The sequence below is a fragment of the Gymnogyps californianus genome, chromosome 28 (genome assembly GCF_018139145.2).
Source record: "Gymnogyps californianus isolate 813 chromosome 28, ASM1813914v2, whole genome shotgun sequence".
NCBI classification, from domain to species: Eukaryota; Metazoa; Chordata; class Aves; order Accipitriformes; family Cathartidae; genus Gymnogyps; species Gymnogyps californianus.
Genome location: NC_059498.1, coordinates 6,060,496 through 6,316,956, shown reverse-complemented (window position 1 = coordinate 6,316,956; position 256,461 = coordinate 6,060,496). Strand labels below are relative to the sequence as shown.

General features: G+C 52.2%; 11 protein-coding genes, 1 long non-coding RNA gene and 18 other non-coding genes across 34 annotated transcripts; 25 read left to right on the top strand and 5 right to left on the bottom strand.

Annotated features, from left to right (window-relative positions):
- The first annotated feature begins 386 nt into the window (after window positions 1–386).
- PLXDC1 (plexin domain containing 1) lies at window positions 387–6,844 on the top strand. Its single transcript, XM_050912074.1, has 5 exons — window positions 387–404; window positions 667–802; window positions 2,417–2,452; window positions 3,604–3,764; window positions 4,955–6,844. Exons 1-5 carry the CDS (start codon window positions 387–389, stop codon window positions 5,072–5,074), a joined length of 471 nt encoding a protein of 156 aa, XP_050768031.1. The 3' UTR covers window positions 5,075–6,844.
- Window positions 6,845–21,834: 14,990 nt separating this feature from the next.
- FBXO47 (F-box protein 47) lies at window positions 21,835–31,289 on the top strand. Its single transcript, XM_050911926.1, has 10 exons — window positions 21,835–22,015; window positions 22,435–22,605; window positions 25,426–25,502; window positions 26,041–26,118; window positions 27,211–27,319; window positions 28,226–28,402; window positions 28,988–29,134; window positions 29,750–29,892; window positions 30,303–30,462; window positions 31,171–31,289. Exons 1-10 carry the CDS (start codon window positions 21,835–21,837, stop codon window positions 31,287–31,289), a joined length of 1,362 nt encoding a protein of 453 aa, XP_050767883.1.
- A 6,450-nt stretch (window positions 31,290–37,739) lies between these two features.
- On the bottom strand, window positions 37,740–72,698 carry LASP1 (LIM and SH3 protein 1). The gene is made up of 7 exons (XM_050911821.1): window positions 72,597–72,698; window positions 67,317–67,411; window positions 52,461–52,545; window positions 44,729–44,836; window positions 41,320–41,476; window positions 41,067–41,164; window positions 37,740–40,701 (listed from the first exon to the last, which is right to left on the bottom strand). Exons 1-7 carry the CDS (start codon window positions 72,663–72,665, stop codon window positions 40,528–40,530), a joined length of 786 nt encoding a protein of 261 aa, XP_050767778.1. The 5' UTR covers window positions 72,666–72,698; the 3' UTR covers window positions 37,740–40,527.
- A 397-nt stretch (window positions 72,699–73,095) lies between these two features.
- TRNAC-GCA (transfer RNA cysteine (anticodon GCA)) lies at window positions 73,096–73,167 on the top strand. Its single transcript has one exon. It is a non-coding gene; the product is annotated as a tRNA-Cys (tRNA).
- A 2,223-nt stretch (window positions 73,168–75,390) lies between these two features.
- TRNAC-GCA (transfer RNA cysteine (anticodon GCA)) lies at window positions 75,391–75,462 on the top strand. The gene has a single exon. It is a non-coding gene; the product is annotated as a tRNA-Cys (tRNA).
- A 434-nt stretch (window positions 75,463–75,896) lies between these two features.
- RPL23 (ribosomal protein L23) lies at window positions 75,897–77,779 on the top strand. The gene is made up of 5 exons (XM_050911644.1): window positions 75,897–75,924; window positions 76,183–76,266; window positions 76,576–76,704; window positions 77,403–77,516; window positions 77,649–77,779. Exons 1-5 carry the CDS (start codon window positions 75,912–75,914, stop codon window positions 77,729–77,731), a joined length of 423 nt encoding a protein of 140 aa, XP_050767601.1. The 5' UTR covers window positions 75,897–75,911; the 3' UTR covers window positions 77,732–77,779.
- LOC127026786 (small nucleolar RNA SNORA21) lies at window positions 76,395–76,526 on the top strand. The gene has a single exon (XR_007767767.1). It is a non-coding gene; the product is annotated as a small nucleolar RNA SNORA21 (small nucleolar RNA).
- Window positions 76,889–77,021, top strand: LOC127026785 (small nucleolar RNA SNORA21). Its single transcript, XR_007767766.1, has one exon. It is a non-coding gene; the product is annotated as a small nucleolar RNA SNORA21 (small nucleolar RNA).
- Window positions 77,780–79,967: 2,188 nt separating the features above from the next.
- On the top strand, window positions 79,968–80,039 carry TRNAC-GCA (transfer RNA cysteine (anticodon GCA)). The gene has a single exon. It is a non-coding gene; the product is annotated as a tRNA-Cys (tRNA).
- Window positions 80,040–80,318: 279 nt separating this feature from the next.
- Window positions 80,319–80,390, top strand: TRNAC-GCA (transfer RNA cysteine (anticodon GCA)). Its single transcript has one exon. It is a non-coding gene; the product is annotated as a tRNA-Cys (tRNA).
- Window positions 80,391–80,833: 443 nt separating this feature from the next.
- Window positions 80,834–80,905, top strand: TRNAC-GCA (transfer RNA cysteine (anticodon GCA)). The gene has a single exon. It is a non-coding gene; the product is annotated as a tRNA-Cys (tRNA).
- Window positions 80,906–81,257: 352 nt separating this feature from the next.
- On the top strand, window positions 81,258–81,329 carry TRNAC-GCA (transfer RNA cysteine (anticodon GCA)). The gene has a single exon. It is a non-coding gene; the product is annotated as a tRNA-Cys (tRNA).
- A 384-nt stretch (window positions 81,330–81,713) lies between these two features.
- On the top strand, window positions 81,714–81,785 carry TRNAC-GCA (transfer RNA cysteine (anticodon GCA)). Its single transcript has one exon. It is a non-coding gene; the product is annotated as a tRNA-Cys (tRNA).
- A 1,201-nt stretch (window positions 81,786–82,986) lies between these two features.
- TRNAC-GCA (transfer RNA cysteine (anticodon GCA)) lies at window positions 82,987–83,058 on the top strand. Its single transcript has one exon. It is a non-coding gene; the product is annotated as a tRNA-Cys (tRNA).
- A 1,506-nt stretch (window positions 83,059–84,564) lies between these two features.
- On the top strand, window positions 84,565–98,408 carry CWC25 (CWC25 spliceosome associated protein homolog). 3 transcript variants are annotated; one of them, XR_007767741.1, is made up of 11 exons: window positions 91,372–91,406; window positions 91,762–91,934; window positions 92,162–92,398; window positions 93,116–93,185; window positions 93,716–93,843; window positions 94,081–94,150; window positions 94,642–94,832; window positions 95,424–95,510; window positions 96,107–96,268; window positions 97,542–97,711; window positions 98,168–98,408. XR_007767741.1 is itself a non-coding variant. In XM_050911643.1 (10 exons), the coding sequence occupies exons 1-10, from the start codon at window positions 84,582–84,584 to the stop codon at window positions 97,654–97,656; spliced, it is 1,251 nt and encodes a 416-aa protein (XP_050767600.1). In that variant the 5' UTR covers window positions 84,565–84,581; the 3' UTR covers window positions 97,657–98,408. The 3 variants fall into 3 exon arrangements, 2 of the variants coding, with proteins under 2 accessions (XP_050767600.1, XP_050767599.1); XM_050911643.1 differs by lacking the exon at window positions 91,372–91,406 and adding an exon at window positions 84,565–84,599 and having other exon boundaries at window positions 97,542–98,408; XM_050911642.1 differs by having other exon boundaries at window positions 97,542–98,408.
- LOC127026415 (uncharacterized) lies at window positions 84,943–86,657 on the top strand. Its single transcript, XR_007767742.1, has 4 exons — window positions 84,943–85,091; window positions 85,504–85,723; window positions 85,933–86,029; window positions 86,291–86,657. It is a non-coding gene; the product is annotated as an uncharacterized LOC127026415 (long non-coding RNA).
- Window positions 87,085–87,156, top strand: TRNAC-GCA (transfer RNA cysteine (anticodon GCA)). Its single transcript has one exon. It is a non-coding gene; the product is annotated as a tRNA-Cys (tRNA).
- Window positions 87,436–87,507, top strand: TRNAC-GCA (transfer RNA cysteine (anticodon GCA)). The gene has a single exon. It is a non-coding gene; the product is annotated as a tRNA-Cys (tRNA).
- Window positions 87,951–88,022, top strand: TRNAC-GCA (transfer RNA cysteine (anticodon GCA)). The gene has a single exon. It is a non-coding gene; the product is annotated as a tRNA-Cys (tRNA).
- TRNAC-GCA (transfer RNA cysteine (anticodon GCA)) lies at window positions 88,379–88,449 on the top strand. Its single transcript has one exon. It is a non-coding gene; the product is annotated as a tRNA-Cys (tRNA).
- TRNAC-GCA (transfer RNA cysteine (anticodon GCA)) lies at window positions 88,833–88,904 on the top strand. Its single transcript has one exon. It is a non-coding gene; the product is annotated as a tRNA-Cys (tRNA).
- Window positions 89,337–89,408, top strand: TRNAC-GCA (transfer RNA cysteine (anticodon GCA)). The gene has a single exon. It is a non-coding gene; the product is annotated as a tRNA-Cys (tRNA).
- On the top strand, window positions 89,793–89,864 carry TRNAC-GCA (transfer RNA cysteine (anticodon GCA)). Its single transcript has one exon. It is a non-coding gene; the product is annotated as a tRNA-Cys (tRNA).
- Window positions 98,409–99,338: 930 nt separating the features above from the next.
- PIP4K2B (phosphatidylinositol-5-phosphate 4-kinase type 2 beta) lies at window positions 99,339–125,329 on the top strand. Of its 3 annotated transcripts, XM_050911603.1 has the most exons (13): window positions 99,339–99,515; window positions 109,010–109,107; window positions 110,746–110,842; window positions 114,858–115,010; window positions 115,768–115,914; window positions 116,278–116,316; window positions 117,692–117,805; window positions 118,105–118,363; window positions 118,763–118,866; window positions 119,570–120,228; window positions 121,834–121,870; window positions 122,717–124,512; window positions 125,265–125,329. In XM_050911603.1, exons 1-10 carry the CDS (start codon window positions 99,339–99,341, stop codon window positions 119,648–119,650), a joined length of 1,269 nt encoding a protein of 422 aa, XP_050767560.1. In that variant the 3' UTR covers window positions 119,651–120,228; window positions 121,834–121,870; window positions 122,717–124,512; window positions 125,265–125,329. The 3 variants fall into 3 exon arrangements, with proteins under 3 accessions (XP_050767560.1, XP_050767559.1, XP_050767558.1); XM_050911602.1 differs by having other exon boundaries at window positions 119,570–121,870; XM_050911601.1 differs by having other exon boundaries at window positions 119,570–124,512.
- Window positions 124,871–127,399, bottom strand: PSMB3 (proteasome 20S subunit beta 3). Its single transcript, XM_050911604.1, has 6 exons — window positions 127,340–127,399; window positions 126,696–126,880; window positions 126,200–126,307; window positions 125,644–125,821; window positions 125,285–125,379; window positions 124,871–124,996 (listed from the first exon to the last, which is right to left on the bottom strand). The coding sequence occupies exons 1-6, from the start codon at window positions 127,340–127,342 to the stop codon at window positions 124,948–124,950; spliced, it is 618 nt and encodes a 205-aa protein (XP_050767561.1). The 5' UTR covers window positions 127,343–127,399; the 3' UTR covers window positions 124,871–124,947.
- Window positions 127,400–129,618: 2,219 nt separating this feature from the next.
- On the bottom strand, window positions 129,619–129,692 carry TRNAN-GUU (transfer RNA asparagine (anticodon GUU)). The gene has a single exon. It is a non-coding gene; the product is annotated as a tRNA-Asn (tRNA).
- A 1,523-nt stretch (window positions 129,693–131,215) lies between these two features.
- Window positions 131,216–142,205, top strand: PCGF2 (polycomb group ring finger 2). Its single transcript, XM_050911894.1, has 10 exons — window positions 131,216–131,225; window positions 134,561–134,700; window positions 134,985–135,081; window positions 137,390–137,445; window positions 138,035–138,085; window positions 138,170–138,278; window positions 138,877–138,925; window positions 139,115–139,213; window positions 139,602–139,682; window positions 140,144–142,205. The coding sequence occupies exons 2-10, from the start codon at window positions 134,589–134,591 to the stop codon at window positions 140,480–140,482; spliced, it is 993 nt and encodes a 330-aa protein (XP_050767851.1). The 5' UTR covers window positions 131,216–131,225; window positions 134,561–134,588; the 3' UTR covers window positions 140,483–142,205.
- Window positions 142,206–142,309: 104 nt separating this feature from the next.
- Window positions 142,310–143,700, bottom strand: CISD3 (CDGSH iron sulfur domain 3). The gene is made up of 2 exons (XM_050911895.1): window positions 143,406–143,700; window positions 142,310–143,085 (listed from the first exon to the last, which is right to left on the bottom strand). Exons 1-2 carry the CDS (start codon window positions 143,664–143,666, stop codon window positions 142,906–142,908), a joined length of 441 nt encoding a protein of 146 aa, XP_050767852.1. The 5' UTR covers window positions 143,667–143,700; the 3' UTR covers window positions 142,310–142,905.
- A 9,478-nt stretch (window positions 143,701–153,178) lies between these two features.
- On the bottom strand, window positions 153,179–196,265 carry MLLT6 (MLLT6, PHD finger containing). Its single transcript, XM_050911795.1, has 20 exons — window positions 196,157–196,265; window positions 192,532–192,611; window positions 187,442–187,496; window positions 185,738–185,847; window positions 185,170–185,273; window positions 184,364–184,457; window positions 183,010–183,117; window positions 173,723–173,821; window positions 165,997–166,171; window positions 164,612–165,202; window positions 162,975–163,156; window positions 162,127–162,244; window positions 158,252–158,318; window positions 157,725–157,867; window positions 157,256–157,444; window positions 156,970–157,055; window positions 156,199–156,554; window positions 155,954–156,062; window positions 154,061–154,438; window positions 153,179–153,223 (listed from the first exon to the last, which is right to left on the bottom strand). The coding sequence occupies exons 1-20, from the start codon at window positions 196,263–196,265 to the stop codon at window positions 153,179–153,181; spliced, it is 3,198 nt and encodes a 1,065-aa protein (XP_050767752.1).
- A 21,980-nt stretch (window positions 196,266–218,245) lies between these two features.
- EPOP (elongin BC and polycomb repressive complex 2 associated protein) lies at window positions 218,246–220,469 on the top strand. Its single transcript, XM_050911808.1, is given in 4 exon segments — window positions 218,246–218,884; window positions 218,887–218,970; window positions 219,010–220,399; window positions 220,402–220,469. Coding segments are annotated over 4 exon segments (2,181 nt in total).
- The last annotated feature ends 35,992 nt before the right edge of the window (window positions 220,470–256,461 follow it).

Genomic DNA, 256,461 nt, shown 5'->3' with positions numbered 1-256,461 from the left:
TGTCTTGTCTCTGTGTCGGTCGGTGCTGGATGTTCAGGGAAGGTGCAGGGACCTCCATAAGTTACCAAACGGTGCAATTTGAGTACACTAGGATATTTTTTTTCTTCACCTTCTGAAGCATGACTCTTACTCACTCGCAAGCATGAAGAAATTAGCCCTTGTGATTTTTTTTTTGTCCTTGTTAGCACAATTATCTCCACATTGGATGAACTAGTTTCTTTGTCTCAGAAAGATCAGCTCTAACGAAACATCTGTTTCTGCTTTGGGGTTTTTTTTTGTTGTTGGTTTTTTTTTCCCCCACTGAAAACTCAGCTTTGTTCCCTGTTAACCGAGAGGGTTGAGTGAGGGAAAAGGAGGTCACAGGACCTATGTAAGGTCATCCAGTGATGCGAGAAGGTCAGATTGTACGACCTTGCCAGATCATTGTCATTTGTCCTACTTAAGCGGTTCCCAAACTTTTCCTCCTCTTCTCCAACCTCCAGGTCACCCCCCACCCCCACATTCTTTCTGGCACTTCTGGACCATGTCCCCTGCTTCCACTCCAGTGTTTGAACCCCATGGGCTCAGTAGCCCTGAGCCTGGGAAGCACAGTCCTCACCACTGGCTCCCTGGCACTCTCGCTGGAGGAGAGCCAGGGGAAGTAGCTGTTCTCCATTTTCTTTCCAGTCAGATGAGAAGACCTGCGAGGATTTAGCAGAAGGCGACCGCTATTCGGCACCTCCTGACAGCTCTTTCTCACCGCTGGATGAGGACGTCACCACCTCCACGTCCTCGCTCTTCATCGACAGCCTCACTACGGAAGGTAGGAGCCGGCGGGGTGAGCAGCTGTGGCAGGGACACCCCATCCACGACGCGTATCCCCGGAGAGGTCTTTCGCTCCCATGACTCATAAAGCCAAGTCATAGCCGAATAAATACAGTAACAAACCCATCTTTGAAGCGCAGGGCAGGGGTGGGAAGAGGAGGCAGGGGAAAGGAGAAGGAGGGGCAGCCTAAGAGGTGAGACTCGGAGTGATGTGGCAAGGGGAGAGATGAAACCCTCCAGTGGGAAGAGTTTTGCCGTTGCATCGCAGCCTTTTTACGCATTTGTGAAGGTTGACAAGCAACTAGTCCCTGGTGGACAGACTCGCCAGCATCATAACAGAGGTTAATACCGTATATAGGGGCTCATGCTTTTAATGTGCTTGGTCCTAGCTGGTGGCTCAGGGATCTCCGTGCTCTCAGACTGGCAATACTACAGCATAAGCCTGTGATTGCCCTCTGCTCGGGAATGGTGTTCGTTCCAGCATAGGAAAGCTCCACATAAGGACCCGAGTTTCCCCCGAGACACCCATGTTCTAAAGCTTGATAATCCTATTAAGACAGGGCTGGCTCCTCCAATCCTAGCGGCAGGTATCACTTCAATTTTGCTGCTTAATAGTCCCTAACGCAAACTGCTAATTAGAATAAATAGAAAGGAACATTAGTAATTGTCCTTCAGCAATGGGAAGGAGCTGGGGGGGAGGAACGGAGCGCCTGGCTGACAGAGTTGACTTTGAAAGGAGCAATTAAAGGAAGGGAGAGTGTAACACCACCACTGAGATTATTTTCCAACTCATCGCCAATTCTTGGAAAAAGAACAAGAGGCTTTCTGTGACATAGTCAAGCATGAAGTTAATTTGTAATCTTGGAAGGAAACAAACAGCCAGCTGCATCAGGCAGCAAACTTTATCTGGAGAAGCACAGCAAAGGAACAAGCAAAGCAAAAGGAGTGGACCCACCCCTCCGCCTCCTCCCCAGCCGGCCCAGCGCGCTGGCTCTGCTCATGGAGATGTTTGTGAACGTGTCTGACTCGCTGCTCGTGTGCCAGCGCTGCAGCTAGCAAACGTGTAAGCCGAGCAGTAAGAAATCTGGATCGGGATTTCAGCTGGACTCGCGAGGGTGCTGATGTGGAGCGCATCAGGACAGAAAGCCTCGTGCAATATATCCTGGTTCTTCCAGAATGAGATGAAGAATGGAACTGGATTTGGGGCCGCCATGCAAGACATCTACAGCATAACATCCCGTTGATTTATTCAGAAGGTATTAGCAGCGTATTGCAGCAAATGCCATAGTCTGAACGCAGGCACCCACGAGGGCTGGGGCCCCATCCAGCATTCATTTATTGTTCTGCTTTGCACACCGAGCGTATTTCAAGACTGGTTTCCTCAGGTGTTTGTGCTCCAGGTGCCACCTTTGTGAAGGAAGACAATAAACCATAAGCCACATGCTTCCACCAAACTCGGAGGTTTAAAACTGTCACTGGCCACGTAAATGCTGTGCAAGAGGTGTGTTCTGTCAGTGGCCCCGTTACAGAGGGATGAAAGCGGGTGGGAAGCATGGAGAGTATCACAGAAGGCTCCTAACTTTATTTTTTTGCCTTTGTTTTCTTCTTTTAGATGATACAAAGCTCAATCAGTATGCAGGAAGCGAAGGTAAGCCCTTAATCTTCTCTCTGCCTGCTCACATTCGTTCCAAGTGAAAACATGTTACGCTGAAATCGAATGCACTGGGGAGCTGGGATCAGTCAGCGGGCTGGACAGGTGAAACCGAGATCGGAGGGATGGAATCACGATAAGACTCCGATTGTCCTTACCCGGATTAATACCATTTCAGACAGTGAAAAGTGAGTCGGGACCAATCTGTTTTACCCTGATGCTGTTTGTCTACTTTTCCCACTTAGTCCTGCTGTGCAAACTATGACGATGAGTTTTCTCTTTGCGTGTAATTCCCTTTCTTTGCAGTTTTTGCACAGACACACAGTCTTTTTTTTTCTTTTGAATTTCCCCAGCTGTGCCAAAGAGCACTGTAAAATCCAAATATAAAAAGTGTCCTTAGCCCAGCTCTGCCTTTTTCATCTCTGTTCCCGTGAATCCCCTCTCAGTCCGAGTCTGTTCGTCAGCCCCAAGGGCAGGGAACCGAACTGTTGCCGTAATGCTCTTACTAATTCCAGAGTATGGGAAGGATCCGAGCCCTCTTCGCCTGATAGCAGGTTTGCAAGAACGGCGACCGTATGCAAACCACAAGCCCATCCCTCTTACCTGAAAGCGGCTCACGGAAGTTAAACTGGCTAAACTGGGCGCAGGATCAGGGGCCTTTGAAATGCATGATCTTCCCAGTTTCAGCCAAATCGCTCCCCAAACGGCTGGTAATGTCACTGTTAATATACGCCACATACACCCTCTGTAGCTCGGCGCAATTGCGGATTCGTAGCCGAGGGCGAGGGCACGCTGGAGGGCTGTGGGTAAGGCACACTGAGGACCCGGCTCAGCATATGGCTAATGGCTTTCTCGCGGGGTGAGCGGCCAATATATAAAGAATATGGATTGGAGGGGGGGCGTTACTGCATGGTGGTGCTTTAATCTTCTTTCAAACCAGCTACTGCTATCATCCAAAAGGGATGCGGGAGCTCAGACAACAACTCTCTGGTGTGCCTTCCCCTCTTGTTGAGCCTGACAGTAGCAGGCTAAAGTTGCTCAGTCGTACGTGCGGAGCTCTGAAAGGCCTTGCCTTGCTTTTCTTTCCTGTCCTTTCTTTTACCGAGGTCTCAGCACAGTTCGAGACTCAACTGAACCCTTCTTTGCAGGTGTGGGAAGCAGCCTTCCTTCCAAGAAGGCAGGCGCCCCGATTCACACAGGTACTATCGTGGGGATCGTTCTGGCTGTGTTGCTCATTGCAGCTATTATCCTTGCTGGAATTTACATCAACAGCCACCCCACCTCCAACGCTGCCCTGTTCTTCATTGAGGTGAGTGGAGAGCCCTAGCCCTGGCCGGTTTTCTCTTCCTCTGCTAGCAACACAAATCCTAACCTTCTAGAGGAGAGCAGGCAGCAAAGAGAAGAGGAGAGAGAAACTTTGATGAGAGTTCATATCCGAGTTTCTTTTCATGGCCCTACAGTCACAGCTAATCTCCCAACCTCCAGTTGATGATGTTGTAAACTTAGGCTCTCTCCCTCCCACACTGTTTTATTTTGCTCCCTTTCACGCGCTCCCTTTCACACATTGCCTTTTTTTCCCCCATGCAACGTTAGACTTTTCCACCCGCTTGCATGAGCAGTCAACACGCAGCCTGGTTGGAGGGCTCGGTTGGAGCGATGACATAATTGAGATCGCTGCCTTTTGAATTGCCCAGCTGGATTTGGTTGACTAAAATTGTCAGACTTCACTGATAGATGTCATGCCATCAGCTACTGTGTAAGTGGTGGTGTGAATGCTCTAAATGGAAGATTTTAATTGTCGGAAAGATAGGGGGTCCAACAATCTCCATCTGCTGTTAAAAGCCAGAAGACCGCTTGGTGTAGGATCCCGAGGCAGTCAGAAGTGGGCTGAATCCTGGCATAGGAGCTGCTGCGGAGGGAGTGAGCAACACTTAGCCCTCAGCCTTTCCTTATCGCTCGCTGGCTTTTTCCTAGAGCACTTGTCTTTCCTCCATCTGTCCTGTTTGCAGAGACAGGCTCCAGAGAATTGATCTACGTGGCCCGTGCCAGTTTAGTACCTGCGCACTTGGCAATGTTTGATGCATTTATCTACACCGGCTGAGAAGGGGCAATGCAGTGGTCCCTGCTCTGCAGATAGAGAGGAGACGCAGAGCTGACTTGTACATGGTCGCACGGGAAGCCCACGGCCGTCCTCGGCTGCTGCCCCGGGCACAGGCCGTCCTTGTTCTGAGGCTGATGTGAGATTTCACTTAAAGTTTCCATTTCCTCCCCCTCCCCATTTTAACCTTATTAGTGGGTCAGCTCAGTGAGACTGATGCATTGTAATGAACTCTTCTAAGCATGAAGCAGGTTTTTTTAAATTTATTTTTATTAATAAAAAGTCAAACTTTCACAAAGACAGCATTGTTTTTGTTTCAGGACCGAGTTTCCAATTTCCCTGCAGGCTTGGCGTGAAAGGCTCTGTCATAGCTTCTGATGGGTCTTTGTTTCTGTCCACAGCGAAGGCCACATCACTGGCCTGCCATGAAATTCCGAAATCACACCAACCATGCAACGTACTCCGAGGTGGAGCCGGCCAGCCAGGAGAAGGAGGGCTTTGTCGAAGCAGAACAGTGCTGAGCGCTTCTCCCCTTGCGTCTCAAACCTCCCATGTCTCAAGTGTTGGAGTCTTCTGTTATTCTATTGCAAAGTCTTTCCCCTCTTGGAAAAGAAACAGCAAGTAGAGGAAAAAGACCCAATGGAGCATTTGAAAAGGATGAGTCAGGGTGATGTGAGGCTGGACTTGCCTGGATTCCTCACGGGACAGCAGAGCCTGCAGCGGTGGCAGTCAGTTGCGACACTGGACTCTGCCTGCAGCCCGGCACCGAAGCCCTGGATGTGGCGGCAGAAAAAAGCGCAGTCAATTTTTTAGCTTGGCGTGGGTTTTTTTGTTTTGTGGTTGGGTTTTTCCCCGCCCTGTGTGTGGCTGACCTCTTCCCTCCTCCAGCAGGAGTCTTAACAGGGGCAGCAAAGCGGGGGCAAATCTCGGTACGGGCAAAATACGCAGTTGCCTCAAGCAGCAGGCTCTTGGGGACAGCAAAATAGATGCCTTTTGCTGCACATGCTGGCTCTGCCTGCACTCAGGAAAGTCGGGCTGGTTGCCTCTGCCCCCCTCCACAGAGGGGCTGGGTAGCTGGGGGCAGATGCTGTTGGTGGCCCAGGAGAGGTAAGGTTGGCTCTCCAGGGCTCACCTCCCCTCTCCCATCCCCTCTCTCCCGGCTCTGTCCCTTTCTCCACTCTCCCCTTCGCCTTCTTTTGGGGCGGGCGACATTTAATTTTGCCTTCGCGGCTGAGAAGCCTTGAGCCCTTGTCTTTTCATCCTGCAGTTGGTCTTCCACCACCGTGGCTTCAACTCCCTGCCCTCCTCTCCTTTCAAGGCAACAGCTTCCACCCCCTGCTCCAGAGAAAGGGAAACCTGATCTATTTTAAGGGCAAAACCCTGCAGAGGATTCACCTTCAGGATGTTTGTGAGCCAATGGCTCTGATGCCCTTTTTGGCATCTAATTAGTTTGCTAAATTACTAATTATGACCCTTTCCCTAAAGGGGACAGAGTGTGAAAAAAAATTTTAGATTCCTTCAGAATACGTCCTTGTGGCGTGGCCACTAATCCAGCAGGAACAGAGTAGGTTTTGATGGAAGAGGATGGGGACAGAGCACTAGCGAAAGCAGCGTCCTCCCACGGGCTAAATCCTGACGTAAATCCAAACTCATTCATGGGCATTTCACATAAATAAGGAGTGAAGGCATACATGCCTTGATACCATTGAAAATCTAAAAATCACCTTGTAAACATCATCGTTTTTAGAGCCTACTCAAGTCAGTGGAATTTTTTCTATTTTTTTAATTTTATTCTGTCTGTGATAGGCCCCTGGTCTGGATTTGTACGTATATCGTGATTCCAGACTCTGACCCTAACTAAGGGCTTCGACACTAGACCTCTCAGGGTTTTCTACTCCTTCTGTGCAATCGGAATTTAAAGCTAATCTGCAGAAATACTCTACCCTACTTCCACAGACACCAGCTGCAGGATTGGGCCCTAAACTGAGGAAAGCTTGCATAAAAAAAGGGAGAGTCCAAAGTCCAGTGGAAGGTAAAGTTTTCTTTCCCCCACCAAAAAAGGTGTTAGTTGTATGGGGCTTTTTTTCCTTTTTTTTTTTTTTTTTTAATTTTCTCTTGATCCTCAGTTATTTATTCTGATAATCATGTTTGATGCATATTTTATCCACTGGCTGGTTCAGCTGTCACTGGTGGTGATTACTGCCAAAGGCAGGGTCTGTCTAATTAATGTTTTCCTTCTCATCTGCTGAATTTATATAGCCATTAAAGATAAATATGGATGCTTTGTGGCATTTAGACCCCAGATTATACTTTCTCATACATAGCCACTAGGGAGACTTTTGCTGCATCTTATTATGGCATAAAGGCACCAAAATGCTCAAACAGGGTAAGTCAGACTGAGTCGTGCCAAGTTGTTATGGCCCAGACAGTCTCTCTTCAGACGTATTTTGAAGATAAACTTTATTCCCAAATAAAGCTTTCAACTGGAAGGTTGGGGTTTTTTCCCCCCCTGTTTCCCTGAAGTAGAAAGAATTCAAAGGGGTGCTGTCATCTAGTTTTTGCCCAGGATCTGATCTCCTTTGAAATGGTTATGAGCTGGTAAGGAATTTTCTCTGGATTTAACTCTTTTCAAATAATGGCCTTGTTTTTACTGTTTTTCTGAACATGCATACACAGTGACAGCAAGATTTTGGGTACTCTTCTTCCCCTACAACCTCTAGAAATGCTAGGTAACGTCCAAGGGTTCTGAAATGCTGCGAATTTAAAAGGAAACAGACTTTAAATAGCATGCAATTGAGCTGTATAAATCACAGGTGCATTATTGCAGCCAGGATCTTAGAAGGATTCAGAAGGGGATCAGATACTCAGGTGGAGAATAACAACATCCAAGTGCCGTAGCACAGAAACGGCTGAGATATGTAAAACACCAGTACTTCAGGGGAGACGGCAAGTTCTGAGTGAGTGCCTGGAGTAAAAAAGACTGCTTTTTTTTTCCTTTAAGGAAAGAAACAAACCAAACCAGGCTATTCTGTAGCTGTGCACCAGATGTTTGGTCTACCTTCTACTGAGGAATGTGGTTTGGGGTATTGTCAGGTAGAGCGTTAACAGCTCCAATTCATCATCTCCTCTTAGATGGTAGAGTAGATGGAGAAGTTACTGCCCATAGTCATGTGCGTGCTCTGAGCTGAAGGTCTGGATCCAACCGGCATCTCCCACTGCCCAGCCTGGAAAAGCAAGGCACTTCTATGCTGTGTCTCAAGGAGGAGAAAAAAATATTCTGTCCTACCTTTCGACATGAGGTCTAGCTCTGGGCACTTGAAGTTCACATCTGGGAAGCTCACGAGTCAGCAGGGAGCAATCTTTTCTGAATATTCTTTGCACATGGCTTTGTAGTGGAAGAGAAGAGGTGGTCTATTAAATTCTGGAAAACCCGATGTTAATGTTGCCGATGCCTAGAAGAAAGAGAAAAATGTCTTTACCATCAACAAGTACTGCTCTAATGTTGAAGGGGACAGTCCGGGTGCAAGCGTAACGCTGGCTGCACCAACTCAAACGCCTCAGGATCAATACTCCTTTCCTATCTGTGTAACTCTGACTTCCAGACGCCAGTTAATCTTTGCTAGTCTCGAGTGCCGAAGCAAGAACGTGGTGATGGCGACTATGACATAAAAAGAGTTCGGTTTTGCTTTTAATCATGCGGCTTCTCTAGCCACATCCTGAGGTTTTCCTCTGGATTCTGATGAACCCAGCATTGGGGCTTGCTTCAAAGCAGACTGCATAATGTACATGTGTATATTGACCTGTATATTTTATAGCTATAAAATGGGCTGGGGCTGTTAGCTGCGCTCAGCCCGTCGCTCAGCTGGTTAAAAGAAGATGCAAAACACAAACAACTGCTACGGCTCCTCATTTCTCTTTCCAAGCACCGTGCCCTGGCAGTTTGTGGCAACTGCTGAGCGTGTCATTCGGGCGTAAGGCAGCTGCCTGTCACCAGGCAGAAAATGATATCACGTCTCTGCTCCTTGGCCACTCATCTGCGTTCAGCAGTTGGGAAAACACAGCACAGGGTTTATCAGAGACCGAGGAGAGGTTGGTTCTGCTCCTATGAAAGCTGGGGGCTAACCCTCCCCATTTTTTACATCAATGGGAGCAGGACCCAGATCAAAAAATATTCTCTTAATAACTAAAGGCCTACTTTCCACATACTTGAATTTACAGCACAGTTGGACTATTTTGAGGGACTAAAGGCACTTTAACTGTCTTTTAATGCAATGTATTTACTATGGATTATCTGCATGGAATACAGTCTTAATATTAAAAAAAAAATCTTCCTTTTGGACTGCTTTGTTTTCAAAATAAAACATGCAAAGGATTATTGGTCATGTTATGTGAACTTCTAAGCAGGATGGGAATTATTTTAATCTTGTATTCTTTTAATTGACACTATAAGAATACAAGGATTTTTTTTTTAAGACATCCTTTTCTGTCTTAGTAATAACACATCATTATCAGGAGGTGTTCCCAGGACATATCTAGGATAAAAACTAATGTAATTGAGGTTTGAATCAAGACTATAATTTTATTCTCATTTTATTCTGCTCAGCTTATTTAGATTTTTTTTTTCTGCAGGCTTCTCAGCTTGAACAATGAAATTTGCTTGGCCCATTTGACTTTTTGACAGTAGTCAGGTTTAGTGTTTTGATCTCTGCACTAGCACCAAATTATTTCAAAAATGTAAATTGCTTTAAAGGTCATTATCTGAGACCTCTGGGTACCACCTCCACGTTTAGGCTTCCTTTGCTATTGTACATTAAAAGTATGAACAAATTGGCATGATGCAGTAACTGAAAGGAGATGATGAACTGTAGGAAAAGGCCCATCTTGCAATTAACTACGGATAGCAATAGATTGATTCCTGCGGGAGCTTTGATAGCACTGCTTCCACGTGTGTTACACCTTGAGTAGCTGATAAGGGCACAGCCAGAACGAGGACTTACCCGTAACCCTTTCCATGCACTTACCTTGCAAAGTACTGTACCCTGTAGAAATATCCAAGGCAGCACAGAAATTGGAGCAATTCAGTCCTGCTTCACATCCCCTACAAGAGGTAAGTACGAGCCTCGTTAGAGTCACACCGAGATAGAAGGATGTTTGCAGAGGCAGGACGGAGCTGTAGTTAAGGTACTGGGTTGTGGTCCCGGAGACACAAGTCTCCGATAGTAAAAGATCTCCTGGTATCTCAGCTGCTCATCTGTAATATGTGAACAGTAACACCGTGGTTTCCCTGTGGCTATTTAAGTTGTGAACTCCCCAGCCTGGGGCTGTTTCCTAGCATGTGTGTGTACTGTTCTTGGCCTTGATTCTGCTCGAGGAGCTAAATGCATAATTTTCTAAGCATAACTTTGTCCCTGCTGCCCTTCTGAAGTGAATGTCACCACTTTTTGCACCTCCTTTCAATGGCTATGACCATGTTGCAATATTGGAAAAGGAAGTAATGTATCAGCTTCTTCTCATTTTCCCTTTCACCTTCCCAAGCCCCTCACGCCCTGTTCATCCCCTCTTCCCCAGGAGTCTTTTCCAGGTTGGGAGAAACTGTGCTAACGCAATACAAGCAGCTAAAAGTTAATTTAAACATGATAAAAGAACTCTACTCTCCCAATGCCTTGTTCTATTTTTCTGAGCAGAGATGTAGCAGATATATAATTAGAATATATATATATATTCTATTTATATATATATATATACACACACACACACAAAAGCAAATGCTTCCTAATATACAAATATGCAAAAATGTCAGCTCTGCTGAACAAATAGTTTTCATACTAAACAACATCCCAGAAACGGCGGGGAAAATACTTTAGCCATTACGCAAATAAACAAGGGTTTATACCCTGGAAATGCAACTGCAACCTCAGGTACAACAGCATGCTGAACCATAATTAAGAGCACTGAAAGCAAGTAGGGAGCAGATTGCTACAAAAGGGCCTGTGGGTGGTGGAATAAAATCTCAAATAGATGCACAGCTCTGAATCTGCATTTTACAAGTGCTGTGGAATTAAGCTTTGGTTACGACTGGGAGCAGGGAATTAGGGCTTCTGAAGTCCTCGCCTGGCTGTATATTAAATGTCTTTATGCCTTGGGTTGCCTCAGCTAGAAAGGAAGGATGGGAATAATTTCCTTTCTCACAAACAAACAGTAAATTTGCTAATATTTCCAAGATACTTACAGATGCTCAGGGGAACGGCGTTTTCAAGGCGGGGTGGAATTACTTGCTAAGGTGACTGCATACACATGTCCATCTCAGAAGCTGGTTTTTTTCATCTCTTATGCTTACTAAAAGAATTTAGAAATCTTCTTGACTCAGCTTTAGAGATGAGGAACGGGTGCTGCTGTAGTCAACCTGTCTGACTAGAATACATAAAGCTCACACTCGCCACGGCTGGGGTGGGGGAGCAGCAGCACTCGCCCAAAGCGGGGCTCATACAAATCCTGGAACAGGCTTGAGGGAAGCCATGAAGCTGATTATCACGCTGGGTTTTTTATTATCTTCGTGAGACAAATTTATTAGTTTGCATAAAATAAATTTCTGGCTCATGGATGCGAGAAGCAGATTTTTTTGTTGTTGCATTCAGCAAAGGGAAACGTATTTTCACACACACAAACACACACTTCTCTATCTGACCCACCAGCTATTTGCCTTAGCGGTTGCTCATCCGCCTTTCCCGGAAGGCTGCATCTGCCTCCCCATCACCAGGGCTCCACGAAGAGCTAACCGCTGCCTTCAACATCTGTCCAATCTGCGGGTGAACCTGCTGGGTGCTTCCCAGGACAACATTCAGCTGGCGCCTGCAGCAAGGGCTATCGGTATTTCAGGCAGGTAGTTCCATAGAAAACTTAGAGCACAACTCTTTCTTTTCATCCCTTAATCAGACTGAATTATAAAATTACCGATCCAAAGGCTATGCTAAAATGGCAGCGACGATGCCACCACCACCCGCAGGCAGTTGCCTGCCTCACCAACCCCTGCAGACGTACTTTCCACCCCGCGCGCTGGCACGCTTCTGCCAGCCAGGTTTCAAACGGCTCAAGCGATATTTCTGCCACCACAAATTACTATCGTAAGCTCCGCACTCCTCTCTCAAATGGCAGACAGGGGAAGATTAGAGGGTGGCATCCTGTAGCGTGATAATTATCAGCACAGCTCCCCAAAAGGGCTCGACTAACAGGCTGGATCTAAGGAAGCAGAAAATACCTGCACACTTCCGTTCAGCTACCACGAGAGGATCTCTGCAATAACCTTCATCTCCTCCCACAATTTTCTCATTACAAAAGGATGACGGAGAACCTGTGAACCCAATTCACATACTGAAAATTTTCCAAAGGATGGGGTTTATTTTTCTTTTCCTTTGTACACAACAAATCCTGATTGTTTAGCAAGTAGGTCAGAGCAGGCAGCAATTTTCCTTTTTCTTAGGAAAACGGAGCTAAATTTTGTTGGTCTCCTCTGCAATTTGAACTAAAGTTATAAAAATTGACAGGTGGTTTTGTTACTTTTTTTAAAACCTGACAAAAATCTTCAGCATGTGCTGGCAGAATGCATGTAAAGCCCTTTTCCTCTGCACAAAATAGATAACTAATAAAATTTCAAGATTGCTGTGATAAAGAAAAAAGAAAGCCTTTTATATTTGGTTTTGTTGGTTTTTTTAAGTACTGAAAAGAGTGGGTTTGCTCTTCTTTTAAGAATAATAGTGGGTTTCATGTTCTGTGACAAGCTGCATGCAAGTACCTACTGGCTTCCTGGTGCCTGCGCTTGCGGGTTATTCCCATGACTCTGCTTCGCTGCAGAAGGATTTTTAACTCTGCCAGCCTACAGACCTACAGAATAATAAAAAAACCCCAGGGTGAGAATTTCTTAACTCCTTCACCCTTTCTAGCTGACAGAGGTGGGGATAACTGGATGTGCCTGACTGTCCGCAGAGAAATGAAGATCTATGATGGCTCCCACTGTTGGCAAAGTGATGCCTGGAGGTGTTTGACAGCAATGGAGATGCACGAGTTTGTACATGAATCTCCAAGAAACAGCCTGTGCCACGAGCTTTGGCACTGGGAACACGAGACTGCTCAACACGCAGCAGTGAAGAGTAAGACAGAAGCCTGAAGCAATCATCAGGTTAATTTCTTTAACATTCACGCTATCCCTTGTTATTGCACTTTCTTGATATTTCCATGCCTCTATCGCAGGCCAGATTATTTTCCCTCCCCAGACAGGACAGCTGCCTTGGCGTCTGCGGAGTTGCTCTGCAACTTTGAAGAGAATTCGCATCCCTACGGAAATAAGGTTTTTCTTGGTGTTTCTTCAAAGGAATAATAGGGCCTACCAATATGCTCAGCCTGAGAAAACTGGTAAGATCATAAAGCAGAGTGGTATTGGCTGCAATAACTTCCTATCTGTTATGAAGCTTCCCATGGCTCAAACGGGTAATTATCTCCATGTTGTGCTGACAGGTTCCCATCTGTTTAGGGCTGAGCATTGCATCTTAAAAAGAAGCAGAAAGGAAGAGCACCAGTTCCACTCTGACAGGTTTGCTCAGCTCTTCAGAAAACCAGAGGAACTCGATTTGAGATGCTAATGAATTCTTGGTAATCCACTTCTTTTTTCGTGGTCTCTAATTCTCTGCAAAACTGGAAGATGGAGAAAAGCTGAAGACAGGAAAAATATAAGAAATATTTATAAGGAGCAGACTGGAAAACCTAAAGGCCAGATCCTCAGCTAGGATTTGGCAACTGCAGAAGAATGACTCTGATGCGAGGTAAACCTTTAATATCTGATGAAGGATGAACACCACACACAGGGCACAAACCTGTACCACCTTTGCATCCACTTCATCCACCCTCTTCCTTGCCTTGCCTCTTTCAGTCTTACATTTTCTCCATCCAAACGTTTAGTGCCATCGTCAGAGGCAGGAAGCAAGAGCTAGGGCTCAGGATTCTGCCTCCGCTATCTTCCAAACAACCTTGAAGAAGTCCCTCGGCTCCCCCTGCTTCAGCGTATTTAGATAAGGCTTACCTCCTCCACAGGGCACGTTACACAGCTCCGGGATTTAATGCACGCAAAGTGTTTTAAGATCCTTGGTTGAAAGGCACAGTGGAAGGACAGAGTGTTGTTAATTCGTCTCAGCCATGATCACTGTCCAAAACGAAGCGAAAGAGGCAAGGAGAAAACGGCAAGTCCTGGCATTACATCCGCTCCTGCCCCACATGCCCCAAACCAGGACACTTACGATCCTAAGAGGAACGAGGACATCTGGAAATTCTGTGTATTAGTGAAGATCCTGCCATGGTTTTCTGCAGTCCTAAGTTTCAACAGGATGCCACTTTGGTTTGATATTGCAGTGAGGACATGGATGATGCAGCGTCACAGAACTGCAGGGAGGATCAGAGCAGCCAGGCCATGTATTAACCTCAGGCCTTCAGTGCATGGAATGTATTAAATAATTACCTCTTAATTTTTTCCCTGTTTGCCTATTTTTTGTTAGATTTTCCATTATCTTTTTTTTTCCTTTTAATTCCTCCAGCTGCGTCTCATCCATATCGCCGCAGTTCTGCAAGCAAAACAACAATAAAATTGGACTTTGCGTTATCAAAATTCTGATCAGCTTCTCAGGAGATCAAACCGTTGCCGAGGTCTGGGCCAGGACGTTGGATGTATACATTCCTGCCCCTTCTTAGCCCTGTGCCATTCATCAGCCCTTCCACACTCTGCCAGCAGTCCTTAAATAGAAATGCCAGCCAAGGAGGGCATGGTGATTTTATCCTGAGAATTCATTAAGAAGGATGATACAAACCAGCGCCTTAATTCGCTCCATATCCTTGCACAACGCATAGCAGAGCCTGTGCTGGATGAGTCAACAATCCCCCACTAATTGTATACTTTTATCATTCTGTAACAAGCCTTAAACCGCTTTCTTCAAGTATAAATGAAAGGCTGCATCTAAGCTCCTTAATAACATTTCAGAGTTTCAATGAAACCTTGGGAGAGAATAAACATTTAGCAAATGAGGAAAAATTTGATTTAAATAGAGTGAGTACTGAAGAAATTTTACTGCCTAAGACTGTGTATGAAGTGACACAAAACTTGGAAGCATTATGTCTCTCTTCTGCGGTTTATTATTATTTCCATTTTGTAATGTTTACAGCGCACTAGATGCTGTTCTTATTCGTGCTCGTCCTAGTGGTGCAATTTTTCCAGTATTCTCTTTTGCCTCCCACATTTGGTGTTTTCTTTTAATGCCCCAGCTCAATTCAAGAAACCGCAAAAGAATGCCAGCTTTCTGCGGTTGCTCAATAGCTTTCTAGTTATTTATATCTAGCCCTTGTGGTGGTAGGGAATATCTGAAGGCATGAAGAATGCATATTCTAAAATAAAGGTAAAAAGAACACCTTATGTAAGTAATACATAAGGCCAGCTTTGGGAGGCTGAACACACTGGCTTGGCACACACCTCCTATGCCTCCAGAGTCTAAAATGCAGTAAGGCTCGCTTGAGCAGGACGGAGAGGAGCGAGAGGCAATCCTTCCCTTGCAAAAAACAGCTCCCATTTGTCCAGGCATGACAGACCGCAGGGCCCCTTCCCTGACCCTGGAATCATCGGGGCTGGAAGGGGCCTCGGGGGTTCTCCTGGAGTTCCCCACCCCGATGCACAAAAGCTTCCTCGCTTTTCTGTTAAGGCACCCCTATCTAACCGCTCTTATTTCCTATTTGCACCTAGCTCTACGTTGCTGCTCCTATCGCAGGGCTCTCCCATGTTTTTCCTGAAAATGATGCGTGTGATTAATGAAATAATGACTGAAAACTGTGCTGTTTTAACAGCACAAAAGATTTAGATCTTGCCTACACGGCCATTGCAGAGGAATTTAATGACATGCTTAAACACGGCTTCGGCGCATTTACGGCTACCTCCTGGCTTCCTATGGGTTTTAGATGCCTAACGTGCTTGGGCTCTCTGGAAAAATCCCACTAGCAACTGTCTGCTGTCTAAACCCGAGGTATTTGAAAAGCTGACTCCATCGCAGTCCCGCTCTTGTCATTTAAATGTTGCCACTGTTTCTGCCACTGACAGTAGCACAGCACCAGAGACACAACTGATATTTTTATCAGACTTACATAATGTTGCTCACACGTTCGGTGTAGGCAGGGCAAAGACAAATTAGGTACACAAGACAAGGCCACTCATGCATAGAATAAGCAGTTAGCGCTCTAGCAGAACCACCGCCATAGTTTATAACAACTCAATTGTACTTTTTTCCTTATTAGCTTTCATCCTGTCATCTCCAAACAGTTTACAAACATTGACTAGATTACAGAGCCTCAAATGAAAAAAACCAACTGTGACTCATTCAACCAACTGAAAACAAACACAAGATAATACTTTTACCACACAACGCAATTAAATTGCGGAACTCGGTGTCACTGTTGCTACCATTAATTATGCCAATCATTATGTAGTTAGATGTATTTATGTAGGTCCACCACTGCATATTAAACACGGGAGCCTGGATGTAGCCTCAGACTCAGGAAATCCTTAAACCACTGTCAGGCTCCAGAAAGCTGTACCAGAAGGAGGATACTCCGTGTCCTTTTATTATATTCTTTCCCCAAGCAATGCTATCTGGTAACTACTAGAAACATTGATATTGGCATAAATGAACAACCACAGCAGCCTGAAATTCCTTATTCTGGCATTCCTGAAACGCAACTCTTTTGTGGTGGAATACAGAGGTGCAAACCACCAAAAGGGCGATGGGGATGAGGAGAATGGCATCTTACCGCGTGCAACAGAATTGCTGAAGGATTTACAGAGGCAGAATGCAATTGCACGAAGAGGTATTCAGCCAGGCGCTGCTAGCTATCTCCCAGATGGAAAAAAAAAACAGGGACAACGTAAGTCTTTAGGCTCTACCTAGCTGGTGCTGCTCGACTGTAGAGTCAGACTAAGCAGGAATGCCTTGGAGGCACATTATTTTTGCACACTTGTCTAATCTACCTTTTCAGCAAAAATACTGCAATCATGGTTACCTCGCCATGGCATTCCCACTCTCATTGTCATTAATTTAAGCAGCAGTTATCAGACGATGCCGTATCATTATATTTGGGGTTGATTTTTGTTTTGTTTCTATTTCAGTTTCGCTACGGAAAGTTCTTCCTTCAATAAAGTTCCAGAAAAAAAAAAAACCAACTAATTGTCTTGGGGGAAAAAAAAACAACCTACTGGGGAAAAGTCCTTTAAACCACCTGCAGCCCTCTGCTGCCATCGTATGGGAACTGCCTTCGGAGCAGCAAGAAAACCTCTCCCGAGAGGTTCAGTTACTATCCCCAAGAGAACTAGTTATTTATAGTCAGCTACTTCGGAAGTAGAATTTGTAAAAAGAAACAGTTATTTTAAAAACCAGTTTGTTAGCAAATACGAACTGTTTACTGCTCTAACAAAGAACAGCAGCTTGCCGTGGTTTTCCTGAGATCGCAGCACCATGGAACAATACTGTTTTACAGTATAATACAATAGTGTCTAACGGCTGCACGGCAATTTGTAACTACTTGTTGTAGCACAGCCTCCGCTAACAATGTTTGCAGCTGGTATTGTGCCACATTTTTGTTTTACAACGCTACAGCTCTGCTCCAAGACATGTTACGGCATGCTGACTTAGTGTTGTGACATCTTTCCACGGCAGCGTAATTAATTTGTATGCAGGCTTCATGGTCCTGCATAAGCTTGTCCCGCAGCATCACGTTGCAAGAGCCACAGAGAGCTGTGCAGCAAACTTCTGCTCTGATGTTAGCCAACGCTGTGGCCTGGCTCTGTTGCTTGGGGTTGTGTTTTTCCTCAGCAGATTGAAGATGGGGTTTGGCGGCCCTGGTCTCAGGCAGGAACAACTTGGCAGGACATGGGGGTCGTGCTACAACACAGGCCGGTGCTGCACTGACGTCTGATCACGGCAGCAACCTACAGAGAAGACCTACAGCTCCATAGGTGTCCTAAAGCTCACAACCCAGAGCGATGCTCCTTGTGGTACCCCCACACCGGGATGTGCGCCCACAGGCCCCACCGCACCTCATGCTCCCACACCAACCACCCACCCCATGGCAGGGCATGGCAACCCTGGCCCGAAGACACCAAACTGCCCCTGCGAGCCCTCGATACCCCACCTCGCCCGGCCAGGAAGCGGCCGGAGGTGGGAGCCCCCCCACCCCATCACCGCCCGCCACAGCGCCAGAACCGCACAACCACCTCCCGCTTTCCTCGCCGGAGCCTCGCTCTGAAATGGAGGCCCAACGGCCGCTTGCATTAATTATTCATGAGGGGGTGGGGCCCCGCCGGGCTCGTGACAGAAGGGGACGTGCTTTCCCCGCGGGCGGCCGTTACGGGGAGGGGCGGGGGCCTGATTAAATATTCAACAGGAGGGCGGGGATAAGAGGGCGGGCAAGCTGTGAGCGAGACCCTCCCTTCCCGCCTCCCCCCTCCCCGCCCCCGCGCGGAAAGGGGCGGCGGGCGAAAAGGCGGGAAAATAATTATTACAAACAAATTAGCACAAAACCCACGGAGAGGGGCGGGATTACTAAGAACATTAATGAAACACTACTGGAATAAAACACTTCCGTTGCCTGTAGTAATTTCTTCCCTCCAACACGTATGTGACCGCCATCGCCCCTGTGACAACCACCGCCCTGAAACGGAACTGGTTTTTTCCGTGTTTGCAAACATTTCTGCTCCTGAGTAAAATACACAAACACAGCTGTGCCTGCCTGTGTGCACCTGTCTACATTACTATGCCCAGACCCCCCTTTTAGCCCCAGTAAGTAGTAACGTTTGACTGAAATCATGCTTTTAAAAAATTAATTTTAAATAATAATAATGATAATAATAACAACAAAAAAGTATTTTCCTTTTATTTTTTTGCCCCCTCAGGGACACAGGGTATGGTGCTCACCGCAGGCAGAGCGCTCTGCTCACCCCACACACCCCCATTCCTCTGCTGCTCCCCTCAGAGGCAGCCTGGCGGGCGCCCTGGCCGGGGGGGTGTTTGTAGGGAGGGAATTTCCCTGAGGTAAAACAGAGCTCATAAAGTGTTGTCTGTAAGTAGGCATTGACCGCGAGACCTCCTCTATTATCCGTGTGTAGGTTTGGGGGCCCAGGTCCCCGTTTTCAGCCCCCTAGCCCCGATTTTGGCGGGCTGTGGGGGAGAGGTGCCGCGGAGGAGGATGCGGCCTAGCCGGTCGCTTGGCCTAAAGGTCTGTCACAGCCCGCCTAAATCCGACCCAAAAGCACAGGTAAAAGGCCAAATATAACCCACTCCCTCAAATACTGCAGTCTGAGGAGCAAACCCAGCCTGAGCTGAGGAAAAAAAGCGGGTGCTAGCGTTTTCCCTCCAACCGGACCCTGAAGGGATGAGCCCGAGCCAGCCCTCCCTCACAACAAAGAAGTCCCTGTCACCATCAGCAGCAGGGTCAGGATTCCCTGAGCTGTGCTTTCTACTCACGGTTATTCACCGATTTAGATGCTTACAGGACTGGTTTGCACTACCAATCTGATGTAGAGCCTTTAGCATAAATAAAAATATGGTTTTTGTAAACTGTTGGTGTAGGCCTGGAGGTAACAAATACTAACATAATTCCATGGCTGCACTCGGTGCTCTAAGGTTTGTCATCCCTCACTTGAACTTGTACGTTTTTATTTGTGCTGACAAGGAAAAAGAGAAAATTGGAAAAAAAAAAAAAGAAAAAAACCCCCTGTCGAGTTAATATTTGAAGCGATTCATTTTATGCTCTTTGTGACGAGGCAGGGAAATGGAAATGTTCCAAACCAATCTCCAAAGTAAACAACCTTTTGCAATAAATGTTTGCCAAATGCTAACACAGGGCTCAGAGAAATATCAGGACAAAAGTGCATCCATTAGCAGGAGTTTAGCGACTGCTTAAGGACAAGAAACATTCTAAAGCGGGTTGAAAGTTGATGCTTTCTGCCTTGTAAACAAATTAGCTTATAGCAACAAATAAGATGACCCTTCTTGGCTAATATTATGAGTTTAGCTTGTTAAATATTTAACATTTACCTTTCAATTTTCCAGTCTGGATTAAGCAGTTCTCTAAACAAGTGGTATCCCAGCAGCAGATGGAGATGCACAGACCATTGCCCCGCTCTGGCTGAACTCCCTAAGAAATAAAAAACATGTTAAGTCAAAGAGGAAGCAAATGGGAGCTTTCAGTAAAGTCTCTAAGCTTTGGCTTTGAAATTTGCTGCTTGTACTCATTTTTATTTACATTAATCTTATCTAGCTCTGCCTTAAGTTAAAATAGTGGTACTCAATTCAACTTCAATCAGATTGAACAGAAACAGACTGGAATTGGCCGAGTACTTCTGAAAACCTCCCTTGTGGCGAAGTATTTTTTTCTTCCATATAACACAATTGCAGACCCAAGGTAAGATTTTCAAAAAACACTTAAAGACGCCATAAACCCTTACAGTACTGTCCTGCTAAAGACAGTAAGGGGAGGGGGGGAGGAAAAGAAAGTATCATAGGATTGCAACTTTATTTCTAAAGCATGAATCAGAAGTATGTATTGGATTTAGCCTGTCTTGAGCAAAGTTTAGTGGTGCCCTGTTTATAAACAGGAGTGCAGCTGCTTTGTATATTGTACACAAGGAATTTAAGTTGTCTTGAACCCACAGTTGTGTGTATAAAATTTCCGCTGACTTCAGACTTTGCTTTCTTTGCTCTTAGAAGATAAACATTTTTTCATATAACCGTATGTTTATCTATAGGTGGTTTCTTGATTGTTCTTAAAGGTGTTACATCAATTTTCTGTCTCTTGCCTGAGCAGCGTAAAAGCCTAATGAAACACTAATTTTAGGAGCAGTTACATTTGCTCATGAGCCTTGTGAAAGTTTAAACTATAAGCTGCTTTAGCTAGCTAGAATTATACCGTACCTAAATTAAAAATGCTTCCAGTGAAGTATAACTTCCTTAAATGTACAATGCAAACTCTATCCAGCACACAAGCACAAGTCAGCCAAACCCATTTGTAACACTTTTAATGAAATGCCCCGTATTCTTTCAGTTGTCAGTACAAACAGTGCTTCCATTGTGGATGTGGTAATTTTGCTCAGTGGCATATTAGAGAGGTCTGGCTTGCGTGCTTTCGTAATAAATATGAAGGACGTTTGGAACTTGTTTTCTGTAATTTTTGTAAATTTTTAATCTTTGAAACAATGAGGTCTATTCTCTGAGTGTGTTTCCCACTGATGGTAACTGGGATGTTGCACTGCAGCTTGGATGGGTTCCAGTTATATTACTACCAGTGCTGCCAGCTCTTGTATACTGCAGCACTCATTCTCTTTGGCAATTTCCCTGAAGCCTCAGCTGCTGGAATCAAGAAATAGTGTGAAAAATCTCAGTTAAAAAAAATAATTTTAAGAGGTAGTGAGTCACTAACCCTCATTGTTGCCTGACAATGTGAAGCGTGCCTATTCTAGAGACTCAGAAACCAGAAGGCAAATCAAAAGAACGTATTTATTGATCTTTTGAAGCTCATTACTTTTCAGACCCTCATGATTTTGGGAAAGCCTGGGTCACTGAATTTTTTCACATAGCAATACTGTATCATTTGTTTGTATATCACACATATAGTCATTATATTAAAATTAAGCCATGTATCAACTTAAATCCTGCAGGAAAAAGTGGTTTGAAGCATCACTTTGTTACTCTTAATCTTTTTTTTTGGTCATATGCAAGCATGCGTATAAGCAGTTATCACTCTAAAGGAATCAAGTAACGTGTCAGTCATTTCAATAACATCCCTATAACTTTTTCGTATTCTGTTGAATAATTAGTGTAACAAGGTAAAATAATGTTGTTAATCACTGTAGCTTGTACCATCGCATATACTTCCTCAAGAGTTTCCTTTTAGAACTATTTTCCTAACATTCTGGTGTCCCACTCATATGATGTCCCCCAGTGCTTTTATCTTTTTCTCCTCTAAGATCAGCTGAATACTCCATTCTCTGAGACATGGAATTAGAAAATTATTTAGCGAATTGCATGTCATTGTACTAAATTCAAACAAAAATTTATCCTATGCATATGACAAGATTTTCACACTCCGTTGCTCTGTCAACAGTGGAGTGATTTCCTCTTAGCCTAGTTTTGGGTATACTATTTTCCTCCTCTGAAAACAGGACTGTCGTATTTTCTCTCCAGGTTAAATTTATGGGACTAACAGAACAATGACATCCACTGCAGTGACCAGCTACACCTTGATTCCTAACCAGAAATACAGACGCAGTAACCGTCGCTCCAGGCAGCGCTGCAGTATCTTGGACACAGATTCCCAATCTCTGTCAACACTTGGCTATTTTCAGACACTTCCATTGGAGATCTTTCAAATGGTATTGAATTATCTTTCAGGTGAGAATCTGATAAGGAAGGTATTACTTCCAATATCTGAAAATTACCACAAAAGTTTTCCGTTTTGAAGAAGCCATTATGATTTAAAATGTTTTAGCTTTTAGCTAGTTGAAGACATTTTATGTGACTTACTCTCTGAATTTTCAGCTTTTATGTATGAAGAACCAAATGACCAAAATTTAAATGATAATTGCAAACTATTTGAAGTGGATTTTGCCTATTATGTGTGAAAAGCATTCCTCAGATCTATCCATTTCTAATTACTACACTTTGTTGGCAAAGGAAATAAACAGTAATTAAATTTTATTTGTAAATCTTATTTCTTGGCCTATTTTTGAAGTAAGATAAAGTTATTGACTAGAGATCAGCATTTTTCTTGCAGTAAAGATTTACAAGTATACTGGGTTTTGCTTTTTCAGTGAAGGATATCAGCATGCTGAGCATGGTGTCGAAAACCATCAGCAACCGCCTTATTAATTACATCTCAACCTCATCAGGAAACCGAAGGCTCTTATTGCAAGACTTTCATAACCTTGAGCTACCTGGCAAGAGAGAAGGATCCTATATTTTAGAGCACTACAAATCTCTAGGTGATCCTTTAATGCAAATGGTAACAATTAGAGGAGAACCAAACTCAGTTAAAAGGTTTCTTCTGTTATATGCATCGATCGGTAAAATGCTGAGGCTGTGGCCCAAATGATTCGTGCAGCTCCCTCTGAAAGTGAAGTTCCTCCCCATGCCAAATAGCCCACTCAAATACCATTAACTGGCGGGGGGAGGTGGGAGAAATTACCTGAAATGATTCCAAAACCTCTTAGTTATGGAAAAAATAATGTATGTTCTGCCTCCTCTATGTTTATTTTTTCCTATTAAATGGCAAGCCGGGGTTGGGCAGAGGATCAGGTCTCAGTAGTAGGTGTTTCCAAATTTAGTTTGTTTGGACACCACCACTGGAAACTGCAGCAGAAAAAGACGCCCAGGCCCCACACTAGCTGAAGGAATTTGGCTGTTCAGACTGCCTTCATGTATCGCTTTGGAGCAGCTCGCATTCCTCAGTCTGGGAAATGTAGCCGCAGTACTTAAACCCAGCCTCATTCTAAAGTGACCAACAACAGTTGCCATCAGAAAGACTGCTCGATAGTCTACTTGAGAGGTATGGCAGATGACATTCCACTTCTTAGAAAAGAGGTGTCACAAAGACGTTATCACAGTTGTCAGTGACTAGCGTTCTCCTTGGCAGCTTTGTATCAGAGTTCAAAGACTGAAAACACGTTTTCCTCTCGCTCTTAGCTTAAGGGCAACGTGAAAATGTCTGCACTTTTGCTGTCATGGTATACTGTGTGCTAACCAAACCCTTTCTGGGTGAAAAGATTCACTTGTTCTTTCTTTCAGCTGCTCAGACCTCTTTTGGCAAAGCGTAATAGAAATCTAGATCAAAATAACATGGGTTCAATGCTAATGAGGAGTGCTGCACAGCCTCAAACTCAAAATTGTTTCCTTTTTAACTTTTCTGCTGATTTTTAAAACACATTGATTCTAATTCATTCTAAAGCGTTCTAGCAGAGAAGCAAATTAAATTAAAACATAATTTGATCCGTATCTGTTTACTGTTACCTATCTGATTGAAAAAACATTGTTTATTTGACAGAGAAATAAAATGATGCCATGGTTAGATGCAGAATTACAAGTATGGTTTGAACTTAAGACATTAAATAAAGGCATACACAAGGTAAAGGAACACTGTTAAAGTCATTTAGACCAAAGACCTCCATGTAAGCAATCCATGTAGGTTTTGAGGTAGCTCAAAATAATCGTAGTGTTTTATTTAAAAAATGAAGCCTGAAACCCTACAATTCTTAAAAAAAAAAATCATAATTAGTTTGGGCTTTGTAGTAACCACATACAAAATGGCAACTTGTTATTTAAATGTAGGTGTAAACCCATCGCTATAGTAGGCCTAAAACTAGAAACATGACATATTCAAAATATAAAGATCATTGGCAATATGTGTGTCATCGGTGGAAGGCTCAAGAGAACGTTTTTGTTAAGAGGTCAGTTGCAAAATCAATATTTACTTTACAGCAGGAAAGACTGGACTCAATGGGAAAAATTCATTCCTGTTCAGAGAGCCTGAACAGGGTCTACACATTACATAAATCTCACTTAAACTCAGAGGAGTCTGGCTCTGCTCAAATCCATGGTAAAATCTTCCAATATTTGGAATGGGGTCAGAATTTCAGTCATTGTTTAAAAGGGACTTGAGTTATAAATGATCGTGGCACTGTCCTTCTGCACAGGGGGGATTTTGCTGTACAAACCCAGGAGCAGTACCTTTTGCTCAGCCCTTTTTACTCGACATAATTTTTCCCCACACTGATGGCTGTATTCTGATTTGCAGCTACGCTGTCTGAACAGTTTCAACTATTCTTCAGGGAGTTCTCTCCATAGTCTAATCTAGTCAACGGAAAATTGACTTGACCGAGCTTTGGACCATGTCCTAGGCTGATGAATAAATTATGTCTGTCATGTAGGAATGCTAACACACTTCTAAATAAGGGAAGAGTCAATTTAGAACCACAGTAAATGCATAAAGTACTTTTTGACATTGGAGAAGTTATGTATTTTTTGGGAGACTGACAATTCAGAAAAAAAAAAGTTTCCTTCCCCCCCCCCCCCCAAAAGTACATGCTTTTCTGTGCATTTCTTGATTAATTAACAAACAAGATATATTTTTTTTTTTAATTCTGGTAAAAGTTTTTGAAGAGCAAGCTGTTAACCCATTTTCTATCAGTAGTGTAGAAAAAAATGCTGCTTAACAAACAGCTGTTCGACACTATAATGAACTCCAGACTTTGACATCCTAAACACATACCATTTCAGTCCTGTATAGGAAAATAATTTTACCTCTTAGCTATGTTTTACATTAACACAGTTTAGAATGTTTTCTTTTTAGAGCATGTGGCTATCTTGAAAAAATTTTGGAAGCTCAGCTTTCCATGATGTAAGGGGAAAACCAGCATTCCCCAGGCTACTGTGAAAAGAGGTGCAACAAGTAACATTTATTTCCAATATTTTTAACAGCTGTAATTCTAAAACCAATATAGTAATTTTAATAGGGCTCTGACTGTGACTAACAGGGACTTTAAAACAACACAACAAACAAGTTATGGCACAGGAAGCCCACATACGCCCTGACAACATTTCTTTAGTAAAAGATATCCCCGCTACAAAAGCATACACCCCTTCCCCAAAGCACAGATTACGACTCTGTGCTGCTCCTTTCGCCTTGCAGCAGCAGCTTTTCCTCACTGGTGCGTGCATGCATGTGATGTGAACGCTTAAGCTAATTCAGTAATGTATGTGCCATGTATGTACACTCATAGTCGTGTATGTGTTCATTTTGTTCACAGGATTGTTGCTTAAAAGATGCACACTTCTATTGCCTACCAAAGATAGGCTAAGGTACATACACAAGGTTCTCTCAGAAGTAAGTTCACGTTCCTTTCACTAGTGTTGTGAATTGTCCCTTGCACTTACAATACCATTTCTATAAGGCAATTGCTAGTTGAATTATGCCTTTTACTGTCCCTTTGCTGGAGTTTATTACTACTGTGTAATGAATTAATTGATTTGAAATCACTCTCTTTTTAATAACAATAGAAAAGCCTAAGCCAGCATATTGAACACCAGGCTGTTCTACTGAGATTTCATATTCCAAGATGAGTGGTTTTCAACTTTTCTTCAGTTTGTGGACTACTAGAAATTTTGCAGTGGAAGAGCACAGCTCTTCATAGAAATATTACTCTCCTGAAAACAGGGTTGCACACTCATTTGACCACAGTTTGGAACTTAATGCTAAGCCATAACATAGGTACTATAACTTGTTTCCTTATACAAGAAGGGAAGGGGATCCTTCTGAATCTCTCTAATCAGTATTGATGTACACTAGTAGTACAGAGAATTTTCAATCATAGGAATTAGCTTATGGTCAGTTAAGATAAGTTACTAGTGTTTTGCACTTGCAGGTTTCCTGTTTTAAACTTAATGGTTGTCCAAGTCCTTTGCATTGTTTGGGATTACAGTGCTATGGGGTATTTTTACAGGTACAGTATCTTTATGGAAAGAAGGCAAGTATCACAAAAATAGAAGAAAAATAAGGTAGTTTTCTAAATTAATCTGTGTTTTTGCGAGATATTTAGAAGTATAAGATGGTTTTGAGCCTTGGGGTATAGGGGGGAAGGTATTTATTCACACAGTTCTCTGAATTTCCTTTCTGGTTGTTAACGTTGCTGATTTGACTCTTGAGAATTCCTTGGTCTGGATTTTGATTAGCGATTTATTATCTAAGAAGACACGGGAGAAGGGGAGCGTTTTATTACACAGCTTCAAATTCACAAATCAAGAGCAGAGATGGTTTAGTTTAAAAGTAAATGGCTGTACACATCATATGCCAGAATATTTTTGTTAGCTTGTGGTAGCTTAAAATTAATTAAAAAAAAAAAACAACCAGTGTCAAATGAATTAGTACAGCAATCCACAGCTTATTTACTGTAATGACTACTGTGATTGCAAATATGCGATAAAATGCTAAGGGTAGGACCTTTTTAACACTACTTGAGATGTTTGATTGTGAAGTGTTAGAATTGCCGTAACGGAGGCTTTACTGGAGAGTAACTTTTTCTCTCTTAGAAGAACAGGCATTTTGAGCACATTTTAAATGCTTTTAAGTCTTAGAAACTTGTGCATACAGGTGTTGTATATGTATGCAGCATTAACGTATTAGATAATACAAAAAATGTGATTATCTTTCGGCGGTTAAGAGTTACAGATAATTTGTGCTGGGACATTTGTCTTTGTAGCAAATACCTTTGGGTACTTTTCCACATAAGGTTCAAAAATAAGATCTTGGGCCTGAATGTGGAACACCATTAGCAGCTTTTGATTCTGGGCTGCATTAAGCTTAAGTACAGCCTCCGCCATAATGTACAGCACCTCCGTAGCAGATAATGGTTTCCCTACACTCATCAGGGAGATGCTGTGCAGGCACCACACTCCAGGTATGGAGAACCTTCCCTCTCTGTTCTTCTGATAAATTGCAGGACAGATTGTATTTATCTAATATGAGAAATGGCATTGTGATCTAAATCTATGGCTCAATCTATTCATTTTTACCCCCTTTCTTTTGTAATCTTCAGATCCTAACAGCAGGCTGGGATGAACTAGAGTGTCACCGGGTTTTTAACTTCCTCTGTGAACTGAGCAATTTACCCCGTAAAGTACAGACAGTTGTCAGCAGCAAACCGGGTAATCATCAAAGCAGACTAAAGTCCTACAAAATCAAAATGCGCTATCATGGAGAAGCCAGAAAATGGATCTTGATTACTGCAAACAAAATGTGTCTAGAATTGAGAATGTTTTAGCTCAGCTAAGCCTTGTAGCACCAATCCTTTCCTGAGTCTCATGTACGTACTGTTAGCTCCAGTATTATGCAGAAAGTGGGCATTCTAAAGCAAATCCTTGGCCTTCATATAGATGAATACAGCTATTTTTTCTTCACCAAAAGCAAAGCTAAGTGCTTTTGTCTTTAACACATATCCTGTAGTGAAGAGAGTTGTCCTGAGAGGCGGTTAGGTTTTTTTGAATCATTCCATTATCAAACCAATGCATAAGTTATGTATATATGTAAACAGTAACATGGACTTGAATCTTTCCTACTGTACACCAACGCCAGTGAGATCAATGGGAAAGGAACCAACGTAGAAATAAAGTGATGCAGTCAAAAGTTAGGTTTAATATTTCTGAAACACAACACTGACGTGGCACATGCCTCTCAAGAAATTCTCATGTTACCCAGCACAGAACTGGGTATTTCTGTGGAACACTTTATACACAGCCATACGCACACTTCCTCCTATTTCCACTTACTGACGCCAAAAACCAGAAACCAAAAAACATAGCTGAGCACCCTGGAAGACATGCGTGAGTTGCTGCAGAAAGGTACCAGAGGGTGCGTCGATAGATTCTATGGCCTGAATTAGTGCAACGTATCCAAAAGAGCCAGGCTCCGGCTGAGAAGTTAATTAAATCCCCCTAGATGTTCTTGGGCAGCTTTAAGAAAATCCTTCTTTCTCTTCCTATTGAAAAAAAAAGTAATCATCTGTATTGTGCGAGGCTTAATGGATTTGTAATATCTACGTTCTTTTACCCCAGGAAGTGCCCGAAAGCTAGAGCTGCGGATAAGGTTATACTGTCGTAGCGTCTTGTTGAACCACTGGATTCATCGAAGTGATTCCGCATTTTGGTTGACTCGTATTTTAAAGCCGTGGCCCATGGTCAATCAAGCTCGCCTGCTGTATATCATCTTTGGGCCAGTGTCCTCTCTCGATGGCGAGTAGTCTGCGGGGTTAATTTTCAAACTCTGTTCCCTGAGAATGAGATTTCCTTGCAGGATGCAGCATTTCTGAAAACCGAGCTTTATGCAAATAAAATGTAATTGTATTGCCTAGAAAAAATCGTTCTGCTTAGCCAGACCTCGCTAACATACATAAAATACATAAATGATATATAGGTGTGTGTATATATATACACACACATCCATATATATTAAAAAAAAAAGTTACAATTCAAGTGAAGAAATTGCACCTCTGTTCCTCTATTCTCCCCTGCTTAGGGTAGAGTTAGCGTGAATGCACCTCAAAGAAGCATCTGTTTCCCTGAAGAAAAGCATGCTTTCTCACTTAATTATTAGACCTGGGTTTCTTTAAATCGCCCTTTGATTCATGCTGCAACTACCACTGTCCCTAGTAAAACGACAGATGGAAAAAAATCTCACTGTCACAAAGCCTGAGTTGTGTTACCTGAATTCCCCTCCTCTGACTCTGCTGTAAGGCCCAGTTTAGCACCCTCCTTGTTTAAAAAAAAATAATAATAACTTTGTCACTTAATAGCAGTTGTGATTAATGTATTGCTCAGGACATGTGGTTTGGCAGAAAATGATAGAAGGACCAACAGATGAGACCAGTCTGAAAGGTCTAGCAGATGCAATTAAACTGCTGTATGATACAGAAGCTAGAGAATGGACAGCAGATGATGTTATCAGTCTTGTGGATGAGCTGTCAGGTGTGTTTTTGCCTTTATCGTTAATCCATAGGATTATATGCTCATGTCCTCCAAATCTGGCAACCAGTGTGTTTCAGACACAGAGGTGCCTTGGGAAACTGACTGCAATATTCCTCACGGTAGCTGTGGCGTAACTGGAAAAGTCATTACGCTTGGAAGCCAGGCAGTAGCTGGGGATGAGAGAAACCCAGCGCTGCTTACAAATTCAGGCTGTCTTTCCCCATTGTGAAATATTTTAAGAATCCGTGCAAGCCTTTAAAATTCAAGTCTTGTCTAGCCATTATTAAGGAAACGTCGTCCAAGCTGTGTAAGCTGAAAACATAATGTTTGTTCAAGCCAAAATTCTACTGAACAATGTTAACGGCTACACTGAAAGTTAGTTTTGGGTGGGATTGTATCACGGCAGCTATCGTGAAGAGCTCTAACTGTACTGCCAGTAGGAATTGCTTATACGACTTCATTGCTGCAATTGTATTCCAGAGCGTGTCCCCTCGCAAATTCTGGTTAGCTATCAAAGCCAACAATTCATAAATTCACGTCGTCCAGAATAGTTATTGCGGCACTCCTTTCTTTTTGTTCAAAGATCACTAAAATTCTCTCTATTTTATTACAAAGTTGTTCCCCGGGAGTGGCTCATGGAGAACAACGCTCGGCTTCTTATTCTGAGTGGAAACAACATTTGCTTCACTTTCATGGCCAGTAAAGCTGTGAACGGGAGAGCCGTCGAGTTAGGCAGGCTCGTGGTCTTCCTGGCTTTGGTGAGTACTGCTGAACAGAGCAGGCGCGGGCCTTTTGTCTCTTTACCCCCAGATTCGCTTTCTCAGACTTGAAAGCTGTTTCCCCATCTACTCCTACACACCAGGAGTAAGTCCAGCAAGAGGCTTACTACTCTTCCACCCTCCGGTCCCTGTCCAGCACATCTCTGCAAGCTAGCAAGCCTCTCCTTGAGGAGAAGTACCACTAGCAAAAGGTTGAGAAGTTCCTCCGTTAGCATGCCAACGAGAGCAACCTCTGTGTCCTCATAACAAGCCCTAGTTTTCCAGGCCATGGCTGCAACCGATCCAGTCATTCATTAGAATCAATAGTTAATTCTAAGATTTAATCTTGCCTTTTATAGCGTTGTACTCATCATAAAAGGTGTGTTTCTACTATTCCCTGTGTACGTCAGGTCTGTGAGAAGGACCTGTACTGCATGGACTGGGCAGTAAAAATGATGCAGAAGGTCTGCAAAGTATTCAGCACTCCAGGGGAGAGAAACAACTTTCTGCAGTGTGTGGAGAACGCCTTTGCTCACATGATCATGGACATGCTCCAGGCAGTACTGTCCGGTAAGCCTGCGGCTCTGCGAGCCAGGACGAGCTCTTTAATCAGGAGCTAGCACTGACCAAGGCATCAAGCAACACGGTTAGCGTGGCATGGCAGCCTGTCCTTCCCTCCCTCACCAGGCAGAGCAATACTGGCGTGCCTGAAGTTTTTTGGTAACATAAAATAACATATCGAGTGGCATAATTGGGAAGAGACATTTATTTTAACCGGTCTCTCTTGTCTAAGAGATTCCTAGGGCCACGGACGGTGAAACCAACAGCCTTTTAAAACGCATCCCACCAGAGCGTTGGGCCTGAGGTCCTTCTGGGCTGTGTCTAAACACAGGCTCGGAGCAGCTGCCAGCCAGCCTGTTCCACTCAACACGCTGCCGCTGCTCCCTCTCCACAGCTTGTCAGCCTTGATAAAACCTCGAGACTGATTGTGATGGCAAGCTGTAAAGACGAACGGCCTGCTCGGTTAGGACAGATTTTTGCCTTAACGCGCAATTGTTCTTGTCCGTCTTTGGACAAGCTGGTGAAGGAATTTTGGAGAGAGTCTCCTGTGTTATTTCACAGCTGTCCTGCCGTCAGGTGCAGTAGCTGATGCCTCGTAAATCTAAGCGGGGCTGCTGATTCAGCCTCTGCTGAAAACACTGAATGAGTAAGGTTTATCTTCAAAGAAGTAATTCAGTTTCACTGATCATTTTAAAATGGTTTTCTTTGCTCTGGCAGGGGAGCGTGATGAAGAGGACAGCAGCTTTTTGAATTTGTTCCACCTTGTAAATGCACAAGCAAACTTCCATAAAGAAATCCTGTACCTGACCATGAGAAGCAACAGCAACGCCGTCTGATGCGCTGAATTTTACGGACTCTTGCTCTACTCCTGCTGGATTTTTCTTCTTCTTCTTTTTTTTTTTTTTTTTTTTTTTTTTTTTTACACATTTGCAAAGCAGTGTCCAATTATTTCTTAAATTTCCATTCCAGTAAGAGCTGGAGTGGCAGTGGGAGAAGCTCGTGACGTACATGTCAGACCAGCTGAATGAGCTCATGGAACCGTTGGGGACCTGTAAGCATTCGCAGCGGAGTTCTGCGCGTTTTGCTCCTCTGAGGCTGCGTTAAGACACGGAGGGAGCAGGCTGGGGGCCTCTGGGTTGGGAACATAAACTGCGTTCTTTTCCCACTGTGTATGTTTGCATACACAATAAAAATGACATGGTTTTCATATTTGATGTGCATACACAAATTGAAGAATGTTATCTTAGTTCAGAACCAAAAACATTTTGATCTTTTCATTTTGTTTTCTCTTGGGAATCGGAGGAGAAAGAGACAGACATAACTGGAGAAGCACAGCTAGTTTCCCAGTTTGCCAGGGTCTCTCTCACTCACGTTCTGTGACAGAAGCGCTCCAGAGATTGTACATTCAGTTTTAGCAGAAAGAGGTGATTCCTGAGAGCATTTGACTGCTTTGATCAAGCAAGGCAATTTTTTTTCCCCTCAAACTACAGCTGCCTTTTAACCATAAAGCAGAAGAAACTTCAAATCCCTCTCCCTGCCTAGTGTAATAACTGAACTGTTAAAGTGTATTTGCCTTTGTAGGACTTAGCTAAGTTGAAGACAGACGTTAAATGCACATAGGCTAAGATCACTGTTTCATTAAAGTATACAAATGTTTGCTACTTATAAGAGGTTTTGATTTTCTGCTGTATTGCCTTCAAAACAAAAACATGTCATGCATAATAAAAAGCACTTACTTTACTGTGCGCTGTTTACAACATGGCTGTTTTCTTCACCATTATTAAATAGCCACCTTCTCCACCCAAATCACTTTCCCAACATTTTAGTGTTCCGTCAGGACCAGGCTTTAGCTGCAGGAACCCGCGCTGAGGTTTGAACACCAGCCTTCAACTGCTGGCAGCAGCTAACGTGATTTACCTGCTCCCGATTTCCCTCAGCTGCCCCCGCTTGGTTCCATCAGCGATGAGCTGACCACAGCTCTGTGATGGTTTCCTTGGAAGTGTGCCTGTTAAAAATTCTTGCGACATTTGTTGACTATACAATTACAGACAGGATTTGGCTCCAAGTGGATGCGGGATGTAAATTTGCTGAGGATCTTTGCAGCGTGCCGGTAGATGGCAGAGGTGAAACCTTCCCTGAGAGGAGGGTCTGCTAGCAATCGCTTCTAACACCCCTTTTTTCTCGCTGTTTGAAGGTTCTATTTAAGAGCACACTGCAATACTACAATTATGCTGCGACGACCTGTTAGTTCTGAAGCAAGCAAAATGCAACACGCTTCGCCTGGTATCTCCTCGGCGAACTGAATGCCTCCAAACTGATCACTAATGAACTCAAAATATGAGGAGAAAACAGACTTGCGGCGCGGACAGTGACAGGGAAATGCAGCCAAGAAGCCGCTGAGGCGGAATGCTACAGCCCAGATCGTCAGCTGTCCCTCCCTTTGTACGCAGGAATCGCTACCAATAAATAATCTCAAGAGATGGAATCCAGAATAATGGAGCAGAGGCTTGAACCACCCCATCTTCTCGGTCCATTGTGTTTCTGGTGTGTAACGCTGCCTCGCCGTGCCGCGACACAAAGCACCACAGGGCTGGCGTAGCTTCTCTGCCAGCGCCTGTCTCATCTCCCGGGACCGAGGACACCGCGGCAATAAATTACAGCCCAGCACAAGGGATGCCATTATGCCAGCGCAGCGATACAGGAAAAGTAAGTTCTTTGATTCACTGGCAGCAGTCAACAAAGACGAAATGTCAGCTCTGCCGGCGCTAGCTCGCTCTCGCAGCACATCCTCCAGCAACGCAAGTTTTATGCGGCTGCCGATTGTGAAATATTGGTGGCATTATTAATTATTATTAACTGCTCATTTTCTTACACACACAATAGCTCAGCGAGCGTTTGGCGTTAGTTTTTGCAGCGTTCACACATACACCAGCATTTCCACCAGACGAGGACTTTCCTCCCCAAAGGATCAAAGCTCAAACCCACCGAAGCGGTACTTCCCAAACTAGTTTTGTTTGAACTGGAAAACGACACCAGCCTCGCAGCCTCCTTTTCCGATATCGCCCTCTGATCGGCTCTCCCAGTTAAACACTGCTGGGCTAATGGTGGCCAGGCAGGGAGCCCCTGGGGCAGCACCGGGTGCCAGAGGAGCTGGGACAGTGATACGTGAGAAAGTGGTGCTTTTTCCTCTGCTGCCAAATTTTAACTGCTGCCGTGGGGAGTCAATAAAACCCTCCCAGGATGAGAAGCAAAAATTCCCCCGGTGCCAGCGTAGGTCTTTTCAGAGCAGGGCTGCACCCTGACTGCAGTCTGAGCTGCGGAGCACCGTATCGCGCCCGCTGAAGAGCTATCCCTGTCGGCTGCGGCCGTTTGTCTGTCTGCAAACACCTCTCCTGCCTGGCGGTTTCAATCCCTTTGCAGTCCTCAGCTGCTGGGCTGGGTGACTTCACCTTCCAGCGCCGAGCTGGCTGATTTGGGGCATGGAGGAAGGGATTGTTATGGATAGCTGGCGGGTTTGTAAGGCCCTCCGAGGGGAGAGGAGTGTTCGGGGTAAGAGAAAATGATTGTTCCTGGTTTCACACTCAGCTGAGTTTCCATTCCATGCATTCCTCGTTACTCACTCTCTTTTAATCACTGCAGATGTTGACATCAGATACAGACTCACGAAGCGGAGGTTATTGAGAACATGACTTATGCTTGAAGAAATTCCTCCCAGAATATTTCAAGCTTCTGATTTTCGACTATATTTGGTGGTGGAGCGAGGAGAAGCTTTTCCGCATCTCCAGGGCTCAGCGGTGAGGGACTGCCCTGGGTAGCTCGGGCGGAGGCTGGTGCGCTGAGAACACGCTCGGGAGCAAAGTCACCAACTTTGTGTTTCTCAGGAGTTTTACTAACAGGAAATTGCCGTGTCAAGTATTCAGCTGGCAGCACTAGCTGCATCCAGCATTCCCAGACTCTGAAATCCCTCTTCTTTCTGTAAACACCGTCTTCTGAAAGTCTTATCAACCAATTCCAGCGTACCCCGGCAGTGCCTGCACAGCCCCTGCTCTCCCTGGATCCTGTTCTCTCGCACCCACTCGTGTGACGGTGCCATGGTAAACTAACGGGCCATGAGCAGTTTTTCCCATTACAGGTATTTCAGGTGTTTATTGCTTAAAAAAAAATATATTCCTGGGAGAGACCAGGCATATGAAAATTTTGTCTTCTAGGAGGATGAAACTTTCAGTCTGAAAACAGCATTGCGTGTGACTGACAGTGTAAGGGCAGGGATCGATGCAGGGCTTCATAAAAGGACAGGAAAAATCCTCCTGATGCCCCAAATACCTTCCCGGACCTCTCCAAGCTGGGGGAAATTAAGCTCTGAAATGTTCTTTCCATCCCACAGAAATTTCCATCATATTAAAAATGTTCCTTTTTCTAGGCTGAGATTAACTGAGACCTCCCGCAGCTTCCCTGAACACCAGAGAGGGGACCTGAGTGAGGGTGAGCCGCGGCTCAGACGCTCGGGCACCCTCCAAGTAGGGGAGAGCGTGGGTCGGACCCCACGGTGCCTGGATCAGGGACCCCTCCACAGCAGCTGCTGCTCATGCTGGGGGACGCAGAGGTGTCTCGGCATGGTTTGCCAATATCTCATTGTTCTCGGGGCTCGCAGGGTGCTCTCCGTCTCTCCGCAGAAGCGGGGTTTGCTCCCGGAGCCATGTGCGCCCCAGCCCTGCGGGCGATGCACGGGGATGCGTTTCGGCCGAGTCAACACCAGCAGATGTGTTCGCTCTCCTGTGTCATTCCTCTCTTTATTTCATTTCCTTGAACATTTTTCATTAAAAATATAAATGCTTTTCTAAAATTAAACCCAAACGACCGACCTCGGAAGCGCTCATCCCAAGGGGCTGAGCCACACGGGGAGGGGCAGAACCCTTTGCATCCCCCCGGGACGCCGCGCGCGTCACCGAGAACAACCCACGTCTCGGCAGCGGGACGTCACCTCGCAGCCCTCTCCCCTGCCACCCCATTTCCCTCCTTCACCCCGCTCGGCCGCGCCTGCTCGGCCCCCTCGGCAACGCCGGCGCCGACGCCGCGCGGCTCCTTGCTCCGCGTTGGGCAGCCGCTTCCTCGCAGAGGGTTAATGCTTTTCCAGAAGGCTCCGAGGGAGACGGACCAGGCGGTGGCTGTGGAAGAGAAAGGAGAGGCTTGTCTGAGCTGGGCCTGAGAGCTGCGGGAGACGCAGAGATGGTGCAGGGTGGGAATGGCAGCGTGTGATAGCGCAGGCAGCGGCAGCAGCCCCCCTTTGCCTGGCACGGGGGGGGCAGAGGCACCGGGACCCCCCCGCCCCCCTTTGCCTCCTTTAAAATGATGCAACCGGGATCCCTTCTTGCTTCTCCTCCTAAGCTGTTTTATTTCTCTCCCTCTTGGGAACAAAAGCCACAAGTTCGTGCTGCAGCACTATAAAAGGCAGAGAGCAGCTTTTCCAAACGGGAAGGGGCTGATAAACCCAGCAGGGAGAAACCAGCCGCCGCACAACAGCCGGGGCACGTTTCAGCAGGCAAGGTGGCCTGATTTATAAAATAAACCCTGGTGCCCTCCTTCCAGCCCTGAGCAGGAACAGCTCGGCTGCCTTGGCCAGGCAGAGGAAGCAGCAGCCTTAAAACCAACAGCATTAAAACCAAAACTATCCCCTCTCCCCCCGCTCCCCGGACATGTTTCTTCCCAGAAATTAAAGCCTGGTGGGACGAGGAGCAGCCGGCTCACCTGGACGATGCTTCGATTGCGAGGCTGATGCTGAGCCGCATCTTCCCCAGCATCGCTCTAGAGCATGTAAATGATGTAGGAGAGGATCACCAGGCCGATGATGGCAAAAAACATCAGGATGAAAATATCCAGCATGGCGAGCGAGGAGCCGGTGGGGCAGGGGCTGCCGGGCTCCCCGCAGCGTGGCAAGGGGGATGCTCGGCAGAGAGCCGCTGCTTCGCTCGCCAGCCCCCGCGGCTCAGCCGCTGCGTCCTCCCCTCCCACCCGGAGCACGGCTTGCTCTGCTCAGGATGGAGAGATGATGCCGGAGCTGACGGAGCCGCTTTCCAGCGGGCAGGCGGAAAATAAAGGGATAAACCCAGGCGGTCAGATGGGGCTTCAGCCTCGCACGGGCGGAGGAGCGCTCGCTCAGCCCAGACCTGCGAGCAGGGCTCCCAGGAGGCACCGTCTGCCTGCGGGAGGGCTGCTTTGCCCCTGCTTCTTCCTACCCAAACTGCTGCCCGGTTTATGGGGGTGCTTACGGTGATGGGACCCCCAGTTTGCAGCTGGGAAAGGGCCCACCCTATGGGGAAAGAAGCAAAAATGAGCTTTGGCCATCGCAAAGCCATGTCGATCCGTCAGGACCGCTCCGAACTCTCACCTTTCAGAGTCTGGTACTCCTGGGGTACTGCAGCATCCTTTGCTTTCAGTGTCACACCGCCTGCTTCAGTACGGTTTAAAGCAATACGGTTTTAAGTGAGCACCAACAGCCATGGAGCCTTTTTGTTTTAATTTTTTTGGCTAGTGCTGTGGATGCAAATAACATCCTTCTCCACACACCTTCAAGATTTTCTTTTCCCCCTGCTAAATACTGTAGTTGCTGAAAATCCTACCTTGAGAGGCTGCAGCGGCCAAGCTAAGCCGTCGCCAGCCGCTCTCTGAGCACAAGGGCTGGCTGGGGTCTGGAGGACCCGGCTGTTGCGGTGCTGCATTCCCGGAGAGGTCGGGTGAAGCCGGGACCCGGTGTCCGTGCTGCGCTGCCCACAGCAAAGCTGAGGATTTCCCTGGGTGGGTCTGGTCTCCGGAGCAGCCACCAGCACACCTGAACCCTGGCAGATCCCAGACCCATGTTGTAACTGGCATTTGGCCTCCGAGAGCAAGACCCCGAAGCAGGTCAGCAAGCAGGGAGGCATCGCCTGCGCCTCTGCCCCGCTCTCTGCGAGGGTTTCTCCAACGTGGCTCGTGGCTGAAGTTCGAGGCTGATTTCCCGGGGCTCCGTGGTACTCGGTGGCCGCAGCACATCGGCCGGACACGCTGCAGCGAGGTTCCGAACGCTTCAGGCGCATCCCTTGGCTTCAAGCCATGCCAAGAGCAAGGGACGAGCCAAGCAGCTGCATCCCAGTTCGGTTCCCAGGGATGCCAGCGTTTCCCACTCCCAGGGGAGCCAGGCAGAGATGAGGATGCTGCTCTGGCAGCCTCCCCCAGACCCGAGATCCCCACCGTGTCCCAAGGGAGCAGGAAAATGGCCAGAAAAGCGACCGCAATCAAACCCAGCACAATCGGCAGGTAAAAATTATACTTTTATTTTTAATTCGAGTAAACCAGGAAGAGAATCGGTTGGTTTGTTCCATTCGATGGTTCGGTTAAAAAGGCCAAATAACGTTTTTTTATTGGTGGGTGCTCAACCCGACGGGAAGGAGTACACAAGGACAAACCCCAATCAAGCGACGGATCCGGAAGAAAACACGTTCTAAGCTCAGCACTGAGACGCAACCGGGGAAGCTGGGATGGACGAGGTCTATTTTACACGTGATGAGAAGCAACTTAGCTTTTAATTTTCCTTTTTTTTTTTACTATTTTATTTATTTATTTATTTTAAATACAGGTTTAGGTGCTTTTCAGCTATGAAAAAAGGCAAAAAAGTGCATAAGTCGAGAGAAAAGGCAGAAATCAAGCAGTAAGAGGTTTGTTTCCCATGGCAGGGGAGAAGGGGCAGGGCGTGGGAGGGGAGAATTAGGACAATGGTTTCAAGGTAGCATTAAAAAAAGGTCTGTATACCAAAACGTAATTGCCTGTGTTATTTGGTCCATTAAAAAACGGTTTATTCACATTGATACTCCCCCCCCATTCCCAGACAAGAACGTGATTAAGAGGATTAGCAGGGAGATGCGGACTGCCCCCCTGCCCAGCCGCCCCCTCTCCCCTGCTCCTGTGCTCGCTTGTTTTAGCACCAACTGGGATTCCCATCCCGTAAAGCCCATCCTGGCTGCTTCTGGGGTCCCGTTTTCACCCCGAGGGGACGACGGGGCCAGGAGGCCCTGTCACTGTCACTCTTCCCCCTCCCGTTGCAGCCGGCTGGGGAACGAGCCAGGAGCAAAAACGCTCCCCTCTCCCTGGCTCAGGCCCTCCCGGGGGGGTCTCTGCCCTGCCAGGAACCCCCTCCCCGCCAGAACAGCATTTGCTCCAGCAGCCCCCAACTCCGGTCACCCCAACCCCAGCACCGTCCATGAACCAGCCCTGCAGCCCCGTGTGCTTTGAGAAAGGGGACTGCAAGCGCGAGGCAGTGGGATCCTCTCCCCCTCCGCGAGACCGTCCCCGAGGACATGTCCCCAAACAGAGCCAAGGAATGTCTCAACTCCGCCGCTTTGGTCCCTAGATTCCCTCTTTTCCTTTGGGAATAGCAAAGGCAGCAGCTTCCCCTTGGAAGCATCCTGGCCGCTTGGTGCAGTGCAGCCAAAGCCCCCAGCAGCCCGGCAAGGGGACGGTCCCCTCCGGCTGCCCGGTGTCCATGGTCTGGGCTGAGCTGGGGCTGTGAGCGGGCACGGGGCAGCAGGAGCGCCGGAGGCAGCACGAAGGCATCACCACTGCCCCGATGTTCCGCTTCTGTGGCCCAGGAGAAGAGCATCCCGCTCCTGCCCTCCCCGCACAGGCTTCCAGTTATACCTGCCCCTGTCCAGCTCCAGGACCTTCGGAGCCCAAAAGAGAAGGGGACAGGGATGTGCTTTGAGATTTTGGTCCAGGATGCGATCCCAAGTCAGCGGTGGCCCCAAAAGCCACCGCCGCTGGGGACCACCGAGAGGTACAGGGTGACTTAGGGTGCCAAACCCCAGTCTCTGCCACTCAAGACTGAGCTGCCGGAGGGGACAGTCACCCAGGACGGTCCCCAGCGTGGTGGCTAAGGTGGAGGATCTTTCACACGCGGCTCAGAAGAGGCACAGGGATGGAGGCTGACCCTGCCGGCTTCCCAGACCCTCTACCCAGCAGGTGAACGGCTCAGGAGGGTCCCAAAAGCCCAGCAGCGGTAAGAGAAAAGCAGGAAGATTCTGGGTGAATTTGGGGAGCAACTACTGCTAAGAGGAAGAGGCTGCCCCGGCACGCGGGGCCCAGGGGACCCCCAGCCCCTGGCCCAAAGAGAGAAAGCCGGAGCTGCAGGGGGGACGTGAGGTCTCGGTGTCGCAGCGCTCCCCCCCAGCACAGAGGAGCGGGGAGCCCAGCCCATCTCCAGCCTTCGAGCGGGAGCAGCAGTCTCCAGGAGAAGCAACGCTGCGGCTACTCCTTTACCCGTGCCAGCACAGCCCCGGCTCGGCCCCGGAGGGATCGGGGAGGCGGAATGAGGCAGCCAGAGCCCAAGGCAGAAACAGCAAGAGCCGCTTCCAGGGCTGTCCAGAGCAGCCGCTCTGAATCCCAAGGAGAAAGAAAGGTTTTGTTTGAGATTTTAACTGCAAATGTTCTTCTGGTTTGAGGACTGAAGGGAGCAAAGACTGAATGGAAACACCGCACAGAGGAGCCGGGAGAAGCAACGGGACAAGCCAGAGCCAGAGCGGCGCAGGGTGGAGGCTGCCAGCCCATCCCTCCTGTCAGCCCAGGGCAGCCCTCGGGACGAGCATCCCTCACCTCGTCCACGCAAGACATCGCTGCCCTCTGCCCATCCCCGCCAGCGTCGGGGGAATTTGGTCCTAACAGACGGTCTCCTCCTCCCTTTGCCAGGGTCCCGGTGACTCCGGCTGCTTCCCCCAGCCACGAAATACCGGAGCACGCGGAAGGGCTAGAGAGGAGGGAGACCGAAGGAGAAGGAAAGCTGCGGCGGTTTGGTCTCTCGAGCCCCCAACATCCCTTGCAGACAGTCCCTCAGCCCCGACAGAGCTAGAAGAAAGCTAAATTGGTAAGAGAAACCGGAGGCGGCTGCAGAAACACAGAGTAACCAAGATGTCAGGACGTGGCTCCGGCGGGCGATGCCAGAGCACACGGGATAAGGGGTGCTGGGGCAGAGAGACGCACACACACACACACGGGGCCTGGCGCGGGCTGGGGGCTCGGCTGTCAGCCACGCGCCCCGTCCCCTCCCGCGGCTCAGATGGCCTCCACGTAGTTGGCGGGGAGCATGCCCGTGTCGCCTGTGCGCTCCACCGTGCCGTACATCCATCCGTCGTCGATCTGCTGCACGTTGATGATGGTGTCGCCGTCCTGGAAGGAGACCTCGTCTTCATCAGCTGCGTTGTAATCGTAGACAGCGCGGAAACGCTTCTGTGGGGAGAGAGGGGTCAGCGGGCACAGACCCTCCCCGTGCCCTGCCCCAGACGGGCAGAGTTGCCATCCGTGGGGGGGTCCCGGGGAGGAGGCAAGGAGCCCTGCAAGGAGCCCTGCCGAGCCCCATGCGAGAGCCGTGCCGGATCCAGGAGGTTTTCACCCGACACAGGGATGCTGGTGCCAGCGATAGCTGTGGCAAGCAGAAACCAAGCACCCAGCGTTACACCCGCCAGCCCCTTCAAAACTGCTCTTCCCCTGCACAGGAGCGGGGAGGAAGCAGAGCAAAAACCCTGACCCTCGGCGGGTGGAAACCGGGGGGCTGGTGTTGGGGTGGGCGCTGTGAGCCCTCGGGCTGTACTCACCCCCCCTCCAGAAGGGGCATTGCGCTGTGTAGAGGCTGGTGCCGCCGGCTCCTTGTAGCCGTAGGACTGAGACGACGGCTGCTGCTGCTGCTGGTAGCCTGGAAGGGGAGAAGGACGGGTCCGTTAGCCGGAGCTGGTGCTGGGATGTGGGGGACACAGCAAAGCCCCTCGCAAAGAAGAGCTGGCTGCCGCCCCAGCAAACGCAGGGCCATGCACCAGGGCAGGCTGCAAAGCCCGCAGCCCCTCGCCTTACCTGGGTTGCTGGGTTGGACGTGATGAGACGGCTGATGCTGCTGCTCCGCGGGCCTCCGGTAATTGGTGCTCTCCTGGGAGTTCCTGCGCTCCAGCTCAGCGCCCTCGCTGGGACTCGGGCCCATCCTGCTCCTCTCGAACTCTTCGTGGTATTTTATCTACAGCAAGAGGAGAGGAAAGAGAGGTCAGAGCGCAGGCGGGACAGCCCGGCAGCGCCGGCTATGAGGCCGAGCCTGGCCCCAGCCCTGGCAGCAGCTCCTGCAGCCCTTCAGCGCCAGGAACATCCTTCGTCTCGTCCCAGCTCATTTCTTTTTACTACCAAGGCCTCAGCATCAGCCATCTCGCAGCCTCCCCGGCAGTCCCAGGGGGCTTCTTCCCCCACATCTCCCCAGGCCATGGGGCCATTTGCTCAGACCCATTTGTGGCACAGAACAGAGGAGGTTTAAGCATCCTATGAGTGGGATATGCCATTTTTTCAGGTGTGGATGAGATTCAAGACCAGGCTCCCAAGCCCCCAGGGCTGCAGGAGCACGAAGCAAAAGCACCTTTAGGGAGTCCCCCCTGCACACGCCGAATCTGGTGTGCAACTCCCCAGCCCACGGCCAAGTACAGCGGGTGCCGTGGAGGTACCGCTCCAACACCTTCCCCCAGATCTCTCTTCAACTGAAGTGTGAGAGGGCCTCGGGGGTTTTCCTTGAAGGAGACTCAAAGCAGATACCACCAAACGCACCAGCTGCATCGGACTAAGCTTTCCCCCGCAGCCAGCACCGAGAGGCCCCCCCACCGCGGGCAGGAGGGAAGGGTTAACCCAACTGCCTGGGCACGGGTGTAAAAATTAATAGCCACTTGTGTTAATGACTGCATTGCCATCGGAAAGCACCTGGAGCCCATTTGTCTGCTGGTTAAACAGTTATTTACTGAAGGGCACTACAGCAGGCTCTCTGCAGAGAGCGAGCCTGGAGCAGAGCCACCCTCCCGGGAAGGAGAACACCCCGAGGGGAGCACCCTGCTCCCCCAGCGAGCCCGAGCAGGGATAGCCTCAGGACAGCACTTTCCAGCGGTCGGAGGCTCAGGCTCTGCGCAGCTCCGTTGCCAGGAGGGTTTCCCCGTGTGCAGGACCGTATCGGCACCCACCACCAAGGGTGGTTTGGGGCACCTCTGTGCTGCGGAGGCGTTCATGCCCCAGTGAGCGCTGCCGTGCTGGGCAGCCCCCTTTGCCGCCCGTGTGCCTGCCCAGCTACACCCTTGGGACGGAAACGCTGCCTGCTGAGCCCGGCTTTCTGCAGGGAGTGGGTTTGTTTCTGCGTCTTTATTAAGTGGGTCACTGCAACCCCAGGCTGGCAGCCAGATGCCCACGGGGAAGCTGCTGAAAACTGCTACCGTGGCTGAGAGAGGGTGAAGGGGGCTGAGCAGAGGGACACGGGCTGGTCTTATCTCTCTGCTGTGTTATTTAATGCTCCCAAACCTCCAAAGATTCTCTCAAAAAAGAGTGGTGCTTTCTGTAACAAAGACCACAGTCCCGCTCCACGGCACAGAAGCTGTGCTCATCTCCTGCCAGCTCAGACCCCAGGGAAAATCTTCCAGCCAGGCCCGCTTCCCAAGTGGGAAGCCTTCCCCAGCCCTCGCTGTCCTGGGGTTTGGTGTGCAGATTACATCCCGCAACTCCCCCAGGAGAGATCAGGACTTGCCAGGGAACTGCACAATGGGATCAGAAGAAGAGGGAATAAACAACCTCCTCCCACCCTGCTGGGCATTCTCCTGTTCCTGTACGCGTGTGAGCTCCCGTCTGTGTGCGGGCGCAGGCACCGTCCTCCCTCTCCCCGCATTCCTGCGAACCCAGACCCTGCTCCCCTGGGCAGCCCGGGGGGAGTAGACGGCAGCTCCCACCCCAGGGGCTTTGTCCCCAAGGTAGGGGATGCTTCAGGATGAAAAAGCGAGAGCAGCTCAGGGCACTGCAGAGCTCGAAGCGGGAAAGGAGCTCACAGAAGCCGCCTGTCGAGTGGACACCCAAGAGGTTTCTCATGCAAAGCTGTGCTCCAGGGGCAGGTTTACCAGTCAGGGAGAAGCCAGCCTTCCCAGGGTTTCACAACAGCTCCTGGGCACTTGATAAGGAACACGCATGACTTTCACTAGTGGCTAAAGGTTAATTAACTCCCTGCGTTCTGCTGAAGGCAGATGCTACTGCAGGCTCTTGTGCCACGGCACCTGGGAGCGCAGGGTTGAGTTTGGACAAGGGACAGATACACCCCACGTCTGCCGCAGCTCTACGTGCGAGCGTGCATCCTCCTCGTTCACCATGGCAACACACAGACGTCCACGTCTGCCACGCACCGCACCACCAGCGCTTGGATATGGACGGAGGCTGCTGGGTGAAGCACAAGCTGCCAGGCCAGCTGCCGCTGAACTCGGGCATGGTTCTAATATAATTTGCGGAAACGGAAGAGCTGGGTCTCTTGCAGACACAGGACAGAGCTCCTCTTCCAGAAGGTCAAGGGAGGAGGGAGATGCTGCCGTGCAGCCCCCAGGAACCTCTCCACATCAGGGCAGAGGCAGGATGATGGCAGGAGGGAAGCCATGCACAGCCAAGGGACCTTGAGGAGCTCCCTGCAAGGCTGCTCTGGTGCAGCAGCCACCGCGAGATGTGGGCTGTAGGTAGGGAAGCGGATGACGCTGCCTGTCCTACCCTGGGGGCTGGTGACAGCAGGTGGTGGGACCCTGGGGACTGTGTGCAGCCTCGGCAGAAGCCAACAGCAACAGCAGCAGCTGCAGCAAACGCTCCCGACAGCCGGATGGCTGGAAAGGGCTTTGCGGGAGTCAGGAGGGGTCAAGGCAAGCGGAGCCTGGCAGAGGACAGTCACAGCTGCAGAGGGACAGGAGGAAGAGGTGTGCCTTTGGCCAGGGTTTCCACACACAAACACGAGCCAGAGAGAGCACAAGGACTGGAGTCCCTCAGGGGGAGCAGCGCGGGGCTGGCCCCAGCGAGCCCGGACCACGCAAGTGCTGCCCACGCTGTGGGTTACAGTCACAAGCAGGGGCGGATGGGACTGCCCCTGGTCCACATTTGCCCCCACCAAATGCCACTCTCTGCTGCTCTCCTTGCTGCTCACAGTCAACGTGGACTTGAGCACCTCAGGAGAAGTGAAGGACTCGGATACCCCTCTGGATCCGGCTGCAGCATCTGCCAGCATGGAGGAGCCGGGAGAGGTGCAAGAGGGTCATAAGATGCCCAGGCAAACGGGTTGGAGAATTAACGCTGCCAGGCTTTCAAGATGGTGCAGCCTCACGTGCTCGTTAGCAGCCATCAGAGTGTGGGTCCGCTCCTGGCTGCGCGGGCAGAGCCCCCTCCCCAGCATCCTCCGGCGGGAGGAAGGTCGTGGCAATATCACATGCAGAGATTAGAAGCTACTCACGTTGCTGATCTGATCCTGAGTCTTTTTGATTCTCTGCAGCTCCGGGGTGTCAGCCACCACGCTGAAGCCTTTCCCCTTGTTCTTCTCAAACTCCTCCTTGTAGCGAATCTGGGTATAAACAAGAAAAAACAGATGTAAACATGGGGGAAAGCTGGCGTGCACAGCAGCTAGATTCAGCAACAGACCCTCACCGTGACCCATATGCTTCAGGAGATGCAGCAGCTTCTAACAGGGCCTCTGCCTTGCTCAGGAGACCCCCCCAACATATCCAGTAATAGCAAAATGGGCCATTGCCAAGAGCTGAAACACACAAACAACTTCCTATGCATCTGCTGATCTTGTTTCTCTTTCAGCAGGGGCTGGGGTAACTCAGATTTACTTTGAATTTCCTGTGGGCTACCAGCGCGCCCAAGTGACGTACCACGGAGCAGCTGACCCATGGCAAGCTGCCTGCTTGAGAGCCCCGAGGATTTTATGAGCTACACCCGTACAAAAGCGTTTCCACGTCAGGGGACGTTTAGCCGCCTCTGGGAAGGAATACACCCAGAAGACCATAACGAAACCAGAGCGTGGAGGGTGGAGGCTGGCAAAACACAAGCATCCTCATTTCTGTTTGCCAGACACTGACATCAGCATCCCTTCCCATCACACCCAGGAGCTGAAAAGTTCCGTGGGTTGTTTTGTTTTTTTTTTTTTAAAATATATCTCTACACAGCTTTAAGACTGGGGTTTCCAGCTCTCCCAGGAGGGAGCTAACACAGCACACAACCACAGCCCAGATGTGCTCCCCAGCCCTCGGCAGCCTCGGCTCTGGGGGCTGCTGGTCCCGGTCCCAGCTTGGCCCGGCTCTGCACAGGACCTCTGCTCCCACCCAAGTCACCCAGAAGCAGAAGCAGCTTCTGCGGAGGCTGAAACCCAACTGCTGACTCAATGGCTCCAACAGGGAAGGAAACAGCACCCAGCTGCCTGGCCCACCCCGACACAGCGGCTTTGCGGACTTTCGGATCCGAGCGGCCAGAAAGATGCCCCATTTTTATGGTGGGGGAGTGGATGTGCAGAGAGACACCCTGACCTCCTCCATCCTCTCTGTGGGGATCTGGCCCTGCATCGATGCCTGTCAGGAGCTGCCTCTGCCCGTCTGGGGAGGAAAGAGCCTTAAGGGGCTCTGTCCAGTGGCAGCCTACAAGCGTGCAGCCAAAGCTACCCTTGCCAGGGACTCACCTCCCCGGAGCTCGCCTTGTGCGCTGCAGACAGTTGTACAAAAGGTCACCACCGCCTCTCACGCAAGGAGATCAAACCTCCGGGCCCCAGTGCAACCGGCACGGACAGACACAGCAGCCTGGCTCTGTGCGTGCAAAATGGGGCTGATGCTCACCCCCTCGGGCTGGTGGGAGGCTGCGGGCAGCGGGGCAGAGCTGCCGGCGGTGGGAGAAGAGGAGCAGGAGCTGCCTTTGATGGAGCGGGCTGGGAGAGCAGGCGATGCATCGCTCCCTGAGCAGGAGCAGGGAAATGCTCACTCGAGCACAGACACCGGCACGTCTGGCCAGCACAGGCAGCTTTCCGTAACCCTTCCCGTCCCGCAGCCGGACGGCAGCCTGCCAGACGGATGGTCGGGAAGCTGGGCTGGCCCCACAAAGAAAGAGCTTGCAGGATGAGGGCTGCGCTTGCAAATTGGCGCCGCGCTCACGTGCCGTGCCAAGATAAAGCTCGGAGGCAGAGAACCGGCAGCATGGCGGGGGAGGCGGGATAAAGCTGATTTCTCCCCGACACACACTCCTACAGAGACACTCCTTCAGACCTCACATACTTGCCTCCCATCCAGACGGCGCATCCAGCTGGGCCTGGAAACACCTTTCAGGAAAGGCTGCCAAACATTTTATAATAGCTTCTGGTAAAGCCAAGACACCTCTGCCGCCATCTGGGCTCTCCCGTGGCCTTGCCCGGCTCCAGCGTGGGACCCAGCACAGCAGGCAGGGGCAGGCAGCATCTGGGCCACGCTGACGTGCCCAGGTCAGACCCCTCCGGTGCCGGAGCCAGCCAGGGCTGCGGGCATGCAGCACATCACGGAGCAGGTCCTGTCCCCTTCTCTGGTCCAAAACAACACAGGAAACAAGAGATTTCCAGAGGAAATTGAGACACCGCCATTTCCATTTTGCAGAGGGGCTGCAGGCTCAGGCCAGCTCTGTGCATCCCGCACCCCAGCTGGCCCTGCCGGGAGCCTGGGGGGGCTCAGGGACCGCAGTGCCCACGGCTCACAGGGTTTTGTCTGGAGCAGGAGGGGATGCCAGACACCGGCTCTGCAATGGGCACGGGCAGGCACACGGGATTGCTCACCGCTGGCTGCATAGGTTACGGTGGTGAAGATACCCCAGAGCTCGGTGCTCTGCTTGCAAACACAACATTTCCTCTTCCTATCTTGCAAGCCAGGAGAAATGCAAGCTTTGGAAGCATGTCAGAGCCCCCACACCTTCACAGCCACAGGGTATCACAGAAACCCTTAGGTAGATGGTGTAATCTGTGAGTCACGTTAGATTTCTAACTCTAATGCGACATCAGAAAGCAAAGGCTTAATGAAGCAGGCCGCAGAGTCCACCCTGGGAGGATATTAATACAACCAAGATGCCAAAGCACATCAGAGGAACACGAGAGACCGATTTCAAGGCAGAAGTCTCCTTTTGCTTGAAGCAATAAGAAGGAGAGAGGAAAAAAAAAAACCAAAACTTTTGCTGGCTGGGGTAAAGAACATAGCTCAAACATCACCAATTAGGAAGGAGCAGCCTCAAGGTGTTAACCATCGGGCACGAGGAACCAAAGGTTAACAGACCTGCGACATAAAACCTATGACACACACCCGGACAGGGGATCAGGAGGGGGTGAGTCAGCCCTGCGAGCCGCTCTACAAAGCACCAGCCCCAGTTTGCTCAGCTGCAGCGACAGGCGGGCAGAGGGGCCGGGTTTGTCCTTTATCTGCTCTACTTTCAATAAAGGCTGTTTTTCCTTGAGAGCTCTGCAGCCCGGGCGTGGGATGCTGGCCCCGCCGTTGCGCCTGGAGATGCTGCCTGGAAGAAAAGGGTTTATCCCGCAGCCGCCTGCGCAGCTGGCCCCAAGGAGGGGGCACCAGCCTCTGTGCTGGCTGCAAACGCACAAGTTGACAAGCTGTAAGAAATCCAAGCTAGAAAGATAGAGTCACCAAGCCAGAAGCTAATCACAAGGCTAAGCAGTTCCTTTGATAAGTTCCGTATTTTTACTCTCCTAAATCCCACCCTCCTCCATCTTCCTTGGTTGTTTTTTTTTTTTACCCCTCTAACTTTCAGGATACAGGAACTTGGCCCTAAAAACCTGCCATATGGGGATGCCTGACTGCAGGGGGACCCGATCCTAGAGCCGCGGGGGGGAAGATGCTGGTACTTGGGGGCAGGTCTAACCCAAAACACACTGCCCAAGGCTGGTGCTCCCAGCTAGCTGGGGTTCCTGCACGCCAGCACGCCTGGCTACGGAGATCAGAGCACAGCACGAGCATCGGGGCAACACTGGGAGGAAGCAAGGGAGGCCACCGGGCAGACACTGTCCCCGTGCTCAGCACAGGGGAATTGCTATTTAACAGGATCCACAGCCCTTCCCAGCTTCGGCACAGGAGCAGTTGGGTCCTGCCGGGCTGCAGCCATCGCCAGGGCTGAGCGAGAAGGCCGGAAAGGAGGGAGGAAGCATTCAGACAAGGCGCTTTTCAGCTTCTCCCTGCCCTTATATGGGCACCGGGTTGTGCAGGCAGGAATCTGGCAGGCAGCGCTGGGTGGGGAGAGGTGACCCGTGACCCCCGGCCGTAGAGGAATCCCACTCCCAGCACAGGATGCCTTTAGCGAGGCATGAATCCTTGCTCCAGCCATGCTGCCAGGGTCCTGCTCCCTTTGCTCCCTCGGGAACTCGAGTGCAGGTGACCCTGGGTGATACAGAGGGACAGAAATGCACGGCTGAGTACGTCCTGCCATGCTTTCACAGGGCACGCGAGTACCGCTGTGCAAGGGGCTGTAAAGATCCATCACTCCTGCCCCTCCTGCCAGAGCTGCCAACCCACACAGCCACTCCTGTCGCTCTGGCTCGTAGCTGCCTTTCATCCACACACTGTACTAAAGAGCTGAGTGATGCAGACAGTGCCAGATCCGCACCTCATCCCATAATGATAAAATGGGATCCACAATTAATTTCCCCAGAGGACTTGTTCTCTTCATGATAGGGAAGAGAGTGACGACTCGTGCATCCGTGCGTTATCCGAAGGGAGCTGGAGAACAGCCCTTCACACATTACATTACAACCCCTCGCAGGTCTCGGCTCCAGCACATTCAACCCTCCTTGCGTCCACACCCTCGGCAGCAGCTCCCCAAGGTGACAGACGCAGGGCTGCCGGAGGGACAGGAGCCGGGTACCTGCCTCCCACGCCACGGGAGCCTCCACCCTCTGGCAGGAAGGGCTGCACCCAAACCCACCCATTTTAAGAGTTTGAAAGAGGAGCCACAGGACAGGAACCTGCAATTTTCTTGCCGCACGTGGGCTGTAAGACAAGGCTGCAGGCGTAAAAGCTGTCACTTTGGAGACTCATTTAGCTGCACAAGACATCATTATCCAGTGCCTAGCAGTGACCGGAACAGGAGACGCCTTCTCAGCACACACAAATAGCAGAGGCATCGGGAGCGACATGAAACCGCTCCAGCTCGGCACGCAGCTGCCCCATCCCCACCCTCCGGCAAACAACCAGCTTTTCCAGTCACACCAGGGTGGACAGGCAGTGTATTTTTGGTGGGAGGAAATATAGGATCAGCCTCCTCAGGGTCATCTACAAGGACAGCAGCTCTCTAGCCCCACAGGAGCCCGGCTCCAGAGGAACAGGCAAAACCGCTGGGGAGCATCACTCCCATCGCCAGGGAATGACCCTCCACCAGGCAGAAATCCCTTGCAGAGGACACAGACCCAGCAATCTCCCTTCTCCTACAGCAGCTCCCAGCCACAGCTTCTCCGGAGCGACACGCACTCGGGGAAGCCTCACACCGAGGACCAAAGGCTCAGCCACAGCTTAGTTCGGCTGGCAAATGCAAGCTTGAAAACAAGATGTGACTGTTCACATAACCCTGATCTTACTCCACACGGGATTTTACTACTAGACCCACGTGCAGAGCTCTGCCTGTCCCAGCAGTGCTAGCCAGGACGTGCTTTTTAGGTGGCACTTGAACTGGCAAACTGTAGTGCAGAAGCCCTCCTGCTAAGCTGTCATCACTGCAAAGCAGAGCCAGAGAAGCTTCTCCACAAGCCTTTCCCTGTCTCAGCTAACAGCTCCAGTTCATCCAGTTAATTTGCAAGACTGTGAACCCCGCTGCCGGCTCTGGAAGGGCTGAAGTGACCCCAGGGGTTTGCTCAGCTCCTGCAATTAGTAAGAAGGGATTGTCAATAAACCAGAGCGGCTGCTAGTGTTTTAGCTAGAGTGCTTCAAGAAATACAAATGTTTGGTGCTTGGAAAATAGGAGACTCCCTTTGTAGGCAGAACAAAGGCAGAGAGGAATTAAGATCTTATCTGAAGTGAAGTGTGATCTATCCTCCGGAGGGCTCTGGGTGCTTCAGCCTGGCAGTTTCCACCTGGTTCAGCTTTGCCACCTCCCTCCCACTGCCCCTGCATCCCTCCCCGGCCCCTCTCGGCAGGGGCTCTGCCAGCACCCCAACAGCCAGCACCCCCCCAGCAGCCTCTTCTCCCTCCCGCTCAGAGCAGTCCCACTTTGCAGCTCATCCCAGCATGAGACCAGCACTGAAAAGGCAGGGTGCTGGTGCCTGGCAGACCCTGCCTGCACCCCAGCCCCTCTTCTGCCATGTTCACGTGCAACCAAGAGCGCAGAAGGCTCTTACACCCCTGTGCTATACCAGCTCAAGCCCCTAAAGTCCAGGAGACCACCAGGAGCTGGGCACGGCTGCTTCTCTCCCAGGACAGAGGTCCTGCTGGCGTTTGAGTTGTGGTGACCAACTTCTGGAGGCTCAGACTCAAAAGAATAAAGACACCCCCTGCCCGGCAAGGCAGCTGGCTTTGCCTCCAGCCACCTCCCGCACACCACGAGGAGCTGAAAGTCCCAACAAGCTACAGAAAAGCCCAGGCAGCGGAGCACGCTCCCTCCCCAGGGTCTCCTTTAATAAGCAACAACTAATGAAGAGCCTGAATTCATTGCAAAAGCAGCGCTGGAGACTCCAGACCACTCGGTGTGGCATTATCTCGATTGTTACCATGGAAAAGCAACTGTGTCCCCTTAACCGCTCTATGAAACACAAAGCCAGCCCCAGGCTGAGCTCTAGCTCTACGCTTGAGCCAAGCTGCACTTGTGCAAGCCAGGGAGCTGTTGGGCAACTTGCTCTGAGGAAGAGACCTTTACAAAAGCAGAGGTTTCAAAACTCAACGCTGGCTGCACAGGCACCACCAGCTCTATCTAATAGGTGAGGTCCTGAGGTTCCCTCTCCTCCGGCAGAATGCATTCCCAGGCAGTCTGCTTTCCAGCTCCTGACACGCTCAGGCTAAACGGGAAGAGAAAGAAGGAAGGTCACCGCATCCTTCACAGCACAGCGGGGAGAGGAGCGCTCTGATCCCAAAAAATGACTGTTCACCCTAAAAACACTACGGCAAATCCTGTGCTGTCCTCCCTCTGCCCAGGACCCACACCGTTACAACGCTGAGCTGAGCCAGCATGCCTTGCTGACAACACTCCGGGCAGTCTTTTTGCCCCTTTTCAAAGGGAAAAAGAAATGAAATAGATTCCCAGAGCAGTTGCCACATCCTGCGAGACGCTGACTCAAGCCAAAATTGCCGCTGGATGCATTTTCTTCCAGCGCAGCGTACTCTGAGCACACGCCTGCAGTTCTGAGACATCGAAGCTCACGACAACGGTTCAGGGCATCGTCTCAGATGCTTCGGCACAGCCTCTCAGCAGAGCAAAGTTCCGTGAAGAAGGGTCACCCACCAAAGCTGCCCGTTTCTGTGCCAACCTCACCCTTCCAGCTGTTTCTCTGCTAAATTGATGCTCACACTTCTGTTCTCAGTATCTTGGAGTAAGAGAAGGAAACCAGGGATTGCTCCTTGGCCCACCCAAGGGACCAAGAGCCAAGCAGTTCCCACCGCATTATCAGGAGATACCGGCATGAGAACCCAGCCCACAGCCGTGCATCAAGGCCGGGGACTTTTGCTGATCCAGGGACACCTTCAGGGTATAAAACGGGACATGTCTGGACAACACCCTTCTCAAACAGGCTCTTCTCTTCCCACTAGAGAAAGAAATCCTTATCTGTGCCAGTCGTTATCCCTTCTATCTGTTTATTTCTGCTTGCCAGAGCTTTCAAGCCCTACAAGATTTGGGTTTACCTGAAATACTCGCCTAGAGAGTCAACGCCTGTCCAGATGAGGCCGTTTGCCATCTCACCTGATTATGTGGCTGGATGTCAGCCGGGAAAAGGTAAACTGGTGCAAGGCATGGACTGGGAGAGGCGGACTGCCTGCTGGACCCTTCCCACCTCCGGGAGGTCCCAGCAGCCACGGATGAAGGGAACAGCAAACACAGCTGAGATGGGCGAGACCTGAGAGGAGGGACCCACACCCCAAACCCGCCTCTCCCTCCTCTCTGCGAGGGCGTAGGAAAGCACCAGAGCATGGGAGAACGTAGGGCGACGGGGCAAAGCACGGTGGCCCCGGGCGAGGAGAGACCCGTGTGCTCACCTGGCTCTGAAGCTCGCTCTGCTGCTTTAGACGCAGGTTCTCAGGAGTGTCTGCCACCATGGTGAAGGACTGCTTCGGGTAGTGTCTGGGGAGAGAAGGGAGATGGTTAGCCACGGTGTTCCCACGGGCCATGACCGTGCTCACTGCCCTCTCTCATCCACCCCCACGACCAGCAGCCCCCAGGAGATCCAAGGGCTTTGGCCCTGCTCCAGGGCATCGCGGCGAGCGGCAGCACAGCCAGGGCTGCGGGCACAGCGACACGCAGGTTTAGCAGTAACCAGCGGGGAAGACGGGATTTCTCCCTGTGCACGCTCACCTGCGCCTGACACCTTCCCCAGCAGATACACATTTCTCACTGGGTTCTCTCCCAATCCCCGTATATTAACTTCAGCTAAACTTCAGTTTTATCAAAAAAGGGGAAGGGGAGGTTTTTTTCCCCAGGGGACAAAGCCATTCCAGGTTTGTGCCTGTCTGATTTCTGGAGAGACCTTAACACATCTTCAATGTTTCACTAAACAGTCCTCAGGGTAACATTAGTCCAAGGAAATGCTGCTAACACTCTGGTTTACAATGACTTTGGCCGTTTCACTGTTTCGGCTGTGAAAGGTCAGAGAGGAGCAGGGTGGTTTCACTTGCTTATTTTACTGATGTTTCAGCCACACAAGCCTCATGTTATGGTTTCCTGGTACTGCAGAATATCACGACCCTGGCATAAACCATGTCAGCATAACCGTGCCCGTCTTAGGGCACAGGCTGCACTACTTATCTGCACCAGTTCAACATGTTTAGTGAATCCTTAGGACATGCCCAGAATGGGAGTGTAAAGCAGGAGACCTCCGTCGTGGTCTGGCTACAAGCCAGCAGCTATTGTTCTGAAGTGCCATACAGCAGTTTCTGCAAACGCATACAGCCTTTGCTATAGACAACATAAATTAACAGTTAGAAGAACTCAGGTACAGGGAGAAAGTAAGTATCTAAATCCTAAAGCTGGAGGCTGCTACAAGCCCCATCCAAGCAGACGGGTGAGCTCCACGTGGCCATTCCCACCTCCAGGAGACACGGAAAACACCAAGAGGCAAATCGCTGCCATAACAGGGTCTGTTCAGCGTGCAAACACCTCCAGCCGGGCTTGCCCAGACCCCGCTGGCAGTTATTGCTAGAGTCTCTCACGCTGCCAAGAAGTGGCAGGGTCAGTCCCAACACCACGGTGCTTTACCACTCAGGTCCTGGTCCTTCACTCGGGGTCAGCTATGTCCTGCATCACAGAGGATGCTCTCGCCCACGGCCAGATCCAGTCCGGGCAGCCACCCTCGCTGTATCTGGAGCACTACACGTGGTGCTGAGGAAACAGTTTGCAAGAGGAACGTTTCCAGACTGCTCAGCACTGGCCGCCGTGGAGGCAAAGCCCTCCGTGCACAACGCTCCCCAGGAAAAGTCCAGAGAGGAAATCTGACACTGAACAGATGGTAACTGCTCTCACGGGACGGCAAAGAAACCGAAGACATCCCACAGCAGCACTTCAGGTTTATAACGCAGATAGAGAGCAAGAAGGGGAAAACTGCCTTTTGAAAGGGTCAGAGGTTTCTCTTTCACAAGAGTTAAAGCCAGACTCCCACATTGGGTGGCAGAAAGACTGCAGGATTTTAGGGAAAGTTACTGCCTAGGGCACAAGAGCGGGTGGGAGGCACAGAGACAGCACCATCCCCATCCCTGGTTCACACTGAACATGCATAGCATGAGGGCAGCACGTCATGCTGCAGCTCAGCTGCGCTTTCAAATACATGCAAGAACTTGGATAAATTCCCCTGCAAAGCCAGGCAATCTGACTGTCCTCTCACTGTAGTAGCTCTTGAAAGAGCTGACCAGGCTAAGCAGCCCACTGAAAACAGACTGCAGCTCCTCAGAGGACAACTGGGAGGTCTCACTCACTCTTGGGGATCTGAAGGCTTTGATCACACCACTGATCCCGGTTTCAGGGCTATAACTCAGACCGTGCAGCCTCCAGTTCCCACATCTCCATCCGTGTAGCCCAACGGGTGGCTGAACCAAGCTCTCACTTGAGGGCTATGCAGAAACTACAGGATAGCTGCAGCTCCTGTCCTTTCCCAGACCACATGAAATGGGTCTTTGTGGGTCTTGAGAGGCCCCCGGGCTCTGCTTTGGGAGCTTGTGTGCTCCAGCATTAGCAATTATCTATTTACAGAACGAGCATTAGCACCTCTGCCCAAGGCTAACTGAAGTGTGGTCAAAGGAGGGTAAATGAGCAGAAAGCCAGCTGCATGTGGAGGAGTCTGGTTGAAAGCCGCTGCCTTAGAGCAGTGCTGTTGGAGCAGGTCAGCAACAGATAGGCAACCACAGACCTGCAAGAGCAGCACATACCTCAGTAAAGCAGCAATGCAGGAAACTCAGGAATAAAAATAGCTGCCTCAGCCTCACTGAAAAAATAAAGAGAACACCCCCCCCCCCCCAGAAACCAAACAATGCAGATGTGGTTTGCAGAAAGGGGAAAAGACAACTCAGCAAGCAGCAGCTCGCTGCCTGCTCCCCTCCCCAGCCCTGCGGTGCGCAGCATGGCAAGAGAACCCACCCTCCAGCCAGCTTCCCCAAAATAATACACCACCACCTCCCTGCTCCAGATCTTGTCCCGCTGGACATCACCTACCGCCACGTCCCATCACCACCATCCCAGCCGCCTGGTGCTTTAGGGGAGCTGGGAGTCCACACCAGGGTCCCAGAAGGAAGGGAAATATTCAGCCCATCTGAGGACAGCCATCCCATGAGCATCGGGTGGGTATTGGCCATGAGACCCCAGCCAGCCCTCATCCTTCACCAGCACGTGGGGACACACAGAGGATGCAGCTGTACCCACACCAAATAAGCCTAAATTAACTCTCCGCAGCCCCCCCAAACATCCAGCAATAAGATCGAAAAGGACAAGAATCAGTTTTACACAAACAGATCACCAACTGTTTGAAGGATATAATTTAATCTCTGTTTAGATTAATCTGATTAGAGGGGATATAATCCTGTGTGTTCAGGCTCCCTTCCCCACTACCTTCGGGCACTGGTATGTCAAGGCTTCACACTGGGATACAGTATCAAGGCAGATATTTCACCAAGCTACTGCCTGCGGCTTGCTGCAGAGAAATTCCTGCATTAAGACTCCAATAACGATAAAATCTAATTCTCCAGGAGGGTCCTGCACTCACCAGGAGCAGCGGACACCGGTAGACACCACACTGCAGAACTGGGCATGGGTTTGCCATTTATTTAAGTGCTCTATACATTTTGGCCACAGTTCCTGCTGTCCGGGCAGCCGGTGCCACTGGAGCATGGATGCTATCCTGACTCACCTCTCTGCCGGACGCTTCGGCAAAGGCTCAGCTACTTCCACTGCTGCAGAGCTGCACCGGTGAGTGACATTTTAGAAGCAGCGAAACAGCATAAGACACCTTGGGACCAAATCCACCCCCGCTGCCGTCTGCTGCCAGCAGAGATGAGCAGCCTGGGGGGCTGGCGAGGGAACAGCTCGGTCTAAATTACACTGGCCCACCTTGGCCTCTGGTTAGCAAAGATTGCTCCTGTAAAGGCTGCTGCAATTGCACTAGTTGCTGGGTTAATGCATTCATACCTTGAAGAGACAGCATTGAGGGAAGTGGGCCCTTTTGTCATCACAGAGAAGATGAAAACCCTTCTTAGTAGCCAACAAGCTTCGGTGGCCAATGCAGCACATCTCAAAGGAGTTTGCATTTAACAGCCCTTGCTCAAGGGGTGCTGCACCTCAGCCGCTCCCGGGGATGACTCCTTTCCCCTTGTGAAGGGGCAGCATGCGTTACAGCTACAGGGAGGCTGGAACCTGCTGGGCATTGTCAGGAGCAAATACCATCAGCAGGAGATGGGCTTTTTTTTTTTGTCCAAACCCAGGTGCCATTAGGCAGCTGCTGGGGGAGCTGGGGCTTAACTGGATTAGCACTACTGTTAATAAGTGCACTACCTCAGCTTACAGGGGCACGAGAGGACAGTCCTGAGACTCGTCTCTTGTTTTACCCGAGTTACCGCTTGCATCCTGGAGCCCTTTCCCGAGTTTCTTGGAAGTCACTGCCTGACTCATACCAAGGTCAAAGAAAACAAAGCCACCTTTTAAGTACAAACAGCTCAAACCCCAAACGCCCTCCCAGATCACTACTTCTCCATTTGCAGATCAGGTCTGGAAGGCAACAGGCTATGCAGACCAGCCCCAGACCTGCCGTGAGGATGGCAACGGAGCTCTCTGCCGGTCCTACAAGTGAGAGCCAAGTGCCATCACCACTGCCCAGAGTCTTTGCAAATCCAGAGGATTTTTCCTGTGGCTCAGCAGCAGTTTTTACAGAGATCCCCAATTTTAACAGCCCCATCCCCTGAAGAGCACTGAGCTGGAGGGCTGCACACAGCCCCCAGGCTGGCAGGAAAGCCACGCAGTGAGACATATGGCTCCTTTGAAGGGCAAATGCAATTTTTAAGTTGTATGCACCGCCAGCCAGAGCAGCACTTACGGCTCAGCCACGGCCCAGGAGCTCCCGTACTATCTGCTGGTGCCGCCAGCCGAAATCATCCCATTGCCATGGCAACTGCATCCCATGCCCTGGGCATGCTAATAACGCTTGGGAGAAGACGAGTCCCCAGCAGCAGCAGCCTCCGGATGCAGGGAGGAGGGAAGCCCCAGTCACTGTGAGGGCTGGAAACTGAAATTCATCCCTGTGGAGCTCAGAGAAACTGAAAAGCCATGGTTGTAGGGGGGGAAAAATAAAAATAATCCAAAAGACAGCTAACAGCCCTGCTTCTTGCATTTACAGGAACACCGTACCCACAGCGGCTGTGCCCTGCTACAGCCGCAGTCTGGCAAGGGAGAGGAAGAGATAGCCATAGACCGCACAGACTACGCTAGAATTAGGTTTCCGCTTCTGTTAGATTTTGAGGAAACCTCCCAAGGATTTGAGGCAGCTTTTTACTCAGCCTTGAGCCCCTACAGACTGTTGTTAGCAGGCAGGAGTAATCTGTCCGTCTGCGCCAGGCGTAGGATGAAACGCACAAGTTGAGCGTCTTCCCCTAAGATTAGGCATCGCTTTTCTCCCCAGCTCACGAGATCTGCCTGATAACGAAAAGGCATTTCAGTCCTTGGGGAATTTAAGGCCAGGGTTTCCTGATGCAGGAGCGGCGACAGCCCCCCGCCGCCGAAGCCAGCGCTTCCCCCTGCCCAGCCAGTACAAACACAGACACCCGGATCCCTGCCACACACCAGAGAGGGGAAAAGCATCTCCTATGCATGAGAATCAGCCACAGTAATAGTCAGCAATAAATTAAATCTTAATGAGACGGCAGTGAGTGAATTGCCTTGGGTTGGGAGCACGGGAGGCAGCATGTGCGTGGGAACGGGGCATCTGCGGGATCCGCAGCGAAGATGGGCTCGTCCCTCCTCGCGTGGGGTGGTCTCATGGCAGAGCAGACCCGGTTCTCCCCCTTCTCACAGTCAAAACGGAGGCAGGAGCAGAGCTGTGGGTCCTCACTGCCCTCCCCCAGCCGTCACCATAAATAGGTCTTGGCTGGGGAAGCAGGGAAGGGGGAGGGTGCTTATTGCTCAACCTGCCTCGCTCTTTCAGAAGAAGCGCGAGCAACACACGCCAAATCCACCCGTGCAATTACCAAACAGCCATCCTCACCAAGAAGGACCAGAGCCGAAGGCTTCCAAAACTGGAACCAGCAGGAATTTCAGTGCCCACCACAGCAGCTTCCACGCAGCACTGAGCCCCAAGTCTGCGGAGGAAGAGGCTTTCTGCCAGGAGCTGCAGAAGGGATCACGCTGCAAGAGCTCGTCTGGCCGCTGCCAGCAGGTCCCCTGCCAGCGTCACGCTCGTGTACACCCCTGTGACACGTGCACACCTGCCCTGATGCCCTTCACTCCCTCCCTCTGCTGCAGAACCACTTGCTTCCTAAGTTAGTGCAACAGGTAGAGAACTGTGCAGGGAACAAAAGTCACATTAAGGGAAGATGGAGCCCTGAAGGGTCATTAGAAAAACCCTCCCGGCTCCACAGGCTTCAGGCACAAGCAGCCTGAGAAGACAAACAGGGGGAAGCCGCTTCAAACCATCCCTCTTCTGACAAACTGCAAGGAAATAATTAGTCCCACGCACCCTTAGATGTGACATTTGTGTAAAGTCTGCTGCTAAGTAATAGCTATTCAGGCAAAACCAGTAACCTTCCAAGAACAAGTGGGAGCCAGGGGAAAAAACCACCCATGCGAGCTACCTGTAGGGAGGTGGCCCCTGGTTCCTACTTCTGGCTGATGCTCCAACAGGATCCAAACGCTTTGCTCCCGTTTTGGCAGGAGCACCACGGTGTTTTCCCTGCCTGAGGGGACAGGGATGCAGGAGGGTGAAGCAGGAAAGGAGCCAAGTTTCAGCGGGTCTCAAGGACTGCCTGGTGCTCCGCAGCTTTGGTGATGCTGTGGCAGCCGAGCCGGCGGCTACGAAGCAGGAGGGGTGCAGAGCCCAGGCAGGATGAGTGCATGTCGAGCCCTCGGCATCCCCACAGCCGCTCCATCAGCCAGGCAGACACGGATTATTTTAACAACTGATGGAGAGGAGCCTGCTGGTCTCGGCGGCAGAGCCGCCAGACGGCCGGTGGATTGGCCTCGCACTTCGGGGTCTCTCCTCGCAGACACTGCTGGCATCCATCCTCTGCCTGATTAGAGTTTAACGAATGGGGGACACGGGATCCCTCCCCCCACCCGATCCCCCGCCACAGGGGGGCTGCTGTCAGATTAAGCAAAGCAGCAGGCGAGTATGTGGGGCAGCGGGACACGTGATGGAGCGAAGGCTTGGTACTTGGGGCGGCGCACGCCGGCGTCGCATCCTTGCTCGGGTCTGGCAGAAGAACACCCCCTTTAATCCGCAGCTCCACAGGACCTCGGCTGATTACACCCCTCAGGAGAGACACTAAGGAAAGCCACCCCAGATTTCACACGCTGCAAAAGTAATTGAACAGCCAGCTAAGGAGGGGAGGAGCACAGTGATGGCAGAGACAGCCCCGCTTCCCAGAGGTTGTGTGCCCTGTGCAGGCAGCCAGCCCCCGGCTCAGCACGGGGCATCTGCCCCCCCAGAGACAGACAGCCCAGAGCTGTTTGCTTTCTGCATCCCAGCAGCACCTCCAGCCTGGCAGGTGCCAGCCACTTGCCACCCTCAAAAACCCACAAAAACCCAGTGCACACAGTTCCTCCTCCAAAGAGAGGAGCTTTATGGCCCACAGCAAGACCCTGTGTACGAGCCCTTGGCAAGATAACCCAGCGAGGCTGCGCCGGTCCAGCCACAGCCACCAGAGACGAGGCATTTTTTGTTGCCTTGCTAAATCAGGTCAATCGAGTCTCCTCCAGCCAGCCAGAGCCCGTCTGGCTCCTGCATTAGGAGTTGTTTGAGTAGGGCAACTCCGAGGCAGACGAAAGTTTACCCCGCTGCTATCAGCAAGTCGCAGGGTTCCTGCGGGAGAAGGGTCTGTCTGCTCTGTGCGTCTCGCAGCCCTTCCCCAAGCAGCTCTGCCTTTCCCCCCAGCATCACTACGGACACCCTCGCACAGCCGCGGCAGAAAGCTCACCCGGTTCACTTGAGGGGCCGCTAGCAATAGCTGCGTGACCAAAGGCAAGGCTAAGGTAGGAAGCTCCTTTAGCAGGGACATGAGAAAGCAAACACAGATCCCCTCCTCCCATATACCTGGGCAGTATTTTCACTTTCCCGGACCTAGGGCAGTAGCATAAAGGGTTTGCCAGTGATCTCACTTCCAGATCAATGCGAACCTCTAAGCACTTGCACCCCATCACGTCCCAGCCCTGCCCTAAAAGCAGCGTTTGCCCCCGAGAACTGCCTTCCCAGGAAACCAAATTAAGTAACAGCACTTGAACTTCTGCCTTTGGAGCTTCTCACAAGCTGGGAACAGAGTTAAACTTCTCCAACAAAGAGACTGGTGGGACACATCTGTAAAAACTCATTTAAGCATAGCATGGCACTGTCCAGGTGCTCTACAAAGAGCCAACTGATGCAGGTCTGTTAGCTACAGGACCCAGACTCTGCATCTTCAGCATGACTCAAACCCATATCTGTTCCTCCAGCCAGGCTAGTTTACACCACAGATCATGTGCGAGATGACTGAGTGTTCAGAAGAGCCTCTCTAGCTCAAAGCGTTGCTTGGATTCAAGTACAAAGTGCTTTTGGCAGACTTGTCCAGCAAGCAGCAGCACAGACTTCAGCACTGGATGCAAACACACCGTCCCTTCCCCACCCACAAACCTGCACCTCCAAGAGGTGACAGTCACCTTTGTGCAGCTGTACCAGGGTTTTGGGAAAGAAGAGTTAAACAAAGGAAGTAATAGGCTCGGCTCTGCCAGAAGGCTCCCAAGTTCACATCCTGCCTTTCAAAGAGTTGCCGATTCTTGGGGAGAAGCTTAAAAAAAAATAAACTGTTCTTTTTTTTAATAATAAAAGCGGCACCACGCCTCTTTGCAGAGGGCTTGCAAACATCCTACTATAAAAGAGCAGGCTGCAGAGAAAGACTTCAGTTCCTCCCAGCATTTTCAGGGAGAAGCTGCCAAAATGGCTGGTCCAGCCCTCCACGTGTGCAGCTGCTGCCTTCTCACAGCATCTGCTCGCAGCCCGCCCAAAAATTGGCTTTGCATAGAGCAACTCAGAGCACAACTTTGTAGGATACTGTTTTTCAAAGACCCTCCCATTGCCCACCCAGCGTACTGGTGCCAGGCTAGCACAGGGCTGGAGGAGGCAGGAGAAGCAAAACCCGTCGCCACCAGCTCTAGCCCGGCTGTCTTGGCACGGGACAGCAGCGGGGAGCAGGGTTTTGCTCAGCCAGCTCTGCGCTCCGTGAGCGCGGGCAGCATCCACCTCACCCCCGTCCCCAAAGGCTCTGCCAGCAGTTACCCAGGGTGTTGCAGAGCCGCACGCCGCCTAAGTAAAAAACAGCCTGTTTTCACAAACCTGCTTTAATCCATAATGGAAAGATTTCAAGGGAATGCAGGAGAATAGGCGTTGCCAAGCTGTGAAGTCAGAAGTCGCTTCTGGAAAGGGCTCTGCTCATCACGTTGCTCCCCCCCTCCCACCGCTGAGCCCCCAAAACAGAGCAGTGCCTGTCCTGTCCTCCCCCCACCGCTGTTTATGGGAACAGAGCAGGCATCGCAACAGAGCTGGGTTTTTCCACAAGGTTTTTTGGCCCCAGGCGTGGATAAGCAAGTTTAGGAAAGTCAACATTCATCTGCAGCCTGTCCCCCCGCCCCAGCGAGGTCAATGCTGGGCAGCCCTTGCTGCAGACTCAGCCCAAACCCTCTGCTCCTGGCTCCAAGGACGCTGCGTGGCTGCTGCCCTCTCCCCTGGGCAGGGCTGCAGGCAGCTGCCAAGCCTTGGAGCTCTGCCTGAACCCACAAACCCACCCGTGCAGGGCGAGCTGCGCTGCTGCCTGCCAGCCCAGGAGGAGCGGGGAAGCTGGCTCGGTTTTGCTGTGCTCCATGCACAGCAGGACAGTGACAGCGGGAGGACCCTCACCCACCGATGCAGCACACCCTGACTACAGGGGATAGCGTTTCTCGGAGAAGCAGCTCACTTACCATCTGCTTTGCTAGGATGAGATGGTTTAGTCTTTAACAATAAGCAGGCACCAAGCACCTGAAGCAGGAGCACATATTCTCCTCCTCCGAACTCCAGGAGGAGTTGGGAAACATCTACCGGGTGGGTGGAGAACACCTGGGGCTACTGGGAAGGAGCAACATGGCAATGCAGGGTGGGCCCGGGAGGGAGAGGAGTTACCTGCAAAGAGTCATGGTGAGATTTCCCCTCGCCCACCTCTGCAGAGGCTTTACCCGCTTTGGGTTGTGCACACAGGGGCATCACTGGTTTAAGCTGATCTCCAGCCATGGCGAGAAGGTGACAGCCACAGATGGGGCGGAGGGAGGGCAGCAGAGCCCGACAGAAGGGTTTTGGGTTTCCAGGAGGAATAGCATCAGCTGAGAGGTCCGTGGTACACAGACAGCACTTGGAGTAAGCCCTTCCCAAGCACTTCAGAAACCAGAGGCTCCACCCCAAAGAGGATTCGCCAACATTTGCAGCCTTCCAGCCATTAAATCATGGCATTACTCCGGAGAGCTTTCCCATATACCATATCCCCTCTCCCCCACAGAGGAGGCATCAGCGAGCCCTTCCCCAAACACAGCAGGGGTGAAGCAGAGGTACCCTGTATCCCCCAGCTCCCCAAAGCCACGTGTGCTGGGGGTCCTTCCCCCCCACAGCAGCATACGGGGAGGCCAGCCTTCATTTACGCCAAGACAAAAAAGCAGAGTCTGTTCAGAGCTCCATGGCATGCAAAGTGTGCACACCAAGACAGAAAGGCAGTTCTTCTCATCCAGAAACTCGGCACAAATAAAGCATGGGATAAACACCTGGACTCCGTCCCAGCAACACAGTTGTTCCTCTTTCCCTTCCTGCCCCCCCCAAACTTGGAAGATCACTTTATTAACGTAGTAGGCTGCTACCAGATGGAGCAGAGAGGAATGCCAAGAACAGATCACTGCCTCCTCGTGAAGCTCAGAGCAGCTTGCTAACTTTTTCCAAGCAAGGAGTTAGCCCAGAGGTATTGGGCTGCTTGCTCTGCGTGGAAAAGCAAGGATTTTAACGGTGACAAATCTGCCAGGGAGGTTCTTTGGGTCATCACCAGGAATTAAAGGTTTTACAGCTCCCGTTCAGAGTCGCTGTGCCCCAGTAACACTAGGTGCTAGGTCTAGGTAAGCCGGGCAGGGCAGCTGCCGAGCCCGGAGCTGCTTGCCCTGACTCAGCGAAGAGGAATGTCAGCCCCAAGATCCCGATCCCCCGGGACACATCGGCACGCACGCCACCGCCACGCTGGGTGTGGTTTCTCTGCAAGGAAAGTCAGCTCCTTGAAGGAAAGCTGAAGTCGCACGAGTACGGCAGATGGAGGGAGCGGGGACCCCGCTGACACACCTACGTAAGATATTTTTGGCAGTCTTGCTTAGCCTTTAGCCCCTTTTTGAAGGGGAAAGAAAAATGCAGTTTAGCAAAGGGGACGTGGAGATGCAGCACCGCTGCTATCTCCTTGTGCTTTGCACTGGCAGGGCAGCCTGAGCCAGGACTACAGCAAAGGTGAGCAGAGGGTCTCGGTCGGCAGCACCGTCTCCCCGTGCACGTTCAAACAAAGGATGCTGCACGTCAGGCCGGGCTGCCTCTCCTTGGTGGGGGAGGAGGGACTGCTGAGCAAGTAGGCCATTAACTTCCTGCCAGCTAGTCTGCAGCAGTAAGGAAATAAAAAAAAAAATCCAGCACCGTGGGGTGTGCAGGCAGCAGAGACAGCCCCTCTGATCAGCCATGCTCCAGCAGCAGGATGCCAGCACAGGGGATGCATGTGCGCAGCCAGGGCATGGCTTTCCGAGCAGAGATACATCCAACGGGGCATTTGCTTGTTCATCAGCACGAATTTGGGCAAACCCACAGCTCCGAGATAAAGTCTAGCCTCAGGTTTCGTCTAGATGTCCTCAAGGGAGAGGAGCAGAATAACCTTGTAGCCGAGACAGAGGCAGAAAAGGAGCCTCTTGCCCAGGATGCTGCTCCATCTCCCCACCTCACAGCTCCACACCCAGGCGTACGCGAGCTCCTCTCCGCATTTCAAGCGGCAGCACTGCCCAGTGATGTCTCTGAAGATGCCAACTCCCCAGACCAAATATACAGCTTTGAACTCTCAGACAGGATTTTCAAGGCACAGATGTGTGCTGCACGCTGAGCCACCACCAAGGCAAAGCACGGAGCTGCGGGTCACCAGGGCTGTCTGGATGGAGGGGACCAGAGCCCTGCTGCTGCAGGTACCACCTCCATTTGGGATGCACAGCTAAGGGACACAGCCCCGATCCCCCAGCCTCAGCCCTGCTAGCTGCAGCACAGAGCTCTGTTACCCCTTCAGCACAGCAAGTAAGAAATTAAAGCCTCCATATAATGCATATTTGGGTCGCCTTGAACACACATGCAGTCTTGCCTGTCCTTTGCAGCCAGGCTCTCCCCCACCCTTCATTTGCAGAAGCCTCAAACTTCACCTGGATATTGCCCTTCCTCCACTTCTACCTCTTTTAGTTCAAAGTGCTCCTGTAAAGAGATGAGCCCAGCCTTGAATGCTGCTTCCAGCAAACAACCAGTCACCCCAGTACCCAGCTGAAGTCAGAAGAGGAACGGTGAGGAGGGTGGAGACCGTCAGATCTGCCACCAAGCAAGTTCCCAACACTGATGGGCATGGGGAGGGCAGAGGGCAGAGTTAACCAGCCACCTTCTTGAAAGGCTTCACAGATTTATTGCTGGGGTAATGTCAGATAGGGAGGAAGCCCAGCCCTCTTCCTCCTGCTCTCTTGAAGAAAGAAACTCAGGAATTTGGCAGAAGGCCACAGCCCAAACAGAGGAGACCCTGTACTAAGGCATGTTCAGAAAAGCAGCCTCTTCCCTGCCAGGATAAACGTTGCTTTTCCACCCCCTTCTCGGGGGACAGAAGATGTTGCCCCTCAGCTCCAACACGAGCAAAAAACTGCTTGGAGAGGGTGGACTCCTTCTGGGCTGTCCTTTGCCAGACACACTCACCTTGCCTGGACTTTTCTTCCTCCCCAGGATACGCCGGGGCCAGCAGCTGAGAAGGAACCAAACCCATGTCCAAACCCACATCCTCTGGCTGGAGCTTCCCTTCACCCCACGTCTGGGCATTGCAACCGTACAGCCTCCAGCCCAGCAGACATGAGGCAAAGCCTCCTGTGCCAGCAGTTCTCAGCTGCTCTCGCTACCCTTTGCTTTAAGGCATGGCCAGGCAAAGTAGGAAGAACAAAGCATTTAATGCGGGTTTCTGTGCACAGTTTTGAACATCCAGGGCTACCCTGGGGTAGAGGGCAAGACAGGCAGCTGCCTCTTCTTCAGGGAGGCTGTTAAAGGGTTAAGACAGCAAGCCAGCATCAAAGGGAGCAGAGGGGGTTGAGAAACTGAGATGGGTCGAGGTTGCGCAGACTCCTTGGAATCTCAGGAATTTCCCATTATTATCCCACTTCCCTTCCAGCAGCCTGGAGGGAGAGAGCACAAGAACAGGACCCCAGGCCCATCCCTACGGCCAGAGGCAGAAGCACCATGGTGGCAGGCAAGGCTCTCTGCCACAGCTGGTACCAGGGTGACCACGATCCAGAGAAGAAAGCGTTGGTTCAGGACACTGAGGAGAGCTCAGGGGTCTTATCTCCTGCAGCCCTCTGCAAATCAAGGTCTCAAGCTCACAGATCCCAGGCTGGTTGGACCACCACGGCAGGTTGAGAGACCTGCACAGTCCAAAACCAAGTATCCCTCTAATCAACAGTTCACCCTGCCTCAGACCACAGCTTTCCACCTCATACCATTCCAGTACTCCAGGAAGTTCCCAGTTTCACCTCAGAAGCTGGAGCTCTACCAGTGCTGTTGGCCCCGATATAACTAGATAACCAAGGGTTATTTGCTACTTCTCACTCAGTCGCCACCGTGCATTTCAGGTGAGATCCCAGGACACAAGCATTACAAGCCAGGACTCGAACGCTACACATCTCATCTCAGTTCAACAGAAGTTTTGGACTTTGGACAAGTCACAATCATCAGCAATGCCTGCTATCAGCAATAACCAACCTACAAGACAGCTAAGGAAGTGGGAGGTTTTTGCTAAGGCACCGTATGGCTGATGGTCTTACCGCTTCTCCTTTCTACTTGTCTTAGACTTTAATAGGGCAATACCCATCTTAGAATGACGTTGTCAGGATTAATGTTTTTAAAGTACTCTGTGAATGGACCATGCTATACAAGTGCTAAGTAGTATTATGTTATCTAATTTTCTTTCTAAGAACTGTTAGTGTATAAGAAGCAGCTACAAAAATCTTATTGCAAAGCTGCTTTATAGACATTAAGAAACATGTCAGGTACTTAGAGTTCAGTACTTCCCTATGGGCTGAGGAGGAACTAGCATTCATTTGCAACAGCAGAGCCCAGAAAGCTGTGCACAATTAAGGGTCCTCCTTGATAAGGAGGAAAAAAAAAAGGGGGGGAGAAAAACCAGTGAACATCCACCACTCAGAAGCAGCCTGAAAGATCCAGAAAGCAAAGTGCGGTGCAGTACAGGCAGCTGCTCTTGTTCTACCCTGCTCTGCCTCCATCTCCCCCACGCTGCTCAGGAGAGAAGGATTTCACATTCAAGTTGTATTTACCTTCAGATGCATTTACCTTCCCAACATCCAGGGCAAGCGCCAGTAAATTAGGGTGAATGCACTTGGCCACGAGCCCAGCAGAGCACAGGCTGCAGTGACACCCGTGTCCCTCGCTGTTTCACACGCCCCATTCCCCTGGCCCAAGAGGGCACTTCTCCTCTCCCCAAACACCTGTATTCCGTTGGGGTAGTATAAACCCCTTTTTATTTCCCCTTCTTTAAGGGGATACAGATTAAGATCAACTCCATGTAAATGCTGGCCTGTACTTGAATTTTATTCACCTTTTGTCTGCCTGAGCTGGAACTGGAGAGCAGCCATCAGCTGGCATTTAAGCCTGGAAAACACTGGTTTAATATTGGCATTAATTGGCCTGTGCGACCCCTTCAGCCAGGGCTTCACATGTGCTCCCACAAAATGCTGCAGAGCAGCAGGAAAAGGCAGTTTCTGCAGAGGTCAGGGTTCCCCACACCCCTCATTTCGAGGACTGCTGCTTAAGAGGGAGGAGGATCCAGCAAATCCTACAGCATCTCCCAGGCCCAATGCCTTCTCAGCGGCAACAAGAGCAGGTAGCAGAGACTTACGCATTGCAATACGGCTTCTTCTCGTAGCCCTTGTAGTTTTTCATGTTTAAGGTCATCTTGCAGGTCTCGCAGTGGAAACATGCTTTATGCCAGAACTGGAAACAGAGACAAGAGAATCATTAACACAAGTGACTTGCAAAACAGGGCCACGTCCCACTAGAATCGCACAACTCAAACTCAGCAGCTCCTCCAGCCTAGAGATGTCAGTGATGGCATCCATGACCCCTGCAAAACCCAGAGGACAGACAATATTCTTACTAGTTTAGGACACAAGTAAATTCCCCCGACCCTCCCAATGCATCGTATCTCAACAGGGCAGCAACATTTGTGACTTGCATTACAGCAGCATCTTGCTTCCTTATCTCCAGACCAGGAATTCATGGGCTCAGCCAAATACGGGACAAGGAGAAGCCGCCTACTCAGGAAGATGCACAACATAAACCCCTGTGAGCAGGGAGCCTGTCAGCAGAGTTAACAGCTGTGGTTTGCAGGCTTCAAAGTTGCTGCTTTAGGGTTTTTTGCTGATGTTAGCCAAGAGATAGCCAGAAGAGCAGGTCAGGTAAGGCTGCACACAGACACCAAGCCAAGGAAACGAAGACAGAGAAGAAAAGGTTCTCATGAGAAGCAGACAGTCCAACACAGACGGCTCAAAGGTCCTCACCACAGATACCGCCCTTCTGCCTGCGACTTGGGTGGCTAATCCCAAACTTCACAAACCCTACGGCCCAGAGGATGCAGGATCGCCCCCAAGCACTCCTCGTCCCCCCCCGCTCCTCACGGTGGGGCTGTCAAGAGCTACAACTGCTTTTGCCAGGGCTGCAGCCTAACGCAGCACAGGGCTGGGGAGACAGCGACAGGGAAGAGGAGCTGCTAGCCTGACGTTTTGGTGAAGGTAGTTTTTGCATCCTCTCCCCCACAGCTCTTGCTCCAGCAGCCTCCAGTTGACCCCACATCCCACCTGAGGTCTGTCATCCGACCAGAGCTGGACAGCAGCACGGCTCTCCTTTTAACCAGTGAGGCACGCTCAGACTCAAGGCTAAAGACACAGCCCCTGAAACTCAGCTCATGACCCTACATTACGGGTTGCAACACCTAATGAACTCTAAAGAAGTGTTTAAAGTTTTTAGGGCTACTCTTAAGGAAATTATTTCCACTTGGCATTTAACTGGCCCGAGTGGCTTTCTAGGCTGGAAGGAGCCCGATGAGAACAGCTCAGAGCTGCTACCAAGCAGTTCTGCAAGGCTGCTCAACCCCACGCAGACCAAGGCTGGTGCCCTGCCAGTCACCAAGCGACCAGACTTCGTGCTTCCTCCGGCAGCCACAGCCACTGGGACTGGAGGGCTCCGGTGTGACTTCGCAGGGACCAGACCAGGCACCGCAGAAAGGAAAGCACACATGCAGGAGCCGAGCTGGAGCAGTGCAACAGGGAAAGCACAGCCCGAAGCAATGTCTTTACTCACTCGAAGCAACGTCTTTACTCACTTGAGGTAAGGCAGTCCTGCCCTAGGGTTGCCCTCCCTCCTCAGCTGACACCCCCCCCCCCCTCCTTAGCACATAAACCGCCCAGCACCACCCTGCAAAATCAAGGGAAGAACAAGCCGAAAGCCACATCAGCAGCTCATAACACCAAGTAGATTACAGTCAACAAGCCTGCAGTGTGACACCCAGGACTGGGAGCCAGGCACATATTTAACATGCAGCAAGCAAACCCAGGGAGAACAACTGGCGTTGTTGCTATGATTTCCACCCTTAAGCTTTTAAAAAGTCATTTCCACCACTGCAACTACTGGCTCGGTCTGTGTTCCTGCAAGGAAACGGCAAGAGCCAAGCCTAAGCCCTTCTGCCACCTACCCGCAGGTACCACACCCCGGTGCACAAACACTGCCACGGCTCTACGAGACTATGACTCAGCCCAGAAGGACGATTTGCCTCATTTCAGTTGCTCAGAGCAACATATTTGTTCTTTTCCTCTAGTTATACAAGTTCCTCCAGAGCCTGCCGCTAACAGCGAGGGGGGCTTCTTACTGCACCACACGCTGCTCTGTACCAACACCCTCCTTCACATCCAGCCTGCACAGGATTATGCTTCCCCCCTCCCAGCCTTCAGACCCTTCAAGGACAGACAGATCAACAGCAGAGTCCCAAGTTCTTCAGGCATCTTGAGAGTTACAGCCTTTTGGTTGAGCTACTGCCACATTAGAGGTAATTAACAGACCTCTCCAAGCTTGTCAGCCATTCATAGCACCGTAATAGCTGTGCATAAACACCAGGGATGCCACTATAAATATGTAGAGATGAACTGACAGCCGACATGACTTCAGAGCCTCTTCCTCCGAGGAATACCCAGGCTCCCAAGAGCCAAGGAGTATCTGGCAAGGCCAGCTGTCCCCCTGCCCGTGGCAGCCTCCACAATAAGCACAGCAGAAGCGATGCACTCAGGCAGCCTTTACCCCCAGCCGGAGAGCAATTAATGCATATTCTTGCCTCAGTTCACATTAGGCATTGTTCAGCAGAGGTGTTTCTGTCCTGTGGCTCTTACAAAGGACTCTCTGCAGCCCGAGCAGGCAGCCAGGCTACCCAGAGAGCACTACCCCTTAAGTCTTGCTGCCGCTAAACTTTGTCTTACCACTGACAGTATTAATGCTGGATCCACAAATCTAAACCAGCACTAAAAGGAGGGCTGCAACACAGAACTGACACAGGGGAACAGCAATTACGTAGGCTTCCAGTAACACTACCGCTCACCCTCCAGCACGGCTGCAGAGAAAGAGGACAAGTCTCAAATAGGTTTTTAGAGGAGCATTAACGCTTGTGCTTTCCAATTCCAAGTTTGAAGTGCTCCGAACATCTGGAGGCGATCCCAGGTACAACTGCACGGCGCAGCTCGCCCCACATCCCAGCGGGCCGTACTCTACGAGAAGCACGCTGGCTGCAGTCCAGGCGGGCTGCTCTTGGAGAGATGGAGCCCTGTAAGCAACTTTGCCACTCACAGCAGCCTAGATCTGGGGACAGAGCTCGCAGCCACAGTACACGTTGGTGTATCCATTTATAGCTCATGCTACAGCCGCCCAACATCCCTCCACCAAGCAAAGCTGCTGCTCCACGCCCAGGAGCAAGCATCACTTGAGACTCAAGGGTTAGAGGACAACGTAAGGAGAGACTCCTTGGGCCGAAGGCAAATCCTCGATCGGGTCTAATGCGCTGTAACAGCTAATTCTAACTTCTACTCATTTTAGAGAAAGTCATCTGACATCAGCTTTACGTGGGTTCAGCAGTTGCAGCTGCAACCACCAAACCCCGCGACACCCGCTCCAGCGACGGGCGGCACAGGAGATGTCACTTCCCCAGCGGAAGCCAGGCACATCACCCAGCACCTTATCTGGAGAGCTGGCGGGGAGGCGTGGGGGAAGGGAACACCCCCCGTTTCCCCAAGCAGGGCATTTGCCTTTCGCAAGGTGACGATGTGGAAAAAGTCAAGAGGCAGAACTCGCAGGCAGAGTTTCACCCAAGCCGGAGCTGTCGGCAGGCAGTCTCCACTTCTCTAGCCGCTGCGCTGCATTTGTAAAGTCTGGTGAGGAAAACTTGCTGCTTTATTTGCTGTGAATCTCAGAAGGGAAACGGGCTTCCCTGATTTCACTACCAGGAGCAAGCCAAGCACATCTGCCTGTCAACACACCAGCACAGGCACCGAAAGCTTAAATGCAGCTACGCGCACACTTCTCCTCCCAGAAGCCCTTCCTTGTTGCTGCCTGTGGTTCAACTTCAGCGCTAGCAGCGCTTACGCAAACAACACCAGAGCTGCCCTTTGGACTTTGCTCCAGGTAGAGCGAAAACAGGGGACAGCCACTCCAATAACACCGTGCTTATCCCGTGCTTTCACATGAAGCGGGTAGGCTCTTCCAGCCAGAAACCCCAGGAAAAATTAGCACAGGGGGAGTTAGCAGGGGGTAGCTGTTCAGTTAGGGGCATGCTGTATTACAAGGCTGACCGTGCAATGATTTTTAGCAAGAGAAAGCTACTAAGACCCCTAGAAGTACAAGATGATGACTGCAACCGCCTGCCTGCTCCCAAACAGCTAGAATACATGGTCTCAGGATGCACATCAGCCATGCCCTCACGGCAACGCACCACTGCCAGCTCAGAAGTAGCACAAAACCCAGACACTGGCTGCGCAGGAGGAAGCAACGGGTCGTGTCCCCCCCTTCCCTTCCAATTATCCACAATTCGGATACCCCGCAGCTACTCGAGGCCAGCACAGGCTTCAGAAGACAGAGCCACTTCACTGCTCCGAACAACCAGGACAGTCCCTGGGACACAGGGCCGATAGTTCAGCTTCAAGCCATTCCCAGCTTAAGGAAGAAACATCATCTGTTAAAAATGCGAGCAACAGGGTCTGCTGAAGCTCAGGAATGCCGCTGCATTCTTCGAGTTACTTTTTTTAGTCCCTAAACTGGTCGTCCCAGAAGCCTGGAAGAGGAGGGGGAGGAGAGCGGCTCAGCTCTCCAGGAGGGGTTAGTTCAGAGGCAAATCCCACGGGAGCCGTGCAGCACAAGGGATGGAGACACCACCATCGCCTTCTTCACTGGACCTCACCTCCAGCACCAGCGGAGGCAGGTTTCACTGGAGCTTTGTTTTTTGACGGGAAAATACTCAAAAAAAGAAGAGACACGCTCAAAGCACTTGCGCACCACGTTAAGGCAGGCAGCACAAACTATAAAAATTGAATTCTGGAACGCAGAAGTATCAATTGGGATGGAAGATTAAAAAAAAAAAACCAAACCAAAAACCCCAAAAGCTCGGCTAATGCAAACCAGATGAGGTTCCCGGCTTCAGGGGAAGCGTTAACTGTTGCTTTCCATCGGCCTCCGCAGCCGCCCGGCTGCAGCCTCCCGCGACACCGGGGCTGCCGCCGCCGCCGCCGCCTTTTAATTATCTATGAGGAAAAGGCCCGGCCGCTACCAGCAACGGCTCGGGCAGAGGGCTCCGGTCCACGTCCCCCCGACACGGTACAGGGAGGTGCCACCTCCGGTACCCCGTGGCTAGAAGAAGCGTGGGTCCCCACGCCGCGGGACAGCCGGGTCCTACAGCAGGGCGGACCCCCCCCTCCCTCCCCAGGACCCTCAGAGAGGGGTGGGCAGCGTGGAGATACCCCACGGGGGGGGGGGGAAGAACCATCCCACCCATGGGAGACCTCACAGACTCTTGGTATGCCCCCATCTCCCCCCCCCCACGGGAGACCCCCTCCCACGGGAGACCCCCTCCCACGCGCGCGGAGCTCACCTTATCCAGGCAGTTCACCTTCTCGGTGGGGTAAACGATCTTGCCGCAGCGGGCACAGTTGGGGTTCATAGCTGAGACTCGGGGTTCGCTCCTCACCCGCCGCCGCCACCGCCGCCTTCTTCTAGGTCTCCGCCCGCTCTGCCGCGACCCTAAATAGGCGGGGGGGGGAGGAAGAGGGGGGTGGAAGGGGGAGGGGCACCGGGGGCGCGCGGGGGCGGGGCGCACCCCCACGCGCGCGTGCACGCACACGTACACTCCCCCCCCCCCCCCCCCCCGCTGCGCAAACCGCGGCGTGGGTGGGCGCGCTCGCCTCCACGCTGTGTGTGCGTGTGCGTGTGTGTGTGTGTGTGTGTGTCCCGCCTCCGTGCGCCCGCGTGGCACTTTGCACGCGCGCGCAGCACCCCCCCACACCTTCCACGCGCGTGGAACGGGGGGGGCGGGAAGCCTGCGCACGCGTGGGGACGTAGTAAGCCCGCGCCCGGCGCTTACTACAGCAAGCGGGGGTATAGCTCAGTGGTAGAGCATTTGACTGCAGATCAAGAGGTCCCCGGTTCAAATCCGGGTGCCCCCTTTAAAGAAAATGATTTTTTCGTGGTGTGGGGTTTTCTTTTTTTTTTTTTCTCCCCCCCCCCCCACGCGTGATTCCTCCATTCAAAATAATTTTAAGCGACACCGCCGGAAAGCGCAGTGAGAGCCCCACGCCGGTGAAAGGGGAGGAGAGCGGTGCCGGCGTTGGTGAGCACGCTCCCTGCGGGCAGTCACTTCTGGGTGCAAAACAGAGAAATAACGACTCGTTTGTTAATGGGAAATGATCCACGAAGGCAGGGCAGAGACCCGCGTGGGCGAGAGGGAACACCCTCGTCTCTGTGTCTGTGCTTGGCGCGTGGTTTACCCAATCCAATTCCCAACCAGGTTTAAATTTTGAGCGTAATTTTATTGAAATGCATCGACACGAACATGAGCAGAAGGACCTTGACCTCTGCGAGGCCGGCCCCAGCCCCGTGGGGTAACGCACAGCCCCGGTTCGCGTGGGTTCTTCCCGTGTATGCACGACGACCCTTCCGCAGTGATGTTCAGCGACTCGGGTCGATTCGGGTTATTACATTACAAAAGCCTCAGTACGAACATCAATTCCATTTCTATCAGCAGATAACGACACCTTAATTCCCCTTCCCTGGAGCCTGTTACAAAAGAACAAGCCTCGGCAATCGCTATTTGCAGGCAGGCTTTAATAAAGCACACCTACATCAAACGAGGCTGCGCTCGGCTCTCTTCCCCCTTATTCATTTCAGGATGCGGCTTAAAATTGGCTTCCTTCGTTTTAAAAGCAGCTTATCTGATCCTCTCACAAAGGCGCCCACTCCTTCCCTTTCTGATCACCTCGCCCAACGCTTCCCAGCCCCCCGAACCAGCCTCCCACCCTTTCCTGGCCCATCGCAGCTTAAAATAAGACCAGCTTTTCTGCTTATCCAGCTCTTTGGGATGTGGTGGGTGGTTTTTCCTCTCTTGACTCAGGAGACGCTGCTGGGTGAGGGAGGCTCTTCATCACCCAGACGTTTTGGGTGCACACACCACCGGTTCAGCCTCGCCCCTGCACGCAGCGAAGCTGCTGCTGCTGCTGCTTCCCGGGGGCGGCCGAGGACATCGCTCCACCGAGGCCCGGCTCCAGCTGCAGTTTCTCTTTCTCTTTTCTCTTTTCACGAGCTGCATGGCGTCTGATGTCTGAAGCACCCGGCCCTTCGATTGGGTCGCCCCTGCAGCCCGGCCTGCGCTTTCCTCCCGGTGACTTTGCAGGGGCGATGGGTGCGAGCTGACATCCCGGGACCCCGCTCGAAGAGATGTGCCGGGTAGCGCCGCGTTGCAATACATTTACGTTGCTACGCCAGATAACGCTTCAGTACTTGTCTCTCATTAGCTACAAACCACGTGTTTACTGTTAGCGGTTGATTTTATAGCTGTGAAATGACAGGATACCTCTTTCCTTTCTGAAATTATCAACTTAAACATATATTTCCCATTATTTGCTTTCAAGCTGTCGAGATGCTTTCTTAGGTCTACGCAGAGCGCTCAGAGGACCAGGTAGATGAAATATTACAAGCAGCATCGCTTGTGCTTTCCTCCTGAAATTAGATTTAGGCAATCCCTGAGTAAATAAAAAATAATTTATTGCTACTAGGCAAAAATCTCTTTCACTTTGTGGTTAAATTACGCTGGAATTTGCAGAATTGCTAGCACTGAAAAATTCACAGGGAGGCAAAACCCAGACAAGGGCAATTCCTTCTGACAACACAGAAAAATTCATTTCTGGACGTGCTGTCAGGAGCACGGCGAGAGATGCAGCACGCTGCGGCCGCTCTGCTGCTGAAGCTGCTCCCAGCAGGAGCCGTGAGTGGCGGGCATAAATCGGCCGCCTGCAAAGGTTTTTCACCAGCTCGGGAAATAACTAATCGCTGCTCTGGCTCCTGCTTCTCTGCTAACGCTCTCGGTCCCCGAACCTCCGCGTGTGGCTCCTCGCCAGCCTGGGCTTTGCCGGTCCCCATCGGGAAGGGGCCACCCGGTTCACCGAACCCTCCTGCTCGGCGGCTCCGGGCAAAATGTCCCCGCGGCACCGGGGGGGGGGGGGGGAGGGTCGTGCCCACTGGTCCTTCCCGGGCAGTCACAGCAGGACGGGACCCGGGGGGTCGTGCCCGCCGGTCCCTCCCCGGGGATGGGGGGGGGGTGGGGGGGTGGGGGGGGGTGTCCCGCTGCGGCGGCGGCGCGGGGAAGGCGGCCCGGAGCGACACACCGGACGGACGGGGGTATAGCTCAGTGGCAGAGCATTTGACTGCAGATCAAGAGGTCCCCGGTTCAAATCCGGGTGCCCCCTTGTTTTTTTACTTTTTTCCCCCTTTTTTCCTCCCCTTCCTTCCCTCCCCTTCCCCGAAACCAAAAATCTAAAAAGAAGGATTTTCGCCCCAGATTATTTCCGGCGGGGACCGGTCCAAGAAAGCCTTCCCCATCGCCCGTGACGGCGGCGCACCCCAGGGTCCGGTCCGAGCCAGCCCGTGGCACACTTGGGAACGGGGAGCGCAGCCCTGCGGGGGCCGCCGGGCCGCGGCTGCTCCCGTCCCCTCCCGCTGCTCCCGGTACCGGGGGATATCGCTCCCCGCCGCCTCTAGGGGGCGCCACGGGGCCTCGCCGCCAGCGCCACGTGACTTCCCCCGCCGCCACGTGAGGCGGGCCGGCCTCTCCACGTGACGTCCGCCGGAGCGGGAGGGGCGGGGCATCCCCATATCCCAGCGTGCCCCGCGCGTCTCCTTCTCTTCCGGCGCCAAGATGTCGAAGCGAGGTGAGGCGGGCGCTGGGCTGGGGGGGGCGGCGGTATCCGGCTCCATCCGGCGTCCCGGGGTGTCCCCGGATCGTTGCTCCGGCGGGGTCTGGTGGAGCTGGGGCCCGGGGAGCGGCGTCCGGCCCCGGCCGGGAGCGGAGGCCGCAGCCGGTGTCACTAACCCCGTCCCGGGGAGGCGCTGGGCAGGGTTGGCTCCCCGGTGCCTGGAGCCCGGTTGTGCTCCGTCGCCGTGGTCTTAATCCTCTTTTCGACCCGCAGGACGCGGCGGTTCCTCCGGTGCGAAGTTCCGCATCTCCCTCGGTCTCCCGGTGGGAGCTGTGATCAACTGCGCGGACAACACAGGTGAGCCATGGCTGCCGCTGTGCCTCCGCCTGCGTCTGGGGCTTGAGCCGGGGGAGTCCGGCGGGAAGGAGACGCCCGTTGTAAGGCAGAGGGCGACCCGCTGTCGAATGAGTTTGTAAAAACCAGTTTTCCTTCTGAAAAGCTCTTGCTGGGTCTGTGGTTGTGGCTCAGTGAGATGTCGTGGAAGGAGACAGCAAAAGTATCGCTTGTGGGTGAAGCGGCAGCCTGTGCTGCTCGCTTCAGTCGGTGATTTGACAAGGGAAGCGTCTTCCCGGACAGCCCGGTTAATGCCGGCGCTTCTCTCCGCAGGTGCCAAGAACCTGTACATCATCTCCGTCAAGGGGATCAAGGGACGCTTGAACAGGCTGCCGGCGGCTGGCGTGGGCGACATGGTGATGGCTACCGTCAAGAAGGGCAAGCCGGAGCTGAGGAAGAAGGGTGAGTGTGGGAGAGGAGCGGCGAGTCCCGCTGCGCCAACGGGCAGCTCCTGCCCAGAGCCTGCCTGCTCTGCAGCGTCCCTCCTTCGAGGGACGGAGAGGCAGGCCGCTTATCGAAGGGGAGCACGATTCCTCCTTCAAATTGACGCAGAAGGCGGGCACCGAATCTCTGGAGCGTCAGCTCCACCCTTCTAAAAAGCACTTGTTGGGTCTGCGTGCAGTGGCTCAGCGAGTTGTCGTGGAAGGGCAGAGCAAAGGCATCGCTTTTGGGTGAAGTGGCAGCCTGTGCTGTTTATTTCAATCAGTGGTGTGACATTCTGCCTTGGAAAAGAAAGTTTGCTACTGCTCTGGAGGGGAAGGGAGGAGATCTTGCTGAATGTTGTCTGTGACTGCATGGTATATTTAGAAATAAAGGTGGGAAGGTGGAAAAACACTCAATTGTCCAAGTGCAAACACAGCTGTGTTACGCAGTCAGTTTTAAGTGTACTATTGACTGTTATAAACTGTATAAACTTGTTATAAGCTGTTACAAACTGTAGTTTCTTGTAGCGAAGCACTGCAAATATGAGATGCAGAAGAGCCCAAAGCCCATGCATTGAGTTAGATGCTGCAGCGGAACAGTTCCTCTGGGGTATCTGTTGCTGGCCTGTGTGCTTCAAAGGATGTTTGCGATACCGAGCTGCTCGTTTCTCTTTGCAGTCCACCCAGCGGTGGTCATTCGGCAGCGGAAATCGTACAGGAGAAAAGATGGGGTGTTCCTCTATTTTGAAGACAACGCAGGAGTGATAGTAAATAATAAAGGCGAAATGAAAGGTATGGACAAAGGACCCAGATTCTCCTCAGAGAGCGCGACTGGGCTGAGGTCGCGCTTGTGTGAAATGCTGCCCTGAACCAGCTCTGCACCTACTCGGGCCTCTAATGCGCTGTCGTCTTCTCTTTTTCCAGGCTCTGCAATCACAGGCCCTGTGGCTAAGGAGTGTGCGGATCTGTGGCCCAGGATAGCCTCCAATGCAGGAAGCATTGCCTAAACGCGTTCATCTTCGTAGAGATAAAATAAAAGTCCTTGTACCAAATAAGTAGTGTCTTTCTTGCCAAAACGCTCTCCTCTGCCGAGCAGGACGATGTTATAATGAGAGAGTTAGTTCTGGGAAACCTTTTTATGGAACGCCTTGTGTGGATGTATACTTCAGCAGGAGAATGGGATTTGGAGTTCAAGTCTCTTCTTCAGGCAGGTTTCTCTATTACTGGAACACATCTGGCAGGGGGTTGCACTGGAATGACTTAAATTTTAGCAATACTGACTGAATTGATCCAATTTATGTATGCACAGATAGAAAGTGGGAGGTGTCTATGAAAGCCCTTCTCCGAGAAACCTTCGTACAGGGGCTCTCAAAATTGTAGGTCTGGAATTTTCTTCCAGAATGGGCAATTTAACTGCTTAGAGATACTGGTCTGATTCTCTGTCAGGGGGGAAATACCGCCTGAAGCTGGTCTGTACCCTGAGCTGCAGAGTTTATTGCGGACAGCGGGCTCTGAAGAATGTTTCTTAGACCTTGCTGAATATTTGCAAGGACACATCAAGCCCACCGCTGCTGGCTGAGGCGTCTGCTGCTAAACCCTCCATCAGTGGCGAAACAGGCCCTGAGGGCATTGATTGCTAATTGCAAGTAGAAGGGGTGATCTGAACTCTCAAGATCAGCTGAAAGGCTTCAAGATCAGAGTTGGAAGGTATGTCTGTGCAAAAGCTCCTTGTGCTATGTCAAGTTGCTTGTGGTTTTCCTGTTGTCCCTCTCTGGCTGAAGCAGAGAAGGGAATGTATTTGGATGCGAACTGCAGGTCAGCTTGTTTTCTGGCCCTCCTGAGCAAGGGCCACTGGAGGGGTAGGGAGGCTGCCTTGTACGTGGGCTTGCAAGTGAAAATAGGGGTGACTTTGTCCTGGATATCGTGGCCCTGGTGCCCTGTAACACCCAGCTTGACCCCAGCACGCGTGTTGCTGTGGGCCACGGGGCAGGTAACGGGGTGCTGCTCCCAGGACTGGCTACAACTCCTACCGCAGGCAGCCCCTGGTGCGGTTGGGCTTGCCTCCATCTGCCCTGGCACGAAGCTGTTCCCACAACATGCTTCGCTTTTCCCTTTGCTCAGAGATTTCTGATGCTTTTGTGCTATTCCTGATGCTTTCAGCGCAGAGAGGTTATAGTGGAGGAAGGGGGTGGTGAAGGGAGCAAAGCCTCAGGGATGTTGTAGGACGAACAAAGATAATGGAGAAGAGCACCAGGGTCTTGCCGTCGTTTGTAAAGTGGTGGTGTTTTTAAACAGCTGTTTGGCCTAACCAACGTGAATCCGCAAAATATTGTGGCCTAAAAATGTTCTCAGACATTCCTACTGGATAATCGGGAGCTGTGTGCTGGCAGCAGCTGGGGAGGGGAAGCTTGGAAAAGGGCTTACACGGACTGAGGGCAGCTCTCTTTCTACAGGCCGTTCCACGGAGCAGGCGAGCGGTCGTGGCTTCTTCCCAGCAGACCCGGAGCCCCTGGAAGGGTACGACGGGCGCTCTGGCTGTCACCGCAGCACTCCAGACCTGCGGCTGAAGTCGATCCCTTTCTTTCCGAGAGGTGGCCATCTTTCCAGTCCGCTGGTGATGAAGGAGCTGTTCCTCAGACCTGGGGAGAGGTGCAGAGACCTGCTTATGAGTAAGGAACCACCAGGAAAATAAAGGTGTTCTCCCCTGATCTATTTTAACAGCTTGTGGTGGATTTTTGATTTGTGCAGGCTTTTTCCAAGGCAGGGCACGGCACGATAGCTGGACAAAACGCTTTGGGTGTTTGTTTTTCCTTGTCCCCTGCTCCTGGGCAGCCAGCTGGGGAAGACGGAGAGGCCGTGGGCAGCGTGGGAGGTGTCGTGGCAGGTAATTCCTGTGCGAGGCTGGTGTGCTGTCTGCTGGCAGGGCCCGCCGCGAGACCAGAGAGAGGCGCAGGCCTTCGTGGGTGTTGGGAAGTCGGTGTTTCGAAGCGTTTGTTTGTTTGTTCTCCGTGACGGGATGTTTTAGAGAGAGAGGACTCGGAATTGCTTAGCGTGGCGTCCAGGAGCCTGTTTGTAAGTGTGGTGAGAGAGGTGGGGTGGGGTTTCAGGGAAAAGGAAGGGTAGCGGGAGGTGTGTGGTGCGTGAGAGGCAGCGCTGCAGGTGCGGCAAGCGCTGGCGGTGGAATGCAGCCGAGCCGCCTGGTCACTGCCGGCAAGGAGCCGTAGCCGGGAGGGGTGCAGGGGTGGGGGTATGGCTCAGGGGCAGAGCATTTGACTGCAGATCAAGAGGTCCCCGGTTCAAATCCGGGTGCCCCCTCCCTTTTCCTTCTTTTCATCCGGAAAACGTTGGTTTGGAGGCCGCTCTTTCAATGTTTTTGCCCAGACCGTCTGCAGGCTCCGTCCTCGGTTTGATCGGGTGCTGGCCAGAGGTGAAGAAGGGGATTCCCCCAGGAGAAGAGGACTCTCAGTGGGCTGCTTGTGAGGAGAGAGATGAGTATTCCGTGAGAAGCTGTTTTTTGTCCTGGGATTAATTTGCAGGGCTTTGCTGTGATAGTAATTAAGAGGGAGATTTCTGCTGGGCAGGTGTGTGCGCGCAGGGGGTATAGCTCAGTGGTAGAGCATTTGACTGCAGATCAAGAGGTCCCCGGTTCAACTCCGGGTGCCCCCTCCCAGTCCCCTTTTTCTTGGGATTTTGGGGCGTTTCTTCACTGGAAGGCTACCTGGTAAGATCAGCTCAGCTTCCTCTCCTATGAATTCTTTTTCACGTTACAGTCGGAGCCAGACAGCCGGGGAAAATGTCAAAGACGCTGAGGCGGTTGCTGTGTCAAGGTACGGTCTACTGAAAGAGAACAGACTGCGACTGGGCGAGGGAGCCGAGAGAGGGATGGAGAGGAACTGGGTCAAGGTCACCTGGTGAAGGAAGAACAGAGGCGGTGTCTGTGTCCCGTGTCGGAGCGCAGTGAGGCAATGTCTTTGGTGCTGTCGCGTTTCAGTCTTGCGATTTGTGCAGCAGGATTTGATTCCTGTGGAAGAGAGAGGTCAGAGATTGGGGAAGAACACCTTTAAGTGTTGTTTTGTTGGTGAGTTGACAGGTGTGGGGGTGTGTGCGCAGGGGGTATAGCTCAGTGGTAGAGCATTTGACTGCAGATCAAGAGGTCCCTGGTTCAACTCCAGGTGCCCCCTCTCTTCTCCTTCCACCTTCCTTTTGCCAACATTTCTCACAGAAGGAGGACGGAGAGCTCTTCTTGGGTCTTGGGAGCTTGTGCTGGGCAGTGAAGGCTGCTTTCTGAGCTCCATTCCTCCAGGTACTGAGGCCCTGAGCATTAGGAAAGTGCAGGGCTTGTGCAGTATGTGAGAAACTTCTCGCTGTCTGTGTGTAGTTGTCTCTGTTTCTCTGTAGTAATTCTCTGTGAGGCCTTTGGCAGGCAGATGAGGTGCCCAGGGGGCTGTCGAGTAAAGGAGTCTACAGTGGGCCCAGAAAGTTGTCTCTCTGTAGGACTGTTTTTAAAACCTGCTTGGGCAGGTGCTGTGCTAAGGGGGTATAGCTCAGTGGTAGAGCATTTGACTGCAGATCAAGAGGTCCCTGGTTCAACTCCAGGTGCCCCCTCTCTTCTTTGCCTTCCACCTTCCTTTTGCCAATGTCTGTCACAGAAAGAGGATGGAGAGCTCTTCTTGGGTCTTGGGAGCTTGTGCTGGGCAGTGAAGGCTGCTTTCTGAGCTCCATTCCTCCAGGTACTGAGGCCCTGACCATTAGGAAAGTGCAGGGCTTGTGCACTGTGTGAGTAAGTACTTCCCTGTCTGTGTGTACATGTCTCTGTTCTGAATTCTGTGCAGTGATCATAATTTATGACATTTAACTCCCTGTACAGCCTTTGGCAGGCAGATGAAGGTGCCCAGCGGGCTGTCGAGTAAGAGAGTCTAGCAGTGGGCCCAGAAAGTTGTCTCTCTGTAGGACTGTTTTTAAAATCTGCTTGGGAAGGTGCTGTGCCAAGGGGGTATAGCTCAGTGGTAGAGCATTTGACTGCAGATCAAGAGGTCCCTGGTTCAACTCCAGGTGCCCCCTTTGGTTGGGATTTTTCCAGGGAAAAGTACGAGGAGCATTCCTCAGTTTTTGATCCGCTGTGCTTGTGCTGTGCACAGACGGCAGGTCTCTGAATTTCAGTAGTCAAGATACTGAACACTCGACTGAACACTTCCTGCTAAAATCAATAGCTGTGCCAGTAACAAGGCAAAGACACAATGTGCAGTGCTTGGCCCTGGTAGTAGTTGTTTTGATCAATGAGGAGCCGCTGGGGATCTAGTTTGTGTGCCTGATTAGACCCTGTCTGTGTGTATTTCTGTCCAGATTGCCTGCAGTAACTTTCTGTGCACATTTTTGCTTGTACATGAGCCTGCAAGAGAGGGTGCTGTCCTATGGCACAATGTAACCAGTGGACATAAAAGAAAGTTTTTTATCTCCTTGTACATGCTGACATATAGCTCATGTAGAGCATTTGATGCAGATCAGATCCCGTTCAACTCGGTGCCCCTCCAGTTTTTTTTGGGATTTTGGCGTTTCTTCACTGGAAGCTCCTGGTAAGATCAGCTAGCCTCCTCCAATGAATTCTTTTCACGTACAGTCGGAGCCGGCAGCAGGGTGTCAAAGACGCTGAGGCTTGCTGTGTCAGGTACGGTTACTGAAGAGACAGATGCGACTGGGCGGGGGGAGAGGGGGGAGGGGGCAGGTCCTGGTGAAGGAGAGGCGGTGTCTGTGTCCGTGCGGAGCGCAGTGGGCAATGTCTTGGTGCTGTCGCGTTCAGTCTTGTGATTTTCAGCAGGATTTGATTCCTGTGGAGGAGAGGTCAGAGTTGGGGCACCCTTTGTTTTTTTTTTAGTTACATGTTGTGTGCGCAGTTAGCTCTTATTTGCTCAAGCTCATTTGCTCTCACAGAAAGAGGATGGAGAGCTGTTCTTGGGTCTTGGGAGCTTGTGCTGGGCAGTGAAGGCTGCTTTCTGAGCTCCATTCCTCCAGGTACTGAGGCCCTGACCATTAGGAAAGTGCTGGGCTTGTGCACTGTATGTGAGTAAACTTCCCTGTCTGTGTGTAGTTGTCTCTGTTCTGATTCTCTGCAGTGATCATTTATGAATTTAACTCCTGTACGGCATTTGGCAGGCAGATGAAGGTGCCCAGGGGGCCTGTTGAGTGAAGGAGTCTAACAGTGGACCCAGAAAGTTGTCTCTCTGTAGGAATGTTTTTAAAACCTGCTTGGGAAGGTGCTGTGCCAAGGGGTATAGCTCAGTGGTAGAGCATTTGACTGCAGATCAAGAGGTCCCTGGTTCAACTCCAGGTGCCCCCTCTTTAGCTGCTTTTTCACCCTTCCTTATTCCAGAATCTCCTCACAGACAGACTAGGGAGGGACTTTTTTACCCCTCTGAGGTCTTGGGAATCACTTGATGGTCTTTGGCCTAGCATGAAATCAGACGCTGACATTTCTCCCTCTCTTCTCCTGAATACCGCACGTACGCACAAATAAGCTGGCTCAAGAGAGGTGCTACTGGTCTAGTTTTTCCTGTTTGAGTAATTACCATTAATTTAAACAGCAAACAGCAAGGCTAATGCCCTTTCTAGAAGTGGGGATCTCTGCTGAAATGCTTGCTGGCGGGAGCTGGGGCTGTGATGTATAGATCACTCTGTGGTTGGGTTGCTGAGCTGACGGGGATGGCTGTCCGCCCCCGCCCCGGGGCTCGATCTCTCCACCTCGGCCCCCGCAGTCGGACGCTCTACCCCTGAGCTACGCCCCCGGCGCGGGGCTGCCCGGGGGGCGGTGTTTGGCGGGAAGAGATGGCTCAGGGGCAACGTGCCGGACTGGGAACCGGGAGGTCACTGGTTCTAACCCCGCCCCGGGCCGCCGCCAGAGGCAACAGAAGCCCACAGGGCTCTGGAAACGTGGCTCTGCATGAGCAGTTTCGCCCTAAACACAGGGAGCCACAGGAACAGACATTCCGCACATTACTGTAATTATAACACCCTGACGAACTTGCCCCGTGAGTTATGTTCTCTTCAGATTACTAACCCTAATTCCTACGCACTTCTTTGGCATTGCTTCTACTAACCTCATTTGAAACGTGCACAAATCTTGTCTTAATTCCAGTGCAAAATAAAAATAAACCGCTTGTTTTGCAAGCACAGTAGAATAGTGTGGACATAGAATCATTTAGGCTGGGAAAGAACCTTCAGATCATCGAGTCTAACTGTGAACCTTACGCTCCCACCGTCGGGTACTTTGGAGGTAGTGCTTCTCCTCTGCTGAGCCAGCGTGGACCTAAACCTCCCAACAGCAGCGGGGCTGTGTTCAGCTCACCCAGATCCCCCCTTCACACACACCAGAGGCCTCCAGCTGGATGTGGCTGAAACCTCTGCTCTGCTTTTGCACAGGGGCATCCGAATTCGGGCTACACCCCTCGGGCTATCGGCCACTGATGTGGGAAAGGAAAGAAACTAACCTGCAGGCCCGCTCAGGACTACAGCAGGCCGTGTCCTTACGGGACCGGCGGCGCTTGGGACACCGCACCCGCAGGGACAGGGAAGCTCCGTGCACTGCACGCCGCTCAACGGGCTCCTTTACCTGGGGAGTTCTCTCTAGTGCTTTCAGTCTTTCCTTTTCCCCTACCGAACGGCGCTGGCAGGCGCCGCGGGGCCGGCTGTGCCCCGCTCTGGATCCGCCGCCTCCGCCCGCCATCTTGCCGGCTCCCTTCAGCGCCGCGGCGGAAGTGACGGCTCTGAGCCGCGCCGCGCCCAAGAGGCGCGGGCGGCGTCGCGTCGCGATGACGCACGTGGAGGCCCGGTAGCCGCGGGGGAAGCGTTCGCCTGAGCGCCGCGATGGGGGGAGGCGACCTGGTGAGGAGGGGCCCGGGCCCGGGGGGAGCCGGCCGGGCCGGGAGGGGCCGCGGGTCTTCGCCGGGGCTGCGGGTCCCGGCCTGGGGTCGGGCTGGCTGGCAGGCGGGCAAGGGGCCCGGGACGCGCGGGATGGCCGGGTCCTGCGGCCGTCCGCCGCCCCTGGCAGCGGGGCCGTCGGTGCCAGCGGGTGTCGGTGGGGTGGGAACGAGCGTGTCCCGTTGTCCGGGCGTCGACGGTGGCAGCGGAAGGGGTGGGGGCGAGCGCGGCTCTGTTGGGGCCCTTCCCCGTGGCCACCGGCGCGGGAAGGCGGCCGTTTGTTAACGGTGGCGGTCCGGTGTCCCCCCTCGTGCAGAACCTGAAGAAGAGCTGGCACCCCCAGACCCTGCGCAATGTGGAGAAGGTGTGGAAAGCCGAGCAGAAGCATGAGGCCGAGCGGAAGAAGATGGAGGAGCCGCAGCGGGAGCGATACGCTGAGGACACGGGCACCGTCCGGTGAGGGGGTGCGGGGGCTCCCGGTGCCCCCGAGGAAGGCGGTTGTCTTCCCAGCGTTGTTGCTTTGTTCTGCCCGGAGGTTGTTGTGCGTAGGGAAGCTTTCTTTAAACTTGCTTGGGGCTGTGTTTGTAACTGTCGTGGCTCTGCTAATAACGGACTGTAAACTGCAATTAGCCCGTTGGTCACGTGATACCGTTTATGTAGAAGAGTGATGTTAGGAGAGGCTTATAATTTAATCCTTTGTTTCATTAAGTTAAATATCAGCTGCGTTTTTCTGTAGCTGTGACACGTAAGTTCGTGTTAAAAAAAACCCAAACAATTCTCTTGCCAGGGGTTAAGAGTTGAATGTCTCTGCTGCTAAAATGTTTGCATTTATATGGAAATGTGTGTTTGATGTTTCTCACCTTCACAGGCTAGTGACTTAAACTGCAACTTTAGAAGTCTGTGATGGGAAATAAAACGCTCTCGTCTGCAATAGGGAAAGAGAAGTCGGAGTGGATGGACCAGGGATTGTAAAGTGTGGTTGTCCCGCGAGATTTAATGACTCCTGTCTCCACATCTTCTTTACTTCTTTCTTTTCTGCTGCTGAAGATGCTTGTACGGAAGCAGGATCTGCACTGCTGCGCACTTGAGTAAGGAAAAACCAGCTTTCAGGCTTATTTCTCTGTACAGCCCTGTTCCAAATTGCTTTAGAATTTTAGAACAGTTTGCAACGGGGCACAAAAATCTGCCTCTCCTCCAAAATGTGCGCTTTTCCTCCAGCTCCTGCATGATTTCTCCTAGCCCCGCTACTGAAGCCTGTTTCAGTGCTCGATTTTTGTTCTTCCTCTCTTTCTTGCAGCACTGCGGTCGCACATGCAGGGAGGGCTGCAGAGTGGATTCATTCCATAGCTGTGAGGCGGAACAGAGGTACCTGAACAGGAGTTTGGGAGGTGCAGGTACGTGTCCTTCTCGCAGCTCGTCAGATGGCGTTATCTGGAGTCAAATGCTTTGCTTGAGAAACGCTCACGTAAAATTGAATCTGGATGTTTTTAAACAGCTGTTTGGCCTAACCAACGTGAATCCGCAAAATATTGTGGCCTAAAAATTGTTTCTCGGACATTCCTACTGGATAATCGGGAGCTGTGTGCTGGCAGCAGCTGGGGAGGGGAAGCTTGGAAAAGGGCTTACACGGACTGAGGGCAGCTCTCTTTCTACAGGCCGTTCCACGGAGCAGGCGAGTGGTCGTGGCTTCTTCCCAGCAGACACGGAGCCCCTGGAAGGGTACGACGGGCGCTGTGGCTGTCACCGCAGCACTCCAGACCTGCGGCTGAAGTCGATCCCTTTCTTTCCTTCCGAGAGGTGGCCATCTTTCCAGTCCGCTGGTGATGAAGGAGCTGTTCCTCAGACCTGGGGAGAGGTGCAGAGACCTGCTTATGAGTAAGGAACCACCAGGAAAATAAAGGTGTTCTCCCCTGATCTATTTTAACAGCTTGTGGTGGATTTTTGATTTGTGCAGGCTTTTTCCAAGGCAGGGCACGGCATGATAGCTGGACGAAACGCTTTGGGTGTTTGTTTTTCCTTGTCCCTTGCTCCTGGGCAGCCAGCTGGGGAAGACGGAGAGGCTGTGGGCAGCGTGGGAGGTGTCGTGGCAGGTAATTCCTGTGCGAGGCTGGTGTGCTGTCTGCTGGCAGGGCCCACTGCGAGACCAGAGAGAGGCGCAGGCCTTCGTGGGTGTTGGGAAGTCGGTGTTTCGAAGCGTTTGTTTGTTTGTTCTCCGTGACGGGATGTTTTAGAGAGAGAGGACTGGGAATTGCTTAGCGTGGCGTCCAGGAGCCTGTTTGTAAGTGTGGTGAGAGAGGTGGGGTGGGGTTTCAGGGAGAAGGAAGGGTAACGGGAGGTGTGTGGTGCGTGAGAGGCAGCGCTGCAGGTGCGGCAAGCGCTGGCGGTGGAATGCAGCCGAGCCGCCTGGTCGCTGCCGGCAAGGAGCCGTAGCCGGGAGGGGTGCAGGGGTGGGGGTATGGCTCAGGGGCAGAGCATTTGACTGCAGATCAAGAGGTCCCCGGTTCAAATCCGGGTGCCCCCTCCCTTTTCCTTCTTTTCATCCGGAAAACGTTGGTTTGGAGGCCGCTCTTTCAATGTTTTTGCCCAGACCGTCTGCAGGCTCCGTCCTCGGTTTGATCGGGTGCTGGCCAGAGGTGAAGAAGGGGATTCCCCCAGGAGAAGAGGACTCTCAGTGGGCTGCTTGTGAGGAGAGAGATGAGTATTCCGTGAGAAGCTGTTTTTTGTCCTGGGATTAATTTGCAGGGCTTTGCTGTGATAGTAATTAAGAGGGAGATTTCTGCTGGGCAGGTGTGTGTGCGCAGGGGGTATAGCTCAGTGGTAGAGCATTTGACTGCAGATCAAGAGGTCCCCGGTTCAACTCCGGGTGCCCCTCCCAGTCCCCTTTTTCTTGGGATTTTGGGGCGTTTCTTCACTGGAAGGCTACCTGGTAAGATCAGCTCAGCTTCCTCTCCAATGAATTCTTTTTCACGTTACAGTCGGAGCCGGACAGCCCAGGGAAAATGTCACAGACGCTGAGGCGGTTGCTGTGTCAAGGTACGGTCTACTGAAAGAGAACAGACTGCGACTGGGCGAGGGAGCCGAGAGAGGGATGGAGAGGAACTGGGTCAAGGTCACCTGGTGAAGGAAGAACAGAGGCGGTGTCTGTGTCCCATGTCGGAGCGCAGTGAGGCAATGTCTTTGGTGCTGTCGCATTTCAGTCTTGTGATTTGTGCAGCAGGATTTGATTCCTGTGGAAGAGAGAGGTCAGACATTGGGGAAGAACACCCTTTAAGTGTTGTTTTGTTGGTGAGTTGACAGGTAGATGTGTGTGTGCGCAGGGGTATAGCTCAGTGGTAGAGCATTTGACTGCAGATCAAGAGGTCCCTGGTTCAACTCCAGGTGCCCCCTCTGTTCTTCTCCTTCCACCTTCCTTTTGCCAACATTTCTCACAGAAAGAGGATGGAGAGCTCTTCTTGGGTCTTGGGAGCTTGTGCTGGGCAGTGAAGGCTGCTTTCTGAGCTCCATTCCTCCAGGTACTGAGGCCCTGACCATTAGGAAAGTGCAGGGCTTGCGCAGTATGTGAGAAACTTCTCGCTGTCTGTGTGTAGTTGTCTCTGTTTCTCTGTAGTAATTCTCTGTGAGGCCTTTGGCAGGCAGATGAGGTGCCCAGGGGGCTGTCGAGTAAAGGAGTCTAACAGTGGACCCAGCAAGTTGTCTCTCTGTAGGACTGTTTTTAAAACCTGCTTGGGAAGGTGCTGTGCCAAGGGGGTATAGCTCAGTGGTAGAGCATTTGACTGCAGATCAAGAGGTCCTGGTTCAACTCCAGGTGCCCCCTCTGTTCTTCTCCTTCCACCTTCCTTTTGCCAACATTTCTCACAGAAAGAGGATGGAGAGCTCTTCTTGGGTCTTGGGAGCTTGTGCTGGGCAGTGAAGGCTGCTTTCTGAGCTCCATTCCTCCAGGTACTGAGGCCCTGACCATTAGGAAAGTGCAGGGCTTGTGCAGTATGTGAGAAACTTCTCGCTGTCTGTGTGTACATGTCTCTGTTCTGAATTCTCTGCAGTGATCATAATTTATGACATTTAACTCCCTGTACAGCCTTTGGCAGGCAGATGAAGGTGCCCAGGGGGCTGTTGAGTGAAGGAGTCTAGCAGTGGGCCCAGAAAGTTGTCTCTCTGTAGGACTGTTTTTAAAATCTGCTTGGGAAGGTGCTGTGCCAAGGGGGTATAGCTCAGTGGTAGAGCATTTGACTGCAGATCAAGAGGTCCCTGGTTCAACTCCAGGTGCCCCCTTTGGTTGGGATTTTTCCAGGGAAAAGTACGAGGAGCATTCCTCAGTTTTTGATCCGCTGTGCTTGTGCTGTGCACAGACGGCAGGTCTCTGAATTTCAGTAGTCAAGATACTGAACACTCGACTGAACACTTCCTGCTAAAATCAATAGCTGTGCCAGTGACAAGGCAAAGACACAATGTGCAGTGCTTGGCCCCAGTAGTAGTTGTTTTGATCAATGAGGACGCCGCTGGGGATCTAGTTTGTGTGCCTGATTAGACCCTGTCTGTGTGTATTTGTGTCCAGATTGCCTGCAGTAACTTTCTGTGCACATTTTTGCTTGTACATGAGCCTGCAAGAGAGGGTGCTGTCCTATGGCACAATGTAACCAGTGGACATAAAACCTGAGCTATATATTAAGTTTTTTATGGCTCCTTGTACAAGTGCTGACCCAGGGGGGTATAGCTCAGTGGTAGAGCATTTGACTGCAGATCAAGAGGTCCCTGGTTCAACTCCAGGTGCCCCCTCTGTTCTTCTCCTTCCACCTTCCTTTTGCCAACATTTCTCACAGAAAGAGGATGGAGAGCTCTTCTTGGGTCTTGGGAGCTTGTGCTGGGCAGTGAAGGCTGCTTTCTGAGCTCCATTCCTCCAGGTACTGAGGCCCTGACCATTAGGAAAGTGCAGGGCTTGTGCAGTATGTGAGAAACTTCTCGCTGTCTGTGTGTACATGTCTCTGTTCTGAATTCTCTGCAGTGATCATAATTTATGACATTTAACTCCCTGTACGGCGTTTGGCAGGCAGATGAAGGTGCCCAGGGGGCCTGTTGAGTGAAGGAGTCTAACAGTGGACCCAGAAAGTTGTCTCTCTGTAGGAATGTTTTTAAAACCTGCTTGGGAAGGTGCTGTGCCAAGGGGGTATAGCTCAGTGGTAGAGCATTTGACTGCAGATCAAGAGGTCCCTGGTTCAACTCCAGGTGCCCCCTCTTTAGCTGCTTTTTCAGCCTTCCTTCTTCCAGAATCTCCTCACAGACAGACTAGGGAGGGACTTTTTTACCCCTCTGAGGTCTTGGGAATCACTTGATGGTCTCTGGCCTAGCATGAAATCAGACGCTGACATTTCTCCCTCTCTTCTCCTGAATACCGCACGTACGCACAAATAAGCTGGCTCAAGAGAGGTGCTACTGGTCTAGTTTTTCCTGTTTGAGTAATTACCATTAATTTAAACAGCAAACAGCAAGGCTAATGCCCTTTCTAGAAGTGGGGATCTCTGCTGAAATGTTTGCTGGCGGGAGCTGGGGCTGTGATGTATAGATCACTCTGTGGTTGGGTTGCTGAGCTGACGGGGATGGCTGTCCGCCCCCCGCCCCGGGGCTCGATCTCTCCACCTCGGCCCCCGCAGTCGGACGCTCTACCCCTGAGCTACGCCCCCGGCGCGGGGCTGCCCGGGGCGGGGGTGTTTGGCGGGAAGAGATGGCTCAGGGGCAACGTGCCGGGCTAGGAACCGGGAGGTCACCGGTTCTAACCCCTGCCCCGGGCCGCCGCCAGAGGCAACAGAAGCCCACAGGGCTCTGGAAACGTGGCTCTGCATGAGCAGTTTCGCCCTAAACACAGGGAGCCACAGGAACAGACATTCCGCACATTACTGTAATTATAACACCCTGACGAACTTGCCCTGTGAGTTATGTTCTCTTCAGATTACTAACCCTAATTCCTACGCACTTCTTTGGCATTGCTTCTACTAACCTCATTTGAAACGTGCACAAATCTTGTCTTAATTCCAGTGCAAAATAAAAATAAACCGCTTGTTTTGCAAGCACAGTAGAATAGTGTGGACATAGAATCATTTAGGCTGGGAAAGAACCTTCAGATCATCGAGTCTAACCGTGAACCTTACGCTCCCACCGTCGGTACTTTGGAGGTAGTGCTTTTCCTCTGCTGAGCCAGCGTGGACCCAAACCTCCCAACAGCAGCGGGGCTGTGTTCAGCTCACCCAGATCCCCCTTCACACACACCAGAGGCCTCCAGCTGGATGTGGCTGAAACCTCTGCTCTGCTTTTGCACAGGGGCATCCGAATTCGGGCTACACCCCTCGGGCTATCGGCCACTGATGTGGGAAAGGAAAGAAACCAACCTGCAGGCCCGCTCAGGACTACAGCAGGCCGTGTCCTTACGGGACCGGCGGCGCTTGGGACACCGCACCCGCAGGGACAGGGGAGCTCCGTGCACTGCACGCCGCTCAACGGGCTCCTTTACCTGGGGAGTTCTCGCTAGTGCTTTCAGTCTTTCCTTTTTCCCTAGCGAACGGCGCTGGCAGGCGCCGCGGGGCCGGCTGTGCCCCGCTCTGGATCCGCCGCCTCCGCCCGCCATCTTGCCGGCTGCCCTCAGCGCCGCGGCGGAAGTGACGGCTCTGAGCCGCGCCGCGCCCAAGAGGCGCGGGCGGCGTCGCGTCGCGATGACGCACGTGGAGGCCCGGTAGCCGCGGGGGAAGCGTTCGCCTGAGCGCCGCGATGGGGGGAGGCGACCTGGTGAGGAGGGGCCCGGGCCCGGGCCCGGGCCCGGGGGGAGCCGGGAGGGGCCGCGGGTCTTCGCCGGGGCTGCGGGTCCCGGCCTGGGCTCGGGCTGGCTGGCAGGCGGGCAAGGGTCCCGGGACGCGCGGGATGGCCGGGTCCTGCGGCCGTCCGCCGCCCCTGGCAGCGGGGCCGTCGGTGCCAGCGGGTGTCGGTGGGGTGGGAACGAGCGTGTCCCGTTGTCCGGGCGTCGACGGTGGCAGCGGAAGGGGTGGGGGCGAGCGCGGTTCTGTTGGGGCCCTTCCCCGTGGCCACCGGCGCGGGAAGGCGGCCGTTTGTTAACGGTGGCGGTCCGGTGTCCCCCCTCGTGCAGAACCTGAAGAAGAGCTGGCACCCCCAGACCCTGCGCAATGTGGAGAAGGTGTGGAAAGCCGAGCAGAAACATGAGGCCGAGCGGAAGAAGATCGAGGAGCTGCAGCGGGAGCTGCAGGAGGAGCGAGCGCGTGAGGAGATGCAGCGATACGCTGAGGACATGGGCACCGTCAGGTGAGGTGGTGCTGGTGCCCCCCAGACCGGTGGTTACCAGCCCTGGCCATCCTCTGGTGGCGAGCACTGCCTGGTGAGGTGATACGGGTGCTCCCAGTGCCTCTGAGAGAGCCCTTGGTTTAATGTCTCTCATGCTAAAACGATTCCACTCACCTTCATAAGCCAGTGCCTTAAAATGTAACTTTAGAACTCTGAGAAGGCAAATAAGATGGTCTTGTTTGCAATAGGAAAAGAGAAGAGAAGTTGGAGTGGATGTACCAGGGTCCTGGAGGCATGGTGAACAGAGAGGAATATCTTATGGGTCGCCCTGTGGACAAATATGTCTTTGAGAAGACAGAAGACAAGGATGCAGGCTGTTCCAATGAGACAGGACTTCTCCCAGGCTCCATTTTTGCCAAGACGGGTGCCAATTCTGTCCTAGATATGGCAAACAAAATCCGGGAAGATCCACTTTTCATGATAAGGTACTAAATGTGGAGCTGAAAGCAGCAGTAGATGAGGCAAAGCATCAATATTAACAACTCACTAAGAGCTGTCTTATTTATCTTTGTAGAGACTGCTATCGTGTCTGTTTCTCAAAGCTCCGGCTGCCTGTTTGTGAGCTCTAGGCTGTAGGTGGCAGTCCTGGCCGCAGAGAGGTCACCGGCCACTTAAATGACTAGTAGGATTTTGGTTGTGTGTTCTAGACACAGCAGCATAAGGTCAAATAATGTATTTGAGTCAGTTTGCTGCTTTTGGATAATTTTGCTGACTTGATTTCAAATCTACGGTTTTGTCATCTGAACGAGCTGGTGATCATCATATAGATCATCTAGCTGTAAGTTGGTAAACAGATAGAAATGCAAAGATTGTTATTCCACATTGATTCGTCTCTACCAGCTTAGCTCACCCTTTTATGTGGATGTGACTATATCTGGTCTGCTCTGAGAGTTCAGGCATTTATTAGCGTTTTAGGCAGATTGATGGTAACAGAACAAATTTTTGTTAACCCTACTAGTTGCACTCTTAAGTGGAGAAGAAAAGGACAGACTCCTTCTCCGTTGGATCTGTTTTGCTGAATGTACAAAACGTGCCTGTTTTCCTGCTTTATGTGTTTTTAGAGCTTGCACTTGATTGGTATCTTTCATGAAAATATGATATTTTCAGTTGTTTGAAAATATTAAATTTTTTTTCTGCTTTAGAAAGAGGGAGGAGGAAAAGAAGAGAGAAGTTTTGAATAATCCTGTTAAAATGAAGAAAATCAAAGAATTGGTAGGTGTATCTCAGTGTTCCTTTACAGACTCAAAGCACAGAATACAGTGAACCGAGGAGAGGATCATAGGTCAAAATTAGTATCATTTAGGATGAGGAGCTGAGTTCTGTTTCCTGACTCTTTCACAGAAAAACAGAATAAATTCAGCTTTCTATAATCCTGATATAATGGAACAGGGTTCCTTATCAGTCTCTCAGCAGGAATTAATTTCTCTTCCTTTCAAATTCAGTGTTATTTTGCTCTTCTTGCTCTTCTGGTGTTCGGGGTTTTTTTTTTTAGCTAGCGATTAATTGTTGATTTAGTACTACAGAGTGATTGCAGACATAGGATTTGACATGTACTAATACCAAACTGACACTAGGGAAGACTCCATTAAGCTCTTTAGTTTTGAGAGAGGACCTTGTTAAATGGTTTAGGTTTTGTTCCAGGAACCTTTCCACAGAGAACTCTGTTACTTTGCCTTGTGATACTGACTGCCCAAGTGTAGAGACAGTAATTATTACTAATGAAATGGTGTCTTGCTTTATAGTTGCAAAACAGTTTAGATAAAAAAGAGAAAAAGAAGAAGAAAGAGAAAAAGAAGAAGCACAAGAAACATCGACGTCGCAGTTCTAGCAGTGAAAGTGACAGCAGTGAAGAGGAGCGAAGCAAAAATAAGTATGTTTTGAGGTTTTATAGTAAAAATACGTTGTTTCCTGATTATCTGTTTTTCATGTCTCTTTCAAATCCTCTCTTTTGAGTCTTATCTTTCTAATTAATGCTAATTAATTGGCCTCAATGTTTTTGTATTGTTACTTTATTGTTTTTGCATCATTATTTTTATGACATTTTAATGTTAAAAAAAAATTCTTGAATTTTATCTGCTTCAAAAGTACTATTCTGTTTTCTCTTTAGGTCTCAGAAGAGGATGAACAGTTCCTCCTGGAAACCTGCTCCTTCCAAAGTCCCGGGATATGGCTTACAAGTAAGTACGTGTGTTTCGCACAGCTCTTTCAGTAGCAAGTGCCCTGGGTTAGGGAAGAGGAAGAGTTTTGGCAGTTTGTTGTGAGACTGCTTCACTGGCTAGAAGAGAATTATGGCGGGGACATGGTATAATAAAGTTCAGATTCAATTTGGAGCCATCTAAGCCTTGAAACTAAAGTCGTTCAGATTCTAGTAGGACTTTTGTCTGCTCTGAAGTCAAGTTAAGCGTTATTTAGTTTCTCTTCACAGAGTTACCCATCTGTTCAAATACTCTGCTTGACTGTCTTGGTAGTTTAGCTTACTGAATATCACACGGAAATAATCTTTTTAGACACAGGTGTTAATAAGAACCTAGGAAGTGAGATAAACAAACGCAAACCACAATGTATGCTCCTTCCTGCACTTAGCCCAGTCTGAGGTCCCCTCTGTGGCCTTACGTTGTTGGCGTGCTCTTACAAGACGTCTCTCCTGAAAGATGCTTTTGAATTCCAGGTTAGAGACTCTGACCAGAGCCACAGGTCTCGGAGCTCTCCAGCTGCCGGCCAGGAGAGGGCCCCCCACAAGCACCGGGATCGCTCCAGGTCCAGGAGCCAGTCCCGCTCTCCTCAGAGACGCTCTAGCAAGAAGAATTCAGAACAATCTGGATGCAGGGGGTCAAGATCTCCTTCCAGACACAGTAAACAGTGAGTGTGACTAACCTGCATAATGTAAACCTAGGGCTGCTGGTGGGGGAGTTCTCTAGAATCAAAATCCCTCTTATTCACTCTCCTTCTACCACTTTAGTGTTCTGGCCGCATTATTGCTCGGTTCTGGGTGTAAAGGCAGGAGCTGTGCAGTTGTGCAAGAGTGCAGAAGCACACAGGTTAGCTCCTGGAGGGGACATGCTGTCTGCAATTGCATTCTTCATTTGGGACACCCTTTTCCTAGGTACACTCTTTAGGTATTGCTTGTGACTGTCCTTTATTTGGGCTACCAATTCTCTTTAATTTATATTTGTATTTATAATTGTTGAATTATCTTTGCTAAATGCTGATAAAATCAAGTACCAGATATTTATTGTTTGCTGATGAAATAATTAAAACTGAGTAAAAACAGATGGAAGTTTACAGTGTATTAAGAGTCATTAGAATTTGTTTTCAAAGTGGACAGGTAACAGTCCTGCAGTTATGGGAGACGTCTCGGTTTCAGAATGTATACAAAAAATCCAGGGAAAGCTTAGAGGTGTGATAATGTATGTTCATCTGTACTAAAAAGAGGGTATTTCTGGGTTACAGACATAGCAATCGGGAGGAGAAAGGGAGAGCTAGAAGCCCTTCACCTAAAAAGAGCTATCGACGACAGCATACTCCGGGTTACACAAGGTAAGCAAGATCTTGTCCCTGTGCTTTTGGATGGCAGTTGCCCTGGTGATTGTGAAACGGCTGGGTGTAATCTGTGAACCAAATTTTATTCTGTTAACTAAAGTAGATTGGATTGAATGTCCAGAAAGTCAGACAGAGAGTCCTGAAGTGCTCGGTTTGGTGCTCTTGAGCTTGATTGTTAGTTAACACCTCGGACAGCTTCCCAAACCAATTCACGTGGTTGCTGGTTCTCCATGTGTCTCGCATCACTGTGCCAGGCAGTAAAGTGAAGTCAGTGTTTGTCCCCTGGACTGTTAGTTAGAAGCATTCTGTTTCACTGTCATCAGGAAGATAAGACCTTGACAGCATCATCTTACCAGTCAATTAAAAACAAGAAGGCTGAAAAGAGGGAGAAAACAGACTCTTGCTAGAAGCGTGGTAAAGCAGAACATTTAGACGTGTACTTACAAGCTTTGCTGATTGGCTACCAAAGAAAAAACCATGTTAAACACCCCTAATTTTGGGGATTGTAAATTATCTTAAAGAATGGAAAGCAAGAGGGAGGTGGGGCCCAGCGTGCTATTGATGCACAGCAGTGGTGTTTTCTGAACAAATAGAAAGATCTCTCCAGAGGAACTAGAGCGTAAACGCCAGGAAATGATGGAAAATGCCAAGTGGCGGGAAGAGGAGAGAGCAAACAACCTCAGGAAACACCGAAAGGAGGAGGAGCTGGAGCGAGAACTGGAGAAACTCGACTCCCGAGATGGGAAGTTCTTCAAGTGAGTGTCTTTTATTATCTGCTTTTTCATTCAAGGGAAATACAGACCACAGCTTCTGAGGAGCGAGTGATGGCCTCAATGTTTGAGATGTTTCAGATTATGGTATAAGATCTGTCTCTAAAGTGTTGTACAGTAGAATTAATGACATCTGCTGTTCCCAAATTCTCTTCTTAACCCAAAAGATAACTATTTCTATGATGGCCTTGGTAGTCAGACTCGGAAACCGGTAATCAGTTATTTTTTGCCAACCTGTAGAAATGCCTGGTAGCATTTTACGTGCCGATATTTAAAAGTTCTCTGGTTTTAGGAGCTTGCAACAGTTTTAGGCCTGCAAGTCCACTGGGAGTCTGTGTGCCAAGAGCTTGTGGGACTGAAACCTGTGCTCAACAAGAAATAAGACCATTTCTAAACACAGGTGGTAACTTGCCATCCCTTGTGCACGTGGCAGGCAAAGGAAATTGGAGTGGCACAAGGCCTTCCAGAAAGTGCAGTGGTGTGTAAGAAAGATCCTGTGGCAGTGTTATGTATTTTGGAGTTGCTGCAGCATAGTATTCTCCAGGCTCTATAAATTAATCAGAGGAGAACGTATACTTAATTCCTGAAGCTGTCCAGAGCTGGGATCACATAAGGGTGGCTTAAAAACACAATAGATCTTCTCCATGAGCAAAATCTCTTGTGGAGAGAGATTTTTGTGTGTTTCCCTGTGCAGAAGCAACTGGTCGAGCTAACAAACCTTGCGTTTACCGGCACGTTGTTTGAAGAGGGAGATGGGCACGAGGAGATCATTCAGAAAAGCACAGCAGTGTGATCTGAAGTAGTAAAAGAAAGCGAGTGGTCACAAGGATCCCTTCTCTCTCCTGTAGCTAACGTAGTCATTTACAGCATGAGCTCTGGCATTCGGGCTCCCAGAGGACCGCTGCCCTCCGTTCAGGAACGCATTGCTTTTCCCTCGTTTGCTTCACAGAAAGCAACCAACTCCCCTGTGACGGATGCATTTGTAATTAACAGTTAGTTATATTTGGAAGACAGAGGAGACTTGAGAGCTACTGAAAATATATTTCTGAGCACTGACCTTAAATAAGGCATTGAACCTGTTCCAAGCCAGACTAAAAGGTATTCGGTTCTTTCAGCGCAGACTTTAATAGGAAATAATTTGCTGTTTTCTATGTTAGATTAATTTAGGTAGGTGACTTGGGGATGGTAAATCCTGCTAGAAATGGTGTAATGTTGGGAAAGAGATTCTGATATCTTTCTTTGGTTCAATTCTCTGCAGTCGCTTAAAACTAGAGAGTGCATCTACTTCCACCCTAGAAGATCGGGTGAAACGCAATATCCACTCTCTTCAGAGAACTCCCGCTGCCTTGGAAAAAAACTTTATGCAGAGATGAAACTTGTTCTTCCTCTGCTCCTGTGCAGAAGTTAAATGGACACTTATTCCCAAAGGTGAGAGACCTCCAGCACAGACTCACTGCTCTCTACAGGAACCGTTCCCGTCTCCCAAAGAGGCGCTGGATTTCTGTGCTGCAGCCCACAGCGCGTTCTGGACTTCTGGCATTGTGAATACATTTGTAATGAGTATGACCTTGCAAGCAAACCTTTGCTGGAGAACTCGTGAGCCTTTGTATTCTATTTTTAATGTATGGCCAGATCTTTTCCTTCTCTCTCCACCTTGACTGGTATCATTTTTGTATATTGTTATTACCAAATTATGCCGGGTGGTAACTGCTTTCTACATTGGGCAGATTGTCCGAGCTCTTTATATGACAGAGCAAAAGACCTATTTTTGTTAGTCCTTAAAAATCGGAGCAGAACAAATTCACGTGTGAGTTAATTTCATGGAATTTCATAAAGCTACACGAGTAACGGACAAAATCCTGTTCAATACTGTCACCATTTCAGGTGTGGGTTTGGAGGGTGATGTTAGACCAGTCTGCAAAATATCCGTAGCCGTTATTTGATTGCTCACCGATTTGAATGGTGTTTCACCCAAAGGAAGCTGCTTCGAAGGGAAAGGAAACGAGCAGAACATAGCTGATACAGCAAATATTTCTCTGGGATTTTGTAATGTAAGTAATGTGTATATGTACAGCAGTGTAGATTTTTTCTTTTTTTTTTTAAGAATTAAGAAACTTTACTGTCATTTTTAAATGTTCTTTGTGGCTTCTGGGGTGGGAGGGGCAGGGGTAAACTTCCCTGTCAAAGGGAAGGTTCTGTGAGGGTCCGGGAGGCCGTAGCTGGCGGTAGCAGCCCCTTTGCGGGTTTATCCGAGCGCCTGACTCGCTCCAGCCCGCAGGACCCGGCCCCGGTGCCGCCGGGCCCGGTGGGCTCCGGGGGGGGGGGGTCCCCGCGCAGCCCCGGCCCCTCTCCTCGCCCTTTAAACGGCGGCCTGTGACGTGTGTAGCAGTCCATTCATAATTCCAGGCGCCTCGCTGCTTATTGGCCCGTTCAGAACGGGGAGGGGCGTGGGCGGGTACGTCACGCCAACCGGGTGAGACCATCTCCGGGAAGAGGAGGAGGGAAGGACGCTTTCTTTCCCCTTTCCCTCTCCCTCCGTCCAACCCTTCCCGTTGTTCCCTCTCTCAGCCCAAGCCGTGCTGCGGTTCTCCCCGTTCCTGCCGCAGGTTGAGTCGGAGCGAGCCAGCGGCCAGCGCCGCGCTCCCACTCCTTAGCATCCGAGGCTCCCCCTCCTCGGCGAGGACATGGTACCTCCCGCTCCCCACCTCCTCAGCCCTCCGCCATCTTGGCGCCTCCTCAGAGCGGGGCCGGAGCGGGCTCGGCCGGCCGTGGCGGCTCCTCCTCAGCGGTGGAGCGAACCACCGCGGGGCGGGGGGGGGGGCAGGGGAGGCGGGGACGGAACCACTGCAGCAGCGGCGGGGGGGCGGTGAGGAGGAAGATAACGGGCCGGGCCGGACCAACGGGCAGGGGCTGACAGGGGCGGGCGGTACCACTAGGTGAGGGGGGAGGGGGCGTGTGCCGGGCCGGGCGGAACCATGCGGAGGTGCTGGTAGGGGGGAGCCCGGGGGAGGGGGTTCGGTCCGGCTCCCGGTGCCGCTACCGGTCCGGGTCCGCCATGGCCTCGAACTGCGCGGGGGGCTCGTCGGCGGGGGGCGTCGGGGCGGCTCTGGGCTCGGCCCTCAGCGCCAGCAAGACCAAGACCAAGAAGAAACACTTCGTGTGCCAGAAGGTGAAGCTGTTCCGGGCCTCGGAGCCGCTGCTCAGCGTCCTCATGTGGGGGGCCAACCACACGGTGAGCGCGGCCCGCAGCGGGCCCTTCCCGCCCCCTCAGCCGCGGCCCTCCTCCCCCGGGTCCGGGCCCTCCCCAGCCCCTCGGGACGGGGCCCTCATCCCCTCATTCCGGACCTTTCCCCTCAGCGAGCGCCCTCGTCCCCCGTCCCGCCCCCCCCCCCGGATCGGCCCTTCCCCTCTCTCCCTCAGGCAGGGCCTTTTCCCGCCCCACTCAGACCAGGGCCCTCGCTCCCCGGATCGGGCCCTGTCCCCCACACCCACTTTCCCCCTAAATCGCAGCCTTCCCTCCCCCTGGCATCCGATCCCTAATCCGGGTCCTTCCCTGGATTCCCACTCCCAGGGCACCCCGGAGTCGGGCTCATCCTCCTGGCCTGGTGGATGCCTGCCCTGTGAGGAGGCTTTCCGTGGGGTCTGCTCCTTCCCGCGCATGTGGTGGTGCCTTTCTCCTGGGGCTGGGTCTCCTTCCCCAGAGCATCCCCGTCTCCGGACAGTTTAGGTCCTCCCTCGGGTCAGGGTGTCCCTCCCAGGCATCACTGTTCTCACGCATGGGGTGGCATTAGGCTTCTCTGCTGCTAGACACGTTTCTTTGCCAGAGCATGCCTGCCCCCTCACACCCGCCCATCCGCCTGTGTCCTCTTCCCCAACACCTTTTGCAACACCTCTTCCCCAACGCTCTGTTTCCCAGGTCTGGGGAGGGGGAGCGATGCCATTTTGGTTTGCATCCCTTTGTGTAGGGTGCTCTTGCCCTGGAACCTGTCTGGCACCGGAGGCCCTGAGGACACTCATTTGACAGCCACAGAACTGTCCCCTGTCACAACCCCTGGCTTTCTCGCTCAGGGCAGTCCCTATGGCCCCGTTACGGTGAGGGGACTCCCACGTGCACAGTGGCAATCCTGTTCCTCAGTTGGCTGTATGAGGACAATTACGTCTCTCTCATCTCCATCCCAAGATACAAAAGGGTCTTTTGGCCCCATCTGTCCAACCTTGTCTCCCTCTGACTTTAGGCTTCAGCTACCAGAACTCAGGCCACGTATGTGCCCCGGACTCTCGGCCTCAGTTTCTCTGCGTAGTGGTTGGTACAGGTCTTAGGAGGGAGCTGGGAGAGGGTCCCTTGGAAATGTCTGTGATGGCTCAGCTCTTTAATCCATCTCCTTTGGAGGTTCCTAAGACCATCTTTATGTTTTTCTCTGGAAATTTCTCCCTCGTCTGTGATGGCAGGCACAAATCTCGTGCTGGAAAGGAGGACTGATTTACCACTGCGCTCTCTTGGATGTGGGTAATGGATGCTGTTCTAGGAGAATATTCAGGTGGTCAAAGAATTCAGAAACCTCATCCCTTCCTAAATTAATATGCTTTTAGGGCTGAAAGACACCTATTTCTCCAGTGGATTAGTGGATGTTTCCTAGAGAGTGAGAGGGATTTAAGCTTAATTTTTGCAGACACAAATAACACACCCAAAAAAAATTAGAATTGCATTTCTGGCTTGCCTGATGATGGAGTGAAAGCTTCCAAATGTAGTTCAACACAGCACTATCTTTCTGAGTCAAAGGATGTTCCAAGTGCTTGCTGCTCAGAGCCTTGCCCAGGAAGCAGGATAATGAATTTAATCAGGCTTTGATCAGTGGTGCTGTTAGGAGCCCTGAAGAAATGGAAATCGGTGGGATTCTTCTGAGTTTCATTTGTGGCCTCTTAGGGACGGTTGTTGCTTGGTGGCAATTAGCCTTTTTTTGGGTTGGGTTTTTTTTTTTTTTTTGGTAGCTGTCTGGGTACTGGGAATCTGGTAGGCACTGGATCAGGACAATGTAACTTTTGGAGCACGTGGCTGTGAAATATCTAGGCAAAGGGAGGAAGGCGAGCTGACAGTTCTGTATGAACACTAAGCTAGTAATGACATGGTATCGGATGCACGTTATGAAGAAATTGCTGCTAGAAAGGAGGACGGTATCCTGAGGGGCTGGGAAAGGGGTTAGAAAATTTCAGCTGTGACCTCCTCACCCTTGGACAGGCATCCAGGATTTCCCAGCAAATTCCTGCTAGTTCATTTTCCTCCACCTCTCTGCCGCTGATCTCAGTCTGCGTTTGGACGAGCCTTGTGAGTGCCTAGGAGGGTTGGTGGCTGGTGTGGCCATGCTGCAGCGCAGGCTGCGAGCTGAGGTGGCTTTGTTTACTCAACACGCGAGCAGCTGCTCATCCTGGTTTGCGTTTGGGAGATGATGTTCGTGCCCTGGTTATCTGGGAAGTGGAATTGCTTATGTGCTTCCAGCAGAAGGGTCTGGACAGTTGAGGAATATTTTCAGGAGTACCTTTGGACTTTGTTAGAAATCTTTTGGGGGGTTGTTTAATGTTTGGCTTCTGGAGCATGGTTTTACAAGGAGGGGTGAATCTCTTGGCTGTATCTGTGGAGCCCTGCCTTGGGATCCCTGCGGTAGGAGGGGGAGAAAACTGCTATCAGCACAAACCACGAGGCTGTGCTAGGAAGATTCTGTCAAAAATACTTGCATTAGAGGTGAACTTTTTCATGGACAAATCAAACAACCATTTTATGCAATCCAGCATTTCTGTTGACTGAAGAAATTCCCTTGGGTCCATTAACCGAGTCTGGCAACAGTTCGGCCCTGCCTTGTGTTTAAACAAGCTTGTTAGCAGCTGATGTGAATACAGGCAGTGATGGGTCTGGAGAGGATCAGGAGCAATGATGGTAGCGCACCAAGAACAGGAATTGGTTTCTAGAACACCAGTTCTGAGCATATCTGTGTAAATAGCGAGCTGGGTCTTGGCTGTCCTGGTGGTCCCCAGCCAGTGTCGAAACCGCGTGAATTGGGATTGGGGTGGGGCTGTGGCTGGTGTAAGCAGGGCCAAACGTGGGTGGTATTAGTCCAACAGCTAAATTTTGAACTAGAAAACCGTGGAGGGGAGAACTCGTGCAGATAGGAGAAGAAAGTGGAGTCACAGGCTCACCCTTGATTTCTGAGTTTTCTGTAAGGCACTGTAAAATTCAGCAAACAGGGGGATGGTTCCTGGGGAAGCTTTGCTTGCGACTGCTGTTGTCATGGCATTGGAAGAGGAGATGCAGCTCCTCAGTGTTGGTTATGTGCGTGTTGCTCCGTGCATGTTCTCTACACCCTGGCTGGACGTGTGTGCATGGGAGCTTGCCAGCGGCGGAGGGAAAGTCGTGATGGTTCTGGAAGGGAGAAGCCATCTCGCACTGAACAGCAAGATGAACACGGCAGTGTTGTGTGATGCTCTGGAAACCATAGAAACAGGTGTAAGGTGCTGGTTATACAAGGCACTGGGATCCCAGTGAGTTCGGGGGTTGTTGGAGAGGTGACTCTTGTATGTGTTTGTTAAATGAACAGTCGAGTTCATACGGGCTGTGGTGATGCTTCTCTAGGTGGCAGTTCATCAACTGGAAACGATCCCTGGAGCTCTGTTGATGTTGGCAGGGCCAGGGGGTAGGCATAAACAAATCCCATTTTTGTGGAAATGGGTAGATCTCTTCTGTTGGCTGTGTGGATCTTGCCCGAGGCAGGCTCCTGCGCTCCAGAGGCTCTGATTACTGGCTGAAGCACCAGCCGATCTCCTAGGACCTTTAGGAGTGGTGCCAGCCAGTACAAAACACAGCTATTTAGTATTCAAGTGAAATAGCAAAATTGGGATTTGCAGCACGCTTCTCCCTTCTCTGCAGTGTTGTTTTTGGTGTTGCCATGTTAATTCTAGCCAGAGCAGCATCTGCCACATATCAAATGTTGAAGTCCTATAAATTGGTACTGGCACAGGGTAAACAGCATGTATTTGTCCTTTCCAGCACTTGCTGTCTGCTGCGGCTCTAATTGACCTCTGGAGAGCGCAGCATATGGCGATGGTGACGATAGCCCGTGTTAATGATTGAGGCCGGTGGCTCTGAACCTTCTTGTCCCGGGACCTTCTGTTAAAATAGAGATTCCAGCAGCCCTTTTCCTTCTTGGGGCATGGAGGGAAAAGAAGGTTTTCCTGGGTGATTCAGCGAGGCAAATGGAACTCAGTTGCCTGCTCTGCCACCGATTCGTGTGGCTGTGGGTAGGTTGTTTAACCTTTCCGTTCCTCAGCTCTTGTGTGAACCAAGGGAAGCGATAGCTCTGCCTACCTGCAAGTGGACTGGGAGAATGGATGCTTTCCAGTGGTCCTGAGGCCGTGCTGACGTGATGGGTGACAGGTTGCCCTGCGTTGGTGGGGCAGCAGGGTAGCACTGACTGATTCCTCTGCCTGTGATGCAGCATTGTGCTGCAGCTCCATCAGGACACGGGAGTCCTTTCCAGCAGGCTTCAAAGTACTTTGTTTGGGAAGAGGTGGGTTTGCTGTCACTAGGGGATGCCTTTTTTTCCTCTTAAAGCATACTGGTGTCCCCAGAGCACTGACAGAAATTACTGACTACAAGATCCGTGCTTCCATAGCATTGCATGGGGGTTTTGTTAGCTTGGATACTGATTAATCATGCTCTAATTCATGGAAAACAGTATTTTTTTCTCAAACCGTTGCCCAGTCGCTGTACTGTGTTAAGCAGTGGCAAAGTTTTGCTGCAGATATGGGTTTGTCTCCATGCTAGTTGAAGTGATTTTGCTGTGTGTCTTCTACCTACTTCCCCAGAGTATTATAAAGTTTAACTAATGCTTGCAAAATACTTTGAGATACCTGATTGAAAGGCTTTGAGAGGAACAAAGTATTTTTATTTTCCTGAGCAAATTCCTGTTGTAAAGAATCCTAGAGAGTAGATTCACACACTCCATCATCTGGATCTTGTTAGTAAACAAACTGCATTTTCCCATCAATTTACTAATGGTAATTGCCACTTTGAGGCTACAGTCAGGTTTTGAAACAAAATTATGCCTGGCCCATTCGTTCTAACAGCTGTCCCTGAATGACACAGAATATTGATGCCTCTCTTATTGAAAAAGGAATTGGCTTTGGTGGGGAAGACAAATTATCAACTACAGATAATCCCAGAATCGTACTGACTGGTGTTGCTCAAGAATTCGAGTGACCAGGAAATAAAAGCTTAACAGACAGAGGGGAGGTGGTATTTTTCCAGCCCTATAAGGCCAGGGGTGGCTGTAGACTTCTCAGCGGCGTAGGCAAAAATGAATTCTGCTGACGGAGGATGAAGGGCCCGGCCACTGCTGCGGGGGGAAGGGGAGAGTTGCTGGCTGGGGAGCTGGAGAAACGGCGGAGCTGAGCTTGCTGTTCCTCTGGCTGCTGGGCAAACGGAAGAGGAGGGTGGCAGTTGCGGCTTTGGAGAGATGAGGGTCTTCCCTCCCTCCCTCACTGCTGTTGCCCCAAGCCCTGGTCCCTCCTTCAGTGGTAGCTGGCTGCCTTTCCCTGCAGGGCTCTGGCTGGGATTGTGGCTGTTTTGACACAGGGCAATCTGCTGTCTTACCTCTCTCCTTGCTGGGGTGACCTCTGGACACAATGGGCTGCTTGCCTTGCTTGGGAAATTGCTCCTTTGTTCTCAGAATATGGTGAAACCAGCAGAGAAATGTGAAGCATCTCTTTCTTAGTGCCCCTGCTGTTGCCTAGTGAAGATGTCAGTTGGTTTGTCTAAAATGTGTCTTGGTTTTAAATCCTCTGAGCTCCACTGAGAGCCTCCGAGCCTGGTGTGTGTCCGAGCCTTTTGTGAGGCTGACGAGCATGTGCCATTCACGCTGTCTGTGACCTGGGGAGGGGCAGGACCAGTGTCTTATGTCTTTCTGCAAAATGCAAGTGGCAGTGGCAAAATGCACTTCTTAATGGTGCTTTCAGCCTGGACTGGTCCCTGTCAGGTTGTCTGTGCTTTCTACCCAGTGGGGGAATAGAAAACTGGCATAAGAGGACTATGCAAAAACAGGGGCTTATTTTCAAGAGGATTCAAAGGCAGATTAGGTCTAAAAAGCTGGATGCCTTACAGAAAACCAGCATCATGCTGGGTCTGGAGACAGATCCCTGGTCTGAAGAGCTTGTGCTCTAAGTTAGCCATTCTTAACTTTTTCCACTTCGGGGACCTCTAAAGCCTTTGTAGTGGAGCTGTGGAAATACCCCGAGCACAGACTGCTGTACAGCACGGACCTGCTCTTCGCAGTTGCTGTGCTTCTCAAAATAGCACGTAACCCCTGCGGTGAGGGACCGAGGTGTGTGAGTGCGGTGCTGTCTGCTGCTGCACCTCTGCTCTCTGCAGCTGCCTCTTCCAGAACAAAGAACCAAGTCCAAGATCTCGCTGTCCATCTTGTGGCCAGCACCAGCCCCAGAGATCTCCAGAGGTCCTGGTACAGGCAAACTTTCTACAGCTGAGTGACATCTCTTTGTGGGAGACAGCCCGTGGGAACGGGCTCCCCAGGAGCCAGGGGTTGCTGGGCACCTCATTGCTATGCACCTTGCTGTGACCTTGCCTTCTGTAGCATAAATACACAGAGACACACACTCTGCTATATATAATCTCCTGCTACACGCCTCTCCCTGGGGAGAAGGCGAGAGAGCAAACATGTGCCAGGCGTTAGTCACGTTGCTCTCGGAGGCTGCTCAGATTCCACCGTGATAAGTACACGAGAGGATCCCTATAGAGCGGTGCTGTCCGCTGCTTTCGTTTGGGCAAGGTCTCCTAGTGTTTCACTTGGCACCATGCTGCAGGACCTGGCCCAATAACCCTTAAGAAGGGGCACTGGATGCTGAGGATTGTACTACGAGAAGGGAGAGTTTGGGATATCCCTTTTCCGAAGCAGGGTGAGGGCTTTTCATTCCTCTCCCTTTGGGATCCTGAGGAAAGTGTCAAGCATGGGAGTTACTGTGGGAGCAGACAGTGCACATCCCTCTTGCTTAAAAAACAAACAAACAAAACAACAACAAGAACCAACCAAACAAAAAAAACCCTAACCAAACCCATGTTTGCTTTCAGACTGGTATCAGGTACAAAGGCCCAGTAGCCATCTGACCAAGAGCTGCCTTGTGTGGTGGAGGGCAGGCTGTCAGTGCTGGGACTAGAAATGGCCAGTTCAGCTCTTTGGCAGCAATTCTTGTCCCCAGCACAAACCCCTTCCTTCTCCCGGTCTCCTCCAGAGCCGGAATCCCGAAGCATCCAGAAAGCTCTGCTGTACGCAGCTGGAAAGGGGGAAAGGCTTCCTTCTGCAGGGGGGATTTTTTTGGCTGTTGTCAGGCTGTTACATCTTGGGAAGAGTGGGGGCATCTTTTAAATTGAGACGAGGTATCCTGGTGCACCATTTCTGCCAGTCAGGAGACTTGCAACAGGTACAACATTTGCTTTGAGGTTTCTGCTTTGGCAGAAACGAGGCCATCCAGAGACGTCTTGACATCTCACTTTGCTAACATTTGTGTCTGAATTTCTGGAAGGGAGGAGACAATCTCCAAATCGCTGTTCCCTCTCAGCCGTCAGCACCCTTCCTCCACTCTGGAACAAGCTGATAATAGCTTGTTTGTGCCTTACCCTCCGCCAAGAAGAGGGCTGAGAACAGGCGTGTCTAAGGAGCTGTGCTGTCGGGCTTCCCCTCCTGTTAGCAATAATTAGTGGCTGGAGGCAGCGCCTCTTTCTTGATACAGAATTAGCTGTTTTCTCTTCCCCCCTTCACCCTGAGGGGAAATCACTGCATGGGCCTCTGTGATACAGCTCCTGGCAGTAGCTGGGAGCTGGACCCCAGGACCTGGGAGATCCCTTCCTCACCTGCAGGCCTCTTGCCTTTCCTCTCTTCTAGCTGCGGCTCGAGGAGCAGCTCAGTGCAGGATTGAGCCTTTAGCGTAAGCCGAGGGGTATTGGCCTCCCTGCTCCATTATGATTACAAATGATGGGAGGCGTATGACATTATTTATTCATTCATCTGTGCAGCATTCTCCATACATCCCGAAGCACTTTATGGGAGTGCTTAATGCTCTTCGGTGCTGCTATAAAGTAAATACAGGGCAGGGCTTTAAAGAGGACCATCTCTGCTCTTAACGGAGCGGTGGCCGGTTTACTTTCCGCTTATCTGTTGTGTGGGATGACTGTCTCTGAAAATAGTCATCTTTTCTCTTTGCAATGTGTATGTGTCTTTCTTCCAGTCTGACGTTTGTTAAATCTGGTCTGGTTTTGCATTGGTAATGATGGAGAAAGGATGTGAAAAATACGTACCTCATCAAAGGCTTGCTCATATAATTAGACAGCTCACTGCACATCTCCAGAGCTGGGACCTCCATGGTCCTTGCAGAGTTGAACTGTGCCACAGATCCCGCTGCAGAATGGCTCCCTCATGCCTCCTTTCATCTCCGCCTCCTTTCATCTCCGCCTCCTTGGAGGAGATGTGGCAGCAGCTATTTGGACAGTATTGTATGTCCTGTTGCACGCAAGGAGCGGGGAATCCCAGAGCTGGAGTCCATTTCCTTAGGCTGACGGCTTGGACCCTGTTCCCAGTCAGCAGGGAAATGCTGTGTGCTTTCCAAGCGTGCTGGAAGTCACTTGACCTGCCTAAGATTTTGGTGTTGGGAACAGACCCCAGGCCTGACTCCTAGCCAAACCCCGCTGTTGCCAGTGTTGTCTGCTTCTCTCCAGCATTACCTGCTTGGCACAGTAATTATGGGAATGGACTTGTAATGAAATTGCTTCCTAAATCCAGCATGTTAATAGCAGTTCAATCAGATGGGATTCGTGTGATTCCTGTGAAGTCGGTGTGAATGAATGACACTGGGGCCGTCCTCAGAAAAGACAGCTCAGAAACGTGCTGCCTCTTGACCTGCTCTTGAATGCTGGCACAGCCTTGTCAGTGCATGGGCTTGTCTGGAGCAGGGTAGCCAGATAAAGTCCAGAGGTGGATTTTTTTTTTTTTTTACTATTGATGTTTTCGCTGCTGGGTGCTGTAGCATGAGCCCGTCTGTACAATAGTAGCTGAACGTTCATTCTTCTGCTTCCCTGTATTCCTGTGGCTGCCACACATGACTAAGGAGCAAAAACAATCTAGTGGAGTGACTCATCCCTTTAGAGAAGGTGGGATAAGAGCAACGAGAGACAGCAAGCATAGAAACAGCATCCACAGGAGAGCTGTGCTGTGCTGCACCAAAGCTACCCAGAGTCTGTTCTGGCTGGCCACGGTGAAGACTTCGGTCATCCGTGATTTGTAACAGTGAGAACTAGTTAAGAAATTGGCTGATGCAACATTTCCTAAATAAAGGCAAAGGTGATTTATTTAGAACATAAAATCTGCTATGTCTTGGTCTGTAGGTTTGTCTCAGTTCTAAGCTGTATCTTGGATGATCAGCGGAAGGTGAACAGATGAAAGAGCTGAGGCTGGCTCAGGAGTACTCACCACATGATTGAATGAGATGCTTCTGTGGCTTGTAACCACAGTGTTCTCCAGGTTGCTTCAGCACAGCAAGTTGCTCTGAAAGTCTAATGGGTTATATTGCTTCAAAACCACCTTCTGGGGTATTTGGCATCCCCGTAAATCCATTGACAGTAACTGCAGGGCAGTGGAACTTGGGGTTTGAGTCTCTATTTCCTTTCTCTTTTAGATCAATGAACTGAGCAATGTTCCTGTCCCTGTCATGTTAATGCCCGATGACTTTAAAGCCTACAGTAAGATTAAGGTGGACAATCATCTATTCAACAAGTAAGTGGGTGTTCCCAACTTGTCTGTCTCTGTAATTAGAGCTCTTTGCTGTGGGGGAAACTGGCATGGTGAAGGCCTTTTGGTTTGTTCCCTGTTGTAATGCCAAGAGGATCTGACATGGCTGAACACATGCCCCGAGTCTGTGCCCTGCCCAGACCACTCAACAGGACATGGCGGGGGGTCAGTCTGTCACTGAGATGCTGTCTTGTGGTTTGGTTTATATCCTTTGAGTGATGAGAAGTCTGGTAAGGCCAGGCTCAGAAGTGGCACTACTACAAAGCTAGTTACACATAGATATTCACTGGACTGCGTAGAAGACAATTAATATTTTAGAGTTCACAAAGTGTAACTTGTCCAAAGCCCTAGGGCTGGAGTTTGCTGCACATCTTGGCTATGCACAAAACTGATGCAGGACTGTCTCTTGACTCCTGCTGTGCCCTGTCTGGGTGTCCTGTCCTGACCAGCAGAATCCAAATCCCAAGACCATGGAGGAGAGGGCAGGATTTTGCTCTCTGTGACCTGCTAGGTTCCTTGTCTCTTTGACACTGTTCACAGGAGACAGCTGTGAAGCTGCATTATACCCCTGGCCCATGGGGTTTGTATGGAGTTACCCTCTTCTCCTTTTCCCAAAAGATCAGTTTTTGGAAGCCCTTTTAAAGCCATGGTTGTGACCGGTGCTCAGAGCTGTGTTCTCCGCCTGGCTCTGTGCGTGTGCAGGTCTGCAGTGCTCCCTGATTAATGCTTCGTTTTCACTAAGTTTCACAGGGATCAGCTTTTGAGAGTGGGAGTATGATTCAAAAGTTTGTCTTCTCTGGCACCTACAATTTGCAGTATCTGCTCTTCCCTCTTCTCCTACATAGATTTTAGTTTCCCACGTATTGGTGCAAAGGATTCTCATTGAGAATGAGCTGACAAAATCTCCCACTGTGTCCAAGCAGGACCATCCTCTCCCTCTGCTTCTTCCCACTGGGCAGAATAAGAGCTCTGGTAGGGAGTAGGTGCAGCATCCCTCAGCGATGGGGAACGTTGTCTGGTGTCTGCTGTGCTGTGCTCTGGGGAGGCCCCATTCCTGGCTGGCGAGGCCTGGCAGCAAATCTCGCTCTGTAACGGTTGGGACTGGTCTGGAACGTGCCAGACTAGAGCCGATTCACCCCCTCTCCTTTGCGTTCTGGGTGAGATGGTTTGTCGTGTGTTGAGCTTTCTTTTGACGCAAGAGTGATCTGATCTGAAATCAGAGCCCCTCCCTTTCCTCCGGCTTTTCATCTTAAACAGTAACAGTGTGTTGCAGGGGGCAGCTGTGTTACTGAACGGAACAAAGCAACAAAGGAGAAGGAGAGAAATTATTCTGTCAGATCCGTGCTTGTGACAGGGGAGATTGTTCTGTAAGACAGCCATCCTCATCCAAAGAGCCTGTTAGTCAAAAGCTGGATCCCGCAAGCATTTCTATGAACAGATGACTTTTGTAGGCATCCAAAGAAACAGGCTACCCTAATGAGGGTAAATATTTGCAGAATAGGGCCCTTGTAGGTAGGAGGGGGCTTGGATATCCTGGGGGGTTAGCAGTGAAGTGGGAGAAGAATTGAGTTTGATTTCACAAGCTGATCATTGCACAAGAATGTCTTTTCTGCTTTGCCCTAGGGAAAACTTGCCAAGTCGCTTCAAATTTAAGGAGTATTGTCCGCTGGTGTTCCGAAACCTCCGAGAAAGATTTGGGATTGACGATCAAGACTACCAGGTACCGTCTCTCCTCTCCCTGCCCTCCTGACACCTATCCCTAGGACAGAATAACCAAGCTGGCAGAGAAACTATGATATTAACATTCTTGTGTGGTCAGTTTTTATGGATTTATAATCGTGGTTTGAATGGTTTTACCATAACCCTAAGGGCCCACAGCAATGGAGTAGATCTTGCTGTGCCAAGCACTGGGCAATTGCAGAATGAAAAGATGGTCCCTGCTCCAGAAAGCTTATAGTCTAGGCATAAAATAAAAGGCAGCAGATGGTTGCAAACAGGCAGGAGCTGGAGGATAACAATGATCTAGTACAGAACATCTGCAAGGAAAATGAGTCTGTCATGTTTTTACAGATTCAGGTGCTGCTTTAACTAAGTGCGTGTGCCAAGCATTGGTGCTGTTGAATTGGGTTTATCAAGGTGGCTGCTGCTTTGGGACATGTCCCCTAAGGCCAGAGGCTCAGACTTGCCTTGGAGGGGAGAGACATTTTCTTGTGTTAATACCGCTGGGCTTAAATCCAGTGAAAGGGAGATGTCGCAACTCTTGCTGCTACAGCAGGGCCACCCTTCCACACACAGCTCTTAGTCTTACGCACGCAGGAGACGTATAGTAGCAGGCTGCTTAGAGACCTCTTAAACGAGGGAAAAGCCAATGCAGAAAAAGAGGGTGGCTTTGATAGCTGCGTGGCCTTTAGCAGGCCGAGTGTTAGGTAATTAAACCCGGTATCTTTGGCACTCGGCTGCAGTTGATAAAGGCTGGCAATGCGCCAGCACTGACTAGTTGAGAGCTTCAACTAAAATACTCGCTGGAATCCGCCAGCCCAGAGAGGCATGCTAGCGCTGGAGTGGTGGGTGAGTGGTGCAAGCTTCTTGCTCTCTCCCTTTTTTGCTTCATGTGCAAGCCCAGCCATGCTCCCTGCTGCCTGTGTTGTGGGGAGGAGATGGGAGCAGAGCTGTTCCTGCTAATCCCACCATACTGCTTCCTTCTGGTAGCGTGTGTGCCCATGTCCACATACGTCTGTGTATACACCCTCCCCAAGTGTGTCAAAATTCCCCCTGATTATATCTAGATTATTGCCTGATCTCACCCTGTTTCAAGGTTAATACAATGAAGAGATCTGTTTTCTTACTCCAGCTGCATGGCTATTGCACTGGCGAGACACTGGATCTACTTGATCCAGTTTCTGGTCTCATGTGGTATGTGGCAAGGAGCAGATGCATAGCACCTGCATCCCATCCTCTGCCGCTCGTTCCCAGACCAAGGGGGGAGCACGCTGGTCCCTCTGTGAGAAGGGGTGACCTCTGAGGGTACCGGGATCGGTGTTCGGGGCTTTTTGCTTGTTTGTGTAACTGTGTCTCAGTTGCCTCTCTCCTGGCTGCCAGGGCCCGTACTCCTCTGCTGCCTGTTCTCAGGCATGCTGGGCACTCTGAGGGTTTTTGCTCAAAGTGAGACACGTTTTTCGAGCAGAACTGACAGTCTTCTTTGCTCCTCTTCTGCAAGGGGCCGGCCGTCCCCAGGAGGAATAGTACATGCTGGCTGCTGCCTCGTGGCTGCCTGTCGCAGCTCTGCTCTGGGTGACTGCCCATCTGCTGACGGAGACAGAGCTGAGCCCAGCGTTAGGAGGCAGGTGGCATTCGTTGTGCCTGTGTGTGCACTGTGCTCAGTGCCTTGTAATTACCTGTGAGCCGTGAGCTGCGCACACAGATCTCTCCTGCTTGTGATGGAAGATCTCTTTTATTGTCAGGGCACGGCTGCTCAGTCCATGCTTTTCTTGAGCACATGCCTGTTGGATTATTAATTTTATTTTTTCCCTCCTACTGTCAGGCCTGTTCTCTAGGCAGCGATGGCGTTTTGCCAGGAGCAGCAGTACCATTGCCTCCTGGTCTGTTGACAGTAGTTCATGCCAGGCTGTGTATGGCTCTTGAGGAGACTGCTTGGCCAGCAACACCCTGCCCCTGGGGCTGGCTGTACCAGGGAATGAATTTGTGTGCTGGCTTCCTCTGTACCCTTGAACGTACTTGCATGCAGTGAAGTCATTAGCTCCTAATTATTTTTTTTCCCAGTCCATCCGCTATAGTATATTTTAGAAATTTTTTTCTCAGTTTCTTTTAAGAAATTATGAGAACCATGTGAAGTAACTTACATAGAAACACTCACAGTCTTGTTGGTTCTCAAGAGCTGGTTTATCATTTACACTTTACCTGTTGCTCTGAAGGATTACTTCTTTACTTAAAGAGCAGTTTGGCTCTTTAAAAGTGTCCAGCTAGAACAGAAAGCAGAAAACATTCATTGAGCTAAATTCAGGTGAGTAAAGTGTGATGGCTTGAGTGGGAATCGAGCCAGAATGCTAAATATAACACCCGAACTGTGGAAGAGGTGGGAGTGACAGGAAGGGAACAAAGTAAACCTAAGGGCTGTGAGTTTGGTAATGTCCATATGTGGTCATGATTTCTGCTTCCCATCTCCTTTAAAAGAAAAGCTCTGTGGTTTTGAGGTGAGGGGTGATTAAACTGTGTAGCACAGACTCATTTGCAAATGTCAGCAAGAAGCAAGGGGGTTTTTTGTTTGCCTTTATTTTCCTGACTGTTTCTAAAGCCGTTGGCAGGAGTAGAGTTTTTCCCCTGCTTCATTAAAGTTTTAAAAGCTTCAAATGTTTCATTCTGAAAGGAAACCTCTCGGCTCACTTGCAGCGCGACATGGTAAATCCCTCTTTCGCAGCAGGCTCTGCTTGCCTGCATGTCTGCGTCTGCAGAAGAGCAGGCTCCCTCTGCTGTCTACTCTTCAGAGAGCTGAGGGGAGGAGAGAACAGTGTAACTAGCAGCTAAAAAAATACATCATGAAACACATTGTCCATCCCTGAGATCCTGAAAGACACATCTACCTTGAGCTAAAGACCACTGTCCAGGTGTCAGTACCACTGTGTTTCAGAGCACAACTCTCCCCATCTGCTTGCACCAGTGGCAAGGAAGTGCTAGTGAGAGCCTATACGGTTGCTTGACAAAATGGCTTCTGAACAACCACTGATGACTGGGCTGGTGGAGTTGGAAGGCAGTTGCTGAGAAGTGATGGAGGAAACAAACAGGAGACTGGTGACCTGCTTGGCTTAGTCTGGAAGGTGTGAAGAGCAATGGCTCTAACAGTGGGATGAGGCTCACAGCAAGTCCCCCTACCTGGGGAGAGGCATCAGAACAAAGAGCTCATGTTGTGGCTCAGGGAACGTGCTAGATACTTGCTCTGCAGTTTGCATGGGATTTTCCAATTGTGCTGTAAGTATGAAAAGAAGCTGCAATGTTTCGTTGCTAAGGGTAGAGACAGGGATATAAAGGCAGATGCTGCTGGTTGTCGGAAGAACAACCAAGCTATTTATACTCACAATCTTTTTTGTCCAATTGTATGAATAGCAGAGGCTGAGGGTGGCTTTTGGTTTCAGGATGACCTGTAAAGAATTCCCAAACAATGAGACTTTTGCCAGTTTAGGCTGCTTTTTGATGGAAAAGAAGGCAGGCCCATTTCATTCATTTTGTTCTGTTTTTCCTTAAACCTTGGAAATATCCTGACTGATCTTAAATTTCCAGGAGGAAATGCTAAGAAGTCTTGGCCTGTGTATACTGCCTCTTTAAAAACCCCTTAGTAAAAACCATCTTCAAAAATGCATGCCAGGTGTTGGAGTAAAACACATAAACAAATAGAAGGCCCGGATGAAAGCTCTAAACTCCATGTCCAGACTTCTAAACAATTGGGTTAACCTCAGTAGTGCTGAACACTCAAGGATACTTGCTTATTAACGGTCACGACTGGAGTGTGTTTGCAAGTGTGCTCTGAAGCTTGGCCAGGACACTGTCACAGTTACAAAGGTGGAGCACAAAGTCCCTGGGACGTCTGTTGTTCCAGAGCCAGGTTGTGGAGCTGACCCTGGTCACCCATGTCTCATCTGCTTTCCAAGACTACTCTTCTTTCTTCTCCAGGGAGGTGGCAGCTTCTGCTCTCCTCCCCACTGTTTTTGTTCTGGTTCCCTCAGAACTCGGTGACACGAAGCGCCCCAGTGAACAGTGACAGCCAGGGCCGATGTGGGGCCCGGTTCCTCACCACCTATGACAGGAGGTTTGTCATTAAGGCAGTATCGAGCGAGGATGTAGCAGAGATGCACAACATCTTAAAGAAGTACCATCAGGTACGGTGAGTCTGGAACCCTGGGAGGGGAGGTGGCAAACACCTTGGGGAGCATCTTGTGATTTGCTGGGGAACTGGAGCTTGGATTCACAGTGTGCAAGCTGGCAGAGCTTGCAAATAGCTTTTGGAGAAGAAAACAGTGTTCCTTGGCATCTGAGAGCCAATTAGGGCACAGCTGTCTGTTTCTTCACAGTGCTGAGCCCCTTCCCAGCTCACCCTGTTCCTTACATCAGTGAATTATGGATCGCTGGTACCTGAGATCTGTAAACATGCTCCTAATTCAATCCTTTGACTTTCCAGAGGGACCAGGGAGGAGACAGCTACATGCAGCAGGGCAAAGTGGGACAGGTGGAAATGTTCTACCCTGGTCCACATTATCCGTCAGTCCATCTGCTCTTTACTTTTAGATCCACTCACATAACCACAAGAAGTGAAGTTAGCCAGTGCCAACAACAGTCTCGCCCCGCTGAGACTGAGTGGTGGACTTGCAGGCCTAGCCTGTTACAGCAGGCTGGGCATACACACACAGTGGGATGCTCTGTCTCAGCTCAGGGCTGGAAGATTCTTATAATGCCCTAACTTGCTTTTCTTGAGATCCTAGGAGCCATTTGCAAGCCTCCTTTCCTTTCACATCGGTGTCAGATGGCTGGAACTGGAGGCTTCGCTATCACCTTCTTGCTGAGCTTGTGTTCTGTCAGAGATTGGTTTTGTGTGACAGTACTGTCTTTCTCCGCCCTCCCTTCCCTGCTCTCCTCCAGTTCATAGTGGAGTGTCATGGGAACACCCTCCTGCCCCAGTTCCTTGGCATGTACCGGCTCACCGTGGACGGAGTGGAAACCTACATGGTGGTTACCAGAAACGTATTTAGTCACAGGCTGACTGTGCACCGGAAATACGACCTGAAGGTGAGGGTTTGGAGGGCAGTCATGGAGCTGAGGGCTCCTTTTCCAGAAGGGTGGGAGTTGGTCTTTGTAACACCTACTTGACAAGGTCCTGGGCTTTGCTTTTTGTTCAGGGGATTAGGTTTTGGGGGCTCTGGATGGGGCTTCACTTGAGGTTCAAATGTTGTTCCATTCCCCTATCCCAAGTGGCCTACACCACACCAGGGAGATCTGTAAGTCTATCTCAGGCATGAAAAAGGGATTGAGCACTGATGTTAAAAATATTTTTCATTATTTGTCTGCATGGAGGAATTAAATGGTGTCTATGAATTCTTTGGGAATATGACACATAGTGCAGCAATGTTCTTTTCTCTGTTTTTTTATCAGGGCTCAACAGTATCCAGGGAAGCAAGCGATAAAGAGAAGGTATGGACCATTCCTGACCAGCCTTTCCTTCCTCCTGGTGGTTGGAAGCAGATGGGATCCGACTGACTTCCCTTTTCCAAAGGGGTATTGAGCAGGGGATATTAAATGGGCCCTGAGTGATAACCTGTTTCTGTCCCACCTTTCAGGCTTTGCCCAGTAACTGCTCAGGCAGAGATGGTGCAGATCTGGTGCTGCCCTGCCCTGCTCTGTTATGTTGACATGACCAGGAGTGGGGGGAACTTCCTGGGGGACAACCCCACGAGTACCAAAACTCACATTAGTGCACTGGTGTCTTTATGGAAAGATGTCTTCAGAGCGCTCCTTGTGTACCAAACTGAGTCAGGTCAGCAGTTAGCTTTTGCAACAGATGCTTTTACAAATCAGATCAGCCCCTCTCAGATTCTTGGCATATCTCATGTTTGTAAGTTTGGTTTCTGGTGCCACCAGGGAAACCTACAACTAAGAATCCTGCCCCTGCGATACTTTGGCTGTGATGCTGCCATGAAAAGTCCTGTTGAAATCACAGCAGTAACTCATGGTACTACATGTTTTTGCACATGCACATGGGATTTTCAGGTCTGGGACCGCAGAGTAAGTCTACTCCAGCCTGCCCTAAAATTAGATCTCTGGCATGAGCCAAGGAACTCCCATTTACACCGAATGCTCTGGTGTCAGGGCACGGCTTCATCGTCCCCAAGTGTCCCCGGCTTGCTGGCTGTTTACTCTCTAGCTTTTTCTGCTTATGCAGTTTGTCTCAGACCATTCATATTAGATCTATATAAAGCTACCACACGCTCATATGTCATTCTAAGAACAAAATAATTTAATTCCCAGCTGCACAAAGGGGTTGCATGTTCTTCCATATCCCTGAGAAATCCTCAGGGCCTACTGTAAGCAGATTCCTCAAAAAGCAGTGGTTTTAATTTTTTCCTCAAGCATTTAGGGAGAGGAGCATTTTTTTTTCAAGCCCTCACCCCTTCTCCCCAGTCAGAAGCCAACAAAATGCATTTCTTTTCTATTCTGGGAGCTGGTTGGACCATCTCTGGCTGGAGCCCAGCTGTCAAGCTTTCAGCCTGCAGCACATCTTCCCGGCAGTCTTTAAAGTTGAGTTGCTCTCTGTGTCTTCCTTCAGTTTCCCCCTAGGTACAGCTCAGCACATGGATTCATGGACAAATACTGTGCTCTGCCTGATGCCATTTTCATACTTAGGGGACAGGATGAGCCACTTCACCTTATAAACAGGCAGAAGATCCCGGTGCAACCCCACACTTGGTCAGAGTCTCTGTGCAATCAACATATTCCTAATGGATCAGGGTACCAGCCCTCCCCCAAGAAGTAGGGGTTTGGAGAATTTGACACAAGCTTTTTGTTGCAGGCCAAGGATCTACCAACGTTCAAGGACAACGACTTCTTGAATGAGGGTCAGAAGCTGCATGTTGGAGAAGAGAGTAAAAAGAACTTCCTTGAAAAGCTGAAGCGGGACGTGGAGGTAGAGTTTCCTGGGGGACAGCTTTTACTCTGTCTCCCATAACTGGATCCTCACTGTGGCCTCTGGCTCAAGGGGTGCAGCAGTGACTGAAAAGCAAGTCGTTCCTGAATCAGTCAAGCAAATACAGTCAGGGTTATGCTGATGGCAGTGGGCATATGAGATCATGTGTAGATTCTCTGGAGTCTAATAAGGGTTTAGCTCTCACTACAGCCCTTTCTTAGGGAGGTACTGGCAGGGTAGGACTGAGGATTTCTGATGCCACGTGGATGCTGTTGTTCTCACTCATCTCTTTCTCCCAGTTTTTAGCTCAGCTGAAGATTATGGACTACAGCTTACTGGTTGGGATCCACGACGTTGACCGAGCAGAGCAGGAAGAGATGGAAGTGGAGGATCGGGCAGAGGATGAGGAGTGTGAGAACGATGGTCTTGGAGGCAACCCCATTTCCTCCTATGGTACACCCCCTGACAGCCCTGGCAATCTCCTCAACTACCCTCGCTTCTTTGGGCCTGGAGAGTTCGATCCTTCTGTCGATGTCTACGCCATGAAAAGCCACGAAAGTGAGTATCGTGGAATATTGCCCTGAAGAAGGTCTGGAGGGCAGAGGAGGTGTCCTGTGGTCTGGCTGGGCTAAATGGAGTGGGAGGACTGTCTGCAGAGAGAGAGAGAGAGAGGCCCTGCCAAGTGTCTCTCCTTTGCTGTGCAGTCCCTTGTTGTGGATGGTGTGAGTTGGAATGGGTAGAAGTGATGCTTGGAGAGTAGTGGCATGTTCAGAGAGCGTGTGGGCCTCTGGTGTGCTGTTTCCAGTCATTCTTCTCTGCCCTTCTCCAGCCTCCAGCTGCCTTGCTTTCTCTGCTAGTTGCATCAAAACAGATCTGCCATATATTTCTTAAGGAGGGGGGTGCAGCTGGGCTTTGCTCACAGCTCAGGGTGTGCTAGCGACTCTCTTGCCTTGCTAGGTGCCCCCAAGAAGGAAGTGTACTTCATGGCCATTATAGACATTCTTACGCCATATGATGCGAAGAAGAAAGCTGCACATGCTGCCAAAACAGTGAAACATGGGGTAAGCAGCCTGCCACCCGCAGGGAGGGTGGGCTTTGGGGCTTCTGCTTTGCCTGCATGCCTGCGTGCGTATGTGTGATGTCTCCTGACACTGATTTTTCTACCAGTATGGAAATTCTCCAGTGATCCTGTGCCCAAGAACAGCTCTTCCCTCACTTACTGTCTCCTCAGGCTGTCTTGGAAAGGCTTTCCCTCTGGTTGGTTGGAGATGACTTGCATTTACGTCCCAGTTTGGGAGATGCTCAGTTTCCCTGGTGTGGCACCAACAGCCTCACAGAGCAGGAACGGACTGGCTGCAGGGAGACATACTACTCTGCCCCTTCCTGGGGCCAGTCCTGTTCCCTGACAACAATCCTGAACTTCCCAAAAGGGCTTGAAAAAAGCCCAGGTTAGCAGGACGTGGAGTTTTTCATGCTCCTTCCAAATCTCCTCTAAACCATGAGGGAACAAATCCAATGCTTTGACTCAGTGGTCTGCAGAAGATCCAGCTGGAGGTAAAATCAGTTTCCTTGGGGATCTCTCTAGACCTCTCCGGATGTTGTTTTGTCCTAGAACTTGCAAATTGTTACGGGTCTTTCCCGGCAGAGACAGGCTGTGCTGACATGATCGCTCCCTGCTGTCCTCCCTCCTCCACCCTTCGCAGTGCTGCAGGGTCTGCCCTTCGAGGAGGCTGTTGTGACTTGTCTCTCCTCTCTGCCTTGCAGGCTGGGGCAGAGATCTCCACCGTGAACCCAGAGCAGTACTCTAAACGCTTCAATGAATTTATCTCCAATATCCTGACATAGTCGTCTTCAGCCTTCAGCGAGAAATGAAGAGAAGAGGGGCTACTTCCAAACAGAGAATGCAGCCTGTGACACTAAAACAGACACTGTAGCAGCATGTGGGGTGTGCATGTGTGTGTGCGTGTGTGTATGCGTGCAAGAGTGAGTGTGTGGCACTGTGTGACTTCAGAGAAAACTAATTCTAGGTGCACCCTCCAACAGTCCACTTGACCCAGGTGGCAAAGTGGGTTTTTATGTTACAGAAGTGCCCAGACATAGATTTGAGGGCTTTTTAAAACAAGAAAAGTGCATTGTTTCAGCACTGCTCTTTCTAATGACATTTTCTCCTCTCTGATCAAGAGAATCCCATAGGGATATGATATGTGGCACTGTATAAAAGGGGTCGCTCTAGATCGCGTTCAGTGAGAGTGAAGCAGTGCCTGATTCCACAAACTACTACTTTTTTTTTTTATTGGACTGTCTTTACCAGAAAGACATACAAGCCCTTTTATTTCCCTCTTGGTAGGAATTGGAAGGAAAATAGCTCACCATTTCAAGGATGGAAAATATTACTCTGAAAAGGAGGAGTCGCTGAACTTTAGGTAAATTCAGACTGGGACACTTTATATTTTTTGGTTAATTTAAGTAACGAAAACTTTTTTTGTAACTGCACTTGATTTACAAGAAAGACGAGGGAAATGAACATCTACCAAAGATGATCGCTTAAAAAGGTGTAACTCCTAGAACCTAAAAAAAACCAGTGTGAGAAGTAGTAGAGGCATTGAACAACCTCAGATAATAATGTGCTTGGACCCATTGTGCTTTAAATTGGCCAGCTATGAAGATTTCATAAAAGGAGAGAGAAAAAAAAAAAAAAGGCATTTTGTACCTGTAGATATGCGATAGTATTTGACTATCTGGAACGTTTCCCTGTCGCACCTCAGTCAGGAATTGCCGTGTCTCTTAGATTACAGCTTCACATTGCAGTTCTGCCAGTGTTAATCTAGCTAATGTTCAGTCTTCCTTACTTGCCCGATCTGCAACAGGTACTTGAATTTGTTTCCTGACAGAGGTTCTTTGGTTAGTTGGTTTATTTTTTAAATGGCAATGTGACTTGCACACGAAGGAATTGGACTCGCTACCAGTGGGGAGTGCTGGGAGCTGTGACTGTGGAGCAAGTTCCACTGCTCAAGAGGACTCAGGACTTGAGCTGTGATTGTTTTTACTCTTCTCTGCTCCATACCCCTCTCTAGAGTGACAGTCAAGGAGTGGAAATGTTTGAACACTTGCGCCAGATTATTTCCCCCCCCAAGGAATTGGAACTGATTTGCGTGACTGAATAACGTCCTGTTTTGTCTCCAGAATGCTTGTAATATTTTTCACAGCCAAGCTTGTCAGACTTGCTTTGGGTTTTGTTAGCTCTGCTGCACAACAGTTACAGATCTTTTGGTTCTTTTTTTAATTTTCTTTTTCTTTTAAAGCAGGATTTAGAGTTTTGAACAAACCTCTTGCAGTTGAAACATGTTGCTTATCTGCCTTGAAACTGTTTTCACATATGCCTTTGTTTCGGGAATAAGCTGTTTCGAATGTCTGTCCTGTGCTGTAACGCGTGCTACAGTTTGCTGTGTGGAATTTGGTCCTTTTGAGAGATAACTGGTGCTCATCACATCCTGGTAATTTCCCTAGACTAACGCTAGCTCTGGTCTGGATTCTGAATGTGGGCTTGGGTTTTCTTATGTTCATACCCACATTCGTGATATGAATCCCACAGGTCTCAACTTTGAAGGGGACAAAAGGGGGGCTAATGTTTCAGCCCATAAGAGTGCACTGTAAATAGAATCGTAAGAAATCAAAAATTAATATTAGGGGTCATAATGGGATATGAGTCTTTTTATTCATTCATGGGTCATTCCCTTTGACATGGGACAAATTTCTTCTGCCGCTGTAGTCCAGTCCCTGTTCTGTGTGATGTGGGGGCTAACACACCGCTGTCTGGGAGGCTGCAGAGTCTCATGTCTTAAGGTGTGTAGCTGGAAAAGCCACAAAACAAATGCAGCTATGAGAATACTTTAAAAAAGGGAGGACTTAGAGGGTATCATCAGCTTAGTTTTGTGGGCATTATATTGGTTGCTTTTCTCTTAAACAATAAGCACTTAAGTTTACTATCAATTAGAAATTAAATACCAATCACTTTTTATTCGTGACAGTTTTAAAAATCTGCGTTGAATCTGCAACTTTGGCCTGGTAAGTTTGCCGTTCTCCTTTTGGGAAACTAGCTTGTACCTTTTAAACTGTTTATCTTTAAATCGTGTATTTAAAAAAGAAGAGAAAAAGGGGGGAGGAAGAGAGAAGGAAATTAGTGAACTGCAGACATCCTGCACTGAGACACTACAAACCAAACAACCCAAAGAAAGTAGAAGAGTGAAGCTTGCATAGCTAGGAGCAACAGTCTCATTCACTGAATTTCACAAACAGGAATGAAATTAAAATGCAGTTAGTTCCTGCAGCAATCTTTACAGAAGTCATGATGCTAAGGGCTTAAGAGCAGTTGACTGTATTTTCTTATTCCACTCCAGACAAACTCCTGCTAGAATTAAATTGGCTGTCTCTGGCTCAAGTGATATGAAAAGCCCCATAAACTCTATTCACTTTAGCACTTCCCCAATTCTGCCACTTCTGTCAAGTTGCCATACTGTGTGTATTAAAGTAATTAAATGCAATTTGCTCAATGATGTATTACCCAGGTATGTAACTTTGTTTAACATAAGCATTTTGTATATTGTTTACATTTTGAGAGGTAGCATTATGTTAAAAATGCTAATTTTTGTTTCTAGACAGTATTTTTATTACCAGAATAAGAAGTGAAGCTGCAAATATTTGATTTGTTTTTAAAAGGGACTTTTTCTTTTGTTTTTTGTTGGGTTGTTTTTTTTTTTTAATCTTGTTTTAGGTCACTTTTTTAACTCAAGTATTTAAAAGGAAAACCCAGCCCTTTCAATTCTGGTTTTACAGCTGCTTGTGCTAGTTTGTTGTCTGTTTCTGGTGTGAATTTAGTTCTAGTTTGCTGAATGTAGATATTTCTGTCTGTAGCATGTACCCTGCGGAACACTTTACGCTGAAGTGCATTTGACTGAAAACCACCCTCGGCTGAAAGAGTTGCGGTAGGTAGGCAGATCACAGATCCTGGTCAGAGTGCAGGATTTTTCAAGAAATTGCAGTGCAATTCTTTGGTCAACTGGAGTTTCAAAAAGAAAAAAAATTAGGTGTGCAGTGTCTCTTTCCAGTGCCTGAAGGCAGGGTGAGTTTGTGTGAGAAGCGAGCTGCAGGATCCCTAGTCCTGCCTGTACCGAGGGTCTCTCTCTTTTCGAACATGGGCCTGATCTGTCAAAATTTAAGAACTAAAGACTGCTTTGAACCTAGAACGTACATCTTCCCCGTTGAGACAGCTCCTACAGCGTAAATAAGAGTGGGAGAGGGAAGGCAGAGTGCGGAGTCACAGTTTGGGTGCTGTTCTGCTCCGATAGTGCAATAAAAACCACTCGAGAACATGTTGGGTCACCCTTTAAGAGGAACCACGTGTTCTGGAGGTACCAGGCAGCACCCGCCCTTTGTGTCAGCTTTGGTGTCAGTGCTAGGAAGAGGGCCTGGTATTCGCTGTATGTAAGAAGAATGTCAGCAGGAATTCAATTCTCACAGCAAGGAGCGGTGGGATCCTTCCCTCTGGTCTTGTACACGCCTCTGATGGACCTGGTTTTAATTATAAAAGCCATGATCATGAAATTCATCACAGGGAGAACTTCTGGGGTAGTAGGTGACTCCAGATTTCCTACATAAACGAGGCTGTACTCCCACATCCGAGAATCTTAGTTTTGAATTGGATCGTAATCAGCAAGGACACTAGAACACTTGAGTCTTCTTTCCTTTTCTGGGAGGAAACTCCTGCTTTCCCCTCCAGAGCGCTGCCACAGCTGCCTTCAGAGGGGACGCCAGCTGGGGACTTGCCTCTTAGCCCAAGAAAGACACAAAGCAAGGTTGTATCGTAGTTACGGGCCGTGTTTGGTAGGGGTTGTGTCTCAGCCTCGACGGACGGATGCCTCCCAGTCCTGTGACTACTATGCAGTCTTTATAGATGCCTCCCTTCAAGCTGCACAGAGGTCAAAGTGTTTAACCTCGAGGTGGTACAAACCTTTCGGAAGTCAGTGTGTGTGTCCTAAACTTGGTTTGCAATGCTGTGTAACCGATCTGAGACAGATCGTCCTTACAACAGCTCCAAAAACAAAACAGCTATCCTCTCCCCGTCTGTGTCTTAATGCCCCATTTCAGGTTTGCTTGTCAACTTCCCCTACTTCTGCAGAGCCATTCTCCAGTATCCGTATTAGCCACTACTGATTTTCCTTGCTCTTTGAAATGAGTATCTTGTGTAATAGCGATGGCAAAGCTCGGGGAACCAACTGCTGGTCATCCGTCATTTTTAGTGGTTTCAGTTTTCACCACTCAGAAGTTGTGCTGGTTGTTGTTTAGCTGCACAATGCTAAATGCAGCTGGATTGAGTTGTGTCAAGTGAGCGTATTACACACAGGTCACAAGGGTGGGCAGGGCTAATCAGTGCAACTGAAAAAATGTGAATAAATTAAGTTTAATCTAAAACTAAAAAAAAAAAAAGCATTCTAGGTTTTTTCACTGCTGTTTTTTAAATAGGAATTTTAAGTCCTCTGTGCTTGTCTGTTTGCTAGGAGCAGTTTGAGACACTGTTACTGTTTTGAAATGCATGCATGTTACAAGATGAGTCTCCAACCAGAGAAAAATAAAATTAAAACTTTGTGTACATCTGTTCCTTACTGCTGTCCTCTTTCAAGTGCTCTAATGATCAACTGTTACTCCGTGAGGTATGTGGTCACTTTCAGTCCTACATTAACCAAAACTGGAGAAGTCTTTTTATACATGCCTGTAAAATGGGGTTTTTAAGTAAGAACTGATTTTACCAAGTACTTAAGTCCTGGATATGAGAACAAATTAGATTTGACAGGAAAAGTTAATACTGCCATACCGTCTGAAGGAGATGCTGCTGACACCCTGGGGTGCGGCTGAAGCTCAGTCACTCACACATACGGGTGTGCTGGGGGAGATTAGTATAGGTGGCTCAGAGAGAAAGGTAAGCTCTGCTACCGTGTAAAACCCAAGCTCCTTCTGATAGCTTTAGAGATGAGAACTTAATCCTAGTGTTCAGACTCAAGAAAAGGAAAGTTGACTACAATAGAGAGTTTTATTTAAAAAAGTTCCAAGCAGACCGGGATGTGAAACACAGGAGCAGATGTGCTGGGCTAGTCCATGCGAGCTTTCAGGGTCCTGGTGGTGATCTTGTCTTTTTCACTAGAGGGGGAAAGAGAGAAGACTATTAGTAAATCTGTGTTTAATACCTGCATACAGATTGTCCCTTCATTAGGAAGTTGCAGTGTGCATAGATAGTTTGCTAGTGCAGGCGGGATCATCTGAACTTGAAGGTGGCCGTTAGAACTGAGTAAACCCCATCCTCCTGCCGCTTCACCCCAGGGCAGCTCCAGCAGGTTCAGTAAGCAGCAGTGCTTAAATGTGTTAAACACATAACACTGAAGTGTTAAATTCTACCTCTGTTCTGTAGGGGAAGAGAGCAGCACTTACATTATGTGTACTACCACGCCCATTCCAGATATGGCATCTCTGTCCACTGCATTCAACATGGCCTGCGAGATTGTCTCGAAGAGGTGATCGGGTTCCTGAGGAACAGAAGCTATTTTAGTTGGTGTAAAGCTACGAATGTTGAGTCATCAGGTTTTGTTCAAAACCCAAAGTATCATCCAAGATGCTGCAAGATTTTTTCCTGCAGGCTGCTATAAGCTACAGCCGCTTTGTTCTCCTGAGCTCCTTCGGGAAGTACCAAAGGACAGAGCTTTTCATCCAACCCGCGTATCTCAGGTTCTCCAGTTAACGGCGGGAGCCTGAATCCAAGAATCGGAGCCGAGCCTGGCCACCTCACTCACCATGTCGGGCTCCCAGAGGGACTCGCACATGCCGTACATCTGCTCGGAGCAGGTGCCGCTGACCACAAAGTCATCGGTTATCATCGGGCAGCCGATCAGGTCTAGAGAGCAGATGAAAGGTTCGTATGTTATGGGGTCCAGCCCGGCAATGACTGGTTCTGTGTAGTAAGGTCCAAACCTGTGAAGAACAACATGGCATAGAGCAGTCCAACCACCTTGAAGCAGTTCCACATCCCCTGTAAATATCCATACAAGGAAAACATCCCCCAGATGCTTTTGGTGGGGGGACCTTTCAGGTCAACCTAGAAGCACCCTGCAATGGTTTCAGCATGGCAAACAGAACAAACTCGTACTGCTACAGGATTATTTTAACAATACTCAATATTCTTTTGCAAGGAAGTTGAAGATAACATTGACACTAGATGGAAGTCTCCTTTTGCCATACCACAAGTAGTTGTTACAGGAGCCCTCCTCAGCCTCCCACCTCTCTAGACTCAGATCAACAACCACAGCCTTCACTGACACGTAAACAGCGACTCCGTTGTTTGACAGTTACCGTCTCTCATAGAGCAGATTGGAAACCATGCTCATAAAAGTCTGAGGTTTGATCTGCCTGCCTTCCTTCAGCTCGTAGAGATTCAGCCTGAACTTCAGTCTCTGGGCACTGCAAGAGATGAGAATCAGCATTAAAGTAGAAGCAGGTTCTGTTTTCTTTCGCCTTCAGCCAGGCCTGAACTGTTCTACTGCATGCTGACAGATACCAGCTCCTGACACATGCCTGAGGCAGGTAGGTATTCCAGATGCAGCTCCTTTTATACCTGAAGTTAAGTCTTACTAGTGATGTGATCTTAAATCACATGCAGTTTTATTTGAAAAACTCCCATTGGAGGGAGACCAAGAAAAGGAGTGCTGGCACCCAGCTATTATACCCTCCCCCACGAATAAACAAAGCCATTTATGCTCAGCATAAGCTGCCACTTAGTATTTATTGTAAACATGCCTCTTAACAGACTCAGTATGGGAACGCACGGCCGGGAGGGAGTCTCACTTACACCGTCTGCACGTCCGTGGCCAGTCCTGCCAATCCAATATACAGTCTTTCTCCCATAGGGAAAATCTTCTGGAAATCTGTGGTCACCATCTGCGCTTGAATCCCAAACCGCCGATCCGCAGCGATGGCCACGCAGTTCTTCCCCTTCATGGCCATTACGGCCCCGCCGTTATAGGACATAATAGACTGGAAGAGAGAAGGACAGCAGGTACCGCCGGGGCTGTGGGCAGCCGTTCGGGGTGCGCCTCCCGCGCCGGTTCCTCGGTGAGGCTGAAGGGGCCTCCTCCACCTCGGGTACCCCCCTCCGCCCGGCCTGTCCCTGCGGCCCCAGCCCACCGCCTGCGGCCGCCGCCACCCCGGGGGCAGCGGGGAGAAGCCAGCACCGCTCTCCCTCGCGGTTTTGCTTTTAATTTTTCCATTTTTTGGGGACCACCCCACAGCGGGTTGCTCACGGCCGCTGCTTCCCTCCACCCGCGGTCCCCGCTCGCCACGGCCCGGCCTGAGGGAAGGCCCACGGGGATACACCACCGCGGCGACGGGGAAGGCCTCCAGCCCACCCGCCTCTCCCCCACGCCACCCTCGGGCCTCGTCCTGCCGGGCCCAGCTCCCCCCCGGGGCCGCCCCCGGCCCCGTCCCGGCGCTCACCATGGCGCCGGCTGCACAGACACCGCCAGGCCCCGCTCCGCTCCTCCGGCCGCACCGCGCACGACCCCGCCGCGCCGCTGCTCCCGCCTCCCGCCTCTTCCCATTGGTGGCCGCCGCCGCCTCCCGGCGAGCTGCCGCTCGCTATTGGTGGTTCGACCCGCCGCGGGGCGGAGCTGGTTGGTTGCGACGGCGGTGAGGGAGGGGGTGAAAAATGAAGAGTCATAGTGAGCGGGGCATGCCGGGACGGCGGCGGACTGCGCGGGCGGGGCGGGTGCGCAGCTGGAGGGGGGGGGGCTCCCACAGCTGGATCCAGCGGGGTGCGCAGCTGGATGGGTGCGCAGGGGCAGGGCGCAGCTGGATGTGCACGCAGGGGGCATAGTGCAGCTGGATGTGCACACAAGGGTCATGGCACAGCTGGATGTGCCTATGGGGGCATGGCACAGCTGGAGGGACGTGCAGGGGCCCTGCAGAGGTGGCAGGCGGGTACGGCCATCCCATTGCTCGGTGGCACTGGGAGGGTCCCCGAGCGCGGCCCTGTGCCTGCCCAGTGTGGCACCCACGTGCGCATTCCCTGCGTGCCTGTGGCGAGGCCAGGATCACCGCAGGGTGGCCGGGCTGAGACCTGCCCAGTGGTATCTTCCACCAGCTTGGCCCTACGCTGCCCTGGCACCTTCTGTTGGGCACTGGAAAAGTTGGCCAAACCTGACTGAATTTAACCAGAAACTCCAGGAAACCCATCCCACACCGCCCACCATGCAGAGCCCTGGTATGTGTCAGGCCTCGCGCACCCGCTGACTGCTTTTGCACCTCTGGGACCCAGGGGCAAAACCCTAAACTCGCCCTGTGGGGCCAGGGACAGCTGGTCTCGTCAGAGGGAAAAAAAAATCTCTTTGGAAAGTGCTGGCACAATAAAGTCACTCTGTAAAGCAGCGAGTCACGGCACATCCCAGGGAGGGGAAGGGGCCTGGCAAGTCGCTGCGAGGGTATTTTTTATTCAGAGAGCAATTGAAAGGAGGATTTGCGCTCTGCGGAGTATTGGATTTCCTTCCCCATCCCTGCTCACTAGCTCTCCCCTCTCCCGGAGGAGACAGGATTAAATGTTTAATTTAGGGGAGTGATGTTGTGCCAAAGGGAAAGAGATCCATGTGTTTGGAAACGCTCTCAAACGCACGACAGATCAGCCCGCCTGGTTTCAATGAAAACCTCTGGCCCGTGCAGGGGCTGTTCATCCGTCCCGGGACCGAGCCCCGGAGGCGCAGCCCGTCCCGTGGCAGTTGTATTTTTAAAGCGTTTTCCATCGTAAAAGGTTTCTCGCAGGGATGAAGTCAGAGGCCACATTCTGGCTGGTGGGAACACCCCACGTGCTGGGGAGAGAAGGAGCGGCAGAGCCAGACAGGAATATCTCCACAGACAGGTTTTGGCAGCGCCTGGTTGCTCCGCAGCCCTGGCCGTCTCCGGTGGCAGTGGGGAGGCAATCCCTGCTGGGCACCGCTTCTCTCTTCGCTTTCCCATCGGGCTCGTGCTCTCGGATCGGGAAGGCAGCAGCAATCCTGCTCCCTCGCCCAGAGAGCCCCGGCGCCTCCCCAGCCCCGGCACCACTGGGCTTGGCCGCGGGAGCATTTTGTGGCTCTGGGCTTTTGAAACAACAGGGATCTTCCTGGCACAGCTTTATGCCCTGCATTAAAACATTAACTTCATTATTTCTGGTATGAAAATAAAATCAGGGCAAGTGGGGAACATAAATAGATTTTACAAGACTTTGTAAGAGAGGGAACTTCAGCAATGCAGATTTTGGACCCCCTTCAGCTTATTTTTAAGGCAAAACACGGGCTCTGGATGGAAACAGGCTTTCAAGTTTCTGCTCTGTTTTTAATGTCCCAACATGTCCTTTTGCTTATGGGAGAAACCGCAGTGCAGAGGGGACCACAGGCTGAGCAGAAATGGGTTTGTTCACACCAGGGGCTGCTTTCCCCCTCGCCCAGCGCCTTGGAGAAAGCTGTGGAGCCCACGGGAAGCACCGGGGCCACATCCTGCCCATTCTCCCCATCCAGCTCAGCGCGGTCCTGAGGGCAAGGACCACCCCATGGGAGTGGGGAAAGCCCCACCATGCCCCTGCACAGCGAAAAACCACCTTGCCCGCCCCGCGGGGTCCGGGACCGACCATCTCCGCCTGCCGCCGCCGCCCCCTCACCGCGTCCATCCTCCGCCGCTCCCTCGGGCCGGCCCTGGAAAAAGGAGGGGAGGAAAAAAGGGAAAAACCGAAATAAAAGAGCTAGGGCCGTCCCTGGGTGGGCTCGAACCACCAACCTTTCGGTTAACAGCCGAACGCGCTAACCGATTGCGCCACAGAGACCGCGCTAGGCAGTGATACCGCGGCCGCCGCACTCAGCCGGAGCATCCCCGGGAGCGCCCGTGGGGCCGAGCACCGGCACACCGGGACACCGGGACACCGGCCGGGGCGGGGTATTAATCATACAGCCGCAACCGTGTGGGCCAAGGGGAAACACGCGTGGGCGCTGCGCCCCGTCAGGTAGCCGGTACACCGGGTGTACGGAAGCGCCCTCGGTCGCACCGGGCCCGGACCGGACCCACGCGGGAGCCGCGGACACGCGCGGGGCCGTCTGGCGCTTTCCGCTGTGCTGGAGCGGGGCTGCGGGGGGGGGGGGGGTGGTCAGGAGTGAGCGGCCGGCGACACGCGTGGGCGCCCCGGGTACCCGCACCTCCCGAAATCCCCCGTGAGCTCCCCGCAAGGTGCCCCCTTCCCTCCGAGCGGGGCCGGGCCCGCCGTGACAGATCCCGCCCGGCCGCGGGACCGGCCCCGCGGGGGAAAGCGGCGCCGTGAGCCCGCCCGCTCCGCTCCCCTTCCTTCCCTTTTTTCCCCCTCTTTTATTTCTTTCCCGCTTTTTCCTTTTTTTCCTCTCCTTCCCTTTTTCCTGCCTTTTTCCTTTTCCTCCTCCTTTCCTTTCCTCCTTCCTTCCTTTTTCCTTTCCTTTCCTCCTATTTATTTTTTTTTCCTTTTCTTCCCTCCTTTTCCATTTTCCCCTTCCTTTCTCTAATTTCCCTCTATTTTTCTTCCCTTCCTTTTTTTTCCCTTCCCTTTGCTTTCCCCTCCCGCCGCGGGTCCCGCGGGCCCTGCCGAGCACCGGCAGGCACCGGACTCCCGCCCGAGGGTCCCGGGGAAGGTCCCGCGGGGCCCTGGATGCCCCGCGTCGCCTCCCGGGTGGGAAGTCCCCCCATTTGGGGCCGAAAATGGCCCCAACGCTGGTCGTGGGGGGGTCCCGGGGCACCACCCGAGCAGTGCCGCGGTGATGGGGGAACACGGGGACCGGGGAGCAGAGGGGAGCTGCCGCCGGGCACCGCCGCCCCGCCTCGGATTTTGGGCCCATTCCAGCGGCTTTTAGGGCGCGCTCCTTTCCTCCCTGAGTACAACGGGGGGGTCGCGACGGGTGGGGGGCGGCAGCAGCGGGGCCCTCCGCAAGCACCGGAGCACCGTCGCGGCGGTGTCCCCCGGGGCGGCGCCGGGAGGGGGGCGGGGGGGGCCGTGTCCCGGCGGGGCGGGGCGGCGGGGGGGGGAGGGGGGGGGCCCAATCTCGGCCCCTCACTCCCCTCCTCCGCAACACCCCAAAGGAATGAGGTCACGTGAGGCGGGGCGGGGCCTGGCGGAGGCTGGAGGAGGGAAAAAAATAAAAAAAAAAAAAGGAGAAAAAAAAATTAAAAAAAAAAAGGAGGAGGAAGGAGGGAAAAAAAAAAAAAGAAAAAAAAAAAAAAAACCCGAGCGAGAGAAAAAAGGGCCCCGGCCGCAGCGCCGCCGCCGCGCCGAGCCGAGCCGTGCCGACCGGCGGGAGCGGAGGGGCGGCCGCGGGGCCGCCGCTGCCGCCGCCACCAGGTAGGGACGCGGCCCCGGGCCCCCCCGCCGCCGCCGCCGCCGGGCCCCGCCGCCGGGCCCCCCCGCGCCCTTTTCTCTCCGCGTTCAAGATGGCCGATGGCCGCCGCCTCCCCCCGCTTTGTGCCGCGGTCCCGCTCCTGCCTGGGGGGGCCGCGACCCCCCCCACGGCGGGCACCGGCGAGGGGCTACGGAGCCCTGACAGCCCCGGCTCCCGCCGCCCCCCCCTCGGGCCCGGCGCGGCGTGGAGCGGGGCAGTGCGGTACGGCCGGGGGGGCGGGGGGGGGGGGGGGAGCCGCGGCGGGAGCCCCCCCGGGGCGGGCGGAGGGGCCGGGCCGGGCCCCGGGGCGGGCTGTCAGCCGGCCCCGAGTACAAAGGGCTGCGGGGCACCGGGGGCGCGCCGGGTTCACCGGGGCTGCCCCACCCCCGGCCCCAAATCGTGTCGTGTCCCGTGTCCCATTCCCCCCCCCCCCCCCCGCCCCCAAAATGAAGCGGGAGCTACCCGCGGCGCTGGGGCGGGCAAACCCGCCGGGCTGCAAGCCGGGGACCCCCGGGGCACAGCGCGGGGTCACGCGTGTCCGTGCCTATCGCGTGTCCGTGCCCGCGCGCCTGTGCCAGGCGGGTGTCACGCACCGCGCGCTGCCGCGCGGACACGTCCCGCCGCGGGGACGGGGGGGTGGGTGTGTGTCCTTGTGCGTACACGGGCGTGTGGACACGCGTGTCCGTGCCCTCCCCGCGGTGCTTCCTCCCCCCCTTCTCGCTGTTTCGCTCCTCGGCAGCGGCCGGTGCCCGCGTCCCGCACCCCGGCAGGGGCGGGGGGGGTCCCGTCGGGGCGGCGGGCGCTGTCGGGGGGCGCGGGTTCACGCTCCGGCGCCTTTTTGTCGTGTTCCCGCTGCGTGGGGGCCCGTGGCCGCCGTGCGAGCAAGCGGGCAGTGCCGTGGGGAGCCGTGCCGGTTTATTTCCCGACCCCCGGGCTCGCCGCCTCCAGTGGGTCCCACGGGGAGGGGGCAGCCGGTCGGGTCCAAGTTACCGGTGACTTTGAAACGTCCTTCCCCACCCGTGCCTGGTCCGGGGGGATTTTGGGGGGGCGGGGGGGGGGGAAGGAAGGGGGACACCGTGCCGGGCCACCGCCCAGGGAGACAAAAGACCCCGAAAGTCGGGGCCGGGGCTGCGGGGGAGCCGGCTGCAGGCGGCGGGACCCGCTCCGGCGGCGGGGCCGGGGCAGCGGGCGCTGCTGGCGGGACGGGGCGGCCCCGAGGGCTCCGGCGGGGCCGGTGCTGCGGCCGGCTCCGGGGCGGGCCGGTACCCGGGGAGGAGGGGGGGGGGGGGGTCCGGGGCTTTGTTCGCCCCCGCGGCAGGAAATCGCGGTTGTTATCACCCGGTTTATTAGAACCGGTTTGCGCCGGTGGCTCAGGCTCCCCCCTCCCGCGGAGACCCAGGCCGCCATTGGCGGCTGCGAGCACCAAAAGCAGCAAAATCCACCCAAAATGCAGCCGTGGGGTCCTGCGGCCCAGCGCGGGAAGCTGGTGCCCGGTGAAGCTGCCCGGTCCCCTGGCGAGGGTCGCTGTGGGAGCACGGGGCTGGGGACCGCGGCCCCTCCAGGCATTCTCCTGGCCGGGGGGAGCCTGGCAGTGGCCCCCCATCACCTGTGGGCTGCAGAGGGCTGAGGGCACCTGCCTGGGGACAGCAAGGTGCAGGGCACCCTGGGGTGCCCGCCTGGGGGATGCCCAAGGGTGAGAGCTGAGCCTGGGGGGGGGCTGGGGCTTCCCAAACACCCTGGTGCCCCCAGCCCCCTCTCTGCAAGGAGACCCTGGGGCTGGGCTTGGCTCCCTGCCCCTCCAGCACAGAGGTGACCTCGAGGTCCCCATCCCCGTGGTGTCCCCATCCCTGCAGCATCTCCATCCCTGTCCCCGTGGTGTCCCCATCCCTGCACACCTCCCTCCGGGGACTCCACGGTGGGTAACCGAGATGAGAGACCCAGACTGGAGCCCGGGAGAAGCACCGCAGGGAGCGAGCGGGAGCGCGGGGTGACTTCCCCAGGGCAGGGGCCTGGCACGGACCCGGTGTTGTACAAACACACCTACACGCGCCGCTCCATCACACAGCCCCCAGCACGTGCACCCCTGCACACACACACCCCCACCCCCCCCCCTGCCCCGTGCACGCACACACACCCGTGTGCACCCCATTTCCTCCCTGGGTGCGGGGTTCCCCGGTTCACCCGTTCCTTGCCCGGTCGCGGTGCCCGCACCGCAGCCGTTGTGCCGTCGGTGGTTGTCTCGGCTGTCGTCTGGTTGTTGGCTGTCGGGTGTCCGCGAAGGGCCTGGCCCCGTGTCGGGCGGCTGGTGACGCCGCTCCCGAGCGCCTGTACCGCAGGGGTGTGTGTGCGTACCTCTGCCTGTGTGCACGTAGGGGATATCTGCATGTACGTGTAGTATGTGTGTACACACACGTGTGTGTGTCTCCCTGTGGGTGGGGGGCGGTGCGGGTGCGTACGGGTGTTGCTGTGGGTGCACCCTCGCGCTGCCATCGCGCCCACGCTCATTTACACAAACCCAGGGTTTCTTCTCCCCTCTCCCCCTCGCCTCGGATGGTTGTAATAATATTCTGGCTCCTCTCCAAGTATCGGGGTTGCCATGGAAACAATAAAACTGCAGCGATTTCGGGCTCCGGCTCTGCCCGTCTCCCATTGTAAACGTGGAAGTGCCGGAGCGGGCAGGCGGCGATTCCCCCGCGTCTGCGCCCTGCGCCGGGGGACGCTGCCCGTGCCCCCTGTGCACACCCGGACGGGTGCACCCACCAGCGCAGGTGCTGCGGGTGCTCCTGGCTGCGGGCAGGTGGCCAACACCGGACTCGGGAGTTTCTATAGAAACCGCGAGGCGGCGGCTGAAAATGCCTTTTCCATCGAACAAAACAAAAATACACTTCGCGTGTGTGCGTGTGTGTGTGTGTGTGTGTGCGCGCACAGCCTGGGGAGCTGCAGGCGAGGGGCTGGCTGACAGGGGTGATTTGTCCCCTCTCAGAGGCATCTCGGCATGGTGGGGACGCGCTTGGGGACCACCAGGAAGATGCAAACATGAGGCAGAGGGAGCTGGGCAGTGCCCAGGGCCGGGGCTGCTTGGGGAGGTGTGTGGGTGCTGCTTGTGCACCCCCGGGGCTGGCGGGGTGCGGGGCCGGGGCTGCCCCAGTGCTCCTGGGGCCAAGCGTGGCATGTCAGGGGGAGCACCAGGCACCCCCGCCCTGCTCTGGATTTGTTCGTTAAAGGGTGAAGTGGGTCCCGCAGGTCCCGTCCTTGCACGAAGCAGCCGTTAAGGGTTACCCTGGGTGTTTCCCTGCAGGGAGGACCCGCCGCGGCGCTGCTCCAAAATGCACAGGACCACCAGGATAAAGATCACCGAGCTCAACCCCCACCTGATGTGCGCCTTGTGCGGCGGCTACTTCATAGACGCCACCACCATCGTGGAGTGTCTGCACTCCTGTGAGTGTCCTGGGCTCCCGGCTGGGGCTGCGCTGCACCCAGGGGTGCCCCGAGCCCTGGGAAGGGTGGCTATGCCGCACCGAGCCCCTCCCACAGCGCCCAAACCCATCCTGCATCGGGCGTTGCTGCCGCATGGAGCTGCGGGGTCGTGGATGGGGCCAGACCGGGGCAGGCGAGCAGGGGTCCCGGCCCTGAGCTGATGCGGGGTGCTTTGCCGGGCTGGCACAGGGGCTCTGCCCCCTCGTCCGTCTGTCCATCTGCTGATGCTGAGTCTCTCCCCACAGTCTGCAAAACCTGCATCGTTCGCTACCTGGAGACGAACAAGTACTGCCCCATGTGTGATGTCCAAGTGCACAAAACCAGACCCCTCCTCAGCATCAGGTGAGCTTTGGGGGCTCCCCACACGCCGTGCCCCCACGTGGCACCGAGCCCTGGCCCCACGTCGGTGCAGCCTGTGCCTGCTCTGGGGTGCAGCCCTGAGCACCCCGGGATGGGGAGCAGGGCTCTGCGGCCAGCCCAGCTTCATGATGGTGCAGCCAAGCAGGGACTATTGTATCTCTTGCGGCATGAAACCTCTCTGCTCCTGACCCCGCACCCCACAGCAGTGGGGATTTGGGGCGCTCTCCGGGTGGAAGGGGATCGGGGACGGTGGGAAATGCCACCATGGAGGGGGCAGGACCCGGGGACATCTCCTCTGTTGCAGCAGGAGAAGGCTGGGGTGGGTGCCAGCCGGAGCAGGGCACCCTGCGCCCGTCCCTGCGCATCCCAGACCACAGACGTCCATCCGTCCGTCCCCGCAGTCCCACCGGGCACAGTTTAACCTGAGACCGCCTGTGCTTTCTAACTCCCTGCTCTTTCCCCCGTGGGGACGGCGCCGTGTCCCTCGGGAGATGCCGAGGTGGCAACCCTGAGGTGGGCTCACGGCAGCGCAGATGGAAGGGTGCCTGGCCACGGTGGCGGTGGCTTCGCGCCGGCTCTGCCCCGGCCCCGCATCTGGCTGGGGAAAGCCAGACACGTCCCGTCAGTTGTGGAATTGGCTCTGCAGGTGGTTGGCATAGAAACCATGAAAGGCTGCAATACATCACTCAGCTTTTTTTTAATCCTCCTTTTTTTTTAGCCTCTTCCATGTAAATCCGTTTCTGTAGTAACACTTTTTCTGCCTTTTTTTTTTCTTTCTTTCTTTTTTTTTCCTGGTTCACTATGAAATATTTACACTCTGGCTCCCACGGCTCCCTTGCCGAAACATCCCTGCCTGCGTGCAGAGACGGATACACAGTCGCCCGCGCCGCAGACGGGCACCGCACACGCGAGCAGCGCTGCGCTGGCGGCCCCCAGCCCCGGCTGTCGCGGTGGCTCGGTGCCTTCCCATCCCATTTGGTCCCGGCGGGGGGAAACGGGGGGCACGTGTGGGCAGAGGTGCTGCCGCAGGTGACGGGGGCCTGATCCAGATGTGGTGCCGTAGAAAACTCTCTGCACCGATGAGGGGCTTGCTTTCCCCTTTGCTTCCCAAACCAGAGCCACGGTGCCGCGGCAGCACCGAAACACCCGCGCCCCGGGCATGATGCTGCGTGGTGCCGAGGGTGCTGCCCGTGCGTGGCCACCGTGGCACCCCGGCCCCCACCCAGCGCCACCGTGCTGGGCTGAATGGGGTTGACTCATGCAAGAGCAGCGACCGGCTGGTAATTAAGCTGCCAATCAAGCGGCTGAGGTTGCTTTTTCATTAGCTTGCTGTAAATTATAAAGCAAATTCTCTGGGTATGTATTATAAATAAAATCACAGCGGGGCCTCGTGAACCAGAGTGACATCACCAAGGAATTAGGGATAAAAGACATGGCTAGGCTAAAAATAATATAGGGTACGGTCATTTGTTTTTCTTTAAAATAAAGGCCTTATTATTAAAATGGAAATAATTGCAGATATAATTTACTTTTCACCAGTCCCACTGCTCTTGCTTTGTTTTTGAGATTTTTTTTTTATTCAGCTGAGCTGCTGGTTTTAAATTGCGCCAGATGCCCTGCCTGCAGAGTCCTGAGCCCAAGCCTTCAGCAAAATCCCGCTCCCGGCTCTACGCTGAGGATGGGACTTGAGCTTCCCCAGTTCCTCGAGTGCTTTAGAAGATCCTACCTTGAGATGTTCCCATTTTAGGGCGTCCACTTTGCTTTCCTGTGTAACAACCTGACAGTGGACGCTGTCCTGCCATCCTTGAAGCAGAGGGAAATCAAAGCCTGAGCCCTGAACTGCAGCCAAGTCCAAAAATAAAATTAGATGCAAATTAAAACTTGCAGAAACATTTGCTGATCTTAGATTTATTTTTTTTTTTTTCAGTTCTCGGTGTGTTTTTGTAATCATTTTGACTACTGAAACGGATCCTGGCCCCAAAATCTTGCTGTCATCATCCCTAGCAATTACAAGGATTTTTGAAATGGTTTTCTTTCTTTTTCCAGAGTTAACCCTTTGCAGTGAGCGTGAGGGCGGACAGGTTTGCCTGCGAGACAGGGTTGTGGCATCGCCATGGGATGAGGAGCTGGGGCTTTGTGCTGGATGTTTCCTGGGAGGGAGATGGGGGAAGCGGCGTTCGGGCTGGCCGGGGGCACGTGGTGCAGGGCAACTTTCAGCAGCCTGGGGAAGCAAGCTGCTCCCCAATCCAGCTGATTTCTTTCTCTTTTCCTATTTCTTTTTTTCCCCCAGGTCGGACAAAACCCTACAGGACATAGTGTACAAACTGGTCCCGGGGCTTTTCAAAGGTACAGCCATGGACAATTATAATTGTGTGGGTTTGGGGTTGTTTGTAACTCGCTCCCACCCACCAGTGAAACTGGTCCCCCGGATTTCACGCTGCCCACGCACGCCCCTGCCCGTGTAACGGGGACAGCAGGAAAATGCATGGTGTGAACGGACAGGGATGGGTCCGTCCGGATAGTGCCCGTCCCGCGCTCCGGCAGCCCAGGGGCTGCTGCTGGGGGGGACCACGAAAAGCAAAGCTGGGAGCAGGAGCCGCGGATTTGGTCTCCAAGTGCCTGCCCGTCCTCGGGGGAAAAAGTGTGGGGGTCTGCAGGTGTGGAAAGACTTGAGGACAGTCGAGCCGCCATAAAGGCATTCTCGCAGCAGCAGATTTGCAGCCGCTCCGAGGGTTTTACTGGTACGACTTGATTGCTCTTGCTAAAGCGACTGCTCTCCTACGGGTCCGTCTGCATCAGGCAGCTCGTGCTTGAGCTGCCGGCGGGGAGCAGGCGCTCAGCAATCCGGGGCTTCCTCTTGCTCCCCTTTTCGCACCCATCTCCCCCTTGGTGTGACTTTTTTCCCCCCTCACCTTCCTCCTCCCTTCTCCCGCAGATGAGATGAAGAGGCGGCGTGACTTCTACGCAGCGTACCCCATGGCAGAGGGTGAGTGTTAGCCCCGGGGACCCCCCGTTGCCCCGGCTGTGCCCCCGCCAACGGCTCAGCCTCTCCCTCCCTCTGCTCCCGCAGTTCCCAACGGATCCAATGAAGATCGTGGGGAAGTCTCCGAGCAGGACAAGGGGAACCTGACGGACGACGAGATCGTCAGCCTGTCCATAGAGTTTTATGAAGGGTCGAGGTACCGTTTTCTGACTGCTCCTAAGTCTCTGCCTGGGTTTGGGGTTCTGAATAAACTCTCACCTCTCTTCCCGCTCCGGAGGCAGAGCTGAGATGCGAGGTGGTGGCAGCTGACGCAGCCCCTCCTCGGGGCTCAGCGTCTCCCAGGGTGCTTGAAGGGACAGAGGAGCACCCAAAACCCATCTGCCTTGGTCCCCCATCCTGCATCCTCTGTGGGTGCTTGCTATGGCAGCGGGGTCCCCGCATCGCTGCTCCCTGGGCAGGCAGGGGAAGGCTCCTTCCCAGGCAGCAGAGCCCAAGGGCTCCCGCGTTCCCGGTGCCGGTGGTGGCCTCCAAAGATGTCACTGGCATCCGGAGCAGCGGTTCAGAGGGAGGCAGGGAAGGTGGCAGCCCGGGCAGTGGTTGCAGTGCACTGGATTGGAAATGCAGCAGCTTGGGCACGTACGTGGTCAGGGGTGGCCAAGCCAGAGCTTGGCTGAGGGTCACTGGATGTTCCCCTTGCAGCCCCTCCATGGACGGCCCTTCTCGTGGGTTATTTTTTCTCTCCGCCTTTTTATTCCTCCATAAAGTTTGTCCTGTGTTTGCTTTCCTCCCCCCAGAGAGGAGAAGAAAGGGACCGTCGAGAACGGGGACCTGGAGAAGGAGAAGGTGAGTGTGGTGGGACCACGGCACAGAGAGCTCCGTGTCCAGCTGCCTCCCGGGCTTTTGAGGTGTGTGGGGGGGGGACAGGAGGGCACCCCCAAACTGTCTGCTGAAGGAGGTGGGAACTGCCCATTAATTGCACGGCGGACTCTCAGCAACGCCTCTCCCCCCGGCCCCCTCCCGCTGCGTCCCCAGAAGAACGGGGTGCGGTTCCTGCGCTGTCCCGCCGCGATGACCGTCATGCATCTGGCCAAGTTCCTCCGCAACAAGATGGACGTTCCCAGCAAGTACAAGGTGAGCGTGTGCCTGGGGTGCGCTCGCTGCCCGGCTTTCAGCGCGCTCCGGTGGGCTCGGAGGGGCCGATGCCATTTTGGCCGGTCCCGTGTTGCGTCCCCCGCTGCAAATACGCCGCGCTTTGCCAGCTCCCAAATATCGCGGCAGCCCGGGCTTTGCATCAACGGGTGGGCGCTGGGGCAGGATCCGTCCTTTATGGCGCGTTGCATGTAAACTGGGAACTTGCTCCGGCTTCTGGCAAGGACAGCGCCGGGAGCCCCGGCAGGCCCCGGCTCTGGGAGAGGCACTTGGGGACGGCAAAGCCCCGATGCCCCACGAGCGGCTCTGGGGGGGGGCTGGCCGTGCCTCTGTCCCCGTGCCGGGGGACTGACGCTGTCCCCGGCGCCAGGTGGAAGTCCTCTACGAAGATGAACCCCTGAAGGAGTATTACACGCTGATGGACATCGCCTACATCTATCCCTGGAGGAGGGTAAGCGGAGCTGCCTCCTTCCCTGCCGTGGGCACTGGTGCCGGGGCTTGTCTTGGAGAAAAAGCTCGGAAAAGCAGTCCTTTAGGGGAAGGCTGAAGGCATTAAAAAGCTTAAAAGCTGAAAAATTTGAAATTTGAAGAACTTAAAAATTGAAAAATTTAAGAATTGAAAAAAATTGAAATTTTAAGCTCAAAATTGGAGAGCTTAAAAATTTGAGCACTTCAACAAATTAAAACCCCGGATGCCCCCTCCTTACAAAGGTGTTTGCTCCAGGTGTGATTTTTAGGAGGCTGCACGTGCTTTTCTCTCCCTTTCTCCAGGGCAGGCGGGAGGGCTGGTGGCCGGCACCCGGCTATGCCGCCAGCATGGGCAGCCGGTGATGCGGCGCACGCCGGTGCCGTCCCGGCACTGGGTGCCGCGGGGTGCCGGGTGCTATGGGTCTGCCCCTCTCCCGCTTGCAGAACGGGCCCCTGCCGCTGAAATACCGCGTCCAGCCCGCCTGCAAGCGGCTGAAGCTGTCCCAGCCGGCCACCTCCGAGTGCACCAACACCAGCGGCGCCTCCGAGTGCGAGTCGGTCAGCGACAAAGCCCACAGCCCCGCCACGCTGCCCGCCACCTCCTCCTCCCTGCCCAGCCCCGGCACCCCCTCCCACGGCTCGCCCAGCTCTACCGCCGGCAGCGGCCCCACCGGCACCGGCACCGCGCTCAACGGCACCTCGAACTGCCACCCGCTGCCGCCTGCCGCCAGCCGGTGCCGCAAAACGACTGTCAATGGCAGCACGGCCTCCGCCTTGACCTAAACGACGACAAAACAGGGACTCCTGGCTGGGTTTTATATATCTATATATATTATATATATACATATATAAATATATATGTGTACATAGGGAGAAAAAAAAAATTATACATACTTATTTTCTATTGATTGACCAGATTAATTTAAAATGCAAATAAGACACATAAATGTGGTTGAATATTTTTAAATGATTTTTTTTTTTTTTTTAAAGTTTTGTTTTAACTTATGTAAGCTGCATGCCGGAGCTGGGAGCCACGCAGGCGCTGCCGCCTTTCTTGCTCGTTTTCTCTAACGCTTTTCACTCTCCTCCCCATCCCTCTCCCCTTGCGCCTGCTCGGAGCGAGACGGGGCCGTGAGCGGGGACTCCCGGCTGCACAGGTAAGGGCCAAGCACAGGTAAGGGCCAAGCACAGAAGCCAAAAACTGCCCCCCAGCCCCGCCGTGCCCTGCGTTTTTTTTGCTTTTTTGTCTTTATTTGGGGGTTTTATGGCACCAGGTTTGATAACGTGGTGCCTGTGGCCAGCTGGGACCAGTGGTCCATTTGTTGGCATCGAGCATCACTTGCCGGTGTTGCCCCCCCCCGGCTTTGCCTTGCCGTGCACGTTTCTGTTTCTTTTTTGCTTTCCCTGTGTGGTCTCTGGACGGCGTTTCAGGCTCTGATCTAGCAATGCCTCACACAGACGCTTCCCTTTACGCACAGTAAGTAGGTTTGGGGTTTTTTTTTTTCCCAGCTTAAAAAAATTATGCTTGCAACTCGGTGGTGAAGGGCCAGCCGTACCAGGGGTAGGAGCACAAGCCTCGCTGAATATTGGTTTCTCCTTTCCAAGGGAGCTGCCCCCTCCCCGGGGCTGAGGGGCAGCGCTGGGTGCCAACGGCTCCGGGTGCCGCCGGGAAATTTTGGCTGGGGGCATCTAAACCGTTGGGGGCTGCTTTGGCAGCGCTGGGTGAGTCTGCGTGGGACCCAGGGGCTGCAAACGCCGCTGCCCTGCCCGAGCCGGGGGGAGCGTGGGACCCCCACGTCGCTGGCTCCTCACTCACCTCCATGGCTGCAACGCCGCATTTCAGAGCATTTATTTTCGTTCCCCCGCGTCCTTCCTACCTTCTCCTGTCCCCGCATTGGGTTTTTAAAAAAATAAAATAAAAAAAATAAGACTACAGTGCCTTTAGCCAGGAGGCTTCGGTGAGGGGCGAGCGTGGGAAGGTGCTGCCATGTTTTGGGCAGGAGCGGCACGGCACCGGCGTCGCCGGCTGCCTGCACGCTCCGGGGAAGGGACCAACTTTCTACATTGACACAAAAAGCACATGAGCCCCGGGGAGCGCAGACCCCGGGGGTTTCTCTCCCGTCCTTGCTGGGGAAGGGGACGAATGACAAAAAATAAGCAAGTGCCTGCAGCACCCGGACGGCAGCCCACGGCCAGGCAGCGGCTGCGGCCGCCCGCGACGGCACGGTGAGAACCAAAGGAAAGCGGCACGGGAATTGTATGAACAGCCCGACTCCAAAGGTCAGGAAACATGGGATGTTGTTATTGTATTTTTTAATTATTTTTTTTTTTTTTTAATTTTTATTTTTGAAGTACTGCACCCCCATCACGGACTCGACAGCGGCACCTTTGCTATAGCACAGCCCCGGGCTCTGCCGCCCTCCGGGCACTGGGGATGGGGCCCGGGAAGGGGCCCGCGGGGCCCCTTTTGTGTCTCTCTTCCCCATCCCCGGGCCGGGGCTGGACGAGGGGCTCGAAGCGTGTCGGGGGGCTCCATTTGTCTCGACTTTGACACCCCTTTTCTCCTTGTAAATAGGCCAAAATGGACTGAGGGAGGCAGCTGAAGTGCCTCGGTCTGGGGTTTGTGTGGGGCTCTTGGGGGGGTTGTTTTGTTTTCTGTTTTTTCCTATATGGTACAAACCAAATTGCTCTGTATGTTTGCATCCTGTATGACGTTTTAATGTCTTGTAATATATTCTGATATTCATATCTTGTTATTGGTTAAACATTTGTATAACTATACAGCTTTGTAAATGTAATAAATGCTGCAGACTGTCATTCCCTTCGTCTGCCTGTACAGATGCAGCTGCCCGGCTCCCTCTGTCCCGCATCCCGATCGGCACCCGCCGCTCTGCCGATGCAAAACCACTCCTCAAAGTCCCATTCTCCAGTGGACTATTTTTTTTTCCGCAGCCACTGCTGAGCCTTCATTATCCCTGGCAGGGCCCCGGTGGGGCAGAAAGCAGAATCGCTGCCCCCGTGGTGGGGTGAGGCTGGTTTGCCGCGGCTGGTGGCAGCCCTCAGGGCTCAGTAATTAAGGTTAATTGGGGTGGGAGCTGAGCATCTCCTCCCCACTCCCTCCCATACCTGAGCCGGCTGAACATCATCCCTGTTGTCCGGAGCTCCCGTGGGCTCCGTGACCTCCATCCCTGTGGGTTGCAGCCGTGTCAGGGCTGTGGGGAGAGCTGGGCTCTCTGTACGGCCTCCTCCTTGTGGGTGCCGTCGCAGTAGGGGGGGGAGCGGGTGCGCTTGCACCCACAGAGCCAGGCCGTCTTGTCCTCCTCGGGGGTGAAGCGCAGGGGGGAGATCCCTGGGGCCGCTTTTTTGTGGGCGCCGTCGCAGAAGGGCTGCAAAACAAACGGGGAGGAGGTAAAGGCGGGGATTTGGGGGTGCCGGGGATGCCTGGCTGGCCCGGGGGCTGCGCTGTTGCCCCCCCCGCTGGGTATGAGAACGGGGGGGGGACCGCGACCCCTCCATCCCTCCGGCTGCGCGCCACCCCCGGGAATTGGGGTGCTGCGGGAGCACCCGGGAGGGCAACAGCACCTCCTTCCCCTGAACCGGGGGTGGGGTGGGGGGGTCCCCGTGGGGCCGGTCCTGCCCCGGCCCCGTCCGCATCCCCGCGCATGCCGGCTGGGGGGACCGGAGCCCCCCCGGTTCCCGGCCCGACCTGGCTCTTGCTGTGCCCGCAGGCGCACCAGGCGTACTTCTTCCCCGCCTTCAGCTCCACCGGGAACGGCTGCTTGGCGGCGATCACCGGCTGCGGGGGGGCCGAGCACCGTCGCACCGGGGGAGCGGAGAAAAGCGAAGGGATCTGCAAAACCTCCGGGGGGTCCCGGCACCGGCGGACACACACCACACCCCCCCGCCGCCCCCCGCTCCCTGCGGCTCTCATCAGTGTCACAAGCGCAGCCGGTCTCAGCAGCAGCATGGCCCAGCACACCGCCCGCCGCCCGGTCACCTTCCCCGGGAGCGGCTCCTCCTCCCGGCCCCGCCGGAAGAGCCGGGGCGGGCGGGCTCGGCGGGAGCTCGGCTGCTCGCTGCAGAAAGGTTCCCCCTTGCACCGATGCTCACACGGATCCTTGCAGCCCCTCCGGCCCCTTGCACGGCTGCCCCTTTCCTTGCATCGCCCCCCCCCCATCCCCGGGGTGCCCGGTCCCGGTGCCCGGTCGCTTGCACCACCCCGATCAACCCGGGCTCTGAGCCTGCAGAGCCCTTTGGTGCCGACCCCCCCCCCATCTCGCCCCCCCCACCCCGCGGGGTTTGGGGGGTTCGCCCCGGCCCCCCCCCCCCCCCGCGGAGCTGCAGGCGGGGGTGGGGGTGTGTGTGTCCCTCTGCTCGCCAAATGCGGGCTCCGCCGCTTTCCTGGAAATTCATCATGGAAGCATCAAAGGTTTGGACTCCCCCCCACCCCCCCCTTTCTTTTTTTAAACATTTAACTACTGGGAAAAAAAAAATAGCTTTTTTGACAGCTGAGATGATTTAGCTCTGCAGATGGCCGCAGGCCGGAGGAGGAGCGCTCCGCCGCGAGCCGGCCCCACGGGCAGGATCCCACCCGGCCCGGGGGTCACGGTCCCCGGCCACCATGCATCCTGCGTGGGAGATGCCCACGGTCAGCTCCCACCATCCCAGCTTCCCGGTGTAATGGGAGCGAGGGTCTGATCCTGGCACCGAGTGCGTTGCCCGGCGGAGGTGTTAAGCCCAATGTCCAACCCAAGGCCATTTGATCTTCCTTTCCAAAGTGCCCTCCCCACTCCGAGGGCTCGTCCCCAGCGCTGCCGTCCCCAGGGCAGGGGTAGAGAAGTCTCCTCCGGGCAGCAACTCCCAGTCCTCGAAGCCCTGGGTTCAGTGCCTCAGCTTACGGCGTTACTTGGAGACATCCAGACATCCACCTCGGCACGTTTTTAACTGAGGAGGTTGTAAATTCTCTGTTGAATATCGCTCTGCAGCCCAGCTGCGGGCCATGGGTTGGGCTTTCCAGATTACCGGTGGTCTGCAAGTCGTTTGGGAGCTGCTGTGCTCGAGTAACCTCGTTCCTCCGTGGCACAGCGAGCACTGCGGAGCATCGCGCCTGTCCAGAAACACCGAGAAAACGAGCAGACACGGAAGGGGATTTTTTTAGCCTACTTTTTGGTTTTTTTTGAAAACATTCTTTTAATAAAAAGAACAAGGACTGTGACAATTTCTCAGTCATACAAATACATTAATGATACAAAGACATTATTTGCGTCATACACAACAGAGAGAAAATGAGGCTCGCCGACTTCCTTTCCCACTGAAGACAGAAGGGTAAACAGGCGCAGTTTTCTGTCTAAGAGATCCTGCTGCCCTTAGCACCTGAATTGGTTTTTGTCCTTGGGAAGAAATTAAAATGGAAAGCGTCCTCCCCTTGAGTCTCCTGCAGCGAGCGCGGAAGACGCCGACACACGGCAGTTGTACAAATATGTAAGAAATTACGTACATTCCCGGCTACAAATCTCCCTATGTAGTTTTCAAATAAAAACCTTTTCTTAGGAAAAAACCAAAGCAACCATACAAATATCTGCTTATATGTTTATGTTCTTGTATTTGCAACTCGCCGCTTCTCTCCCCGCTCTCTTTTCATGCTCATCCCTTTTCCACGGGCCCTTTTGGCCCACTCGAGACCGGCTCCGCTGCAGGGGAGCCCTCCTAACTCTGAGGATGCGCTTAAATCCCTGTGAAATCCGGGCTGTGCACATGGGCAGGGGCTGTCCTGAACAGGGACAGATGTCTGCATTTTCCCCGCTTTCCTAAGCAGTAGGACCGAACAGCTACCAAGGGGCAGGAGCAGCCCCGGCCGTGCCTCCGCAGGGACCTCTCTGCAGCCCATCTTTTAGTTCGATGCCCCCATAACCTGGATCGCAGTCCCTCCTGCTCACTGCGGCTTTTAGGTCTGCAAGCACTGCTTGATTAAACCGTCTTGCAGAGGCTGCATCCACGGATGGCCGTCAGCAGAGGCTCCCTGCAGCCCAGGCAGGTGCTAAAACTTTGCATTTGCTGCTTAAATTAAAAATACAAACCAGGCCCTGGAGGGGTTTTCTGCGCTTTACCCTTCAGCTGCGATGTCATATGTAATTTGGAGCGCAGTCACAGATCGGCGCTGCTGGGCAGGATACTGATGACTTTTCAAAGTTAAAATTATAATCGTTAACTAAACAGAGTTCTTCCATTTTCCTGCTTTTTAACCATTGGTAGCACAAACCAATTTCTTCAAATTCTGATAAACTTTGAAATATCAATTAAAAAACCCCACATAAAACTTCCCTCCCTCCATCAGGCCAGACATTACTCCGGTTTGAGCAGTGGCTTTGCGGCCAGGAGCTGCGACGGGGGAGCCCGTCCAGGCAGAGCGGCTCCACCACGTACACCGGGGAGGGAAGGGATAAATGGAGGCGTGTGGATTTGACTGAGCCCGACCCAAACCCTCCGAGCACAACCTCGCCAAAGGTCTCACCAGCAAAAAAAATCCTTTCCTTGTAGCACTGCTGCTGCTGCTGCTCCCACCCATCTACCCCCCTGTCCGTACTCCGCAGCTCCCACCACAGCGATGCCCCGGGTCCGGTGTCCTGAGGCAAGCAGCAGTGGGGTTGGGAGAGGATTTTCTGTGCTGAGGATCCTCACGCAAAGCCCACGGAGCTAAAGGCAAGGCTCTGCCTGCCCTCGCTGCCCCACGCAGCAGCGATTGCCCTGACACCGGGGGTCACAGCCGGAGCCGGGCTGTGCCCATTGCTCGCTGCTGTAAGGACCAGAAGGGCTGGCAGCTGCACAAGCTCGTGAGCTCTTGGGCTGTCTCTGCACCCCACGGTCCCCAAGAAGCTTCCCTGCAGGACTGAAGCCACGTGGGACACCCAGGAGCCCACGCTTCCCACTGGTGGGTACCACAGAGCTGGGGTCCCTTTTCTGGGCAGGGGAGGGAAGAACAAAGCGCAGGAGACCTGGCTCCTGAGCAAATTAGTCCTCTCTGTGCCTCTGCTTCCCCATCTGGAAAATGGGAGAAGAGAGGACGCCTCTGAATTGCAGTTTCAGACCTGCTGCTGCAAAGTTACTATTAAAATTATTGCTACTTCACCCTTTCCTGCAAAGGTGACATCCCCAGCCTTTATGACAACTCCATTTCTTAGACTAAATGCACAAAAGAGAGGCACCAGGGACCCATTCAGCTCCCTGCCTCAAGGCTGTTTTGATCACAGGCACTTGATTATTTTTACTTATGTGGGTTTAAGAAACCGCACAGCACAGCATATACCAAGGGCAACGGTAAATAACAGAGCAGCGTGAGCTGCCAGCTCTGACGGACTGGCTGGGCTGGAAGAGAGCCCTTGAAAAACCACTCTGGGCGCAGGGCTGCCTGCTCGGCCCCATCCCGGCTGGAACCTGACCGATGATGCAGGTGTCCTTCATGGCAAACGCAAACCAGAGCAAAACCCTTATCACCATCTGGATGGGGCGACGCGTGCGCTGGAGAGGGGCGTGCAAACAAACCAGGCTTTCACTCGAAAGGTTTTTGGAGCGACCGGCACTGCTGCTGCATACAGCTGGCCCCTGGCGCAAGCCGTGGCTGTGCTGTCCTTCAGAGAGGTCTTGGGGACAGGCAGGACACTTTAGACCAAGGGATGGACTTGCACTGAACAGAGAAGCCCCCAGGCAGATGTCCCTTTCTGCAGCAGGAAAGCTTCTGTGTCCTAGAGCCAATCTGCCGGTCACGCCAAACTACTGCCGCCTGTTCCAAGCTCCCGAGGGACCCACAGCGGGCTGGATCCCCGCTCGCTTCAGACGCATCGGTCACCTCTCACCCTGCCAACGAGCCTGAACGTTTCACCCCAAAGAGAATGACACCATCTGCTTGGTATGTCTTCTCTGGAGCCTTCTACTGAGCACATGAGAAGACCTCATCTATGTCTATATTGCCTTTGGTACAGAGCCAAGGGGCTCAAGCCATCTGCATCCATGCAATCCGCAGGGACGGTGCCGGAGTCCGAACCAGCCCTGTCCCGCTGGGGCAGCCGGCTCGCAGCCAGAGCACGTTTGCAGAGTCCAGCGGGTGCCGGGGCCGAGGGAGCCCTCGTTCATACAAAAGCTGCGTCCCGGGGACACTGGTGACTGGTGGGGAGAGACCTGGAGCGGAATGTGTGGGATCTGGAGGAGTGTGTGGAGGAGAGGGGCTCGGCCTCGGATTGCTCGGACAGCCGCGTTTCATGCATCTGCTACAGCTGTGTTTCTCCCATTATCCTGGTCCAAGAAGATGCCAAGAAGATGCTGGTCGGGCACAAGACCACTGAACATTGCTCAGCACCTTCCTCTCATGTCTCCCCAATCCCCATCCATGCAAAACAGGAACAGAAATGCTACCAAGAGCCAAGCAGTGGAAAGAGGAGACCCATGCCAGGAACAAGCCAACATAACTCTGCGGAAATACTCATCTTCTTTTTCGTATTTCAGGGCTCCAAGAAACACAACAGAACCGGATCTATGACCCTGGTGCTCCACAGGCATCCCCTGCTTCTCCCTCCCAGCCTGCGCCCCGCCACTAACCACTAACAGGCACAGAAGAGGAGGCTTTGCAGCTACCAGCTACTGCAGAGAGCAACCGAGTCCTCGGAACCAGACACCAAACCTCCTTTTCCCTTCAAAAAACCAGCTGCATGTTCCCTACAACCACCCAGAGCATTTGGTGACCCAACTCTGCAAGACCAGCCTTCGCCTGCCAAACTCTGCTTCCTCTGGATGACCCTTCGAATTACCAAAACCACTCTTAAAGATAAAACCATCAACTCCTGTGTCTCCAGTTCACTCTGTGCTCCCTTCCTGACAGCTCTTGGACTGTCTGGAGAAACCCGGGCAAATTCTTTGGCCCCCAATTCCGCCCCCAGGGCGGCAATGCTGACTGCCGGTCAGTAAGAGAGACAAAAGCACTGCAGAAGAATCAGGTGCTGGGCCTTTCAAAGGAGCCCTGTGAACCCAGAAGGCGAGCAGCATCCACTTCGCCGATGGGATGCGGGCACACGTGGCTGCGGAAAAACAAAAGGTCAATAAAACCAGCTTCTGATTTAAAAGCAGGAGGAGAAGGCAGAACCATGGAGCCTGTGGGCTACGAGACAGAAAAGCATGCAGTTTTGACGCATGACCCGTTAAAGTGCCAAGCCAGATCTAAGAGCTGAGCACTGGAGCGGGAGCTGGTTTTCTCAAGAGCGGGACATGTCTCCAAACCATATTTTGAAGAGGCCTCATCACCCAGCTATGCAGGGCTGTTTGGGGGGGGAAAAACAGAACAAAGCAGAAACAGCACGAGCCCTTCCCTTTGGCGCTTGGGAGAAACAAACTCTTGGGAGAGGGGAGGACTGCGGAGCCAGCTGGAAAGCTTACAAGGTCGGCGAGTTTGGTTTTGGGCATCTCTACGGATCAGCAGGGGCTATCGCTGTTCTTTGGGGGGGACACACACCCCTTTTTGCTAACGAGCAACATCCAACTGCTCCTCCCTCGCCCTGGTCTCCCTTCACTCCCGAGGTGCACAGCCTGGAAGGAGCCGGGCTGAGGAGCTCGCTCCTGCCTCCTCGAGAGCATCGCTTGCTCAGGACAGTGCCGAGCGTGCATCTACGTGCGCTGCGGGCAACAGGACCTCAGCACATGCAGGGGAGGTTAAATCACACAGACCCTATTCTCATTTACGTTTTGAAACCCTAGCTGTATGAAAAAAGTCTTTGATATTAATATTAATATTATTTATTATAATAAAGAACAGTCAAGCAGCGTGAAAAAAATATATCTTAGCTACATTACCTTAAATTGCCAAAAATATACACATTTTTCTCTTTTATTTAATAAAAAAAACAAATCAAAACAAAAAAGACACATGCAACATACTAAATGAGACATTAGCATCAAAACGGGTAAAGAAACGTACCCCAGTGCAACTGAAACACAGATAATCTTTAGCTTTTATTTTTTCTTTCCCCTGCTCTCCCTCTTTTTCACAGAGATACACACGTTTAATGTCGACCTTCCAGCAGTGCCCCCCTCTTCTCCCCTCAATCTGCCAAAGGTCCCTTTGGCTCTGGGACAGGTTGAGGCGATAGACAAAGAGCACACTTCAAAGGGACCGGGCGCCTTTGGAAGATGTCAGAGAAATGTATAAGTGCTATACGTCTCTTCCCCAGCTCGTCCTCTCCAGCCTCGTCCCCCCCTGCTCCAGAGAGCCCCGGAGAGCAGAGGGGCTTCGTACTCAAACTGCTGCCACCAACAAAAATCAATGGCATGGCCGGCCCAGGGCAGGGGGAACCAGGGACGCAGCGCAGCTCAGCCCTCCCTGCTTCTAACAGCGATCCCGCCTACAAAACTGATTCCTTGAATTCAGTCCTTGATTTCCAACCTCTTCTGCTGCGTGGGCTCCCAAATCTTTCCCCAGTAGCGGTGCGGAGCCCCGTACAGCACATTTCAGCCTCCTGACTGCAAACTCACCATTAAGTACCTCTCACCGATCCCCTGCAAGTTTTCTCTTGTTGCCCAGGGATTTGGGCACCGAAGCGCCGATCTGAACGTGGTTTTTGTTTGTCCTGGGAGACAACGCATCTTGTACCACGACTCGCTACACAAGGGACAGATGCTAACCAGCCTTTCCTCCTTCCCATCCTCTCTCTTCCCGATACTGGCATGTTTCTAATTCCAGGGCGTGAAAGGTGGTTAAATTTTGGAAGAGTTTGCCCAGGTCTGGGCACGATGTCAGGCCCTTGTGGCTACAGACTGGGCGGAAGGCCGTGCTGATGGGCAGCATGACAGCAAAACAGGCGGCAATGCAAATTTGGGACCTTAGAGTAAAAAAAGTAAAAAAATCAAATAAAAATGAAACCCCAGACAAACGCAGCTGGGCAAGCAGCTGTCAGAGACCACATTTGCACGTTGAACGGCCACTGTTTTACCCCTAACACTTCTGTCCAACATCTTGCTGGCCCAAACCAGCGCTAAGGAATGTCTGTTCCCAAATCCCAAGGGCCTGTTGTTTGCCAAAGGTCGGCAGGTACAGCCTTCACGTGCACGCAGCCATCACACGCACAAACAGGGCACTTCAGGGCTGAATTTAGCATGGCAGCCCTGAAATAGCCATTCGGCGCGTTGCTTTCAAGCCCAAGGCTCCTCACACGCAGAGGGGACAGCGAGGCCAGACCCCCGCTTGCAGAAACGGACCCTGCGCCGAGCAGAGGGTCCCTGCGCCGGGGCGGGTTGGGTGGCACCTCTGCTCGCAGAGGGGAGGGGGGACAACACAGCTCGGGGGGGGCGGGGGGAGAAGGAGAAAAAAAAAAACAAAAACCCAAACCCAAAAAAAGGAAATTAAAAAAAAGTGCAAGCACACAATCGTGCCAGAGCAATTTTGGGGACAGGGAGCCAAAATTAGAGTCAAACCATTTGCAACTGAAAGATCTCATTCACAGTTTGTAAGTAGGAGGCAGATGGAAGGTGGCACAGCTCAGCCCGTGGCTTCCTCGGGAGGTGGCTGGGGACGGGGAATGTGTCAGCAAGAGCCACGGTTCAGTGCTCCTCTCTAGGTCTGTGCTGCAGAGACTGCAAGGAAGGGAGACTTTTGTTTTTTTCCCCTGCATTTCCACTTTTAGCTGCCATCTCCATCTTTCCAATAGCTTCTTAACCTTGTTAAAACATTAGCTTTTCTTTATAAAAAAAAAAATTTTTATATATATATATATATTATATATATATATTTCTGAGCAGACAGCAGTGTTCTGCCCAGTTCACAGAACTGGAGGCTGAGATCAGAAAGGCATTTGCTCTCCTTTTAGCCTTATTCAACCATTGTGGTGACAATCTTCCAAACAAACCAAAAAAGAAAGAAAGAAAATAAAATAAAAAGGAAGAAAGGTATTTAGCAGATGAGTTTTGCCTATAACAAGCTTTTCTAGTACTATCAGCACAGACCCACTGCTGACAAATTTGAATAGTGCAAACTAGTTAGAGGCAGTGGGAATGTGCTGAAAAATATCCATTAAGGTCTGACAACTTTGTTTTGTTTTGTTTTAAGACCCTCAGAGTTTCTATTAGCTGGAGTCTTCCCGCCTGCCCCCAGGAGCTCTGGATTTAACCAGGGGATGAGGAACAGAAGAAGCATTTGTACGTTTGACGTAGATGTTCCCCCTTCCCCAGAGCTGCCCCACCTGTCCTTCAATCAATCCATCGCATCCAAGCTCAGAGGAAGCCGATTTCTTTTGCTGAGGTTCCAGGCTGCAAGACGGAGTTAAGGTCAAAAGGTGGAGAACAACGAAGAGTCCGATGTCCTAGCTCAGGAGACTGGTAATTGTCCCATCGCTTGGAGATTCCTTTTCTGAAGTGCCCAAGACCAGTGGAAGAACGTGTTTTTGCCAGACTGGAGTGATTTGTGGTGGGTAAGAAAGAACAGGTACCGGATTTGGGATTCTCTCTTCCCCACGCACATTTCTATCTCCCAGCTTAGCCTGGGAAACAACTGCCAGGTTCAAATGCACCTTCTGACGTTGGCTACGACAGGAGTAATACTGGCTACGGCCCCTTTTTGCAAGCTGAAATGTTAGCCTTTGGAAATCTTGGAAGGAAAGAGTGAGAGACGGCACAAGGAGCAGGAGTGTGCTTTTCACACACAGAGTACAGCACCGAACCGACAGCAGCTGGCAGAGCAGATGTGGCAATGTCCCTTACAGAAGTAGGTGGCTTTCACCTCCTCCCCAACCACCAGTCCTTACCCATCGCTCCACCGCTTGTGTCTTTTCAGGCTGGGTTTGGATCCAGCTGAGATGTCGGGGCTTCATATGACGGCTATAGAGAGAAGAGCATCCTAAGAGCCCAGCAGATGAAAAACTGGTGAGAAATCTCAGCCACAGGACTTCTTCTTAACCTCCCCATCTGGGCAAAGCAGACCACGTAGGCACTGCCACCACGTCCCGCTTCCCCAGCTGGGTCACATCCAGTGCTGCCTCCGAGGGCACTGCCAGGTTCCTCTGCACTGTGCAGAAAGGAGTCCTCAGCAGAGGGGCCTCCCTCCACCAAGGTCTTGGCCAAGGATGCTCGATGGTCTCTAGTGCCTCGGCCTGGGGGGGCTACACACACACACGTGAACACACGCTTGCACTCGCGGCAGGGAGGAGACTGGCAGGCATCTGGTGTTAACTCTCTCCTCCACTCTGCGTGGAAACACAGCTTCATTTTGAGCATGTGTGGCATGGACCAGGGCGGCAGGCAGCCCCCCACCTTCGCTCCTCCCGATACCAGGGCTTGGTCAGAGACGTACTGTCTTCCAAAGCACCTCTTGGCATTGCCCAGCGGCAGGAAATGCTTCTTGGAAGCCTTGTGCTCATTGCTCTAACAGTATCAAAGTTGACTGTGGAAAGCCACATTCCCCTGGCTGAGAGGAGTTGGCTGCTGGTTTGTTCGGGGCGAGGGGGGAGCTTAGCCCTTGTCCTGGGTAAGAGGAGCTCCCTTTTCATTCATGCTCTTTAAAAAACAAACAGAAAAAGAGACGCAGAGGAGACAGGTATCAGTACTGGATGGGCAGCAACACGAGGGGGCAGAAGCAGAGAGCCCTGCTGTGCTGCGGACCTGGCCCTGCTCACCACGACCTCTCAGGCTCCTCCAAGATCAATGGAGACACGGGAGCCCCAGGTTTCCCCTCTGCCCAGTTCAGGCCGAACTGGCCCCTCAACCCTGGCCTTTGGCTCCTAAATGTCTCCAACCAGGGCTGGACCTTCTGGGCACAGGAATAGGCCAGGAGAGGGATGGAGGAGAGATGAGAGTATCACACCATCAGTCCCTAGACACTGGTGTTCCAGTACAAGGCTGCTTTACAGAGAGGCTGTAAACCTCTTCACAACCTCTCCTCTTGGGTGCAAGATTCCTTCTAAACCCTGGGTTTCAACATGCAGTCACCTTCGTATTTCATCACGAGGCTCCAATAGGGCCAGCACTGCCAGGGGCACATTGTCCCATCCAAGTCCTAGGGTTAACGGAGACAAATCTACGGCCTGTCTCTGCCTCGCTCCTGCAGCAGGTCTGGTGTGTGTCTGCACACACACGTGGGAGGGCACCTCGGGAGCCTCCGTGCCTACCCACGACCCTGTCTGGGCCCTACGGAAGTCCTTGGAGGTAGGATCAGGACGTGACACTGGCTAGTCAGGGATGCAGCAAAGCCAGCGGAGCATTCTGGCTCTGTTGCCTAAGCGGTGCCCTTGCTCCCCCAAGTTAACTGCAGCGCAGACTGTCTCTCCCCGGGTCTGTACAGCGCCTAGCACCACGAGCTCAGTGGGGTTAGGGTAGTGCTAGCAGCATACGCACCGTTCCTTTCGGGGTGTTGCCATCAGCCTGCAGGTTGAGAAACGGGTTAGTCTGTGCTGTAAGGACGGGCGGGATGCCCGTTCCCGAAGCCAGGAGGCTGTTCCCAGGAGTGCTGAGCGGTGGGGTGGCCTGGGGGGCCATGAGGGCATTGCTAGGGTTGAGCTGCTGGGGGGAGAGGGAGGCCAGGAGAGAGCTGCTGCTGGGGGGCGGCTGAGGGGCCGAGGTCATCAGGGCGCTGGTGCTGGAGTGCAGGGGGGCGGAGGTGGCTGCCAGGAGGCTGGTCATGGACAGCTGGGACGAGCTTGTCATCTGCAGCCGCTGCAGCTCCCTCTTCTGCTGGATTTGCTGCATCATCTGGAACACCAGGGCCTGCTGCTCCTGCAGGGAAGGGTGAGGAAGAGAAGTCAAAGGAGGGACAAAGGGCTCAGGAAGAGGTGACACCTAATACAAAGGAGCCAGGAGCCACATGGGCACACTCCATCCCAGGCAATGCTGCTGGGGACAGGGAGAAAGTCCCCTTGATCACATCGCTACAGGTAGAGAGAGGAACAGTCTGTCTTGTGTTCATTAACAGCCTGTGCTTATGACCTTTCCAGCCCCGTTGTTTCCTGAAGCGTAGGATTAGCTAACCCTCACAAAGACACCTGCAGGCACACAAATCTACTCAGCTCTTTCCAATCAATTGACCCGTGGATTTTAAGTCTGTGGCATTCACTATCCTGAATTTCTAGGTTGGCTGCTAATTTCCTTCCCCAGCCCGTCCCACTTCACGGCTCACCCTGACCCACAGGGTCAGTGTAGGTGAGCCGGACTCGGGGGGACGAGGGCCACAGCTCACCTGCACCCGGAGGGACGCCCTCGAATCCAACCAAACTGCAGAAATCACTATAGCAACCATCGACCAATGCAGCAGGCTGAGAGCTGACATTGTTCCCGTACCCACAGGGATGCAGCTGATGACACGGTGACATCAGCTGCTGTAAAGAGAAGCCCTTTGAAATTTGCTTTTCCCCGGTTATAAATAGCCTGACCCAGAAATCTATCCAAAGCAACGGGCCAAGTTCATGGGAGATATAAATGAGCACAGCTTCATTGACGGGAACTGTTAGCATTCCCGTGCAACTCCGCCGCAGGGGAGGGACACCACAGAGGTTTCCGCAGGGCAAGTGAATGCGGTTCTTACACACTCAAGGGCTTGTTTACCGTCTAGCCATGCAGCCATTCCCACAACAACCTGGGACGGGGCTGCTGTTTTACCCGAGAGGATGCAGGCAGAGAGCCAAGATCCTCAGAACAGCTGCCTGATCCTTTTTCTGACCCCGAAGTCCTCAGCCACCTACACATTACAAGTCCCCCTGGCATCTCCAGTTCGCCATCTCAATGTGCCCTGACACAGCTCACCTGCCTCAGGACTAAGCAATTTGGTGCTTATCTCTAAATTCAAGTAGTGTCCTCAAGCGAGTTCCTCTTCTCCTGTGGGCCTCAGCACATCTGCAAGCCCAGAGACTAGCGTGCTCCTGGCAGCAGGAGCCGACATGATCTGCATTCAAAGATGGCTGGAGGAGGTAAGAGCACTCCTGATTTTGCGGTGGCTTAGCGTTACCATGTTCTCACACCCTCAGGATGTGGGAAACCCAGATTAAATTTTTTCCTTTGTACAAAAAAGTTCAAATCCCCATCTCCCTTCCTCCAGGAGGTGCCGCACCTTCCTGCCTAAAGCTTTTCTCCTCACTCCACCCACAGCAGCCCGGAGCCAAGGAAAAGGCACATGACTCTCGCAGCCCTGTGGGCAGGGGATTCACGTGAAGGAGGGAGCCCTAAGTTTCGCTCTCTGCTCCAAGGCTTTCCCATTAAACAGCTCATCAGATAAAAGGTGCCAGCAGGCACGCTTACCGGATTAAGCGGCTGGGAAGTCAGGAGCTGCTGAAGCTGCTGGAGCTGTTGTTCGTGTTGGTGCAAGACGTGCCGCTGCTGCTCTGTCAGGGGACTCGGGCTGGGCATGCTGCAAGGGGAGCAGGGCAGGCAATGTCAGCGCAGCCCGTCTTGGTCCTGCATACGTAGGGCCTGCCTCCCTCCCTCCCGGTGCTAAGCTTCTGCTGGAGAGGGCAGGGCTGTCCCCGCGAGCTCCCCATCCTCACCTGCTCAGGCTGGTGGAGAGCTGCAATGTCGGAGGCCCGCTCGCCTGCGTCAGCGCGCTCGGAGGCTGGGCGGCCTGAGCTCCGTTCAGATTCCCCAGGATCCCGTTGATGGGCATCTGCTGGCCTCCTGCCAGGGTCCCCATCAGGCCGTCCACCATGGGCACCGTGGAGAGGCTGTGGCTGGCAGTGGTGCCTCCCCCCAGCCCGCTGCCTGCCACCCTGGCCAGGCCATTCACCTGCTGCACCCCGGGCAGGGGTAGCGAGGCAGGACTCTGCTGCAGCATGGGCAGGGGCGGAGGAGTGCTGTGGAAGGACAGGGAAGAGCTGCTCCTGCTGGGGCAACCTGAATGAGGGTCCTGGGGGAGAAACGGACATAAGAGCATCGGACTGGGGCAGCTTGTGAAAGGTCAGCTCAGCTCCAAGGGTGCTTTGGGCAGGAGCTGGAGGTGGGAAGGGGGGCTGTGAGTGCAAGTGCAGGTGTATGCTCAGAGGGGTCCCAGAACTCAGACATGCTTTGCTGGATCCCTAGAAGTGCGGCCAGAATAACCTAGAAGCATTCTCACCTCACGCTCCCAGCTTCAGCTACTCTACGCAGACCCTCAGCACTGAGATGAACTGAAGAACGGGCACTCCAGAGAAAGAAACCTCATTTCTGGGCCTGGACTACAAGGCTTTGAGCTGGCTATCAAGTCAGAGTACTGGGACGGCACTGCTCTGTTCCCTCCCCAAGTCCCTTCCCCAGCTGGCTGGCGGATGCGGTGGCCAGTGTACCTCAGAGGAAGTGGAGAGCGAGTTCTCGATCCCAAAGCTGTTCTTGCATGGGGGGCTCTTGCTGATGCTCAGGGAATCGTTGCAGACTGTATGGAGGAAAGAAGTGAGGACGCAGAGTCAGGGGTGGAGCCTGACATTGCCACAGCAATAGCAAGGGACACTGCATACTGCCAGTGGCTACAGAGCGATAAATGGGTCCGATCCTCCCCACTGTGACCTCCTCCTGCCCACCCCAGGGCACCACTATGAAAGGGCACAGGGTGACGCATCCCACCGGTCCCCTCACCGTTGGGAGGCAGGATGTACTGGGCCTGGCTGCCTGGGCCGTTGCTGCTGGTCACCACGGGGAAAGGGACGGAGAGCTGGACGTTGAGGAGCTGCAAACGCTCCTTCTTGGCCGTCAGCGTCATGATCTGCTCCTGGAGCCGCTGGTTCTCCTTCTGCAGCGAGTGCAGGGCTTTGAGCATTTCTACAACTGCAGGGAACGGAAGGGGGAAGGGGGACAGGGTCAGGGGAGAGAATGGGGGACGGAGGAAAGAGGAGAAGGGGATCCACAGGAGGTACCACAATTAGACCACACTGGGGGAGGAGACTGGCCCCAGATCACAGTCCCGCTGCCAGCTACTCCCCCATGGCACAGCTTAGTGCTTTGTCCCCCACTCGGCTCCCTTGCCTGTGGGCAAAATCCCAGCTGGCTCCCACACAAACATGCACAAGGACCTCTCCTTCCACAGCCCGTACCCTGAGTGACTCACTGTTTACGCCGGCTTCCCCGTTGCCCTGCTTCTCCAGGAGCTGCTCAATGTTTGGGGTGGCCTGGGGAACATTCTCCAGCTGCCCGCTGCTGCTACAGGACACTGTCTGGTCGAAGAGGGTCGGCAGGCTGCTGATGGGGGACCTGGGGAAGGGTTGGGGAGATGTTAGAGATGCTTCCCTAGTCTGCACCGACACTCCTCTACTCCCCTCTCCCCACATCTCCTCTGCCTTATACTGGGAGTGGCTGCATCCCTCCCAGCCTCAGTCTCCTCTGCTCCACTTCAGGAGAGCCCTCCGCTCCCGTTAGCCCCGGCTCGTATTGGAAAAGCAAACCTACCTCCTCCCCTCCCGTCCCATCCCACTCCCAGCCCCAAGGAGGAGGGAAGCAGCTGCCTCTACTTCCCCCAGCCTCTTTCCCTTTCCTTGCTGTGTCATCCCACGGCTTCCCGGGGTACCGCCGTGCCCACGCGGATGCGGAGGCACCCCCGCGCCCGGCAGCAGGGGAGGACTCCTGAAGGACACTCACATGGAAGAGAGACTCTCCTGGGGTGACGTCCCTCGGCAGCCAAAACTGCAGTCTTCCAGGTCAGGCTCTGGGTGGGGAGAGGGACAGAGAGGCACAGCGTTCATAGGCGTCCAGCCCTGGCAGGTGCCCGGGTTTGTCACCCGAGGGCGGCGAGCACCGGTCCCCGCTAGATGGGAGCACCGAGCAGCGCAGGGCACCGTCATTGCATAACGGCTCCGTCCGCATGCGCCTCCGCCCGCCGTGGGAGGGGCTGCGTGTCATTGCGTGTCACCCTGTGTCACGCCGGGAGTGGGGGGGGGGGGGGGGGGGGGGGGGGGAATGTCACCCTGGGAAGGTCACCGACGCGACCCCCCCCCCCCTTCTTAATGGCAGGGGCCACGGTTGCCGGGCGGTGCCGGCGCCGGGGCCGCCAGCCCGAAGCCGCGGGGAGCTTGCGGGGAGAGCCGGGCAGCGCAGGAGCCCGGCTCTGCCCCAGCCCCGCTCCCTCCCCAGCCGCGGAAACCGGAGGGATGGGCAGAAAGAAGCTTTTCCTTTAGCTGTAAAGCTGCAGGGGGAGAGACACTTGCTTTGCTGAGCCTGCAGGGATGAATCAATCCTGTGCAAAGCCCCAGTCAGCTCCCCTAAGTGCCACTGCAGCCCTCCGCCTCCAGGATCCTTTCCCGAAATCGAGCTGGGGTCCTCCAAAGTTTCCAGATGCTCAGCTCCTTTCTGAAGAGCTTAAATAAGTGCTTCAGTGTCCAGAGGCTACCCCCATAGCCATCAAGACTACCCCCATAGCCATCCCTCTGTCCCAGGGAGCTGGGACACCGCAGTGCTGGGGACGGAGCCGCTGTGCATGTGCAGGATATCTCCCATCCAAAGAGTAATCAAGAAATGAAGTGTATTTATCTGCCATTTGCTTTCCATCCCCAGAGCCTGCCAGCCCGTAAACACACGTTCCCCTCGCTCTGGGACGTGTCAGATGTTGTGACTACAGCCTGCACCAGCTGGCTGACTCGCCCCTCCTCTTCTTCACACAATAAGAGACATTTCTTATGTGCAAGAATCCAGGAAGTCTCCTGCAGGGAACACTGTGATTTACAGTGTAATGCCCTGAGCAGGGCATTAGTTATTGGCAGTATTTTCTACTGCTGAGAACAAGCAAACACAGCTGTTGTTCAGCAGCTCTTACAGACAGGTATGAGTGGGATCCTCACTCCTTCATCCCCATGGGAATGTCTTCCTGGCCATCAATTACAACTGGTCCACCCTCCTGGGGAGAAGCCACTGCTTTCTGGAGGTGACGAGCAGTTGCCAGTCAACAGTAGCCTCCCAGTATAAGACACCATGCGGAGACAAGTCTTGATTTCAGGGACGCCACGAGGCACGTGAACTTCCTAATTTCTCCAACTCAGGATCAGCTACCAGAAGGCTGGGAAGAGTCAGACTACAGCAGTGCTTCTCAGTATTGTTTCCATCCAAGGACCACCTAAATCCTTTGAAAAACATCCACAGCCCACCGTGCGCAGCTTCGCCGCAACGGTTTTAACTTGCCACCAAATAAACATTCAGCTAAGCTTTGACTGCCTGCTTGTTACTGTCACATTGTTTGCCTGCAGCCCAGGGAGGCTGCGCACATATATATGATCCCGGTTTTCTGAAACAGTACCAGGCTCCATATTCAATTATCTCCTGGCCAACACCACCCTGTTGTCTACAGAACAGGAAGATGACTGAGTTATCACACAGAGACAGCACTTTCCAAGGCAGCAAGTATGAAAAAGAGGCTTGAAGACAACTAGAGAAGATAAATACATTTGGCCTGTCATCATAACGAAGCAGGATCCAGGACAAGCCGTGGGAGGAAGAACTAGACAGTAGCTAAGGGAGTGGGAAGATAAGAATCAGACTTTTTGTACTGCCAAAGGCACCCTGGTATCAACCTGCATCAGTGATAACAGTTTCTCAGTTCCCCCATCTGTAAGACAGGGAAACACCATTTCCCTACATCACATTAAAATTGTGAAAAGCTCCAGTATTACTGCAATGAAAGCTATGTCTCCATGGGATCTGTCTACACAGACACTCTCAGGAAAGGTAATCTGAATTAAAGACAAGGCAGGATTATGTAAAACTTCACAACCACCCTGTTAACAACTTGGGATTAAAGCACTCACCACACTTTTAAGTGAAAATGGCCCCACACAGGAGGTTTAATGCATGTTAATTAATCCCCCTGGCAAAAAAAAGTGGATTTGGCTTAACACCCTCTGGGCCACTAGCTCCACCAGGAGGAGATAGCGATGGACAAACCTTAAACATGACAAAAACCAGGAGCTGTTCTGAAGGCTGCCTGGAACTGGAAAAAACACGTCCTGAAGCTTATGAGATCCCAGTCAAACAAAAAGAGCAACCTTGGAAATGGAAACTAAGGGTCAGGCTTTTTTTGAGCACTTAGTATGTTGGATTTTGCCTACATGATTCATTCATTAGTAGCCGCAGGGCTGGAACAGAAAGAACCCAGGCTGCCGAGCCTCCGCGTTGTGCCTGAACCACAGGGTTATTCCTGACAGTTGACTAGCTTCCTTCTCCTGTCAGCACCTTGCCAAAATAACAGCAAAGGGGAAGTGGCAGTGGGTCATCTCTCTCTTGATGATTGCCGTGAGGGAAGAATAACTCTTTGAATCATCCCATTCTTTCCTTAATTCCAGGTGACTGAATCATTCCTGACTCACAGCTCCCATGCAACGGCCCCGACTCCCCCTGAGGTCAGCTGCGCAGTTACCTTCCCGTTACACTCAAGCAGATGCAAGCTGCCGGCGGGGGCATACAGACAAAATGCTGCCAGTGACACGCGGAGAGACAGACAGGCACCTTCCATGGGCTTGCAAAGGTCGTAAGTAAGCATACGTGTTCATTCATGCTTTACATGCAGGCATGCACACTTGTTAAGGCAAATAAGGGCACACTGGTGTCAGATTATCCGGAGAACTCAGAGCCACCTCTAATGAGGACTGTGTGTTTTAAAGTGCTTGTCACTCAGTGTGACACTGGGCAGAGTTTTACCTCTCAGGACTTCAGCATCCAGCATGCTGAGCTGCCAGCATTTCTGGGCTAGGGGAGCATGAGACAGTTGCACCACTAACTGCAACATCTGAAAATCAGGAGGGTGCTTTTGTTTAACTACTGGTGCAAACCAAAAATCAGGCCCACTCTGTTTTGGGAAAAAAGAAATCTTACGATGCTTCAAGTTTCCTGCTTATTAACCAGGCAATTTTCCAAGAAAAATGAATTTGCCTTGGTGGGAAAAAATGAGCAGTTGTAAGTAATTCAGTGTTGGCACGTTCACGTTTGGAAGTTGAAAACAGTGGATTTTGTTGCATTCATGACAAAGCCAAAGGGGAAGGGCAGAAAGTAACTCAAAACAGAAATGGCAGATGAAAATTAAGAGTGAGAGATATCTCTCATTTAAAAAGAAACCCAGAAAACAAAATTCCAACAAAAACTTTTAACTTATTTTGAGCAAGCAAAAGCTCACAGTAGTTTTCACTAGGTTTGTACAGCTTTAGTGTGTAAAAAGACAACAAATTTCTGCAGGGAAGGACTTAACATTCTTGCACTTTTCTAGCACATGTCCAGGGACACACATTATCCAATGGACATGCCAGCAGATGTGCTTTTACGGGATTGCAAGCCAGCACTTCATTAAGGCAAACACAAGCACCCCCTGCCTTGGGGAAAAAGCCACTGTCCCTCTCTCCTAGCCCCTGGCTCTCACACGCATAGGATGGGAGCAAGCAGGGAGGGCAGCTGGAGAACTATGGATGCAGTTGTCTCGACTCTTCCAGGGAGACCCCTTTGGAAGTCCAAACTCACATACCTTCTGATTCACGTACCTGCCCGGCTGCTTTCCGACTGATTTAAGAGTGGGTTGATTGATAGCCCAGATGCGAGGGGGCTTCCAAAAATATGTGAGGAAGGGAGGCTGAATGTTGAACCTGCCAGTGAGAACACCTACATGGCAAAACAAGGAGGGGGGGAGAGAGAGAAATGACTTCTCAAAAACGCAAGAGGAAAATAACTTCATTATTCCATCTCTTCCTGACTCTTGAACCCAGCTTGCTCATGAGAGAGAGTGTTAAAAATATCTCCTTGGAAGTCTCGCTAGACAGTTGAAATCTTCCCAGCCCCGTCTCAGAGCCAAGAGGTCTGAACGAGCCGTGTTAACACTGAGGCTGTAAAACTAACTCTCCTCCCTGTAAAACACCTCTCACAGTGAGCTCCCGACAAATGACAAGGCTCTGTCTCCTGGCACACGCACAGCCCACCCAGCTGGGACGTGCAAGCCCTCCCACCAAGTTATCTGTGCTGCAGAGGGAAGGTGGGGCTGGCACTGGTGGCAGGATCCAGCCGAGCAGCAGGGGATGAGCAGCACGGGACACAGCACATGGTGACAGCCAGGCCTCTGCTACCTGAGCGCTGTCTGCGCTCCCCTTACAGTCAACGGAAAGCAATGCATCCTTTTAGGTTGCAATTCCTCCCACCCCAAAACAGGCTGCATGGGCTGGGATGCAAAACTGCCTACGTCTTTTGGCAGCTCCCCTCCAAACTGAAGGAAGAGTAGCCGTTCCCAAGTGGAAAAAGCAACTCCTCTGTGCCCACAAACGGGCCCTACTCTGCCAGTGACTACTCTGTCCAACGCTCTCCTGAACTACAGTCCCTCTCCTGGTCCTGATGTTCTTACCTGCGTGGTAGAGACCGAGGAGGAGGAAGCTGGAATGGTGCTAGCAAAGGGAGACCGGTTGAGCTGTGGGAGAGACGACGTACCCTGGTGTGCCAGCAGGCTGGAAGAGAGGGGTGTACTGCACACAGCTCGGAGCACTCCGCCCCCGTGGGAAATAGGGTCCTTGTTACTGGTGTAGATCCCTGCGAGGGGAGGAGACGTGTTAGAGAGCCACGCAGCTGGTTTTCTGCAGGGCTTGATCTCAGAAAGGGCGGGTGGCACCAATACACAAGACCAAGTGTAACATGCACTTCAGCATCTCATGGCCTGGCATGCAGCAAGGGTGGTCACAGCCCACAATCCTTCTATCAAAAGGTATCACAAACTTTTCCAGCCTTGCCGCTGCCCCCCTCGTTTGCTCCTCGCACCCCAATACAATCCGACAGAGAAATCACAGCATAAAGTGACTCATCGAAGGCACAAGTCAGTGGCAGAAGGGGGCAGTGGACTCAGAGAGTCCCACTCTCTGCTGCCTATGCTAGTCAAGAGACCACGCTCTTGCTGAGCTAACCTGTCTGCTTCCGTGATGCCCAGGGACCACGGTAGGGCACGGACAGGTAAATGAGGAAGAAAGGATGAGGAGAGAGCTGCTGCTGAGGGAGGGGACCTGTCTGACTTCCCCTTGGCTCAGACATGCAGCAGAGGCAGTGCCCAAAGCCAGGTCCTTCAGAGCCCTGCCAACATCTCTCCGCAAGAGAAGACAGGGAGAACAAGCGGGCAGGAGAGCAGGGCTTGGCAGCCTCCTCCTCTTTGAAACATCCCTTTGTTGTTCCGGAGGGGGAGGCAACAAAAATTGGCCTAAGGTTATGATTATGGAAGTTGCATCAATTCTTGCAGCTCCTCTCCTCTCTCAGGCAGTGCAGACAAATGGGCCAGGGCTCCCAGGCACACACAACAAGATTATAACTCCCCCCCCTTGCAATCTGACCTAAATTGGAGCATCTGCAAACAACCCACAATAGACCAATGACAAGTTCTGCTGCCAGAACAGTGTCAAACCTCAGCCCTGAGCAGCAGGCTCCTCCTCTGCCTGCTGCCTTAACCCCTTCCTGCCACATGTCCTGGCTGCCCTCATCCCTGCCAGGCCAGGGAAGGGACTCAGGCTGGGAACAGCTGTAAGCCTCTCCGCAGAGTTAACGGTGTGCCTGTCTCCTGACCCTAGGTGGATGTAGTCAGACCAGGATGAGAGGTTTTGCTTTTAAAAGAGGGGTTAAACTTGAACCACTTATGAGAGTCCCTCATTTGGGGTCAGATTGTGGTTGTTCCGGTTTGGCCTGTGAATATCCCTCTCTATCGCTTTGGAAATTAAGCTGTGGCTAGCTAAGGTTTTCCAGCACTTGAGCAAAAAGGGTTTGAAATGCCCCCCAGCTCAGATCTGCAGCCCAGCTCCAGCGACAGAGAAGCTGACCTGCAGGAGACTCTAGGACGAAGGCCAAGATGGAAAGGGGAGACCCAGATGTGGATTTTTATAGCTCCTGGGACTGAACTAAAGGGACTGGACTCTGTGCAGACAGGTCCAGACGCCAGCCAAATGTGATGAAAAAGACAGCAGGGCTGGGAGGAACTGTGCACACCTGGAGCCCTAAGGGGGAACATACCTGAACCCAGCAGCGGGGACTCCATGCTGAGGCTGGGCAGATTCCCTGCGTGGCTGAAGGACCGTGAAGAGTTGCCGATGCTGGAGCTAACAAGAGAGCCCCCGGAGAAGGGTGACGAGGAAGTAGACGTGGACCCAGCCAGCTGGGCACCCAAAATCTCTTTGCTTTTGCCCCCTTTTGGCCTGCCAGGCCCATGCTTGTTCTTCTTGCTACCCTTGTGCTTCTTTTCCTTCAGCACCTCTCCCTCCTCCATGCTGAGGGATGGCATGCGCTTGTGGCTGCTGCTGCCACCACTGGTCCCACTGGTCCCCACCGAAGGGCCGCTGACAGGGTTCGAGGCCTTATAGTCCACGGGGGAAGCATCACGGCCTCTCTGCTGGCTCACCGCAGAGGTGGAGAAACGCATGATGGACCCAAAGCCTGAGAAGATCACCTTCTGCTCAAAGATGTCCCCCTTCTGGCCTTCATACAGAGGGGAGCAGTGGGAAGAAGAGGAGGAAGAGACAGGCTTCCGGTACTTCTCGTCGTCCTGCTCAAGCTTGGGGAATGTCACAAAGTCCTGGGAGCACTGCAAGTTGCTGCAGGAGGTACCTGGGGAAAGCAGAGGGGAAGCAGATTTAGGAAGGCTCGTGGTGGCAATAACTCAGCCCCTAAGGCAACAGGAGCACAGTCACAACACAGGTCCTCTGGCACAGGCTAGTTACCGAGCTGAAGGCCATCCCTGTCACCTCCCAGCTCATTGCTTTGATGCTCTCTGGCAAGTATGAGAGGTGCACACCACCAGCTTCATTCCACCCAAATGTGCACGTGTCTGCTCCCCCAGGGCCTGCATCACCACTGTCCCTCCAGCCCCAACTAGGGTCCCAGGAGATGAAACATGCTAGCCGTTACGACAACGGCTCAAAAAAGAACTGAGCAAGGTTAGAGCAGATGGGAGCCTGGCAAGGCTTTGACTGAAAGCTCAAAGGAGCCTGGATATCAGGTTTTGGCTCAGGTCTCTCCACTAGTACTCCTTAAAACACTGCTGCAGACAGTACCACCTACGGAGGAGAGGGCAGGTGCTGCCCATATTGCCTGTGCACAGTATCCCTTCCCTCCTCCCTCCGCTCAGACATCTGGATCTGTTTTCCCTTGCAGTGCAGCAGGCCTGCACAGGAGGGGAGCTGTAACACTCATCTGACTCAGTTCTTCCCTCTGTGCATGGAGTTAGTAGCAATAAGACTTTTCCCTTTCTCTTCAAGGGGTTAAAGAAATAGCCATCAGCAAAGTTTCAGAGCACTAGCTGGTGAACAGGTATCTTTACAGATACAGAGATATCAAAGAGGAGCAAAGCAAAACATGACCCCCATTCTCCCCTCCTCTCTTGCTTCTCCTTCACCCCTTACCTGCAGGCTGGAAGGTCCCGCTGGATGAAGCTGAGCTGAAGCCGACCGAGCTTTTCCCGCTTCCCGTCTTTTTCCCCTTGTGGCTGCTGCCATGGCTTGAGGACTTCCTGCCTTTCACCTCCGACCTGCCGACCTCCGAGGTCTCTTTGCTCCCCTCATGGTGGCTGGTAGAGCCCTGGCAGCAGCAAACACAGAGGTGACTCACTCAGGCCAGATGTGGCCACAGCAGGGGCTCTTTTTACCAATTTCCCCTTAAGAGAAGTAATTGCCCCCTCTGCCCACAAAGCGACGGTCAGGTCATGTTACTCAGGAGAGAAAAGCAACGTTTCCCTCTATTGCTGCTTGGTGGCACCAGGCTTTATACTCGTAGGGATTACGCTCATCCCATCTAATGGCAGGAAATTAAACAGGGCACTGACAATCAGGGCACAGACATCGGAGATTTCCCACATAGTCAGCAGAGGGGAGTACCTCAGAGGGTTATTCAGCCCAAATAAATTCTGAATTTGGCTGTGATTCAAACATATATTTCAGCTGCATCTCTCGGGTGTGCTGTTCTCAGCAAGGTCATTCCACCTGAGGGAACTTGCTCATCCTTGTGCTGTCACAGGAGTTTCCCTGGGTTCCCTAAAGCATCCACTGAAGCAGTTCCACTGCCAGCCCAGGGCTTTCCAAAGCTACTGCAGTAAATATTTCGCAGTGACATTGTTAGAGCAGCATCTGACCATGCAGCAACAGATGCTATCCAAACCCCATATAAGCCTGCAGGAGACAGGGAAGCAAGGGGGATGAAGAGGCTGGCCAGATGCTAGGAAATCCAGGAGCTTGGGATGAGAGAGAGAAGTGTGGGAGTTTAGCAGGGGGAGAGTGGAATGAACCGAAAACCAGATCCCCCAGGGCACCCATGCTAGGATATGAAACCTTCACCTTCAAGTCGCTTCAAAGCCAAACCAGCAGTGTTCAAAGATCACTTCTTGCAAGGTATCACTGCAACCGATCAATATTATAGATATAGCTCCAATGTGATGGCTACAGCCCAAAATATAACACCTGTACATCAGTGCAAACACCTTTTATTTCTTACTGAGAAGATACAAGGAAGACACAGAGAAGCACAATACCTTTCTTACATTCCACTATCCCTCACTCCAGATGACCTCTTCTTGGGGAGAGCTAAAGAAAAAAGGGCTTGTAATGCAGACTCATGAATGCCCAGATAAAAATCTTTCCCCATTCCTCCCACATGGTTTAATCACTCTGCACAATGCAACAGCTGGCAGCCTAACACACACCAGATGTGCCGGGAATATGAAAGACAGGAGGAAGGGAGTGGTGGAAATTAGGGGGGCGAGGAGGGGGAATCTGTATTTTCTCATCACAGACTCCTGGATGTAGGAGATTAAGCCTTCTTGATTTATGAGCTCAGAGGGAGCATGAAAATCTTTCCGACTTTCCACATCTGCCTGGGGAGGGAAAGGAGAGCAGTGTCTGGGGGCTATGGGAAGTCCTGAGACTGCTCATGAAGTCACAGGAACGAGATGGCTCATGTCTCAGCAGAAATGCAAAGCCCTGAATTTTCCTCCCATAAATTCACCTCTTTGGTGCTCCGCACAAGGTGCACGAGGCCACAGAAGGGCAGGGGGAAACCACATGAGAAGACATGTTCTAAATCCGGAGTGTCAGGAAGGGAGTGCAGGGCAAGTAATGAATTAGTGCAGGGTGGAAGGGGGAAATCTGAGCTGGGAAATAAATCTTAATTGCAAAATTAAAGGGGGGGGAAAAAAAAAAAAAGGAAGGGGAAGAGAGGCTGAGCTGGCTCAGCTGAAGGTGGTGAATGGACAGACAGACACTCACCTGTAGGGCTGATCTGACCTCACAGACCTCCCCAAGAGACTCCCAGAGATTTCGGGGCAGGATTTTCCCACCTCCTGCCAAATGCTATCCTAGATACTGTTTGCCAAACAGGTCACGGCAGACAGATCTGTATGGTACTACCACAAGCCCTCCTCACCACAAAGGGCCCTTCTCTAGCAGCCGTTCCAGAGAGCCTGAATTTGGGGTGAGGGCCCAAGCATTGCAGCCGAGAAGCAAAGAGAGGGAAACTGAAACCACACTAAATCACTTCCCCTCTCTGTGCCTCTATTTCTTTCCCACTTTGCTCGGTGGAGCCTGCAAGCTCTGTGTGGCAGTGGAGCCTTCCAGGAGACACACGTGGACTGCCAAGCACAACAGGGCCTTGATCTGAAGGGGAGGGGTCTGCTACCATAATGCCAATATTAATAACAGTAACAAGGGCTGCAGTCCCATCGCCTCCCTAATGAAGGAGATTCTCCAGCTCAGGGCTGCTGCCTAGAGGGAGCAGGACTGGAGAAACCTGCATGCCTGCTGCTTGCCTTGTGCATAAACAGAGGTCTCAATCTCTGGATCATCGGCTTTTCTCCAGCATGGAAATCCGTGCATGTGCGTGCAGAAACGCCAATGTTTCGTGTGTGTTGCAAACAGGTGTATGGGGGAGGGCATGCTGCAGAGGAAAAAAAAAAATAGGGAACCACCGAGGAAGCGAGAGCTCTCTTTCAAAATGAGGCAGCAGCTACATTTTGAAGGTCTATTTAAAGCAACCAAGTGAAAAATGTCACCAGAATAAACCTGCTGCCCCAGCTGGAGGTGACAGTCTGAGGGGGAAACTCCTGCCTCAAACCGGGAGCCGGGAGAAGTGAGACGAAGTCGCGCGGGCACCCAAGCGCAGGCATGCACGCACCTCCTCCCCCCGGCACTCGCTGTCCCCCGAGGGGCTGTACCTGTTTCCTGGCCTCTCTGTGACACTGTGCAGCACCCAAGCTCTTCATTCATTAATTTATTTATGGGAAATCAGAAGAGCATCTCTTTGCCTCCTGATTGGCGGGACGAGCTCCTAGAGGGAACCACTGACGAAATACAGAAGGGGTGGGGGAGACTGGTGCCGCGTTGGAAACACAGAGCGGCTTTGCCCTGGATTAAACTACTGGTGAGGGGAAGCAGGGAGGACACGAACGAGGAACAATGCGACGAGAGCAGGAGCTCCTCCAGCCCACGCACCACAGGGCGATGTGCTGAAGCAGCCACCCAGGCAGGCTGTAAGCATCAGCTGCCTTTCCACGCTGGATCACTAAGTAGAGGTCAGACGAGTCTCCATCAGGAGCTCTGGGCCGAAGCGCTTGCACGAGCTACGGCACCTCTGCGTCTGAGCCACTCGCAACCTTTACCATGTCCCTTCCCTCAGCCCCGAGATCAGGCAGCACTGTGCTGCTGTTCCTTTGTCGGTGGGGATAGGAGACGCAGATGGGCTGAAGACCATATTTTTAAGTCCCTGATGTCACTGGCAAATTCCGACTCATGTCAGGACAAGGGATGCTAAAAGGCTCAGGGATTCTTACCGCAAATATCCATGCTGAGACATGCTTTGATTAGCAGGGGTAGTCATCAGCCTTCCCCCACAAACCCCTACCCCATTCACAGCGACTGTGAATTTGCCTGAGCCAGGCACAGTGCAGAGGTTCCCAGGATCTGTCAGCTCCAGGCTGGTCCTGGGTAGATGCCGAGAGCTCAAATAACAGTGGGAAACCTGGAAAGCCTCCCTGCCTCTGGTGGCGTCTGCAATTGCGAGCTCTTCGTCCTGTTGCGCTCCCTCTCCAGCACCTGACCGGGAGAGGGTGGGTGCAGGGAGGCCTTGGCATCCACGGCTTAGATTACAAAACCCAGAGCAAGCCAGATGTTGCAGCCCAAAACACGTAGCATGTGTGAGTGTGTGTCAACAAGTGATCATGATGTCTGCAGCTGGCAGAAGAAGGCAGCTGGGGTGGCTTGCAATCCTGCAGATTTACTGCAAGTGCAACAGAGAGCGGCAGGATGGCTCCCCAGGGGCATTTGCAGGGGGAGGGGAGAGGCACGCTGCTTGCTGTTCGGCTGCTCGCTAACCCCGATCCCAGCACCAGGCACCAGCTACACGGAGAGATCCTGAGCACAGAAACTGCCTCCTGAATTTGTCTGGCGGTGTGTGACTACAGAGCCGGAGCAGCCCTGGCTGCCAAGACTTACTGGTGAGACTCACTGCTCCTCCCCTGGCGAGAAACCCTCCTCTGCCCCAGGCCCGCTCCATGAATGCCATCTTTCCAACAGGCCGTTCAAAAGCGTTACCAGTTGGCAGCATTTTGGCATTTTTGGATAGACCATGTGAAATAGCCAGAAACTATTACAGCCAGAAACTATTACCCAGAGGGGATGTTTTCTGCCTCCTTCCCACTCCCCACAAAGTCTGTAGGAGCTCCAAGTAGCCAGCATGACAATGAATGAGAGCTTATATCCAGCACAAATTCACTCTTCACAATCCCCCCCCAATCCATCCAAAAGCCCGAGCCCTGGAGCACCACTGGGGGATTTTCAGCAGGTCAGCTGCTCTGCGTGCTCTCTGGAAGGGACACTCCTGTGCCGCATGAGGAAGGTCTCCTGCCCCTCCTTGAGAGCGATGAAAATTGCATCGCCCAAAGACACTTTTCAGAGGCAGGAGGAAAGCTCAGGAGAGGTGTTATGAAGAGTCGTTTGCATGCTGTGAATTCACACCCTAGTTTCACTTTCCGGTGTAGATGAGAGCTGAGGCCACCACTGTGTTTTCAGTATGTTTTTCCGCCAAACCAGAGTAAGGCAGTGAGGGTTTGTCACTGCACAGACAGGACGCAGAGGCCTGGTAGAGTCCAAGTGTCAGATATTAATGGTATTTAGATTCCTAGAAGACGCAGGGAAGCACTCAGTGAGATGTTCAAAAATCTGGCAGAAGTCAGAGGTCTAGCACAATTGATTTCAAGAGGAAGACTGAAACCACATCAAAGGATCTCCTTCATAACTAAGTGGTTCAAGAAGGGAGCACAGGGTGGACGACGTATTAGGTGAAAATTGGAACTGTAAAATAAATCTGGATTGCAAAATTAAAGAAAAATGTGAACCCAGAGGCCAGGCTGCCTGAGGGAACAAGGAAGTGGAATATATCACTGTTCCTCCAAAGCAACGAAACATAGTTCCACTGCTGTCAGCCTAACCTGGTGAAGTAGCTTGAAAAGTCCTTCTATATAGGACTATAGCTCTGAAAATCCATTATTAAAGGGTTGCTGAAAGTTTCAGAGGGCTTTAGTAGCAACATCAGACACTGGGGCTCAGATGTCTGTTACCCCAGGCTCCTTTTAGGCTAAGCAAACTGGCAGCAGACTGGAGCGTGGCTGCAGGTACCAGTAACACCTCTCCGTGGCCTGGTGGCTGGTGCCACACTACAGTCTGCCCGCAGTCCCGGTGCCCAAGGAGCAAGCGGTGCCAGGGCCCTTCTGCCGATTCGTCTGACTGATGCTCCTGCTCCTCATTGCCGGCTCCAAAACACTGGTGATGTTCAGCGACTCCAGTCCAACCCCTGCTTCAGCACAGCCTGCGCACCAGGACGGGAGTCTGGGACTCACTGTATGCCCAAGATCATGCAAGCAGTAAGGAGGAAAGAGATCCCGGCTCCCTTCAGACGCTAACCACGGCACAGCAGGGACTAGCAATGCTCTTCTGCATAGTCACACCACGAATGTCAGCTTTTGGTTTGCTGCGTCTATCCTACCCACTCCCCAGTACACTCTACTGGGATGAGCTGTACTAATCTAAGACCCAGAAAGGACAAAGATGGTTTTGGCTTCCAAGAGGAAACCTGTTTGGACATGCTACATTAATGTGTCTCAAGGTTTTACATTAGTCTAACCTGTGCAATGTTACATCGGTGCAACTATCCAGAAAGCCTCATATAACACCCCCCGAGGGGTTTGTGCTGGGTTGTAGTAGGCTGCTGAGCAGCTCTTACATTTGATCTGGAGTGAGCACCTTTGGTAACAGAGTTTGAACAATACTTTGGGATCTATGCACAAAAAAGCAAGGGAAATACACTCTCTGTTATGAGGATTAATAACAACTCCCTAGGGAAACACTAAAACCCTGTCACTCAAGTACAGCTACAGTAATTAGGATCTCCTGAATTTCAGCTTACAAAGAGTTGAAAGCTGCCTGTAAAACTGAATTGCACCCTTTCCTCCTTATTTATAAAGGTCTGGCAGGGCTTTGGAGGAGACAGTGGGTAATTGTCTAACAACCGCTCTAGCTGGCCAAGAGTCAGGTTTTGGATTTCAGTTCAGCTTGAAAATAATCTTCTTAGGCCATCAGTTCCTGACAGCTCTGTTAACTGGGTGAATCTGCTGTTCCCAAAAGCCAGAGCTGAACTGCCCTAACATGAGCACAAGTAAATGAAGAGTGATTGCAGCTCAGAGGCTGTTCCTCCGCTCTGTCTCGCTGTAACTTTCTGCTTCTCCCAGCCTGAGAACCATGAGACCAGCTTTGCCCTACATCTACTCCCTGCTTCCAGGCTTGGCCTCACACATAACCTAGAAAATCCTCTTCAGTCGTAACCCAAAGCAACCCTGTGCTGACTGGCAGGAGCTTTCGCTCTTCCAGACTGCCCCTGCAGTGCTTCTCACATATGCAGACACTGCTAGCCTGTGAATTTTCATTTTCACAAGGCAATCCTGCCACATAAAGGACACCCAAGCCTTTCCAAATAGCACTTCTGTGCACAAAAGGACATTCCTGGGACATGTTGTTTATTTGTTCTAGCAGGAGCTTGGCCCTAGTCCTACTCTCACTTACACCAGAACAGCCCTGCTAAGGAGTTGCATTAACTTACATTCCCACTAGACAGAGGAGACTACAAGTCCAAAAGTCCAGGCGCTGGTGTAACCTCACTTGTTTCCTGACCCTGAACAACTGGAAACTTGGCCTTCACCTTGTTGCATGCAAGCTCGAGGCAAGTTCCACTGTGTCTACTCTGCATTACTGGAGTTTGGGGCTGGCACAAATTACAGAAAGCTCAGGGCTATCCTGATTTACAGCCAGGTGCAAGAGTCCATGTCAGCACCACAATTTCAGCAGTGAATAGCAGAAATACACTGACATCCTGACTGTGTCCCACCAGCCCCACAAGCCCTGGGCACTGAGAAAAAAAAGCCACACAAGCGACATCTTCCCAGCAGAGAACTGGACTGCCTCTACACCTCAGGAGCAAAATAGGCCACCACACTGTGCCCCTCTGCCTGAATTTTCCTGCAATGGAGGAACTAAATAGAAACCAACCTCCCATTGTCTCACACAGAAAAGCTACCTCTCTTATGCACGTTGAAGATCTTATGTGCTTCTAAGATTGTCTGGGTTTTTTTCCCCCTCAGCTACATCAGTTTGTCTAATAAAGGATAACACCTCCTCCCACAAGCCTTGCCTTGCTTATCCACCTGCCTGAGCTGTTTACAATGTGGCAGCAGAAAAGGCCAAAGCATGGACATTTATCTATTCCACGAGAGCTTCAAATCTGAACATCTGCTGTAAAACAGGCTGGCACTTACAGCTAAATCACTTGGGAGTTTAGCTCCATGATTGTGTCGTCAGTGCTGACAGAAATCAAGACAGCTGCCGCGTTAAATTCCCAAGGTGGGCGTCGAGGTGGGGAGTCAGGCAGAGAGAGCGAGAATGTGACGAATCAGGAATCAAAATAAATGGACAAAAGCCCTTTCTCTGCTCTTCTGCCCTGTCCTCCCCATTTCCTAGGAAAGCCAGTGTCGATGGTTGCCGCCTGCCCTCCCTCCCCACTCTGCATTCACACGCTCGCATCCTGTGGGTTTGGTACCTTCTCTGCAGCGACGGGCACCGAGGATGGGGTAAGGCTGGTGGGAGACTCCGGACGTTTTTTGTGCTTCTGTTTAGGTCTTTCTTTGTCCTTTCGACTCTGCAAAAGAAATCAGAGAGTACTGGAAGGCTAACTTTTCCTCTGCTGAGAATAGCAGTTATAAGGGAAAAGAAAGCAGGGTGTGTAGGGGTGGATTTACAACCATACATTCATATTCCTCTTTCCTTCTCCACCCATCCACACGAGCCCAGTATCCCTTCCCCCACATTCCAGCTTCTGGCTGGGAGCGTCCCACTATCTCTACCCCAGCTGCAGCCAACATCTGGAGTGCAGAATATCAACAGAAGCCCCCAAATCAGTTTATGGTAAGATGATAGGGAAGGACTTAACAAGCTCTGGCTGATTTCAAGAAACCTGAGCTTTCCTCTTGCTATTTCCCCAAAGGGACTCTGTGCCCCCTTACCCTCGCTCTCTACCTTCTTCAAGGGTTTCTCAGATCCACCCTGTACAAGCAATGGGAGAATCTTGATTTCAGCACGTGTTGCACGTGCACAGGTAAAGAGATCAGTCAAGATCTCAGAACCTAGGCTTGAACCTAACCTAGAGATCCCCCACATCTCCCCTCCCAACAGAGACAGCTGGTCTGGGTCCATCTCTGCTAACAGGAGACAGACTATTTAGTTTGGTTTCTTCAATCCTGTTTTTTCTCTCACTAAAACCCCAACAACATGGGATTCTTCAAATTGCAAGCCAAGGAATAATCATGGCCTGAGAAACATTGAGTCCTGCCTGCCCTGATTTTATATTCTCCTGGGGAATGGACTGTAACCAAGGAGGTTATTCTTATATACTGCTATCTGGATGTTTATGCTAAAACTGAGGTGTTTTCAGTGAAAGGACTGAAAACGTAGGCCTGTGAGACCTCAAATCAGTGGGGCTTGAGGATGCCCAGGCCAGCTGGCATACAGGATGGATGGGTAGAAGAGCATGCTCCATCACACACTCCTGCTTCCTCCCTGTCTTCCTCAGGAGCACGCTCCCATGGGAACACAGCTGACTACAGGAGCTTTTCCGTGCTACCGATGTCAGCTAAAGATGTGGCCACCTTTGCTGAAGCTGCAGAAACTTTTGTGCTCAGTTCCAAACTTCCCAGTGTGGTCACTGGCGTGTGAACGAAGAGAGCTGCTGTCAGATAAACACCTGCCTGAGATGCAGGGCTTAGAAAAATCCATCCTCCTGCCTCTGAGACCATTTTGTGGGAAAGAATGCCTATTCTGGTACAACTCCCTTGCATGGGTGTTTTATTCTAGAAGCTGAAGTCCTCAGTCTGGACTGAAGGTGTGTTACAGAACAGTCACATCAAAATTCATTGACTCTCCAGAAAGATCCTGATTACTTCCTCATGCAGGCAAAGCCCTGAGGCTACAGCTGCCAGCACAACGCCAAAGTTGGGATGCTGTCAGGGGAAGATGCAATTGCAGCAAATACATGAGCTCCACTGTGTGTTTTTGGGAAGGAGAGAAGAGAGTGGAATAATTAGCTTAGGAAAAAATACACTAAATGGGGAAAAAAAGGGGCAGGAGGAGGGACAGGGCAGGAGGAAAAGGCTGGAGAAGGCAGGCATGAGGAGAAGCAGAGGTGAAGCAAAAGTGCACCAGAAATCAGCACTTTCGAGTGTGGGTTTGGCCGAATTTTCATTGCACTTGAAAAGGAGGCCCATGCTGCAGCCACCAGTGACCCTGCCAGCGTAAACCTGCCATGACGCCACGGAAGCTTTCACTGGGATGAGCTGGTGAAAAAAAGGAGGCAAATCCAGCCTAGAGCTTCACTGCACTTGCTGAGTGCCCAACCAACACTGCCAATATCCATCATTTTATCACAAGACTCCTGGCGTTTGGCATATCTGTTAAAGCCTCTGTTCCTAGAGCTACAGTATTTTACAAGAATCTCTGTTTTCTTTTTTTCCCCTTCCTTTAATATACATTTCCAGCTTTGGCAGTGAGCAAGGAAAGCTTGAAAATGTGATTTCTATAGACTAAGTGCCGAAAGACAAATTAAAATTAAATCTTTACTAAATCTCATAATGTTTTAAATACTTGGGGGCTTCTCGTGCTATAAACTCTAAGTCTCATGGGTCTTCTAGGACAGGAAGATGGGGAGACTGTGGCCCAGCTAGTTAAGCAGCTTGTCACAGACCATGTGCACATCAGCGTTCATTATTCCAGTAGTAGTAACAATTTGCACTCACTTAATAGCACACAGCAGAGAGTTTCAACGAGCTGAAGAGAGGTTTTTAATATCGACATCTCATTTTACAAATGGGGAAACCAGGGCACACGGGATGAGAGAACTTGCTGATGTTTCACAGAAAGTCATCCATAAAATCAGAAAGAAAAGTCAGGGATCCCCACCCTACCTGGACACACGCTCGCCTACTCGCAGATGCTGCCAGTGCCACTCATGGAAGCCAGAAATGGCAAACAGGAGCCAGACACCTCATTACAATACATTTTGCCAAATAACTGCACAAACCCTGGTCCTTAAACTTTCTGAATACCACAAAGCTTATTCTCTCCTTTTCAGACACCGAATCCCAAATGCATTTCAATCATGAAGCTGCAACAGGAGGGAATAAGATACGCTGCTGCAAATGCCAGCAAGACAGCACTGTAATGATTTAATTTCACATATCATGGTCAAGATGAGACAAGGCAGAGCCAAGCCATTTTGGCTAATGACAATGAACCTACATACCTACATACATACGCATACACACGTGCACATGCATGGGGAAAGGCAGAAATGTCCTGACTGTCACCACGGTGAACCATAAAACCTCCCACGATTTCACTGTGATGGCAACCACCAAACTCACATCCTCCAGCTTCAAAATCCTGGCTGTCTCCTGTCTGAAAGATCTCCCTTCGCTGTCGGCAGCGCAGAGTCTACAACAGCTAACTGAGCAGTTCTCTGGTTATATGTAGGAGTGCGTACATATGTACACATTCAGCAAGAACCCAGCCCGCACAATAGGGACCAGATTTCTGGAATGCCTCAGCTCCCATTTAGATGCTTGAATAAATGGTCAGGTTTTCCAAAAAGCTAAACGCTGGATATTGAGCTCTTTTGAAGATCTGGCCCCGACTACATGTGCTGAGCAACTGCACTCAAACTATTTAGAAAATCTGTCCCACAGAGACCAGTCTTCGTGCTCTGCTCAAAGGACTGCACTGAAACCAGAACCACCGCAGCCTGAGGAGGAGCTCAACTGCACTTCTGCTCCACGTCCCTCCACGCAGTCCCAGGCCATGGCCACAGGCACACCTTGCTCCTCCGTTGTGCTTAGCAAGCACTTCTTCCCCTCCCACACCACCTCTCTCCAGGCTCTCTGTGTCACTTCTGCTCGGGTAGAGCAGAAACCCACAGGACCGGGCACCCAGGAGCTCTCTGGGCTGCAGCCCTTGAGCTTTGCACAGTCTGGGTGTCCGCTGCCTTTGCACACCCAGTAGCACCCATCTCCCACCCTCCAGTTACTCTCTAATACTTTCGGGTACTCAGAAAGGCAACAGGATCTGACACCTTCTTCAATAGTGCTGGAGAAATGCAGTGCTCTGTGTTAATCAGGCAGGACAATTAACTCCGTTACCCCACGGACACTTTGCAGACAGGCTGGGCTGCCCCCAGACCAAGGCACTGGTGGGAAGGTTACCCTGGCTGCCCGCAGAGACCACGGCACTGAGAGAGTCAGGGTGCTCGCTCACTCCTGGCTATCTTGCCTGTGTTGACAGGCCCTCAGACAACCCGGGGCGTTCCCCAGCTTGCACCAGAGGCTTTTAAACGTGTGGGTTCTCTCCAGGAACCGGAAGGCTCCAAATGCTTCCTGCGAGAGCCGCAGGGTGCAAAGGGAGGGGAGGGCAAGGGGAGAGGGGGAAAGCAGCACTCGGTCCCCTGCCTCCGAAATGTCCCCTCCCCACCCAGCTCTTCTGTGTCCAGCACTTTGTCTCCCCGGCACACGGGCACTCTCCTCTGCAAACCCTCCTTCCAGGAAACTTCACAGACAATATAGTCACTGCCAACAACCCAGCCTGCCCACAGAGACCTGCCTGGCTGTGCCATGAAGCAGGAGTCAGGGGAGGAGGAGGGAGGAAGGATGCACTGTGAGAGCAGGAAACCTTTCAACACCCCCATCCCATCTTTGCAAGCAAAAGCTGAGCCCTACCTTGCAGCCGTTCGGCGCTCCCTGCAGCAGGCTGGCCGGCCGGGTGAGCTGCGGTCTGCAGGGAACGTGAACCTGGCCCCAGCAACAAACTTCATGGAAAACAAACTCTCCCCATGCAGGACTGAGCAGCTGGGGCTTGGCATGTGGGCATGGAGCAGGCCAGGCCTGCGGCGGGGGGAGCGCGGCTGCATCGGGGGGGCGTGCCGGCGAGACAATCTCCCTTCGAGCTCCCCAGTGCAGGAGGAACGAAACAGGATCTCTCGCTGCCAAAAAGGGTTGTGCACAGCTCCTCCTGCTCCCCCCACCGCCGTCTCCCCTTCCCCGAGCCCCCTCTTCTAATCTGCTGGACACCAGCAATTGGATCATTAAAAGTAGATTGGGCAGGGGAAGGAGGGAGGGAAGAGCCGGGAGCTGGGAAGAGCCAAGTGGGCTCTGCTGCTCCCTCCCTCTTTCCCAGGCTCTCTGAACTCCCTCACCCGGAGGAGGAGGCCTGGCTCTGGGCTGCAGCCATGGCAGCCGCAGCGAGGAGGAAGGCAGCACCGGGCAGAGGGACGCTAAGCCTCTGCCTGCAACCTCACTTGCACCGGGGCCGTGCTGGGGATTTCGCAGGTTTGCCTTGAGACACACTCTGAGTGCATGAGAGTTTTTACACAAGAACAGACAGCCAGGCCTCGCTGGGCTTTGTGTGCTCTCAAATTATTGCTGCACCCCCTGCTAATGGAAAGATTTGCTGGGGGCGGTTAAACACCCACATAACAAGAGGTCACAGAAAGCCAGTCAAGGATGCTATGAAACAAGGCTACTATAGCTAGATTAGAGCAGATTTAGCTTCAGTACTCCTTCCCAAAAAATCTGTGCTGGTCTTGCAAGCAGCCACCTGCATCCCACTTGAAAAAATGTCCACTTTGCCCTTTGGTGCCTGCAAGGACACGAAACTCCAAAAGGCAGACCTCTGTCACCAACTCGAATGCAAACACAAAGCCCCTCACAGACCCACAGGGTTTAGATTTCAGCCCAGTACAACTTCTCCAGTGTGCTAAATCTGCCAGGCTGGATCCTTGGCTCGTTTCCTCCACTGGCATCAGGTCTAGACAGACAGGCAACAGCAGTGGGGAGGCAGGCTCTGCCATGCATCTGCTCAGACGCCGTGGGACCGGGGGCTCGTGCACTGCTCTGGCTGGTGCTAAAGGGATAAGGGGAGCAGGACAGACACAGTCCCTGCACCCCAATAAAGTCGTCCCCCGCCGTGGCTAGGGAAGCAGTTCAGGAGCTAAAGGTGTGTTATGATTGCGGAGAACTGGCTCTGTACCCAGACCTGAGGAACAACTGCAGGTGGGCTTATTTGCTCCAAGCGCCTGCCTCTCTTTCCTGTGTCACTGGGCAGGGACTGTTCCTCCCATAACAACGTCCCATATCCAAATTAAAAGTCCCATGATTTTGCTTATGGGTTCCAGGTGTTCACTAAGAATAACACTGGATGAGTGTCTCCCTCCATGGGGTATACGCCTAAAAATGTTGTAGTGCATGTGCTCCCGTCTGCTCCTGGTGTGACAAATTTCATTCCACAGAGCGTAGTAATTTTTTTTCTATGCTTTTCAAGCAGACTATATAGGTGACAGAACATCTGTACTTCATTCAACCCCTGTGCGTCATCCAGCATTTTCTTGGTATTTAGCTATTGTTTTCTTTCTTTCTTTCTTCTTTCTTTTTTTAAACAAACAAACCCTGCAAAGGCTCCCCCAGGGTAGAGCACACACATTGCAATACCAACCCCAAAGAAATAAATGGGGCTGGTTTTGTTAAGGCCTGGTATGTTCTGAGGAAAACCCAAAGCCTGGAGCTTTCCCATTTTCAGGACAGCACAGAAGGAAATGCTTGGGCTGGTATCATTTGCGCCTGCAAGAGGCGGGCGATGCCGACGTTGGCTTGCACAATTGTCCCTTGTTCCATAGAGAACAAGACTCTTCACAAATGCTGAACTGTTTTACAGCAGGGCTTAGGAGTCCAAATCCCAAGTCTCTGCTGTCTTACTGAAGCCACTGGGTTAAATCCTGTGCCCCTCACTTGGTCATTAACTCAGCCAGAGTTTTCCTCCGTAAAGCCTAAGTAAACAGCCCCAGCCCTGCACTGGAAGGGAGCTGTCAGGCTCTGAGCTCCTTCTGGAGCGGACAGCCATGAGCACCTGCAGCCCAGGGACTCACACACGCGCTTTGGTCTGCCGCTGAGTGATCAGCTCCCCTGCAACGCCTCCGGCTCTGGGAGGACGGGACCAGCCAGCTGCACAGCTGGACAGGCTCAAGAAAAAGCTGTTCTACTTCAGGTCAGCAAAGCAGCACGCCCAGTTCCCCTGAAACATGTGCAATTAGATCATGCACTGCTAGTCACGTACTCCAAAACCATGTGGGAAGTCATGGTTCAACCCCCTCTTCGGGTAACCCTTCGAAAGGTCGCTGTTCCCACACCGCCTCACACCCAGTCCTTCTTCCCTTGCACTTCGCAGCCGCTCCCAGACCTGTAAACTACCCAACACCCCTGGAAGCCCAGAGTGCCCTCCTTACCCTGCCCATTTCAGCTGCTTTGCACACCTCGTCCCCCTTTCCGTGCTGACTCCCCCTCTCTAAGTGGAAGGAGTTGATTTTGCACTTGCGCTGCGGCCGTGCCAAGCAATCCCGGCCCTGGAAGGGGCCTCCATCGGATCTGCTGCTCGCAAACGCGATGAGCCATCAGGAGGGGAGAGTGGTGAGGCAGCAGCGAGACGGAGTCTCTGCACGTTTGTGAGGAACCCAGAGGCTAACAATAGTGGCAAGCGCCACTGAGAAGCCTATAAATAAATCCGTATTCCTCCTGTTTTTGCTCTCCCCCTGGCGCTGACCTGCTTTCCAACCAAAGCCGGCAAGCAGCACCACCCCTGCTCCTACCTGCCAGGCGCATGACTGCGCTCCCACCCCCGCCACCAGAAGCTGTGCAAATATAGAAACCCTCGTACGGTCCCCAGCCTTGGACTTGCACAGTCTGTCAGTTATAATTACAGCTGAGCTCTCCAAAGCTGCCGTCAATCACCCCGATCCTGCCCTCTCCCCAACCCCCCCTGCCTGCTTGTTGGCTAAAAATAGCACGTTCCAGTACAGCCGTTCACCTTGTGCCAAGCGCTCGCTCCCCGTCCATGGCACAGATGCTCTTTCTCCCTCCCGCCTCCTCCTCTCCTCGCAGCAGCTGAACACACACGAGGAGTAAATACTCCCCATACGCTTTAGCCTTGTCGGCAGCAGGAAATTTACTGACTCGGTGTCGGCAGCAGGGTAGGCACCACTTTGTAAGCGAGGTTTGCCTTGTTTGCCCATGTATCAGGTACGGTTTGGGCAAGCTTCCCGAACACGTAATGGACAGGGTGGGCAGCGTTTCAAACTGGATATTGCGGGATAACCTCTGTAAATAAAGAGGGAGATGGCTTTCCTGCCCACACAATTTATGGATTCTCAGCTGGGCATGCCAGGAGGGTGTCAGTCAGTATTAACTGATGGCCATACTGCTTTTGAAAGCCTGGATGCCCTTGGCCCCTGGAGACTGGGCTGAGGTCCATCAGACTTAGGCCACATAACCCACCGGCATGTCATCGGGCTGTTTCTGGATGTGGGTCACTTTCATTACCGTTCAAAATCGTTTACGCATTGTGAGGATGCCTACTGCAACAACACAAAAACAAATACAAAAAGAGGTAAACAGCCAGACACCTATGGCAGGACTTAAAAGATTCGCACTGCAATTTGCAGGGGTATCACCAATTGTGTTTATACAACAAGGTAAATTTGGCTTTTGATATAGTGGAATATATCCAGAGGTTGCTTGGTAGAGTAATTCTGGATTTCTGCTAACAAAAAACAGGATATGGCCCATAAAGTATTAAAAACTATCTGACCGTACTGACAGTGTCCCTGTATAAGTTATTTCTGCTTCACATCCTACCCCACTGCTTTGGACAGATGGGGTGCAAAGGAGGGTGGCAGTACTACGTTGTGGATTCTTGATATTGCCAAAGCTGTATCAAGGGGAAGGGAAGATTTCTTATTCTGCTGCCACTTGCCTTAGAACCTGAATCCTCCAAAACACGTCTCCTGCCTTTTAGGGCTATTATTGTTATAAATAACAAATAACTTCACAAGCCTCTGGCCTCCTCATTTCTTTTGGTACAGACCCTTCCACACTGGAACCTGCACCCCTGTCAGAACCCAGGAGTCTGCTGGGATTCTGCCTTACATGTTCACTGCTGCTTTTCCTTCAAATACGAGCATTTGTCACGTGAGTCAGTCGGTTAATTATGAACCTTGGTGTGCTGTTAACATGTCCTGTAACACCGCAGCAGTTTTGATGAGTACGTCTTAACCAGCAGGGTTAGATAAATAACTATTGTACCAGTCAGATCTGGCATGCGATGTTCTTCCAAATAATTGTTTAACGAAGATAAACTATTTTCACAGGTAGACTTGAAGCAGGTGGAATCCCTGTGGCTGGTTAATCTGACTAACAAAGTACTACCTAGTTTATACTAACTATTGTTCTTGCCTACAATTAACCTGCTGGCCACAACGAAGATTACTAATCAGTATCTTTTTGTCCTTTAAAACTTGGACTCTGGGATCCGAGGACAACGACCTCCAGTTTATGTTCTCGAGCTGCTGCATTTCAAACCACAGCCCAAACTACTTCCACACAGATCAACTCAGTAGCTGGAAACCATAGCACAATGTCATCCTCAAAGTGGACTGGCCACAAGACAGAAAGGGGAAAGTTGCACATTTCATAGGCATGTTCTGCCAGGACCCCTCTGACATAATCTGGACATGTGAACTTGGCCTCACATTCCCCAGGGCTGTGCTGCTCTATTTGCATACACATTTCTAGAGGCCTGTTTAAAATCGCAGCCACTATTCAGATCTCTGACTGTGAAACTCTTTGCAGAGTCAGGGCTCACCTGAGGAGCCAGCGGTGCCCTCTGCACACTCCTCCCCTTCTCACCTCCATCCCACACCACTGTGCCTCTCTGGATTGGCAAACTCTGCGTAGATCTTACCTTCTTTGGCCTTTCGTGGTGGGATACATGCTTCTCTTGAGCAGGGGATGTGGATCGACTCCTTCTTCCAGCAATGAAGGAGCTACCTCCAGAGTGACGTGAGGTCTTCTGAGGTAAGTGGGGAAGGGGAGAGGAGTTGGAGAACAGGAGAAAAATGAGAGAGAGAGAGAGGAAACAGTGTTATAGAGTCTAGCTTTCGCTGTTACAGTGAGCAAAGTTACAGTAAATGGCTTGTCTGCTGCATGCAGGACCAAACTCTTTTTGTACTGGATGCCCAGCCTGGTTCCTAACAGGGGACCACAGCGGATACCATACTAGTGGGCTTATGAACAGCATGTAGATCTAACTCCCCAAATCCTTGGTTCTTGGTGGCCCATGCACACTGACACTTGTACAAGAAAGGCACAGCTGCTAAGAGACCATTCTGTAAACAAGATAAGTAATAGCAGCAATGTTGCTTAGACAAGCCAGTCCTCCTGAACAGCAGTGTCCAGCTTTCTGTCTTGAGTGGGGTGTGGGGGCGTGCGTGGAAGGACGCCCTGTTCTCAGACTCCAGGCACTAGCAGAAGTCCCGCTATCTATCTCAGCACCAGTAAACTTGATACAGAGCTACACTTGTGTCAGATACTGAGGGTACCTGAAGGGCAGGGAAGGTGTCCTCCAGTTTGACTTTTGAGGGGAAACTCAAGACATCAGTCACTGTATGTGACAGCACTGATAAGCAGGAAGGAAAGTGGGAAAGGCCAGCAACAAAGGAGCCACTGAGACATAAAGCTGTAGTGAGAGGATCAAGTTTCCTTTTTGCTGGAGGGGGGAGAGCAGGTGTCTACTAATTATGCAGAACAGGAAAAGGGTTCCTCTCTTTCCTCTCGGTACTGTAATTAATAGGGGGAAGTCCTTTGCCCCAAATATCCCTCAAACAGTGAGTGACTCCATGTCTCTTCTGGGCTGTCTCTGTCCTCATGCAGAAGTTCTGGCTGTTCTGCGTTACCCTCCTGCCCAGGGTGCCTGAGCTACACCCCTAACTCCCTGGAGCATCAAACATCATGGCTGCTCTCCCTTCTTGGGACTTATCTTTCAGCCATACAGAGTGGGTCAGGGAAGCCAAAACAGATGGGAAGAATTCAACCCCTACTTTTGAAAATGGATTTAAAGACGCTATAGAAATGCAAAATATAAATTAATCTTTATTCCTAAGCAACTCTGACTGAATGGCTGAAAAGGGAAGCAGGGTGCAGACCTTGTTTATGTGTTCTTGGCATTTCTTACTGCTCTGAGCACAGATACAATCTAGGACGAAGACAATGCCTTTTATGTGACAAAAAAACTTCATTGCAGTGATGAAGAAACTCACCATTTTATTGAAGTGGTACTTGCAGTAGCCACAATATTTGACATTGTCAACTTCTAGGACTTCCTCTTCACATAAGAGGCCAGCCATCTGGGCACTGAAATACATGCAATTAGGAGGAGCATAAAGCAAATTGTACAGCCAGACCACATATCCCATCAAAGGGCAAAGAATAGTTCAGGATATCTAGGTAGGGTCTTGAAGTTTCCTGTTCTGCTTGACAAATGGTATGCAAGGAGGAGGAAAAACGTTCAGACTATTTTAAATTCATATTAAGATCTTCAAAATTGTCAGTAATTTTCTACCAGATTGTCTTGCAATTTTGGTTTTTCTTAAGGGAGGCTGGGAGACCAGTAACAATTCCAGCGAAAGACATATCATGAGCAAGGAATCCATGTAAAGCTGGGAATCTCCCCGTTCTGCTGATAGGCAATGTTGTTTTCAGGCTGCAAGGGTACATGAGGGTATCAGCCCTTAAAATCACAACATCTAGATGATACTTTTGCATGTGCTCTGCTGGAGAAGGAACATTCCTGGGTTGTGACTCATCTCTTCTCTTCTTGGATTCCACATAGTCTTAGGGAAATCCCCAGCCTTCATTCTCAGCAGGGAAGGCTCACTGGTGAAACCTCAGCCTTCCTGGGAAAGTTCCCCTCACAAACTGAGCAAGGATGAGATATTCCTTGCACAAAATAAACTCAGGGTGATTAGCCCAACTCCCCACACCACCCACTTAGTGCAGCCTCAAAGTCATAGCAGCGAAACCAACAGCTGGGGCTATTCTTGGGGTGATGCTGTGGGGAACTCACCAGGTGACATGGAAAGCTTGCCGGCAGCCGTGTCGGTTACAAGCCATGCATGCTCCAGAGGCTGCTTTGCTCTCCCTGCCCTGCTCTTCACAGATGTAGCAGGTCTACAAAAAATAAAAGGAAAAGTGCTTACTCAAAGAGGCAGACAAAATGTCTACTTCACTCACTGCTCACCAGGAGGCAGACCCTTCAAGAACTCATAACTCTGTGTCCAGTCATCTCCCTCCTATGACAACAGCTCTGAGTTATTTCTCAGTGGCATGCACAAAACTCATGCATCTTCTTTTTCTCCCCAAATAACAACTGTGTCAGATCAAAATGTGGAGTAACCAATATGCAACTCCAAGGCAGAGATTGCTCAACCTGCAGGGAGTTGGGGAAGAGAGAAATGGAGGACCAAAAAGTTATTTGCAAGAATGGGGATGTACTTTGTTAGTTATTTTTAAAGGAATCCAAGTACCTGGAAATTAAAATAAATTGGACAGGAGATGTGGTAGAATAAGATGACCCCAAAAAGCCGAGGCGGGGCAAGTACACGTGGGGCAGCAGGGGAAAGAGATGGCCTTACCTTGTTGAAGCGATCGTGGGGTACATACTGCAGGACAATTGGCTCCATGGTGAGCACGTTGGCAAACTGCACCTCTGGGATGTACAAAGCACAGACGACATGGGCCCACCCTGGGGAAGCAAGGAAGACAGAGAGCGGAGATTCACATGGGGCAATCCAGAAGAGTCTTAAACTCAGACAGGGCTGCAGACAAGCATGGGAAGGAGAGAAGGAAGAGAGTGTAGGAAGGGAGCCAACTTAAGTTAGATGTTAGATTTGAAATACTGCTTGTTGTAACTTGGTTAGGAATCAAATCCTTTGTGGGTGAAAGACAGACGGATACCACCTCCAGATTAAATAAGAAAGCAGAGATTTCTTTGGGAAAAGAAATGTACAACACTCATCATTCTTAAAAGCACCCCCTCAGGACTTGAGACCCAGAGCTGAAGACCTAACCAAACCCAGGAAAAGCATCCAAGCAGTAAATGATGCTGATGGGACAGGTTTGGCGTGTAGTCCCATGCCACTGGAAACAAAGCTCCCTTTATTGGCTGTTATCAGTGGCTAAAGGCAGCTCTTGTTCAGCAAGTCAAGTTAGATTAAAATTTAAATCCACCAAGACACTTCCCAAATCAGATGTGTAAGTTGCAATTCCACCTGGTCAGGACAGAACTGAGAAAACTGGAAGGTCAGGAGCCTTTGAGGGCTGATCCATACCGGTATGGCTACTGCACTGGAAGAATTTAGCTAGAATTAGGATGGATTCACCGGGGCAGGTGGAACCAAACTCCATGATTACAGAATCATACAGCACTGTAAGTACTTGGGCTATATAATTCTGTACAGTGACATGGTTGTAACACTTCTTGTGCCCGTCTACACAGACCTGACCAAACCATGTAATAACATGTTTGGAAGAAGGTGCTATGTTATTATAAAACAATCCCCTAACACGATACTTGTGCTATTGCACTAAGGCTCTTGGCACCTATGACCAGCTCTAGCAGATGCTTCTACAAAATATCCTGGACTTAGCGCTTCTTCTCTAAATATGGGATCTATCAGAATAAAGACCTCCTTGCCTAAATTAACTCTTTGTGTATTAAGGTAAGTGGCAGGTAGGTACAGAAGCCTTTATGAAAAATAAGATTTTGAGAAAAATTAAGTTTGATCTATACAGCCAGTAGCATCAATAGCTGCAAGCTCTGACAACTGAAATCAAGACTCCACAGTACTTCACAGCACCAGAGGCTGAGAAGCATCAATGATGAGCAGATAAGTCCTGCAGAGAAAAACATCTTTACTGCGTCCTGGTCCCTGCTCTCAGATGGGGACTCAAGGCTGAGGCTCTGTAACTCGAGGATCACACTGCTGCTGTGCAAGCGTGCAGCAAGTAACTCTGCAGCTTCCACATTTCTGTAAACAATGCCAGATCGTGCACCGATTCCTGTGAGGCTAAACTCAAGAAACTGCACATTTCTGCGGCTGTGCTTCGATGCCAGCCAGAGGTCAGGCAGGCCCTCCCAGGGAAAGGTCTTCTCGCTGTGGAGGCTTCAGAAAGTGAAGTTTTGTAAGAAAAAGGCAGAGTGTTTTCATTCCTCTGGAGCCTCCAGCCTTCCCTTTCTAGTGACATAGGCTCAGAAATGAATTATTTTGTGCCCGGGACAGCTGCCGAGTCCCCAGAGGCTCTGCGTGACATACCCGGCTCTGCGCAGAGGTACTCACCTCCGTTGTCGGTCCGTTTCAGGGCTCCATCTTTGTGGGGACACAGTTCACATCTCTTGAAATTAAGCAGAAACAACAAGTTTAATCTAACTCCCAGGGGCGCGGGGCCAGAAAAGAGATGATTCATTTACAACATGGTTATGAAAGATGGGGCTGCTTTCAAAGAGAGGAAGTGGAAGAAGGGCTGAGAGCGGTTTGGGTGCAAAAAAGATACTCTGACACAGCTCGATATCGTCCTGTCTGATGCGGACGTATTTAAAGTCTCAGCCCAAGAGCTATGGGGCTACAAGTGAACCTTGACTTTCACGGGGCTTTTTAAAAAAACGTTTTAGACTTTGTGGTTGGGGAGTAAAACTGAAAACCATGACTCAGAGAGCAGAAGGCAAATAAAAAGAAGCTATTATCTATCTTTGCCTCTTTCCTTCCTTCCTTCTCTCGCGATATTTTTTCCAGTCTCATGGGAGGCGGGTGAGGCTGTCGTGACACTTTTGCTGGTGGGGCGTGGGAGGCCATGGCGAGCCCGGCCCCAATGGCTGGGACTGGTGGGTGGGCACCCTGCTTCCCCCCAAACCCAGCCTCGGGGGTGGCTGAGGTCTGATGGAGAGGGTGTGAGGGGAGCATCAGCGCCGGAGAGTCCCTGCCGCCTGGGAGAGTGGAGGAAGCTCCCTCAGCACCATCATGCTGGGCGGGAGGCTGCAGGCCCAGCGCCATGATGGGCTGTGAGGGACAGGAGCGACTCTGCGTCCCTCTCCACCCCCAGTCACTAATGGCTGCTTTTGGGGAAAACCGTGAGGGGGAGACATGCTGTCTCCTCCACGGGGGGCCAGCAGCCACAGGGCGATCGGAGATGAGCCCCCTCACACCAGGCCCCTGGGGCAGGGAGGCCTCCAAGGCCGGCGGCAGCAGCCCCAAACCTGCTGAAGAGTCTCCCTCATGGCCAGGGCGGGAACGTGCCTCACCCCCCCGCCATGTACACCCAGCGAGGGAGAGGCGAGGGGACGGGGAGGGTCCGGCCAGGCGGGACAGCAAGAGCGGGGGAAACCCAGCACCACAGCCCTCAGTGCCATTCCTCGCCTCACAGCGGGCGGCGAGGCCTTGCACTCATTTGTCCCACCTCACTAATTTCAGCCCTGCCTGGCCGTCATCGGCCTCCACATCGGCCGATCGCCACATGAGGGCTCTCCCCCGGCCATAACGCCCTTTTGAAGCGTTGGCGGAAGGTGGGGTGGTTTCGGGGTGCGTTGCCATGTATGGGGGAGCACACTCCCAGCCCTGAGGGCTCTTCCTGGGCTGAGCCGCCTGAAAACGGTTGCTGTCTTCTCATGGCATCACTCAGGGAAGATTTCTATGTGCTTTTTGTTTTCTTTGATTTTAAAAAAGGCCCGAAAACCTGTGAGGCGCAACCCTTTTCCTTCCCTAGTAGAAATGTCTGATTTGTTAAAAAAACAAAACAAAACAAAAAACCCCCTGTTCTTCTGTGAAAAATGTGCTTCGTCAGAAAGTTTTGAAATGAGGTGCCTGGTGTCAAAGCGAGATGGCGGGCCGTGCCGCTATGAGTGTGCGGGACCCGGTGCTCTCGCCTGCCCCGTACTTCGCTGTGATCGCTCGGCTCTGGTGAGCGTAACGGGGCAGGTGCTCCACGTCACGAAAAACACCAACGTATCGAGCAATAACTGGCCACGAGCAAGAGCCTCTGCCGCCGCACAGTCCCCGAGGACCTTCCACAAAGGTGGTTTTCCTCAAGCAAGATTTCCTCTGCTGAAATTTTACCTCCTGGACAGATGGGCGCAATAAATAGGATTGCAATGCAACGGGCAGCAGGGAGGCTCAGCCCGATCCTCGAACGCTTTTGTGGGAGTCAAGCGTGCGGGGCTGTCAAATAGGCACCTTTGGCAAGCACAAAATCCCTGTGATAACGTATAAATAAAGAGATGAGGGGACAAAGACCAGTGCCGTTGTCGGCAGCCCATCTTGCTTTCCCTGCAACTTAGTTTGAAATACGGATGGATGACCACAGGACGTGTTTCTCACTGCTCCTGGTTAGGTCCGGGCTGCCAGAGGGCTGGAGAGCTGCTCTCACAATTACTATGGAAAGCCCAGCAGAGCCAAGACAGAAAAAGAACTGGGTTAACTGAGACACTGTAATAAGAAATTTGCACTTGAAAAGGCCCCTCCGCTCTCCCCTCCACCCCTCAGATCAAAGCAGCTCTCCCACCATGCGATTAGCAAAGCTCTGATTGTAACAAGAGGGGTTAACAGCTCCATCGGCCCCACACAAGACTTTTAATAGCCCTGCCTCGAAATGACAGCTAAAGCCTTCACATGATCCCTCACATGAGTGCCCTCTGGCCATTGCAGCTCACCGGGCTTCCTAGACAATTTGATTACAAAGTGGATGGGCTTTCAGTTGCTTACTGTAAGCACAATAGCATCCACAGCATCCTTTAGGGACCTGAGGATCTGAGGAGGGGTTATGAGCAGGGATTAGCGGTACCTCTTCCTTTTATTCAACCTGCATAGGCCAAGGCAGTCTCCGGGGTTTTTATTTCAACTCTGGGAAAAGAGCAGAGCTTGGTTGATTTAAACCAGGTTGTGATGGGTAAGGTTAGAGCTCCTGACCCCCTGGGGCTTCTGACTCCGGGATCTACCACCAAGCAACTACACCTGCTGACTGAAAGTTAGGGCTCCTGAGCTCTCTTTCCAAAGCTGATGAGGGGATGGAGTCCATCTCTCCAAGGGAGAGATACAGAAATCAGGAGACCCATGTTTTAAAGCACTCACTAAGGAGTGCAATATTCTCCATGCCTCCGTATCTCATTTTCAAAGCAAAAGTATCAATATTTAGCCAACAAATATGTTTGTTATGGACAAAGCTTGTAAACTGCTTTAAGATTCTTCTATGAAGGCAGATGTGGGAAGAAAAACATTGTTGTTTTTCAAAGGAGTTTGCCACACAGTCATTATGAAAGAAATATGAATATCAATTCATCCTGCTGCTGTTTCCAGTGTATTTTGCACTCAAATAGCAGCATCTCTCCTTCAGGATCCTCAAGGCAGTGTCTGCAGGCTGATAATGCCCCTTTTACAGCTGGAGAAAGCCAGACACAGAGAGGTGCAGTGAAACCCCAGAGCAGTGGAAGAGCCATACCCTCCAGCCTCACTGGACCACAGAGCCCAAATTCAAAGTGTTTTAGTAACAGAGCCATGCACAGATCTTATAAGACCTGACTCATTTCCCTTACTCTGATCATGCTGTTCCCTACATCAAAGAACTAGATTCTTTTTAAGTATTTACCCATCTGCGTGTCTGTTGCTATGACTGCTAGTGTTTAACTGAAAAGGTGAGGGATTTAGATAAGAAATCATCCCCAGCTCTGCTTAGGAAGGAAGATTATCACTGTTCAGTTATTATAGTAGCAGGGCTGAATGCCACAGGACTGAATGGCATGACTGAAGCCCACCACGCATTGTCTAACAGATTTAACTGAGGGCGAGTTAAATAAGGAGCCACCTGCGGGGGTATTGTTTTCTTGATACCTTGGAGGCAGTTTGAAGTGTATAATGTGCAAGTGAAAAGTTACAGTCCTTGCAATGAGCACAGGTGAGGAGGACTTGTGTGTACATGTATTACTACAGCTTACATTGAATTGTAGCTAACGCTGAAGAGCTTCTCTCTGCCTGCACGGTTGGGAGAGCCGGGGGAAGGAGGCCCATGAAATCCAAATTCCTTTCTTTGCTATGAAACTATCTGCAGGATGTAAAGCCACTCAAAGACACATTTGATCTTCTTTACTGCAGCGCACATAAAAGCAGCATCTTACAATGGGAAAAGAGCTCAGGTCTGAAAGTCTGGTCTTGTTTACACTCCCAATCCCAATGAGGAACGAGTTAATTCAATGTAGAAAGCATGGTATAGATACCTAATTCCCCCATTCACTCATCTTTGCCAAGTTCTTCGCCCATCTGTGAAACAGATTAAACTTTTGCACTGCAGCAAGCAGAGAGCCCAGCTGAGATGGAGCACGCTATTTGCTCAGGCCTGCACGGATCTGCACATTCAGAGGTCACCTACATCAGCTTCGCTAGGTGTGTACTTCAGAAAAGATTTAGCTAAACCAGTTCAGAAGGCAGTGCAGGCATTAATAAATGTTGTTTGTGCTGACTGAGGCCTTCTGTATTTAAGGAAAGCCAAAGTTTAATTTAAATCCACCTTTAAGGAAGCGAAGGGGGAAAGCTATGCCAGATTTACTGTATGGCAAAAGCAGCATCCATGGCATAACTAACATGTTAAAGATCTACACCCCGGTGCCTCAGCAGTTGGTTGGTGCAGCCGTATCTGATAAGGGCTCACATGGGAAGTTATTGCAGAGTAGCTGGTGTGCTATAAACTCACAGCCTAGTTTACTGCACAAATAACTTTGCCATATAGACAGACCTAAGAGGCAGTCCTGGCCTGATTGTTTCCACTTCCCTGCCTCACCGGGAAATGCCAGAATTAATTAAGAACATTTGTAAAGTGTTCTATACAGCTAAATTGCTGCTTAGACAGAAACGAAACCTTGATCCAGCTTCCTGTCATTCTCTCTGCCGTTTTACAAACTCAGAAGACTTTATGCAGGAGACCGTTGCTACGAGATATGAATGCCAATCCATCCTGTCAGTCAGTGTGATAACTCTGACAGCATAGCAGCATCTCAGGTGATGCCAACTTCCCTCCACTCCAAAACTTCCTGAGGAGTTGAATAGAAAAAACAGCAGGGAAACCAGCTTTTAGAGGAATGCCATTATTTTTTCAGAAGATCGAGGTCTCTAGACTCAAAAATTTTGTCATTGATAACTTGCTTAAAAGCACCTCTGGCAGCATCTTCATCAAAATGGCTAATAGCATTGCATAAAATTGTTTGATACAATTATTCCTACTGTATAAACAAGATATAGCAGGTTACAGGCAGAGCTGGGATTACAGTCACAGTAGTGCTGAAATGCCAGGCTCTATCACTTTTGCCAGGGGACCACACTGCTTCCAGCAGAGACACGAAGGGCATCGAACGAACCTATTTAGCGTAAGTACAAGTGTGCTTCGTACTCACCACCCTGGCGGCTCTCTCTTGAGATTCACATTTCCGACAGAACCAGGGTCCGGTAGGAACCTGGACAATTCCATAGCAAGCTGCAAGAAAAGCAGAGAGAGTTCATTAGACCATCTTTAAATCGACTGTTTAATTTCTGAGGTGTATATACAAGTCTGCCAGAGCTGTTATCAGTCAGTCAGAGATGGGTGACAAAACCAAAAGTTACACCTACACAGCATTTTATTCCCCTTCCTAGTTTCCATATCCAGCAACAGCAGACAGCCTTTTGCAAGAGGTCCACTGTTATACATTTATTCAAGTTTTCAAATAAGCTCATGCCCAGTATGAAAAATTCCTATGAAAACCTAGCCTAAGTGGGAATCGAGTGCTTCATAAACTGTGTCTAATTCTGGTCTAGCGAACGCAAATGGAGCAATTTCTTACCCCTTAACTTTTCAAGTGTCACTAGTGATCTAAATATAAAATTATGAAATGGATGGCTATGAAGCACCTTAACCATAATTAGGACTAAGATAAAAATCTCAGCATCATGAGGGAAATCATCTCAGTGAGAATTCAGACAGACACCAAGCGAAACTCCCATTTATCCTGTACACCCTCAAGTTTGTCAGTCACACCCAGCAGCAGCCTTTTGCAGCATGCTGCCAAGATCACGGAATTCAGGCTTTTTAGGACTACTCCTGGGAACGGGTTCTGTGTTAAAACAAACCTCCAGCTGATAACCCAACAAAACTGCTGTTTTTATCCAGCTATACCATGCATCCCTCTTGCTTTCTACATCACTACTGATGCTCTCAGGGTCTCCCTCTGCAAGCTGCAGCTCCCACTTCTTTAAAATTAGCTCCCTTCTCTGATGGGGCAATGTTGCTTAAACACTGTTCACGTTCTTCAGTGATCTTCTCCCTCTAACTGTCCAAGGATGGTCTTTGTGTGTCCCAAAGGAAGCTTTTCTCACCCCGAAAGGGCTCTTAGCCACCACGCAGGTGGGTTTAAAGCAACAGAGGCTGGTAAAGATAGTGGTAAGAAGTAAGGCTACGCATCTCAGATGAGGGTATAGGAGTCTCCCAGGAAAGAACAAATTATATCTTCCTTACTCCACCTTCAAATGCGAACTGGCGGTTGGAATGGAATCCCAGTCACTCGAGACATTTGAAACTAGGTTGGACAAAGCATCTGAAAATATCCTGCTGGAAGCAATCCTGTGGTGTTCCCTGGGGGATGGACCAGACACGACCCGCAATAGCTTTCCTCCATCTCTCTAATGTCTATTATTCCACATCAGCCAGGAAAACAAACGCAATTGTAGAGTTAAACCAAAAGAGCTGACTGCAAGATGAGCCAAGGCATACACATAAGAAAATAGAAACTACATGAAAGCAATGACAGAGGAGCCTGCCTTGGGTCCATCTTTAGCAGTGGGCTTAGGGCCAAAAGCAAGCACTCAGCTGGAGCCAGTGCGAGCTTCCGTGCCCACTGCTTCAAAAAGGAAGAAAACAAGGAAGAAAACCAGGAAAAATGCAGAACATAAGTAAGGCAGACTTGAAAAAATTATTTGTAAGTGTTCTTAACTATCTTATTAGAGTCTTCGTTTCCAATCAGACGTTTTTGTTAACATTTTGAATTTTTTACTGGAAAGGTAAGATTTCTAACCATCGTCACAGAAATGGTACTGGTATTTTTAACAATCAGCCCTAATGTGTAGCTATAATGTAAGTTTTAAAAAAATACAAGGTTCTTTATTTAACTGTACAATCATTTCAAAAGGTAACTTTGGTTTTGCGGATATTCAAGCAGTACAAAGAGATACCAAACCCAGCGTGTGATTGCACGGAATGAGACTAGATGACCCAGATGATCCCCTACAGTGGTTTGTTTCTATTTAAGAAATAAAAGCCTACCAAAACACCACACTACTGCTAGGTTTACGAGCAGGCTTTAAAAAGAGGGTTGAAGAACATCCACTACACTCTGCTACACTCCTTATGAATTATTATATCCTGAAGGATTCTTACAAGACCTAAATAGACAGTTGCGTTTTCCAAACGCACAAGCAGTGCCCTCTCCGAGACTTTTCTAACATGTTCCAGCTCCACCAAAACAACACTACGCGCCCGCTTCCCCGTCACTGCAGCAAACAGCAAACACATCCACTCTCCGTACCTGTGCGGGCCTAGAAACGGGCACCCTAAAAGAATAAAAGCACTGCACATTTGAAACTGTTCTTGCCAGCAAACAAAAGTGTTCATATTAATCTTGGGAGTGGGCATAAGGATGCCAATGCCCTTTATCTCCCTCCAAAAAAGACAGCAATGAAGAAATCTATTCTCTAGCATGGGGTTTGATAAATAACGGGAAGAATGGAAGACTTACACCAGCAAAATTAAAACAGAAAGAAGTGTCCTTCCAGAGAGACCCTTACACGCTGCCGGGTCACTCAGAGGCACCCTGGAGAGGCTGCCTGATGACAAGAGACACTCAAGCATCGCCTCCGAACGAAGAGAAATCCCCTACAAGCTTCGCTTCCTCATTTTAACTCCTCTTTAGTCACCTGGTTGTAAGCGATTTCTTACTAAAGCTGTGAGCACAGATACACCAAACGTACGAAAAGCAAAAGAAAGCCCAACCTACAGACCCAGAGACCTGCGCCTGACAGGCGGGCAGAGGCAGAGCAGGACACATTCGCAGCTGGAGACAGGAGCGTGCATCAAGACACCGAGGGAGAGATAGTACAGGAAGAGGCTGGAGATGTGCTGGTAGATGGATAGGATAATAATAGATGGAAAAACAGACATGCCAGATGAGACCAGAAACCTTGGTGTTATTCAAAACAAACCAACCAGGATAATCACCGTGCCTTTCTGCTGGATTTGAACGAAAGCAAATACATATTTTTTTTAAATTTTTTTTTTTTTTTTTGTTCGGAGACCTGAGGACAAACTTTCCAGTCCGACACCGTGTATCAGGGGCGTGCTCCAAGTCATTTAAAATGCAAATAGCCCATATCTCTGGGAGGAGAAGGGCTGCCTTCCTCCCTGCCCTTGGAGGAGGCAGCTCCGGGCCCCGCGGCCACCCTCGGGGGGTTACCCGGGGCCATGTGCGGCAGCGGGGCCGAGGCGAGGGCACCGGACCCCCGGGGGCGGCTCCGGCGCTTCCCAGCCCGGCGCTGCCCTCCTCCCGGCCCGGGGCTCGGCAGCCCGCCCTTTCCCGGGGGGGACCCGGCTCCGCCGCTCCGGGCGACCCGCCCCCCCCCCCTCCCCGCGGAAGGAAGCGGCCGGCCGTCCCTGCCGGCTCCCGGTAACGAGCACCCCCCGAGCCCCGGGAGGTTCGTGCCCCCCACCACCCCCACCCCCCCCCCGGGGCGCTGTTGATGGCCAACTCCGCTCCCCGCCTCGCCCCCGGCACACCGCGCTCCCCGCCGGCTCCTCCGCCGAGCCAGGCCAGCGGCGACACCGTTATTTTGAACAATAGGGATAAAACAAAGCACACACACACACACACCCCCCCGCCGCCGCCCCCGCACCCCCCCGGCCTCCCCGGGGCGCCCGGCAGGGTAGGCGGCGACGGCGGCGCCCGGGCCCCGCGCTGCCCCGGTGCTGGCGGCGGGGCCGGGCCGGTGGCTTACCTTGGTGCACCGCCACATTGCAGCCGTGCCCGTCGCAGTACACCAGCGGGTTCTCCGCCCAGCCCCGCTCATCAGAACAGACACAGCAGCCTCCCACCATCTCCTTCATACTTCCATGAGGGTTTCCTTCCCCCCCCGCCTCCCTCTACGCACACACTCCTCCTCCCTCCTCCTCCTCCTTCTTCTTCTCCTCCTCCTCCCTCCTCCTCCTCCTCCTCCTCCGCGCTCCCCCCTCCCCGCTCGCAGCCTGCCTTTCACACGGCCGCCCGCGAGGGGTGCGGGGTGTCCGACCCCCCGTGGCGGCGGCGCGGAGCCGGGCGGTGCTCGGGGGGGGACCCGGGGGCGGCGCGCCCCCACGCTCGCCCCGCGCCCATGCACACGCACGGACGGGGACACACACACACACACACACACGCACGGACACACACACACACAACCCTCCCCCCCCCCCCCCATACAATCATGGCTGCGCCGCCCGCATGCTCCTGTAAAATTTGAGGTTCAGGGATTGCAGGCTGGCTGGGTCGGGTGCATTTCTCTGCGTGCCTCTGTGCGTGTGAGATTAATTTTTTTAAACACCACCCACCCGCCCCCCCCCCCCTCCTCCGGCCGCTTTATGTCGCTTCTTTATGTTTTTGTTCACACACACACACAAACACCACCACCCCCCCCGAGCAAACCGAGCAGGAATCCGAGTGTGCACCCGTGTGTGCAAACCGCTGGATGCGTGCCCGAGCCAGTCAACATGGATCGCTCCGGAGTGATGAGTTGGGACCGTTCCGTAAATCCTATTATCTCTGCAATTCCTCTCTGACAGATCGGGGCTCCGCGAGCGCCACCGCCTGTCCTGCTCTCGGAGGCTCCTTCTGGAGGAGGCTTTAACCCCTTGGCACCTGTTTTGTTATCTTTGCATGGAAGGAGAAAAATGCCCCCTTGGAGGTTTATGCCCGGCAGGACAAGCATCAGAAATCAGCTGGAAACCAGTAAAATGAAAGAATCTTAAAGTATAGTGAGTAACGCTGGATGGGATTGCACCTGCAGGTCCCCTGAGTCCACACAATATCGTGAGCACCCTGTTATACCGTGAGAAACAGTCCTTGCCTTGACACATCATCCAGAACAGACAAGGAGAAACGAGGAAAACCCAAGCACAGAGCACAAAAACAATTAAATCTTAGAAAAGAGGCCTAGGAGGAACACAAAGAATTCATGTAACGTGTTTCTACGGCTCCAGCTCTACCTGAAATCATCTGCCTGAGGACACAGAGCAGCTCCAAGGGAACAGAGCCCAGGTCTCCTGATCTCTCATGTAGGTCCTTACCCAGCGACCACGCTGTCCTCATGAAAAAAAGGAAGTGCCTGATGCCAGACTGGGCAAAGAAACAGCAGAAAACGTAACAGTGAACAATTTGTTGCCTGCATTGATAAGGAAAAAGATGCTGCTATACTGTATAGTTCTGCTACAGTAGGGCTTTTTGTAGGGCTGATGGAGGAACGGTATACAGGAACTTCAACAAAAAGGTGCATATAAAGGTGCCTGCTTCGCATTACTACTTTTCGGTTCTGCTCCTGTAAATCATTGATGTTTTAAAAGAGAAGTGCTGTAAATTAGATCAAAAGGAGACAGTATTGTATCTTGCTTGGGAAATGTATGGGGTTCACGGAATCACAGCTACCTGAAATCTTTTTTTCCCTATTCTTTGCGGGTTGTGAGCGCTGAAGAGAGATGGTCGTGGTAGTGAAGGAAACATCAAGGCAAAAAAATCAAAAGCTGTTCTCTCTGCTTCCAGGAGTAGGCACTTAAAATTGTTTTCAGATGCTGGCACGTATGTGAGTAGCCAGGAGCTCGTACCTTTACTCGAAAGTCAGTCTTCAAAGCCATCACTGTTTCTGCAGAAAGATGCCCTCCCCGGAACACAACCTCAGCGGGTCTGTTCTCCTGCCTGCAAGCACATCGCTGCAGTGACGCCACGGGAACCATTCCTGATTTACAGCAACTTAAATAAGACCAGAAACGGTGTCAATGCCTCTTAGACTGGCGACCTTCTTCTTGCACAAAGTGTTTCCCTTGCGACAGGTCGTCTTTGAAAGGTCGGCATAGCCCATCGTATAGTTTCTTAAAAACAAAAATCTTCTCACCCGAGAGCAGAGAGGAAACCCATTCCAACAGCCCCCATAATCACCAGTTTAGCATCCTTTATATTGCACCTGTTCAAGCGTTACATCAAGGGGCTGGAAGGCAGACGGCTCCCTGAGAAGCTGCCTGCTGGGTTGCTGTCTTCCTTTTATTACATTCCTTTGAGAGTCACAGGGGCAGACAATGCGTTCACCATATTGCTGGAAATTCACTCAGCCTTAGCTCACTTTTCTGGGAGGGTTTCCCCTCCTCTCCCCCTCTTTTTTTTCTTTTATCTATTGTGTTATGAACTTGTTTAAAAGAAAAGGGGGAAAATCTGGCTGGTTGCCTTTGTAACCTGAAGGAGATCCTTGCGGTTTAAGATTGCCTTAGACTACAGGACAAAATGCTAAACATCCGCCATCCCCTGACGGTCTTGGTTCCAGTTGGCCCTGCTAGCAGACACTTGGACTTGAACTGCAAATTTGCCTTTAGGGGATTAAGTTCCAATTTACATAACTAATCCCTGTGGTGAGGAAAGGCTAGGCCGGAGAGGAAAGGGCATGACGGTTTCTTGAGAAAAATTTGGGGGAAAGTTACAACTGTGAAAACTGAGACATGGAGATATTTAATTTATACTGTTCATTTGTTATTTTATCAGCCAATGTTTTTAAAATGTGGCCATATGTAGGAAGCAGGCAAAATTAAAGTGATATGTACTGACTCATGGGAACCACTATCCTTGTGTTATCTCAGTCATAACTGCAGACCTAAGTTACAGAAGTTGTTACTAAACTTAGTCGTTTACTACTATATCTAGAAAATTGTGGATAAGGGAACTGGCTTCTCCACAGGCTCATACATCATGAACAGAGCTGTTAGCCTTATCTCTGTCTGCAGAGCCTTTGTTACAGATGATCTTTCATTTTCAGGGGGATCCTTTGCATTTAACTTGATCAGTATTTAAAAATAATGTAAACTTAGTTATCATCTAAGTGCCTGACATGGAAATTCTAGAGATATAATAAATAAAATACTCTTACTAGGATGTAAGGCCATATCATTGCATTTTCCAGATTATTCATACTTCAGCTATTTTATCTATAAAATACATACATCCTATGTTAAAGAAAAGAACAAAAAATAGACAAGAAAGTTTATCTTTCTTATGATAACTCCACCTGCTCTTAGGAAATTTAAAGACTGATCTATATTAGAGAAGCGCTTATGGCCTAGCTTACACAAAGGGTCGATGCAAGGAAACACTGGGATGTACATACTTAATGGCTCGCAGTGATAGATTGCCTCTCTGCGCAGTATCCCAGCCTTTTCCAACAGCTTCTCCTGGGAATGAAGACTCTTCCTTCCTTCATTTATGGGGAAACTGTCACTTGAGATTATCATGAGTAAGGGCTGTAATTTATCTGGGTCCAAGTAGGACTAAAACTTGCCTATTTGTGGACAGGCAAATCTGCGCCCCTGTTTAACGAACCTGTTTGCTCTATCAGATGTTATCTTATGCCTCTTGGGCAGGTTGGAGGAAGAGGGAATTGCGCAGATAAGAGTAGCAATCCTCGCAAGGCAGCCAAATTCCTTCGAGTCCCTAGCAAGAACCACTACTTTAAAGCATAAATCTCTTTAAAGTACAAATCTCTCAGTTGGAACTGCGGGATCAGTTCCACAGATAGCAGCAGCAAAGTCTTATCCTCTGTTAGCAGCAGCCACCAGGGAGAACGTGACATAATCGGAGAACTCTCCAAACCACATCTCTTCTAGAAAGTTGTTTTCTCATTTGAGACCGAACTTTTCATCCTTCTCACCGACGCATATACATTGAGCTGCTTCATCTCTCTGTAAACGCTTACTAGCACAGCGAGAAGACTACACACATTATTTACACACATTATTTCAACAAAATAATTTAGCTTGGCTTTCTTTAAAGCTTTGCTTGTGATGTTTTTCTCTGTATCCTTTGTTCTGGATATCATAGGGTCTCAAAACATTGGGAAAGATTATGCTAGTTGTCAAATTTCAAGGCGAACAAGTGTCCCTCTTTGAAGAGGTAAATAATCTATGGCAGAGAATTCTTCTGCAAATCTGGAAAGATGTGCTCCAGCTCTGCCACTGACCTGTAGCAAGACTTGAGGTAAATTATTTTGCTTTTCCCTTCTTCTCTGTATGGATTATTAGACCTTTGAGGACGGAATGCCATCTTATCACACCTTCTGCACTATTCCAGGATCAGTAGGGTCTTGATGGTACTCAGAGTCTCTGCGTGTTCCACCATCATAATTAATAGTAATTGTAATAGGAACAAAAATGAGAATGATGGTAATGACAGCGACAAGTTATCAAATGTGATTCAGTGGTATACACAAAACTTTACCCAAATTTATTTTTTGCCTCTCCCACATATAGTGCTGCTAACTGGATAGTTCTGGAGTTTTGCTACCTTTGCGGGGGGGTTATAGAATATAAACTTTTTCCCTTTCTCTCCACCACAAATTGATTTTATTACCTAGCAACAGAAGGTCCATATTCACAGGCCGGTAGGGACAAGGGGTCAAAAGCTTGATATTTCTCTACACTGTAGATGGGGGAGATGTCTTCCAATCCAATGAAATCTCAGTTGCAATCACTCAGCACTGTGGTGCACGTTTTCCTACAGTATGTAGGGCCTCTTAACTCTCTTTTCCCACCGTCGGACAAGGAAAAATCCCACTCAGGTCTGCAAAGGCTTCTCATACCCTGCAGGACTGAAAGCTGGGAGTCTGGACTGCAACCTGCAAAGGCAAAGTCTCTGTTTAAACAGGAGCTTCAGCTGCCTCCGGAGCAGGTCGTTCCCAAGGGAGAGAAAGTGAGACCTTTGCCCCTGCTCTTCATTAACCACTCTTACCAAAAAATGCCACGCTTTTCATCTCTTTTCTGCCCTGCTCATATCCTCACGAAAAGCCATCAAGGTATCTTTTCTTAAGAAACAACTCTGTTTAATGGCGATATTCGTGAAAGAAAAAGAAACAACCAGCTTTCAGAACGGGTTGTTGAATCGGCGCTTACAGTTTATTAGATGAGTTCCTTTGTGCTTGCTCCATTACGGGCTAAATGCTGCATTTCTGATGCACAAACACCCACAGAAAGATTCAGAGAGTCAAGAAAGCCAAGAGCCAAACACACGCCCTCCCAGCTTTGCTTCGTCAGTAACTTTCTGGCCTTGGACAAGTCACTTCCTCCCTTTGTGCCTCATTTTCCCTCTTTGTCTGACCAATTCCCTACTGCAGAGCACTTTGGGGTTGTTTGTCTGAAAAAGCACTATATAAGTGCAAGTTATTATTCATTAAACAATGTCATTAAGGACTTTGAAAGGAAACAATGATGTCATTAACAACTTTGAAAGGAAATAGTGCCATTAATGACTTATAAAGGAAAAAAGTAGCGACAGAAATATCTTCTATGCCTGTCTTTTTTTTTCCTCTAGCAGCTTAAATCAAACGAGACAGTGGATCGTATTTGTCTTCATGGTTTTGGTGCATTCAAAACAGTAAAATTGATTAATATAGTAGGTCATTGTACAGGAAGATGACAAATTTGCTTTTGGTACTAAATTACTCTTTTACGAGTGGAAATATTTTGAAGGGATTGTTAGAATCGCTCTGTCTCTTTTTGCCCTAAAAGCTGAAACTCCCACGCTTTCATGACATACTTGTGTTTATGACCGCTTTCCAGCCCACTTACCTTACTGTCCTCTCCCACTGGGGTGACAGGGATTCCGACGGGTCGTGTATTTAAAGTGGTTTAGCTGTTTGTTCACTTCTTCCAGCGAAAGAGAGAATGTGCAACGGACCATGGAGTTGAGGAACATCTCTAAAACAAGTCCAGTTTAACAAACCTAATGGGATAGTCATAAAATCGCATAAACACTGCTTTGGAAGCAACTTCAAGAGACCAATTAGGCTATTCCCTACGGGGAGGCAGAACCAAGGACTTATTAGTGTCATATTAATTTTTTTTATTATTATTATTATTTACATTAGGCAGTGAAAGTACACAACAATTACCAGAGAAATAAGTGTTGTGGTCTGTGTCCAGAAACTAAGAGTATTTTTAAGGAGCCTGTACTTAGGCTTTCAAGTTCATTCTTAGGAATCTAAACAGATGCCCTGGCTTTAAAACCAAAACAAGCTTTGGAGCTGCTCCCATCTCTCGGTGTGCCCAAGCCTCCGCTGATGCACGCGGAGCAGGACCAAGGCCTTTGAGAGCATTTAAACTCTCCTGGGGTGCTTTGGCATGGCAGAACGTTAGGTACTTCATAGATTCCGGCCCTGAGTCTTCAGCCTAGGTCCTGATATGAAAGGGGGGATTAATAATCACAAACAGATTTCTTTTAATGGGAGTTAGGCACCTGTTTCCCTTTGTGCCTTGGGACTTTTTCCTCACATTCCTGCGTTTTTAGTGCCTTTAAAAAATACTTGGCAGTAATTGAAGCTTTGCCTATACCCACCAGTTGCTCTCATTTAATTGGTCTACAAACCAGTTTAATTAAACGCTCTGTTCTGACGTCCTTGTATTGGTTTAGAGCATTGCATCAGCTTAGCTCGCAATTGTACGTTCAGTTCTTGGCTACGCTATCGGAAACTGCCTTTAAGACAGGAAACCTGAGGTAAAAGCCTGAAGGTAACAGCCCTGCAGCGACTGCACAAAACCAAGTCGTTGTGCCAGGCCGAAGCTATCTTCCCAGGGCTGAAAATATCCGGCGCTGGGCAGGCCCCATGGCACGGCAAGGCGTGGGGCAGCCGGTGGGTCAGGGCCGCCATCCCTCACCGCCCCGCTGCCGAGCTGCCAACGGTCCGGGGTGCTAAACCTGCACAGGGTCAGGCTTTCTCCTCCCTTTCTCCCAAATTACCTATATATATACTTTTATATATACGTATATAATGACTTCTCAAGCTGGTTGCCAGTATGCAAAAGAAACCATGACAGAGCTCTGCAGAAAAAGTCGTGCACGGAGCTGCACAAGCGCTGCTGCTGCTGCACACCTTTCCCCGTATAGCACCCAGGGCTGGGGAGGGGTGTCAGCTCTCACCCAAATCCCACCCGCTTCCTAAGATTTCTGCAAAAAAATCTTTACCGACAGCCCAGGGGGTGTGCTGGGTGCTGCAGGCCCGGGGCGGGGGGGGGAGGCTGGCTGCCGGGACCCCCGGTGCGGGTGCCGCGGCTTGGCGGCAGAGCTGCCCGGCGTCCGGTGCCCGGCTCCGGTGAGGCAGCCCGGCCCCCTTGCCCGAGTCTGCGGGGCTGGGAACCGCCGGGGCTGAGAAAACCCCGTGAATACTGACAGGAAACGATCGGTGGCTTTTTTGGTTGCGAGCTGCAGCGCTGAGGTTCAGGCAACGACAACCTACCCCCGCGCAGCGCCGGGGCCGCGGGCGCGCAGGCTGCGGGGGCGGCGCCGCGCTCCCGGGGGCCGGGCAGGAAGCGGGGGCCACGGGGGGGCCCCGAGAGCAGCCTGGGGCCGGGGCCGGGCAGCCCCGAGCACAGGCGGCCCTGTGCCGCCCCTCGCCCACCCTACAGACGGCAGAGGCGATGCACTCCCTGGAGCATGTCTGTCCCTGCATCCCTCCCTGCATCCATCTCTGCATCCCTCCTTCCATCCATCCCTGCGTCCCTCCCTGCATCCCTCCTTCCATCCCTCCCTGCATCCCTCCCTGCATCCATCTCTGCATCCCTCCTTCCATCCCTCCCTGCGTCCCTCCCTGCGTCCCTCCCTGCATCCATCCCTCCGTCCACATCTACCCATCATCTACCCATTGAAAGCAGCCCTGTGGAGAAGGACTTGAGGGTACTGGTGGATGAAAAGCTGGACGTGAGCCGGCAACATGCACTCACAGCCCAGAAAGCCAACCGTATCCTGGGCTGCATCAAAAGAAGTGTGGCCAGTGGGTCGAGGGAGGGGATTCTGCCCCTCTGCTCCGCTCCGTGAGCCCCCTCCTGCAGTACTGCATCTAGCTCTGGTGCCTTCAGCACAGGAAAGACATGGACTTGTTGGAGCGGGTCGGAGGAGGCCACAAACATGATCAGAATTCTGGAGCACCTCTCTTATGAGGAAAGGCTGAAAGAGTTGGGGTTGTTCAGCCTGGAGAAGAGAAGGCTCCGGGGAGACCTTATTGCGGCCTTACAATATGTAAAAGGGCTTAGAAGAAAGATGGGGACAGACTTTTTAGTAGGGCGATAGGACAAGGGGTAATGGTTTTAAACTAAAGGAGGGTAGATCCAGACTAGATAGAAGGAAAAATTGTTTTACACGGAGGGTGGTGAGGCACTGGCCCAGGTTGCCCAGAGAGGTGGGAGATGCCCCATCCCTGGGAACATTCCAGGTCAGGTTGGACGGGGCGCTGAGCAACCTGATCGAGTTGGAGATGTCCCTGCTCGTTGCAGGGGGGTTGGACTAGCTGACTTCAAAGGTCCCTTCCATCCCAAACCGTTCAATGATTCTATGATCGCTCCATACTCAAAACTACAAAACCTACAATGCCCTTTGAGCCCCCCTGAAAGCCCCACAGGGCTGGTGGGGCTGGGGACAGTGGGTGCCCAGTGTGGAACAGGGTGGCTGCAGGCCCGTGGGGGCTGGGGCAGCTGCAGGCTGCACTTCACATGTTTATCAACCAGTGAGTAGCTCTCGTTCTTAGTTAAAGCTGCAAGGACGGAAAAGAAAACCTAATCAAACCTTCAGCCCTTCGTCACTGCTCTTGGGAGATTTGCATGGACCGTTCTGAGATGCCTCTTTGCTATAAATGTCCTAACTATTTGTCAGAGGAAGCAACTGTTTCCTGATAATTTCGGTGATTTATCATGGACTCTGCCAATCCGCCTTGCTGTTAGGATCATCCTTTTAATCATGTGTCTCTTTAGTGACTTACCGAATGGGTTACATCTTCTTGCACACCCTATTACTCATCAGAAATTTTGAGGCTGTAACCTGTTACTTAGTCACTGGTGAGTCATAGCTTATCCCTTGGAAAATAAAAGATGGCCAAATTCTGACATCCTTACCTCCAAAATAGCATGTAAAGTCACTGGTGCCGCTTCTGTGCAGTGCTTCCCAATGAGAGCTAAGGGATCAAAACTAGGCTGAGGGTTTCAGCGTAATTCATGAGTAATATTTGGAATAAATCAGTTTAGCCGTGATTCATATCTATCCATCTTGATGCTAAAATATTTTTGCCCTTAACTTGAGAGACCCAGGAACAGGAATAATTTCTAAAACTGTCAAAAATCGATGCATAAAGCTCTCTGAGGGCAAAGCCATCGCAGGGTGCTTTGGTGTGAGTCTGTAGATGGATGGTGTTGTGCTGACTGGACTATGCTGAGGAATTTCACGGGTGCAAAACCTATTTCAGGTGCACTCAGTCCAGCTTTAATTAAGACTTACATTAATTTAATTCAATCCAGTTAACTGTTAAATTAAAATAATCTGTCATAAGCGCAGTATAAAGCAGTAGTGGGTCTAGGTGAGAGGTTTGCACAAACACAGCTGTATATTTACAGTAATTTCCTAATATAGACAAACCCACTCTGTTCTCTTTCTTTCTTTCGCTCTGTTTTGGCCTGTTGACAGTGGGATTACAAAAATAGTGAGGAGACCTGAAATTGAAAATGAGACTCGGTTTACAGAACTGTGTCACTTAGGGAGGCAGAAAGAGTCGGGCTAATGTGTTTTTCTAAGTGTCAGCTCTGATGTGGCAGGTTTTAGCGGTGCTTTTCCCTGCAGGCCCCTTTCTGCAGGGGAATTGTGGTGCTGGGGTGGGCGCATTTTCCCCTGCATGGCTTTAACCAGATGTACCCAACCCAGCGGGTGCATTTCCAGGTCCCTGCCCTGAATTTTGCTGCCCACTTCACTCAAATAATCTCTCAACGAGCTGTGTAAAGTCAGGCTGTCGCTGTGTGCCCTGGCATGCAGGAGGTAGTAACCCATCTCTGCACGAAGTGTGCCGGGAAAGGGGATTTTCCTCTCCTGCTGCTCTCTCCCGTGCGAGGAGTTTCTATTTCTGCCGGGCAAACCGGCAGCTTTGCCGCTGAAGCCCGTGGAGGAGAAGAACCCCCCCCGGGGGGTCTGTACCAGCCCCACGGGGTCCCGGACCAGCCCCACGGGGTCCCAAGGGCCTGAGGCTGCCGGGACGTGATGCTCAGGGCCGGGGGGGGGCTGAGCAGCTGCCCCGGGAGTCGTGGGGGAGAATCACGGCGTTGCCGGCGGGTGCAGGTAGCGGCACCGGCCCGGGACTGGCCCGGGGTGCCGGGGAGCCGCCCGGCTGCTCGTGGGAAGGCAGCCGGGGACCTCTGCTGGGCGAAGCCTAAAAATGCCCTTTTTTCCCCCAAACGCGTGCCCCGTGGCCTGGCTGGCGGTGGGAGACCTCCGGAGGGCGCCAGCATCTCGCCTTTCCCCGCCGGGCAGGCCCCCCCCCCCCGCCCCGCCCCAGCTCGGCTGCCCCGGGGGGGGTGCTGAGCCCGGGGCCGGGCGAGCCCCAGCCCCCCAAACCCACATCCTCCGGCCGCGCCGTCGGGGCAACGGGCAGGGACGGGGACTAGCCCCAACCGAGAGGGCGAGGAGGTGGGGGCTCATGGCGGGGGTCCGCTGTAGGGGAAGTGTCAGCTTTTCCGGGGGTGTGAAACCTTCCAGAAATGGGAACGACCGCAAGAGACTGAACTATTCCTCGGCTGTTTCTCCCGCCAACCCATCCATCCATCCATCCATCCATCCATCCATCCATCCATCCTCTGCTCGGGTCCCATGTCTGTCCGATCCAGCCCCCGCCCTCCCCTGCCCCATGCCGGTCTCTCACCAGCCCGGCAGCCGAAGCTGCGCGGAGTTCCCCCGGGAGTGTCCGGGTTTAGCAAAGAAAAACCGCGCTGGGACCTTGCTCTTTCTCAGGAAGAGGCTTGGGGCTGAGGCTCCCGGCGGGTACGAGTCCTTCCAGCCCAGATCCCCCGGGAAGGGGGGTGCAAGGGGGTGTCCGGGCTCCGGTGCGGGCACGGCCGCGTCCCCCGGGGGAGTGCGGCTCTCGGAACCCGGCAGCGGCGTGGAAACAAACCCCCGGCACCGCAGCCTCCCACCGCAAAGCAAACACGGCCCCGCCGGGAGCAGGGGCAGCGGCGGGCACAGATCCTTCCCGGGGAAGGGACAGCCGAGAGGCTCCTCTGATTTATTTGTTTTATTTTTGAAGTGCATCGCCGGAGGCAAAGGCGAAAGTTGCCGGCGAGGCTGAGCTCGGGAGCCGGTGCCGAGAGGTGCGGGCGTGGGAAGGGGCTGGGGAGGGGGATGGCCCGGGCAGGGGACGGGGGGAGATGGGCAGAGGGGCTCTGGGATGAAGGGATGGAGCCGGAGGACGGCGATCTCCGCTGTCGCCGCTTTTTTCGTGCCCAGCTCCGGCAGCGGGGAAGGCAGGAGGGGGCTGCGGCACCCAGAGCCCCGCGGCCGGCACCCTCCTGCCAGGGTATTTAGAGCAACCGAGGGACACCCACCACACACGTGTTTTTATGGGTCCCTTCTGACAAGCACCAAAAAGAAAATGCGGTGGAAGGAGGCGGAATAACCGGGGCAGAGCCGGATCCTGGGACGCCCGGCTCTAGCAGCACCCCCGGCCGCCGGGCACCCCAGGCTGAAGCCGGGCAGCCCCCCCCCCCCCCCCCGCCTTGCTCCCCCGCCTCCCGCTCTCAGCCCCCGCCGCGGTACCCATCATACCCGGTACCCGCCGCGGAACTCATCCCGCACAGCTCGGGAACGATCGCCGTTCACCCCGGCCGGGCACCGCTGGGGCGATCCGGTGCCGCCGCCTGCCCCCGGCTCCCGGTGCCCGTGTCCCCCCCCGCCCCGGTGCCCGTGTCCCCCTCATCCCGGTGTCCGCTCCCTCGGGGACCTCGATTTTTAGATGATAACTTGCGAGCGGCCCCGAAACCGCTCCCTGAAGGCATCTCTTTGTCTCATCTCTATTTGGGGACGAGAGAACCCCCCCCCCGCCGCCCCGGAGGCAAAGGCGGCTGCAGGGGCTGCCGGGGGGGGAACAGCCACGGGCTTTCCCGGCCCTCCCCCACGGAGCGGGACGTTTCTTCCAGGCGATTCCTAGAAAGTGGAGCTGAAGCTGAAATGTCCATTTTGGAGTGAAACGCAAATATTTTCTCTTTTATTGTTTCCCAGCTCGGTGCCTTCCTCTCCCTTTAGGTCTCAGCGTCTCCGAAACCGGGAACCATTTGGCAGCTGGGAGATACCACGGTGTTAAAAAAATCATAATAAAATCAAATAAAGACAAACAGATGCAACCTCCTCCCCTACACACCGGATAATGTGCGGAAAGTACTCGGGAACAGTTCTCCGCACTTCAATAACTTTTCCCATCCCAAATTCCAGGGTTTAACTCAGCTCAATAGCAGGTAGAGCAGCTCCTACCCGGGTCGTGCTGGGCATGGAGACCCCACACCTCTGTCTGCACATCCGTGTGTCCGTGTGTGCATAGACCTGTTCGTGCCATGCACCAGGACGTGCAAGGACACGCAGCCACTTCGGTCCAGAGCTCCTTGTGCCCCATGAGCGTTTGACGTGACCAGGTACTCCTGTGTCCCAGGTTTTGTCCAAATCTCTCCCATAACCCAAGATTTAAATCAAAATTCAGGCTATTTAAACACACACACACAGAGTATATCCCCCAGATCTGCTGTTTCTTGCCTTTGGGTGCGTGGGCCCCGCGATTAGGAATTGCAAGAGCTTTTTCTCTTTGCATCGGCAGAGCTCTGCTGTGTTATCCCCTGCATCCACCGCCGGGGAGGTGTTTGGGATGCGCACACAAATGTGCATTTTCTGTCGTGCAGCAGAACAAACATCTCGGCCGGGCCGAGCTGAAACCCTGGCGAAACCCTGGGGATCTGCCCGTACGGCGAGAGATTTTATTATTATTGTTGCTGTTGCCAGAAACCAGCAAACTTTACAATCCAGATGTTTTGAGAGTGTCAGAACAACTTGCTGCTGCTGCTGCTGTTGTTTTTATGGTGAAATCAAAAGCAATCGCCGTGGTTTATAATCTGAGAGCATCCAGCCTCGCAAAGAATGCAGGTTGCTCTTTGCTTTATACCTATCTAACCCAGATGCTCCGGGTATCTCCCACTGTTGACAGCCGTTTTCTTCAAAGGCTTGTCTTCAGCGATCCATCAATTAGGATAAAAAATGAGCTCTCATTCTCCTGCATTTGTTTTGGGAAGAGGGAAATTATTTAAACAACTGTATCTCCATTAAATGAGGGAGTGAGGGTGGGGAGGGTATCCCCTTACTTTCTGAAATGGAGCGAAATGCTGTTTCAGAAAACGTACGCTTTCTGGGCCACATACCAGCTCTCTCCTCTCACAAATAATTATCAGCTCGCCCACAAACCCTGTACAGTAAGGAGGCAGAGGAGCTGCATTTCAGGGGTAGGAGGAGAAGTCTTTCCCCTTCATTTCCTCACTTAGTGCATAAAAAGACAAAGGGGGAATATTAATGCTGATATCCACTCTAACCTTTTTTATTTCACTCGTCCCTGCTGGTTACATTTTCAAAGGCCTTGCTTGCTCTCACGGTACGAGCACCAGACCTCGGCACAAAACGAGGGTACGGCTTCCCGTTTCAGCGGTACGCAGGCACCCGCACGCAGGGATGCTCGCAGGGAGGGAAGGGAAAAGAGCCGAGGGGCGAGTGGGCCTTTCCACGGGGCTTCTCTATTTCCCTCCCTAAAGGAGGTTGCCATTTCAAACTTGAGCGAATTCGGTAACTTTTCGAAATCGAGCAATACTTACTGGCTATCACCCAGGCAGCGAGGAAGCTCAGCAGAGCGAGTGTCAGCCTTTCTCCTTTTATTGTCGCCAATTAGGCATGTGTTGGTATAAAAAGGGCTCCAGGGCTTCCAGCATTCCCCATCCAGAAGGTAGCTGCGAGCCTTTAGGACATGTTCCTTTAAACAGCCCCTTTGCCTTTTTTATTTACAATAAACACGTTTTTGTTAATGAAACCCTCGCCCACTTTGCGATCTCCCCCTCCCCTCCCCAAACCCCATAAAGCTCCAACTTTGCATATCTGAGCCCTGTTCTGTTGGGCTGGGTCCTTCGGGGGTCCCAGGGTCAGGCTGGGGGCAGCAGGGTCATTGTATAGCCATCATGGGTCAATAAGCAACTGGTCAGGCTCTCAATCCACATCAGGCCTTGAAGAGGACTGGGAAATGGGAGAATCCATTCATAATAATAATAAACTTGTCAATCAATAACAGGCAGGAGAAATACTTTGTAAAAGGTAAAAAAAAAAAAAAAAAAGAAAAAGTTTTTTCCTTTTAAAGTTTGACAACATGAAACTATGCACAGTTTAAAAATGCTCCGAGGGCATTTGTCTGTCGCAGAGGAGGAATTTTAAATCATAATTGCTTTAAATATAACATTTAAAAGTTAAGGAATAAGTGTTGTAGGTATGAGTGCAATTTAAATAAGAATTGATAAATGTTTCCCAAAGAATATAAAATGCTCTTTGAGGGAAAAGGCAATATCCAAGACCATTCTCTGTCTTATAAAAAGACTGAAAGGTTGTGGCTTTCTTGCATCGCCTTTAATTTCTACTGATACCAGCACTTATTGAATGGCAAGGAAGAGTTTTGGTTTAAGCTTATCTTAGCAACAAAAATATTTTCCAGCATTCTTTTAATTCTAAACTGAAATAGCAAACAAATCCTGTGTTAGTAGTAAATCAAGGGGTTAGACATAATAAAAGACTTTCCCTGGTTTAGCTGGGCTAGATTTAAAGGGGAAAAAAACCCCCACGAATTAAGATTTCTTCAGATGAAATTTGTTAAAGAGAAAGTGTTCTGGGCTTATCATTTACTAATCTGCAACTTTTTTTATTAGAAGTTGTTCCCATATAAAAGGAGTAAGAGCCTGGCTTAAGCAAGAAGAGGGAAAACAACCAAATCACAAAGTAATATGGGAAACATCAAAAGGCGACAGAAGAATAATGCAAATTCTCTGCTGGCTTTAAGATTGGGGCATGAAGTCTTCCATCTACAAACTCGTTTTTCCTCTTTCTTAGAAGTCTGTTGTTTTGGGGGTTTTGTTTTGAAGACATACACTTCTCCCTACCGCCACAAAAATAATCTTTTAAATAATCGGGGAAAAAAAATAGGCTCGTTGAAAAGATCAGGAAAATGGAGGTTCTCCTCTGCCAGCCTCCCATCGCATCCCTCGAAGTTGCCGGGTTCACCAGGACCCTCCTCCAAGCCTCTTCGCAAGGATTCCTCCAGGAGAAGAAACCCTTTTGGAAGTATTTAGCTGTATTTGCTTAGGAAAACAAACAAACATTTCTTTTTCCCCAATCGGCAGTGTTTATTACTGTATAATTTCCTTCAGCTGCTCTCTAGAAAATGTGGTTTCTTTGTTAGAGGATGGTGAAAGGCTGTTTATTAAGAAAGATAGAAATAAAGCAGAAAGTTTGAACGAGCGACCTTGGGATGTTTGGAGTCAGTGGAAGGATGGGCGCGTATTTAATTCCCTGAACTGGGACCCTTCTCCCACGCCAGTAAAACCACGCAAAGGAGCTCCGGAGCAAACACAACTCAGCTGATTAAAAAATAACGACTCCTTTCTCCATCCTTTCGGGATCTGCTCCCCGGGACCTGCCCCGGCTTTGCCTTAAATCTCTCGGTTTTACCTCAAGCAAGGCTCGAAACCTTTTAAATGTGGTCTGAGCGGCACCATTTGGTCTGATGCAATCTCTTGCTCTTCCTAGGCCTCTCCGGTAGTTTAAACCCTGCAGTTTTCATCAGATTGCACATTTTCGATTTTTTTTTGTTTGTTTGTTTTTTTGTTTGTGTGTTTTTTCCCCCCCAAACCGTGTTGTTTTACGGGGAGGAAAAGGGAACAACAGGAGCGGCAGCAGCAGGGATGGCCCCAGCCTGCAGCCGAGCCTATTTTCAAACTAAACCCACTTTTCTGTCTTTGTATTTTGAAACAAAAGAGAGGGGAGCGGGATTTGCATCTTTATAAATTGTCACTAAATACTGCTTTTGTCTGCACCGGGGTAGTACCTCAAGAAAAAAAACCGAAAAGAACCAAACCTCTACTAATAACAGCCCGGGCATCGCAGAACAGATTCACTGCAAATTACCCCAGCCCGGTGCGTACAGACACACGGCCCTGCACAGCTACACGCTCCGCTCTTCTCCTCAGCCACTGGTTTTCAGAAGCCTCTTATAAATACGAAAATTAATAAATAGATACATTCAAGTATTATTTTAGGAATAGTAGGATTTATTAAAATACTCTTAATTAGGGATGTAATGTGCTCGAAGTTTAGATTGAGAACGGAGAGACATTTTTTCGGTGGTTTCACTGAATTTTATTCACAAACTGCTCATGGAGCAGAAAGGAGGGAAATCCTGAAAAATCAGAGAGGAATCTTGAAAAATGAGAAAGAAATCCTGAAAAATAAGCTCATCCCATGTGAACGGGAGGGAGTATCTCTGTCCCTGAGTGCATCTAAGGGCATTTTAGCAATCCCTGGCTGCTGGCAGCATAAAGGTGGGTCCTGGAGCAGGGAGAGCAGTTTTGAAGCCACCCACCACCCCAAAGTGAAGGTGGGATTTTTTTCCTCCGGGCTGGCCCTGGCCTGTCCGTCCATCTGTCCTGCAGGCTGGGTCAGTGGGGTTTGGGTCTGCTTCTCCAGCTCTCTCCTGTAGCCGTAAAATGTACCAGGGACGTTTAAAAAGCCAGTGCATCAAGTGATTTGTAGAAATATTTTCATCCCGGACAGCTTAAGTGCCTGTCAGGAGTAACTGCCTCTGATCAAAATATTAGGGGTTTTAACCAGTGCCTGGCACTGGGCTGCTTTCAGCTCCCCCAGACGCGGTGGGCTGCCTGCAGGTCTTCTACAAACGGTTTGAAATAAAAAAAAAAAAAAAAAAATCAGAATGTCAATATTTTCCTTGAAAACACCCCTCGTATCTGAGCCAAAGGGCTTTTCCATCCCCCCAGAGCGCCCGAGTCTCCCGGTGGGAGTACCAGGCCCATCCTGCCCCAGGAAGCAGCGGGAAGGTGGGAAATCACGGCCTCTCCACGTAGGATTCTAGACGGGAACTGCTGTGGGAGCATTTACTGAGGGGTATCTGCTCTGTATAGGGGCACGGCCAGGCTGTCCCTTGCCTTAGGGATCTCTGCACGGAGGGATCTTGGCATCATTTTGGCCACCTCATTTTCTGGGATTTGTTTCTCGCAAGAAAAGAGAGCAAATAAAACGATTCCTTGCCATTGAAATGATTCAGTTGGGCCAATATTAATTTCTAATCACTTTTTTCATGGTAAATCTGATGTACCCTCCCGAAGGGCCAGCTGCTGCGTGAATTCCTCCCTGCTCACCCCCTGCCCTCGCCCCAGCTCCCACCGGCAGCATCTCTCCTGTTTCCCTGCTGGCACCTGCTTTTTTTTGCGCATCTCCCCGCTCCTCGCCTGCTCTCTGCGAGGGATGTGGAACTTGGGAGAGCCACAAGTGAGATTTGAGGTGTCAGAGCAAAACCAGCCCCCCCCACTCGCCCTGAGAGACCTCGCGTACACCGTGCACGACCCACGCAGAGGGGCCCCAGCCCCTAAAACCTCTTCCCAAACGGCGCAACCCAAACCTATTCGGGGTTCTCTTTTTTTCTTTGTTTTTTTTTTTTTTTAATTTTTATTTTCCTCTCCTAAGCTTTGATGCCCTTGCACCAGGTCAAATAGAAAACGAGGCACCGAGAAACCGACGTGGAAACCCCACGGGAAGCCCCAACCGGAGCCTGCGGGATCCGCGCTGTTGCGCGGCCGCGCTGCACCCCGCGGCCGCGGGAGGGGTTTGCAGCGGCTCCTGCTCTGTGTCTGCCCGAGAGCCCTGGCAGCCCCGGGAGGGGGGTGCGGAGCCCACCCCGACCCGCGCAGGACGGACCCCCCCGTCCCCGTCCCGTCCCGTCCCGTCCCGTCCTGCCCGGGGCCCGCGGAGCTCCCGGCCCCCGGAGGCCGCGGACGTGCGTGGATCCCTCTCCTCCTCCCCGCAGCGCCTCGCCTGCACCCGTGGGCTCCCGGCCGTGTGCGTGTGCACTTCCGTGTCAGGCACCTTATCTAGAACTGAGCCCACTCGGGGAGGTGCGTGGGGATGAGTTTAACGGAGTAAGCCAAGCTGAGAAGTGCCCCCCCCCCTTTATTTCGCTCCCAGCTGCCCCCACCCCCCTTCCTGCGCCAGCGAGGGGAGAGGGGTGGGAAGGAGGGGGGTCCTGCGCCTCCAGGATCCCCTGGAAATGGGGCTATCCCCATAACCTGATAACTTCTAGTGCTTCCTGCGGAAACACCCAGCCCTGACAGGTACGAGGGAGAAATCTCCCGGGGATGCCTCACGGGTGAAGATTACCGCGGGGACCACCGGGTTATTGTCCTCTCCTCCCGGGGGGATCGGAAGCCCCCTCCACCCTCGGAGCAGTAGCTGTGCTCAGATGCAAACATACAAATAAACAGATACACAAACATACAAACACGCAAATATACAGATAGACAAATGCACAAAGGTACAGACAGACGAATACACAAATACACACTCTGCCAGGTCTCCCGGCTGCGCCCGTTTTCCGCAGCAGCATCGCTGGGGGTGGGTGCAGCCCCGCTCCCCCCAGCACCGCCCCGGCACAGCCCCCCTCGCCCCTAGCCCTCGCGTGGGACCCACGGAGCAGCCCATTCCGTGGCCACTTCCATATCAGGCCTTGCAGCCACCCTAACAATACACATAAAGAAGTGGGAAAGCCACCGTACACCTAATAATGACCAGCTCGTCTATACGTTTCTAAGTGGGGGGTGAAGGTGCTATAGCAAGGGACACCACGCTCAGCACCCTGCGCGCGGTGGGGGACCCGCGGCGTTGGCAGCAAGGACGCCTATAGCAGAAACACAGAGCACTTCTGGTGCGACTAAAATGCATTTGCGTATGAACCACCACCCTGGCCGCGAGTACCCTGCCCACCACTATATATATATACATATATATATACGGATTTGTAAAGTATCTGTATGTCCCACGCCGAGCTGTCTGTGCCCATATAGAGACGTCAACGCACACACACGCATATTCCATATTGAACTTTATCCATAGCCAAAATATTGTCTATTTGTGTTCCTATTGACAGAGATTTACTGGGAAATGACGTATCCATACATTCGCCTGTGCGCGGCTTCTGAGCCCTGTTTCCTCCTGGCCGGCGATCAGGGGGCTCCGGGTCCTCTCTAAAGCCCCACAACCGATCGGGAAGAGTTTATTGCGCTGCTCGAACTTGTATTTTCTTTACAAGCCCCCCCTCATAAACCCCGCGGCTGCATCGGCCACATCGGACAGGGATATTCTCTGCCAGCTCCTTCCCTCCACCCCACGCTCCCCTCCTCCAGTCTGGCACGGAGCAAAGCTCAGCCTATAGGTAAAATGGCTCTGGCTTTATGTGGAAAGAAAAATACCCAGGATCTCCCTTATATTTGCGAAGGGAAACTCCAGGCTGGCTGCAAGCAGGACTTGTTGTGGTCCCTCTCAGCGAGCCACGCCGACAGCCACGGCAACAAGCTGCAGTATCCCCTTAACCGGCCACTTTCCGTCCATCGCGATGCAAACTCTTCCCCCTCCCCTCTGCCCAAACAAAGAGGAATTTGGTGTTTGTGTTGGCCGGCAGACCTTTACTCACAGGAAACTCTTGCCTGTGGAAAACGAGGGTGAAATGTGGTGGTTTAATGCAGCCAGATCTGGAAAACAGGGTATTTTCTTTCCGCGGCAAGGCCGAGCGTTTGCGGGGGGTGTGCGCCCATGGGTGCTGGGGAGGGGGAAAACCCTGGCAGTCATTCCTCCCCCGGCAGAATCGAGATTGGCACCGGGAGGCTCCCCTCCCGTCTGCCGGCGAGAAGGTAAAAGCAAATCAGGTGATCTCCGCTCCCAAATTAAAGGCGATGTTGGAGTTATTTTAAATTTTTTTACACGCATACTCAGGAATGCGCTTCCTCCTCCTCCTCCTCTGGGATTGTTTCTAAATCGGGATCATTTGTGGTTGATTGTACATATAGTTTAACAAATTATTATTATCAAATTACTCAGATTTTGCCATTTGAACCACAAAAAAAGCAGAGGAAGACTAAAAGCAACTTTTCATGTGGGAGACAGACGAAGCTTGAAAGGGAACAGCATGCGCTGCAGAGCTGCAGCTTCCCTTCCCCCAGAAAGGTTTCCGAGGTAACTGTTTCCCCAAAATTAGCCTCCTGAGCAGAGAGTTAAAATCCCTCGGTCCAGCCTCCGCGGCTCCACTCACTTCGCTCGAGTAGCTTCAGGTTTATAAAGAAATAGAGGGGACGGGACAATGGAGCTCCGGGCCGGGTAAGGGGTTGGGGCTTTTCCCCCCCCCCCCCCCCCCCTTTCCCCCTTTGGAGACAGAAATCTGCAGCCCTGCTTTTGGGAAAACATCGCCTGGTTTGTAAGGCAGCAGCGAGCTACCAAATGCCGAAGAAATCTTGGGACTTAAAGTTTGAAATAAAGTTAAGCAGCGCAAAGGCATGCAAAAGAATTTCTTTTTTTTTTTTTCTTCTTTTTTTTTTAAAGAAAGAGTTTGGAAGAAAAAGATGCGAAGTGAATAAAGAACGTGTGTGAGTAAAAAGGAATATAAATATCTTTCAATTGCTTTTATTTGCACATATTGCCGATGTTATTGTTGATACCGCGCTCCAGCCCGTGCTCATTCCAGATAATAAATACAGTAATTGGCAATTAATAAGCATTCCACTCCGGGTTGAAGGATGAATTGTTGCGGAGTCAATCGTTTTGAACAACTCGCTTAGAGTAATATCGTTCACGCTTTATTAAATATATACGTACACACACCCATCCCAGAGGAACCCGGGCAGATTTGGGAAGGCGCAGCAACCTCTCTTAAAACAACCCTACGTGAAAGAAAAAAAAAAAAAAAGCTAAGACGCGGAAACAAAGCGGAGGCACCCGCGCTACCACCACCTCGAAAATACAGCGTAATTTGTAATATATATATTTTTTTTAAAGGAAAAAAACCCCAACCCCAAACCCCAAGGCTGCCTCTATTGTGTGCGCCCGGGTCTCGGGGCGGTGAAGCCGCGGGCACGCCCGGGAGCCGCGCTGCGCGGGTGCTGCGCGGGTGCTGCGCGGAGCTGCGCGGCCCGCCCAGGGGTTTATGAGGTTTTGCGCGGGGGTGTGCGTGTGAAATGTTGGGGTTTTATGACATCACAGGGTTGGAGTGCCCAATCAGCTGGCGGGTGGCGGGGACGGCTCGGTGGGGTGTTCCCTAGAATATACCGTACGCGGCGGCGGGGCCGCGAGTGCGGAGCCCGGGGAAGGTGGGAGCCGCACGGAGCCCCGGGGCTCCCCCGCCTCCCAGCCCCCCCCCTCCGCTACCATTTTTCCGTCCCCCCGTCCCCCCCCCCCCTTGTCGGGAGCTTTGTTTGCTTAAGCATCTCAGTGGCTTTGCCCAGCAAAGGGGGGGTCTGTGCTTGTTGATTCCTCCCCCCCCCCCTTCTCCCCCCTCCCCAAGAGATTATTTTTGAAGTGGAAGGTGGGGTGCGCGGCCGCGGGGTGGGAGCTGGCCGGGGGGAGCCTGGAGGATGCAAGATGTTTGACTTCTTTATTTTTCTTTCTTTTTTTTTTGCTGGGGAGGGGGAAGACGAGGAGTCAAGCCCCGGTACAGGCGGAGGAACTGGGTGTTTGGAAGATGTTGCAAACCATTGACTGGAGCGTTTGAAAGGGAGATCGACTGCTTTGGCTGGTTTTTTTTTTTTTTCCTTTTTTTTTTTTTTTCCTCCCCTCCCCCTCCCCCACCTCTCCGGAGGGGTAGGGATGTGTGTGATCAGGGAGTGGAAACAAATATGTCCTTATTTTCAATGCCCCCTTTGAAAGAGACAAAGTAAATGCTCCTTGCAAAATGTTCCTGACCTGCGAAGGGACCTTCGGAATTGTTCCAGCCACCATGGATTACAATGGGGAAGCCAGGCCGGGGGATTTTCATGCTGGCTATCAAGAAATCGAAGGGATAAACTTGGGATACTTACAGATCAATGGCACCCAGATGTTTGCTTTGGCCCAGGTCCTCAGCGACCTGTTTAAGGATATCCCCAGGACCACCATCAGCAAGAAGATGGAAACCTTAAAGATCAAGAGCCGACGCTGCGATCTCAAAGAGCTCCGGACCCTCAAAGCCATCAACTCGGTGCCCACCCGCGCGGTGAAATGCTCCCTCATCTCCAAGGCGGACCTGGAGGCTCTCTGCACCTCCTGCAAGAGCCTCAGCCCCCGGAGGAGGAAGAGGAAAAGGAAGAGCAAGAGGAGGGAGCAGCTGCTGCTGCCGGACCCGGGGGAGCTCTTCCCCTGCCCCCGGCCCCAGCTGCTGCCGCCCTGCAGAGCCGGCGGCTGCTGCGCTCCCGGGGCCCCCGGCCACCCCAAGCTGCCCCCCGCCTTCCCCAAGCCGCGCTCGGCGCCGGCCGCGCTGCTACCGCAGCCCTTCCACAGGGCCTTCCCCGCCTTCGAGAAACCCCCCCGGGGCCGGCGGGGCTGCGGGCTGGCGGGCCGGGGGGGGGGCTTTTCGCCGGCGTCTTGGCCGGGTACCCCCGCGACCTGGCGCTGCTGCACCCCGCGGCCGCGCACCCCGCCGCGCAGGCGGCCGCGCTCGCCCAGGCGGGCCGGCGCAAGCGGGGTCCCTGCTGCGCCAAGGGGCTCTTCCCGGCGGAGAAGGGGCCGGCGGCCCCCAGGAAAGGCCGCTCCTCCGTCTTCCCCGGCTCCAAGAGGCAGGGCACCTCCGCCGGCTACTCCAGCGACTCGGACTCCAGCCTGGACTTCGGGGGGTCCAGCCCCGCCACCTCCAGCGACTCGTCGGAGGAGGAGGAGGAGGAAGAGGAGGAGGAGGAGGAGGAGGAAGGGGACACTTCGTGCAGCAGCGAGGAAGGCAGCTCTTCGGAGTCGGAGAGCAGCTCGCTGTGCAGCGGGGACTCGGTGCAGAGCACCCGGTACAGGCAGGCGGCTCTGCCCCGCTTCCAGCCGCAGCCCCCCCGGGAGCCCCTCGGTGAGGAGCGCCCCGCCGAGCCCCCCCCGAGCGTGGGCAAAGCCCTGCGCCCCGACCCCAACCTCCTCTTCCTCTCGCAGCAGCTCTGGGCCAGGACTTTGAGAGCATCAACTTTGGAAAGTTTGAGCCCGGCTCCAGCCCTGAGCTCGGGGGCCCAGCCGCTGCCGGAGCTGTACGCAAAGCAGGAGGCCTCCCCTTCCTCCTCCTCCTCCTTCTCCTCCTCCTCCTCCTCCTCCTCCTCCTCCCCCCCTCCCTCCCCGAGCAGCACCCCTGGGGGGGATCCGCAACAAAAGGAGGGAGGCTTTGGGGACGCGGAGCCCTGCGCCAAAGGGAAGGATTTGCACAAAGATGCCTCGAACAATAGAGCCTCGTTAGGCCCCAGTGACCAGGCAGAGAGGCAAAGCGGAGCTTTAGCCGGGCGAGCGCCTTCCCAAGAGCCGGCCCCGGGCTCGGCCCCGCAGCCCCCGGCTCAGGAGCTGGCGGGGAGCCTCGGCCCGGCGCCCCCCGGGGAGACGGGGGAGCCCCGGCGGGAGCACTTTGACCGGCTGATCCGGCAATCCAAGCTGTGGTGTTACGCCAAAGGGTTCAACCTGGACGGGAAAAGTTTGCGCCACGGAGGGAGGACGGAGCCCTGTAAAGCTGCAGAGCTCAAATCCCCCGGCTCCAAAAGAGCAGAGAGCCCCAGCACCTTGTCAAACAAAGCTTTGAAAGGCAATGGCTCGGAAAGGAATGCCAAGCGCAGACGCCTTGCCAGAGGCGCTGAGGCAGAAAGGCAACAGAGCTCCTCTAAAGGGAGGCCACAAAAGACTCAAAGGAGGAATGCCAAAAAGGGAAACACTCACTGCAAACGCCTCGGCAGCGCCGGGCCAACCCCGCCTCGGAATTCCTTCAGCCTCATGGGCAACTTCCCCTGTATTCCCTCCCTGGTCGTGGGGGAAGATGGGGACCTGTGTCCTGCCTCCTCCCTGGGGGTCAAAAACTCCTGGGCCCTCTCCAAAACTCACCCGCTGTGGAGCTGGCACCTGGGGGCAACGCCATCCCGGTGCCCCCCAGCCTCAAATTCCGGGGCTATAGCTTGGAGGATCTCTAAGGACAGCGGACGGCCCGGAGGAAAGGTTTACATACAACAGATGAGAGCTGCAGGGTGGGCGGGAGGGGGCCCGGGGAGGGGGGGGCCGGGCCGGGCCGGGGTGCCCCGGGGGTCGGGGAGGGGGGGAGCGGGCCCCTCCGTCCCGCCGAGCCCCGGGGCCGCCCGAGCCGGGGGATCCCGGGCGGGGAGGTGGGTGCCCGGAGGAGCCGTGCGAGGTTCGGGGGGGTGCGGGAGCGTTTCGGGGAGGGTGCGAGTGAGTGTGTGCACGGCTTCGGCTGGGGGGAGGACGGGGGGTTTCCCCGCTCTGGCTGGGGGAGGGGAGGGGGGGGGATTTTGTTTGCCCGTGTATGTGCCAGGGTCCAATGTTGCTTTCGCGATGAGTTTGAAGGGACGAAGCTAAAACACGCGATCAAACCCAGGGGGCGGCGGATGGACGCCTTCCCCCCACCCGCCCCGCTGCCAAACGCGATGGGTTATTCCCAGCAAAGGGATTTGGGATGAACCGCGCAGCTCGGAGGGGAGGAAGGGGCTCCCGCCGCCGAGCAGAGCTCGCCCCGGCCGGCCGGCAGCGCCCCGTCCCCCCCCCCCCCCCGCCGCCCCTTCCACCCCCCCACCTCCCCCCGCCAAAAAACCGAGGAAAGAATAGATCCAATTTCTCCCTTTTCCTCCATAAATGCATTGGGTTAAACTAATAATAATCACACGCAGAGAGAAATAATGATGTCATGCAGCATAAACACTCCTTTTCGGTCCGAGTCAATCCCGGCGAAATTGGGAGCAGCTATTCCAAATAACTATATTAATAGCAATGTAATGTTTTCTGTCTACTTAAGAGACAGGAAGAAAACACCAACTTTAAAAAGGCCAGGAAATTCTGTTTGCTAAAAGAAAACAGGAGGCTTTGAGAGGAAGTTATTTGAAACTGCTGCACGTATATTAAAAAAAAAAAAAAGAAGGGAAAAGAAAAAAGTGAGTTGTTTGCTGGATAATAACCCTAACTCCGATAGCCTAAAGGTAGCAGGCCTGTAAAAGCTTTACGGGCACAAGAAATAGGATCCAGGAGCATTAGCAATAGAGTACAGATGGACAATTTGATCTCTCCCGAGCTCCGGAGTGGAATGCGGGGAAGAATGCGGAGGGAATGTCTCTCTCCTCTGCAGAGGAAATCATATCCCAGTTTAACTTTTCTTGCAAACCAGTGGCTTTGTAACTGGCTCTTTTGACTATTTCTGATGTGATTTCCACCCTGCTTTGGCATCAAAGCCCGACGGGCTCTCTGAAGTCCGCTCTGTTTTGGAAACGTTAGGCAAATCAAAGCTGATGTGGGTTGTTGGTTGTTTTTTTTTTTGGGGGGGGTGGGGTGGGGTGTGTTTCTTTTTCTCCCCCTTCTTTGCGACGGAAAATACTCGCAGCCCACGGCCGGGGATCACGCAGTGCCCGCTCGGGGATTTCTATTTTTCCTCCACAGTCCTCCAAAAATTGGCTCCCCCCGAAAAATCCCTTCACAGTGTCCTTTGCTTCCCGTGGAAAGGGAAGGGAAAGGGGAGGGCAAGGAGAATCATCGCAGAATTCAAAAGGAAATATCCAGATTTGGCACGGCCCGTTTTGATTTTTTTGGTTTAATTCCATGAGTGGGTAAAAAAAAAAAAAAAAAAGACATTTTTAAGGTCAAGCGTATTTTGTATCTATTAAGCGCTGTTTTTCTTGGAGATGGTGAATTGTTGCTAAAAGCAATGTTTGTTTTACTTGGGTTTTCAGCGGTTTTTTTGTTAACTGCGTTTTTTTGTTTACTTCACCCCACCTCCCGTTCCTCCCAAGCTGAGCAAAAGAGGGGCATTTCTTCTGTCTCCGAAATATTCAGGTTTTATAGCCGTAGCCGTGGACGGTTACCAAAAAAAAAAACAAACCCACCCCCAAACCCTGCGAGTGTGTAGGAGCGAGAAAAGCCGATTTCGGGGTGTTTGCCTCCGCATCGCTGTCTCGGGGTGCGCACACAGGAATCACGCAAATGGGGGGGTTTCTGCCCCGCATGTCCCCCGCACCCCCCCTGCTCCCCTCGGCCTGGCCCCCCGGGGGGGGGACACCCGCAGGGCAGAGCCGGGGAGAGGGAAGGGGACACGCGTGGAGGGGAAACGCGCCCGTTTTCCGTGTAATTGCCGAGCGCGGAGGACGATCGCTCGCTCTCTGCCCGCGACTCCCCCAAATCCGGATCGGGTTAAAAATGTATTTTCTAGGAAAAAATAAAATTTAAAATAAACTGCGGGCGGGTCGGTGGGACGGAGCGGTGCCGCGGGAGGGAGCCCCGGCCGCATAAAGCGGGCGGCCGCGTTCCGCGCCCGCGGAGACCGGGCGGCAAAAAACACCGGAGATCCGCGCTGGGAATCAATGCTAAAAATATATATATATAAATATATATAAAAGCAGCAAACCCCAGACTCCACAGCTCCGTCTGCCGCGGGCAGTAACAGCCAAATAACTCAGGAATATTTTCTAAGGGATATAATCACCTCGGAAAGTGCGTGCGTGGGGTGGGCGGGTGAGCGGGCAGGCGGGCACCTACGCGTGTGCAGGTCCACGGATATTTATCTCTGTGTATATATGCATATGTACATGTGGGCGTATGGAAAACACAGCTATTAACTAACTAACACGGTATGTGTGCACACATGCAGACATTATATGCCCGTACATATTTATCTGCTCGCACACATACGTACGTGCGTGTGTAGGTGTAGATATCTGTATATAATGCAAGGGGGTTGTAGCAGGGCTGTGAATACAATACAAAATACCTCAAAACTTTTCACACAAACACACCTTGAATGGCTCCTCAAGCAGCAGAACCATCCCGTTCACAGCAAAAAAATAAAATAATAATAGTAATAATAATAATAATCCCCCCATTTGTTTTTAAACATGTTTCAAGGAAATTAAGCGAGCCAAAAAAAGAGAAAGTAATCTTCCTAGCAATCCCCCAGTAAGAGACTGGAGAGGGGGGCGGCGATGCATCGAAAGTAAATCGGAAAAAAAATAAAAATAAAGAAAAGGAAAACCCAAACTGGTATCTGAAATAGCCTGGTTTGGACTTAAAAATATGAACAAACCCAAGCGGTAGTTAGTTGGAAGAAGCGATACCTCTGCGGGACACAATGAGCTGGGAGGAGGGAGCGGTTCGAGTGATACAAACTAGTTCTGGTTTTGAGCAAAAGACCAACTCGCATTGCCAGGACAGCGTAAAGGCTATAAAGGCACCTTTATAATGACATTAGTGACATTGCTTTATTTCCAAACGGGTGCAAAAGAAGCAAAAAACTGATTTTTTTTTTTTTCCCCTAAAAATGTTTGTCTAGGTAGGAGAAAACCGAAAGTATCTTGTAAAAAAAAAAAAAAAAAAAGAAAACTTTTATGAAAGGGTGCTGCTTTTAAAAATGCAGCCTGCTTTAGACTCAGGAAAAATCTCAGCTTGGATACGGTGTGGTGCTTTGTAATCACGGTTTGTAAGGGTTTATTTTGGGGCTGGGGGTTTCAGGGACCTTTGCTCTCTCTTTGCGTTGCTGGATTAAAAATTCCCATCCCTCTGTCCCCATCCAGTGGGTTTAAAAATGTCGGTCACTTCATGGGTGCTTCTCTGCTGGACCCCCGGATCCAGGGATGCTTCTGCCCAGGGATAATTTATTTTTGAGGGGTGCTGTGGATGGGGAGAGGAGTTATTTCCCTGGGCTGGGCACATCCAGCAGCCGACGCTGCCTTTCCCCCACACCCCGGCCTGAAACCCGCGTTTAAAAATAACCACCCAGGGGAGGAAAGAGCCTTTTCCAGCCATGTATTGGGTTTTCTGTTTAGATTTACTGTACCTTTATTTATTTGAAGTTGTTGTAAGTATATGACGATGAAAGTGTTAATTCCTGCGTGCAATATGGAATCTAGGCTGAGAAATAAATACGTTTTTTTTTTTACAGAACTGGCTGATATTCGGCCCTTTTTGTGGGTGCGTGCCAGGGGGGCGGGCTGGCTGGTGTGCACCCATGTATGTGGGAGGTGTGGGTGCTCTCAGGGGTGCTCGCTTTGCGGGGGGGAGTCGTGCGTTTGTCCACCCAGGGCACGTGTGTGTGTGTGCACCCACGGAAGTTGTGCGTGTGCCTGCGTGCCGTGGAGGGAGCGTGTATCAGCCTGTGCCGCTGGTCTATGTACAGCTGTGGCCGTGCACATCTGGCCGTGCGTGTTTATTTACGTGGTTCGGAAAGCGCGCTCCTCCGCTCGCACCCACCCGTGGGCCTGGCACCCTCCTGTGCGCTGGACCCGCGTGGGACGCGTGCGCCTGCTCCGTGCTCGCTTGCTGACATGTTTTGCATGTGCGAGCGTGTCCCCGCGTGTTTGTGGCCACGTCCTCAGCGCCGCGTGGCTCCAACCCTCCGTGCCGTACAGCTGTGTGAAGCGACACGTGTGCGTCCGTCGCATGTGTGAGCGTGTGACTGTGCACGCATGTGCTCGGCCGCTTTGGGGGGGGTGTGATGTGTGTTTCTGTGGACAAATTTTGCCCGAAAGAAACATTTTTCCTCAACATTTAATCGGAAATCAATAGCTCCTTCCCCCTAATTTGTAGGCCAGAGACTGTTCCCCAAACATGTGTTTCTATTTTGAGGGCCTCAGGAGTTAGTGCCCCTTATGGAAGGAGCACTCCAGATATATTTTTAAATCTCTGCCAAAGGAGAACACGGCCAAAGACTGGAAGATCCCCTTGAAGCAGCATTGGTAGCGCCAGATCCAAACACAAACCCCAACGTAGATCAGAACAAGGGACCCAAAGACTGGAAGTGGTTTTTATCTGTGCGATGTGTTGAAAGGGGCCTAAAGTCTGTTATTTCGGATATGAGTTGGGAAGGTTGAAATTCTGACCTGGGAAGCATTTACTCGGCTCTTTCACAGCCAGAAAGATTATCTCTCCAAACCGAGAAAAATGGAAAGAGAAATGAAATGCACCCCCAGTCAGGACCTCATTAGTTGTGATTAATAACTAGGTATTATTCGATTGCCACAAAATCATCTCATGACCTCGCTTCTGCAGGAGGCCAGGTAAAAAACCCCTCTGCCCTTAAAAAACACTGAAATCCAAATTACACGAGAATATCGATCTGCAAATCGCGAACGCGGCGCTTAAAACCCATTTGCAGCTTTTTTCCCCTTCTCCTTTCCGGCAGGGAGGAAAGGAATTCCAAGTCAAAATGACTCCCATATAAAAACATTTAAAATTTCGAGAGGCAAAGCCTGGGAGCAGCCCGAGCAGGAGGCAGCGACCCCGGCGAGACCGCACCGGGTCTAATCGCAGCCAAATGACCCTGCTATTATTATTATTATCTTTTAAAGAAGGTAATTTAATAATGACGTTAATTATCTGCAGGGACCAGCACGGGACCTGCCGGGGAGGGGGCTCCGAGCCCCCCCACCCCCCAAAGCCCGTAGATTTGCGGCTGGTTCATGCCCAAAAACTTGGGGGGGGGGGGGGAAGGAAAAAAAAATCTGCAGCCCCGGAGCAAGGTATGGGGGGAGCCGAGGGAAGCCGCTGCATTTATTTAGTTTAGTGTCAGGGTGTTAATGATAAATTAGATAGGAGAGGAGGGGCTCAGTAAAACAGCAAGCTGTGAGAAAAAAAGCAGCGTAACCCCCTCCCAGGGCAGGCTGGGCTGGGGGCAGGGAGGGAGCGGGGGGGCCAAGCGGGGAGGGGGGTGAGGGATTAAGTGTCACTAAAGGCCTTTCATTTACCATGTTTACATGTAGTCAATAGAAGAGAATGGACAAGGGTTTATTGTGAGTTATGAGGCTCTTTCTAACTCCCATGTTATCAATATCTCCCTCTTTAAAAAAAAAAAAAAAAAGGCGGGGGGGGAAGGGCAAAAAATGAGTTTGCTTTTTTTAAAAAGAAAAAAAAAAAAAAGAAATTATCCGCCAACCTTTCTGGAAGGTGGGAGCCGGCCCTCCCAGCCAGCCCACAAAGCGCTTTGGAGGATCCTTCAGCTGTTCCATATAAATCTACGGGCTCAATAGGTGGAGTTTATGCTTTTAGCAATTGAAAGAAATTACCCTAAATGAGGCCATATGGGAAACTGTGCTCATCCTCCTTTCCCCCTCCCCAAAACCGGGGGAGGATTTTGCCTGTCCTTTGTCAGAAAAAGGAGGTGCTGGGGCTGGGGCAGGATCCGGCCGTGCTCCCGCCGGGGCAGCCTCCCCGCCCGGGGCCGGTGTGCGGCTCTGCTCCGCTCCGCTCCCCTTCCCGGTCCGGGCTGGGGCTGGCGGGGGGGGGGGAGGAAAGTGCCATTAAACCCTGGCTTCGGCCCGACTTGCACTGCCCTGCCTGACAAACAGCACAGATCCAAGCTGGGTTTGTGGCCAGGGGGTCCCTAAAGCGCTGGGGTGACCCCCCCCCCCTCCCCGGGGTCTTCCCCCCCCCCGGAGGCTGCTCCCCTAGGAGGGGTTTGGGGGTCCCAGAAGGTGTGGGGGGGGTCAGGGAAGCGTTGGTCTTCTGACCCATTTTACCCCCATTTCACCCCAATTGCCCCTTGGCCTCCCCGCAGCGTGCCCGCATCCGCTCCCTCTCCCCGGGAGGATCCGGCCCCTCTGCACGCTGGGGCCCTGCGCGCTCAGGGTGTTTACCTTAAATTCAATTTTTTCCTACAGTTTTACACACTGGGCTCATCCAGCCTTTTAATCAGCTGGAAATACCAGCAACCGCCCGGGCGACTGCTTGTAATTAACCATTCGTTACAGTGGTTAAACCCCTCCAAATAACTGAAGACGTTGCGTAGGAAACTTGGGATCCTGCATGCAAGCGGCATGTCATAAAAAAAGAAGTGACCCATCAGGATGTGCTCTGAAATCAATCCTCCCCGAGCAGCGTGCTGGATCCGAAGCATCGAGGCCCACGTTCTGCTGTCTGTGGTTTCCAACACGATGAAAAGCCCTCCTTGACTCGCAGTAAGGATCTAAGTTGAGGATTATTTTCGAACTGTTTCTTTAACTTCTCATCAGAGATGACTTTGGGGGATAAAAAAAGGAAAATAACAAAAATGCTGCTGTTTGTTAGATGTATAATTTTATGTTCTTAGCTGTAACTAATTTTATATATTCTTAGCATCTCGCTTGCAGATGCTGGGGCTACTTTTCCCAGTGCTGCATGAACAGAAACATCAGTAACAAGGGAGAAAGGTGAATCCAAAGCCACTGAGGGCTGGATTTGGGGAGCAGGGAACTCCAACGAAGCATGTGTGGGACCAGCTCATGCCCTGAAAGCCGGTGGGAGTGTGGGGAGGCCGGCAGGTCCCGGGGAGGCATTGTACCTCCAGCCCGGGGCGAGGACAGGGGTGCAGGGTGCTGCCATCTCCCCTCCCCAGCCCTTCACCAGCTGCTTCCAGGCTGGAAAACCCTGAGCCAAGGTGGTTTTCTGGGAAACGGGGTTATTCTGAGTTTCGGGTGCTGGGGATTTGTCCCCTCTGCTGCCATTCTCCCTGTTGGGCCAGTGCTCAGATACTCCCTGGCAGTTCCCAACAGCAGAAATACATAAATACACGTAGAAATGAATAACCTCCGCCGGGGCAGGGAGGGTCTGGGGGGAGCGGGGAGGTTTTGGGGACGTGGGCATGGGATGGGGCTGCTTCTGCCCCGCTCCGTGTCCCTCTGGGTGCCTGCAGGACCAGAGGTGCCCTGCAGAAACGGAGCCTCCCTTCCTTCCCTTCCGCCCTGCAGATAACTCCCATTCTTTACTTGCATATTTGTATGGTTTTTTTCTGCTAATTCCCATTTTTCCCTGCGTTTATCCAGGTGGGATTCCCTGCCCTGAAAGGTGCCCCAAGGGAAATATTCATACATGAAACCTTTTTGCACCCTCAAATCGACCCAGGGACACTGGGTGTCACTTGAAGGTGCCTGGCGGGCACCCGTCACCCGTCCTGGGTGGGGACAGGCCCCGGCAGAGCTGTGGGGGGAGGGGGCAGGGTGACGCCATGACACCCCCATTTCCTTCCTTATTTCCTTTATTTTAGGACTGAGAAGAGGAAGCGGCACCGAGGGAGCTGGGGAAGGAGGAGGCAACCAGGGAGCGCTGGCTAGCGAGCAGCCGGGCAGGATGCGGCCCTGGGCCGGCTGGAAGGGGGGTGTCACCTGGCTGCCCCCCCCCCCCCCCCGACCCCCTCCTCCATGGGGCTCCCTAACAAGGTGGTGGGGGCTGCAGGGCCGGCTGTTGGCCCGGCCGGGGGGGGCTCCCCGGGTGTCAGCTTTCGCTATCTCGCCCTAAAATCTCGGCAGCGTGAACTCTGTGAACCCGGGGCCGGACCAGCTGTGCTCCCCCCAGCTGTGGCCCATCCAGCTGTGCCGCCCGGGGGGGCCGGGGGAGAAGCCCCTTTCAGTTGGTAATGGGCTGCCCAGCAATGTCCTCCCCGGCCAGTCCTGCCGGCGGTGCGGGATGGGGGGCACGGTGGGGTGCAGGTTGGGGTGAGGCATAGGGGATGTACGGCTGGATGTGACCCCTGGAGTGCAGGCTGGGGTGCGTGGCTGGGGTGTGAGCACACGGGGTGCAGGTTGAGATGAGGGTCCCTGGGGTGCAGGATCCTGGGGTGCAGGTTGGGGTGCGTGGCCGGGGTGTGAGCACACGGGGTGCAGGTTGAGATGAGGATCCCTGGGGTGCAGGATCCTGGGGTGCAGGTTGGGGTGCATGGCTGGGGTGTGAGCAGAAGGGGTGCAGGTTGGGATGAGGGTCCCTGGGGTGCAGGACCCTGGGGTTCAGGTCAGGGTGCATGGCCAGGGTGTGAGCAGAAGGGGTGCAGGTCAGGATGAGGGTCCCTGGGGTGCAGGTCAGGGTGCATGACTGGGGTGTGAGCAGAAGGGGTGCAGGTTGGGATGAGGGTCCCTGGGGTGCAGGACCCTGGGGTTCAGGTCGGGACCCCAAAGGAGTGGTTTCAGTGCACCACCATGATTTGCAGTATCGTACGTTTGTTTTTTAATCACGCGATTACAGGGGAGATTCACGTCTGTTGTGCGCTCTGGTTCCCATTATTTTCATTATTAATCCTTACTGCTCCTACAATTATAATGGTAATTTCAGCACTTATTCTTTCAAGAAAACCACTGGTACCGAGTCTTTGTAAAATACTTCCGTGGAGGAGAAAAAAAAATCCGTTAAAAGCAGTTTGTGACAGAAAATCGTTTGGGCTATGCTGTCGGCATGCCTACTAATACCTGAATAATTAATGTCATACTTTTTTTCCCCTCTTCAAATATTAACATGTTTAGAGTCCTTGTCAAAATTGAACACCCCTCCTTGAAATTAATTGCCAGTAAAGATAAGGAGAGGCACGTGCTTTTCAAAAGAGTTTTTTTTCTTTTTTTGAAATGTGAGAAAAATCTAGACGGGAAAAAAGGTATTGGGGAGTCTGCTGTGTTTTCCGCATTACAAACTTTTTGTAGGTAGTAATGTGTGCAGCTGCATTCGCCTGTGTTTTATGGGTGTTCACGTACGTATGCACATATGTACTCACTACTCGCATGGAGCACGTATGTCCACGTGTGCATATATATAATTTAATGTGCTGTCGCAGAGACCTATGATGTCTTGTGGGACGGGTGAGGGGTACAGGGGCTGTGGGGGGAGCAGGTCCCCCGGGCAGGAGGCAGCAGGACCCTCTGGGTGCCCCCCCCCCCGAGCAGGGGGGTTGCAACCCCGCCGGTGCTGATCTGACCCTGCTGATGGCTTTTCTCCTTGAGGAGCCTTTTGGAATAATGAAATAACATGGCAACTGGAGGAGAGGAGAGGCTTTTAGGGGGAGGGGGGTTGCTTCTGGGAAACTCCCGTGCATCTGGAGGCAAACCCCGGCTTGCGGTCCGGAGATCGGGGGAGAAACGCGGGGTTGGCCGGATTGGAGCTGCCATCCAGGAAAATGGAATGACGCCACCCCCCCTATCCTCCCGGTATATATATTTATAACATCCCAAGGGTGTAGCTCTGTCTCTCTTGGTTTAAAACAAAACCAGACAGAGTCTTGAGGGTCAAAAGGGAGGTGGGGGAGGGCTTTTCTCTACCTACCCCCAGACAAAGATCCCTTTGAATCTAATCAAGCAGAAAAGAAACCCCTTTCCTGTGTGTTTTTGTACGAGGGGAGAGGGGTTAGGGCTGCCCTGGAAGGTAAAAGGAAAGGAGATCCCATTTTTCCTTTCAACAATGAGATCTTTATAAATGTTCTCACAAACCTCCCCCCCAGCCCCAGCAGTGGAAGGACGTTGTTGCGTTTTCCCGGTGGACAAGGCGAAGGTGGGGATCGGGGCGATGCCCCGGCCCCGAGGGGACGTGGGTGGGGGGAACACGCTGGGGGACGGCAGGCGGAGGGGTGAGACGATGTTTGCAGTGAGGGTGGGGATGCAATTTGGTGGTTTCTTTTCTGCGGGGGGAGGAGGGTTTCCAGCACTCCCACCCTGCTCCGCCGCCCTCGGAGGGTGCCCGGTGAGGCATGGACCTGCCAGCAAAGAGCAGCGACCTCCCGTTGCAGCCCTTGCATGCAGCTCTAACGATCCCATTTCCTACAGGAGGTCATTCCTGTGGCGGGTCTGATCCTGTCTCCATCCAGATCAACCAGAAAACTTCGCCAAGGCCCTGTTTCCTATTGTCTGTCACCTGCCAAAGCCCGTCCGAGGGGCCCAAAGACCCTGCTTCTGCTGGAGGATGTTTCCTTCAATGTAAAACACTCCCTGGGTGGAGGAACAGGCCACCGGTCACTCAGGGGGGTGGCCGCAGTCCCGGGGCACCGTGCTCGTGCTTCTGCTTTGTGATGGTTTTTCTTCATGACCTTGGGCATGCCTGGACAGAAGCCACATCCCTGTCCCCTGCCGCAGGGTGACTGGGGAGACCCATTCACTGCAGGATGAGGATCCCGCTGGGATGCGCTGCAGGACTTGCCGGCATCACCCATGGGACCTCCCTAGCCTGGGGGGTCTTTGCTGTGCCGGAGCTCCTGGGGTCCCGCACAGGAGTGCTGGGGTCCCAGCACAGATGTGTTGCCAGCGCTGCTCTCTATGTGCTTTTTACGACTGTCATAACAAAACCATCCCAGTCCCCTCCGCAAAAAAACCCCAGTTTATCACTGGACGTGCACCTACCACCAGGTCCCCGAGGGCGTAGCGGTGGCAGGAGCCCTGTCGCTTCCTTCCTCCCCAATGAGCCCTGCTCTGCAGCGCAGACAAGGCCTCAGACGCTGCTTTTTACATCCTTTTAACTAATACCACATGACAGTGATTTAAGCTAATCAGTACAACCTCCCCGTGTCAATGCAAGAATCCTCATAACCTCACTGTTTACATGAAGTACAGCAGTGTTTCAGCTATAAAAGCACTTTCAAACTGACATTAACTGCAGTGTAATGATGTTAGATTGACTGGAGTTGGGTCAAATGCCTACCAAAAGCCTGCTAAAAGAAGCTGCCGTATTGCGAGAGCGTTAGCGTGGAGTTGGCCTTGCGAAGCTGGACTTCTCCTGGACCCACATAGGCTGTTTTGCACCTATACGTAGGCTAAACATAGGCTAACAACAGCTAAACATAGGCTGTTTTGCACCGACATTTGTACCGGTCCCCCTTGCTGATTTGCAGCAGCCTCGTGGTGCTTTGCTGGGCTGGGCTGTGAGCCGGGGGGAGCTTGCAGCAGACCCCTGCCTTGTAGCACCCTTTTACCGCTTTCGGTTGCAAACCCGGTCACCCACGAGATGCTGGAGGTGGCTGGAGAATTGCTTAGCTCCTCTTCCCTGCCTCGCTGCCAGAGTTTGCTGCCGCCACCGCTCTGCCGGCAAAAGGGGCCGTGGTGGAGCCGGGTTAGTTCAAGGCAAAGCCGCTGCTCAGGGCGATGGAGGGGCTGGAGAAGTTCGTGTGAGGGGTGCTGGCTCTGGGTCCCACGCAGCCATCGGTGGGGACACCCAGCCACAGGCTCAGCCCAGCCCAGCAGCATGCGGGACCAGGGTGCAAACCCCAACGCCTGCCGTGGTCGCAGCCTGCGGGGCCGCTCGTGCTCCGAGCATCCCTTTAACGCAGCGAGCGGGAGCTTCCGCGCAGGGGAGAAGCCCCCCGGGACTGGGAGGCCACCGCGAGGTTTCTCCTACCGAGAGACCTTCAGCCACAGGGAAGAGGAACGAACTGCAGCGCTTTGATTTCTGCCCAGGCACGTCCACATTGGCGTTTGCATCGTTTCAGCCGTTTTGGTGGAAAATTTATTGTTGAAATAATTAAACCAATATACAAATGGTGCTTATAAAACACTTTGGATGCACAAGATTTGTTTTTTTGAGAGTGGTGCAGCTCTTCTCCAGGGCTGCATGGCTGGGTCTGAAGACGCAGATACCCCAACATCGGCTTTGTAGCACCCTCGCGGTGGCTTTTGGACACATCCAGTTCCCCCGAGCACTGGCAGGGACAGGTTTCCTGGCCGTTTGCTTCGGGTGCAACCTCTGCCCTGATGGAGGGAGCCCCAAACTGCTTCTGCACCTTATCCCGGAGGCCCCCAGCTCCCCCTTCCCTTCCCCACGCTCGCCCTTCCCTTTCCATCTTGCTCCATGCCTTTTCCTCCTCCGCATTTGCTTCTCCTCAGGGGATGGCCAGTGCCCTGCTCCCACCCCAATCACATTTCAGCGCTGTTGTGTTTAAAAATAAAACAAACAAGCTATTAAATGAAAAAGCTATAAAAACAAATAAGCTATTATTACTATTTCCCAATCCCCCAAAGCCCCAATCCTGCAGTCGTATCCCCCGAGTCTTTTCTGGCAACCGTGAAGGCAGAGAGATGAAGTCGGAGCATGAAGTCCCTTCCTGGTCCCACGTGCAATCTGGGGGCTTTAGCGGGGACTGTATATCTGAGCACACACACACGTACGCACACGTTTATATGTATAGAGATATATATATCTCCCATAACTCTGCTTAATCCATCTGCTCATGTAGCAGCAGCTTTTTATTTGACTGCTATTTATACTTTCCCATAGGCTTTAAAGCCAGGAGGGACCATGGCTGTCGTTCTCTGTGGCAGCCCTCGCCGTATAACGACCATCCGACTGCCTCGCAGTCTTCCATGTTTCTTGGCTAGCAACATTTCCCTGGGAGAGGGAAGAGGGGTCCCCCAGCACCTCTTCTTTCCGGATGGGTCCACCCCGTGCAGCGATCTTAGAGATGAAGGAGTCTGAGCGTGAGCTCCTCGATGCCCAGGCTGACTTTTGCTCCTCACTTTGCCAGGTTTCTGGCCCAAAGACATCGATCCTGCTCCCTGGGTGCTACCTACCAGCACGCTGCAAGCACCCAGACCCACAGGGTGTTTTCAGCAGGCCAGCTGGTCTTTTATTGTATGCAAAAGCATTCCCTGTTCTCTCTCACCCCTTTCCCAAGCACATGCACAGGCACTCGTGGGGTCCCTGCGGGTGCGGGTGAAACACCAGCTCCAGCAAGCAGAGGTGAGAGCGGTCGCTCCGGGGTCTCTCGGGGGGGGGGGGAAGGCAGCAGGCAGAGCTGCCCCTCCAGGCCTTCTGTGTGACCTTGAGCAAGTCTTTATTTTCCACTTTACCCTTTGTCCCCTTTGCTCTCAGGAGTTTTCAACCTGGCCGCTGCCCTCCCCACCCACGAACCGTTTCCCAGGGGAAGCTGGGGACCCCACGCAGTGCAATTAAACCGGCTGCTAACGGACTTGTTTCCTCGGTCACCCTCCACGGCTGCCTTAGAAGCAGCCACAACCCCAGGGGGTACACAAACCGTCGGGTGACGATGCCCTCGCTGCATCAGCTCCTGCTTCGCCCTGCAGCACCAGCGCTGCTCTCAGCAGGGGTTGCACAGCAATAACCTCCCGGGGGGGGGGAGGCTTATCCCAGTGGGGAGCAGTTTTTTAGCACGGGAGGAACCCAATTAAGAGTTTTCAGTATTTTCCCTCAGCTGCTGCAGCTGGTGCTTGCGAGCCCTGCCCACACGGTGGCAATATCTGCCCGGCAAGTGCAGGCAGGGCTGTGCTGCCTGTGCTCCTGCCCCTGCCCTTGCCCCGGGGTCTGCTCGCACAGGTAGGGGAGTTGTTGCCCAGAAATGGGTGGTTTTTTGCTCACTTTCTCCGTTGTGCTTTGGCTGAGAGGAGTTGGTGTTGCAGTGCTGAAGGGGGGGGGGTGGGCTGGGCAGGATCCTGCCTTCTCCCTGTATAGGGTAATGCATGGGGTCAGGGGAACCGGGGGCTTTTTTTGTCCCAGGGGAGGTGGTGGCTGTGTCCCCTGGCAGCAAGGGCCATGGTGGCAGAGCAAGAGGCCGGGGCTGCTGCAGAGGGAAGGTCTCTCTCCTGCCCTGTTCCTCATCCTGGAGCTGGGTGGAGGGCTGCCGGAGCCTGCCACTGCCAGAGCCTGCTCCATGGCTGAGATTGGCCTGGAGGCTGGGGTGAAAGAGGAGCATCTCCCCCTGCCCGAGGCTTCCTCTGGGCAAAGCCCTCAGGGACCTGGTGGGTTCCATGAGGCTATGGCGGAGTTTGGAGGTGGAGGATTGCTGAGAGCCTCGTCCAGGCTGGGACCTGCCCTGGCCGGTCATTACCTGGGTGCTTTCTGGAGGTGGGCAGCTTTTTTGCTACGAGGACTGAGATTTCAAAGTGTTTTCCCATTCTTGGTGGGGATAAAAAGGTGTGGGTTTTTTTTTTTTTTTTTTAAAGCCAGTGGAAAATCCACAGAGCTATCTGGTTACTGAAACATTTTTCTTCCTACCACTTCAAAACGTTGACTTGATCTCTCTTAACATTCTTTTCCTATAAATTAGATTGTGAAATAGAATGTATTATAGTTTAAAGGAAGTAAAATTCCAACATATTTCTCCTCAGTCCTTTTCCTTTAACTGGGAAACTTATCCACCCCAATTATTTCAGGCAAACAAGTTCAATCTCAACCAGCTGGAATTTTCTATGAAAAATATTTAATCAAAACATTCCCAAACAGCCCTACTGTTAGCAACTAACAGATGCGTTCGTGTTCATTAGCCCGAATGCTCACGAGGAGCTGAGCGGCAGCCTTGGGCTGAGTGTGCATCCCTGCTCTGAGTCTGAGCGGCCGTGGCTCTGCGTGTATGGATTTTGGCAGATCCCAGTCCTGTGGGCGAGTCTTGGGGAAGGGCAGCTCTGGTGCATGTTTCTGGTGTAGGAAATACCTTGCAAAGGTGAAGGGGATGATCTGTGCTGTTACCACCTGCCTGTGCTGGCTCTGTGTCTCCCAGCCCTTTCCCTGCTCCCATCCTGGTGGTGTGTCTGGGAAAGGGAGGATTTTTGGAGCAGGAGGGCTCAGGGTTGCAACCGCTGTGTTCTTTCTTGCACACAATATATCGTGGCTGGACTCGGTGTGTTGTGTGGGGTCCTTGGGGCTGGGCGCTCATAGTTGCGTGGGGTAGGTGCTGGGGGCGAGCACTGCGTCTGCGCAGCCAGAGGTGGGTCTGCCCTGCGTGGAGGGCCGGGATGGGCAAAAGGAGGGGGGTGACACCCAGCTCACATGAGGGGGGTCGAGGTCCTGGGGTGTTTCCCAAGGTCAAGGAGTGAGTGATAGGGCTGGCACCCATCTCCAGCCCATCACCTCTAAGGGAGGAGACCACCCTGCGATTCACGGGCAGCACCCCAATGTGCCTTAGCCCAGGAGCACTTGATGGACCCAGCAAAGCTGCTCTTCCAGGATGGCTGATTTGGGGGTGAAGGGGGGGTTCAGGTCCCCCTTTCCCCTCTGCAGCCCCTCCAGATCTGCTGCTATTCTCCCTTTTCTCCCCCCCCACCCATGAGGCTCCTGAGACAAAAGCCATATCAACCACTTTTATTTCAAAACACGAAATAAAATTAACTAGGGGGAGAGGGGGGAGCGAGCTCTTCTAAAGAGCACCAAATTGTGTTGCTATGGAAACGGGAGGAGAAGCCCAGTAGCTGATGCTCTCCTGGGGCTCGGGGGCCGGCTGTACCAGCTGAGATGTTTTCTCATCTCTCATTCTTTCTTCTTTATTTCCTGTTTGTTCCCCCCCCCCCCCCCCCCAGCTTTTGAAATTTCTCTCAGTGACTTAGCACTGGCCAGCAGCCCTGGCTGCCAGCTCCGGGGACTGTGCCCTCTATTTGCCCGCAGGGCTGCAGGCAGGGAGGCTTCCTGCACATGCTGCCCTCTGCCAATGCCCATCTCCTGCCTGCCTGGAGGTCGTGGGAACCGTTTGGTTTTCAGAGCTGAATTTGGGGAACACAGGAGCTCGGGGAAGCACCCCCACACCCTGCTTCTCCTGGCTCTGCCTCCTTGCAGCAACTCTGCTCTTTAGCACTCTTGCAGCTTTTTGAACTAAAAATGTGCTTTAAAAAAACAAAGCCCCAAACCTCCCTCTACGTGGAGCGATGGTTTCAGGCTTTCTGCAGACTCAGGTGTGTGTTGGGCACGTTTAGCCGGGGATACTGCTGCTTCACGGCAGCTCCTGGGTTTTGGGTGAGGCGGGTGACTCTGAGTGCCCGTAGGTGTAACTCCAGGACCAGAGCGGTGATGGCCCTTGGCTGTCTGCAGACACACGCGCTTCTAGTATCTTTGGCAAACCCAACTTTCAGCGTTTTTCAGCTAGCTGAGCATCCTCGGAGATGCAGCCTTCCCTCTGCCAGCTTCCATTTTGTTATCTGCAAAATGTTTTGAGGCACTTGTAGCTATCGACCCTCCCGTGAGCCCCCTGCTCCCGACAGCTTGCTCTCCTGATGCTGGTGCTGTGATCCCCTGGTATTGAGAGGTGCCAGCAGCATTTGGCGTCTCGCTGGGAGCGAGGAGGAAGGCTGTTTGGACAGCCACATCTCACTGAGCTTTGTTTTTCTCTGATTTCCCAAATTTTGTCCTCCCTGACAGGAGGCTGGTGTGAAGGGGAATTGCTGATGCTGCTGTGGGGTGAGTCCCCCGAGGTCTCCTCTTGCTGCATGGTGTGTGTGCCCTTGGCCTTCCAGAGACCCCAAAACCGGGTCGGAGAGACTCTGGGGAGAGGACAAAGCTGCTGTTGGACGTGTGGCTCATGGCAGGGTCAAAGCTGCAGGCGTTGCTGCCTTGTCACAACAGCCTGTAGTGCAGGGACCTGTTGTTACCTGCTGATCTGGACAGGTGAAAATCTGCCACCCATCACTCCCTGTCATCTCTCTGCTCATATAATTCACATCCTTAAAGGCATTTCAGGCAAAGCAGAAGGAATTGCAAGCGTTTGACTTCAGGGAACCATTGACTGAAATCTCTGCAAGGCCAATTTGCCCACCGATCACTCCAAAATCAAATCACTTCAGCCCACGTCAGAACTTGAAAGGGTGCGTGGATGCAGAGGTGCCCACCTGGGTACCAGGGAGGGTCCCCCCCGCGCCGCGGCTGCTGCCGTCTGCCCCAGGCAGCTGCGTTGCGCTGGCTCTGGAAGTAGTTGGCAAAGTATTTAGGGGAGGGGAAAAGTGCTATGGAAAGTAATATTTAATTAGCCCCAAGAGGAGCATTAATTGGCAGTCTTAATTTGAAGTCTTGCCAGAGTCTGTTGTATTCTTACATCACTTAGCATAAAATGGGTCTAGAAGCTAATTTGTAGGTCACGGTGATTTGATCGCATATGGAGGGCTGCAATACCCAAGACTGGGCAGCCGAGGGGAGGAGGGCAATGGGCTGGGAGTCGGGTACCGTATGCCGCCTGCCCCGTCAGCCTCCTTTCCCCGTCCCTCGCCCCCTTCCCTCCTTTAAAACAGCGATAATGCCATCACCCTGCTGCTGGCTTTGCTCATGAGGGTTTGTGAAACGCTCTGAGCTTTCTGGATGAGTGGGGGCTGTGCTCATTGCATTCCCTTTCTCCAGGCTCACTGAACTCCTCTGGACCCCAGCTTGGGCTGGATGTTTCGTGTCCTCCTGGCTATATCCCAAGTTATAACTGGGGAGGAAAAGGCTGGGGCTGGTGGGTTGTGTACTCCTCTAACACTGCTTACTGCCCAAAGTCATGCAATGCTCATCTTGGGCATTGCTACCCCTGCCATATATCCATATCGAGCAACTATCAATGAATTTTATTCAGAGCAACCTGGCAGGGAAAAGCCATTTTTCTTTGCTACAGAGGTGAAGCCTCAAGGCTTGGAGAGGTTGAATAACTCGCTGAGGACCAGCAAAGCCTGCACCGCCCCTTGGGCCTTGTCGCCCGTCCCTGGGCAGGGAGAGACGGTTCCAGCAAGCTGTGGGATTCAAAACCAGCACGGCTGGTGGGGGCTGTCAGCTCGGGGTCAAGGGAAGCCAATGTTGCTTGGGGAAGCAGCACGGTGGGGATCTGCACCCCATCTCCCTCCTCTCCATCCTCTGGCAGCCGGTTTCTGTAGCGACTGGATACCTGCCTTTCCCCATGGCCCTGCCTGCACCTGATTCTCATTCCCAGCATCACCCTCCGGAGGCAGAGGGACCGAAGCAGCACCAGCCCCACAACCTGGGAGCGTGTGTGGGTGCCGAAGGGTCCGCATGCTGCTTGGTGGAAGCACTCAAGTGTGCTGGTATGCTTCAGTTTGGTGTGCACATGCTGCTCTGTGCAGCACCACCTGTGTGTAAATACATGTGTATCCCCAATCCTGCAGGTTTCTGGCATAGGCAGAAGCTGGTGAGACCCATAAAGGTCCTAGGTAGGTTCGTCTTTTGCCCCAGATCTGGAATCCCACCTGATCTGAGGCATTAGTGTCTCCTTAGAGAGGCTGGAGGTGCTCAGAAAAACCACAGCCCCTTTTTTTTAGGGCAGGGACACACAGGGATCTCCATGGCCAGAATGGGGTTACTACTAGATGCTGGTTTTTGTCTCCCCTCTCAGACCCAGGAGGAGGTCGGTGTGCCAGCCTGGGACAAGAGAGGTACCTGAGTTAGTGGTCTCTTGCTAGCTCTACCAGGGACTTGCTGCTGGGCTGCAGGTAAGTCACTGTCCCCCTTCCCTCCCAGGCACCCTGGGTGTCTCATCAGGCTCCAGACTTGTTAGCAGGTCTCCCAGAGAGCTGTGCCCAACCTCTCCCACGTCTGCATAGCTGTCTCCAGAGAACGCTGCAGATTTATTGTATGATGGCATCGACAAGGCACTGAGCCTGTCAGCACGATCTCCCCCGCCGGCCGGGCGAGAGGGGCTGGCTGCAGCCTCGCTGTCTGCAGCCTGGCCATAAACCACTCCGAAATGCCCAAACAAACAGTCAACCCGGACCTCGCGCAGATACATCCCGTGCTGCCCCGATGTGGGGACCGTGCCCCTCCGGGGAGGGTCAGGCAGCCCTTTCCTCGGCCCCGCATGAGATAACGCTCCCAGATAGAGTTATGCACCCCATCAGCAAAGAGCTGACAGGCGGCTCAGTGGGGAATAAAGGTTGCAGGAGGTAGGAGACAGGTCTGGCTCACTTGTTCGGTTTATACTAAACTGCTGACACGAAGAAAGAGCTCGTCTTTGAAAGGGAAGGGAAATCCTGTCACTGTTAGCATGATTTGATGCTCTAAACTGCAAATGAGGCCTGCTAGTTTCCAGGCAGGCTCTTCCCACATGTGGGTACATCTCCCGGGATAGACAGAGCTCATCTGTAGCTCTAGATGCTCCTGGCATGCTGGGGCAGAGCTCAGCAATGGCATTACTCAAGCCAGTGGGAACCAAGCGCTCCCAAAATGTGCTGAAGAGGGGTCATGCAAAAAAATCTTGCATTATACTGGTTTTTTTCCCCCGTCTGAAATACTTTGCTAATCTAACAGTCCTTTCCTCTAGGAGGGCTCCTTTGCCTCTGCACTTTGCTGCCCAAGGCTCTTGCCTTCGCCAAGGGTTTCTCCTTGCAGACACCTTTGCATGGAGTTGATGCCCCATCACGTGGGGTGACCGGTTGCTCGTTGAGCAAATCAATCCTGCATCTTTGTGCCTGGGTTGGTGGGTCTTCACCTCTGCACAGCTCTGTGCACCGGCCTCGTTAGCTTTGCTAATGACAGCACTTTTCTGATGATAGATGTACTTGTTTTCTTAGGGAGATCCTTTCTTCTTAAAGGCATACAGCCTTTGGTGACAGAGCTAACAAGGAATCGCAGAAAGGGAGAGCTGGAGGGGACCTTAAAAGGTAATTTAATTTATCCCCTGCCCCAAGGCAGGATCAACTATTCCTGTATAATTTCTGACAGATATTTGTCTGCCTTGTTCTTAAAAGCCTCCAGTGATGGAGATCCTCCCTGGGCTGTCTGTCGCAGGGCTCTAATAGTCATTATTAGAAAGTTTTTCTTACCATCTAGTCAAAATCTCCCTTGCTGCAGTTTAAGCCCATTATTTCTTGTCCTTTCTGCAGCAGACACAAAGAACAGATTATTCCTGTCCTCTGCTGCTGCCCTTTATGTCTTCGAGGACTTTCATCATGTCTTCCTTGGTCTCCTCTTGTTCAGACTAAACAAACCCCGGTGTCATCAGCCTCCCCGCTGCCTCCCCTCCTTCCATGGGTGCCAGCGCTGCGGCATGGGGTTTGCTTAGACAGCTTCAATGGGTGAAGCTGCAACGGCATCTGCTCCAAGCCAGCGAGGGGCTGCTTGCAAGCAGAGTCTGGATGGCTTTTTTTTTTTTTCTGGAAGTTGTGACCAGCACTGTAACCTGCGTCGGCTTCCCGCAGGGTTGCCTGGGAGGTTTGGGGAGGTGGTGGTGCCTTTGTGCAATAGCTATGGAGACTGCAGAGCTGCTGAAGGTAGGGCTGGTCTCTGCTGCAAACGGATGTGCCACATCTGCCGGTAACCAGGCTCAGGAGTCGCTGGCAAAGAGGTCAGTCCTGTGTGCTGACTGACCTGTAGTGTCTTCGCGTGGATGTGCCACGCTGGTGCGTTTTGTAGTGGCTCCCGGCAGAGGATGACCCAGTGAGGAGAGCAGTTTGCTGGCTGCTGCCACCCTCATCCCTCCCATCCCCTGGGACCGAGCTCTTGGCACATCCGATGCTGGCCAGGGATGGACACATCCCATGGGGACAGACAAACGCCTCCACTGCTGCCAAACCTGGCGGGGTCTCAGGCTGCCTCCCGGCTCCGCAGCCCTGGCCCGCTGCGGCTCCTGCCCCTCTCCCAAAAAAGCAGTGGCTCAAAGCCGCACCGGAGAGCGGGTCCTGCCCAGCCAGGCGTGCGTTTTGACTGGCGTCTTGGCTGCGCACTCGGCCTGATGTCAGCCTTGGAAAACCTGAGAAAAACGGCTGCCTTGTTCCCCACCTGCTTTATCCAGGATTTCTCCATTCCCAGCAACTCCCCCACCCCAGTTGCCCATTTCCCCCCCATCTTCTGAGCTCCTTTCTGCCTGCTTTTCCTGTCCCATCGCATCTCTCCGCTGCCTGTGCCTGGGCTGTTAATTCCCTGGAGCCACCCAGCTCCCGCTGCCCTCCTTCGCAATGCTGACCCCTTGGTCTGCTCTTTGTTAGGCTGCAGCTCCGATTTGCGTATTTAATATCTAATCACAAACCCGCCTGACAGATCTCTTCCCTCCCGTCAGCAGTTTGTAGTTATAATGACTGTTTTGTTTCTGATTGTCAGGTTTGCAGGAGGCAGTTTGATAATTTGGGAGAAGAAATTTGGAGTTTTTCCATACCCACCCATCTATTCTTCTGGGTTTCTTAAATATATGTATAAAGTGTGTATTTTTCAGGCATAGTAATTATTGATGTTTAAGAGGGTTGGCATCCCCACCCCTTCTCCCTGCATTCCTGCAGTGATAAGCTTGGTTTACTGGGATTTGGGATCTTTATACCCTGTACTTCAGGCATTTTATCAAAGCGTCAGGTGGAGGGATGAGAACTCCTGGTTATTCTGCAGTTTGGCCCATTAATGGGGAAAAAATCACTTAAGGAAGCACTGTGGCTTAGGAGATGCCAGGAGTCCTGGCACCGGCGGAGATGAATGCCGGCTCATTCATGTGGGTTGCACGGTTATTTCCCTGGCTCCACGTGCAGGTGGGGAAGATCCTGGTTTCGATCCATCTGAGTTTAGCAGCAGTTCCTGCTGACTCTTCTTTGGCTCATGTGATCCACCACTATTTTGTGGTCCGACATTATGGTTCACCAAGATTTTCATTAGGGAAATCAATGAGCCATATCATCCTGGTGCTGTCTTGGTCATTGAAAAAGCATAAATAATGCCGAGGCCCGTTGTGTCTCCAGGGCAACAGGAGCAACCATCAAACAGGTCTGGTTTCTGTGCAGAATATCCTAAATCTGTCATTCTGGCGAGTTCTGAGCTCAATAAACACCACCCTCTACTTCTTTGCAGACCTTGGTTGCGTGATCGTTAACACCACTCAGTGCAATCCCGGCCGGGCTGGGAGAGCGGCGTTGATCCAGCCTTGCCCCGGGGTCTGTGAGCGTGTTCACGACTTCTTTGGCTCCGTGGGGAAATCCTCAGGCTTTGCCAGCTAAAGGTTTAGGCAGTAACTTCTGTCGCGCGTAGCCACTCTGTATACAGCGAATGGGCTTAATTTTTCCTTCCATTGAGCATGGAAAAAATACTTGGCAGGCTCCTTGGCTGTAATGAGGTCTGCGATTACCTCTGGATCTGGACTCACTTGCGGCAGCTATTAGCACCTTCGACAGCGGCGTGGAGCTGCTTTGCACCCGGGTGCGCTGGGTGGATGCTCACCTTGCAGGGCCTGATGGATATTGAGATGCAGATGGGTCGCGGAGGTGAAGGGTGCTGCCAAGCCCCACGGTGGGCTCGGGCAGGCTTGGCCCCCAGCCGCGACCTCCTCTCCTGCCTGTGGGCACTGTTGTGGGGCCCCTCGCTCAGTGCACGGGGCCCCCGGCATTGCTTCTCCCCTCCTACCCCCAACTCTGCTCACAGGCTCTCTTTTTCCCCCCCCCCCAGATTCACACAAATTGTTTTTCTGTTACAAAATTGCCAGCAATTCCACTCAGTGTGAACTCGGTAGCGAGGCATCTTGGGATTCCTCCCCCTGCCTCCTCCCTCCTCTCCTGCCGTCTCCAGCTGCCCGCTCTCCCTTGGGAGCTGTTTTCATCCCACTTTCTTCCCTGATTGGCAATGTTTGCGCAAAGGAAGGCACCTAGGCGTGAGAGCAAGGGTGGCTCCGGCTCCTTCCCTTCTCCTTGGCTAATGACAGCCTTCAGCCCTGCGGGATGATGGATGAGGGTGAAGCAACCGGTCACCCGAGTTGCCGGCTGCGGTGCCTGCGTGGGTGAGGCTGCTGCCCAAAAACGTGAAGACGGGTGTGCAAATCTCCTGCAGTGAGACAGGCTTTCCACGCTACCTCCTCCGTGCCCGGTGTGCATCCCCTGCACTCGCACGGCCGGGCTCTGGCTGTAAGCTCTTCCATCTCAGGAATATGATTTATTTGCTGCATCTTCTGGACTCAAGTGGTATTGAACGGGCTTATTGGAGAGCTGGTTTCTAGACAGGTTGAATTAGGTGTGGGAGCATGTAAGCACATTTTTTTCCTTTCATGTCCTTCATGCTCCTTCCCCGCTTGACTCTGAGCTTTTTAGGGACAACTTGCCAGGTTTTGGTGTCAGAGATTGATGTTGTGAATGGAGCCAGACAAAACCTGCCCAGCTGTGAGGGTCCGGCAGGCCCTGGTTTCTCCCCTCCCTGCCCATCACACACCGCTCTGGTCTGCAGAACCCCTTGGTGTCCAGCCCTGGATGTCCATGATGCTCCTCAGCCCTTGGCCCCAGCAGCTTCTGCTGCTCCCAAGCAGACTGGGCTGTGGCTGCCGGAGCTCGCACAGACCGTACTGAATGGACATGTCTTAGGATGACGAGGCTATCCAATTTACTCTGCAAATTGGTACCCTGCTTTCATAAGAACACTAAAAAAGTCCCTCAAAGCACAACAGCTTGTGATAGCCTCCCCACCACCCACCTTCCCTCAGCGGCAGGCAAGTATGGAGCGCCCAAAAATAGAGATGAAGAGTCCTGGAGGAAGCATATGGCAGATGGGACTAGATCCCCGGCTATCGGGTTTTCTGTCAGTGCTTTAACTGTATGATCATCCTCTCTGCTTAGCTTTAAAGTATCGTGCTCTTCCCTGTACCGAGGGGATAGACTCCGGCTGTTGGGTTAATGCTTGTGAGGGCTTCTTAGGACTATGAGGACTTAGTGATGTGGAAGGTAGATTAGGGAGGTTTCCCCAACATTTTAAAGCTGTGATGCCTTTTGAAGTCTCCTTAAAGCAGTAGCCACATGAGGAGGAGGTGGGATTAGCTGGAGGAAACTAGAAGAGAGCAATCATATTGTTGCCCCGGAGCATCCCTGGATTGCAAATGGCACTTTAATATTTCTGTCCTGCGGTAGAGATCTCCTAACAAAGCACTCATTGCAACAGTCTGGGTGACTTCCTCCCATTGCTTATGGGTCATGGAAACTGGGCCAGGCGCTGCCTGGGAGCCCGGCTAGGGGATAGCCCCCACGCTGCACAGCCACTGCGGGCTTCTCGGCAGAGCCACGAGCCTTCACGGGGGACCAGTGTGCCAGAAACACTGGGGGCTTTCCTGCTCCCCCCATCTCCTCTTTTTATTTCTTGTTTTCCTTTGTTCATCAGCTGCTGGAAGGTGTCTGACCGATGGCTTTGCCTCCTCGCCGGGGGTAGGTTAAGGGCTAAGAGCTGCCTTTCCTGGCTGCCTTCTGCCAGCCCCTGCGAGCTGGAAGTCAAAGTAAAGTTTCTTTTGCAGCTCTGAACTGCATGCTGGCCATGCACGGACAGCCTACTGTCTTCAAGGTAACTTTGTGCTGCGGCTGGACTGTAATCTCTCGAGACAGCCGTTGCTTTTGGGATCCAGGCTGTTTCTGCAATGCCTTGTGCTGCATCATTATAGCAACAAAACATGCAATGCAAAGCTCTGGGTCTTTCCTGAGCTCTCGCAAAGGACCTGGTGCCCACTGGTAGCACTGTGTACCTTGTAACCCCAGGCAGGGCTCGATGCTAAAGAAAGGCAGCACCTCCCACCCCGGGAATCGCAGCTGGCTCCTGCGTTTGGCCCCTCACGTACGTTATCCGCCTCTTGCAGACACTGGGGACGTTAAGCCTGGGCAGACCCAGGGAAGGGGGGGGTCTCACTCGGGCCCCGTGCATACAGCCGTGGAGCAGGTAGGACCACTGTGACTTGGCTGTGGCAGATGATCTCGCTAGATACAAGCAAGCACAGGCTGCCTCCATCCTTGGCTTTGCTGCTGCAGGAAACAAACTTTTATTTAAGCAGTGACTGCATCCAGGATTTAATTAGCTCCGGCTGGCAAGCCCAACCCTGATAAGGTCACATTGAAGGGAAATGTGATTGGCGTTTCCATCCTAAATAACATCATATCAGGAAGTCCTTTGGGGCTGAGATGCATGCAGGGAGCGGGCAGGGTCAGGAGCGTGCGAGTGCCTGCACTCCTGCCCCGCTGCAGCATTCCCACACTTTTTGGGGGTGTGTTTTGGTTTAGTTTTCCAGCTCTGTTCCTTTGCAGCTGATGCTCCCCAGCGCAAGGTGCTGAGCTCTGGCAGGAGGGAGGAGCGAGCCCTTCCCTCCGTGCAGGCTGCGCCCTCCTGGTCATGGTCCAAGCCAAGCCCGAGTCCTGTTGTACTGGTCCTGGTGCTGGGTGAGCTGAGCTCGCTGGTCCTCTGCAGCTCCTTCTGCATCGCGCATTTGACTCCTATTCTGCAACCCCTCCAGCTCACGGGGCTGAACATCATCTTTGCAGCCTCTTAAATACCTGCAGCCGGGCAGGCTCCAGGCTCTGCTCCGTGAGCCCATGTTTGCTAATTCCCAGGGACTGCGGAGGCTCTTATCCCTGTCAGAGCTATGGATATGCCCTTTCCAGCTGCTATCCTGGGGATCAGCCTGTCTCCAATTTAAAGGTACAGTCTGCCGGCGGCTGCTGCTGCATTTCAGGAAAACAAGGCAGGAAAAAGTCTGTCGGAGCTGGTTTCCTCAGGGTTCACCAGCCCCTTGCAAATTCCTCTTAGAAATGGGTTCACCATCCAGGTGGCTTTGCCTGCCTCTCTGTCCTCTTACAAATTCAAGGGAGTTTCTCTCCAGCCGAAGGACAGAGGCCAGGGCAAGGAAGCTGGGAAGGAGGGTATTTTACTGTATAAAATCAAATGGGGAAAGTACCATGAGCACAGGAACATGCTGCTGCCTTCATAGGGAAAAGGAGAGATGCAGTCAGCTAGCTTTAGCTTTTCAGGAAAAGATTTTTTTTTTTCCTATCCTGTGAATTTTTGACTTTTGAAAAGTTTTCCTTATTTGTACTAGGATGAACCCAAGTTTTCTAGAAATCTTTGCCAAAAACCTTCTTTTTGTATGGCAGGAGAGATAATCAACAATATTTGAGTTGCCAAGTCTAGATCAGTGAGTCAGTGGGAAGCAAGAAGAAAAACTCATGCAATGCTCCTGTTGCTTATCGATTGCCGCGGAGCACGTCATCCCAAACTGCCGCCCATCGCCTCGCCCTCCCAGGGCGAGCACAGCACGGCGCCGGGGAAAAAGGACTTCAGGCATGCTTCAGTATTGACCGGACGTGTGGCTTTGAGCAGAATTGACTTGTCTCTGTTAACCCGTATGCAAAAGGCAGATCCCTGTAACCTCCTTAACTCTTCTGTTTACGTGCTTTGCAGTCCCAGGGTGTTGCTGGAAATGGCACCGAGTCCCTGACCCCCAGCTCGGGACACCCCTGGGACCCTGAGCTCAGCAGTGGGGCATGGATGAGCTGCTGGCATTGGGGACCTCGTCCTCCAAGTTTGGAGAAACACGTCTTTCTCATCTAGCAAGCCACTGATGTGTCTCCTATCCCTTCTGACCCAGATTTCTGGTTCCTTCTGCTACAGAAATAGCCTTCGAACTTGCTCTTTTTAGACATTTCCACCTTCCCAGCTTTCCCAGTGTGGCTGCCCTGTGCAGCGTGTGATTCACAGGCTCTCCCCACATCCTCCCACCCAGGGCAGCCCCTCCTCACAAAGGAGCTGGTGCCGTGGATGTCATGGGCAGCCCAAGGACCCTCTCGCTTCAAGCAGAGAGAACTCTGCTTCAGGAGAGCGAGGACCTGGAGAAATCCAAGTTATTGCTGGCTCTGATTCGATTCTTTCTCCATCACATGGTTTTACTTCAGGGCACTGAGAGGAGCAGCCAGGGTCTGCGAGTGCTTGCTATGTCTCTGCTAATGACTCAGGATTGCCTCTGTGCTGTCTCCTGGTGGCTGTCTAGTCATCAGCTGAAGCACAGCCATGGTAAATAATATTTCCCTGCCTCCGAGTCCTCTACGCTACGCTTTTTCCTTTCTTTTCTGGTTGCTGCAGACAGTGCTGCTCTGCTCAGGCTGTGGCATTTACCTGTGAGCGAGGTGTTAGCCATGACTCAGCTCTCTCCTTGCATTTCCCCTTCCACAGTGTCTTAATCTTAACAGCCCTTTTTTTTTTTTTTTTTTTTTTTTGGGCACAGAACATTACCCAAAGTCCACTCTTCCCAGTCCCCTCTAAAGCCCGTTGCTGGGGTCTCTTCTACTTCTGTCTCCAGCAGTGCAGGGCTGTCCTTGACCTTGACCATTTTGCCCCAAGCACGCCCACGCTGGATGCTGCTGTGGATGTGGCTCTTCAGGCCTGATGGTTTTGCTGCGTTGCTCTTCTCTTTGCTCCTCTTTGCTGCCCTTCCTCCTCCCAGCACAAAAAAAAAAAAAAAAATCAGCTGCTGCTTTTTGCTCTCGTGGCTTTCTACGACCTCTCCCCACTTGCCCCAGCACGTCTCCTTCCCTTTTAACTGTCAGCGTCTGCCTGTGATCAGCCTGTGATAACTCATCTCTCTTGTCCCGTTGCTGATCTGCCCAGCACAAACACCTTGGCTTTCTCCTGAGCTGCCCCGGGGCTTTGGAGAAACCCCCGCAGCAGGAGGGAGCCTTCTACGGGCTTCCCTGATGGCTCCTCTTTCCCACAGCCTTCGCTAAACCCTGGTGACTCGCAAGATACCGGTGAACTAAAGTAAATTCCATCGTCCATACTAACGTGTCCTTCTTGCTGTCCTCGTTGGGACAAGGGTTGTGTGTGGCTTTGCCAGCAGGTCCCAGGCACGGGGAAGTCCCGCACCGTGACCTGGGCAGGTTTTTCCAGCCTGCGTTGACTTCTTGGCTGCTGCTACATCCCCAACGTTGTCCTGAGGTCATGGCCAGCTTGGTACGGGGGGCTTTGGGGTTTGTTTCTCTCTCTGTTCAATGCAAGGCCCTGCTATTGCCCCCTAAGCTGGGTCTGCTAGAGGCAGGGCTGGTGGTATCCTGAGCGCTCAAGGAAAGGGCAGATCGAGTCAGCCGAGCGTGGTGAGCCCCGAGCCTGTCCTCCCCCCAGGCCACCGCGGCTGGGGGTCAGTGCAGGATTTCTTGCCTGGTTAGTGGAAATATCGGTCATCTCCGCAATCGGCAAAGCTGCTCCTTCTAACGAGAAAATCCTCTTAAAGCTGCTGGAAGAAATCAAACCTCGTAAAGCATCTAGCTTTGCTTTCCCTGTGTAGGGTGGCTGCTGGGATGGCTCTGCGGGCGAGGGGGAGGCTCAGACGTCTCTTGCGAGGATGCAGAGCTGTCTGTCCTGTGCACAGGTCTGTCCTGTGGCCACGGGCTGCCGTGCCACTAGCTGACTACCACTCAGCCCCCGAGGAGCAGGACTGCTGGGGCTCTGTCCCCATTTAACGGCCAGACTCTGGGGACAGCCCTCAGCGTGGCCGAAGGTCCCACGGAGCAGCGCTGAGGAGGGCAGGGAGTTTTGTGAGGCTTTAGGGAGCAAAGGGTCCACGCATAGCAGAGAAAGATGCCAAATCTGGGGTGAAGAGGGAGGAGACCTGACTCTCTCAACCTCTTTTCTGCCTGTCTCCTTTTCTTGTTCATCCTTTTCCCTCCATCCCCCTCCTGCTCAGATGTCCATACATTATGCATCAACAATTCTTTGCCCACACAGCACTTGTGGAGAGAAACCTGGCTACCAGCTGATGAAAGGTAGCGCCTCCTCTTTAACGCTAGCCCAGGAAGCTGGCCGCAACCTGCAAAAATTTGGCGTAATTCACAGCACATCCCACCCTCCTCCTTGCAGCCTGCCTGTCAAACCCATGGGGGAGAGGGCAGCCCCAGCACCCTGGCTGAGCTGGAAAGACTGGGCTGGGGATTAGAAGTGGGGGTCCAGCCCCAGTTCCCCTGTGTGACCTTGCCCAGGTTCCCTGCTGTAAAATCTGGGCAATTATAGGTCACCCCTCCTTGCGCGGGTGGCGGAAGGCAGGTCTCCTCGCAAATGGTTTGCAGCGTGTCTGGTACATGGGTGCCTCGTTCAGCCCCAAAACGTGCTGGCTGCGGAGCGCGATTACAAGTCGTGGTCACATCTGTCCTTGGTTGCCATGGAGACTTTTCCTCTTCCCGATGCCCAGAGGAAAGCGGCGGATAATGGCAGCGACAGGGAGCTGCTGCCGGAGCACGTCAACCCAGGAGCCTCGCGCCTGCGTGGCCTCTGCCATCCGGCATCCCAGAGCACGTGAGATGCAGCATCCCCTCCACGACCCGGTCCAGCTCCCAGTGGCTTCGCTCCAGCCGCTGTGACTTGAATGGTGTGACAGCGCTGGGTATTTATATACAGCAGTCACTATACCCGAGTCAATCCCTGTGGATTCAGACACGCAATCCAGATGCACAGCGATAGGTGTAGCTGTATAATCACACCCGTGTGTCGCTGTGGGTGAGCCTCACCCCGGCGTGACCGTGGGTGGGCAAGGATCTGGCTCAGACCTCGGGATCTGGGTTTCCACATCGGGGCTGAAATTTTTTGCCTTTCCTAAGAAACAAGCTGAGGGACCAAACTCCCTGACCAGGGTGTCTCTTCTCTTTTGGGATTTGAGTTTCTGCAGTTTCAACCCCTTCCCCTTCAAGCCGCTGTGGTTGAAGGTTGTCACCTCCCTCCACTGCCCACCTCCGTGGAGGATGGGGTGGTCATCCCCCTCTGCACGCCTGGATTTGCTGCAAGAGGGCTGGGGGATGAGGATCGCTCGGTCTTTGGAGCTTGCTGAGCACACGTGAGCTTCACAGACCAGTTCCCCGTGGAAATCAGGCGTGGACAGGCTTCGAGAAGGACTGTCAGCTTCCTCGCACGCTCCAGATGGGAAGGGACACGGAGGCAGCAAAGGGTCCCTTTCTGAGACAATAAAATCTATTTGCTGGTGGTGGCTTTGCTTATAAACATCTGCCAATACATATATTATTTAACTGTTATTAAGCCCTCACCAGTCGCTGTGAAATCGGGCAGCCAGCTCCTCCCAGTTTTACCCCTGTGTGGGGCAGGCTGGGGAATTTATTCAGGTTCTGCAATATTTCCCCTTTTCTAGATATCTTTTATTGCTTGTCCAGCTCATTTTTGGAGCATTCCAGCCTCTTCCCTGTACTCCCAGAGGGATATTTCCATGGGCCGAGGCAGCTGGGGCAGAGCAGGGACCCTGGGCTGGCTCCAGCATCGGAGGGACCTGGCAAAGCCCCTTCCCCTGCTCTGTGCCTGTTTTTCTGGCTTTACATTTGGGAGAGGAATAACATGGACCTTATTTAGAGGCTGTAGCATTATAGGTGTGGGTCTGCTATTCTTTGCCCATCATAGGGCTGCTCAGGAGTGGGAAATCTGGGTGTTGCAGGCAGGACCCTGTGGAGAGTGGTTTTTTAGGAGGAAAGGGGCTGGATGGTGGCAATACAAATGGTGCTTGAAGGGAATGTAAAGGCTTTCTTAAGCTTTCCAGGTGGATTTTGGAAGAAGATGGAGCGTGTCTGGAGGGGGGAATGGAAAAGGCACATCCCCAAGCTTGCGTGTGGCGGGATGAAGATGCGAGGGCTTGTGCGTGACTGGGTGCATTATAAATGGAAACGTGTGGCTGTGCGGCCAGCGTGGGCGAGGGGCTGGGCACGCGGGTGAATGTGAGCCTGTGCCGAGGGGGACAGATGTGTGTGGGATGGCTCCGTGTGAAGCTATATTAAAAATATGAGCAAAGCAGACTCTGGTGCTTCACATGCTCAGGCTTTGCTTCAGAGGGGGACGGGGACGGTGCTGGAGGGCAGGGCTGAGCCTGAGACATCTCAAATTCATTTCACTTCTGCCCCCCTCCTGCTTTTGGGATGGGTCAGCAGGGATTGCACACGGGATGGACAGGCTTTCACCCGCCAAATTTGTATGTACGGAGCCTGAAGGTGTCCCTGCTTACAGCCCTGCTTTTTTGGACTGAGCTGCTGCACACATAGCAGTGAGAGCCACTGTTAATGTGGGGGACAACCTCAGAGCAACTCCCCCCCCCCAGGCTGGCGAGGGCTCAGGGTACCCAGGTGATGCTCAGGGTACCCAGGTGATGCTCATACCAGTGCTCCCATTTACAGCCTCTTCAAGGTGCTGGGTTCCTCCCCTTGGGTGGAGCTGGTGGGTTTTAAGGATGGGGCACAGACAAGCTGGGGTTTATTTATTTTTTTTTTTTTTCCCTGAGACCACGTTGGGGGGGCAGGTTTGGCACCGCCTGCTGTGAAGCACCCTGCTAATGGGGGACGTGACTCCCCAGTGAAGTGGGTGGCAGAGTCAGACTGGTAAGAGGAAAACCCTTTTTGATGGCTGCAGAGATTGGGAACTTATTGCTGGGGGAGTTTGCTGAGACCAAGAGGAGGGATATTGTAGGGTGAATAAGAGCATCCTATTAGCATCATGGTATTAAACTTTTGGGGCACTGGCTCCTCAGGGGTGGTCTGATCTGGCCTGGGTGATGGGGAGGCTGTGGTGCTGACCCCCACCCATCTGTGGGTGGCATTTGTGGCCCTTTGCAGGGGCCAAGTGGCAGGAGCTCCTGCTCCCCAAAGCCTTTCTCATCTGCTGGAGGTGTGAGCTGCCCTGGCCAGCTTGGGCTGCCCAGCAGAGGAGAGAGGATGAGGATGGTTTGGGTCGTGGGGAGGGCTAATTAAAGGCAAGGAGCACCCAAATCTCATCCTGTGCCGGGTGCTTCAAAGGATTTTTTAGGACAAGTCAGACAAAAAAGAAATGTATGATAAATAATTAAGAGCCGAGGCTCAGCTTTCATGTTCCTCCCGTCCAGCCCAGCGGCGAAGGGACCTCGAGCCCCTTCTGCAGGGCTGGAGGGGTTTGGGAGTGGGAGGATGAAATGGCGACCGTGCTGTGAGGCTGCAGCTGAGCTGGGGAGAACAAGAGAAGGTTTAGGAGCCTCTTTTCTTCCTTTTCTCTCTTTTATTGGAAAGGAAAAAGGCTACAGGTCTCTGGCGGGGTTGGTGTTGAGGGTGTTTTGGGGCGAGCCAGCCCCCGTGGGATGCCATTCCCCCAGCTCTCGCATGGATCCGAGATGTTGGCTCTTTTGCTGAAGTGCCAGCTCCCGGCATCGTGTGGTTATACACAATACCTGCTTTCCTTTTCAAATTAAATTCCTCTCTCTTGTGGCTGCGGGACCTTCCCTCTCCCTTCCCCTTTTGCGAAGCCTCGGAAAACAGAAATAAATAGACTTGCACTCTTGTTGGCTTCCTCCCAAGAAACCTTGGATGGTTTCAGATCACTCCCGTGATTTCGGGTGGGGGCTAGCTTGTGCCCCCTGCCCACGGTGTTGGCTGCCGTAGGGGAGTCCCCGGGGGCCACGACCGCCCTGTCCTGCCCTGCCAGCACCCGCAGAGGTGCTCGGGGGGGTGGTGGTGTCGACCCAGCCTCGTCCCTGGGACCGGCCTCTCGCGCACGTGTTTTTAATGGGTTTTTGAAAACAGGAGATTGCCTCGTGGTATCTTGCATGGAAGGTTATTGGAAGGAGACCAGCAAAGGTCTATAACCTCTCTGCTGATGAGGATGAAGTGCTTGTTTAATACATTTTAGCTTTCAAATATTTCTCCTTAATGTGTTTTTGAAATGACTGGAGCTCTGAAGGGAATATGTAACTTGTTAGAAAATAGATGTGCCGATTAGACCGCATTTCAGCTCATTTAGAGACATTTCACCGCCTCACTTGGATCTGCCGTGATCAAAACCCCTGCCTCTCTGCAAGCTGCGAGGTTGGGGAGCTGTCAGCCAGCATCACCCCACGGTGCAGCCCCGGTGCTAGGGCTGGGTTTGCTGGTGCCGGTGCCGAACGTCTGGGGCTTCGCTGGTGGTGCGGGGAACCTGTCACAGCATCGCTGGGTTTGTGTCTGGTTGTCTTGGCCCTTCCTGGCTGCTCAGTTTTATGTCCATCCCAGATACCCCAAAAAGTCTCTAACCTGCTCCTTGGTGGCCAGGGCAGCTCCCGCTGCCGTGAGGGAGCGGTTTACACCTCTCTTCTTGAATTTCCCACCTGATGCTCCATACAAATGAAATCTCCCCCTGGGTTCACACCAGGCAGCAGCGTGGGGTCTGCCGTGGGAAACCCCAGAGCCTGTGGGGAGGGCAGGATCTGTCCCACGCAGGTTATCTCACCTGGCTTGGGGGATGCCTGGGTGTGGGATGGCCCCGTGGGGCGGCCGCGCTCCCCTCCGGCATGGGATGGTTCAGACTTTCCTGGTGCCGTCTCTCAGAGAGTGGCAGATGAGGATTTGGTATTAAACGAGAGACTTTTAATGCCGGGGGGAAACTTAGCTCCTCTAATCTGCCTACCAGCGAGACACAGACCGGAGGATTTCACTCCGTGTTATAAACACTTCACCTCTTATTACATCTCTGAAGTGCTCCCAGGTCTAACAGCAACTCTTTCCATTCCCATTTTTCATTCATCTTTTTTTCTCCCTCTATCCTGTCCGCCCCAGCAGGCAGAGCTCCCCTTCTCCCCCTCTCCCACGGCAGCAAGATGCGGTTGCAGGGGTGCAAGGTGGCGATGGGGTGCGTTGTGAGAGGATGGGGCTGCCTGGGAGCACGGGATGAGCCTGCTGGGGTACATCACCGAGCAGGGACAGGCAGCACGTTGCAGTGAGCCAGCCCGTGCCAGCCCTGGGAAGCCCCAGTCCCCCCCCAGCAATGCGTGCTGGGGCGTCCTGCTGTCAGGAGCACGTCAGCCCCATCAAGATGCACTTCACTGGCGCTGGAAAAGGCTTTCGCCCCACGAATGTTCTCTAATGGAGCCAGCGTTGCCGTGCTCCCCAGTGCCGCTGGGCAGCGGCTCTCCAGCTAATGCAGCGCTGCGGGGGGTCGGGGTTAGTTGGTGTCTCCTCCACCTCCCCTTCCCCTTGCTGGGAAGGTGCTGGTTGGCTCCGCGGCCCCTGTCCCACGGGGATGGGAGCAGCACTGGTGTGGAGGGAAGGGGAGAAAGCCTGCAAGCCCTCCTTGCTGGTCCTGGGAAATTGTGCAAAACAAAGCGGCTGCTTATTTATTTTTTCCTGCCCTGTCCCTCCCCTTTCTCCCTGATGGACCTTAGGTTCGTTTCTCTTGGCAAGGAGGTGCCAGCCGGGGTGAGGTGCCAGCGGGGCACCTTTGTGTACCCGTCACGCTGTGGGGGCTGCTCTCCCCCTGGACCACGAGTGCTGAGAGCCCGCGGCTGGGTCCCCACCACGCTGGGCACTGAGCCTCGGCGCAGGTGCCCTGATGCCATCGGCGCTTTGCTACAGAGGCTCTTTGCTGACTGTTTGTGCAGGGAATTTGCAGTTGCCAAATGATGGACAAGCCACGTCGCTGCGTTAGCTGGGAGCTGCCAGTCCCTCAGGGCCAGGTATGGTCACAGCTCTGCTGGCAGCATTTCACCACCCTTTTTGCTTCGTTTCCCCCAACCCACTTTTACAGCAGAAGCAATACCTCTGCCCATGCAGGACTGTGGCAGGGTGCCACCCACCCCACCCCTCTCCTGAGAGACGTGCAAATGCTATTTTCCTCTCCCCTTTCGAGGTCTATAATGTCTTATGAACGCTCCTCTTGCACATCACCCGGGGCTGCCTCTCCTGTGCATCCCCCACGGGTCCGGCTGCCTCTCCCGCTGTCAGCAGTTGATGGCACACGGTGGTGGCAACTGCGTGCCACCTCGATTGCTCCTGGCATTTGGGCTAGCCACCTATCGCCGAATAAAATGTAGGGGCCTTTAAGAGGGAGTGGAGAGGGGGAGCCGTCTCCCCGCACATTAATCTATCATGAGCTAATGTGTTTTTCCCATTTGTTCCTTTGTACATCGCCGAGCTGCGCGCTCCCACGCACACACACCCCGGCGCGCGCTCGCTCGCGCCCGCGCGCCCGCTCGCTCGCACTCCTGCCTCAGTCTCCCATGGTTGGCTGGGCCTGAGCCCCTCGCGGAGAGAAAGGAAAGAAAAGAAAGCGAGCAAGCAGAGCAGAAATGGGGAATACACCCTCTCAAGGCATGTCACTCTCACTATGTGCATCCATTCTTAAGTAGCAGGTATTTTTTTTTATTTGTGTGGTTTTTTTTCCTCCTCCCTCCACGTTGCCGGGGCAGTGGTGCTGATGCCCAGGGGGGAAAATCGCTGCTCCCGGCGCTGGAGTTTGCTGGCTGTGAACTGATACCCAGGAAGGGTGTGCGTGGGGTTGTGATGCTCCGGAGGGGCGTGCGTGGGGCTCGGCTGCCTGCGCCGGGGATGTGGTGCCCCCTCGGCGGCTCCCCCCGCACAGGGGACCGATGGGCTGGGGGATGCTGACCCAGTGCTGGCGGTGATGCTGCTTCTCGGGCTTGTTTGTTGTCGGGGCCACCTTGCTCCGAAGGGATAAAGTAGCTGGAGAGCCGCTGTCCTAGAAACACTGGCGCGGGGAGCTGGAGCGATGGGGTGTTTGGGGGCGGGGGCTCACCGGGGATGCTCGAAGAAATCCATTATTGTGCCTATGGCTGTTTCAGCTCCGTTGTTGCAGCGTTGTGCATTAAACATGATGTTTTGCTGACCGAGCCGGGTTGGATGCTGCCGGGCTCTGGATTTCCTTTCTCTGTGAGCTTGGGGAGACAGATGGGTGAGGAGGAGGGAGGCTGCGGGCTGCTCTCCTACCTGCTCTCTCCCCTTTTTCCTTCCCCCGCCAGCCGCTGCTGAGACACAAAGGGCAGGACGAGCTGCGGGGCTGCAGGTCGCCCCTTGTGAGATATTTTCAGCATCC

Bases quoted from the DNA above. Each gene is read 5' to 3' on its own strand.
- PSMB3 (XM_050911604.1), bottom strand. The intron at 126,308-126,695 runs GTAAGTGAGACT...CATCTCTTGCAG, and splicing joins GCCACGGACGTGCAGACGGT to TGCCCAGAGACTGAAGTTCA. The intron at 125,822-126,199 runs GTAACTGTCAAA...TGTTCTTCACAG, and splicing joins AATCTGCTCTATGAGAGACG to GTTTGGACCTTACTACACAG.
- CISD3 (XM_050911895.1), bottom strand. From the start codon at position 143,666: ATGCTGCTGCTGAGACCGGCTGCGCTTGTGACACTGATGAGAGCCGCA. The intron at 143,086-143,405 runs GTCGGGCCGGGA...TTTGTTTTGCAG, and splicing joins GCGGGCACAGCAAGAGCCAG to CCCTTCTGCGACGGCGCCCA.
- CWC25 (XM_050911643.1), top strand. The intron at 94,151-94,641 runs GTAAGTACGTGT...TTTGAATTCCAG, and splicing joins TCCCGGGATATGGCTTACAA to GTTAGAGACTCTGACCAGAG. The intron at 94,833-95,423 runs GTGAGTGTGACT...TCTGGGTTACAG, and splicing joins CCTTCCAGACACAGTAAACA to ACATAGCAATCGGGAGGAGA.
- PLXDC1 (XM_050912074.1), top strand. The intron at 803-2,416 runs GTAGGAGCCGGC...TTCTTCTTTTAG, and splicing joins CGACAGCCTCACTACGGAAG to ATGATACAAAGCTCAATCAG. The intron at 2,453-3,603 runs GTAAGCCCTTAA...CCTTCTTTGCAG, and splicing joins TCAGTATGCAGGAAGCGAAG to GTGTGGGAAGCAGCCTTCCT.
- PIP4K2B (XM_050911603.1), top strand. From the start codon at position 99,339: ATGGCCTCGAACTGCGCGGGGGGCTCGTCGGCGGGGGGCGTCGGGGCG. The intron at 115,011-115,767 runs GTACGGTGAGTC...GCTCTCCTCCAG, and splicing joins TCTTAAAGAAGTACCATCAG to TTCATAGTGGAGTGTCATGG. The intron at 116,317-117,691 runs GTATGGACCATT...TTTTTGTTGCAG, and splicing joins AAGCAAGCGATAAAGAGAAG to GCCAAGGATCTACCAACGTT.
- FBXO47 (XM_050911926.1), top strand. From the start codon at position 21,835: ATGACATCCACTGCAGTGACCAGCTACACCTTGATTCCTAACCAGAAA. The intron at 29,893-30,302 runs GTGAGTACTGCT...TGTGTACGTCAG, and splicing joins TCGTGGTCTTCCTGGCTTTG to GTCTGTGAGAAGGACCTGTA. The intron at 30,463-31,170 runs GTAAGCCTGCGG...TTGCTCTGGCAG, and splicing joins GCTCCAGGCAGTACTGTCCG to GGGAGCGTGATGAAGAGGAC.
- RPL23 (XM_050911644.1), top strand. The intron at 76,267-76,575 runs GTGAGCCATGGC...TTCTCTCCGCAG, and splicing joins CAACTGCGCGGACAACACAG to GTGCCAAGAACCTGTACATC. The intron at 76,705-77,402 runs GTGAGTGTGGGA...TTCTCTTTGCAG, and splicing joins GCCGGAGCTGAGGAAGAAGG to TCCACCCAGCGGTGGTCATT.
- MLLT6 (XM_050911795.1), bottom strand. From the start codon at position 196,265: ATGAAGGAGATGGTGGGAGGCTGCTGTGTCTGTTCTGATGAGCGGGGC. The intron at 157,868-158,251 runs GTGAGTGTCCTT...ACCCTTCCCCAG, and splicing joins CAGGAGAGTCTCTCTTCCAT to GTCCCCCATCAGCAGCCTGC. The intron at 156,063-156,198 runs GTGAGGATGGGG...CTCCCCTTGCAG, and splicing joins CTCTCCACCAGCCTGAGCAG to CATGCCCAGCCCGAGTCCCC.
- LASP1 (XM_050911821.1), bottom strand. From the start codon at position 72,665: ATGAACCCCAACTGTGCCCGCTGCGGCAAGATCGTTTACCCCACCGAG. The intron at 52,546-67,316 runs GTAAGTCTCTGC...TTCTCTCCCCAG, and splicing joins AAGAAGCCGTATTGCAATGC to ACACTACCCGAAGCAGTCCT. The intron at 44,837-52,460 runs GTGAGCACACGG...GTTTATACCCAG, and splicing joins AGAGCGAGCTTCAGAGCCAG to ATTCGCTACAAGGAGGAGTT.
- PCGF2 (XM_050911894.1), top strand. From the start codon at position 134,589: ATGCACAGGACCACCAGGATAAAGATCACCGAGCTCAACCCCCACCTG. The intron at 137,446-138,034 runs GTACAGCCATGG...CTTCTCCCGCAG, and splicing joins GGTCCCGGGGCTTTTCAAAG to ATGAGATGAAGAGGCGGCGT. The intron at 138,926-139,114 runs GTGAGTGTGGTG...CTGCGTCCCCAG, and splicing joins GGGACCTGGAGAAGGAGAAG to AAGAACGGGGTGCGGTTCCT.